Source organism: Taudactylus pleione, unplaced genomic scaffold (assembly GCF_031769625.1).
Source record: "Taudactylus pleione unplaced genomic scaffold, aTauple2 ptg000073l, whole genome shotgun sequence".
Lineage (NCBI taxonomy): Eukaryota > Metazoa > Chordata > Amphibia > Anura > Myobatrachidae > Taudactylus > Taudactylus pleione.
Window position 1 is genome coordinate 6,849,754 of NW_028284475.1, and position 284,412 is coordinate 7,134,165.

The following is a 284,412-nucleotide window of genomic DNA, read 5'->3' on the forward strand; positions in this document are numbered from 1 at the left end:
CACCACAGGGGCTTGTGCAACTGTTAGATAGGTCATGACCAGCAGACAACATGGATACTACTACAGTCCATGGTCTGGGTCCCTTTACAAATGTATATAGTAAATACTGATAGTACATGTAGTATAATGTTCCAGAATATACACTACAGTGACTACACTATAGGCCTGGGAATGCTGTATAATGTGAAATATGTACAATAATGAAGCACATGATGGTTATCCTGTCTGTATATATATATATATATATATATATATATCTCAATCACATTAAGGCACTTATGTTCTCTGTTTTTCGATTTGTATGACTGTAAATGCTGTTGGATTACAGGTCCCAATATCTTTGGTAAATCCAGAGCATTTCAGGAAGAAACAGTCAGGGATAAACTTTATTCATGATGTCACTCAGCCGTCTATGGCTGCACCTGTGTGTATAGGGGCCATATGCTGTAATTACAGTAGGAGGGATGTGGCCCAGTCAGTCTGATGACTGGTAATGTATCACCATGGGCAGATAAAGCATTAGTACCAGAACATTCTATACGTGGCTAATATTTCATGTTACCCAGTCCTCACCGTGGCTTCCAGGGTCATCAGTTTGGTTGTCTGCTCCCGGATTAAGGTCTTTTTTAAATCTACAACACTCTGGAGGCTTTCCAGCTCCCTCTGCCAGTACTCTCCAGGGCAGCCATGATCCTTTGAATAAATAATAGTAAAATGAAAGCAATAACATACAATAACATGAAATGCTCTATCACCATTATAAACAAAGCGGCTAAACAGAGGTTATAAAATATGGCTGCTTCATTTCATATCAACAAATCAGATCCAAGCTGTTATTTTCCAGAGACGTTTCGGGAATGAAAGCAGACATCTGATTGGTGGCTGTGGATTACAGCACATATTTGCACACTTGTATTTGTAACTAAACATCTGTGAGAGCAGTTTTTATATGTTCTTTTGGATAGACATGAGAGAATACATATAAGGACATATAAATCAGAGAACGAATAACAATATAAAAGAGCAACCAATGAAACATCGGATATGAGAAAATAAAAATAGCAATACTTATAGAACAAGCACATACAAAATATTCCACAACAAACATAGATGATCAAGTAACACCCAAAGGCGCCATTCGGGTGCGCACAGAGAAAAGTCAAAACGACGAGATCCGGACTATATATAGACAGTAAAAAGGTAGACAAATTCTAGATAGACAGCAGATGTTAGACAGTCAATAGATCGACAGGGACAAAAGGTCAACACACTAAAGGTTAACATGTACAAATGGTTGACACAAAAATGGTCAACATTTTTTTTTTCAAGGGTTTGAGTTAGGCACTAACCAGAGGGTTAAGGTTAGGCACTTAATCTGCCTGTTAGGTTTAGGCACCAGAAGGGAGGTTAGGTACTTACCAGAGGGATAGGGGTTAGGCACTTACCGGAGGGTTAGGGTTAGGCACTAGAAGGGACGGTTAGGGTCAGGCACCTACCCCAACAGTTAGGCAATAGGAGGGAGGGTTAGGGTTAGGCACCAAGGGGAGGGTTAGGGTGAAGATTAGGGTTATAATACCAAAAAAAGTGTTGACCATTTTTGTGTCGACCTTTTGACCCTAGCGACCATTTGTACCTGTCAACCTTTTTACATGTTGACCTTTACTGTGTAGACTTTTTGTCCCTGTTGACCTATTGACTGTCTAACATCTGGTGTCTATCTAGACACTGTTGATCTTTTTACTGTCTACCTTTTAATCCACACCCAAAACGACAATGGGAATTTAACAGTATACACTAAAAGAAAGTATGAAAAATACAAAAATTTTATTACCCACCATAAATATAGATCCAAAAAAAAATATTTCTTCCCATAGCCCCCCACCCCACATAGCCCATCCCTAACTTACAAACTAAACAAAACTAAAAATCAGTACACTCAACGCAATTCTCCCTATAACCCTCCACCCTGTATAACCTAACCCCAGCCTAGGTATACCTGGATCCCGCCTAAAATCCTAAAATACAATAACGCTAAATTATCCACCCAGTAACCACTTCTAACTAACCAACAAATCCCCTTCCCCCCCCCCCCCAACCCTAATGCCAAAGTGTTCTGGCTTCCCCATGTAACAAAGAATATGGAGTTCCACCCAGTCAGACATATAGGAATACATATAATAAAGAGAACAGGATATATAAAATCACATTAGCACAGAAAACAAATAGAATGGCTTACAAGGCAACAAAACAGTGTATATATATTGGCTCCAGAAGACTAATCAGGCCAGGCCGCAGCCTTCTGCAGGGAAAAACAAGAGAAAAAGATCTGCCAGATACTATCCAGGAGTTATACACAAACATATAGAAAACATTCGCAAAAGATATCCCGAATCTTCATGGGAAATACTGGGACTGGAAAAATTATTTATAAACTCGCTAGAGCAGAATCTCGGTGGTCGGAGACAAAATGGTAGTCAACCTCGAATTGAATTGGGATCACAGGAACGGGTAATTGGACTTGAACAAGAAAGGAGAGGACTTCGGAGTCAGGGATCAGAGGCTCATCCACATGACAGAGAAGAAAGAGATTCAACTGTAATTCTCCAATTCTGTCCACAAGTCTGTGGGTAGAGTCACCAATATGCTGCAGGATCTGTTGAAGAGGATTCATGATGGTAATGGACAGCCACAGGAATGAAAAGCTGTGCGTCTGATCAGGGTCCAGGATGAGTAGTAACTTGAGAGATACCAGACACACATCCACACCAGGTAACATCCAGGAGATCTACTTCAATGTCCAGAAACGGCCCCGAATGAAAGGACAATGCACACCGCAAGAGCTGGAGAGGTCAAGGAACCGGGATGCACCACACGTCACTCAGTCAAGGTAATAGCCAACACCAGGAGAAGGTACCGGTACTGAAAGGATCCAGCGGACCCATCAAAGGAGTAGAAACCCCACAAAAGAAATCAAGCCTGCTAAAGCTATCACAAGAAACCCAGCATAGCAGTGAGACTGAAGGAGCCCAGCGGCAAGATTATGTCGGCTACCACACCGCTCACCTCAACCACCGGAGCTCACCAGAAGGAGTTAAAGAGAAGATAGTCAACGGAGTTCACTCCCAGGGCACCGGAGAATTCAGCTGACAACCCGAAGAAGAACTGCTGGTAAGATCACTTAAGCATGTGAAAAGAAGAAAAATTATTCTGCACAGAACTATTAAGAGTTAATTAATAATGAACCAACCATTCAGCTATCACAGATAATTATCTGTCATCAATAGTTGTTGGTGGTGCTCCCAAAGCCAAAGATATGTATCAAACAACAAAAGAGAAAAAAGTGTGGCTATTGTCTGGGGCACTCTTTATAATTAATGATAATTGAATTAAGACATAACTTTTATTAGGAAATAAAAGTTATGTCTTAATTCAATTATCATTAATTATAAAGAGTGCCCCAGACAATAGCCACACTTTTTTCTCTTTTGTTGTTTGAAGATCACTTAAGCATTCAGAAGTGGTAGTCGGGGGAAGAGGTGGGGAAATCAGAGCTAAGAGGTGGAGGAACCAGCCACACAGTCGGGTGATGCCACAATGGAGGGAGAGTCCACTGACAGCCCAGCACTGGACTCCAGGGAAAGAATAGAAGAGGCCCCACCTAAACAGGCACACCAGTGGAGGAACTTCCAAAAGTACAGGATAGAATACAGGATTTTCCACGGAAGAGCTTGCAGAATTTCAGCGTTCCTAAAAACTCTCCATGCACCGATTCATCACCCTGCCGCAAAGATTATTAGAGCTACTTTATTTCGGGTGAGACGAAGAACATTGTCTCCGTCTCATCTGGCCACCTTCTGAGAGCCGAACGAGGCACAGGCACATGCATGGCCGCTCCTGGAGAAGCCACGGAGATAGCCCAGTCCAGTTCCTCCTAGGTTGCTCCCATGGGCCTTTAAGTGCCAATGACTCAGTCACTACACTCCGGTGTCCTCCTCTTCTACTCCAGACAGCAGTTAACAAAACGGCATGGTGGGAGGCCTGAATATGCATATACTGTGTATGGGTTGGGTATGGGATGGTGGCGGTCAGAATCCCGACAGGGTTAGGACACCACCAATTGCTGGTCAGTGTCCTATCTGTCCCTGTCTCCCTACCCCTAACCCTCCCTCCCGATGCCTAAACCTAACCTCCCACCTACTGCCTAAACTTAACTTCCCCCTCCCTGCACCCTAAATGTAACCCTCCCCTTTTAGTGCCTAACCCTCCCCCTAGTGCCTAACCCTGTGTGTGTGTATATATATATATATATATATATAATATATAATACGCACACACATGCTACATTGACATGCACACCAGGCTTAGTCAGAAAATATTTTCGTGACAGAGTGCGTACTATATTGTATTTATTTATATATATATATATATATATATATATATTTATATGTGTACATATATATATATATATATATATATATATATAAAATAGCAGTCCAATTACTCTGCACTAAAACCTAAGAAATCCAACAGGGGTTGGTGCCTTCCTCCAAATAAACAGCACAGAGTATCAGGGTTTAGGCGGCACTCAGACGGTTAATAAGAAATGAGGACACGGAAACTCCGCAAGTCACAGTCAATGTTTCTATTCTATTGACAGAATTTTCATGTCCTGAAGTAAATTCTGTCAATAGAATTGAAACGTTGACTGTGACTTGCGGAGTTTCCGTGTCTTCATTTCTTATTAACCGTCTGAGTGCCGCCTAAACCCTGATACTCTGTGCTATATATAATTATATATGTGTATATATATGTAAAATATGTTTCCCAAAACTGACGGCACTAAGTCACCTGGATATAACAAAATTGTATTCAGTGTAGTGAGCAGAGCTAATATGTGACATATTAAAGGGCAATATACACTTTTTGGCGAAAAACACAGAAAGTAGAAAGATAAAGACAAATATTTAAGAAAAAACATAGGAAGTTATGTGCGACCCAACAGATTTACGTCAGCCCTGTTCTTGCTCTTAGCTCCCATATGAGTTATTACCTTCATCTGAATGCTGTACCGGGTGACGAATTCTGCATTTGTTGTTTCCTACAAAGAGAAGCAGATTCTGTGTCACATCCTCTCATCTAGATCACGTCGCCTAGGGGAGCAGCATAACTGCTGCGGGTATTATATGTATAATCTGTGATAGGAGAACGTCCCATGACTATACAGAGTACACTAATATACTGTGACCTGTGCAGCCCCTAACCAGCCCTGGGTCTTCCATATGGTCACCGATGCCTCAGCCCGGATGTATATAGGTTACAGGGCGCCCGCTACCATATAATGACTACTCCCAGGCTGGTGCTGGTGATAGAATGGTCCCAGCCTCACTCACACAATGTACAGGAGAGCCATAGGAAAGGCTGTGACATTTACTAACTTATTACTATTAGCAGCAATCAGTATACTGTATATTACTGCAGCCTATATTTCACTATACATTATGTAGCTCTCCGGTGGGTTCACCAAACAAATTAAAGTTACCTGAAAGTGTAAGACCCCTTTCAATCATAAAAAATCCCACAGAGACCTGTTTTAATTAGCAATTGCCCCCGTTTGGTCCCCTAATATCATGCCTACATAATAAATGAGGCGGTATGAATCATAGGTTATGCAATAAAACCCCACCCCATGCAGCTGATAACCCATCCTGGCTATGTTACACGCGGTGTAAGGCAGAGGCTGACCTGCAGGGAGGAGGTGTCAGGGCCCGATGCTGGTTCTCTCAGCTCTGAGGGGAAACAAAGTTCTGTCAGATAGAACATCGGTCACAGGTCATATACATACACTCACACATACTTATACACTCACACATACTTATACACTCACACACTCATACATACTTATACACTCACACATACTTATACACTCACACACTCATACATACTTATACACTCACACATACTTATACACTCATACATACTTATACACTCACACACTCATACATACTTATACACTCACACATACTTATACACTCACACACTCATACATACTTATACACTCACATGCACTCACACATACTTATACACTCACACACTCATACATACTTATACACTCACATGGACGCACACATACTTATACACTCACATGGACTCACACATACTTATACACTCACATGGACGCACACACATACTTATACACTCACATGCACTCACACATACTTATACACTCACACACTCACACATACTTATACACACACATGCACTCACACATACTTATACACATACTTATACACTCACATGGACGCACACACATACTTATACACTCACATGGACGCACACACATACTTATACACTCACACATACTTATACACTCACACATACTTATACACTCACACATACTTATACACTCACACACTCATACATACTTACGCACTCACACATACTTATGCACTCACACATACTTATACACTCACACACTCATACATACTTATAGGCACACATAGATGCACACACATACATTCACATACGTACATGCATACACACACATGCGCACACACACACTGCATCCCTGTAATCATATATGTAGCTATAGAGCATTAGGTGTATACTCCTCTCACACAGCTCCCCCTGGTAACTGAGTGATGGGGGTGTACTTCGTGAGCGCTCCTAAAGCACTGTATTATATTGTGCATCACATCTTTATGGTGTGACTCACGTTACCCTGACTATACTGCGAGTTTGGCAGCTGTCAGGTCATATACTACAGATATCCTATTAGGGGTTTGCTGAGCTAAATTTCCCTATCACACGTTCCCTAATTCTGTCACTTCTCATCTACAACACAACAGGAATATTAAGGTCTCTTACCTGCAGAATGTTCCTCCACTTCTGAGGCTTTTTGTGCCTTAGCCGCTGCCTGCAATACACACAGTGAGGCAAATACTCACACGTTACATACAGTAAGATGATAGATATTAGTTATTGGCTTCCTAGTTACATAGATTCCCATCTCGGGGCTCATTCACACCCAATGTCAGAGCGGCATGGTGACTGCATTCATTCCCCATCATAAACTCTTTGTGGATCATTGATCCAGATGGGGGCAACCTGGGAAACTCTCAGATAAAGCGTCACTTCTCATGGACATCCCAGATTTCCCATTAAAGCCATTAGGAGCTCAATTATCTGTATAACATGTCCTATATCTGTCACCTGTTTATACCTGCCCCATGCAGCCCTGTGCTCAGGTTATCTGCATTATTCCCAGTACATTCCTCTATGTATATGCTGTATAATATGTCCTATATCTGTCACCTGTTTATACCTGCCCCATGCAGCCCTGTGCTCAGGTTATCTGCATTATTCCCAGTACATTCCTCTATGTATATGCTGTATAATATGTCCTATATCTGTCACCTGTTTATACCTGCCCCATGCAGCCCTGTGCTCAGGTTATCTGCATTATTCCCAATACATTCCTCTATGTATATGCTGTATAATATGTCCTATATCTGTCACCTGTTTATACCTGCCCCATGCAGCCCTTTGCTCAGGTTATCTGCATTATTCCCAGTACATTCCTCTATGTATATGCTGTATAATATGTCCTATATCTGTCACCTGTTTATACCTGCCCCATGCAGCCCTGTGCTCAGGTTATCTGCATTATTCCCAGTACATTCCTCTATGTATATGCTGTATAATATGTCCTATATCTGTCACCTGTTTATACCTGCCCCATGCAGCCCTGTGCTCAGGTTATCTGCATTATTCCCAGTACATTCCTCTATGTATATGCTGTATAATATGTCCTATATCTGTCACCTGTTTATACCTGCCCCATGCAGCCCTGTGCTCAGGTTATCTGCATTATTCCCAGTACATTCCTCTATGTATATGCTGTATAATATGTCCTATATCTGTCACCTGTTTATACCTGCCCCATGCAGCCCTGTGCTCAGGTTATCTGCATTATTCCCAATACATTCCTCTATGTATATGCTGTATAATATGTCCTATATCAGTCACCTGTTTATACCTGCCCCGTGCAGCCCTGTGCTCAGGTTATCTGCATTATTCCCAGTACATTCCTCTATCTACAGTATATGCTGTATAATATGTCCTATATCTGTCACCTGTTTATACCTGCCCCATGCAGCCCTTTGCTCAGGTTATCTGCATTATTCCCAGTACATTCCTCTATGTATATGCTGTATAATATGTCCTATATCTGTCACCTGTTTATACCTGCCCCATGCAGCCCTGTGCTCAGGTTATCTGCATTATTCCCAGTACATTCCTCTATGTATATGCTGTATAATATGTCCTATATCTGTCACCTGTGTATACCTGCCCCATGCAGCCCTGTGCTCAGGTTATCTGCATTATTCCCAGTACATTCCTCTATGTATATGCTGTATAATATGTCCTATATCTGTCACCTGTTTATACCTGCCCCATGCAGCCCTGTGCTCAGGTTATCTGCATTATTCCCAGTACATTCCTCTATGTATATGCTGTATAATATGTCCTATATCTGTCACCTGTATATACCTGCCCCATGCAGCCCTGTGCTCAGGTTATCTGCATTATTCCCAGTACATTCCTCTATGTATATGCTGTATAATATGTCCTATATCTGTCACCTGTTTATACCTGCCCCATGCAGCCCTGTGCTCCGGTTATCTGCATTATTCCCAGTACATTCCTCTATGTATATGCTGCCATCTGCTCAGCATAAGTGCCCTGTGCCCCACACATCTGCGGGTCACTACCAACTCCTCATGCCCACCGTATCGCCATGCCTCACATTCCAGCCCTGTGCCCACCTCTGCAGTGATTTCCAGCCTCATGTCGCTAGCCTAATATAGACAATGTACTCTATATCCTTAGTCCCAGCCTCCCAGAAATCACAGCCTTATGCCAGCCTCCCTTACCCCTCCCTCACACTGCCCTGACCCTTCATCCCAATGGAGAAGCAATAGAGAGGGAATACTGCAATGCCATCCCAGTGAATGGTGGTGCTTCTCTCCCCTGCAATCACAGGCAGTCAGTGGGCTGCTGTGGTGTCATACTGAGACATGCAGTTACTATTTACAGTGGTTCCGGGAATGATCCGGGTTGTTGTTGTGACGTGAGACTGAGGCCGGAGCCGTCAGTAAGACCACTTGGCATCAGAGTGGAGGTGGCACCAGTATTCCCCATCACACAAGGTCTCAGAGTTGGCATTGCCGACTGCATCTGGGCCACCATAGGGACAACCCTGACTTACAGGACACCCAGGTATAGCTCAGTGTCATTCAGTCCTGTCCAAGTTAGTAACGGGGTTAGGGAAATGCTGATAAATGACAAACTTCAGGGATTAATTGTATGAAAAGCTCTCAGGGAGCACAAAAGGCCGTAGGGCCAAAATTACTACAAACGTTCTCTCAGGGAAATCAGAAGACACTTGGGACAAATTTATTGCACCATCGTCTGTTCCAGCCCAGTTCTACCTAAAGGAGAAATATAATGTATAGATAAATCTGTATCTGACCTGTTCTTTGAGCAGGTTTATCTCCTGTCTCAGGTGCTCCATCTGCTGGTCATGACGGCTTGTCAGGGCGGCCATCTCCTCCTGGTGGTGTTGGAGGATGGATTTTATGTTCTTCTCCTGATCTTCGATCTTACCTGTGTATAAGGGCAAGAGGACATCAGACAGATCCATCACACGGCCCCATTACAGCTCTACACCAATGGCTTATACCATGGCACCTGCACAGCGCTACTAATACAGGATTAAATGGTTTTATACACAATATAAATACAAAACTGTCATTTCACTCATATTGTGGCCACGTCCTCCATAAGTGACCTCTCATCCCCACATAACACAGACCCTATACACCATCAGATAGGGATTGGTAGGGATCACTGCCAGGCACAGGTGGCGGCTGTCATTTACTTTCTCAATCTCATTATATTTAATGTGGCGGCTTTGTTTTTGTTTTTTTAGACTATCAAATTATTTATAAAATCTCTTTATATAATTACAGAGATAGAACATTGCTAGTACCATAGGCTACAGGCTGTGCAGTAACATGGGACAGACGGCCATCAGCTTAGAGCACAGGCACATGGGTAAGTCATGTGTATGTATGTTATCGCTGTAACACGTGTGATGACCACAATATTTGAGCGATATATTACAGCTGTGTTGCTGTATGTGTAATTGCTGTGCTGTGCATGTTACCATGTAGTAGGGATAGGATGATGGAGTACGTTATGTTGGGTGACTTGGTGAATAAGGGGGTGTTATGGGAGTAGGTGGAGGCGCAGCTTTGTTTTTTAATCTTCTATAATGCTGCTGAGTCTGCCTCCTCCTTGTATTACTATTTACCAGGAAAGGCCAATGGGAAAGGTAATCCGCAATCATAGCTGACCCATCGCTCACATCCCTGTCCTGTTACACCTGTGACATCCCCTGTACCCCGTACAATACAGAAGGGAGGATCATTTACTCACTGATCAGTGTGGTCACTTCCTGGGCAACTTTTAGTTGTTTCTCTGCCCTCTGCCGTTTCTGAGAGAGAGAGAATCATTTTATTTACACCATGAATTATTCAACAAAGTCATCACACCCTTGTCCTGTGTAAGTGTCAGCAGTGAGGTCAGTGCTCCATGTTACACCCATACAGGTACACGAGTCAGGGGTGCAGAGAGCTGGATGGGGCAGGTACAGATTACCCGGACCCGGCCTGTCTGAGCTCAGCCGGGGAGGAGGAGCAATGGTGATTAGATTCCATAATAAGCTGAATAAAAGGAAAGGTCTTGCTCAATGGCGACAATTTCTACCGTCAACTCTTTAAAGCCCAGGACGCCCCCTGGAGATTAGGGACAGTTGGTAACCGTGGAACAAATGTAAAACCTGTACTGCTTCCCACAGACCTCTATGTATGTATGTATATATATATATATATATATATATATATATATATATATGTGTGTGTGTGTATATATATGTACTGTACTAAACATATAATCACCTTATTTTCTAAGTGCCAAATGAAACAAAGATAAGCGATTTCTGTATCAGCAGAAATAAACAAATGACTGATTCACTTTTTTTTGGGGGGAAACTAAGTAATAAGCACCATATAGCTAATCACATAACATGTAAGTGCTAGCATTTGGTTACATACTAAGGTCACTGTTCAGCTTTTATAATCGCTATGTACAAATGACGGATAATACGATCCTGCCACATATACAGTTACCATATTAGCCCCTAGTTACCAGAATACACCTGATGCATGGCACTGGTCAGGAAGCCACATCACAGACTGTTACCTAAGGGTCACCGAATCTGACCCCTGTCACTGTCACCCACACAGCCAGCTCCTATGTAACCCCCTGCGGCCAATCAGAACAAAGTACAACAAACCCCAATAACAGTGCACTTACCTTCCGCCTGAGGCACGGGAAGATCAGGCTGAGGCAGCCCATGGCTGCCCCCCCACCAAAGCCCCTTCCCTAATCTACCAATATATACACTAAGTTATAAATAAAAAACTGACTTATATAATAACTTATACACTATAGTAACTGATAAACTGTCTTATAAACTAAAAACCTAATAAAAAGTATAAAAACACTAGTAGAAACCAGCAGCTGGGTAAAGTCCTGCACACTGCTCAGGGACCAGGTAACAGGATGAGTCCTAGTGCATTGTCCCTGCTCATCACTCATTGTGTCATAATGGCACCATTGTGATGTCATCGTATAAACTGTAGCAGCAGTCACACATGCCAACATGTGTGTGACAGAAAGAAACGGTGCTCCAGCCAATCAGCTCCCAACTGTCATTCTTCAAACAGATAACAGGAGCTGATTGGCTGGAGCACCGTTATCACACAGGAGTTTTATCACTTGTTGTGAATGATAGGGCCTCAGCCATCAACATGTTTTATCATTCACAACAAGTGATAAAACTCCTGTGTGATAACGGTGCTCCAGCCAATCAGCTCCTGTTATCTGTTTGAAGAATGACAGTTGGGAGCTGATTGGCTGGAGCACCGTTATCATACAGGAGTTTTATCACTTGTGGTGAATGATAAAATGTGTTGATGACTGAGGCCCTAAGTATGTTGCTATTACCTGTATAATAATGTCATATTTAGTGCCTGAGGCAAGTCATTGGCCCGCATTCAGTTTGAGCCGAGCCGCGTTAACTTAACGCGGCCCGGACTTAACTCTGGCTTCGCCTGTTTTCCAGGCCTTAAAGTATCGCACGCGTGCCCGCGTATCCCCGTATTCAATTTGAAAGTAGGCGAAAACGGGACCCGGCGATACTTGGATCGGCAAAAACAAATGGGAATTTTTGGGAAATAATTGTAGGACCCCCCCCTAAAGATGTGCAGACCTCGGGGATCACTATGGGTACCCCCGTTTTTGCCTGCAGAAGAAAATCAGGGTTTTTAAATCAATGCGGCTGGTGTTTTTTTTCCCGACATTGAAGAAGTGATGCAGAAGAGCATTTAGCTTTTTTTTTTCGTTTTTAAAAATGGTCCCATCAAATTTGGGGTACATGAAAATGGGTACTAGCATATTTTTAAGTTCCTAAAGGTAATTTTATAAATTCGGCAAAAATACACTTGCCGCAATTCTGCGCAATTAAAAAAAACACCTTCCACATACTTGGGGACCCCACCAGTATTAATTTAGTTAGTTTGGCTTTTAGTTTGATAATTTTTTTTTTTTTTGTCACCCCAAATATTTTATTTTTTTATTTTTTTTGGGGGTGTCCTGATTTTTTTTTTTTTACATTTTTTTGCAACATTTCGTTTTAAGTGGGCATTCCCAAAAGTACAGGCTAATTTTTATAAGTCTGCACCCCTAAACCCCAAATCTAAACTTTATTTCACTTGCTATAGTTAATTAAAAAATTATCCCTGTTTTTTAAAAATGACCCTTCACCCCATTTACGAAAAAAAACGGGAATTTTCGGGAAATGTGCCTGGAACCCCCCCTAAAGATGTCCAGACATGGGGGATCACTATGGGTACCCCTGTTTATGCCTGCAAAAGAAAGTGGTTTTTAAATAGCTTTTTCCCTGCCGCGGCTATTAGAAACCCCGACTTCCTTCAGGAGATAAAAATGGGGGTACCCATAGTGATCCCCCATGTCTACACATGTTTAGGGGGGTCCCTAGAATATTTCCAGAAAATTCCCATTTTTTTAACATGTAAAAAAAATTTGTAAAAATTTGCAAAAAAACTGACAAAGTCCCCCCCCAAAAGCCAAACCAGCCCCAGGCTTGCCAGCCAGTGGTGGTTTCTAAAAATACGGGGACCAAAATGTGTAGTGTTCCACCGTATTTTAGAAACCAACACCAGGCTGCAGGGACTAGTGCTGGTTTTAAATATAGGGGGCAAAAAAAGACGTGGGGTAAGTGTTACTATGTCACACAGTCTCTGATGCTGAATAACAGGGTGTAAGTGTTACTATGTCACACAGTCTCTGACGCTGGATAACGGGGGGGTAAGTGTTACTATGTCACACAGTCTTTGACGCTGGATAACGAGTGTAAGTGTTACTATGTCACACAGTCTCTGACGCTGGATAACGGGGGGGTAAGGGTTACTATGTCATACAGTCACTGATGCTGTATAACAGGGGGTAAGTGTTACTATGTCACAGTCTTTGACGCTGGATAACGGGTGTAAGTATTACTATGTCACACAGTCTCTGACGCTGAATAACAGAGACTGTGTGACATAGTAATACTTACATCTCTGACACTGGATAACAGGAGGTAAGTATTACTATGTCACACAGTTGCTGACACTGGATAATGGGTGTAAGTGTTACTATGTCACACAGTCTCTGACGCTGGATAACAGGGGGGTAAGTGTTACTATGTCACACAGTCACTGATGCTGTATAACAGGGGGTAAGTGTTACTATGTCACACAGTCTCTGACGCTGGATAACGGGGGGGTAAGTGTTACTATGTCATACAGTCACTGATGCTGTATAACAGGGGGTAAGTGTTACTATGTCACACAGTCACTAATGCTGGATAACAGGGGGTAAGTGTTACTATATCACACAGTCACTGATGCTGGATAACAGGGGGTAAGTGTTACTATGTCACACAGTCACTGATGCTGGATAACAGGGGGTAAGTGTTACTATGTCACACAGTCTCTGATTCTGGATAACGGGGGGTAAGTGTTACTATGTCACACAGTCTCTGATCCTGGAAAACGAGGGTAAGGGTTACTATATCACACAGTCTCTGATGCTGGATAACAGGGGGGTAAGTGTTACTATGTCACACAGTCTCTGACGCTGGATAACAGGGGTGCAAGTGTTACTATGTCACACAGTCTCTGACACTAGCTAACATATTAATATGTCACACAGTCTCTGATGCTAGATAATAGGGGGTTAGTGTTACTGTGTCACAGTTTCTGACACTGGACAACAGGGGGGTAAGTGTTACTATGTCACACAGTTGCTGACACTGGATAATGGGTGTAAGTGTTACTATGTGACACAGTCACTGATGCTGGATAACAGGGGGTACAGTAAGTGTTACTATGTCACACAGTCTCTGACGCTGGATAACAGGGGGGTAAGTGTTACTATGTCACAGTCTTTGACGCTGGATAACAGGGGTGTAAGTATTACTATGTCACACAGTCTCTGACGCTGGATAACAGGGGGGTAAGTGTTACTATGTCACACAGTCACTGATGCTGTATAACAAGGGGTAAGTGTTACTATGTCACACAGTCTCTGACGCTGGATAACAGGGGGGTAAGTGTTACTATGTCACACAGTCTCTGACGCTGGATAACGGGGGGGTAAGTGTTACTATGTCATACAGTCACTGATGCTGTATAACAGGGGGTAAGTGTTACTATGTCACACAGTCACTGATGCTGTATAACAGGGGGTAAGTGTTACTATGTCACACAGTCACTGATGCTGGATAACAGGGGGTAAGTGTTACTATGTCATACAGTCACTGATGCTGGATAACGGGGGGGTAAGTGTTACTATGTCATACAGTCACTGATGCTGGATAACAGGGGGTAAGTGTTACTATGTCACACAGTCACTGATGCTGGATAACAGGGGGTAAGTGTTACTATGTCATACAGTCACTGATGCTGGATAACGGGGGGGTAAGTGTTACTATGTCATACAGTCACTGATGCTGGATAACAGGGGGTAAGTGTTACTATGTCACACAGTCTCTGACGCTGGATAACGGGGGGGTAAGTGTTACTATGTCATACAGTCACTGATGCTGTATAACAGGGGGTAAGTGTTACTATGTCACACAGTTGCTGACACTGGATAATGGGGGTAAGTGTTACTATGTCACACAGTCTCTGATGCTGGATAACAGGAGATACAGTAAGTGTTACTATGTCACACAGTCTCTGATGCTGGATAACAGGAGATACAGTAAGTGTTACTATGTCACACAGTCTCTGATGCTGGATAACAGGAGATACAGTAAGTGTTACTATGTCACACAGTCTCTGATGCTGTATAACAGGGGGTACAGTAAGTGTTACTATGTCACACAGTCACTGATGCTGGATAACAGGAGATACAGTAAGTGTTACTATGTCACACAGTCTCTGATGCTGTATAACAGGAGATACAGTAAGTGTTACTATGTCACACAGTCTCTGATGCTGGATAACAGGGGGTAAGTGTTACTATGTCACACAGTCTCTGATGCTGGATAACAGGAGATACAGTAAGTGTTACTATGTCACACAGTCTCTGATGCTGGATAACAGGAGATACAGTAAGTGTTACTATGTCACACAGTCTCTGATGCTGGATAACAGGAGGTACAGTAAGTGTTACTATGTCACACAGTCACTGATGCTGGATAACAGGAGATACAGTAAGTGTTACTATGTCACACAGTCTCTGATGCTGGATAACAGGAGATACAGTAAGTGTTACTATGTCACACAGTCTCTGATGCTGGATAACAGGAGATACAGTAAGTGTTACTATGTCACACAGTCTCTGATGCTGGATAACAGGAAATACAGTAAGTGTTACTATGTCACACAGTCTCTGATGCTGGATAACAGGAGGTACAGTAAGTGTTACTATGTCACACAGTCTCTGATGCTGTATAACAGGGGGTAAGTGTTACTATGTCACACAGTCACTGATGCTGGATAACAGGGGGTACAGTAAGTGTTATTATGTCACACAGTCACTGATGCTGGATAACAGGAGGTACAGTAAGTGTTACTATGTCACACAGTCACTGATGCTGGATAACAGGGGGTACAGTAAGTGTTACTATGTCACACAGTCTCTGATGCTGGATAACAGGAGGTACAGTAAGTGTTACTATGTCACACAGTCTCTGATGCTGGATAACAGGAGGTACAGTAAGTGTTACTATGTCACACAGTCTCTGATGCTGGATAACAGGAGGTACAGTAAGTGTTACTATGTCACACAGTCTCTGATGCTGGATAACAGGAGATACAGTAAGTGTTACTATGTCACACAGTCTCTGATGCTGTATAACAGGAGGTACAGTAAGTGTTACTATGTCACACAGTCTCTGATGCTGGATAACAGGGGGTACAGTAAGTGTTACTATGTCACACAGTCTCTGATGCTGGATAACAGGGGGTACAGTAAGTGTTACTATTTCACACAGTCTCTGACACTAGCTAACATATTAATATGTCACACAGTCTCTGATGCTAGATAATAGGGGGTTAGTGTTACTGTGTCACAGTTTCTGACACTGGACAACAGGGGGGTAAGTGTTACTATGTCACACAGTCTCTGATGCTGTATAACAGGAGGTACAGTAAGTGTTACTATGTCACACAGTCTCTGATGCTGGATAACAGGGGGTACAGTAAGTGTTACTATGTCACACAGTCTCTGATGCTGGATAACAGGGGGTACAGTAAGTGTTACTATTTCACACAGTCTCTGACACTAGCTAACATATTAATATGTCACACAGTCTCTGATGCTAGATAATAGGGGGTTAGTGTTACTGTGTCACAGTTTCTGACACTGGACAACAGGGGGGTAAGTGTTACTATGTCACACAGTCTCTGATGCTGGATAACAAGGAGTAAGTGTTACTATGTCACACAGTCTCTGACGCTGGATAACGGGGGGGTAAGTATTACCATATAACTCAGCTTTTATCGGGACAATATTAAGGGCTTAACACAAGTTAAGTCAAATAAATGTTATTACATGACATACTTGTGACAGAGTATATATAAATACAAACACAAAATATCTAAACATAGATTAGGGATAGCTCCCAGCCTCCTACCCATATAGGTTATGCAATAGGTGATGATCTAGTATAGCTGGTAATTCCTGGGCACTTGGAACAGCTTGATGTCACCATTTTCATTTGCATCAGGGTCCAGGTATTGAGCATAAGTTCCCTTTAGGTCTGCAGCATGTATCTCATGGGATGAATGATTCCAATGAACTTCACAACGTTGGGAGCTGTGTCATGCTATTATGCAACATTGGCGGTTATGGTAACCAGGCCTCAGTCATTACTTACCAAGGGATGTATGTTGCTCCCTTTAAGCAACATTAGCGCTAGACTAACACTAAGGGGCAACTTAAGTCAATATAAAATCTGAAATAAGAAATCATGACAATTAAATACAGTAACGTCAGACCCAATAACTCATTACAGTTGTGAGTTATGTAAGAAGTGTCTTGTTTCAATCATAGATAATCTGGAAACATATTAAAATGTGACAAAAAATTCTGATGAAACTCAACCTATTATTATTATCTTTTATTTATATGGCACCACAATAGGTCCAGAGACCTCACAAAGTACAGAAACAATATGAACAAAAGATAAAGAAAAAAGTGACTTGCAGTACAGGACATTGCAGAACATGGACACTGGTTTTAGACATTGCTGCATCACTCGTCCTAATACCCAAATAAGCAGCGGGGCGGCCAATCTCATAGGTTTGGTTATGTTGTAGGCAGTGGGGAGGAGATTATCGTATAAGTGAGTCACGGACACGTACACGAGGGAAGCGGGCCCTGCTTGTGAGAGCTTACAGTCTAAAGGGAAGCATTGAGGACAGATTGGAGTGTAGAGAGGTGGGAGGCAGGGAGCCCAGATTGGAGGAGGTTGCACTAGTCCAGTCTAGAGATGACCTCTCAGTGGTTGAGGGTCTCCATTTCGAGGGTCTGATCCTGGATATATTTTTTAGATGGAAGCAGGACTATTAAAGGTACTGAATGTGTGGTTTGAAGCAGAGGAAGTAGTCATGGATTACTCCAAGATAGGTCACTTGTGAGCTAGAGGCGATAGCTGTGCTGCCAATAGATAATGACATTGTGAGAGTTGAGGTTATTCGGGAGGGTGGGAAGATGATCAGCTCAGTTTAGACATTGTTAGGAGCCGTGGTGGCCAGTGCGGTGTTTCACTAACTTATCAGGCCCCGCTGGATGGTAGGAGACTGAACACCAATATCAGTAACCACTTCGCATGCTGGTCCCAGTCATTGCTAGGAGACCGGGACGCCAGTGTGTGTTATCAGCAGCTGCGCAGGAATGTCTGCAGCTAGTGTTTAATTGCTGGGATACACACTCACAACTGTCATTTATTTCACTTGCAGGGTTTTTTTTTTTCCTAATTGATGTTTTGTTATTGGTCTGTGTATGTGTGTGTGTTAAAAGGCAGCCAGGCTTTCACCACCTTGTCAGTTATAGCTTCATGCCTTGGTGTTAGCCTGCTGATCCTGGTGCCTGGTGAATACTCTGTGCTGCTAGTATCCTGAATCGTTGTGTGCTTATTCATGGCCTAATTCAGACTCACTCGCAAGCGGGTCGATGTTGGCCAAGTGCACATGCGCGAGACCCGAATAACGACGGCCAATCCGTCGCTATGGGTCTTGCACCAAAGGGGGCGTGCTGTCGATGGTGAGTGACAGCACGCCCCCTTTGGTGGGCGTGCCGGGGGCGTTGCTGCCCAGACGGAGGCGTTCCCATGGGAACGTCTACCGTCTGGGGCCGGCCCCACTGACATCACAAGTGATGTCAGTGGGAGTGCATTTGGCTGTAATAGAGCCAAAAGCACTCCAGGGCTTGCGGCATTGAGACCCTACCGCAAGGGTCTCGTCGCAAGCCCGATGGTCGCGATGGTCTTGACCATCACGACCATCTTCCTTGACGCTCGCTATAGCTGTGGGTGGTCACCCACAGCTATGCAACCGGCCAGGAGGCCGCTCTAAAAATTCAGAGGGACGGCCCTGATTCAGAGCGAGCGCTCTGTCAGAGCGTCCAGCTCTGAATCAGGGCCTCAGTCTGATCCCCTTGTCTATGCATCACCTTTTGTTAAGTATCACTCTATTTAATATTGGAAAAGTGTCATTTGTTTGCATTTATCTGTAAACTACCTGTTGTTATACAATTCCTGCTGTTATTATCAAAACCACGAGTTAAACTATACAGACTCATTGTAACTATATATTGTATTCTACCACTCCAACCTTAACCCTGTGCTTTTAATTGTATAAACCTCTACTATCCTGAGTTTAACACCTGACAGCATCTCCGAACTGGGGAAAGTGTCTCTCTCTATGGGAAAAGGGGGTGTGTTATAGGCAGAAGACCTCAGTATTGTGGTTCTAAGCAATTATTCAGGTATAGACATGTTACATTTAAGAAAACACTGGGACATCCTTGAGGAAAGAGCAGATAGACAGCTAAAGATACAAGTGAAGAGAAAGGGGGAAATGTCTGGGGAGGAGAAGGTAGATCTGAGCGTTAGCAGCATAGAGATGATATTGGAGGTCAAAGAAGCTCATGAGCTAAAGAGTATGTATAAAGGGAGAATAGGAGAGGTCCAGGAACAAAACCTTGGTAAACACCTACTGGTAGTGGAAGTGGGAGAGAAGTAGAGTCACAAGAGCAGATAGAGAAAGATGGTCAGAGGTAGGAGGACAGCCAGGAGAGGGTAGTATCATGTAGACTGGGGGAGTGAAGGATTTGCAGGAGGAGGTCCATGGTGTCAAAAGCAGCAGAGAAGTTGAGAACAATGAGCAGAGAGTAGTGGCCCTTGAATTTGGCAGCAGCAAGGTAATTGCTGAATTGAGTGAGGGCAGTTTCTGCGGAGTAGAGAGGATGAAGCCAGACTGAAATGGATGAAATAGGGAGTGTGAAGAAAGAACGGTGGTTGTAGACAATCTGCTCAAGTAGTTTGGAAGCAAAGGGGAGGAGAGAGATTAGGCGGTGATTAGAGGAGTGTCAGGATTAAGGGTGGGTTTTTTAAGAATGGAGGAGCCCAGGGCATGCTTTAATGGACAGAGGACAGTGTCTGATGAGAGAGAAAGATTAAAGTGATGGGCAAGATGGGAACAGGCAACGGGAGAGAGGGACTTAAACAAGTCCCAGCAAGCCTGCACCAGCATGGTGGCACTTGTCGAACCACATGTGCCAGCATTCCCGGGAATTAAGGGCCAGCTGGCACCAGTAGTCAAATGTAAAAAGACAGTACACAGACACCATATGTTGTAGTCATGTATTAAATAAGCGCTCCCCCACACATCTTACAATTAAATCTCTTTTTACAATTAATTACTTACAAAATCTTGGGATCAGGTGCTCTTCTGTCCATGTACAATTCACGGTTTTGGCAAAACAATAAACTGATAACCTAGCCGTGGAGAGCCAACATTGGACTGGAGGCCAGACCTCCGCTGGGTTCTGCACTGGGTGAGATAAAACATTTGCTACTTGTTTGTATCTCCACAAGCTGCCATTTTGAGAGCGATATAGGGCTCTATTTACTACAATCCGCATTTGTAATGCAGATTGTAGTGTGATATTATCGACTGAATTCGCATTGCGAATTCAGGCAATATCACAGGGATTTACCACAAATCCCTTGCAGGGACAGAGCTTGCGATAAAGCTCTGTCCCTGCGAATCCCCTCCGCACACTAGTCACGGTATTTTCGCAAAAAATACTGTGACAAAGTGCCCACGCATGCGCCAACTGGCCGCCGCTGCTACCCCTCCCCGGCACTAAGCCCCGCCCCCATCGTTAAGCCCCCGCGATCGCGGACCCCCTCACCCGCGACCCCCCTTCCCTTAATAGCACTTACCTGCAGTCATCGGTGCTCAGGTGATGTCTTCCATGCCTCCGGTCAGCTGATATCCCATACTGCACTGGGACCTGATGACCGGGCCCCAGTGCACCATGGGAGACCAGCTGACCGGAGGGGAGTCATCACCGGAGCCCTGATCACCGGTCCATGGAGTCAGGTAAGTATTTTTTTATTTATTTTTTTTAGCAGAGATCAGCTTGCGGTCTGTTTAGACCACACAGCTGATCACTGGGACCGGCTCCGGGCTCTGCTCTTCCCGCTAGAGCAGAGTAGGAGCCCGGTAACCGGGGGAGACCCTGGATAACGCCACCTCCAGGTGGCGTTATTATCACAGGGCTTTCCCCGGTATTTTTTTTCAATTTATTTTTAGTAACTTTGGTCGGATCACATATCCCATTACAGTTATGGGAAATGCAATCTGATTACTAAAATTAAGTGATACTTAGGCGTTGGAGTAGAATTTTACGAATTCTACTCCAATTGCCCTGTAATAACTATAGGTGATACTAAAATAATGTGAAAAGGCTGTGAAAACACCCTTTTTCACTTTATTTTAGTAAAAATAATGTTAATAAATAGAGCCCATAGAGCAGTGTTGGCTAACCTTGACACTCCAGCTGTTATGGAACTACATAACCCAGCATGCACTGCTACAGTTTTGCTATTAGGGCATGCTAAAACTGTGGCAGGGCATGCTGGGATATATAGTTCCACAACAGCTGGAGTGTCAAGGTTAGCCAACACTGCCATAGAGAGACCTTGTTTCTCTATACTGAGCAGCACTACAACACATATTATAGGGGCCCCAACTTATGCACACAAAGACCAAAATGCAGCCCAGGTATGCCAACATTCAAGTCCTCTAGGAAAAATAGGAATATACTAGATTCGTAGTACATTGAACAGTAGTTATGGAATTCTATTTTGAGTAACCGTTATACAAATTAAATTCTATTACTGTATTTTATTTGTAATATATGCTGTGTTCTCAGCATTTGATCCTGAGTAGCCTTTTAAGCCATGTGCCCACACTAGCCTTGACGGTGGAGTCCCATAGTATAAACACTGATTTTTTTTTTTTGCCACAACCTCCGGTCTGATTACTGTCTTTGTCAGGGGGAGGAATCTTTGCCTCTCTGCTGTAGTGTGTAAGGAAGTGTTGCAGAAGCAGGGGCAGAACTATGGGAGACAATGGAGGCAACTGCCGCCGGGCTCCAGATCTGAAGGGGGCACCTCCTCCATTGTCCACAACATATTCACCCCACTTAGGGTTTTAACTATGTACCCAGAGTGTACCGTCACGGCTGCCCAATACATGGCACCCCTACCCGTCACCTGAGAAGCCACCATACACTAGTGGAGAGCTCCATGTCAGACCATCAGCTGCTGCCTTCGTCTATCTATAGCCTGACTGCATGCGAATTGCTACATTACAGTGTCAGCGGCTGTGACGGGGGGGGGCGCCAAATTATAACTTGCCTCCGGGCGTCTGGGATGAACTTTCGCCACTGTGCAGAAGAGCCACTCCTTCTAGACGTACCAACAGAAGGAAACATTAGGGTCTGTAATAATCCATTCACCATCAACATCGTAAAACTAACTAATATAAGATTTAGATTTATTTCAATTTCACAAACAAATCCATGTGCATCAGTGTAACGAATTCAAAAGCAATCTCATAATGTCACATATGGTTCTTGTTCAATTTTTTCACTGCATTGTGGAACATTCTGTAATAAGTCACGTTTATTTGCACCTACATATTAATTCATACACATTTATCATTGACCGTTATACAATCTGTTCTCATATGAACAATATACTATTTAGAAGATGGTTGTGAATCTCTATGGTATAGTGATAGTGAGGATGTGTATCCAGTGCCCTAACGTATCAAAAAAGGTCATTAACAAAGAACAAAACAGCAGAATGCTCAGTACAACATCAGCTACTGTCCCTCTGTGCAACGCGGCTTGTGTCAGTGCACCTACATTTCCATCATAGTGCAAATATATCCCAGGGGAGTTGGCAGCAATTACAGCCCTGATCGCAGTGGCCGGCTCGCGCACTGCGATGCATGCGCAGTAAACAACAATCGCCCAATTGCGTGCATATTAGCAACTGCGATCCTTGCTGAATAAGGCCCATAGTTTCAATGTTCATCTCCCCTAAAGGCTCAGAATCGGGGAACAATCTCTCGAGAGTCTTCAGATTCACCAATCTACTGTAGTAGTCTCCACTCCAGAACAGCGATCAAGGTGATGACTCCTATTGTAGGATATACCTCAGAAAATAGGAAAACAAGCAGGTACAACAAGAACAATAGTGCAATTGTTGGGGTGCTGACAAATTTGCACCATACACTTACATAAAAACAATACGCATGAAACAATCCACATCCATAAAAAATATCCGGTAACGGCTTTTGCCCTAAATCAGTTTCCCGAATAGGGCTGGATAAGGATCCAATAACAGTGCTTTTCCCACTCCCGGGAAGTAGAGAAAGACAAACTGGATACTCTGTACATTCAATCCAAGTGGTCCAGGTAGGTTATCAGCCACTACTGGTTTGTGAATCCGAAGACTCCAGAGAGAATGTTCCCCTATCCTGATCCTCTCGGGCAGTGGTCTCCAACGTTAATTAAGGTGTGAGCTACTTTAGAATAATGAAACCTCCTGAAGAGCTACTAAAATTGAAGAAAATAAAAAATCAGGCTAATAACGGAACAATTGAAGGTAATTTAATGGAAAACAAAATATAATGTTTCATAGAATATAGAAATGCATTTATTATTATTACAGTGATAATGTTGTAGTTTGTAAAGAAAATCTAAGCACAGGCACATTTCACTGCTAATTACCAGCTCCAAGGATGTGTGTGCAGTAGAGGAGCAAAAGATACAGGCAGGGCTGCTGTGTGATTTTTCGGCAGGGCCGGGCGGTAGTCACTCGCTCCGCCATAGCGTAGACCTCGTGGGTGGAATCACGGGGAAGCAATTCAGGTGATTGCTGTAGTGGCTGTGGCAATCACCTGACATGCTTCCCTGTGGCTCCAGCCATGGACCTCCTTTTCTGAGCTGGTGGAGATCGGTTGTCATCCTATACTTTTAATGAGACCCATGTTGCAGCTTCATGTTGCCCTGAAGTAGAAAAGAGCAATTTCATGGGCGCTCCAAGTGATATTTATTTTGATGAATGGGCTGGTTCTAAAGAGGTACGAGGTTAGCCTTTGATATGATGCTTTTCAGAGTGAGGTTCATGTCTATCCACCTCCCTTCACCTCAGAGCACTTCTGGAAAGCGGAGGCAGCTCCCAAGAGGGGAAAACCGTGCGTCTTGAAATGTGCTAGGTCATCCATGCGTACCAGCGCATTTTGTGGTGCTCAAAGAGAACTTTGTACACGAGTCCAGTATGTTCTTAGCCCACAGTAAGTGGAGATGTTGCCCATAGCAACCAGATTCTAGCTATTATCTTCTAGAAGGAGCTAGATAAATGTTAAGTAGAATCTGATTGGTTGCTATGGGCAACGTCTTCACTTCTATAAACCCGCACTTTAGTAAATATACCCCTAAGTGTCAAACTCTTCAGTGCTCTTTGGCAGTGAGGTTCTGGTAGATGTCGGTAGGGTCCGGAGGCTCCTGAGAGGGTCTTGTCTTCGATGACGTCCCAGAATGCTTAACCGCAGAATATGTAACAGAGTATTCATCCTGAGCAAAACAATACACAACAAACAAATGACACTTCACTTCCACTGGTTTCATTGTATTAGCACATGCTTTCAGGAGAGATAAATACATTGGGTTTCTTTTCTATTTTTGAGGTCTTCTTATAATTCAATGTTTTGGTTTTTTTTGCCTCATACACAGTTATGATTCTTATAACAGAATTACCTACTGGGAGAATCGGGTACATTTCTTTTTACTGGGAAATATTTACCCTATTTATCCATAGCTGTGGGATCCATTCTCTGTGCTGCATCGTATTATTATTAACATGTCGGCATTCCAGATTAGACCTAACAATGGGCCTGATTCAGAGGTGGACATAGCGTCAATGGCGCACACTGAGCGGTGTTGGTTTAAGTCTGCGCACAGAGACGCAGCACAGAATCGGACGCATGGTCTGAGAATGTTAGTGGGCGTTCCTGGGAGGTAACGGGGGTGGCAAAGCCGACACGGGCGTGTCGCTGAAAGAGGCGAGGTTCAACGCTGCACAGACACTCACACAGGAGGCCATACCCAGACGCAGGGGCTGCACCTGCCATAGGGCTGCGATGGTGCGACCAATGATGGAGTCTAAAGGTGATGCACATGGGTGTCCCAGTTCTTTACAAATCGGAGGCACCACATCTGCATCCATCTCTGGATCAGGACCGATGTCCCCGTTGTGATTGTTCACATTTTAATGGTTAAACTCTCTCACTCCCAACCCGGTTTTCATTATTATGATATTTTCCATCATTTGGCAATGACTCTTCCTGCCGACATCGCCGATCAGAGTGCTGCGTCTGAAGATGCAGCATCGGATCACCATTGCCGCCATCGGCCATCTGAGTAGGCCTAAGCTTACACGGAATGGCAGCCAACTGACCCCATGGCTGTCCCCTCCATGCCCCCAAATGGAGCTGCAGCTTAGGGAGCACTGCGTGCGATGGAGGGGCCGTGCGCAGTCCTGCCGCCATCAGAGTTATACACAAACCATCGGATTTGCGTACAAGTCTAAATCAGGCCCCATGCTCCTTTTTACCCTGGCTCATCCCATTGCTTAGCAGCGCTCCTCCCAGTGATGAGGGGAAAATATTTGATAATCATGCACCTGATTCAGAGTTAAAAGCAAATTAAAACATTGAGCAAACAAGGAGCAATTTGCACCTGGAACAAACCATGTTGCAAAACAAGGTTTCCCATAGCAACCAATCCGAGTCTAGCTATTATCTTCTAGAAGGTGCTAGATAAATGTTAAGTAGAATCTGATTGGTTGCTATGGGCAACATCTCCACTTCTAAAAACTCTCACTTTAGTAAATCTACCCCAAGGGGTGCAGATGCGTTTTATTTTATGTCTTGTGGATGCAGGGAAAACACTGGCTGCTTCTGCAGCTTTGATTTACACTGACATTTAGAAGTAAATTAGGACACGCTCCTAAATATCTGCCCCTGCCATGTAATATTGTTTTACCAAGGTGCAAATTGCTCTAGTTATTTTTTTTTGTTCCTAAATCTAAATCAGGCCCCATATCTGCACGTAACATGTTTTACATTAGAAGAGACGTATTGTGGCCAAATATATGTGGTCATCAGTCTCCTAAATACTCACGTTTCCTCTTGCAGGTGCTGAGGAAGCTGGAGGAGAGAAGCAGAAACGTGTTTCATGAACTGTCCTCATAAACAGGTACAGGAGTGACATCAGGTATATAATATTACTATAGTATGCTTAGTACAGATAGCTTCAATAGGCAATGATGGATTGGACTACTACTGGGCTCATTACTCCCATGAAAAGCAAAGTATATCAAGCTCTTTCATATTGTATACCATGCAATGTACCATTATATTATAGCATAATCTTCCTAATAATATACCATGTCATTATAGTACAACACAGTGACACTTCTTATCAAACATTATGGATGTCTAGCTAAGATTATTAGTCCTGTGAAAATGGTAATATAGAACCTGTATATATGGCATCTTGTGTAATATTTGAGCTCTGGTTACAGAGGAATCCATAGATTACAGTGTGTACATGATCTAGAAGACACAGAATAGAGCACTGACCTTCTTGTATCCGACTAATATCAATGTAGGCATAACACACGTCTCCTCCGCTGGCAGGTACTAAGGGAGAGGAAAAGATGTTTACCTTTTAAGATGTTGTTGTTTTTTTTTTTACATCCACATACTTGTAACATACATGTAGAATGTAGTGTATAATCAGTGTGTGCTTCTGTGTATCGAAACGTGGGCGATTATATGACAAAAGCACTGGGGAAGTTGTGTATGGGAGCTATGTATGTCCCAGGCTTCTAGCTTCTGTCTGGTGGTAATCAGGCTGGTGAGAAGCCCTGATTGACAGACCACCTGTGAGAGGCTAATAAAGGTGTGTCGGTTTTCCCATTCAGTCTCTCATTGTCTGGGGAGCAAACTGCTGGCTTGCTGAGAGACACCATTCCTACTTAAGCTGGGTACACACGGAACGATATGCTCCATGAGCGATATCGTTAAGTGTTGTCCCCCCACCTGCCGGGCTCAATGTCGTTCCAGACATTGAGCATACACACTGAATATCATCGTTAACGATATCGTTCATTGACGCCACCAGCTGCATCCCAGAACATGCAGGATCTCACGATATCGTCAGATTGGCATGCAAGTACAGCTGATGAAAGATATCGTCAATGATCCACGGGAGCACAAATTGTTAACGATGTCTTGCATACACACGGAACGATATTGAATGATATGAACGATACAGCAGTATTGCACAGCACTCACTTTTTTTGTCTGATATTTGGACAGATTTGTGGAAATAAGGTTTTCCTTTTGGTACACCACGGCAAGCCAGTGGAGAGTAGCGCTCTAGAGGTACATTGTGTGTTTTTTTTGTTTTTTTTATTGTATAATTAAAATTATTGTTTATTAAACCCACACCCACCCTCACCAGGGATGTGGGGAATAACCCCTGGAAGGAAGGGGGGTACAATTTTTGTTGGTACCTCACTTCCCTAGGGATTCCAGCCCTGGACTGGAAGCTCCTATAGCGGCATGTTTAAAGTTATAATGTCCGCACGGTTATAATGTTGTAAGCAGCATTGATCAAGTCAGAACCCCAGCACTGCCGACATTCTATACCGAACCCAAGCGTGACATTCTATACCAAAACCAAGCAGGACATCTAGGGACATACGTTTTATTCTATGCGGTGTGCTCCTGAATATTAAGATTCCAAATTACAGCATCATGGACAAGATCTAGAACACGACACTTCCCGAAGCTTGGTACATTTTGCAACTTAGCAGCCCCTATAGAAACCTGCGGGGGCAACTTCCGCTAACACAAATGAAGGGAACCCAACAGACATCTCCGCTATCTGCTGCCCTCCCCCCGTCATATACCCTGGAGATAATGAAATTTCTACTGTTTTCAGGGGATTTCATGCAAAATTCTTTTGATCAATAATCTGTCCCTCACACAGATAAAACATGGGGACAGCAGGTAATAACTTGTCCCCTTACTGTTGCTATATTCTTCTTCCAGATGGTTATTTGTAGTATCTGATCTGCGCGTAGCTTCACCTGTCGCCCTTTGTCCAACTCTGTTTAAGGTACAATCAAAAGTGTCAGATAAGTTGCTGATATTATACAATGTTAATATACTGCATTGTATAATTATTTATGTACTTATCGGCTTGCAGGGTAATGGGGGAGATGTATCCAGCCTTGGAGAGAGATAAAGTGGAGACGTCCAAAACAACCAATCACCTTCTGTCATTTATCTACCGTAGCACAGTCCATGAAATGACAGTTAGAAGCTGATTGGTTGCTGTGGGTAACCAGGGGCGCCGAGAGGGGGGGGGAGCAGGTACAAATTAGCAGCAGTCTCCTATGCCTGTGGGGGGGAGCGATCACACTGATCGCGCCCCCCCTGGCTTTGCACCGGGCTGAGGGGGCTCAGAGCGCCCCCTCGCCAGCGCGCTGCGAAGCGGCGCTGAAAATATTTTTTTTAAATTATTATTTCCCAAAGAGGGCCTGGCCACACCTCTCGCGATTAGGCCACGCTTCCTGTTACCCGGGCCCGCCGTGGCTCTTGGTGGGCCTGTGGGTAACTACCCTACTTTATCTCTCTCCAAGGCTTGATACATCTCCATTTGTGAACTTAGGTAACATACTGATTGGGGCCCATTCCTACCGCTCACCACAACATATAAATGGGCAGCATAACCCAGACTCCACAGAGCCCACAGGGTCTTCATCTGACCATAGACTAGACTGATAACATAACTTTGGTGTTCATTACACTGATGCAAACTAGATGCTAAACCTTCCAACTACAGTGAATGGCAGGTTCCCAGTATTATACCATTAGTCCAACAGGGATGCAGCCTACACTTACTGGTCACTAGCCAGCCAGACAAGCATTATGAAGCCGATTATCATTGTAATGAGCCCAGCCTACAGCGCAAATGTGAGGGATCCTGCAATTGCAGAGATTTCAGTGACTTTAAAGCGGCAATGCTCAATAAGGCAATACCAGGCTGGCTTTCTCCGAAATGTCAGCAGGTTTACAATCCTGCTCCCTATTGCATTCGGCCTTATACCTTTTAAAATACATTAGACACCACTAACTGTTTATGTACTACAATTAAACAACAACACTAAATAGGTAAGTGATGGAAGCAGATGAAGGTGGCCATTTCCTATAGATTGTAAGCTTGCAAGCAGGGCCCTCTTACCTCTATGTCTGTCTGTTATTACCCTGTTTTGTTCTATCAATGTTTCCAATTGTAAAGCGCAACGGAATATGCTGCGCTATATAAGAAACTGTTAATAAATAAATAATAAATGTGCCCCGATATGGTAGTGTGCATTTGCCCTAGAATCGATACAAATGCTTGAAATCAATGGGATCATTACAGGGCATGCTGGTAACTGTGGTTGGAGGACACTACTCCCTGCCTGTGTCTGTGCGGCCATTTATGCCCAAACACCAATTACCATGGAAGCGAACATGTGGGTCATAGTGGACATTGATCCGGTGGCTCGGCTGAGCCATTATTGGCAAACCGGACTTTACTACTCTTGCTGACCGCGGTGGTAATTACTGTCCAGTATAACCCCAATTATGTTATGGAATACATAAATTGCCCCTGTTACTCACCTGTCCCTGGATGTAACAAACGTCTTATCTAAAACAAAAGAAGGGAAACACATAAAATAAAAATTGGCTTGTAATGTACATTATAGATACTCTAACAGGAGATCGACTGTCATTTGCTCCCATACATTACCAGATTTTCATTCCAACCAGCCAGATTGGACAGATATCTGACAGAAAATTGTATAGTGGATGCCCAGCTTTAGGCAGCTAGCCACAGTTGGCGATCTGGTTACGTAAACAGCAATGTAAACTTAGGCAGCTGGCCACAGGTGGCGATCTGGTTATGTAAACAGCAATGTAAACTTAGGCAGCTGGCCACAGGTGAAGGTCTGGTTACGTAAACAGCAATGTAAACTTAGGCAGCTGGCCACAGGTGAAGGTCTGGTTACGTAAACAGCAAAGTTAACTTAGGCAGCTGGCCACAGGTGGGGGAGGTCTGCTTGTCCAGTTTGAAGACTTTATTAACCAAATTATCTTCCCAGGAAATATTTCTTTCTAGTATTGTATTAATGACCCATGGTATTATTCTAGGCAGTGGTTTAGGGCCTGATTCATTACGGAGCGCTATTGCGATCGCGGCTGCGACAATATGCTAATCCTTTGCGATCGCAATGCTGTCTCAGTACAACATAAGGACGCCCACTTCCCTTTACTCAAATCCATAATACTTAACAGAATAGCGAAACGATCCGACACTGTCGAGCGTCATCGGAGCCTCACGCACACTTGCACAAGGTCAGACCTTACTCAGAAATTGCTAACCTCATCGCACACTATGGGAGCTCAAGCTGTGTATGCCGTCACAGTGGGTAACTTATGCACGCCCCTGCAACGGCATTCAAACGCGCTGACACGCCTGTGTTTCACAGACCCCCCCCCCCCCCGTTCACCACCCACAAACGGTACTTCCTGTCAATAATACTGCGATGGGTCTGTGTAGTCACTGCAGTGGTCAGCTCGCGCTTACACATGTGCAGAACGCAACAATCGGCCGATTACGTGCGTATTAGCAACTGCGATCCAAGCTGAATCAGGCCTTTTAGTTTTTAGTATTTTATAGATGATGTGCTGGGAATATATATAATCACCAGCAAGAACCTAGGAAGCCATACAGCTCAATCTATGGTTGGACTTATGGGGTGGAAGGCCACAATACATGTATTAGGTCATAGATCCCGCTAAAATGACTATATCATCTTCCCCCTTCATTTTATTGTGGCTAAAACATTCAGGTGTCACAATTAACTTTTAAAGTTTCAGCAAAAGCAACACCTTTAAAAATGACGGATCTGCCTCGAACCAACATGATGTACACGGACTGTTATGCTGTGATTTCATTTAGTATCTAATACGGAGGGACCATGGATCATTTCTCCTGCTCTAAACAAAGATTGAAAGTACCTGCGTTTCCCTGATGTTGGACACATCTTGTGAACAAAGGAGCCACTTTGTGTCTATATATAAAGAGCAGGACAACGGTCAGGAGAAGCACCAGCAACATGGCCCCAAGTATCCGCCACACCAGACTCCCCTCTGTTAGAAGAAAGGTATGACATCAATTTATTCACATTTTTATTTACAAGGAAATGCGCCACGGATCAGAAAGATACTCACTAGTGCTGCTCTGATATATATTAATAAAATGGCAGAAATTCAGAGAAGAGCGATTGAAATGTATTCGTTTAGAGGAAAGAAAGGACAGAGTTAATATAATGGAAACATGTAAAATATCAAAGTTAATAATAGAATTAAGGATGACAATATTTTGAAGAAAAGGTTATTGTTAGTTGTCCTGTAACGACTCCCCAATTCTGTTTCTATGCATGCTAAATGGAGGTCTACTCCAAACTTCATGTTCATTAATAATTTAAGATTTGATAGCATGGATTATTTTGTATTCAAGTAATCCCCTAATGCAATGGAGGCTTTGACCCCAGTTGAGAAAGTCCGAGGCAAGAAAAACGCGTTGGTCCAACCCGAGACACCACAAAAGTGTCAGACTGAATTCTTCCTTATGCACTGTGGATGTAGTTTTGTGGCCAAAGGCAACATTTATACAGATAGGCCTATGTTTTTATGGATGGCCAATTTGTTAATTTTTTTTTCTAATTAAAACATGGTTTATAATGTTGCATTATTTTGATTATTTTTGCATTGAAGTACATTGGTTACTTTATTGAGGATCTCTAGAAGTGTGGGATTGAATGAAGGCATAGAAAGATTTTCTGATCAGAATATTTATGTGTTAAAGGCATGCATTCGAGGGAATGTGGTGATAGCATAAAACACTATATACTTCTCGTTTTTGAAGCTACATATGTCCCCTTGAAATTAGGTTTGCTGAGACGTCTAGGACATTCTTGTCACATGAGAAATGTTTCTGTATTCCTCTGGTTCCCCCTTTTCTTTCATGATTCATTTGATTACATTCCCATTGTCACTGAGCTTGTAGACCCCCAAGTCCTTCTCCACCTATTTCTTATTGTGTAATCATAGAGAAAAAGAGCAGGGTCACGTTGTACATAAATATCAGAGGTTCCCCCCAGATAAAATCCTCACCTTCTTTCATTAGGTTGGAATCTGCCTCAGAGTCTGTAAGAAATTTTACAAAAGTTTTAGCGGTACTGTAAATCCTTTAATAATTCTCATAATAAATACTGTAATAGCTAAACACTGTGTTCCCTAAAGGAAATTGAAATTGACCTCAATCAGTGACGGATGTTACCTAGGTACTACAGGGCAATAAAATCTGACACCCCAGTGACAGGCTGCCTGGCAGTGGCTGTGACTTCCCATTGGAAGAGCTCCCTGCTAATCACAGCCGGACAGGCAGTTCCTAGTGGAGGTGTTCTCTCCCCCCGGGGCTGCCAGCCTGGACTGCAATTAGCAGAGAGAGCACTTCCAATGGGACCCCCACTTACCCCCATCTACCCAGCTTCTAGGAGATGCAGATGGTGCAGTCCCTAGAAGTCTGGGCTGCTTGGTGATTTGTGTGTGCATGTGCGGATTTGCTATCCTGCGCATGCACTACAAGCCACACATGTCAGACTGGCAGAGCAGACCACCCCTGGAATGACGGGTAGTAGCCGCTGCTGAATTCTCAGTAAAGAAACAAACTAATAGGAGTCAGTCTTGAGGGATGGCGACGGGGAAGAGTTCCAAAAAACTGGGGCATGTCAGGCCTGTTTTCTGGGCGTGCCGAAACCAGTGGCTATACTGGCCCCGGCAGGGTGATAGCCTAACCCCTGCCCTCCGCTGCTGCAGCCTAATCCTAACCCTCCGGATCATGCAGAATGTCGCTATTACACATGTCAACATTGTTAACATGTCAGCATTCTGAAAATGTTGACATGTTCCATGTCGAATTCCAACTATGTCGATATAACTGCTGACATAGTGGTGTCGACATTAAGATTGTACCCCGTTATTATAGATCTCACTAGATGTCTGTATTTCCTACATTATGCAACATAAACTGGTAAATAAAATACTTACACAAAGTTAATAATAAAATGGCGCTAATAATAAATCTATACAATGTAGCCCCATTAGCACTCACTCTGTACCAGGATATGTAAGGCTGTGCTGTGTCTCTGGACGCTCCCATCCATGGACTGTACAGAACATGTATAGTCCCCAGTGTGCTCCTCTTCAGCTCGGGGGATGAGATAACGGCTGTCAGTAGTAGCTCCCTGTATAGGCTGTGAGTCTCTGTAGAAGGTGTATAAGAGAGGGGCTTCTGTGTTACTGGTGGTCACACACTGTAGTCTGATCTCTTCCCCTTCCGGGACAGTGGCTGCTGGGAGAGCTTCTATCTCTGGTGACTTGAATAACTCTACATCATGTTTAAGCAGAAAGAACATATTAGAATGTGTGCTGCTCTAAGTAATGAGATTTCTGGGAAATATATCAATTATTGCACTTTAATTCGAGAGAAGTGCTGAAATTGTTATTCCTGATAAATAGATGCTCCGTTGCCTGGAAGATGTCCTAAATGTTCGTCCCTTTTGACATCTTCTCTGGCAGTGTGCAGTAGTTCGGGTGTTCTCTACATGGGTGCCTCTGGCCACTCTCTGATCCTGGGGTATATTTATTAGGCATCCTCAATAAAGACCTATTGGACAAGCATAGCAGGCCATACAGTATGTATTTGATTGTTCGAATGTTGACTAAAGTATGTATTGCTTAAACATAGATGGACTCTGTTGGTCCATGTTCTGCTGATACCTATTGTTAATATGACTGCAAGCCAGGAAACATTGGCTTACTCTGCTAGAAATGCAATGTCTAAACTTGAGTCATCTTTTGTCAAATCTGGTATCTCTGGGACCTCGGACTCTGGAAATGATGCTCTTGTGCTGTGCCGCACATATTTATTTATTATTATTATTTATTAACAGTTATTTGTATATGGGCAGTAGCCAGAATATTCCGTTGCGCTTTACAATTGAGGCACTCATGTTTATATCTACTTGTTTTATGGTTATTACACTCCTATGTTTTGTTTATCTTTCCTTCTCTGAGGAGATGACAGCTATTTTTGAAATCTGTTTTTGTTTCGTATATGCAACATCTTAAACACATAATTTAAAGAAAAAAAAATCCATTAAGTTCAACTTATTATACATTCTAGGTGTCTTTATCTAGAATAATGATAATAAAAAAAAATCTGCATTTTTAATGGGTCATCTGCTAATGTGGGTATAAAAGACCATCCTGCTTCCACACATGGTCATCAGACTAATTTCCTGGGTCAGTCACAACAGCGGATAATTGTCCAATATATTTATACATCCAGCCAGTGATTCTGTCATTACCAGCTACCTCGCCCACTTGCGCACACAACGGGGGTTTCTGAGTGCCCAGAAACCCCCCTGCCTGCCGATCAGTGGTGTAGCGCAGTCGGTTTCAAGTGTAGTGCGGACCACAGTGTGTGCGGCTTGCACTACACACTAACAAACACACCGCCTGCGGTGTTTGTTTTAGCAGCCAATGAGAGTCAGACAGACTCTCATTAGCTGCTGCATCCACAGAGGGAGCCGGGCTGGAGCTCACTCATGAGCTCCGCCTTCCGGCTCCTGCAGTTGGTGATGGGAGAGACGTCATGACGTCTCTCCCATAGTGCCGAGCGGGAGGACAGAGGAGTGGACGGCGGTGGGGATTCAGGTAAGTATATTGTGTTATATTTGTAAGGGGCACTGCATAGGGTGGACCACTACTGGGGCGCTGCATAGGGGGACCACTACTGGGGCGCTGCATAGGAGTCCACTACTGGGGGCACTGCATAGGGGGACCACTACTGGGGGCACTGCATAGGGTGGACCACTACTGGGGCGCTGCATAGGGGGACCACTACTGGGGCGCTGCATAGGAGTCCACTACTGGGGGCACTGCATAGGGGGACCACTACTGGGGGCACTGCATAGGGGGACCACTACTGGGGGCACTGCATAGGGGGACCACTACTGGGGGCACTGCATAGGGAGGATCACTACTGGGGCACTGTATAAGGGACACTACTGAGGGCACTGCATAGGGGTACCACTACTGGGGACACTGTGTAAGGGGCACTACAGGTAGCACTGCATAGGGGTACCATTACTGGGGGCACTGCATAGGGGGGACCACTACTGGGGGCATTATATAAGGGGCACTGCATTGAGGGACCACTACTGGGGGTACTACATAGGGGGGCACTGTGTAAGAGGCACTACTGGAGGCACTGTATAAGGGGCACTGCATAGGGAGGCACTGTGTAAGAAGCACTACTGGGGGCTCTGTATAAGGGGCACTACATAGCGGGACCACTACTGGGGGCACTGCATAGGAGGGATCACTACTGGGGGCACTGCATAGGGAGGATCACTACTGGGGGCACTGCATAGGGAGGATCACTACTGGGGGCACTGCATAGGGAGGATCACTACTGGGGGCACTGCATAGGGAGGATCACTACTGGGGCACTGTATAAGGGACACTACTGAGGGCACTGCATAGGGGTACCACTACTGGGGACACTGTGTAAGGGGCACTACTGGTAGCACTGCATAGGGGTACCATTACTGGGGGCACTGCATAGGGGGGACCACTACTGGGGGCACTATATAAGGGGCACTGCATTGAGGGACCACTACTGGGGGCACTACATAGGGGGGCACTGTGTAAGAGGCACTACTGGAGGCACTGTATAAGGGGCACTACATAGGGGGGCACTGTATAAGAAGCACTACTGGCTGCACTGTATAAGGGGCACTGTATAGGGGGACCACTATTGGGGGCACTACTGGGGAGAGGCGGGGGGTTCTTTAATAAATAATTTTGGCTGAATTTATTTGTCTGCTGCACTCATGTTTTTTTATGATAGACGTGTGTGTGTGTCTGTGTCAGTCAGTGTGTGTGTACCTCGTCATAGGCTGAGTGGTATAATTTTACTATTTTACTGTAGTGGTCCTAAATCCTAAAGATATTTATTTGTGGCTAGATGTTTTTTTCATTGGTTCGGTAACCAAAGATTTGGAAACCCCCATTTCAAAATCCTGCACAGTCTGTCTATCCTCACAGTATATAATCTATGACTACAAGCTGGCTTTTTTGGGGTTCTGCACCCCAGATTCTGACTACCACCATGTAGTTTTTCAAATCTTATTGCTGATTTCATTCAGTGGCTGGGGGAATACTTTTTGTTGTTTCTTGTATAGTCTAACCCCTCCCTTACATGCACCTGAGTGATATTACTGAAGTGATTGAGCAGCTTCCAACTTGTATTTCTGTATTGAGAGGCATAGATGGGACCAGCGTTAGGAGGGCGTGCTGGTTCTTGTAGTGCCATTAGGAGGACTTGGGGGTGACTCCAAGGTAAGCTAGCTCTCAATTCAGGTATATTTGTATGTGCCATTATCATGTGGCCTTATATTGGGCAATTATTACCCAAATTGGATACAGTTATCAGTTTTGAGGATGAGTCTGGCGTGCGGTGCCCCTTGGGGTTGGTGTGGCTGGGCTGCTCTGGTGAGGCACACATTAACACTTTTATTTAGCACTTTTACACTTTCCAATATATTTTGTGTATATATATATATTTTTCTTAGCTTTTTAATTACACCTTCACTTATTAACACATAGTTTTTCCTTTAATCCTATACTAACACTTTAGTCTCTCACTGTTGTGCTTCGCTGGGGTGGCTGGCTATCGCCGGCTTTTTTGGGGTTCTGCACCCCAGATTCTGACCAAGTGATGGGGACCTCCGGTATCAGAGACGCCGTGACGCGGCCCGGAGGCTTAGCCATATCTTTGCAAATATATGCTACTGAGATCTCTGAATTATCTACCACCATGTAGTTTTTCAAATCTTATTGCTGATTTCTTTCTGAGTGCTGGGGGAATACTTTTTGTTGTTTCTTGTATAATCTATGACTATTGGGTTGTACAGAGAGATTTCTCTGAGCGTAGTTGATGCCATCTTGTTCCCTGTACAGTCAAAAAAAGCAAAAATAAATCTATACAAATTACTGTAACCTCATTAGCACTGACCTTGTACCAGGATATGTAAGGCTGTGCTGTGTCTCTGGACGCTCCCATCCATGGACTGTACAGAACATGTATAGCCCCCAGTGTGCTCCTCTCCAGCTCGGGGGATGAGATAACGGCTGTCATTAGTAGCTCCCTGTATAGGCTGTGAGTCTCTGTAGAAGGTGTATAAGAGAGGGGCTTCTGTGTTACTGGTGGTCACACACTGTAGTCTGACCTCTTCCCCTTCCAGGACAGTGGCTGCTGGGAGAGCTTCTATCTCTGGGGACTTGAATAACTCTACATCATGTTTAAGCAGAAAAAGTGTTAGAATTATGTGTTGCTGTAAGTAATAAGATTTTGATTTCCAGTATAAGTCCAACTAGTGATTCTGCCATTTCTATCTACATGGGCAGGGAAATACGGTCCAGTTACCCTGACAGTGAGAAATCTCTTTCTATGCTGTAATGAAAAAATTTTGGGTATAAAACAAACAATTGGCTGCGCACTCTAAAACACACAAATTCCCATAAAAATTTATATATGTATATTTTATTAGTACTACAAATATTTATAAAAAAATAAATAAATAAATATATATATATATATATATATATAACAAACACCTTATAAATATATAGTATCAGTATACCGAATACAAGCGAACATGACTCTGGCTTTGGAAACTGCTGGTACAGCGCTACATACAGCTTCCTTATCCCGCAGGACCTGATACCACATACCCCCGGGGGGCTCTCTAACCATAGAGAGAGAATATCTACAGCAGTGATGACCTTACTAGAAGTGATTCAATACCACATATATTTTATTGAGATTGTTACTGAAGCCTGACAAAGTACTGAGCTGTACAGAACTCGGAACCAATTGCAGAGAGACTGCCCATCAGCGAACCCAGTACAACAAGGGTTAAATCCCAATGTGGAGACATTGCTAACAGTGTTCTTTTGCTAGTAGCAAAATGATAATAAGTGGTTATCCTGTTATTTATACAGCAGGATCAGAGAAACACCTGTGAATACAGTTTTTATTTAAGAGAGATATTCAATATTCAGTAAAAGATACTCATTATTTAGAAGGTGATTGTTTTTACTTATAGCTATTTAATATAACATATTTATAGTACTAATAAAAAATATTTAGATTTTTTTTTATATATATACATTTCTGTGGGATTTTGTGTGTTTTTAGAGTGCACAGATAATTGTTTCTTTTGCACTATTTTGAAGGACTGGCATTTTCTTCTATTGGCAGCTGCACTCAAACACCGAGGTCTGCTACAAGTGGCGCTAATTATAGGCATAGATTTTCGTGACTTTTGGTATAAAAGCTGATCAGATAAATCTTTACATTATCATTTGAGTATATATGTAGAAAATTGGTAATCTCTAAGATAATAATTGTAATTATAATACAATTACTATTGTTATTAATAATAATCATTATTATTATATTACTATTATGCATATTATTATTATTAATAATATTAATAATAATTTATATGGTGCCCTTAAGGCTGGGTACACACCTGGGTGACTTGTACGCCAACCCAGGTATCTGCAGACCGAGCGGCCGATTGGTAAGCCAGTACACACTTACCAATCTGCCGCTCGATGTGTTTGCGCTGACATCACAACTGAGCGGGCATTTTGCCCGCACTGTTGAGATGTCAGTGTTGGCAGTCCCTTGCAGCCAGTGTACCTGCCGACCCGCCTGTACACACAGCCAGATGTGCCAGTATATCTGCATAATATATAGGCAACAGCTGTGCTGCAGGGCCAGCCTGATATGTATGTGAGCGACTATATTCACAGACTTATCAGGTGTATACAGCCACCGATGCACTCTCTATATATCGCTCATCGGCTGATTGAACGACATATCACATATTGTGGACCCAGCATAAGTGTCCAGAGCACGGTACAAGGAAATTAAGATGGTATAAACAATACAATATAAACAGTTAGAAACAGACTGTACAGGGGAGAAAATCAAACCGTGAGATAATTATACAACTAACTTTTTCCAAAGTAAACAAACCACACTTGTTACATGCATTATTATCATTTTTCAGTTTTGTTCCTTTGATTAGTTAACCTTTTTACATTTATTTCAAGTTCTCCTACTGTATGTCTTTCTTATAAACCTGTACCTCATAGCTAAGATGCAGTATATCTAGACGAGACATAAGTACATTTTCATTTAATTGAATGTTAATATTGTTACATTTTTACACCCACCATGAATATGACATTATTATACCCACCATGAATCTGTATAGATAACCGATCACTCCTCTTTCTCACACTGCCGCTGGGATCTCTCACATCGCAGGAATAATCCCCAGAATGCACCAGCTGCGCTGACTGAACGCTGTATGTAGCGGATACACTGAATTCCTGCACGTTCCGCCCATCACTGTAGAAAGCAAATAGCAGCTCTGTGTTCTGCCTGGGCGGAGCCAGCACTGTGTCACATGTCAGGGTCATGCGACCTCCTTCCATCACACGGGACTGGGCCATCTTTATTGCCGGAACTAAAAAAAGGTCTGGAAGGAATAATATGTAAACCATGGCAGATACAGTTCAACCTGGTCATTGGGGAAAGTGAACATTGCAGGAAATCCTAACCAACTAATCATTTATAAATCAGCATATGTTGTCTAAATTCTAGTTTTGGGTAATACAAGGTACGCTCACCCAGACATTTTTATATTGTAATATTATGTAATCCTCAATACATCCTGCCTCCCCCCCTCCTCTAGTGCATTATATACTTCTGTGACCAGCTGGGAGCATACAGGGAATGGTCTGAAAGCTCCGCTATGGTTAGTAATACCAGGAGAGGCCGACAGTATTGAGACCATACAGTTTTTTTATTATATGACTACTTTTATTGATTTTCTACTATTTTAATCCAAGACTAACACTGTGGCACCCATGTTCTGTATAGTGCATACTATATTACTATTTTTTGTGATTCAATTTCAATTAAAATAGCTGTGGATTGTTTTTGTGTCCTTTTAAAATGTCCCCCAGCAAAAAGCACCGTCACAGTCTGATGTCAAAGGATGCATGGTAACACTTTGTTACTTCTTAAGCTGCATACGCACACAACGCTTTTTTGAACGATTATCATTAAACGATATCGTTTAACGATAATCGTTTTAAAAAATCGTTCACTTTCAGAGTCAAATGATGAACGATTATCGTTCATGCGCGTTCACGTTTGTAGTTTGTAGTTCAGTCAGACTTGTCAACTGAACGATTTTCATTAAGGGAATATGCAAATATTGTTTGTAGTTCATAAAAATTGTTCATTACACTTTAAAAAATCTGACAGATAATCTGACAGAAAATCGTTCTTAAAAATCCTTCATAAAATCGTTGGTAACAAAATCGTTGTGTGTGTATGCAGCTTTACATTTCACACAATTGCCCCCTCCCCTTAGTGTTATGGCCCCCATACACCAGCGATGGATTGTCGCGATGCTGGGCTGGAGGATCGGTGAAATCCAACATGTTGGATTTCACTGATATGCCGATCACAGTCAACATATATTTGTGATTTGCAAATTGGTTAAATTTAACATGTATAATTTCACCAATCCTCAGACTGATCGCGGTAACATCGATGGTCGACGGTCTGCATTTACGAACGGCGGTTTGGCGTTTCCGATCGCAGGATCAGACAATCAGTCGGTAGGTGTATGGGGGTCTTAAGCCTAACCCCTATTACTTAATTTAATCAGAATTACCATGAACAGACTCAAATGTCTTAGCTGCCTCTGTCGTATAGTGAAAAATGTTCCATCTTTGTCTTGTACATCTGTAATTCCCAGACTCCGATATTTACGTTTACTAGTCGGAGAACGGAATCAGTCGATGGTTTTAAAATATCGTCCTTGTAAACTTATGAATCTTTTTTAAAGCTGTTATTCCAACCGTGACATCGCATAGTGTGTGCCCCCCTCATTTGTAGCCATTGTTTTTAGGCATCCCAAGATATTAACACTGTAACAAATTGATTTAATTTGAACAATTCCCTTCCCCTTAGAATAAGTCTATTCATTACTAATTAATTTAGACTGCGTTTTCTTACCATGAACAGATAGAGATGTCTCAGAAGCTTCTTTCGTGTATTTGATAACGTTCCACCTTTCTCTAGTACATTTATATCGTCCTGACGCTCCGCTATCTACGTTTACTCGTCGGAGAACGGAATCAGTGGATGATATTGGAGCATTGTCCTTATAAAATGATGAATCTTTTTTAAAGCTGCTATCCCAGCCGTGACATCGCATAGTCAGTGTGTCCCCCTCATACACATCAGCAGGTGCCTGGAGAATCAGCCAATCTGATAATAAAACACAGACAGGTGTAACAGCTCCCTGCTCATTATCTTCCCCAGAGACCCTGACCTCAGATAATCTCCTCTGCTTGTATAATACCCCTTTTCCACCTAAATTCCGGGTCTGACCCGGAGTTGGAACAAAGGTCCTATCCGGATCAGACCCGGAATTTTGCCGGCGCTGACTCGGGATATTCCCGAGTCAGCGCCGCTCACACCGCAGTCGGGTCTGCATAGACCCGGCTTTTGCGGAGTGAAAGTGGACGCTTGGAGATGACGTCATCTCCAAGCGCCACTGAAGCCGGACCAATCGGCCGGCTAGCAGCGCACTCCAGGTCTTCATGACCCGGAGTGCGCTGTTCCCATAGCAGGGTTTCACGGGCTATGCCCGTGTTAAACCCTGCTAGTTACCTGGGTTGGATTGCCGGGTCACTCGACCCGGTGATCCAACCCTCTGCCCTTTTACACCAGGGAGCTGCCCGGGTTAACCCTTCAAAAACCCGGGTTTTAGCTCCGGTGTAAAAGGGGTATAAATCAGACACAAAACTTTATTTCTGACATAGATTTTTTGTTTAGTAAATTTGTGGACATAAAGCTCAGTTTAAAGAAACTCACTTATGACTTTGTGTCTTTTCGAGGGGCTAAAATTTTACAACATCTATAGTTGCTTGCAGCATTTCATAGAGTATAGTGTTTCTTGCATTACCTAACTGTTAGTCCTGAGTCAGATTGGCCAAGTGGAAGACCAGAGATATACCTGGTGGGCCACATGGACTCATAACCCAGTCCTCTACCGAAAGAGAGTGGGGTCATGGCCGCCGTCTGTTGCCCTCCCATGATCTAATACTAACCTAATGCACTGGCAGCGGGTGGCTGGTGAACTGTAATGGCCTGCAGAGGCTAAACCAAAGGCCCTGCACTTGCGTCATCCATTGTGATAGGAGCAGCCGTGCTCCACCCACAGGAGGAACAAACTACAACAAGGAGGAACATAGACTCAACCCAAGCGCTGCATCCAGCAGATCAACAAGACCGGTAAAGGCAGGACCATCAGAACCGGACAGGTACAGATAGAACCTGACAGGTAAAGACAGAAACACATAGGTACAGACATAAACAAGCAGGTGCAGGCTAGTACAAACATGTACTGTACACACAGAAAGATACTGCAAAACACAGAAATAGACCAGCAAAGATATATACAGGTCCAGACAGAGGCAGAGCAGACAGGTCCAGACAGAGGCAGAGCAGACAGGTACAGACAGAGGCAGACAGAAATAGACAGGTATAGATAGAGACAGCAGGTAAAGAAACAGGAAGCAGACAGGTACAGTAGCAAACAAATACCTTAAGGTCAGTTCGTTTGGTGCTCAGTCATTATTAACAAAACTAAGGAAACCAGCTATGCATTTGCATCTCCTACTTCTAAAAAGCTGTTAATCTGTTAGATTGTTAAATATATATATATATATATATATATATATATATAAAACTGTGCTATTTAGGTTCTGGTAATAGCACTTGTCAGGTTGTCATCCTCTATGGACCAATATTGATATAATGAAGTTGAACAGGTGTTAAATCTTAGTCCTTGTTACGGTCCATAGCTTATATTCCTTAGTGTGCAAGTCTCGTACTGTAGTACAGGCACCAACATTATATTAACTATATGTGACCTATATATTACCTATAAACCGGTATTACCTATATTTCCTATGGGCCTAATTCAGATATGTACGCAACCCAATGGTTTGCGTATATCTCTCAGATGACTGTTAGTCTGCACTTGCCTAGGACCCGTACTGCTCATGTGCAGATCGGGTACTGTAGTGCGGCTGCAGAAATCGCGTGAGTGACAGTCTGCAGTCATTTGGGGGTGGGGAGGTCGTGGCAATGGTAAGCGTTTTACAAAACAGGGTCACGACTGCCGTGGTCAGGGTCTGCGTATTCCGGCGCAGCTTATCTGGCCCCGGCAGCATGTAAACGCCGGCGATCCTGAGTAACCGGAGGGTTACCCAGATGATGGATAGTCACACAGATGATCCGAGTACTGCACACTCCGCCTGCTGCTTTTACACATTTTCACACAGCGGTTGCAGCTGCATCTTTGTTGTGTAACCTGTGTCCACACAAACTAATCCTAGCCTCCATGGTGCCCACCAGGGCCGTAACTAGGGTGGTGCGACATGTGCCATGGCACAGGGCACTGCAGGGCAGGGGGCACTGCTCGTGTCTATCAATTTTCTGTTTATAATCATTCTCACTTATAGTTTCCTTTTCTATTATCCCCGTCATCTCCTCCCAGGCTGACTCCCTCTCATCTGGCCACCTCCCCAAGCACCTTCAGTCACTTCCTCCTTTATTGAACACACACATTTCAAATGTGGGACTCAAACCAGCCACCTCTTACATGGCAATAAGACACCTTACACATGGAGCTATCTGCCCCACAATGTCTGATTATAACCAAAAACTTCCAGTGAACTGCGCAAAAGCCATATATATCATATCTACGAATAATATGTTGGATTGACACAAGGCTTCCTTTATAAAAAAGATTTAATACATAGATCAATACATATAACACAATACAATAATGGCTAATATCAATAGATTGATCAATAGATTGCCTATTATTCTAAAATAGCTTGGCAGTCAGCCAGTGTCATCTAGAGAGTATAATTGGTTATATCCTAGATACAAGTAGATCCTATTCTGCTCACCAGCTGATTGTTGCAATTGATTAGAGCATGGATTTCCCAATAGCAACTTGGTTTATTGTCTACATTTAAAGAAATCAAGTTGCTATTGGGAAATCCGTGCTCTAATCATATTAAGCCAGTGCGCATAAGTTACTAACTCTGCCTATTGAAGGTTTACAAAGAGACATTGGGCCTCATTCAGACCCACTTGCAAGCGGCTGTCCGCTCGCAAGTGGGTCGATGGTGTGCATGCGCCAGACGCGACGAGCGAAGGACTTTCCTTCGCTCGTTGTGTATGATCAAAGGGGGCGTGCTGTCGATGTTGATTGACAGCACGCCCCCTTTGGTGGGCGTGCCTCCCAGACGGGGGGGTTCCCAAGGGAACGCCTACCGTCAGAAGCCGGCCCACTGACATCACTAGTGATGTCAGTGGGAGTGATTTTGGCTCTGATAGAGCCAAAATCACTCCGGGCCTTGCGGTTGAGAAACTCAACCGCAGGCTCCGGCTCGCAGTGGCGATGGTCAAGACCATCGCGGCCATCAACCTGCACGCTCGTATAGGCTGTGGGTGGAGGACGCTCCATAATTATGGAGGTGGGCCCTGATTCAGAGCGAGCGCTCTGGTCAGAGCGTCCGGCTCTGAATCAGGGCCATTGTTTCTAATTACAATTGCAACAATCAGCTGGTGAGCAGAATAGGATCTACTTTGTATCTAGGATATAACCAATTATACTCTCTAGATGACACTGGCTGACTGCCAAGCTATATTAGAATAATAGGCAATCTACTGGAATTAGCCATTATTGTATTGTGTTATATGTATTGATCTATGTATTAAATCTTTTTATAAAGGAAGCCTTGTGTCAATCCAACATATTATTCGTAGATATGATATATATGGTTTTTACGCAGTTCACTGGAAGTTTTTAGTTATAAGCAGCAATTTTGCCAGAAGAGTACTGGCTGTATGAACTTGCAGCAATATCATAATTATTAGTATATTTATTTTTGTACCCAATTAGCACCAGGATATCAGTTTCGAGCAATACTTTGAAACTGTTTTTTTCCTGTGTTGGTTCACCACAATGTCTGATGGCAGCACATGAGGCCACACCCTGTTTCGGGCACTTATGTCCCTATTTGAAAAATTATTCGGTGGGGGGGGGGGTTCCAATGCTCTTTCTTGCTTAGGATACCAAAAAGTCTAGTTACGGCTCTGGTGCCCATTATATGCCATCACTAAATGTTAGCCACTCTTTCTGAGTTCAGGCTGTTTGGGTAAAATGGTGAAATTGTCAGACACAGCCATCTCTATGTTATGTTACGATAACTTACATACAGTACAGCTGTAAACAAGAAGGAAGAGGAGGACGATGCAGTAAAGTAATAACTAGCTAATTAATCAATCTGATATTCTGTGTGACCCAAATTGGGGCTTAACATATTCATACATTTAAATGATATTTCCTCCCTCACTCTGTGATTGAATCATTTCTATCTTATCTGATTGGGTGAAGAGCCGGAGTAATTTATATTTTTACTGTATTACAATCCAAATGCATTTGACACTTTTGATTACATGTCAGTGATTACATTACCCAGTTAAAACCAATATACTCTTTAAAAAACAATCAAATGTAACATATATATGTAAAAGTATGAAAGTAGTGAATGAACAAATGTAATGACTTATCTCCCCTATAGCCCATATAAACACATGGATCTGTTTAGCTCACCGTTACTAACATCCAATCTGACAGGATGGCTTCTACCGTTATCTGTGGTCTCACACTGGTAATCGCCGCTATCTTTCTCCTGAGCGGAAGAAGTTGTCAGTGACTGCTCAGTTCTCTGCATTAATTGATTGTTTTTGTACCATTTATAACTCCATCCAGTGTATTTGCTGTTACATGTCAGAGTCACCGGTGATCCTCTGAATATCTTATTCCAGTTTGGATATAAAGTCACCCAAGGTTCCATTGCAGCCTCTTAAAACACAAAAATGTCATAAGTAAATGACTGTGTATGGAGATCTGAGCTAAAAGAGAAGCAGCGTTATTTATTTCAGATGTATCACAGAGAGTTCACCGGCATTACCCACCACTATAACTTTCCCTGATAGCGGAAATCCTGGCAGTTATGTTGTGGTCATTATGATGAGTGTGTGTGTGCTGGGTACACCCTTCATTGGAGCCTAGGAAATTTCAGGGTTTTTCAGGGGGAGAGTAGTAGTTTGGGGGAGGCACCAGTCATGCCATAGGGCGATGTGGCATGTCCAAACACGTGTGACCAAACACCCATTGTGGCATGACCACGTCTCCAATTTTACGTGCATTGGGACAGTGTTGGGCAGTAAGAAATAACTGTGTAATCTAAGGCCAGCTAAATACTTGTACGACCGGCAATCGTGGTGATGGAGGGGGCCATTTCCCTGCCCCCCCGCTCCAAATAAGATTGCCGGTGCACACTTATAAGATTTAACGAACGATCACTGTTCCGTCCTTCATTGATATATACAGCCTATCATCGTGTGATTGGCTGTGCAGCACGGCCAATCACCCGATATCGCATGCGACCCGACCCCGGGCATACACACTGCACGATATGACCGATTTGTTGTTCCGATTTGCCCAAATTGGCCAAATCGGGCTGATAACGTGCAAGTGTGTGCCCACCCTGAGGTACTGGGTTGAGACAACTGTGAATCAAGTTTAGATCTGACATAATGTTGGAAGTATGAAAGAATAAACATGAAGCTTAAGTTGTGGAATGGAAAAATAAATCTGATTTAGGGTCTAGGAAAGGAGGTATGAGGTGTAGGGATTACAAATGGATGAGGTGGATTAGGTTAAAACTAGGGGTGAGCGGGTTCGGTTTTACCCGGATCTTTTTATTGGCCATCGCCGAACATGTGTTTTGGATAGCGAATAAAATCGAGCCAAATTTGCGGTAAAGTGGCGATAAGAACCGAGTAAAATTGAACCCGCTCACCCCTAGTTAAAACAGATCATCGATGCGAAATATGGAAAAAAAACAGCTGAGGACTGAGGTGGTTACACACAGGGCTGAGGCGTGAGATTGTTAAATGAACACAGCTGAGATGAGATGCTTTGAAAACAGATGGCATAGGTCGGGTAGGTTACAAACTGGTATGATGGTTTAGGTGTACAAACAGCTGCCGTAGGAGTGGGGATGAAACACACTGGGACTTCTGTGTTTCGATCCCTCCCCCCCCTATCACCACCCACAAATGGCACTTCCTGTCAATCGCTCTGCGATGAGTCTGCGTAATCACTGCAATCGCAGTCCTGATCTCAGTGGCCGGTTCGCGCACACGCACAGGGCAATGCATACACAGGACGCAAAAATCGTCCAATTGCGTGCATATTAGCAACTGCGATCCTTGCTGAATCAGGCCCTGAGTTCTCATGGGGTTAAATATTGAGACATACAAAGTAATGGGGTTAAAAACAGAGGCATGAGGTGTAAGGGGGTTAAAAACAGATATTTCTATTTATTACTTTATATGTGCTGGCTTTATGAAATTAGGACTTTTGGAGCAAAACTTAGATAAATCAAAACTTTGGTCTGAAATTCAAAGAGCAAGTAGGAGGGACGATCGGTGCACTGTAGGTGTGTACTTGAAAAAAGTGTTCAAAAAGGAATTCATATAATAGGCACAGTATCAATTTGGGTATCACAGTATGTAATAGTCTAGTTCAGGGGTGTCAAGCTTGGGCCCTCAAGCTGCAGTGGAACTACACATCCCAGTATGCAGTGCCACAGTTTAGTTATTAAGGCATGCTAAAACTGTGGCAGGACATGCTGGGATATGTAGTCCCACAAAAGCTGAAGGGCACGAGTTTGACAACACTGGTCTAGTTCCTCTTACAGATGTCTACTCTATTTCATCTCTATAGACCAATTTATTCATTGTAATGTTCATGGCATTTTTCATAAATTCTTAAGTTGTCTTATACATTTTTCAGCCATTTTCTCTGGTTATGAATTCTTCCTAATCTAATATTCTGAGTAACCCAAATTGGGTCTTAGGGTGGGTACACACCTGAATGACCGACAGTCGTGCCGATGATTTGACTTCACCCTGGACATCGCATGATTGCCGGTACACACTTAAAAGATTTAATGAGCAACGGAATGATCACTGTTCCATCTTTCAATAATATGTACAGCCTCGCATGCGATATCGTGTGATTGGCTGTGCAGACGGACGATCACACGATATCGCGTGCAACCACGGGAGCGCGCAAAGCGGGCATACACACTGCACAATATGTCTGTTTTGGCCAAATCGGGCTGGTATCATGCAAGTGTCTAGCCGGCCCTAATATATTCATTATTTTTGGGCGGGGGGGGGTTTCGGGACCTGATGTGTCCCGAAAAATAATCCACGAAAAATGCATTTTTTTTCACCGCCGCAATGGTAAGAAAACCATAGGTCTGATCGGGAGAAACAGGGAATATCGGTGAAAAATCCCTGTTTTTTGTTCCCCAAAAAAATATTGGGGCTAACTGGACACCGCGGTATGTCTGGCTCTCTTATGATGAGATCAAAGATCCTAATAACTTTGGATTGTTAATGTTAGAAAGCACTAAAACATGATTCATCCAGGTCTCTAATACACAGCAATGTTTCACACTAATAAAATAATAAGCAGGATTCCGTTTTTCATTAAAACATTCATGTAAAAAAAAAAAAAAATTTAAACCAAATAAACGTTTTTTAGGTTTTTGTTTTTTTTTTAGAAAAAACAGTTTGGTTTTTTTCGAAACCTGTAATACAGAAATATAAGAATATAAGAAATGTATAGAACAATGTACTCACTGGAATGATCCGCAAACGATGCTGAAACACAAGACAAATATGGTCAGATATAAGCAACAAAGTGCTGGAAATATATATATACGTTCTTCCAGAAGTTGTGTAATGTTAGTGTGTAGGTGAAGCGCACAGAACTCTACATCGTCACGTAATGGTTATTTGGGCCAGTAAGTGAGTCTGACACATCAGTGCGGCAACTGCTCCGTCCGGCCGCAGCACCTTGCTTGCTATATTATGCTAATGCCAGTGTCCACCCGTCTATGCCGATTATCTGCCTGTCTTCAAGGCCGCACCGTCCACCTGTTTTTCCATCTGCAGCCGCAGTTGTCATCAATATTATTGGGACTTTCACTCACCAGTTTCAGTCTCCTCCTGTGTGCGTCTGCATGGTACCAACCAAATGACCATGACGACATTCAGATCCTGTCAACCTTCTGAATGTCGACCATTAATTAACTGCCAAAAAAGTGCATTAATAGAAGCTCTATGTGAATGAGCCCTTAATATTATCAGCTGTTTGCAGCACTAAGTATTTACTTTGTTGTGAAGTTCAGCAACTTTACATACTTACCTACTTTTGAAAAAGCATTTGAGGGAGATTGTAAAAGTAAGCTCAGCGTTAAAGTGGGCGTGTACTGCTACATCTGAGAGGCGTGTCATAAAATTGAATTACATTAAAATGTAAATGAGCAACAAAGCAGTTAGTAAGATCTACAGTACTTGGTGATGAAAACACTGGTACTTTTCAGGAAGCCGTAGGGATCATTGTGCCTTATACTCAATGCAGGGAAATTATACTAATTATCCCATTAGAATGTATATCTCTCTGTGGATATATGTATATATATAAAAGCATATATATATATATATATATATATATATATATATATATATACATATACAGTCAGGTCCATAAATATTGGGACATTGACAGAATTTTCAGATTTTGGCCTCTATTCACCACCACAAGATGTGCTTTAACTGCAGACTTTCAGATTTAATTTGAGGGTAATTACATCCAAATCAGGTGAACGGTGTAGGAACAGTTTCAATATGTGCCTCCCACTTTTTAAGGGGCCAAAAGTAATGGGACTATTAACTCAAAAGCTATTTCATGGACAGGTGTGGGCTATTCCCTCGTTATTTCATTATCAATTAAGCAGGTAAAAGGTCTGGAGTTGATTCTAGGTGTGACATTTGCATTTGGAATCAGTTGCTGTCGATTCTCAATATGAGATCCAAACAGCTGTCACTATCAGTGAAGCAAGCCATCATTAGGCTGAAAAATGAAAACAAACCCATCAGAGAGATTGCAAAAACATTAGGTGTGGCCAAATCAACTGTTTGGAACATTCTTAAAAAGAAAGAACGCACTGGAGAGCTCAGCAACACCAAAAGACCCGGAAGACCACAGAAAACAACTGTGGTGGATGACAAAAGAATTATTTCCCTGGTGAAGAAAAACCCTTTCACAACAGTTGGCCAAATCAAGAACACTCTCCAGGAGGTAGATGTATATGTGTCAAAGTCAACAATCAAGAGAAGACTTTACAAGAGTGAATATAGAGGGTTCACCACAAGATGCAAACCGTTGGTGAGCCACAAAAACAGGAAGACCAGATTAGAGTTTGCCAAACAACATCTAAAAAAGCCATTACAGTTCTGGAACAACATCCTATTGACAGATGAGACAAAGATCAACTTGTACCAGAGTGATGTGAAGAGAAGGAAAGGAACTGCTCATGATCCAAAACATACCACCTCATCAGTGAAGCATGGTGGTGGTAGTGTCATGGCGTGGGCATGTATGGCTGCCAATGGAACTGGTTCCCTTGTATTTATTGATGATGTGACTGCTGACAAAAGCAGCAGAATGAATTCTGAAGTGTTTCGGGCAATATTATATGCTCATATTCAGTCAAATGCATCAGAACTCATTGGACAGCGCTTCACAGTGCAGATGGACAATGACCCGAAGCATACTGCAAAAGCAACCAAAGAGTTTTTTAAGGCTAAAAAGTGGAATGTTTTGCAATGGCCAAGTCAGTCCCCTGACCTGAATCCGATTGAGCATGCATTTCACTTGATGAAGACAAAACTGAAGGGAAAATGCCCCAAGAACAAGCAGGAACTGAAGACATTTGCAGTAGAGGCCTGGCAGAGCATCACCAAAGATGAAACCCAGCGTCTGGTGATGTCTATGCGTTCCAGACTTCAGGCTGTAATTACCTGCAAAGGATTTGCAACAAAGTATTAAAAAGTGAAAGTTAGATTTAGGATTGTTTAGTTTGTCCCATTACTTTTGGCCCCTTAAAAAGTGGGAGGACAAATATACAAACCGTTGTAATTCCTACACCGTTCACCTGATTTGAATGTAATTACCCTCAAATTAAATCTGAAAGTCTGCAGTTAAATCACATCTTGTTTATTTAATTTCAAAGCCATTGTGGTGGTGAATAAAGGCCAAAATATGAAAATTCTATCAATGTCCCAATATTTATGGATCTGACTGTATATATATATAGAGAGAGAGAGAGATTGTATCCACCAATATCGTTGGATGAAGGCACTCACTTAAAACAAATCACTTTATTGAGTCATCTTAGACAAAAATTAATTATATCCGTTTATGTCAGACACCCCTTCATTTGTGTCGACGTTTCGGTCTAAAGACAGACCTTTTTCAAGACAAGTGTCTGTAGTGATATATCAAAAAAGTAAATATCATTAGACCTGTGAACTCAAACAATATGGTTCACCGTCAAAAGGATGTCGTTGGAAATCACTTTCTGTATCAACAACACTCCAAGTAGTTCAAAGGGCCCGCATATATAATGCTACTCAATAGTAATGCTCATCAGAACGACCATATAGTGCTTTATCAGCAACATCTCAGTCAAATAAGCAATCCGTGCGGGAAACGCTGCCCGGTCGTGATGGTCATCAGAATGCCGAACACACTTATATACCTTACCCCATTTGTACAGATGCTGCACTCCAGGGATCTCTACGGACGAGATCTCGCGGGACCTGATACTGTCCTTATCACGTCAACAGTTAACAACACAAAAGTGTATACAGCAGAGCGTCGCAACAATTCCCAATTTAATAAAACATACTAGAAGGCATAAACAGTGAAATATGTGTATATGTGGGATAAAACCATATGGGAGCAAAGCTAGAATGCTTATAAAAAAACATAATGAACCATACTGGAGCAACCACAAATAGTGATGTTATTTAAGAACATTACAAAACCTAAAGAGGAACATTACAAAACCTTACATAACTATACTATCTGATGAAGCACCAGAGCAAAAGGTCAAAGAACACTATCAATGGCGACCATATCACCGACATGTATGAACACCACACAACATAACATTATGTGAAGTAACACTAAATCGTTTATCACACACAGCACAAGTGTGTCAAAAATATTCATAAAGAGAAAATCTGACCCGATAGAAGAAGAACATACTGTAAGCATCTATGCCATACAATGAAGGGCAACCCGTCATTACTCACTTTACACCTGTATAAGAAGAGGCACAAAACAAAAGAACACTATAAAAAGCAGGAAATACCCAACAACTCATGGAGCCTTTTTTGTGATAAAGAATCCATCTGATGGGCCCATTTACATTCCAACTGGAGAAGCTGCTTAAACAGATCTCCTCTTGGGAGAGGGGGCACACTATCAATAATGCGGTATCGAAGAGTTGCCAATCCATGTTTGTATACCAGGAAGTGTCTGGCAACAGGTAAGTCACTATGTCCTTGAGCCAAAGCAGATCTTAGAACGATGTGCCACCATCCTTTCCTTAAAGGCACGGTCAGTCTTGCCAACATATACTTTCCCACAAGGGCATTGAATTAAGTACACAACAAACTTGGTGGAAAAAGTGACTCTGGGCCTTAATCAGCAAGGAATGCAACTGCTAATACGCATGCAATTGGCCAATTGTTGCGTACTGTGTGTACATCGCAGTGCGCGAACCGGCCACAGCGATCGGGAATGTGATCACAGTGACTACGCAGACCCATCGCAGAGTGACTGGCAGGAAGTGCCGTTTGCGGATGGTGATGGGGGAGTGGTCGGGGAAACGCAGGCGTGCCAGTGCGTTTGAACACTGTTGCATGAGCTTGCATATATTATCCACTGCGATGCCCTACACAGCCTCATAGCGTGCGCTGAAGTTTGCAATTTCTGAGTAAGTTCAGAGCTTGTGCAAGTGTGCGTGAGGCTGCGATGTACTCGATTGTACCAATGGTTTTTGCAGTCTTGCTAAGCATTACGGATGTGTGTAAGGTGAAGTGGGTGTAGTGCAGCAGCGGCATTGCGATCGCAATGGATTAGCATACTATCGCAGTTGAACTGCGCGCGTAATTGCTATTACATTCGCAGTTGCGATCCATAATGAATCAGGCCTTTGCCTGATGTCAAACTTCTTTACCAGACATTGGATGGTAACATTTGTCTCCTGCAATCATAGTACAATTAAGACACCTATTGCAACCCGAGCGGTTTGATGCCAAAAAATCTGTCTCACACCACTAGCTGTTTTCACAAGATGGTGTCTCAAGTTTCTTCCCCTTTAATAATAGTAGAAGACCCAATAAAGCGGGAATTTTGGGATCTGAGGCTACAATTGGCCATAGCTTCTTAGTAATAGTGATTTCAGATCATATTGGTTAATATATTGCCCCGTTCTTAAATATTGCTGGTAATTTTGTGGGCACTCAGCATTTGTGAATACGACAATCCTCACTTTAACGAAGGAGGATGGTGGCTATTTGCAATAAGAAGATTGATGTCAACGGTGGGTTTTGTGTATAATGACTAGAGATGAGCGGGTTCAGTTTTTTTCTTTTCACTGCAGGCAGTGCAACATTAACCCTTTATTGGTACACACTGGTACCCACCATTACAATAAGTGATGATTCACAGCAGTGTGTAAAAAAAAAAATATATATATATATATAAAAACTGTGTTTAAGAATACTAACAGTCAGTAGGTCAAAAGCCACCGCCTTAATATTATCTGTGCAGTGCGTCACACTTGGTTGGCTTGGTTGTCTGTTTTATTCCAAAAATAAAACTTTTGTGTTAAAAAAACTTTAGCCCATTTTACTGTGTTTAAGAACACTAGCGGTCAGTAGGTCAAGTGCCACTGTGTTAATATCAGCGCTGTGAGTCGATATGGATCATGATGATCAATCGATAGTACAGCAAGAGCAACAACCAAGTACTAGCACTGCAGCTGCTGCCACAAGTCATGTCGATACTATTCCTTCAACGTTATCAACTAAAGCCGGTGCTCAAGGGCATAAAGATTTTAAGTCAGGGCATTTAAAATCAAAACATTTTTTTACATTGCTGAAAAAAAACATCACCTTTAATAAAGGACAAGTTTCCTGCAGAAAAACATAAACTTACCAGCATACCATACACCACACTCAGTGGCAAAGAAAGGCTGTCAGTCAGGCATCTTCTTCTGGTTTGTTATGTACACAATGCATGAGATACCCTTTGTTGATTATTCATGCTATATGTCTTTGTCACATTATTCATATTATAATTTATAGGATACTGTTGCCAGCACTTCAGTATTTGTTGCGATGCCCTGCTGTATACACTTGATTTTTTGTAACTGTTGACGGGATACGGACAAGGCCTGGTCCCATGTGATCTTGTCCGTAGATTCTAGTCACAAGCCGCCGCACTGCTGGTTCGATGCGGAGTGAACGCCGAGCCAGCATTCGCTGAAGCTCCTCCTGTCTGTCATTCTGGAGTCAGCCCGCATTGGCTCCTGCGTCCATGACCTTCCCCTGGGAACGCTGCTCCGATACTGGTGACAGCGTTCCACGTGTTTCCGGTTCCAGTGTGGTCTCCTGTTTCCAGTTAAGTTGCCTGTTTCTAGTCAGCCTCATTGTTCCTGCCGTCTGTGTCATCTAGGCGGCACAGTCCGCATTTGTACTACCAGCCGCTTGTGTCATCTTGTCGGCACGGTCTGCATTCCTGTCTTCTGCCGTTTGTGCCATCCAGGTGGCGTAGGCTGCGCACAGCGTCCTGGGTAAGCAATCTTGTGTACAACCGCTGGTGTCATCTCGGCGGCACTAAGCGCACCTCCGCTTTCAGAGTACGCAATCTTGTGTACAACCGCTGGTGTCATCCCGGCGGCACTAAGCGCACTTCAGCGCCCAGTGTACGCAACCTTGTGTACAACCGCTGCTGTCATCCTGGCGGCACTAAGCGCACTTCAGCGCCCAGTGTACGCAACCTTGTGTACAACCGCTGCTGTCATCCCGGCGGCACTAGCGCACCCCAGCGTCTCCTTGCCAAGCACTTCAGCCCCCAAGGCTGCTACACTGCCTGGAGGCTGCTTCACAGCCCAAAGGCTACTACTCCATTCAGTGACTGATATTCCAGCCCCAAAGGCAGTATCAGGCCAAGGTTCCCCAGCCCTCAAGGCTGCTACTCAGCCCAGAGGATGCTTCCGGCCCAAAAGCCGTATTTCATCCTACTGTCCCTTAGGCCACAACTAGCCCGGGCTGTTACCGGCCCAAAGGCTGCACCTCATCCTACTGTCCCACAGGCCACAGTTACCAGTCACCTCCAGCCCGCAAGGCTACTTCTGGCCCAAATGCCGCATCTCATCCTACTGGCCCACAGGCCACAGCCGACCAGTCACCTCCAGTCCTCAAGGCTCCCATCTGCCCTAAGGCCACACCTCATCCTACTGGCCTACAGGCCACAGCCAACCAGTCATCTTCAGCCCTCAAGGCTGCTACATGGCCGCTTCAAGCCAAAGGATACTGGCCCTCAAGGCCGTAGAGGGACTAATACCCTGTTGTCTAACCTGAGCCTTAACAGTTTGACTGGAAAAGATCTCTGGAATGCGGTGTAATCAGTATCCACGCATCCCCCCCTCTTGGCACCCCTGAATGTGTATCTATAGAAGTACCTGCTCCCCCCCTCCCCCCTTCCCTCTTCTGTCAGCAGCAGCAGCGCCCAGCACACACTGCTATATGCTGGGCTGCACAGGGAGACTGCTGCTGTCGCTGAGAGAAGCAGCAGTCTCCTCTGCCTTAAGATGGGGGAGAGCGATCTGCCCCTGGCTGTGGGGAAATATGGCGCCCCCCCTGTGGAGCGACACTACAGATAATAGTTTTATTTATTTACATTTTTTTTGGCAGGGGGCATAGCCATGCCTCCTTACATTAGGTTATGCCTCCTTGCCATTACCCGGGCACAGGCAGGCTCTGTACAACCCACCCTGCACACATTTATGCCTAACAACACTTTGCCTAAAACTGTATTCTTCAAAATGCAGTGCCAGCATGAAGGTAAGTTTTTTCATAGGGGTGTGGGCGGGAAGGGAGAGCTAGTGCTGGGGGCACAACTACAGGGATATTGCAGGAGGGGCACAGCTAGAGGGGGCATTGCTTAATGGGCACAGCTACAAGGGACAATGCAGAAGGGGCACAACTGCTGGAGGCATTGCTTAATGGGCACAGCTACAGGGGCATTGCTTAAGGGCTACAACTACTGGGGCAATTGCTTACTGGGCACAGCTACAGGGGGCATTGCATAAGGGCCACAACTAATGGGGGCATTGCTTAATGGGCACAGCTACAGGGGCATTGCTTAATGGGCACAGCTACTGGGGGCATTCTTAATAGGTACAACTACAGGAGGGCACTGCATATGGGGCACAACTACAGGGGGCACAGCATAATGGGCACTGGCATTCTCAATGTATTTTATGTGATTCTGGATTTCAATATGTATTTTATGTGGATCTGGCTTGTGTCTGTGTATTATGTGAACGTGGCTATGTCAATGTTTTCTATGTTGCTCTGGCTTTTTCTTTCACTTCAACAGTGAAAAATGTATATTGGGAAGATTATGTAAAATGTGTGTTTTCAATGTCCTGGGCTCGCCCCCAGCGTGACTAAAAACGGGGGTGTGACACAAGGTCATGCTCCTGCAAATGTCATACCAAAGGCGTGCGCACAAAAATGGGGCATGGCCATGTGAGAGCTAGGCCACGCCCCATTCTTGCCGCGCACCGCAGGTGCGGGCATGCTATCAGCTCTTTTGCTTGACTACATATATTTTTTGACTGGTTGGTCACCTCTGATATAGAGTATTCTTCCTTCATTGTTGTCATTTCTTTCATTGGTGATTTTAATCAAAATCAAATTCCCCATTCATGTGTTAGGAATAAAGACAGTAGAATGTTTTTTTCTACTGCAGGGTCCATAGGGTATCCACAGGATACCTTGGGGTATAGGCGATGGCGGCAGACATCCAGGCACCACAGAGTTAAATTTTCAGCCTCCCAGGATGCACTTGGGTCCCTCTCCTATACCCCGCCCCTGAGCCTCAGGCCACTCAGTTTTCGTAGGTGCCTGGCCGGACCAGTCGCACCGTACAGAGGGGGTCTTTTCAAGGCCCCTGAAGATTTCTTCGCAGCTGTGGCTGCACAACTAGAGTGCTCCAGCATAGGACAGTCAGCATTGACGTCCATGCTGTCACTCCTACACCCCGCCTGTACCAGAACGCCGGTACCGATCCGGGGATGCTGGTTGGTAGCTGGGGTCACAGCTAGAGGTGACCCCGGCTACCAGGACTGTGGCCGGATGCACGGGGGAGAAGGTAAGCGGCGGGGTCCCGCGGTGGGCACCCGCCGGTAACACAGTCCTTTTTGGTCCCCAGGCAGGGGGCTCCCTGGGGACCGGCTGTGCATGGGGCCAGGTACTGATCCTGCGCCTTCCACTAGACCACCAGGGACAGCGGACCGCAGCATGTGCGGTACAGCGTGGCGTCCCAGGGGTTAATAGCAGGCCAGGGGAGAACGCCTTCCCTGTCTTACAGCCAGCGTCTCCCCCGCTGCACGGTGCCATTCCACAGCGGTCTGAGCGGGCTGTGTCAGCGCTCCTCCCCCGGGCCCGCCTCCTCTCTGCTCCTCGGTGGCCATTTTCTCACTACATGTGCTGGGAATGACAAGCGCTGCTGGAAGCTGTTACAGGTGCCATTGCGGTCCAGGTCCCCCGCATACCTCCCCTTCAATTAAGGTCAGTGTATGCAGCACTGTTTCCTACCAGGCTCTGGTCTGTGTAGTTGATCGCAGTGCTTGTAATGCAAAATATTATCTGTGCATTGTATGTGACTTAAATGCTAGTGCTGTTTGCGTGTACTTTCATTTCTGACTGTCAGCCTTTTTCCTATCCCTGTTCTTCTGCTACAGCCCTTGCGGTGCGGTGTTGCAGGATGTTTATTACCTCACAGTAAACGTGGTTTATCTGTGTGGGAGGTCACATACGCTCCGTTCACACTCCTCATGTCTGAAAGTGAACGAGGATATCCTCTTCCAGCTATAATGTACTAATATCATGTGCAGTTAGCGGAGGGATATGTAGACGCTGGGGGTTTATGGAGGGCATGTTGTATTATATATCACGCCCCATTTTTGTCACTGTGCCTGCACAAAAAGGGGACCGCCCTCGGCTGGCTAAGTTGCTTACAGCCCTTGTGGGCAACGCCCTCCTGCGTTTCCCCATAGGGGTTATCGCAGCGAGTGGTGGTCTCATCACATGCAGGGGTCCCTCCCAATGGGTCTTACCTGGACATCCTCAACCTCGAATCCTTCAACAAATTCTTAAGGGTTCCTCGGTTCAGGAGGGGGACCCTGCATTCCATCATTCAATGGAGCCTGGGAATTTTGTGGTGTCGTTGGATATATTCAGGGTGACTACCTGAATGTCCCTATTTTCTTAGAACACCAGTGTTTTTCCTCAGGTTTGCTGTGGTCGATAAGCATTTCCAGTTTTACCAGGGTCATGGCAGTTATGGCAGCCCACCTGCGGATGCAGGGGGTCCGCTTGTTACCCAATCCGGGCGACCTCCTGGTGTTACCAGAGTCTCCAGAGATACTTCAGTGCCATCTGCAACAGACAATATCTGTGTTGCTACGTTAGGGCTGACTGATACACTGGAAATGGTCCTCTCTGATTCTTCACAGAGGATGCTCCATATCCCAACATCTGAGGAGCTTTGTGATTGAGGAAAAGATCTCTGCTTTACAGGCAAAGGTACGCAGTTGCCTGCTGAGTCGCCGAGTGTCTATTCACTCTGCAATGTGGATCCTGGGTTCCAGGGTGTCGCTGTTCGACATTGTGGAGAGTACACAGTGTCACTCTGAACCTCTAGAAAACTTGATCCTCTCCGGATGGGATGGGTTACCCCATAGGATAAAGTCAATGGTGCTTTCCCCGGAGGTTTGTCTCTCTCTGGCCTGGTGGCTGCGGAAAGCTCACCTAAACAAGGGGCACCCCCTTTGGGATTGCGGACGGAGTCCTTCTGATGACGGACGCCAGTATCCGTGGCTGGGAAGCAGTGACGGGTTCACACTTGTTCCAGGGCAGGTGGACACCAGTAGTTTTTGCGCTTCCCATAAACATCTGAGAACTCTGAGCAGTATTCAAGGTTCTCCAGCATACAGGACAGGTCCTCCACGGAAATACCGTGCAAGTACAGTCTGACAACGCCATCATGATGGCTTATGTAAACCACCTAGGAGGTTCCCGAAGTCGGGCGACACTAACAGTGGTGTCTCGAATTCTGGCTTGGGTGGAAGGCTATATCCCTGCCGTCATTGGCAGTGTTCATTCAGGAATCCTCAGATGGAAAGCAGGCTTTCCCAGCCGTCAGGACTTGCATTCAGGGAAATGTCCTCTTCATCAGGAGGTGTTCAATCTTCTGGTGAACAAGTGGAGCTTTTCATAGATGAGACTCCTATGGTAGACGTATGTTGGTCCAGTGGACCTTCCAAATTGTGTACCTTGTCCCTCCGTTAACCCTTCTTCCTCCAGTAATAGCAAGAAGGAGGTGCGCTCCTGCTGATAGCTTGTGCGTGGGCCAGACGGCACTATTACTCAGATGTTTGGAGTGTTTCAGTTAACACTCCGAAGCTGTTATCTCTACGACCGGACCTGTTGTCTCAGGTTCCTGGCTGATAACCAGACCTGGGTTGTCTGTCCTTCACGATGTGGCGGTGGAGACTGCCCTCTTAAGGTCTAGGAGTTTTTTCCAGCTCTATAGTTCACAGGGCCTATGTCCATGCTAAGAGCTCGGAAGATTTTATCTGCAAGAATTTACCATCAGGTATGGCATACTTTCTTTCAGTTGTGTCGCCCTACAGGCTATGCTCCTCGAGTATTCCGGATATCCAGAGTGTTGGCTTTCCTACAGGTGGGCTGAGATAATGGTCTTCGCCTTACTTACCTGAAGGTGCAGGTTTCTGCCCTGTTGGTTTCATCGTAGGATTGCTACTCTTCCTGATGTCCGCACCTTTGTGCAGGGTGTACATTATATCCAGCATCCCTTTGTTCCACCTGTGGCTCCTTGGGATTTGGCTGTGGTCTTTCGGGCTCTCTGAGGACCGACATTTGATCCACTGGGCTCAGTGGATTTCAAATGGCTTACGGCTCGGAATGTATTCCTTCTGGCCATTGATTTGGCCGGTAGGATCTCAGAATGGGGGGCTAGGTCATGTAGACCTCCCTTTTTCTCATCTTTCCTAGGAACTGGGCAGTGCTTTGCACTTGCCCTGGTTTTTTACCTACGGGGGTGTATAGTTTCCACATCAATGAGGAAATTATAGTACCTGCCTTTACTTCCCCAGTCCTTTCTGCTGGTGAGGCCTCTTTGGATGTGGTACGGGCTCTAAGAATTTAAGTTGACCGTACCAGTCCGTTTAGGAAATCAGACTCTCGGTTTTGTCCTTTCTGGTTTCCATAAAAAGGGTTGGCCTGCCACTGCGCTAACTTTGGCAGGATGGCTTCACAGGTCTTCCTGTTCCATCCTCTATTAAAGCTCTTCCACTAGGTCTGTGGGTCCTTCGTGGGCAGCTCGACGTGGCGCTTCAGCGGTTCAGCAGTGATTGGCAGCCACGTGGTCATCTATTTTTGTAAGGTATTATGTTTTTGATACCTTTGCCTCTCAAGATGCTTCCTTTCGGCGGCGGATTCTCCTTACAGCACAGGAGCGTCCCCACCCTTAAAGGATACTGCTTTGGGACATCCCCAAGGTATCCTGTGGATACCCTATGGACCCTGCAGTAGAAAATATGAGATATGGTAAGAACTTACCCTTGTTATCTCTATTTCTACGAAGTCCATAGAGTTCCACAGGACTCCCGCCCTGTCGCACCTGTACTGCAGATGGGCTTTGATCTGGTCACCGGTTTCTCCGTCTCCTTCTGGTGAGAATGTGATTCTTGTATGTTCCAGACTGTCTTCTCTCTCTTTTTTTGCTCCTGCTCCGGCCTATGGCTTGTTACGAAACTGAGTGGCCTGAGGCTCGGGGGCGGGCTATAGGAGAGGGACCCCAGTGCATCCTGGGAGGCTGAAAATTTAACTCTGTGGTGCCTGGATGTCTGCCGCCATCGCCTATACCCCAAGGTATCCTGTGGAACCCTATGGACTTCGTAGAAATAGAGATAACAAGGGTAAGTTCTTACCATATCTCATTATATACAGGTATATAAACTAAAATTCTACTGCATCAAGACTTAAAATGTGATACTTGATTTGGAAAGTATTATTAGCAGCACCGTAACTATCTGGGCGGGCGCCCTGAGCACATGACATCACGCAGAGGGGGTGGGGCCGCAAGCAGCAGGAAGTGCAGCATTGCATGGATGCCCCGGTGGGGACTGCAGCAGCGGTACTGTCTTCAGGGCGTCATTCCAGGCCCCCTGCTAGCCAATAGCAAGGGCCATAGGGCAGTGACGGTGCCGCCCCCATGGCCCTCTGCTCTGTGGATCAGCACATGTTGCACACCCGTACTGACTGTGGTGTGCCCTGGTTATCAGCATGCTGCCTGGGGTCACCATCAATAATAGAATTTTGCAGAGTTTATCCATCACTACATAACTTTATTGCATCAGCTGGTGCCCAGCTCGCCTGCACCTGTCCTGCACTCAATGTCTCTGAGTTAATTCTGTTATTCTCAGCAAGGATTTTACATCATTCAAGCAGTTATTTATATTTATATAATTTATTACATCTTCACAGGTGTATCCAATTCATGGCAGAGCAGATCTGTGTCATATTCATGAGCATAAACAGAAGCAACATAAAAATTAAGCAAATAGTATCATAACATCCAGGAATTGATGGTGTTGAGTACATAGAAGTAAAGTAGTGCAGCACTTGCTATCATTCCTGTACCCACTAACCACAAGGTTCTCTGCAGCTGGGTGCAAGATGATATTCCGTACAGTTGTATGGGCATATTTCATTATTACATTTATTCTCCATGCTCCATTGCGATAATCAATTGCATAGGCCAGCATACATTCTTAAGTTCTGTGTATAGCATAATAATTCACATGTCCACAAGCCTGGACCTGACAATCATATAGGTTACAGATTAAACCTGGCTGAAGAAAAAGGGCTAAACATAAAATAGTAATAAATAAAATTCTCAATACTTACAGAATAAGACCAGGAGCAGCAGCCCTGGCATGGTGCCTGTATAAGATATGCTCTCTACAGAGTGTAAGCGTTAAACACGCGTTTCACTTCCTCATTTGTGTTCCGTCAGCTGATATTCTGCACAAAGACAATTTGTTTTAGCATTAAATAGACAACTAATAAAAATGATTTCCTAATGACTCTTTATTTTATCAGTAACATTTATGACACTTGAATTTAAATAATTAAATGTCACCTCCTCCTGAGTCCTCTTAGTGGGATAGACCATTATAACCCTGCACCACAAATAGCAGCTCATCTCATAGAGATTTGTTTTCTTATAGAAAGTAACATCACCAACACCTAGAGAAAAACAGAAGGATATAAAGTATGATAATATGCTGTACTAACATTGTAAAAAAAAAAAAACAGTTCACAACACCATATAAAAACTGCCCATAGCAACCAATCAGATTCTATGTAACATTTAACTAGTACTTTATAGAAGATAATAGCTAGAATCTGATTGGTTGCTATGGGCAACATCACTTCTAAAACTCACTTCTTAAAACTCTCACTTTAGTAAATTGACCCCTAGGTGTGAGATGACACACTGCACTAATAGACTGTCACAATGGATGAGTCTGTGGTTCAAATCCCCTGTGAGCTTGTTTTGCTGTATATTGGCCATTGCAGTGGGTTATTTAATAAAATTGAGAAAAATCTTTTAACCGCACTAAGCCACTTTTGTATGTATTTGTATTACCTAAAGCGTGTATAATTTAATAAAAAGGAAAGAGATTTGTCAAGGAAAATATATATTTTAAGCACCACCAAGCTGTTTATTAAGGTCCTGCAGCAGATAATTAGCACACATAATTCCCGGGTCTCCGACCTTGTATTTTTGCAGGGTCGGAGACGTGGGAGTTAAGTCCTGGGATGACCCTTTCACACAGGGTAAAATCCTGGGTTGTTTAGCAAATTACCGGGTAAAAGTGAATTACCCGTAATTTAATTTTCAGTGTGAAAGGACAGAAAATGGCAAAAAAACCTGGCACGCAAATGCCCGGTAAAAGCCGGGTTTTTTGCCATTTTCTGTCTGAAAGTGGTATAACTAGAAGAACTAGAAGAATTACAACGCCTCTCATTAATTACCAACATTCTCAGAACGTGTCTCGTTGAGATCCACTTGCTGGCTAATTTGCAACATGCAGTAATAGTGGAAATTCATTATTTATTAACCTTAAGCAATATATTGTTACTAAGATTATCAGATAAAGATAGGCTTACCATATTACCCCTTTAAACTGGGACACATGAATTACACGGGTTCTGGGGCAGATGAAAACCAGGTAACATGCAGGCTTGAAGTCATCCAGCCACAGAACCAAGGGACAGTATGGTAAGCCTAGATAAAGACCACGGGACCTATGTATCAAGCTGATTTTTACATAAAGTTATGCAGAAACTGAAGTTTCTGCATAATTTTATGTATCACTCCTATGTGCAAAGTGCAGTCCCGTTATTATCAATGGGGACTAAGATCTGACTCCTATCTATTTAACTCCAAAAAGCAAAGCTTTTCGGAGTTTAGCACAGGTAGTTTACACCCTCTCCAGATGGTGTAAACTACAGTTTGGCTATGGGGTCTCCAGGGGAAGGAGAGAGATCTTTCAATCTCTCCCCCACAGTCGCCGGCCAGCCCCGGAAGCTGACGCTGTGAAAGCCGTTGCTGCAACCGCTGTCCCTGCAAGTTCCCCGGTAGTATGTAGCCGAGGTATTTTTATTAAAAATTTAAATATCCCAGGTGAGTTGGACCGTTAATAATTGCGGCAGTTTTGCGATTATTTATACATAGACCAGCATGTCTGTAAAACTATTCAAGGACGCATCTGAAAACCCAACAAATCCTTGGTGGCTAATTAATAAATGCCCAAGTACTCACTATATAATATCAATGTGTGTGACATTGAATCAATAGAGATATATTTATTTTTCTTTGCTAATAAACACAATTGCAAAGAATCTAACAATTTAACTAAATACCCTTAAAGTCTACCCACAATTCAAGTGGGGTATTTGAAGTCCTTGGAATATGCAATAATATGTATATAATATAATGAATAATTCACACCAGTGAGATGTAAACCAGATCTATTGGTTACCCTGAGATTTAAAAACATTTATATACATACATACATCATAATATCTCTCTTCATAATAAGGAACAATCCACGGTGAATAAGTTTTATTACAAATACTAAATAAATATACATTTCCCTAAATAAGGGACGAAAAAATAAGGATGTATACAAAACTTATGGGCTTAATTATGGGCACCTCCTATTTCCTACACTGGGGAATCTCATTTAGTATTGTCGATTGTACACTAGGCTATTTGATGACACTGAGAAAAAGACTCCTGGCTTACAGTAACCCAAGTGGCTTAGTGGTCTAATAGGTGCTCTTACTAGCAATGATGGCGGAATCCCCGGTTCAAATCCCCTTTGGCCAACCTGTGACTCTCCAGCTGTTGTGTAACTATGAGTCCCATGGTGGGACTAGTGGTTTCACAACAGCTGGATGTTGTAACCTGCTGGATGATTGTCTACTGACGGGTAGCAGGCTCCCCCCTCTGATGTGTTTTCGAATCCATGTAGCTATGTGCCTCAGTGGGCACGTGGAGAATCCTCCACCAGGAGATCTGAGACAGGACACCCCCACCATTGCCAGTAGGGTAGGCAGCTAGAAGAGGCCCAGGGCTTGGTGTTAGTATTGTTTTTGAGTACCTTTAAAAGTAATAAAAGCAACACAAACTCATTCATGCATCATATTTTCTTAACCACAGAAGAGCACCATGGTATTAGAACCCCAGACCCCATCATCACAGAAGACCAGCCAACATACAGACTGAGCCATCTCAGATAGAAATGAGAAGACTTTTCTCGGTGTCATCAATTAACCAGGTACAAAGGCCAATATAAAGCAAAACAAAGCCATTGTTGGATTCAAACCCCAGACTCCATCACCACGGAGAACCTGCCAACATGCAGACTGAGACATCTCAGTACTTATAGCAACAAAGAGATTTTTCTCAATGTCATTAATTAACACAGTGCAATGGCCACTATAAAGCAAAACAAAGCCATTGTTGGATTTGAACCCCAGACTCCATCACCACGGGGAACCTGCCAACATGCAGACTGAGACATCTCAGGACTTATAGCAGCACTGAGATTTTTCTCAATGTCATTCATTAACCCAGTGCAATGGCCAATATACAGCAAAACCAGGTCATTGGATTAGAACCCCAAACTCCACCACCTTAGAGGACCTGCCAACATGCAGACTGAGCTATCTTAGGATTTATAGCAACAAATAGATTTTTCTCAATGTCATTAATTAACACAGTGCTATGGCCAATATACAGCAAAATAAGCTCATTGTGGGATTTGAACCCCAGACTCCATCACCAGAGCACCTGCCAACATGCAGACTGAGCCACCTCAGGTTTTTTGACAACAAGAAGATTCTTCTCAATGTCATTAATTAACCCATTGCAAAGCCAATATACAGCAAAACAAGCTCATAATGGTATTTGAATCATAGACTCCATCACCATATAGCAGTGGTTCTCAAACTCGGTCCTTAGGACCCCACACAGTTAACTTTTTGTAGGTCACCCAGCAGGTGCACAGGTGTATTCATTACTTACTGACACATTTTAAAAGATCCACAGGTGGAGCTAATATTTCACTTGTGATTCTGTGTGGAGACCTGGAAAACATGCACTGTTTGGGGTCCTGAGGATCGAGTTTGAGAACCTGTGCCATAGAATACCTATCAATGTGCAGACTGAGCCATCTCAGGTTAAGTAACATTAAGAAGATTTTTCTCAATGTCATTAATAAACCCAGTGCAAAGCCAATATATAGCAAATCAAGCTCACATGGGATTTGAACCCCAGACTCCATCATGATGGAACACCTGCCAACATGCAGACTGAGCTATCTCAGCATTAGAGCAATGAGAAGATTTTTCTCAAGGTCATTAATTAACCCAGTTCAAAACCAATATACAGCCAAATAAGATGACTGTAGAATTTGAAACCCAGACTCCATCACCATAGTGAACATGCCAACATGCAGACTGAGTTATCGCAGGGTTTATAGTGATGAGTCAAATATTCTTATTTAACCCAGTGCAAAGCCAGTATACAAAATAAGATGACAGCAGGATTTGAACCACAGACTCCATCACCATAGTGAACGTTGTAACATGCAGACTGAGCTATCGCAGGGTTTATAGTGATGAGTTGAATTTTCTCAATGTCATCAATTAACCCAGTGCAAAGCCAATATACAGCAAAACAAGTTTACTGTGGGTTTTGAGCCCCAGACTCTACCACCATAGAGCTCCTGCCAACATGCAGACTGAGATATTGCAGGGTTTACACTGAGCTACCTCAGAACTTAAAGCAACAAATAGATTTTTTCCAATGTCATTAATTAACACAGCGCAATGGCCAATATACAGCAAAATAAGCTCTTTGCAGGATTTGAACCTCAGACTCCATCACCAGAGAACCTTCCAACATGCTGACAGAGCCACCTCAGGTTTTCTAGCAACAGGATGATTTTTCTCAATGTCATTAATTAACCCAGTGCAAAGCCAATATACAGCAAAACAAGCTCATAATGGTATTTGAATCATAGACTCCATCACCATAGAGTACCTGTCAATGTGCAGACTGAGCCATCTCAGGTTAAGCAACATTAAGAAGATTTTTCTCAATGTCATTAATTAACCCAGTGCAAAGCCAATATACAGCAAAACAATCTCACATGGGATTTAAACCCCAGACTCCATTATGATGGAACACCTGCCAATGTGCAGACTGAGCTATCTCAGCATTAGAGCAATGAGAAGATTTTTCTCAATCTCATTAATTAAGCCAGTGAAAAGCCAATAAACAGCAAAATAAGATGTCTGCAAGATTTGAACCCCAGACTCCATCACCATAGTGAACATGCCAACATGCAGACTGAGCTATCGCAGTGTTTATAGTGATGAGTCAAATTTTCTCAATGTCATCAATTAACACAGTGCAGCCAATATACAGCCCCCAGACTCTACCACCATAGAGCACCTGCCAACATGCAGACTGAGATATTGCAGGGTTTATAGTGATTAGAACATTTTTCTCAATGCCATTAACACAGTGCAATGGCAAATATACAGCAAAACAATTCCCCTGTGGATTTGAACACCAACCTCCATCACTGTAGAGTACCTGGTACCATTCAAACTGATTATCTCAGATTAGTGGGTTAAGAGCAACTAGCTATTTTGGGGGTCATGGTTTGTTGGTTGGTTTACCTGGTTCAAATCTCCTGGTGGGCTTTATTTTAGCACCTTGGATGTTGCACCTTGCTGGATGATGAGTCTCCCTGCTTGCATGAACCAGTCAGGCTCCCACTGACAGAGTAAACCCATGTAGCCAGGTGCCTCATTGGGTTAATCATGGACAAAGTCCACAGCCTGGCTTCCTCTCAGTGCCTTGAATTGTGCACATGACTGATTAATGACATTAAAAAGTGCTGAGCTGTATGTAAGAGCATGATAGCTCAGTGTGCTAATACCTTGCTGCATTAATGGTGATATTAGTGGAGACACTGGTTCTAGTTTCCATTTAGTATTGTCTATTTTGCACTAGGCTAGTTGATACACAGAGAAAAAGCGTTCTGGTTCTAGTCCCCATGTAGATTTGCATTTAGTATTGTTGATTTCTACTCCAGGGTCATTAGGGATCCACAGGGATACCTTGGGGTATAAGCATGGGCTTGTCCATGGGCACCACACAGTTAAAGCTGTCATCCCAGGATGCACCAGGCCCCCTCCCATACTCCACCCCCAGGCCAAGGCACCTCAGTTTCAGTAGGTGCCCAGCCGGAGCTGGGTCACCGCACAGGGGGGCCTGTGTTTCACAGCCCCTGAAGAGCTTACAGTATTAGAGCGGCAGCACGGACAGTCCAGAGGAAGTCCGCGCTGCCGCTCCGACAACCCCGCCAGCGCCGAACCCGGGGAACTCGGCGGGCTCTTGGGGGTTCCAGCTAGCGGAACCCCTGGGGGTCTGGGACTGTGGCCGGATCTACAGGGGACAGCCAGGTAAGCAGCGGGCGTCTGCGGTAGGCGAGCGCTGTCACACAGTCCAGTGTCCCTTGGATGGGGTCTCCCTGGGGACAGCAGTGTAGTGGAGCCAGGCACTGAGCCTGCACTCACACTAGACCACCAGGGATACGGGGCTGGAGCATTATGGAAGTGCTCCAGCATCCCAGGGGCTAGTGGCCTGCCAGGGGAAGGTGCCTTCCCTGTTCAATACAGGAGGCCCCTCCCCCTGCTGCTCTCAGTGCCTTCCACAGAGACCTGGCGGGCTGAGGCAGCGATCCTCCCTCTGGCCCGCCTCCTTTGATTCCTCCGGCAGCCATCTTGTATGAGGTAGACGCTGGTGTCAGGGTGCGGAGCCTGGGTCCCCCTTACATACCTCTCCTCCATAATTTCAGGTCAGCATATGTAGCGCTATCACTACCGGGCTGCTGGTCTGTGTAGTTGTAATTAGTGCAGGCAATTTCTGCATTGTATGTGGCTATTATGCTAGCGCTGTGTGTCCGGTCAGCCATTTTAATTTCTCCTGCTCTAGGTGTAAGGCAGATGGGGAGGGGGCGGTCCTTCAGGATGGTATAAGTACTACATGTTTGACCCTTCCTGGTACCTCTGCTGTACCCAGCACCTCACAGGAACCCCCATGGACTTCCTTTGCACAAGCCTTGAATATCCTTGTGAATAGGTTTACAGCCCCCCCTGCGTTTCCCCAATTAGGGTTTGCACAGCAGGTGGTTGTCCTTCCCCCATATTAGGGGTTCCGAGACAGATGGTGGTGGTGCAGTGTCCCCCTCAGCAGGTTCTTCCTCCAGTGGAACCTATTTGGACGCATTCGTTGTCCACTACGGCGCAGAATATTATAGAGCAGGATCCAAGACCTGCTAAAAGACCGCTACTATCATTTCCATCTACACAGTTTGATGACGATGATGGGTCGTCTGATGATGGAGAGATTCTGGATTTGTTTGACACTCCTCAATTAGAGGCGGAGGTTAAGTCCAAAATATAAATTCCAGGTCTCATATGGGCAGTCCGTACGGCCATGGTGATTACTGACGACAACCTACCTGCAACACCTACAACTGCTTATTTTAAGGATGTTAGAGGTGCTGCAGCAGTTTTTCCCCTATCTGGTCAGCTAGTGGATCACTTGGAGGAGGCGTGGAAATCTCCATGTAAGAGGTTTCAGCCTCAAAAACGTCTGACACATGCGGAGGATTATTTCACTAAATGGGAATCTCCCCCTCAGGTGGATTCTCATGTGATGTGCTTAGTAAAGAGCGCGACTCTACCTATGCCGTCAATGTCTACTGTGATGGAGGCTACAGACCGTAAGGTGGAAGTGTGCCTTAAATCTATCTATTCCCTTGCTGGGGGAGCATCCAGGCCAGCTAATGCAGACTGTTGGGTGGCCCAGGCTATGGAAAGATGGGCAGACGCATTGGAAGCATCATTTGCTTCGAAGGTTACCAGTGAACAGGTTGTGTTAGTGGGTAAACTCCGGGACTCTGCTACGTACGTAACGAAGCAGCCTTGGACCTTAGTCTTATGACTTCTAGGATTTCCGCAGCGGCCGTGTCTGCTCGCCGCTCCTTGTGGTTACGTTCTTGGAGGGCGGATGCTGAATCCAAAAAGGGTTTTGAATGCTTACCTTATAATGGTCAGGTCCTGTTCGGGCCCGCTTTGGACAAAATTGTGGACACGCTGGCTGCAGCCAAATCTGCATGTCGGCCTTCGGCCCCAACTCCTTTCGACCCTATCGCCCACAGGGAAAATCTAAGGTGCAGTCCTTTCCGAGACCTTCAGGTCCCAAAAAGACCGCCAAGCCCAAGAAACAGGCTTGGAGTACAAGACGTCCGGCCGCCAAGCCGGACGACAAACCCTCAGCCTGACGGGCTGGGCCTTCCCTTGGGGGGACCCCAAGGTGGGAGGCCGACTTCTGCAATACGCCCAGTGTTGGTGTCCAGAGCAGTAACTAGACGTTTTGGTGCCCTGTGCCAGAAAGAGCATTGGCGCCCCCTCATTTTTCAAAAGGACATAATGCACCCAAAAAAGGGCCATGTCTTCATGTGGAAGGGCCATGGAAGAGATAGGAGAGGCCAGGAGATGCTGGGGTTGAAATAAGAGGAAGCTACAAGCAAGAATGATAATAAACAGAAATTTGACAGGTCCAAACAGCGCCCCCTGACCTGTGGTGCCCTGTGCGATAGCATCGGCCGCACTACCCTACTGTACCTTTTTTTCCATGCCAATGCTTTGCTGACCTGTTGGACTTACCTGTCATCAGTACATAACATTATTTGGTGTGAAGGATGTATTGATGCTGGGTCTGGGTTGCTGCAGCAATAACAGTCCCTCTTTGGTTGTACATTACACCCAGACTCCCTGCAAAATTTACTCTATCTTCTTTGTGAAGAACACTTACAGTAATTAGGTTAGTCCCTAGGTCAGGCATGAACAGTATGTTTTCCACGTCAGTGACAACTTCCTTGCCTCTCTTAAGCATAGTGTAATTGTCCCAACTTTTGTGGCTGTAAGGACTTTGTGTCCGATCCCTCTGACTTTCATAGGATCACAAGTGCTCAGCGATGTAAACCACTCTGGTTTGCAACTGAAATGCCTTGTGGCTCCCAAGTCCACGTACCAGCAATCCTGCCTGGGACTGTCTGTGACTTTTATAGCGGACTGGCTGCACATCACTTTCATCTCTCAGCCTGTATTAAGAGGCTTTATGTCTTACCTTGAGACATGCAAAACATTTGTGCTTAGACATTTTACACTTAAACTGTGTACACACTAGACGATTTTTGATTGATTTGCCCAATTATGACAAATAGGAATAGCAAATCCTCAATCGTCTCGTGTGCACCCACTGTGGTCAGGTCGGCCCTATATTAAGCTCAACCTGATTATGCAACAGACTACGCCATGCAGCAGGAGCCAACGTATCCGGCATTTGGGCACCGCATCATCTAATGTGTACCGACCGCCCAATAGGTTGGCCCATCAGCGGGAGGGAAAACGCCCATCAGATCGTTGGGTTCGCACGTTGTTTAGTTTGTACCCAGCTTTAGTGTCCCTTGTGAGTATTGCAAAACTCAACATTGGTCTTAACTGGTTTGTGTTCTTGGAATTGCAGCAGTTTAGCCCGCATGATGTTCGTTGATATCTTAGTCACACTGGATTCTAAAACCACCCCAAGTAGTTCAATTCAGGCGTTAGGCTCTGCAGCATTGCCATTGCAACCTCATTGTTGTCCACCTGGACTCCCAACAGCTGTCAGTTGCCGAGATATGGATAACATCTTGTCAATGTACAGTACTCATTCATGTTTCTGCATGTACTCAGATTGGAGCAACCAAAAAACCCAGGTTCATCAGACAATATTAATTTGTTTGTGTTAGATAAACGGGATGTTTCTGTGTGTAGAGCAAACAGAATGCCTTTGAAGTTTAAACAATAACTTCCCATGTAATTAATTTTCATATCTAGCATATTGAGAGATGTGCCAGTAGCAAATGCCAGACAAGCTAGTTATAGTAATAATATACGCATCATAGAGAACAAACATATAAGGTTACATAATGATCATGGATTGTGGTAGAGGAAATTTGTATCAGGTCAGGAGTATCAATAGGTATGCTTAAAGAGACTGTCTAATGAGAATGGGAGTCTCTCAGAAAGGGATGCAGCACAAGAGAAATCCTAGAGAATGTGAGCAGAGAGGAAATAAAAGCGTTCTATAACTGATGGGTGTGACTCTGTGTGCGTTCTATAACTGATGGGTGTGGTTCTGTATTCAAAGAATAACCTGAATTGAGGCAACAGATGCTGAGGGCTTTGTAGGTTAACAATGGAATTGAACTTTATAAACACACATAGGGGGACATATATCAAACCTTTGAGAGAAAATAAGAAAATTGAAAAGTTGCTCAACACAACCAATCAGCTTCTAACGGTCATTTATCTAGCACAGTATATGTAATGACTGTTAGAAGCGGATTGGTTACTAGGGGGAATATCTCCACTTTATCTCTCTCCAACGATTTATACATCTCCCCCATACACACTAAGGTGAGTTGTTTTGTCAGATACCAATTAACCAAGCAATATGCTTTTTTTTTGGAGTGTGAGAGGAAACCTGGGTGACCCCCCACACAAACACGGGAAGAACATAAAAACTCCACATTGAACAGGCAGGATCAGGAATTCAACTCATGACCTAAGTGCTGTAGGGCAGTAACGCCAACCACTATGCCAACTGTGCTGCCAACAGAGCGGAAGGAGAGGAAAGAGATGGACAACTCCAAATATATACAGCACAGAATGTTCACAAAACCAAATCCCCAAATATAGATGTTTCAGTAGTTCAGCTGGAAAAGGGGACGCGAGACTGACTATAGGCTGGAGAGGAACCTGGGGGCTGCAGGTTTTTGTTTGATGGTGTCTTGTGTAAGGGGAGATAGTGAAGTACCAGTGGAAAGATAAAGGACTAGAAGCCGCGTCTTTCTTAAGCTGTCGCTTCTCAGAGGGGTTGACCCTAAATTTTAAAACGACAAGAATATTAAATGCAAAACATGCCTAGTTTTCCTTTTATTATTATTTCCTTTTTATTAGATTCCCGAGTCGACCTCGTCTAGAATAGTCTGTTTGCAAAAGAAAATCTGGCGCATAAGTATGTGCAACAAGACTGCAGAGTTTTAACTGATGGGTGTGATTCTGTGTACGTTCTATAACTGATGGGTGTGATGCTGTGTACGTTCTATAACTGATGGGTGTGATTCTGTGTACGTTCTATAACTGATGGGTGTGATTCTGTGTACGTTCTATAACTGATGGCTGTGATTCTGTGTACGTTCTATAACTGATGGATGTGATTCTGTGTACGGTCTATAACTGATGGGTGTGATTCTGTGTACGTTCTATAACTGATGGGTGTGATGCTGTGTACGTTCTATAACTGATGGCTGTGATTCTGTGTACGTTCTATAACTGATGGATGTGATTCTGTGTACGGTCTATAACTGATGGATATGATTCTGTGTACGTTCTATAACTGATGGGTGTGATGCTGTGTACGTTCTATAACTGATGGGTGTGATTCTGTGTACGTTCTATAACTGATGGGTGTGATTCTGTGTACGTTCTATAACTGATGGCTGTGATTCTGTGTACGTTCTATAACTGATGGCTGTGATTCTGTGTACGGTCTATAACTGATGGGTGTGATTCTGTGTACGGTCTATAACTGATGGGTGTGATTCTGTGTACGTTCTATAACTGATGGGTGTGATTCTGTGTACGTTCTATAACTGATGGCTGTGATTCTGTGTACGTTCTATAACTGATGGCTGTGATTCTGTGTACGTTCTATAACTGATGGATGTGATTCTGTGTACGGTCTATAACGGATGGGTGTGATTCTGTGTACGGTCTATAACTGATGGGTGTGATTCTGTGTACGTTCTATAACTGATGGCTGTGATTCTGTGTGCGTTCTATAACTGATGGCTGTGATTCTGTGTACGTTCTATAACTGATGGGTGTGATTCTGTGTACGTTCTATAACTGATGGCTGTGATTCTGTGTACGTTCTATAACTGATGGATGTGTTTCTGTGTACGGTCTATAACTGATGGGTGTGATTCTGTGTGCGTTCTATAACTGATGGCTGTGATTCTGTGTGCGTTCTATAACTATTAGCAAGTGCAAAGATGCAGAAATAAAAATTGTGAGAGACACACGGCTTATATCCGTATTCTCTACAGAACATTTATTCATTTAAATAAAACCAAGAAGAGCTCTGGTTATTACTACAGCATGATTTTATACTTACAAAACAAGACTCTGAAATTACAGCTTTAAATAATATTTTCAATCATTATGCATATAAAAAGTATGTAGCAGGTAAACATTCACTACAGCAAGTGTTGGAAAGTATTGTCACCATATGGTACGGATTGCAGGTATTATTTATTCTTGTTATTTGGCGACCTCTTGTGGTTCTAGTGGAATATGACACCTTTATTCATTCCATCTCAGGCTCTCACTGTTTTCACGTGATGGAATACTATACAGAAAGTGATAACAAGAACACAGGCAGAGAGCGCCAGGCGGATTATGTTCTGAAGACTGTAACTTCTAGATACTTCTGAATATATCTCTGGAGAAACAATGAAAACATTTGAATTACTTTTGCTGAAACCATATAATAGAATATCTATGAATGCAGCAGAATAATTACCCACATTAAATGGTGAGAAAGAGAGACAGAGAAAGAGAGATGTACGGAAGTTTTATTCCAAACCTGAACAATATAATAGGACTATATGAATCCTAGTTGTTTTACATCATCTCTCAAACTCATTATCAATTCTATAGAAAAGGGGTATTCTATTTATTTGGCAGGGGAAAAAAACGCGCATTGGCTTATTAAAACCACAAAAGCCTAAATCAAACGGTGGAATTAAATTTCCCGAATGTGCAGTGGTACTCTCAGGCGGCTCTTATGCGTTACCTTAAAGACTGGCTGCACAACAAAGAAGTTTACACAAAATCTTCTTTGGAGAGGGAATTTCTAGAGGGCGGAGACTTGATATCATTTATGCACCTCTATGATCAGGAAGTCCCGGCCCATCTGAGAGAGAACCCATCGCTTTGGCCCCCCAGGAAGCTGTGGCAGAGTTTGCGACAAAAGCACAATTTAAATACACATAAATCAGTTTCTCTTACTTTTATGTATAATCCTGACTTTCAGGAGGGTATAGCGAGACATCCCTTTAATATATGGAGGGTGGGGAGGTGATTAATATTGGATGTTTGGTGGATGTTTCGGCAAAACGGCCCCTCACGTTTCGGGAGGCAACCGGGAAATTCGCTGTATTGGCTGCTTATCCTGTAGCCTTTCTCCTAGCCAACACTATGTTAGCTAAACCATTAGATATTTCTCCCACAGACTGATTGGTCAAATCCTTTGGATACTTTGTTACAAGCACCATTAAGAAAAAAGATTTCTATAGCTTACAGCCACTTTCAACATTATTCTACTTCTCAAGGAGGGCCCCAAACATGGATCTCGCAACTCCCAAATGTGCAAATGGTGGACTTATTAAAAGCTCGTCACAAGTCATGTTATATTTTATCTTCCACCATGTACACAGAGATGTTTTTGAATATACTGCACAGGTCCTATTTGTCCCCACATTTTTGATTGGTCTCTCAACCTCTCACTACGTGTTTTAAGTGTGGCCAGTCTCAGGCCGATTTGTTTCACTGTTTATGGTCATGCCTGCTAATTCGCAGATTCTGGTTACAAGTACTAAACTACTCTAAAGAACACTTGGTTAATCACATGCCTATGACCCCTGAATGGGCCTTGTTTGGCATTCTTCCAAGTGGATCTAGAGTTACGAGAGGTGGTAGGCGTCTATTATTAGCGGTCACGCTGCCGCTTATAAGTCTATTCTTCAGGTGTGGATACACCCAGAGCCTCCCACCTTATCCCTCTTCAAGGTTAAATTATTTTATTTGTTTCATATGACCTGGGTAGAGGCGGTGCAAGAAAAAGAGATTAAAATTGAAAAGTTTTTTGAGATGTGGGAAAGTCTTATTGCAACTCTATCCACGAATATTCAAATTCGAGACTCCATACGGTATACATCCTGGTATCTTTTGCGAGAGATCGAGGGTGTTCCGACGATTTCTAACCTGAGTTAGGAGTAGGGGGGGAGCGAGCAAGTCTTACTTTATTTTCTTAATTTATTTACATTTTTTGTTCAGTGTAGTTGTCTAATTTGTTCAGTTGAGAAATCGACAGTTCAATATGTATGAATTCTAGAATTTAAACAAATCTATTTCTTGTAAGAAGTATTTACAAAATGATGGCATATTGTTTAATTATCACCATCGCTGACTTTATTATTATGCCTGTTTCACTGGGTCCAACTGTTTTTGATCCCATACATGTCATTTTGCACTGTAAGATATGTTTTTGTTGTTTGTACATTACTTCAATACAAATATATTTAAAAAAGAAAAGGGGTATTCAAAATGCAGCCCTCCAGCTGACATGATACTACACATCCCAGCGTGCCCTGCCATAGTTTTAGCATGCCCTAATTTGCTAAACTTGGGCATTGCATGTTGAATACCCCCTGCAATACACCCTCGCCATCAGGATAGATAAAAAAAAAATGACAGTAGTTTCAGGTTGTGTTGTTATAGATTAGTGGTTGTTGTATTACACCCTTGTAACATAGTAAGCAGCGTGTCATGGCTCGCTCTCTTGCTAGAGATGTACAGTACAGTATATCAGGCCGATTTCAGACAATGGTCACGTTGGTCAGACAACTAGCATTATCACCATTAGTCTTGTGCATTATTTACGTAGCACCAAACTATTATTTGGCCTAAACTCTCTGCCACGCACACAGACACGTATACACACAAACACATAGTACATACATATACAGTCAGGTGCATAAATATTGGGACATTGACAGAATTTTCATATTTTGGCCTCTATTCACCACCACAATGGCTTTGAAATGAAACAAACAAGATGTGATTTAACTGCAGACTTTCAGATTTAATTTGAGGGTAATTACATCCAAACCAGGTGAACGGTGTAGGACAGTGTTGGCTAACCTTGACACTCCAGCTGTTGTGGAACTATATATCCCAGCATGCCCTGCCACAGTTTTAGCATGCCCTAATATCAAAACTGTAGCAGTGCATGCTGGGTTATGTAGTTCCATAACAGCTGGAGTGTCAAGGTTAGCCAACACTGGTGTAGGAATTACAACGGTTTCTATATGTGCCTCCCACTTTTTAAGGGGCTAAAAGTAATGGGACAAACTAAACAATCCTAAATCTAACTTTCACTTGTTAATACTTTGTTGCAAATCCTTTGCAGGCAATTACAGCCTGAAGTCTGGAACGCATAGACATCACCAGACGCTGGGTTTCATCCCTGGTGATGCTCTGCCAGGCCTCTACTGCAAATGTCTTCAGTTCCTGCTTGTTCTTGGGGCATTTTCCCTTCAGTTTTGTCTTCATCAAGTGAAATGCATGCTCAATCGGATTCAGGTCAGGGGATTGACTTTGCCATTGCATAACATTCCACTTTTTAGCCTTAAAAAACTCTTTGGTTGCTTTTGCAGTATGCTTCGGGTCATTGTCCATCTGCACTGTGAAGCGCCGTCCAATGAGTTCTGAAGCATTTGACTGAATATGAGCATATAATATTGCCCGAAACACTTCAGAATTCATTCTGCTGCTTTTGTCAGCAGTCACATCATCAATAAATACAAGGGAACCAGTTCCATTGGCAGCCATACATGCCCACGCCATGACACTACCACCACCATGCTTCACTGATGAGGTGGTATGTTTTGGATCATGAGCAGTTTCTTTCCTTCTCCATACTCTTCTCTTCCCATCACTCTGGTACAAGTTGATCTTTGTCTCATCTGTCCATAGGATGTTGTTCCAGAACTGTAATGGCTTTTTTAGATGTTGTTTGGCAAACTCTAATCTGATCTTCCTGTTTTTGTGTCTCACCAATGGTTTACATCTTGTACTGAACCCTCTATATTCACTCTTGTGAAGTTTTCTCTTGATTGTTGACTTTGACACATATACACCTACCTCCTGGAGAGTGTTCTTGATTTGGCCAACTGTTGTGAAGGGGTTTTTCTTCATAATAATTCTTCTGTCATCCACCACAGTTGTTTTCCGTGGTCTTCCGGGTCTTTTGGTGTTGCTGAGCTCTCCGATGCGTTCTTTCTTTTTAAGAATGTTCCAAACAGTTGATTTGGCCACACCTAATGTTTTTGCTATCTCTCTGATGGGTTTGTTTTGATTTTTCAGCCTAATGACGGCTTGCTTCACTGATAGTGACAGTTTTTTGGATCTCATATTGAGAGTCGACAGCAACCGATTCCAAATGCAAATGTCACACCTAGAATCAACTCCAGACCTTTTACCTCCTTAATTGATAATGAAATAATGAGGGAATAGCCCACACCTGTCCATGAAATAGCTTTTGAGTTGATAGTCCCATTACTTTTGGCCCCTTAAAAAGTGGGAGGCACATATAGAAACCGTTGTAATTCCTACACCGTTCACCTGATTTGGATGTAATTACCCTCAAATTAAATCTGAATGTCTGCAGTTAAATCACATCTTGTTTGTTTCATTTCAAAGCCATTGTGGTGGTGAATAGAGGCCGAAATATGAAAATTCTGTCACTGTCCCAATATTTATGCACCTGACTGTATGTAAATATAAATACATTAAAGCAGCATTTCAGGTATATATTTTACAAAAAAAAAAAAGCTGCTCCCCTGATTAATAAATATGTAATATGTTGCTACGGTTATTCCCACCCTCAGTATAGGGCACACTAGCGGTATCGTTCTGCATGATCTGGTCTCTAGGCAGCACTGAGGTGCACAGGGACCCAACTATGAGACCAAAGTATGCAGACAGGATGAGCAGCTGCTCCCGGGTCCACTAAGGGTGATCCCTTGGGAAACAGTCCTGTAGATTCAATCTGCGCCATGTTTGCAGATAACCCTGAAAATGTGTACGGTGGAAACAGAAGAGAGGCCTCAACCTACAAACTCTACTGTAAATATTCCCTTTCCATCTAATTAAATAAACCCGTCAGGTAAATCTACACACACTAATGGTCCAGTGCACCCTGAGCAGGGAATGCACAGACTCTCTCCAAACCCTCCCATTGGCCATTCCTCACTTTTGCACCCTTGCAGGTACCACCTTCCTACAAATCCACACACTTCTCCAGAAAACCAGGTTGAATTGCTCAAGAGCAGGTGCCTAACATTACTAATGGGCACTTATACTGCAGTTCCCACGTTTCCAGTCATACATCGCTCTCACTTATTGGAGACCTGCCTGGAATCAACATTTTCTTGATGCCGCTAATGTGCAAATGGGCCCCTGGTGCTGCTGAGAAGCAGGAAAGCTGCAGCCGTCCCTGGGACAGGATTGTTTTTTTTTTTTTAAATATACATTTATGAAATGATCATTCAACACTTTAATACATGTAATCCATGCATTGCAAGAACATGACGGAATCGGGGAAAAATCGGAGTTCTGGTATAACATACCTTAGGTAACGCTTTCTTCGAGGTCCATAGGGTCCACAGAATCTACCTTGGGGTATGTAGTGGAAACGATCCATTGCACCAAACAGCTTCTTGCTTTGCAGCTCCCAGCATGCATCGGCCCTCCTCCCTATATACCCCGCCACCAGCCACAGGCATTCAGTTTGTAAACGAGCCTAACAGCAAGAGACGGATAGTGGAGAAGGAAGTACATTGCACACAAGAAACACTCAACATACGAAGACTGAATCAGTGATACGAAAAGAAACAAAACAACAGATCCCAACTGAGGCCAGGTGCGTCAGGGAGGGTGCTCTGTGGACCCTATGGACCTCGAAGAAAAAGTTATCTAAGGTATTTAATACCATAACTCTGATTTTCTTCTTCAGGGTCCATAGGGTCCACAGAATCTACCTTGGGGACGCTCCTGCGCAGAGAGGAGAATCCACCGTCCAAAGAAAGCATCCTGGGAGGCAAGCGTATCAAATGCACAGAATTTGATAAACGTATTGACGGAAGACCAAGTGGCTGCCTTGCACAGCTGTTCAGCCGAGTCGCCATGTGTAACCACCCACGACGGTGCGATAGACCGAGTAGAAAGTGCTGTCACCTTGTTAGGAACAGGGAGATCAGCCTGTGTATAGACCTGAGAAATCATAAAAGAAAAAAGCCTGGGTCTGCCTAGGCAGTCCTGCTGTATAACAGGTGCATCCGGATACTTGCCACGAACCAAACAAAAAAACTGAATGCCTGTGGCTGTGGGCAGGATATATAGGGAGGAGGACCGATGCATGCTGGGAGCTGCAAAGCTAGAAGCTGTTTGGTGCAATGGATCGTTTCCACTACATACCCCAAGGTAGATCCTGTGGACCCTATGGACCTTGAAGAAGAAAGTACAGTAAGTATATCAGAGGACATTTATGGAAATAGAGTGAAGGAAAATTAGATAAAAAAAAAGTTATTTCAGAACTGTATGATCAAGGCCATAGGATTCCCAAACCACTCTACTTCTTACTCCACGTTTCCTATAGTACAACTGATACAGTAAATACCCTGTATAGATGGTCATGTATAGATGGTCAAAAAGTTTGTACTATACATTCTCTCTATATGGGACCCGTCTCAGATGAGTCTTTGCAAGACTACAGTATAATTCAGTTTTTCATACTTACGTCTCACTCTGAGGTCATAAAGCTGTGTACAGCGGTGAACCCAGTTTCCGACAAATAATTCTGCTCTGTAAATCTGCTGGTCATTGGCGGTTACATGTAACATATTCAAGGACCCGTCAGTCATCGCAGACAGTCTTCCAACATAAGTAGTATTCATCACTTCCACATTTTGTCTTGGTTTTGTAATTGCCATGTGATCTATATTATTTATATCCCAGGTAATGAAAGCAACACTAGACCGCTTAGGACGCTGCAGGGTAATGTCTCCTCCAAGTGCACCAATCAGCAGTGTCGTAGAGCCACAGGATTCTAAGGCAGCTAATGAAATATGAAGAGAGAGAAAGGGATCTGTTACTTCGTATTTAGTAATGTGTTGTGATAGGGTTGGGTACGGGATGCCCGGCAGTCGGTCCCAGCGGGCAGAATCTCTATGCCGGCACCCCGACAGGGTTAGCATACCGACACTTGTTGGTCGGTATGCTAACCCTCTGCCTACCCTAACCCTCCCCCTTAGTGCCTAACCCTAACCTCCCCCCCTAGTGCCTGAACCTAACCTCCCCTGCCAGCACCCTAACCTCCCCCCCTAGTGCCTGAACCTACCCTCCCCTCCCAACACCCTAACCTCCCCCCCCTAGTGCCTGAACCTAACCTCCCCTCACAGCACCCTAACCTCCCTCCCTAGTGCCTGAACCTAACCTCCCTCCCTAGTGCCTGAACCTAACCTCCCCTCCCAGCAACCTAACCCTAACCTCCCCCCCTAGTGCCTGAACCTACCCTCCCCTCCCAGCACCCTAACCTCCCCCCTAGTGCCTGAACCTAACCTCCCCTCCCAGCACCCTAACCTCCCCCCTAGTGCCTGAACCTAACCTCCCCTCCCAGCACTCTAACCTCCCCCCTAGTGCCTGAACCTAACCTCCCCCTAGTGCCTGAACCTAACCTCCCCTCCCAGCACCCTAACCTCCCCCCCTAGTGACTGAACCTAACCTCCCCTCCCAGCACCCTAACCTCCCCGCCTAGTGCCTGAACCTAACCTCCCCACCGCTCCCAGCAACCTAACCCTAACCTCCCCCCCTAGTGCCTGAACCTACCCTCCCCTCCCAGCACCCTAACCTCCCCCCCTAGTGCCTGAACCTAACCTCCCCTCCCAGCACCTTAACCTCCCCCCCAGTGCCTGAACCTTACCTCCCCCCCCCTAGTGCCTGAACCTTACCTCCCCTCCCAGCACCTTAACCTCCCCCCTAGTGCCTGAACCTAACCCTCCTCCTAGTGCCTGAACCTAACCTCCCCGCCTAGTGCCTGAACCTAACTTCCCTCCCTAGTGCCTGAACCTAACTTCCCTCCCTAGTGCCTGAAACTAACCTCCCCTCCCAGCAACCTAACCTTCCCCCCTAGTGCCTGAACCTAACCTCCCCTCCCAGCACCTTAACCTCCCCCCCAGTGCCTGAACCTAACCCTCCTCCTAGTGCCTGAACCTAACCTCCTCCCTAGTGCCTGAACCTAACATCCCCTCCGCTCCCAGCAACCTAACCTCCCTCCTAGTGCCTGAACCTAACCTCCCCCCAGTGCCTGAACCTAACCCTTCTCCTAGTGCCTGAACCTAACCTCCCCCCTAGTGCCTGAACCTAACATCCCCTCCGCTCCCAGCAACCTAACCTCCCCTCCTAGTGCCTGAACCTAACCTCCCCTCCCAGCACATTAATCTCCCCCCCTAGTGCCTGAACCTAACCCTCCTCCTTGTGCCTGAACCTAACCTCCCCGCCTAGTGCCTGAACCTAACCTCCCCCCCTAGTGCCTGAACCTAACCTCCCCCCCTAGTGACTGAACCTAACCTCCCCTCCCAGCACCCTAGCCCTCCTCCCCTAGTGCCTGAACCTAACATCCCCTCCGCTCCCAGCAACCTAACCCTCCCCCCCTAGTGCCTGAACCTACCCTCCCCTCCCAGCACCCTAACCTCCCCCCTAGTGCCTGAACCTAACCTCCCCTCCCAGCACCCTAACCTCCCCCCTAGTGCCTGAACCTAACCTCCCCTCCCAGCACCCTAACCTCCCCGCCTAGTGCCTGAACCTAACCTCCCCTCCCAGCACCCTAACCTCCCCCCTAGTGCCTGAACCTAACCTCCCCTCCCAGCACCCTAACCTCCCCCCCTAGTGCCTGAACCTAACCTCCCCTCCCAGCACCCTAACCTCCCCCCCTAGTGCCTGAACCTAACCTCCCCTCCCAGCACCCTAACCTCCCCGCCTAGTGCCTGAACCTAACCTCCCCACCGCTCCCAGCAACCTAACCCTAACCTCCCCCCTAGTGCCTGAACCTACCCTCCCCTCCCAGCACCCTAACCTCCCCCCCTAGTGCCTGAACCTAACCCTCCTCCTAGTGCCTGAACCTAACCTCCCCCCTAGTGCCTGAACCTAACCTCCCCCCTAGTGCCTGAACCTAACATCCCCTCCGCTCCCAGCAACCTAACCTCCCTCCTAGTGCCTGAACCTAACCTCCCCCCAGTGCCTGAAACTAACCCTCCTCATAGTGCCTGAACCTAACCTCCCCCCTAGTGCCTGAACCTAACATCCCCTCCGCTCCCAGCAACCTAACCTCCCCTCCTAGTGCCTGAACCTAACCTAGTGCCTGAACCTAACCTCCCCTCCCCTCCCAGCACCTTAACCTCCCCCCCTAGTGCCTGAACCTAACCCTCCTCCTAGTGCCTGAACCTAACCCTCCTCCTAGTGCCTGAACCTAACCCTCCTCCTAGTGCCTGAACCTAACCTCCCCGCCTAGTGCCTGAACCTAACCTCCCCCCCTAGTGCCTGAACCTAACCTCCCCTCCCAGCACCCTAACCCTCCTCCCCTAGTGCCTGAACCTAACATCCCCTCCGCTCCCAGCAACCTAACCCTCCCCCCCTAGTGCCTGAATCTGACCTCCCCCCTAGTGCCTGAACCTAACCTCCCCTCCCAGCACCCTAACCCTCCTCCTAGTGCCTGAACCTACCCTCCCCTCCCAGCACCCTAACCCTCCTCCTAGTGCCTGACCTAACCTCCCCCTCCCAGTATCCTAACCTCCCCCCCCTAGTGCCTGAACCTAACCTCCAGCACCCTAAACCTAACCCTCCTCCCCTTAGTGCCTAACCCTCCTCCTAGTGCCTAACATTAACCCCTAAACCTAACCCTCCCCTCAACCCCCGGCGCCGGTAATGTAAGCGTTGGCATCCTGACCGCCGGGATGCCGAACGTATCCTGTTTTGATATATTTTATTAATGATCGCTGTATATTTCCACATTTTTTTAATCTAAACATTTATAGCTCAGATTTAAGGTAAAGAAGATGGCAGAGTATACATCGTAATTGACTACTGTGACCTTATTTGGGAGATATAAATGCTAAGTGTACTTGGTTATATCTGTTTGTAATCGACTGCAAAAGGGAGTGGGACTAGAAGGAAATATGAGATAATAAATGCTTAAGCCTCAGGAGCTGTGAGGAATAAATCCGCATTAAGTGCACCCTCTGTGGCTTACCGTGCGGGTTAACTCCATAGCTCCAGGCATTTTACCCAGCATTTATACATTAACATGCGTTAGCTGTGGGCATTCCACACTGGGAATTAAACCTGGAGCTACAGCCTCGCGGCTAATTGAATCTGTCCCGTAATGGTAAAGCAGGCGCTACTGTATCTGCCAGTGATGACATTACAGCTATAACTCGCATTTGTGAACAAAATATACTAATTTAAAAAAAACAATCCCGATAGTAATAAATGACTTAGGTAAGACTGCGCGAATTTCCATTCTGTTTATACAGCAGCGATGTTGGACGTACCGGAGCGTCTCAGTCCTTGCACATTTGGGCGCACAGATGTACCCCAGGGAAGGGCTTTGTAGCTGCATTAGCACAAAGTTACAGGCGTCTCTGCAGCAAAAGAGGCGAGGATCAGGCCCCATGACTTATATAAGCAAACGTCAGCAATCAATTCACATTGTTATATCTAATGTATATGTAAGCCAAAGCTTAAAGTATTAATCTCACATATAAGGTTTTTATCTTTTATTAAAGAGCAAGAGAACTACAGCTTATAGATGCCTTTTTCCTATTATCCACCCACTGATTATTATCTCTTTTTCAAAACCCCTCTAGAGTGCAAACAAAGGTGGCTGCTACAGACTCATGGCGAGTTTTATTCTAATTTCAGTTAATCGCAAAAGTAAAATCCGTAATGGAAAAAAAAACAACAACGCATTTTGCTACCTATGCAGAATTATCTGCAAACACAAATAGAGCAGAGAGAGGGTCTCTAATGTGCATACACGGTCAGAGGTTTGCACCGACGCATGCTTAGGAAAGGCTGCCAATCAGCTCTAGTGTACATTATTGTTCTGCGATACAGCTTAGTGTTCAGACGTTTAAAGTCAGCTCTTCGTTTGGTGAAAAGTTTTTACTTGCGAATACAATAAATCAGTGCTTCTCAAACTCAGTCTTCAGGACCCCACACAGGTCACATTTCCCAGGTCGCCCAGCAGGTGCACAGGTGTAGTCATTACTCACTAACACATTTCCCAGGTCACCCAGCAGGTGCACAGGTGTATAAATTACTCACTGACACATTTCCCAGGTCACCCAGCAGGTGCACAGGTGTAATCATTACTCACTGACACATTTCCCAGGTCACCCAGCAGGTGCACAGGTGTAGTCATTACTCACTGACACATTTCCCAGGTCACCCAGCAGGTGCACAGGTGTAGTCATTACTCACTAACACATTTCCCAGGTCACCCAGCAGGTGCACAGGTGTATAAATTACTCACTGACACATTTCCCAGGTCACCCAGCAGGTGCACAGGTGTAGTCATTACTCACTGACACATTTCCCAGGTCACCCAGCAGGAGCACAGGTGTCGTCATTACTCACTGACACATTTCCCAGGTCACCCAGCAGGTGCACAGGTGTAGTCATTACTCACTGACACATTTCCCAGGTCACCCAGCAGGTGCACAGGTGTAGTCATTACTCACTGACATTTCCCAGGTCACCCAGCAGGTGCACAGGTGTAGTCATTACTCACTGACACATTTCCCAGGTCACCCAGCAGTTGCACAGGTGTATAAATTACTCACTGACACATTTCCCAGGTCCAGCAAGGGCAAAAGATCCCCAGTTGGAGCTAATTATATCACGTGATTATTTGAGGAGGCCTGGAAAACATGCACTGTTTGGGGTCCTGAGGGCCGAGTTTGAGAACCTATGCAATAAATAAATATCTTACCAATATTTGGAGGCATCTGACTGGGATCTGAAATGTAAAAATAAATCATAATCTGTGAATCAATAATATATAAAGTTACATATGTTATTAAAACATTAAAATGTACAATATAAGGATATTCCCTACTCCCCAACAATGTCATGGCTTGTTTACAGACTGAAATATGTTAAGACTACTATATTGGACCAAGGTCAGCTCGGTCTGCCCCCTCCCGCTGTGTCTGGCTTTTCCCCCGCAGTGCTGGAGCTGGCCGTCATTGTTAAAATCAAGTTAAAATCATTTTAAAGCCCAACTACATGACAGTTAAAATACTTCTGTGGAGTAATAGTACACTGCAATGATCATTTAGAAAGACCCTTCCTCAGGGCTGTATTAATGCCCGAGGAGGCCCGTGTGCAGCTGGCCCCTCCCCTCTGTGCAGCAGGCCTCCCCAGCCCGGCATATACTTACCTTGTGCCAGCAAGCGGATCCCTTCTCCACCACGCACTAGAGGGCACAGTGCCAGAGTCTTTGCTTCCACTGCATGGCGCCATCTTCCTGAAGATGTCACTGGGAAGATGGCGCCGCAGAGAAGGAGGGATCCGCTTGCCAACACATGAGTATGCTATGGGTGCAGAGTGTGAATTGTGGGGGACCCCTGGACCCACGGGCCTTTGCTCTGCCAGGAAAAACCTACTGTGTGATGCCGCGCAGGGACAGAACAACATTGGGACGGATGGAGCTACAGCCCCAGGGCTCCACATAAGAATAGACCCATCACCATGACGATGACAAGCTGTCTAGCTGGCCACACCGTAGCCATAAATCATTAAGTATTAAGAGTTTTTCTAGTTTCCCCATAAAATTATGCAATTTTTGTATTTTTATGTAGTTGGGGAAACATTAGGGCTGACCGTGCTGGGTGAAGACACCCACATGGCTCTAGCTACACCCACACATCACTGGCCACACCCACACAGCGCTGGTTACAGCAACATCCCTTCTCAGTATTGGCCCTTGAACATTTTCAGCCCCAGGCCTATGTGGCCCTTAACCCGGCCCTGACGCCGCAACAGATGTTTGGGAAGCTAAGTGCTAGGAAAGGTTACGTGTAATGAATGTTTTGCTGATCAGGGTCACGGTAAAATCAGATTGGTGAAACTAAATCTGTTGCTGATTAACTAAGGTGGAAACTCTGACCCTGATCTTCTAAACCACAAAGACCACGGCAGGTGGAGATGGGCACCCAGCTGTCCGCAGGAAATTCATAAAGATTCTACAAATATGGACAAAGTTTTATTTCTCTTAAAACCAGTCACTTTATTTTGCAGATGAATAAACACTTTTTTTCAGTTCATTGATGTTCCTCTCTAGACAGTGTAAGTTGCCCCAACACATTGCTTATTGACCAAAGAACATTTATCTGGTGAGGGGAACCCACACTAGAGATACGGGAGCTGATGGAGGTGGTCACAGATGGGTGGAGATAAAAAACCTACACAAAAAATGACATATTTCGGCCCTTATACAGAGAACAAGATGCAGTTCGGTCAGCAACAGTAGATGCCCATCTGGTTTACGCCCGGCACACGTCACAGACTCTGTGGCCACGTTGTAAAGTGATGTGCAAAAAAAACCCCACTATCATTAGGCATAAAGCTACAAACAGCTCTAATAAAGCAGAAACTCCTCCCAGTTTCACTTGTGCAAAAACAAACAAAAATATTTGCCTAAACACACTCACATAATAATAATCACTAATTAAAATAATGAGTATATTTACATAGTGATTTTCTCCAACAGGACTCAAGGCGCTTTACAATTGCAGATTAAATTTGCAGAAAATACAGGGAACATAAACTTAATACATAGGTGAGGCAGCCATTATGGGTTGTGAGTTTGAAGGATTGTGCATCTTACATTAAAAGGTACAAGGCGAGGCGGCCATCATGGGTTCCTTACATGGGTTACAATGCCCGTAACAGATGACAAGTAATGGGGGGAGCTAAGGTACGAGGTACTAGACCCTTGCAAAGGGATTCGAACCACGTGTAATATATTCCTAAACAATGAAGAATGTTCTAGTCAGTATCAGAGAACAAACAGCCAGCCACAGTCATCACCACCTTCATATGCTATTTGCACCTACCCGTGGCCGCCCGCAAGTGATACCGCTTTCCCAGGCGCCAATTTCAGGATGCTTGTGTTAGTAATTGTGCAAACATGCCCTTACTGTACTTGTAGTACACTGCGATGCTCATCCAGGTGCAGACAACATGAGAGGTAGAATCACATCTGCATTGGCGCATAAGTGCACCCAATATCCTGGGCATTGGCAGTGCAAATTCTCGCATGATGCTCTACGTCAACTGGCATATACACTCTGCATCCCCCCAATGTGATTTTGTACTGCCCCTCTAACATCTTTATACAGGGTACTTTCCAAATACATTTCATGCTAAAAAAGAAATCCTGTGAGTTTTGTAACAACTTACCATGAGCTCTGACATGATAAAGCTGGGCACATACGTAGGCTGACTTCTCATCAAATAAGACAGCTCGGTAAATCCGCATGTCTTTTGTGGTTAGGTTTATAATTCTTAAAGATCCATCAGGCAAGGTACTTAGTCTCCCGGCATAACTAGCGCTATATTTCTCCAGCACCAGAGGGCGGCCCGGTGTTGTGGTCGCTATAAGATGTTCTTCAAAGTCCCAAGTAACAGACGTGATTGGTGAACTGCCCAGTTGTAGGGTAATGTTTTCCCCTTCTTCAGCATTAAGAGTCGTCGTAGAGCCACAAGGCTTAGACCAAACATCTATAATGAAAAGAAGCAGTTTGGCAAAAGTAAGATTTGTACATCAGTCCTTATAATCAGGGCCGTAACTAGCAATGGGCAAGTGGTGCCGTCACACAGATCGTAGGGCTCTGAGGGCGGTCCCAACGCTGCCCGCGGCCTTGCTTCTGGTTAGCAGGGTGCCTGAAATGGCACCCTGTAGCCAGGATCGCTGCTGCAGTGTTACCTGGAGCATCCTCAGGATGCTCTGGACAGTACTGCACTTCCAGTGCCGGTGGCCCCGCCCCCTCTGTGCGACGTCATGAGGTCATGTGCTCTCTGGGCCGCCCTGTTGCGCCGCTGCTGGTAACAGGTTTCAAACAGACTGTTCTAAAGGTCGAAATAAACAATGTCAATTATGAGAAAGCGGAACCATTGTCTGGTGTGGTGCAGACTAGGGGGTATATTTACTAAAGTGAGAGTTTTTAGAAGTGGAAATGTGGCCTGTATCAGCCAATCAGATTATAGCTATTATCTTCTAGAAGGTGCTCGTTAAATGTTAAGTAAATTCTGATTGGTTGCTATGGGCAACATCTCCATTTCTAAAAGCCCTCACTTTAGTAAATATACCTCCAGCTCTCTCCAGTGCTCCAATGTCCAATAACTCCAGGAAATATCAGAGCTTGTGGTTGCTGGTGTGTTAGTTAGTGACATGCCTACTGTCCATATCACAAGGAATCTAGGTTATACCGTACTTATTCAGCCGAGAGCCTGCCGAAAATCGGGTGCAGCTCCCGGCCCCCCGGAAAGTCGAAAATCGATCGCCGACCCCTCTGTTACAATAGAAGCCCCGCAGTGGGGGTGGCCGATGACACGATTCACGCTGATCCACAACAGAGGCGAACAGAGGTGTAATCGGGTCACTAATCAGGTGAACACTCTCCTGGGAATGCATACTGGGAATGTTCAGGGATTTACAACACCTGAGCATGCCCAGTGGCTCATAGGTTTCCCTGCATAAAGGACACAACTGGGCATGCTCAAATATAAGGGGTGAAACGTACAGGATAAAGCTGCCCAAAATATCAGATAACATTTTCTGATGGAGTTGGGCAGAGTGGTATGCCTTCCTAAGTGTGCATTAGGAACAAAATACGCTTAGTTCTGGTCTGGAGTGTAGGGGAAAACATTTGTTCTGTAGCATGGGATCATATAAGTGAGCTGGTGGGGTTGGAGAGGACACTTGTAGAGGCGGGTTCCCTATTTTACAGACGGGCATTCTGCAGTTTCACATTACAAACGGTCCTCAGTTGTCTGCCTGCTCAACGGTGGTGCTAAGATGTCACCCTGCAAATGTAATGCCCTGCATTTCACACCTTTCTCCAATAGAAAAGCCCAGTGTCAGAAGCTTGTCACAAAATGTTTTAAATAGTCAGGTGCTGACTTTGCAGAATTTTGAAAGGAAAAAAAATGATGCTAGAACATTCTCTATAATAAGCTGTCGGGGGTTCTCAGATTACAGTTTGCTTTGTTGTTTGACCAAAATCTACCAAAGGGGAACTTGATTAACAGCAGTTTCCCTCATGTTTAGATGTGCAGACTGCAGTAACCCACATTGACTGGATCATCTACAAATCATGTGATATAAGAAGCCACAAACAGAAATGAGTGCAGGAAGGGGGATATTAATATATGGTAAATAAGTTTATCCAGACAATAAAAGTCTTAACCATATGGTCACCAAAATAGACAGAGAAACAATGGCCCTCATTCAGAGCCGTACGCTCTGAGCAGAGCTCACGCTCTGAATGAGGGCCGGCCTCCATGAAAATGGAGCGTCCTTCTGGACGCTCGTATAGCTGTGGGTCACCACCCACAGGCTATACGAGCGTGCATTTTGATGGCCGCGATGGTCGAGACCATCGCGACCATCGAAATTGCGAGCCGGAGCCTGCGGTTGAGGTTTTCAACCGCAAGATTCGGAGTGATTTTGGTTCTATCAGAGCCAAAATCACTCCCACTGATATCACTAGTGATGTCAGTGGGCCGGTTTTTGACGGGAGGCGTTCCCGTGGGAACGCCCCCGTCAGGGAGGCTCGCCCCCGGCACGCCTACCAAAGGGGGCGTGCTGTCAATCAACATTGACAGCACGCCCCCTTTGATCGGACACAACGAGCGAAGGACTTTCCTTCGCTCGTCGCGTCTGGCGCATGCGCACGACGGAGCTCCCTCCGTCGTGCGCATGCTCAGTCCAGAACATCGACCCACTTGCGAGCGGACAGCCGCTCGCGAGTGGGTCTGAATCAGGCCCAATGTATCTTGTGAGGTTTATTTGAGAGGTTTTCCTTTAACCTAAGTGAGAATCTAGAGATTATCAAACAAAAATATTTAATTTTTTTTTAAAAAGAGGAAAAAATAAATTGGACAAAATAAAAACATTAGCAAAATAACTTTGATATTGATCAATAATTTTTAATCATTCATGCTCCCAAAAATGTTATCTTGTGCTCCGTGATTGAGACACATTTGGATTTGTTTGTATATTTTTAAAGTCACAAAAACACTATCAGTTATTTAATGAAAAACAACAAATAATCCTGATACAATTGCTAAACTGAATTTGCTCAACACTTTATTTCACCTTAAATAGCTGACAATAATTAAATATAACCTGTCTGCTGACATTCTGCATGTACATGTAACAAAATAAATCATGGTGCTTGCAGTTAATATCTGCAAACCATTTGTAAATGCGTAGAGCTTAACGAGACACTGCACATGGGCAGACTAGATGGGCCAAGTGGTTCTTATCTGCCGTAAAATTCTATGTTTCTACGTTACATTTATAATATAACAAGACAAAGAAAAACAACTTACATTGCAGAGGATAAGGACACAGAAGGCACCAGCAGAAAAAAAATAAAATTTTTACTCTCTCTCGTAACATTTCTCTTCCAAGAATAGTTGAGGATTGCACACTTCCTCTAGTACACACCACATATAGATCAAAAGCTAACCACTTACATGCATCATCCTACATATTTACATGTCCTGTCTTTACACCGACTGTTAAAGAAAAATAAAAAATGTCCAATCTACATAGAGCCTAATTGGCTATTTTTTTTTTTTAGCTTCTAACAATTACACTAAAACAGGGAACTTCTCTTCCGAGTTTTTTTTTATTGAGTTTGCCATTTGCATTCAAAGCCTTTATGAATACCATACAAAGTATATTTTGGCTGAGAGTAGTAATGTCAGGGCCAGACGGCTGTGCACGCCCAAACGGAGCAACAATTTAATTGCTCCGTCGAGCATCATCTATACATAGATGATTCACAGTATTTATGTTCACATAGGATGCATATACATCACAATTTTATTATTTGTGCAATTTGAAGGGAACAGAACACAAATATTATTTAACTATTGTCATTCAATATGAAATACGCTATAAAGAAGCAGTATTCGTTATAATAATCTCATTATATTTTAAACTGTAGAGGGCAAATAATATTAAATACAGTTGCACAATATAAAAACCACTAATTATCAGCAAATATTTTATACTTACAGCATTTACCAGATTGCAGTAACGTGTACTTTACAAATAATTAGTGGGGTTTGCAACGTTCACAATTTAATAAATAAATAACCACAATGAACACAGTAATCTATTCAAGACAACAATGGTTCAAATATAATTAGCTAAGTTACCTGATGGTGGATTTGATGCGGTGGGGATTCTTCTCCCTAGTGAGAACAGAAATGGAAAAAAATAGATAAAAATAACAAATCAAGATTATATAACATAAAATATTTTTATTGATAATAAAAAAAATTGTAATATATAAATACAAAATAAAATAGAATAGAATGATTTGCAATATAAGTTTCATGATCAATTATTTACATGAAAAAAAGCATTGTAACTTACATGTTATAGTATTGCATTAAATAGGAATTTAACTAAGAACCATTATTGTCGACTTGAATTCATATTAATAAAATATAGCCAATAGGAATTACATATTGCATAAGGCTGCCTTTTACATCAGCAAAGACTTCCCACACATCTAATTAATTCTCAAGAGCTCTAAACATTATTTGTGGTTTATGGATATGTTCCCAGCCCATACAGACACCTCAGTTGATCTATCCATACATATTTTTTGATCACCCTATTCAACAATGAACACCCTGTTGTAGGGGGTATTTATATTGCAACACTTACATTTGTTCATAAAACATCTTACATGGCTTACACAAAATGCATAACATTTATCTTTATACTAAAGTTCTCATTTTCTTATCAAATATAAGATCCATTTTTGGAAGCTGCTGATATTTCACTAGGAGAGCCGTTATACTTTTACACAATTCAAGCAGAAATGCAACTGGAAGGTCTGATGTGCATCCTCATTTTAATTATTGGGGGTAAATCTTGAGGTCAAGCACCTCAAAGATAGTGGAAGAGACATTTTTCTTTTACTTAGGGAAGAAGGCTAGTGCCCCTTTTCAGATGCCCTTTCAACCCCTTGAACTCATTTAAATATCCCTTTTAATTAGAATACTCTATTTTTCCATACTTTTCACTCTGAGATCATAAAGCTGTGTACATAAGGGAGTCCAGCTTTTGATGAATAATTCTGCTCTGTAGACTCTCTGGTCTTTCTTGGTCAAATTCCAAATTTGTAAAGAACTATCAGACATGGCCGACAGTCTTCCACGATAATGGTGCTTCTTCACTTCCAAATGTTGGGCTGGTTTAGTAATTGCTATGTGATCCACATTACTAATATCCCAGGTAATGAAAGCAACACTATGAGAAGCAGGAAGTTGCAGAATAACTCTTCCTCCAAGTGTACCGAACAAGAGAACCGTAGAGTTGCAGGATTCTGAAGGTTCTAATATAATAATTAAACAGAGAACAGTTTAGTTATTTCATATTGTAATAACTGTTATATTTGCAGGTTTTATCAACTAAACATTTACGTATGTATTTTAAGACATAGCTTAGAAGATAGAAATATATACAGTATAATTTGTTGTGATACCCCCAATAAATTGATGTGGTATTGGAATTATCACAGGCCCTGGTGTTACCTTCTTGTAGTGTGTCAGCAGGGAAAATCTCTCTCTCCCTTCGTTCCCCCTCCATGTCTTTCCCTTTTCCCCCCTCATATTTCTCCCATTGTCCCTTCATGTCTCTCCCATTGCTCTACCAATGTCCCTCCCATGGTCCATGTCTCTCCCTTTACCTCATCTCTATTTGCTCCCCTCAATGTCTCTCCCATTGCCTCCTCGTCACTCCCTATGCCCTCCTCCTTGCCACTCCCTTTGCTCTCCTACTGGTCACTCCCTTTGCCCTCCTTGTCTCTCCTTTTGCTCCTGCATGTCTCTCTCTTTGCCCACCCTCCATGTCTCCCATTGCCCCTTCATATCTCTCCTTTTGCTCCCTCCATGCCTCTCCCTTTGCCCCTCAATGTCACTTCCTTTGCCTCGCCATGTAGCTCCCTTTGCCCTTCCAGCATCGCTCTCCTTCTGGTCACTCTTTTCCCCTCCATGCCTCTTTGCCCAACTCCGTATCTCTCCCTTTGCCTCCACCATATCTATAATTTTGCTCCCCTCAATGTCTCTCCCTTTGCCCCCCTTCTTTGCTCTCCTCGTCTCTCCCTTAGCCCCTCCATGTCTCCTTTTGCTCCCTCCATGTCTTGTTCTTTGCCCCATCCATGTCTCTCCCTTTGCTTCCCTTCATGCCTCTCCCATTACCTCCTCGTCACTCCCTTTGCCCTTCCATGTCTCCCCCTTTGCCCATGTCTCTCCCATTGCCCCTCCATGTCTCTCCCTTTGCCTCCATATCTCTCCCTTTACCCCTCAATGTCTCTCTCCCATTTCCCCACCATGTCACTCCCATTGCACCACCATGTCTCATTCTTTGCCCCCTCATTGTCTATCCCTTTGCCTCTCCTGCATGTCTCTCCCATTGCCCTCCTCGTCTCTTTTGCCCTCGTTTCTCTCCCTTAGCCCCTACATGTCTCTTTCTATGCCCACCCTCCATGTCTCTCCCATTGCCCCTTCATGTGTCTCCCTTTGCCTCCTCCATATCTCTCCTTTTGCTCCCTCCTTTCCCTTGGTTCATGTCTCTCCCATTGTCCCCCCAATGTCACCCCCGTTGCTCCCCCAATGTGGCTCCCATTGCCTCCCCTAGTGTCAATCCAGTTTCCCCTCCATATCGCTCCCATTGCCTCCTCAATGTCTCTCCCTTGGTCCATGTCTCTCCATTTGCTCCCCTCCATGTCTCTCTTTGCCCTCCCTCCATGTCTCTCCCTTTGCCCCTCCCTCCATGTCTCTACCTTGGTTCTTGTCTGTCCCATCATCCCCCCAATGTCGCTCCCATTGCTCCACCAGTGTGGCGCCCATTGCCTCCCCTAGTGTCGCTCCCATTTTCCCCTCAATGTCTCTCCCATTGCCCCCCATGTACTCTCCCTTGGTCCATGTCACTCCAATTGCTCCCCTCCATGTCTCTTTGCCCTAGTCTCCCTTTGCCCTCCCTCCATGTCTCTCCCTTTGTCCCTCCCTCCATGTCTCTCCCTTTGCCCCCCTTCTCGTATCTCCCTTTGACCCCCTCCTCGTCTCTATCTTTGACCCCCTTCCTAGTCTCTCCCTTTGACCCCCTTCCTAGTCTCTCTCTTTGTCCCCCTCATGTCTCTTTCTTTGCCCTCCCTGCATGTCTCTTTCTGTGCCCCTCCTCCATGTCTCTCACTGCGCCTTCATGTCTTTCCATTGCCCCTTCATGTCTCTCCCTTTGCCTCCTCCATATCTCTCCCTTTGCCTCCTCCATGTCTTCCCCCCCATGTCTCTCCCATTGCCCCTTACTGTCTTTTCCATTGCCTCCTCCATATCTGTCATTTTGCTCCCTCCATGTCTCTCCCTTGGTCCATGTCTCTCCCTTTGCCCCTTCAATGTCTCTCCCATTGCACCCCCCAAAGTCGCTCCCGTTGCCCCCTAGTGTCGCTCCCCTTTCCCCTCCATTTCTCTCCCTTTGCCCTCCCTCCATGTCTCTCCCATTGCCTCCTAGTCACTCCCTTTGCCCTCCTTCTTTGCTCTCTTCGTCTCTCCGTTTGCCCCCAGCATGTCTCTACCTTTGCCTCCATATCTCCTTTTGCTCCCTCCATGTCTCTCCCTTTGTCCTACCATATCACTCCCATTGCCCTACCCACATTGCCCCATGTCTCATTCTTTGCCACCTCAATGTTTCTCCCTTTGCCCTCCTTGTCAGTCCCTTTACCCTCTTCCTTGTCCCTTTGCCACCCTCCTTGTCAATCCCTTTACCCTCTTCCTTGTCTCTCCCTTTCCCTCCTCCACGTCGCTCCCGTTTCCCCTCCATGGCTCTCCCTTTGCCCTCTCCCTCCATGGCTCTCCCTTTGCCCCCTCCCTCCATGCAGGTCTCTCCCTTTGCCCCCCTCCCTCCATGCAGGTCTCACCCTTTGCCCCCTCCCTTCATGCAGGTCTCTCCCTTTTCCCCCTCCCTCCATGCAGGTCTCTCCCTTTGCCCCCTCCCTCCATGCAGGTCTCTCTTTGCCCCCTCCCTCCATGCAGGTCTCTCCCTTTGCCCCCTCCCTCCATGCAGGTATCTCCCTTTTTCCCCTCCCTCCATGCAGGTCTCTCCCTTTTTCCCTCCCTCCAAGCAGATCTCTCCCTTTGCTCCCTCCCTCAATGCAGGTCTCTCCCTTTGCCCCCTCCATCCATGCAGGTCTCTCCCTTTGCCCTCCCTCCAGGTCTCTCTCTTTGCCCCTCAAGATAGAGATGCAGTGTACAAATAGATAAATGAATGACCAGGAATGACCAGCTTACCTATCTGTATCAGCCTCTGACTCGTAGGCCCTGAAAATATGAAAAGAAAAAGGAAATGTGAATCCATAAAATGGGAATTTATACAAAAAATGCAATTTACAACATGATTCTTCTTTTATGCGCAGACCTTTTTTTGTGCATTTGTTAATTTTTAGGGGTCAACGCATAAACTAGCATGGGTAGATGGTGGGGAATGTGGTAGCAGCTAGGTACATTATCCATTGAATTGCTGAATGTTGGGTTGTGTGTGTAACTTGTGCCAAGTCTTCTTGGATCTAAAAGGACCAAAGACCTGCATCCTTGAGAAAGGGAACTGATCCACAGCCATGCCCAGGAAACAATCCCTAACCATATTGGTAATGTCCCTGAATCTGCACTTAGTTTTACAACAATCAATGGGACAAGATATCCTAATAAAAGCTAAGACATAGAGACTTCACGCTGCATTCCGGACATTGTACATTACGCTGCATTCCGGACATTGTACATTTCACTGCATTCCGGACATTGTACATTACGCTGCATTCCGGACATTGTACATTTCACTGCATTCCGGACATTGTACATTACGCTGCATTCCGGACATTGTACATTTCACTGCATTCCGGACATTGTACATTTCACTGCATTCCGGACATTGTACATTACGCTGCATTCCGGACATTGTACATTACGCTGCATTCCGGACATTGTGGATGTGATAAATTACTCCTGCACATCCTCAAAGGCTGACGTGATTGGATGCTGCAATCATTTTCATGTCACCTGTTTATATGTGCGCGCACAGGGGTCAAAGTAGGGATCCCCTGACCCCATAACAAAAGAAGAGTGGTGGCCACTTCCGTGCACATGTGCACGACCTAAGCTTGTCTGGAATAGGCCTCACAAGGTAGCAAGGCCTTGGAGGTTGTGAAACAATTTCCACAAAGTATTTGTGCACTAGTTATAATAAATGTAATTAAAACATTAAAAAGTACAAAAATAACACACGATATAGGGGCACACAGGGCCGGATACAGACTTGTATGTAAACCTGATGGTTTGGATACAAGTCCAATGGTGGGTGGACTGCGCATGTGCAGAAAGGGTCCAGCATCGTCGCACGCCGTGCTCACTAAGCCACAGCCGGTCCATAGTTTATGGGCAGCGTTCCCGAAAAAGTTCCAATCTGATGGTCACGATGCTACGTATTCGGACGCAGCACTTAGATCTTCGATGCCGGCAGGGGGCAGCTTTTGTCCTCAGACGTCGCCTGCAGCATTAGCATATTTGGACACAGCAGCTGCAGTGTGCATAGCCTACATCTCTGAACCAGGCCTACAATCCCTGTACTCTCTCGGCATATTATAGACCTAGAAAAGCTCCAAGAAGCAGCAATTTAGGTAAAGGAAGCAGAAGTCGCAATTACTTAGGTTTAGCGAGGAAAAAACCTTGTGCCCAATTTTGGAATACCGCGGGTATGCACGCTCCCGATACCCGCGGTACCCAATTTAAAAAATAATCAGAACTGATTTTTAAAAAAAAAAAAAACACCTGCCCTGTGGTTTCTGCGGTTCCCGGTGGCCTCCCCTCTATATTCTTACTGGAGAGGGGGCTGCTGGGCGTCCCAGGGGCTGCTGGGAGGCGCATGGGGTTGGTGGGAGGGGCAAAGGCTGCTGGGAGATGTAGTTCTCCCAGCGCCCATTCCAGGGGGCCACACTGTCACTTGGGGGGGGCACACATACATGGGGGTCACACACATACTGACATACTCACCCTGCTGCAGAAGAGCCGTCTCCCGACTCTGGATGCAGAAGACAGCGCTGAAGGTGGGTAATTAAAGACTAATTAAGATAATTGGAAAATTCCAATTGCTTAATTAGCCCTAAAAGGGTGTGCCACTGGCGTTCCAGAGCAAGTCCCACAGATTTTTCCTAAAATTAACGATTTTAGGATAAAAACATACTTGCTCTGGAAGTGCGTGTAAAAAACCTCCCGACACGGGGAAAATAAAAAACCCTGCACCTAACTGAATATCAAAAATCCCGCACCTACAGAAAAAACCTCATAGGTGCGGGATTTTTGATAGTCTCGCAACCAAATGAATATGCACCTTAATGAGAGGTTTTAATGTGACAACAGAACTTTGGTCAATACTAAAACCAAAAGAACGTCTTGAAGAAAAAGCCCAAGGCGTGTATTGTTGATTCCCAATGGCAGAATGGTCAGGCCCTATTGACTATGGTGGAACCTTTAACTTCAAGCCCCAAAAAGTTGACAGGTGGACATGAGCACCCATGTGGCCTTGAAAACGGAGTACTTAATGTAATATAAATTATGGGCTAAGGTTATTTTCCTCTAAGGACAACGTATTTATCTTGTTGATATGGCAGATCAAAATTTGATTGTTAAGTTAGGTGGCATAGAACCTTTGATCTTTCACCAACGCATTTGTTACTGATTGAACCACGTGTTGCCTTTGAGGGAGAAATCTACATTATTTACCACGTTTCTTTTTATATTATTCCTCTGCATATAAGGTACTATGATTTTTTTAAATAGTTTTAATAAAGAAAAAAAAATATTACATAATACTGTAAAATGTTTCAATTTTACAAATTTACCATCAATTCTGAGATCATAGAGCTGGGCACATATGTAGCCTCCATCCTTGTTAAATAGTTCAGCACGATATATCAGTCTGTCTTTTGAGGTCAGCTTTGTAATTCCTAAAGATCCATCAGACAAGGCACATAGTCTCCCAGCATACCTAGCATTATAATTCTCCAGCTCCAGACGTTGGCCTGGTGATGTGGTCGCTAGAAGACGTTTCTCAAAATTCCAAACAACAGAAGTGACTGGCGTCTGGAACAGTTGTAGGATAACGTTTTCCCCTTCTTTAGCAGTAAGAGTTGTTTTACATCCACATTTAGAAGACAAAACATCTAGGAAGAAATTAAGCAATTTGACAAAAACAACTTTCCACCTGTCCTTGTAACATTTGTTAAAAAGCATAATAAACAAACATTTATTTTAGGGATGTGCAGGCTCGGATAGGTTCGAGTTTGCACGTTGAGTTCGGATTTTTCCCTCCAAAAAAACGGAACTCAGAAAGAGGCAAAACGTCATCTTGCATGGACGAACATCATCATTCCTGGACAAAAGTCCAGGAATGATGATGTTCATCCATGCAAGATGACGTTTTGCCTCTTTCTGAGTTCCGTTTTTTTGGAGGGAAAAATCCGAACTCAACGTGCAAACTCGAACCTATCCGAGCCTGCACATCCCTAATTTATTTACATCACATTAAACACTAAATCTGCATAGTAATATAATAAAAACTTCTGTAGGCAACCACCGTAAGCCATATCAAAGGGAAAAAAAGGAGGGCAGCACAGGAGACATAAGGAATACAACACACTATGTATAAAATTATATATTAAGATAATGTAATGTAGAGGGAATAAATTCTTCCCATGTGTAAAGCTAAATTAATGATCTATGTCCCTTTCCTGGAAACAAATGGTGGTGCTCCCCAGTGTAAAGTGTATAGAATAATTAGCCAAAGAGGAAAAGAAACTCTATAATGGGTGCACACTCATTATAATGAAATGAAGTTAAAATATAACTTTTATTACAAAACAAGGTAAAATATAAAATGCTAGCACTGTATATGAATGGAACTTACGAGTGGGGAACCACTGTGATACAGTCAAATAATTAAATATAAAATAAAATGAGTAACTGTGGCAATAAGCTTTTGGAAAAATTCAGTGTATCATACCCCAATAGTTCCACTGCTATAAGGATGAAAGCAGTAAAACACGTTTTGTTTTTAATCAATGTAAATGATGTTAATCAGCTAGATAGTCTTCCATTAGGTGAAATAGGAGACAGAAATGCAGCTAATATAGTCGATGAGTAAAGGTCATAATCATTTCAGGGTCCAGGGTTGTGAGATGGAGTGTCTGCAAAAGGCACAGTACATTCTGCAGACTGTGCGTGCCCATCTTTAGATCAAGGCCACCAGAGCGGTAATACAGGAGTCAGAATATATCCAAGCTAGCTACTAGCAATAAAAACGGTGTTCACAAGAACCTTGACGCGTTTCTTGGTGTGGTTCTCAGCTTCATCAGAAGGAAGAATGTTGCTTATGTACTAATAACTGAAGTATTAACAAGTTTCCCCTTCTACCTTCCAATAAGAAAAACATCACCTTAGGGACGTGTTCATAGAGCTCAGCAAAAGTGGTTCAGGCATGTTCTAAAAAAAAATGTACGTTGGCAGTTCTAAATCTGTGGATAACTTTAATATTTGAACCAACGTGAAAGCAGCACACACTGTTCCAGTGGAATTCAGGAACAACTAATGGTGACATTGACATTTTCTAAATATTTTTTTTACAATATTTATTATTAGGGTTATCATTTGGAGGGACCAAATACAATTTATGAAATCGTTCTTGGTCCAGGGAAAAGTTTAAATAAATATTAATATGGGCCAAAAGGAATACAGGAAATACATGACCACATATTACCAAATATATTATGGAATAACAAAATCGCTTTTCTTTTTAAGTTCAGAAAGATGAGAACAAATGAGCCTTACAGGTAATTACTATCGTAAACCAAAAAATGTTTTAGCTTTGAGCAAGGTTAGAAGGAAAAAGACCTGGACAGGATAACAGAGACTGGAAGTGGACTCTGTCTGATTCATTACCAATTGCAACAGAGATTACGCACGCAGACGGCCGATTGTTGCGTTCTGTACATGCATCGCAGTGTGCGAAGGCACCACTGCGATCGAAGAGATCACGCAGACCGATTGACAGGAAGTGACTGTTTGGGGTGGTCGGCGGAAAGCAGGCTTGCCAGTGTGTTTGAATGCCATTACAGGGGTGTGCATAATTAGCCACTGAGATGGCATAAGCAGCCTGAGCTCTCACAACGTACAGGAAGTTTAGCCATTTCTGAGTAAGGTCTGACCTTGTGCAAGTGTGCGTGAGGCTCCGATGTTACCGATGGCTTCGCAGACTTGCAAAGTATTACGGAGGTGAGTAAGGGGAAGTGGGCATCCTTGTGTTGTGCTGCGACAGCATAGCGATCGCAGACAGCATATTTTCACTGCAAGACTGTAATCGCAGTTGCGATCTGTAATGAATCAGGCCCTCTGTCTTGTAGGAACCAGTGTCAGTTCTTGGGAACCTGCTCCTCCAGATAAAGTGCAGGTGGGGCTGATGCAACACGTGCAGAGAGAGTTAGATTTGGGAGTGGTGTGTCATTGTACCCTATAGTAATGGCATGTACAGAACAGTTTATTGCTATGCTGTGGGCATTTACTATGTGACAGGTGGGTGTACAAAATTGTGTCCACCATGGTAAGAACTTACCCTTATTATCTCTCTTTCTTCGAAGTCCATAGGGTCCACAGGGTTGACTTTGGGGTATAGATTGGGAACCAAATCCGGGCACCACGCAGTTAAAGCTTTCAGCTCCCATGATGCACTGGGTCCACTCTCCCTATATCCCCGCCCCCAAACCAGAGGCACCTCAGTTTGTAAGTAGCCAAATGCCGGAGGATGAAAGAAAGAGAGAAGACTGGAACACTCAAGAACCATACTCACAGAAAAGGAGACGGGAAACTGGTGACCAGTAACAGCCCATATGAAGCCAGGTGCGTCAGGGCGGGTTGCCCAGTGAACCCTATGGACTTCGAAGAAAGCGATAACAAGGGTAAGTTCTTACCATATCTCTCATTTTCTTCTTCAGGGTCCATAGGGGGTCCACAGGGTTGACCTTGGGGATGTCCCAAAGCAGTCCTTATAAGGGTGGGGGACACTCCTGTGATGAGGAGAACCCGTCGCCCAAAGGAAGCATCCCGAGAGGCAAAGGAATCCAATGCATAGAACCTTCAAAAAGGTCTGGACAGAAGACCACGTGGCCACCTTGCAAGGCAGAACAGCCGAGGTTCCACAGTGAGCCGGCCACGAGCCCACAGCCAGAGTAGAATAAGCATCAACAGAAACAGAAAAAAGCCTTCCTATGTGTAGGACCCTGAGATAGTCATACAAAGCCATCTAGCCAATGTCTGTTTATTGGCCGGCCATCCTTTCCTGTGAAATCCTTAGATCACAAATAAGGAGTCTGATTTCCTGAAGGAACTTGAAAGGACCACGTAAATCCTGAGAGGCCGGACCACAGTCAATGAGGCCAACCCAGCCGAAAGGAATGGAGACTGAAATGTCAGTACAAGAAGTTCCTGAATAATATGGAACTGAAAAACCACTTTAGGAAGAAACATAGGGCAAGTGCGACTCACAACCCTGTCTTTTGTGAAATATCCAGAAGAGGGAGCCACAGGAGAATGCTCCCAATTCCGACACTCTCCTGGCAGATGCAAACGCCGTAAAAAAGAGAGTCTAAGTAATAAACCACGTACGGGCTATCAAAACTAGTGGTTTAAATGGAGTCCCCGAAGAACCACTGCCAAATCCCAAGGAGACCCTAGGGGGGATAAAGGAAGGTAGAATCCAGAAAACACTCTGAAGGAGGGTCTGGAAAACAGAGTGGAGCAATTCCACATCCGAAACATACTGACAGTGCAGAGACCTGCACTTTCAGGGAGGCCAGGTGAAGGGCTAGACCCAAGCCAGCTGGAAGGAATGCCAGAACTTCTGGAAATCCTAAACATGAGAGTATCGTAGCTACAGGTACGATACCATAAGAGTTATGTATGCCACATTCTGTGGTAGATCCCAGCAAAAGCTGACCTACGTGCTCTAAACATCCGAATGATGACAGAGCCAGGGAAGCCTAAGGACAACAGTAGGGACACAGTCAAAGACAAATGGGTCCAGGGAGAGGCAAGGACCCTGAGACAACAGGTCTGAATATTGAGGCAGCAGGAACGGAGTGTCGATGGAGAGACTCTGAAAATCAAAGTACCAGTGACGTTTGGGTCAATATGGAGCCACCAGCAGGACAGTACCTCCGTCTCGATTGAACTTCTGAAGAACTCAAGGAAGAAAGGAGACCGGAGGAAACAGGGACACAAATTGGAAGGTCCACTTCACTGACAACGCGCCACCGAAGGTTGCTTCAACACCTCTAGTACTGGACTCCAACACCAGTAGTGTGTGATAGTCAGGAGGCCATGAGGACCACCTCTGGGAGGCCCCCTCTGCTCACTAGGAGTTGAAACCTCTCTTGGAGAAGAGACCAGTTCCCGGGATGCACGTCGTGACGGCTGAGGAAGTCCGCTTCCCAATGGAGAACTCTCCGAATGAACACTGCAGAGATGGCCGGGAGGAGACCCTTTGTCTATGTCAGAATGTGTGACATTCCTGTCATTGCTGCCCAACTACGAGTGTCTACTAGATGTAAGCCACTGTTGTGACATTGTCAGACTGAACCTTTACAGGTTTACCGTGAAGTATGTGTTAGGCCAGAGCGAGGGCCCAAGACAGCTTGATGTTCCAATAAGTTGATTGGCAGGGTGGAATCGACAGGCATCCAACTGCCCCAAAAGTGTCACGACCATGTCTAGTTTTCACCTTTTGCCTGTTGACTTACCACTGCCAGCTGTCTCCATGGATCTGTGTGTGTAATTTGCCTGGAGGACCTGTTCTGATCATGCTGCTGCAGCACTTCTATATGTATTCCTTCCACAGTGATAATTTCACCTGGGTCCTTTCCTGTCTGTGAACACTGCTAGCCCTGATTGGAATCACAGGTGTAGTTCTGACTCAGTGCTGCAGAGATGAATACTCCCTCCGCATGTTGTGCCTTCCACCACTCAGAATGCTACTGCCAGACCACCTGTCTGTATCCTCCAATTGCTGCCAGACCCAGGATATATATATATATCCTCCCTTGATAGCATTCTGGGCCTGAACATCTCGTTACTTCCATGGTGTATGATTCGTGCTGTTCTGTGTTCTAGTGTATCCCTGACTCCTGCTGACAGCAACACCTGGTGCAATCCAGAAAACCTAATACAGCAATACCTGGCAATCCAGAAAACTTGCTACAGCAATACCTGGCAATCCAGAAAACCTGCTACAGCAATACCTGGCAATCCAGAAAACCTGCTACAGCAATACCTGGCAATCCAGAAAACCTGCTACAGCAATACCTGGCAATCCAGAAAACCTGCTACAGCAATACCTGGCAATCCAGAAAACCTGCTACAGCAATACCTGGCATTCCAGAAAACCTGCTACAGCAATACCTGGCAATCCAGTAATCCTGCTAGTTCCCAGGCCAGTGCAACTCCTCTGTTTTCAGCTTCAGCTATAACTGAGTTCCTGTGCTTCTGACCTTAGTCCTGTGCTCTGCTGCTAGCCCTACTCCTGGTTGGTCCCTGGCACCCTGCAAACCTGCATCGTGTTACCTTGCATCGTGCTTCCTGCTGTGGATCAACTTCTGCTCCTTCTACCTACCCACTCCCTCCCTGAACCTAAAATCCCAAACCTACCCATTCCTTCCTGAACCTGTTATTCCCAATTACCCTATCCAGCCTGCTCCTGAGTTCCAGCCTTTGTCACACCATTTCCGGATTACCCTGTTTAGCCCTCGTCTCAGCAGTACCTGATTTCCCTTCAGCCATTGTCACGTTATTCCAGTCCAGAGTCAAGTTCCAAGTTCATCAGTTCAATCCACGTTATTCCAGTCCAGAGTCAAGTTCCAAGTTCACCAGTTCAACTCAACAAGTCTTCCTGCCGGTCCCAGTCCGGTTCCTCCAAGTTCCTGTCATTCATCATCAAAGGCAGTTCTCACTGCTACATAAATCTTGCAATAGAGCTATCTACGTCATCTGTGGTTCCAGTCATGTCGGTCTCCGTTGAATCCCACTCATCAGCTGAGACAGGTAACTCACAGACACCATTTGTGACAGAAAGGAGTGCGGACCGGTAACTGCACCCCAGAGACTGGCGTCCGTTGTAAGGATTACCGTAGACAAGATGGCCATCACCACCCAGATAGAGACAGACGCACCTCCGGAGAGAGCATCATCGTCTGAACAGTGATCCGATGGAGAAACCCGTTCCCTGGTGAGAGACTAAAGCACAAACAGTCAGCGCTAGTCACATACAATGCAGAAATATATATACATAAACATTACATATAATATACTGCAAATGGCACTACAATCAACTGCCCAGATTCAGTGTCTGGGGAGGCTATAGCGCCGTGTACACTCACCCAAATGGCAAGGTACGCAGGGGAACTGGGCCAACTGTCATCCAAGGAGATCTGCACTGCACCACAGTAGTAAAATGGCCGCCCGGAGACCTCAGAGGAAGCGTGGCCCACGGAGGAAGCAGCTCAGGGACGCCAGACTATAGGCTTGAAAGGCTCGCTGAGCTGAGGGGAGGAGCCACTGTAACAGGGAAGGCTGTCTCCCCTGGCCGGCTATTAACCCCCGGGATGCCGGCTGCCGATCGTTAAGTCCCTGGTGGTGGACCCAGTGCATCCAAGGAGCTGAAAGCTTTAACTGCGTGGTGCCCGGATTTGGTTCCCAACCTATACCCCAAGGTCAACCCTGTGGACCCTGAAGAAGAAAATAGCAATTACGGTAATGGGTTCTGGGCTCAAGTCAGCTCACACCGCAATGGGAGTGAGCGCAGCGAGAGACCCATGCCGCAAAGCCCATTCATGTAAGTGAGTCTGCATCATTGTGGGGGGAGATGTATCCAGCCTTGGAGAGAGATAAAGAGAAGTTGACCAAAGCAACCAATTGGCTTCTGTCATTTCATACACTGTGCTAGAAGCAGATTGGTTGCTATGGGCAACTTCTCTACTTGCTCTCTCTCCAAGGCTTGATACATCTCCCCCTATACACTTTTTAAAGGGACATATTTTGCACTTTCCAGTTGTATCAGTTGAATAGATCACCTGTAGGTGCACAATATGCAATTTAATGACATTCAAGTATACAAAGTATATATATATATTAAAAACAGTGTTGAAGTCCCCTCAGTCTCATGAGTTATTTAAGGCACACATGAATAAACAGAACAGTACTTTAACAGAATTAGTAGTTTAGGCGCTGACCTGCCTTTTACACTCTGTACAACCTGCAATTTGGCTTTGTTGGTCACCAAAATCTAAAACAATGGGGAAGTTGAATATCAGCAGTTTCCTCCAGACTGCAAACACTGACTTTGCTGGCACCGCCTTCTAATTATCTTAGTAAGTACGTCATAGGCAGTCAGAGTCATAAACTCATCCAGCCAATAAGATTGTGTATACCGGACAGACACCACATAGAGAGCCACGCCGTGTAGTTTTGCTCCACACGACCTCAGAAACGGTCATAGGAATTTCATGTAAGAAAAATCTTTAAATTTTATAGGAATTTTTGTTGAGAGAAAAAAAAAAAAAAAGAATTAGGCGATAAGTCAACACAAAGCCAAAGGCGATAAATTTGTTTGAAATCCACTAATTAGCTGACGTAACACTGTATTTTTTTTTTTTTGCACACTAATAGAAATGAGTCTGGACAATAAAAACATAAAATTTTGAATAAACTTCACTATAAACACCATAAATCGGTAATACAGAGCTCAACATAAAATAATAAATGTTTTTCTACCATCTAATATGGTCTATGAATATAGTACGCAGTATTTGAAATACATGAAAACATACATGTTTAAAGATCTATGTACATTTTGAAAAATAAATTTACACCCGTATCCATCTGCAAGTAATAGAAACCATTATTTTGATTTCACATTCCCCTGTCACTTATTACTTAGGTGTATTCATTTATAAAATTCTTGTTCCTGACTTATATGGGATCCCAGCTATATATATACTCCATCATATGATCCTCTGCATCTGGCAATTTATATATATATAGATATAGAGAGAGAGAGAGAGAGAGAGAGAATAGGATCATACTGATTTATTAGCCATTCATCTTGTCACATTATTCTCACCACTATGTTATAACCTTTATCTTATTGATACTTCAATTACCTATATCATAAATATTCATTAATCAGCTCAGAGGAGGAACTGACAGCCCTTTTACAACCAGAGTGTCACGGCTAGGGTATTTCAGCATGGCGCTAGGCGAGTGTTACCTGTGAGGTCATTGTGGCGCGGGCTGTCTGGTGGCTGAGCTGGTGTCTGGCGGGGGATTTGGCTGCGCGCGTTGTTGTGCGGGCCTGTTGTCACTCTGCGCTGGTAAGGCCTGGCGGCGTCTCCATTCCGTTTGGCATGGGCGCTGCCATCTTGCCTTCTGGCCATGTGATGCGGCTGGCCAATCCTGGTGAGTCACATGTTCCCTCCGGCCAGTAACAGCACGGCATGGGGTATTTAGGAAGGGTCAGTGCCTTCCTTCTTTGCCAGTGCAACGTGTATCTCAGCCTAGCTGAGAGGGAGTTCTCTGTGCTTTCCTGTTCCTGTGAATTCGCTGTCTGCCAGTCAGCTCCTAGCTCCCACTGGACTACCCCGCTTCATCCATCACCCTTGCCCATACCTGAGTGCGTGAGCCTGCTGACATCCTGTGCTTCAGTTCACTACCTGCAAACCTGGTTTGATTATTTTCAGTTTCACTACCTGCACACCTGGACAGCTCTAATTGTTTCTACTTGAACATTAACCCTTTTACTCCCACCACAGAACTCTTGTGCACATTTATATATTCCTGGACTTTTATTTACTGCCACATTTTATGTCTACTCAAGCACTTATTAAAAATCCTAGTTTTATTTTCAAATCTGCTTCTGTGATCGCTCCTGCTACCACCCCGGGTCCACAAACAACCCAGAACATAACACAGAGATTGACAGCTACGACAACCAATAATCTAATAAGTGGATATTCAATCACAAACAGAGGCGGGGATTCACCACCCCATTTAACATTGCTGAAATATTCATTACACATACTTATCTCCCAGAGGAAGACCCTAAGGGGTAGAAACGCGTTGGAGCATACACCCAGATGTACCAGATCACCTTGATCTATTTCCAAACCCAGACTTGCTGTTCCTACACAGAGTCCACACGCTGCAGCGACACCATTCACCTAGCCTGCACGAGACGGACCCAGTCACGTGACACAGCGCGCATCACCTGATGCGGAAGTAGCAGCACGACGCAGGCGGAGCAGGATCCAACAGCCACACAGCCCAGGAACGCCAAGCAAGAAGCGCAGACGAGAGGACAGGTTCAGGAGTGATCCAGCCACTACAGGCGGCGTGCGAGGTGAGGCATCTGTAGTGGAGGGGTTAGCCAGGTTGAGACCATCAGAGGTCGCAGACCGGCTCTCCCCTCCCTTTAGACAGCAGCGTCAAGCTATCGCTGAGACCCCGTGATCTCCCCTTTCACTAGAGGACACCTGGGTCCGGACACAGCTCAGACCTACTAGTCCAGACACCAAACCCCACAGCCCCAGTGGTCTACCTGTACTGAAGACCACCCGGGCACCAATAGGTCTAGCCCCACAGTGACTGAACCAGCTTAGACAACAGCGGGACGCCGCGTTGTCTACAATAGACAGCTACTTATTTTCCACCCATACCCCACACCCACCCTATGGACAGCAAGTAACTCCACAGGCTCCATTTATCCCACCCACCCCAGGAGGAGGATAACAGAGCTTCACATCATTTTTACGCACATGCATGTTTTTTTATTAGTGTCATCAACAATAAATCTCATTATTGACACTATTTCACGTCTGTCATACAGTCATTTTTCACAGGGATAGTGCGCTGAATATATTGTATTCTATTTTGAAAAATAGGACACATTCTTGAAAGTTAATGACCATTTAATACTATTTGTTTCATTGTAATTATTATCTAACAAACACAAGTGAAATGACACCTGTAGCTAAACAAATGATTTCTATACCTGTTAACTTTCAGGGAAACTAGGTGGGGAGAGACATACCCCAGCAAGATTTAAAAACTCCTTTAACTTTTTAAAAAATACTGTGTGCAAGTTGCCGTTTCATGTAGCTGCGATGTTGCCAGTTTAGTGCTGAGAGTATACCTGCGTAGAGTGCGTGTGGTCATCTCATACCCCAGCCTGGTTCAGCATCTGCCTTGATCTCGGCAATGTGATCTTGTTAAGCCTGAGTTGACACATTGTTTATTGTGGTTGAAAACTCAATTATTTTTGTGGAACAGCTGCGGAACCAGACAAAATACGCAAAGACTGATTGAATTCACATGTAGTTACCAGTCAGCGCCCAAAGGGGTTGATTGGTAACTACAGGGCGGATCGGTGTTTCCGATCCGATCGCTGGACCAGTCAGTAGGTGTATGGGGGGCCTTTAGTGGTCATTTTTTGGTTTGAAGAGTTGACTAAGTTTATTTTAATTATTTCTAATTGTTCATAAGTTTAATTTTTACGAACGATTGTGATTCAAACGTGTTCCAATTAACATTTTCAAAAAAGTTGTTACTAGAAGACGTGTAAAGTCCGCAAAAAATAGTTTTATTTTTGTTTACTAGTTTTAAAAGTTTAAAAGGAGTTTATTTTCTTTTTATACCTTAAATTACAAAATCGAGGTTAGTCGGAATTACTGTTATACTAAATTAATATACTTATTTTAAAGTATAGAATGGGGTATGAGATTCCCCACATGGTTCGCCATATTGATTTTTTCCACCTGGTTCACCAAAGGTTAATATCAGTGAGATAAAACAGTTGAACAATTTCCTTAGCCATGACAGGGCTGTTACTGACCAGTAAATTAATATCCCTTTTAAAAGACACAATGCCGATAACATAAAAAGGAAAATAAATGAAAACTTACATTTCTGAGAATAAAGAAACAGAAAGCACCAGAAGAACCAGGAGAAAATAGATTTACTTTCTTGGGACATTTCTCACTTCCAGGAGTACAGTAGCCAAAGGATCACACACTTACTCTAGTACACACAGTGCAAATAGTACAAACTACCAAACTCAGCAAGCCAAAAACTTACATACAACATCCTACGTATATAAATAGCCAGACTTTACACCCACAGTTAAAGGAAAAGTACAGAGGGGTGTGGATTGATAGACACTATCTAGATAGACAGTCAATAGATAGACACTAGAAGGTAAACCGTAAATAGGTGGACAGAGACAAAAAGGTTGATAGTTAAATTGCCGACATGGCCAAATGTCACCTTTTTTTAAATTATTATTTTAACCCTAATCCTAACCTTTACCCTGGTGCCTGATCATAACCCTTCCCCTGATGCCTAACCCTCCCCTCTCATAGCCTAATGCTAAGCCTCCCCTTTCGTAGCCTAACCCTCTACCTATTGCCTAAACCTCGGCTAGGGGCTAGTCCTAAAACCCAAGAAAAAAACATGTGTTGATTTGCATATTGACCTTTTGATCATGTCGACCTATGTCCGTGTTGACCATTTAACTGTCAACGCTTTGTCCCTGTCAACCATCTGGTGTCAACCTATTGACTGTCTATTTATGTACTGTCTATCTACCATCCGTAAACCATTTCAGAGGTTCTAAATTCCAATCATTAAGTTGTACTCTTATATCACCATTGCGCAGAATGCCATTCCATGCTGTATCTATAAATCTGCATTTGGTTAATGTTGTGAAATATAAATAGCGCAGACATGGCAGCAATCAGTTAATGTTGTTGTGTCGTGTGGGTGGGAATAGCAGCTATTAAGACAAAATTTCAGTGGAAAGAAGGATGAAAGGATGTCTCCGAATGTGGAAGATTTCAAAATAGCCGAGAAAATGTTGCTCAACTCTAGATTTTATGTAGATAAAACGAAATCAACACTGAACTGTACACAAATAATTTTAAAAAATAGGAGGTTATTAAGTTTGTGGACCATTAACATTGATACAAATCACATTTACCCCAAAATCCACTGTACTGGATCAGGGCCAGATTTAGATGTAGGCTGAATAGGCTGTAGACTAGTGGCCCCCACCACCAAGAAGCGAGCTGTACGCTATATTGCTATTGCATACTAATATTACATTACCGAGCATAAAAGCAAACAAAAAAAAAAAAAGAGGCTAATATAGGGCTTGATCCAGGGAAGGACGGTACTGTCACCGCCAAAGCTGCAAATTTGGACGCAAGGGCTGTGCCAAAATAGGCCAATATCGCAGCCACTGGGATTGGTATTGAGATGCCTACTGGTGGCTTCACAAATCCAAGCAACTGCGCACATCGGCCGCAGATCAGTCGATAATTGGCCTTCTGATTAAACCCATGGTCGTGCAGAATGGCAGAATGGCCGTGGTAAATGAGATGCCGCAACACATCTGCCTTTGTTTGATTTGCCAAGTCCCCCTCCCCTCTTTGCCTCCTACAAACAGTCCCTGCCTATCAGGTGTCAAATAAACACTCCCTGCGGGCAACCACTGTAATTAAACATGATACACACGCAGATCATTGATAATTGCTCAACTGCGTAATGAACGGCATTGCGTCTATCTCAGAATCAGACCCATAGTGTAGTAATTCACCTGAACGGGAAATGCACCTCCACACCACGTGATATCTACGTCACACAAATGGTGAGGGTCCCTTTGTCCTTAATTCATTTGAAGGGAGTAGAAATCCCCCTATAGATGCATACTTTCTGGAATTAAGACAGTACAAGTACATCAACCGATCCGCTCTCCACTCCAGACCTTTAATACTTCCTCAGTATGAACGCCACAATGATGGTGTCGTGGAATGCAGATAAGATAGAATGCGGAAAACTCTATATAGTGCAAATCACTCCTCTTTAAATAACATTTATTAATTAAAACAATTTCATATTTTTGACAATTCAATCTAAATGCCCCCTACCAGTTGGTCATGTCAAAGAGGATATCATAGTTATATCCTCCTCTATGATGGAAACCACCCGGGATATCAGGAAGGAAACTATGACACATTCTCATCCGGTCATAAAGGTGAAATGTCCAGCAGTTCCCCATGTCGACGCGTTTCGACTACGATAGGTCTTTTTCAAGGCATGTATCTCAAATATGGCTTGGCCCCTATATAATGCCATCTGGAGATGGCGTTAACCCCTATATTAGTCTACATTTTTTACAAATTAATCTGGAGAGGGATCCTCTGGAACCCTCTCCTTTGGCACCTAGGTGAATTGTGTGCCAGCCGATGGCTACGCATGCGCATTGGCTGCGGGAAACCAGAATCAGTGCGATAGCTTTATGGGCAGGCTCTTGCCCATCTCCTAGCCAAAGTAAAATGCTAAATGTGCGAAAATATTCATTTTCACGTTGTGAATTTACGCTAAAAATAATCACATCCGCATTAAAAATTAGGATTGTAATATACAGTGCATCCGGAAAGTATTCACAGCGCGTCACCTTTTCCACATTTTGATATGTTACAGCCTTATTCCAAAATGGAATAAATTAATTTCTCTCCTCAAAATTCTACACACAATACCCCATAATGACAACGTGTAAGAAGTTTTTTTTGCGATTTTTCTAAATTTAGTAAAAAAAAAAAACTGAAGAAATCACATGTACAGAAGTATTCACAGCCTTTGCCATGAAGCTCAAAATTGAGCTCAGGTGCATCCTGTTTCCACTGATCATCCTTGAGATATTCCTACAGCTTAATTGGAGTCCACCTGTGGTAAATTCAGTTGATTGGACATGATTTTGAAGGCATACACCTGCCTATATAAGGTCCCACACTTGACAGTGCATGTCAGAGCACAAACCAAGCATGAAGTCCAAGGAATTGTCTGTAGACCTCCGAGACAGGATTGTCTCGAGGCACAAAGCTGGGGAAGGGTACAGAAAAATGTCTGCTGCTTCGAAGGTCCCAATGAGCACAGTGGCCTTCTCATCCTTAAATGGAAGAAGTTCAGAACCACCAGGACTCTTCCTAGAGTTGGCCGGCGTCTAAACTGAGCGATCGGGGGAGAAGGGCCCTAGTCAGGGAGGTGACGAAGAACCCGATGGTCACTCTGTCAGTGCTACAGCATTCCTCTGTGGAGAGAGAAGAACCTTCCAGAAGGACAACCATCTCTGCAGCAATCCACCAATCAGGCCTGTACGGTAGAGTGGCCAGACAGAAGCCACTCCTTAGTAAAAAGCACATGGCAGCCCGTCTGGAGTTTGCCAAAATGCACCTGAAGGACCCTCAGACCATGAGAAACAAAATTCTCTGGTCTGATGAGACAAAGATTGAACTCTTTGGCGTGAATGCCAGGCGTTATGTTTGGAGGAAACCAGGCACTGCTCATCACCAGACCAATACCATCCCTACAGTGAAGCATGGTGGTGGCAGCATCATGCTGTGGAGATGTTTTTCAGCGGCAGGAACTGGGAGACTAGTCAGGATAGAGGAAAAGATGAATGCAGCAATCTACAGAGACATCCTGGATGAAAACCTACTCCAGAGCGCTCGATCTCAGACTGGGGCGATGGTTCATCTTTCAGCAGGACAACGACCCTAAGCACATAGCCAAGATATCAAAGGAGTGGCTTCAGGAGAACTCTGTGAATGTCCTTGAGTGGCCCAGCCAGAGCCCAGACTTGAATCCGATTAAACATCTCTGGAGAGATCTGATAATGGCTGTGCACCAACGCTTCCCATCCAACCTGATAGAGCTTGAGAGGTGCTGCAAAGAGGAATGGGCGAAACTGCCCAAAGATAGGTGTGCCAAGGTTGTGGCATCATATTCAGAGTGACTTGAGGCTGTACTTGCTGCCAAAGGGCATCAAAAAAGTATTGAGCAAAGGTTGTGAATACTTATGTACTTGTGATTTCTTAGGTTTTTTTTTATTAAATTTGCCGAAAAACTTTTTTTTACACGTTGTCATTATGGGGTGTAGTGTGTAGAATTTTGAGGAGAAAAATGAATTTATTCCAATTTGGAATAAGGATGTAACATAACAAAATGTGGAAAAAGTGTTGTGCTGTGAATACTTTCCGGATGCACTGTATATGCCACTTAGTCTTAATCATTGTGTGCGCATCCCCTAATGGAGCTGTCTTGTATTGTGGTAATTGGATTCTAACTGAAGATTGGAAACAAGAGCTCTATTTACTGATCTGTGGATTTCATAGTGTGTTCATTCAGATAAGCCTGTTATTGCTCCAGCCATGCTTCCCATTGACCAAACTTTATTTTTTTGTATACAGCCTGTTATTCAACTGACCTCAGATTGTTTTAGGCTACTCTCTCTGCTGTTTTCCTGACCATGATTGTTTATTGATCACTCTCTCTTGCTGCCAGCCCTGAACCTTTGCTAGTTTATTATGTTGCTCGTTAGTTGCCTGCCCTGACCATTTCCTCATTTCACTATGTTATTAAACCCCTGTCTCTGAACTCTGTCCCATTCGTGACTATCCATTGTGGGGGGTTTTCCTATGTGGATTTGGTGTACTCATAACTTTGTGTCTGAAACATGTACTGGGGGCTCGATCTATGTTTACCCCATATATACTGGGTGCACTCTTCACAGTCTCTACCACTAAAACCTCATTGTTAAAATTAACCTGTTCGGATAAGCTGGTTGGGCAAATACTGCCCTGACTGTCTTCAGGTAATATCACTCACCTTTTTCATAACGCTGAGCAGCTTGTTCATATACTAAACTGCAGGGGCCACTTAGTTTATTGGGGCTAGTGTTTATGGCTCAACTGCATACATATTGGAATAGCGTACATCTCTGAAACAGGCAGAAAGCTGTTTAATGAAGACTTGCAGATCCCTGTCAAGACCTCTCTGCTCCCAAATTAGTCTATTACATAAAAATACATGATTAAAACAGGTTTTAAATAATAATCCAGCAATAGATTAAAAAAAAAATGCAAATACTGCGGTCATTAATTATACAAATAGCCATAACGTTCCTACGCAACCAGTTTATTGCACATTTGAGATGTGGGCTCCTGTAGTATACTGCACCCCCTGTGATTCAGCTTTATAGCATCATGGACTACTGGCATATCCGCTTTATCAAAGCCGTAGGGATCCCTCCACTTAAAGGATTTTGTCTGTCCCACTAACAGCGTCTTTTTTTTTTTTACAAATTACTTTTTACTCACTGAGCTATATTTGCTTTTCAAAGTGTAAAAGCTATTTTGTGATAAAGGTCTGTATTTGCGGTGATCACATATTCATCATTTCCTGTTTTCCAGTGAGGGAGTCAGAAACATAATGCAGTGTGCAATATGGCAACTGGCACAGCTGTCTCCTAGATTCTGTGAAATGTGTCACTTCCCTTTTCTGTCTTTTTTTATTTCTAGAAAGATTTAGAGAGGATGGCAACAAGCTGGCTATAGGGAGCCTTTCAAGTGTATGTACAGTGTGACTGCATCTGAATAGAATATATATAATGGTGACCATAATTAAACTTGCTCTTCTCAGCACCGTCTGTAGAATGTCACCACATTTGGTAGGGAGACTAATCAGAACATGAGAATCAGGATTCCGCGGGAATTATTTTTAGTGCGAAAAGTCTCTGATAGGGGCAATATGCTGCTGTACAATGTGAAAACAAATGTCCAGAATTACTTAGGTGGGCTGCTGAGGCAGGAGGGGCCAGTAATAGCAACAGCAACCCAATGCCAGCAACTGCTCGTCTTAAACACAGAGGAGTGTTGTGTGATGTCGGCCTCTCAGTCACGCCAATAGGCAGCTAGGCCACCTGGGGTAGGATAAAGTCCAGAAACTCCTTGCTGGGATGGTGATGGGAATAACAGTGAGTGACACCGGGAGACTGGCATGTGAAAGTTGTATAATGAGTAAGCATGCCCGCTTTCCCTTCCTCAGATCAGCAACCAGAGCGGAGGCACCCTTAGTTGTGGTGCGTACAGACGTGAGTGGCCCGAAGGAAATGAAATCGATAAGTGGATACTGATATTTCTTAACATTCATTGATGACTTCACAAGAGTGACACACATTTACTTCATCAAAGCAAAGAGTCTTGTGATCTGACAGTGGTGGAGAATATGAAAATGGAGATGCTCAATACTTCTTTGGGAAGACTGCTACATCAACTAGCCATTGCATACACACTAGAGCAAAATGGTGTCCGTGAGCAAGCTGTGGAAAGAGCGTAGACTATGCTAAGTGATGTGGGCCTAGAAAAATGTTTGCGGGCAGAATTGTGCATCTCAGAATCGTTAGATGCAAAGCATATGCTCACATACCTAAAGAAAAAAAAACATGTAAGCTGAATCCCAAATCAGTGGAATATATCATGCTTGGAAACTGCCATGAAAGTAAAGGATACAGACCCTGGGATATTACAAATAAAAAGCATATAAAGTCAAGGGATGTTGTATTCCATGAAACAGCGCCACCTAAAATAAAGCTGGAACAAGAATTACCAAACACATTTGTTACATTGGATATGCCAGCAGCTGGAAGTGTGTCTGAGTTAGAGGCTGCCAGTATGGATACTCAATCACAGAGCAGGAGTTTTGGACAAACCATAAAAGGAAAACCCCTAAGAGATAGGAGTTTGCAAATATCACCTTCTGTGAACCCCAAAATATCCAAGAAGCAAAGTCAAGCAACTACAGGGAGAAATGGTAATCAGCAATAAAGAAATTAGATCATTGAATGACAACAATACATGAACTGCTGTTAACAGGCTTAGTCACCGCAAGACAGTTAAAAACAAGTGGGTCTTCTGTAAAAATATGAATGCAGATGGAACCATTGCCTATTATAAAGCCAGTCTTGTTGCATAAGGATATACACAGAAATCCAGGATTGACTACGGTGAAATCTTCTCGTTTGTAAAGGTACAGTATATTAGGTTTATTCGCTGCCATATCTGCCCTGCATAATTTCTTATTATAATAATTAGACTGACTCAGCAAGAGATTTACATGGAGTATTATAAGTTGATTGTTGTTGTTTATGTTGATGATCTATTACTAGCAGGCCAGGAAACTCAAACTTCATGCTGTAACGGTGTTTTACTTTGCATAACTCTTACATACTGTACAGTACAATTAAAGTTATAAAATAAGACATTCAGAGTAACATGTTAGTCATTGTACTATGAGTTCTAGCTGGTCGTAGCCCTGGTTGTAAGTCCGAGCAATTGTTAAACAGGTAGGTCGTTAAGCAAGGTGCATCTGTACTACCATTGACAAAGGCACTAAAGGAACTGAATCCATGTCACCAACAAGCGAAGAAAACATAAAAGAGGTTCATTAGCAGAGTGATATTGAAAGTTTAATGTTTGAAAGTGTAGGAACTTGCCCAGACATCACACATGCTGTGAGCTGGATGATCCAATTTGCCATTAACCCAGGGTAAAATTGAAACTCAGTAAAAAGAATATTAAATACCTGAAGGATTTAGCTTCCTTGAAATTAGAATTTTCAGAGTCTTGATGCCGGATCAGATGAGGATGACCATCGTTCATGCACATGATATCAGATTGTGCTAGCAGGATCAGCTGTCAGCTGGGGAAGTAGCAAGAAACCCACTGTAGACCTATCCACCACTGAGGCAGAATACATGGCATTTACAGAAACAGCCAAGGAAGCAGTATACTTAAATGAGACTTTGGGGCATATTCAATTGCGAGCAAAATATTCATTTTGCCACGGCGCAGGTTTTTTTTCTCCTGCAGCTGCAAAATTTTTCCTATTCAATTGGCTGCGAGAAATTGAGCTGTGCTAATTTCTATAGGAATTAACACTGCAATTTTCTCACAGCTTCAGAGCAGGTCCAAAGTCAGGTAAATTCCTTATTATAAAGTAAAAATGTTGGGACTTGTTTCAGAACCCCTATTGACTGATTAGGCCATTGGAAATATTTAATTAGCTTAATTGAGCCAATAATTACATGTCATTATAGGGGGTGAAAAAAAAGAGGACTCAAAATTAACCCAAAATCAGCTTTTAATTTTTAATTATTTTTTTTTTTAGGCACCACAAATGTAAGTATTTATTTTAAAAAGAATTACTCCAACACTTTTATAAATTTTTTGAATTTAATTTTATGATTTTAAACAAAATGTTTGTTATAATTTTGTTTAGTACTTTTTAAAAATATATATTTTTTTAAAGTAATCAGCCATTTGCAGCATTTTAAAAGTACACATCTGTACAATTTCCAAATGTGTTTTTACTTTTTTTTTGCAGTGTTGCACAAAATATATATATATTTTTTTAAATCCTGTTGGTTTTGTGGGAAAAATTACAGCAACTTTTTTTTTTTTTTTTTAATTGGACAGCGTGAGATTTAGGAGCTCACACACCTGCAAGTAATGAGAAATTTGTTTCCCTTAAAAATCTCACAACCAATTGAATGTGTTAATTTTGTCAGGATGAGACTATCAATATGTAGTGTTACAACAAAGTTGCAATTGACTTGTCCTATAGCACCAAGCACCACGGACAGTCCAAGCACATTACTTTTAGACACCACTTTATCCGAGAGTTAGTACCTTCCATTAGCGTAACCTTTGTAGCAAGTGTAATGATCCTGGGGATATGTTGACAAAGGGACTGACATCACAATTGCTAAACATATTCCTAAGTAAATGTGGACTGGAATATACTTGATGTGTTAAATTCATTGTATGTTTTATTTGATGCATAACCTTGTGTTTTGTTTTCAGTTACAGGAGACTGCCGAAGTTTATTTTTGAGTAAGGTAAATTGTGTTTTAGGTCACCAGACATAGTAGGGGGACATTAGGAAATAATGCAAGAGTGCACTCCTCTCTATCTCCTTGAAGTCGGCCAGGCGCCTTTACCAAGATGGCCACGGGTGTTACTGAGCATGCATAGCCAATGCCATCTTTACTGTATTGAGTATCACACGGACGTGCAGCTCATAGCTCCTTAAGGGTGTGAGTAAATATCACCACCGCTGCATAGTCACAACACTGCTATGTATGTTACCTGCAAGCCTAGTTAAGGATCAGTGTGTGACCTAAACGCTATTTCACAATTTTATACCAATAAGACATAAACAGGTACGGTTTTAAAATTACAAAGGGGAGTTGTTCTCAACCTCAGCCTTAGTTTCCCAACAGGTCATGTTTTGAGGATTTCTGTCTGTGGAAGCAGGCAGGGTAATTTCTGACCCAGCAAAATAGATTAGCTCAAGTGTGCATCATTAAAGAAATTCGCAAAATATGACCAGTTGGTGGTACTTGAGGACTGGATAGCAGAGTCTAACAACTTGAAGTTCTAACAGACTTCAGTGCTTGCAAATATGGATATAGTATGTATTTTAACCACAACAAGAAAACAGCGCTTATGGACACTATAGTATAGTTACGTATCATATACACATGGCTTGGTCAAAAAACAATTAAGAACATATAAAATCATGAACATAAATTGAAGAATTAAATATGCAATTGCAAATAATGGGATTGCCCCACAACACTAGTATGAGTCACTGAGTCCAGCAGCAAATATATACCCGGTGTTAATCCCAGTAGGGATGATGTCCGCCAACGCATTTCCGTGCGGAAGTTACCCGCACCTTCGCCAGGAGCTCCTGACGAAGGTGCGGGCAACTTCCGCACGGAAATGTGTTGAGCCTTGCCAATCGGACCCCCCACATACTAGAGCACATGGAGGACATCTAACTAAGCTTCCCGGAACTGGAATTTGGAGTCAAACATTTTTTCTTCAAAACACCAATCCAAGAACTTCTTGCTACAGTGGCCACTTGGTAACATACTCCTATCTACTGGGATTAACACCGGGTATATATTTGCTGCTGGACTCAGTGACTCATACTAGTGTTGTGGGGCAATCCCATTATTTGCAATTGCATATTTAATTCTTCAATTTATGTTCATGATTTTATATGTTCTTAATAAAATGTTTTTTGACCAAGCCATATGTATATGATACATAACTTTACTGTAGTCTCCACAAGCACTGTTTTCTTGTTGTGGTTATATATGTATTATTGAGGAGCACAACACTCTCCTCCTTCAGCTGCTGTTTGATAAGCGCCACTCCCCTATTTTTTCTATTTATAGCATGTATTTTACCCTAAAATGACTGACGACTTTTACAGAATGGGTGGGTCCCCGTGGACGTGCTGTGCTACAGCCAATCCTGTGGCTCCTGTGATGCCTTCTGGGTCCGTCGGCCAATCCCCTGGCTCCTGTGATGTCTCCCGGGCACTGCCATGAGGACTATAAGTACTTGAGGAGTAGCCAGCCCTGGGCACCTTTGCTTCTGGATGCTGTGTTCCCGGGCAGGATGGAGAGAACGGCTCCAGTAGCATGGAGAAGGCGGCCTATAAAATTCAGCGGCTCAAATTCTACCTACGAGGAGCTGAGCAATTTGTGTGGCTGAACCTCAAGCTGCGCCTGTCCTGGATTCACATAAGTGATGGCATTTGCTAACAGGGAAGAGGGTTTCTCGAGCTCTCCACTTGAGCTTTCCACTTTGCAGGTTTGGAGCAGGTGGGAAGTGGTCTCCATGGGACAGTTATACACTACTGGGATTCTCAAGTCATTTGGTCAACTCCAACAGGGGTTCTGTCTGTCCACCGTTCATTTGTTCAGGTATTTACAGCTCCGTCATGCCTTGTCCACCCAATTCCCACCTGGTTATTTTGGATTCTCTCATTAAAAAAAAAAAAAAAATCATGTCTATTGGCTCTTGTAGAACTGTCTAATTTATATTTGTTTTTATTGCAAGTCTATCACTTGGAGGAGTTGCCCAACCTTAGAGCTAATGGGAGGCTAACCTGGGTGCTGTAAGTAATGAGAGGTGGAGGTTGTGCCCTCAGGTTTCCACTGCCTCCATTTGCTTCCAGCAAATACAACTATTCCTGTTGCATAGGGTATGTCTTACCCTGGTTTGTCTATGTAGATTTGGAGGTTGGGAAACGCCTTAATGCCCTAAGTGCTGTACTGCAGATGGTACTTTTTGGCATTTAATATGGGAATGTCCCCTAATTTCCTCATTCTGGAATCGAGTGATTGGAGTGGTGGCCTCCACTGGTGTTCCCCATGCCACCTTCACTCCTGTAGTTTGTATACTGGGTATACTAGATGATGACATGTGGGACAAATTTACTAAACAATACGTGTTGAACATGTGCATTTTGGCTAAAGTCTGTAATGCGCATACCTGGTTGACCACTACTGGTCCAGTCTATAACCATTGGCTTTCCTTAGTTAACGCATCGGTGGCACATGAAATATACACCTACTGTACATAGCTAGAAATGTGGGAATGTAAGTTTAATAATATTTGGGTTAAACCGTTTAATTATGAATTCTCTAAGCTTCCTGCAGAGGCAGATCAGGCCTCGACCCCTGGATTGGAATATTATTGCCTATTGTGTTCACTCCTGCTAAACTCTCCTATGGTGTTGCGTATCCCCGTCCTCTTATCGTCTCAAATGTGGGTGATCAAGCAAGACTCATTGTCTACGTATTGTGACATTTATGTTAAAGAATGAATAATGTTTTGCTCTTTTTTTCTCTCAATGTTTTTTATTTTAGGTTTGCAAAAGCAACAAATCCTCAAGAATACTTCATTAAAAATAAAACTTCTCTTAATGATGGCATCTGATTAGAAGTGTACCTATGGCATGTAGGAGGTGGTGAGGGCGGCAATGTCATGGGCGGAACCTAATTCCAAAGGAACACAATCAGTAGGACAGCACCCGGCGTGACCATTCATTTTCACGAACTCACTGCTTAACACAGCCAGGAATTATTAAATTATTTTATTATTCGAACATGAACAAAATGAAAACCATATAACATGAAACTTTACAAATAAAGACTATAAAGTTCGACTATTCTCGGCCGCAATAAATGAGTTTAACGAGACTGTCGTAATGTGCTGACTAGAGGACGCAACGTTGGCGACACTGTTCTGAGGAGCGGTGGTATAACAGCCGGAACATTACCAGTTTCATGCTGGAACAATGGAGGAAGGAGAACATCCGCCAATGTCAGCACCAGGTCTGTGCATTAGGGAACTTACAGGAGGCGGCCCCTACACTCCGTGGAGCCACAACAGCACAAGAGCTTCTTGCCCTCAACGCTGCCCACTTCGTAGTTATAATCCCAGGTCAGCTCTGTCCCAGCCCTTATCCTCCTAAGAGACAATGATGCAAAAACAAAATCATGGATTTAGAGGGATATAACATACAATTCCAGCTGCCTGTTTGCGATTGGTCACTGGCGATAACATGCGCCACACAGTGATGTAGTCAACAGGTCGGCAATGATAATATTGACGACACAATGTTGATATTATTAAAATGTCTGAAAAATAGAATTATCCCTGGCGCTTCAAATGTGAGGGTTTGTTAAAGGAATCAATGAACATGAATTAAAAAATAAATGAAATTGATTTCAAGGTAAGGTAAAAAGGCACTCCAAAAATGATAAATAAGTATATAAAAATACAACTACTACTAGTAGACAACATATAAAAACAAACCACATAAAACATATTATGGTTTGCAGCCCTTTGGATGGGTCAACAATGAGGAGATACGCTTATGGCGTTTTACTCCTGACCTCTTAAATAAAAGGGCTGCAACCCATAATATAAGTTTTATGTGGTTTGTTTTTATTCATGTTCATTGATTCCTTTAACAAACCCTCACATTTGAAGCGCCAGGGATAACTCTATTTTTCAACCAATTTACCGGGAAGGTGACCCCCTGTCACTTCATTCCCAGGCAGCATCATAATATGAGATATGGTAAGAACTTACCCTTGTTATCTCTATTTCTACGAAGTCCATAGGGTTCCACAGGATACCTTGGGGTATAGGTGTGACGTCAGTCGCAGGGCACCAAAGAGTTAAGCTTTCAGCCTCCCAGGATGCACTAGGTCCCCCTCCTATACCCCGCCCCCGGGCCAAGGCACCTCAGTTAGTTACCAAGCCATAGGCCGGAGGAGGAGAAGGAAGAGAGAGAACAAAGATCTGGACACATACAAGAATCACATTCTCACCAGAGGGAGACGGAAAACCGGTGACCAGAGCAAAGCCCATCTGCAGCACAGGTGCGACAGGGCGGGAGTCCTGTGGAACCCTATGGACTTCGTAGAAATAGAGATAACAAGGGTAAGTTCTTACCATATCTCATATTTTCTACTTCAGGGTCCATAGGGTATCCACAGGATACCTTGGGGATGTCCCAAAGCAGTATCCTTTAAGGGTGGGGACGCTCCTGTGCAGAAAGGAGAATCCGCCGCCCGAAGGAAGCATCCTGAGAGGCGAAGGTGTCAAACCTGTAATACCTCACGAAGGTATGGACAGAAGACCACGTAGCAGCCTTGCAGATCTGAACTGCCGAGGCACCACGTCGAGCTGCCCACGAAGGACCCACAGACCTAGTGGAATGAGCCTTCAGAGAAGGAGGGACCGGTAGGCCTTCATGAAGATAAGCTTCAGAAATAGCCATACGGATCCAGGCTGCCAAAGTTTGCTTTGAAGCAGGCCAACCCTTTTTACGGAAGCCAAAGAGGACAAACAAAGCGTCCGACTTCCTAAACGAAGAAGTGCGGTCAACATAAGTCCTTAAGGCCCGCACAACATCCAAAGAGGCCTCACCCACGGAAAGACCCGGTGAGTTAAAGGCCGGAACAACTATTTCCTCGTTAATATGAAACTGGGAAACAACTTTGGGAAGAAACTCGGGCCGAGTGCGGAGCACTGCCCTGTTCCCATAAAAAACCAAGAAAGGGGGTCTACAAGAAAGAGCCCCTAACTCAGAAACACGTCTGGCCGAAGCAATGGCCAGAAGGAAAACAGTCTTAGCTGTTAGCCATTTAAGATCCACTGAGCCCAGTGGTTCAAACGGCGGTCCTTGGAGAGCCCTCAGGACCACAGCCAAATCCCAAGGCGCCACAGGTGGAACAAAGGGCGGCTGAATGCGGAGAACACCCTGCATAAAGGTGCGCACATCCGGGATTGTAGCAATCCTACGGTGAAACCAGACAGATAGGGCCGAAACCTGTACCTTCAAAGAAGCAAGGCGAAGCCCATGATCTAGTCCCGCTTGCAGGAAGGCGAGAATCCGAGACAGACGAAACTCCCGCGGTGCATAACCTCTCGGTCGACACCACTGGAAGAACGTATGCCACACGCGATGGTATATCCTCGCGGAAGACGGTTTCCGAGCTCGCAACATGGTACGCACCACAGAGCTGGAAAACCCCCGGGACCTCAGCATGGCCGTCTCAACAGCCACGCCGTCAAAGACAGCCGAGTCAGGTCCGGGTGAAGGCAAGGACCCTGAGACAGAAGGTCCGGTCGTAGCGGCAACCGCAGAGGAATGTCCACGGACAGACCCTGAAGGTCTGAGAACCAGTGCCGTCTGGGCCACGCGGGAGCTATCAACAGGAGCGTCCCTCCTTCCTGTTTGAATTTCCGGATTACCCGTGGAAGAAGGGAGACCGGAGGGAACAGGTATGCGAACCGGAACGTCCACCGGACGGACAGAGCATCCACCAGAGACGCCCCTTCGTCTCTTGTGCGAGACCCGTACACCGGCAACTTGTTGTTGTGCCGGGACGCCATGAGGTCGATTTCTGGAAGACCCCACCTGTCCACCAGTAGTTGAAAAACGTCCGGGTGCAGGGACCATTCCCCCGGATGAACGTCCTGGCGACTTAGAAAGTCCGCCTCCCAATTGAGCACTCCCGGGATGAAGACCGCTGATATGGCCGGAAGATTGCGCTCCGCCCAAACCAGGATCCGAGAGACCTCTACGAGAGCCGCCCGACTGCGAGTTCCTCCTTGCCTGTTTATGTAGGCCACGGTGGTAGCGTTGTCCGACTGGACCTGCACCGGGCGACCCTGGAGAAACCGCTGTGCCTGCTGGAGAGCATTGAAGACCGCACGGAGTTCCAAGATATTTATTGGAAGCTCCGCTTCTGTCGGCGTCCACCTGCCCTGGAACAAGTGTGGACCCGAAACTGCTCCCCAGCCCCGAAGACTGGCGTCCGTTGTCAACAGGACCCAATTTGGAACCCAGAACGGACGTCCCTTGTTGAGGTGGGTCGTCTGTAACCACCACGTAAGGGACAGGCGAACCTCCTGGGTGAGCACAATCGTCTGGGACTTCAGAGACTGAGTCAGCCCGTTCCACTTGGACAGGATCAGGTGCTGCAGAGGTCTGGAGTGAAACTGGGCGTATTCCACCATGTCGAACACCGACACCATGGAGCCCAGTAACCTCATCGCCGAGTGTAAGGACACCCGGCGGCTGTGCAGACAACTGCGCACCCTTGACTGTAAAGCAGAGATCTTGTCCTCCGTCACGAAGATCCTTTGCTGTCCCGAGTCCAATAAGGCTCCAAGATGCAGAATCCTCCGAGACGGGATTAGAGTGGACTTCTGCCAGTTGATTAGCCAGCCGTGCCGTTGCAGCAGTGCAATGGTCAGGTCCAAGTGGCGTAACAGGAGCTCTGGAGATCCTGCCACCAATAACAGGTCGTCCAAATACGGCAACATGCGGACTCCCTGCAGCCGCAGAGAAGCCGCCATGACCGCCATCACCTTGGTGAAAACACGTGGTGCTGTTGCCAGGCCAAAAGGTAACGCCCGAAACTGGAAGTGGTCGCTGCTGATTGCAAACCTGAGGAACTGTTGATGGCGCCAAAGAATAGGGACATGCAGGTAAGCGTCCTGTATGTCCAATGACACCAAGTAGTCCCCAGGTTCCAGCGCCAGAATGATGGACCGTAGGGTCTCCATCCGAAACTTCGGGACCCGCAAAGACTTGTTGAGTGCTTTGAGGTTGAGAATCGGACGATATGACCCATTGGGTTTCTGTACCAAAAATAGATTTGAATAGAAACCCTGGCCCCTCTGGGAGAATGGAACCGCCACTATAACTCCAGCCTGGAGCATAGTGTGCAATACCTTCCGCAGCTCCGTAGCCTTGTTCCGGTCTGATGGGAGACCCGTGGTGAAGAAGCGAGCCGGGGGTCTGTGCCGGAAGGAGAGGGCGTATCCGTGGGAAACCACCTCCAGAACCCAAGTGTCTGTCGTAGTGGTCGACCAACACTGGGCGAACTGTAGCAGGCGGCCTCCCACCCTGGGATCCCCCAAAGGGAGGCCCGGACCGTCAGGCCGCAGGCTTGTCATCTGGCTTGGGGGCCGGACGTCTGGTACTCCATGCCTGCTTCCGGGGCTTGACCGATTTCTTAGGGCCAGCCTGTCGAGGAAACGACGGTGGTTTGGGCCTGCCCTGGGCCCTAGATGACCGAAAGGACGATGGTCCCGAACCAGAAGGAGCAGCGGCCGACGGGAGACAGGCAGATTTGGCTGCCGCCAGCGTGGCCACAATCTTATCCAGATCCGGACCGAAGAGAACTTCTCCGGTAAACGGCAACGCTTCCAGACCTTTCTTGGAATCTGCGTCCGCCTTCCAGGATCGCAGCCACAAGGTGTGACGAGCAGCTACCGCTGCTGAAGAAATTCTAGACACCAGAGTACTAATGTCTAGAGCCGCCTCGTTGATGTAGGTGGCCGAATCACGGAGATTGCCAATCAACTCCGCCTGATCGGCCGGACAGTCGGATTCAAAAGAAGCCTCTAATGAATCCGCCCAGCGCTCCATCGCTCTGGCAACCCAGCAAATGGCCATAGCCGGCCGTGCTGCCCCCCCTGCAAGGGAATAAGCGGACTTCAGGCAGATTTCTACCTTGCGGTCCGTAGCATCCTTAAGGGAGGACATGGATGGCATCGGCAATGTGGCACTACGGACAAGACGGGTCACGTGAGAATCCACCTGTGGAGGGGATTCCCACTTCGCAAAATATCCGCGAACGGATAAGCCACCGCCAGGCGTCTCTGCGGCTGGTATCTTTTGCCAGGTTGTTTCCACGCCTCCTCTAAATGGTCCACCAACTGACCCGAAAGAGGAAAGACTGTGGCATCGCCCTTCACATCTTTGAAAAAGGCATACTTAGATTTAGCCGCTGGGGGAACTTCGTCCTCAATCACCAAGGCTGTGCGGACCGCCCGAATAAGTCCAGGAATATATACTTTGGACTTAGCATCAGCGTCCTTAGTATGGAGAGGTTCCTGATCGTAAGGATCTAGAATCTCCCCATCATCAGACGTCCCTTCGTCATCCTCATAAGGAGCGGACAGAGACGCCACCGGCCTTTTATGAGACCGCATCACAGACTCCCCTTGCAACACATCCGACAAGTGCTGTACAGAACTCGTCAGGGAGTTAACCCACGCTGGCTCCTGAGAACCCGGGAGCGGGGAAATAGGGAGACTGTGGGGTACCACCAATTGTCGTGGGAACCCCTGCATGGGTGACGACACCACAGACTGCTGGGACAAACCCATCGGAGTAAACGCGGGCTGCGGAGCTAACTGGCCCACTAAAGCTGTTAACGCCTGAGCGAAACAAGCCCAGGGCGGCTCCTGTACCGGTGCTGTAACCGTAATAGGCCGCGCCATGGACAAACACTGCCGGCAAAGGCCCTCCGCGCTACCCTCCCCCTCCGCTAACGGTACTTTGCACGTGGTACACTGTAGCCGGAGGGGAAAATCACTTTCAGACATGATGGCACCACGTATGTGACCTCTCTCACCAATTAAGTATTAAATAGGCGAGAGACCACCCTGCAGCACCGCACCGCAAGGGCTTTAGCAGAAAAAACAGGGACAGTAATAAAGCTGACAGTTTAGAGAAGAAAAGATTACAGGCAGCAGCGCTAGCACAGTCACATACAATGCAGAAAAATAACAATTCCTGCACTAACAGCGCTGATCACTCAACTACACAGACACAGGGCCTGGTAGGACACAGCGCTGCATACACAGACCTGACCACAGCGGAGGAGAGGTATGCGGGGGGACCCAGACCACGATGCTTCCGTCCAGCGCTTCCAGCAGCGTTCACCATGCGTTCTGGAGAAGATGGCCGCCGAGGAGCAGAGAGGAGGCTGGCCTGGGGGAGGAGCGCTGCCACAGGACCAGTCGGCAGCATGCAGAGAGGGCTGTGTGCAGCGGGGGAGGCGCCGGCTGTGAGACAGGGAAGGCGCGCTCCCCTGGCATGCATTTAACCCCTGGGACGCCGCAGCGCTACCGCTCTGCTGCGGTCCGCTGTCCCAGGGGGTAGTGGAAGCGCAGGTTGGTCGCCTGGCTCCACGCTGCAGCCAGTCCCCAGGGAGCCCCCTGCCTGGGGACTTAGGACCATGTGATCAGCGGGGACCCACCGCGGGACCCCGCTGCTTACCTCTGTCCCCCTTGAATCCGGCCATGGTCCGGAGCATCTGGGGTCACCGCTAGCTGTGACCCCAGACGCCCACCAGCATCCCCGGATCAGTACCGGCGTTCTGGTACCGGCGGGGTGTAGGGAAGACAGCATGGACGTCAGGACTGACTGTCCATGCTGTTCATCCAGTTGTGCAGCCACAGCTGCATGAAGAATAAGCTTCAGGGGCTCTTCTAGCCCCCACTCCAACAGGTGCACCCGACTCCGGCCGGGCACCAAACTAAACTGAGGTGCCTTGGCCCGGGGGCGGGGTATAGGAGGGGGACCTAGTGCATCCTGGGAGGCTGAAAGCTTAACTCTTTGGTGCCCTGCGACTGACGTCACACCTATACCCCAAGGTATCCTGTGGATACCCTATGGACCCTGAAGTAGAAAGAGGCTTACAGGAGTTATAGCGCAGCTATCTCCAACCCTCCTTGTTCTTACCACGATTATTAAAATGTCAACAGGTGAAATGTCGACATTAGGGTTAGGCTGCGGACGGGTGGGTTTTTAGGGTTAGGCTGTTGGGGGGATAGACTGTGGGGGGAGTTTAGGTTATGGGGGTGAAGGTTAAGTTTAGGCTGCGGGAGGGTTAGGGATAAGCTGCGCTTAAGTTACAGGGTGGAAGGTTAGGCACTGGAGCATGGGTCTTCAACCTTTGGCCCTCCAGCTGCTGTGTAACTACAGATCCCAGGATGCCCTGCCACAGTTTTAGCATGCTGTTATATCAAAACAGTGGCAGGGCATGCTGGTATGTGTAGTTCCACAGCAGCTGGACCCCTGCACTAGAGGAAGGGTAGTGATGGAGGTTAAATACTTACCCAAATGCCAGAGGATCGGTAGGCTGACCTAGGAATCACAATCATATGACCACCAGGACCCGGAATATGCTGCTGGAGCCGCCCAGAGCAGGTAATCAATGGTCCACAAGGGACGAATTGCCGCTATTCTAACATGTCCACATTTCCTCACTGTCTACATGATGAATGTCAACATGGTCAACGTTATTATGACCATAATGAATGTTGACATTTTGCCGACCAATCGTACCCAACCCGCTATACGCACACAGACCTACTAGCCACTCAGCCCCTTTGTTTTCCCATGACCCAGCCACAATTCCTCAACCACAAGTTTAATACGTGGTGGTGTCTATGCAGTACTGCTCAGACAATGGCAGCGTGTAGCTGTACCGGTAAGCACCAGCTGCCCATAGCCATATGCTGTATAATGTACACCTATTATTAAAGAGCCTCTTTAAGCATTATATATTAAAACACTTACTTGCTGGCGAAAAAAGCCACCCAGGGGAAGCGCAGGTCATGTGTATCCACAAACACGTTCTGCACAAACAGATTAGGGCTGCAGCTGTGCTATAATAGGGTATAGAGAGAGAGTGATAAGTCCTCAGAGGAGGGGGCTGCCTGTTCTACAGCCCATGTGCATGGCAAGGCAATACCAACACTTTATCGCCTGGCGGTCTGTTGTAGCTTAGTACCCAGACTTATTACAAGGTTTATGTAATGGGTCTAGTTTACTGGTAGACAATTCGGAAATTTTTTTTACAAAAACACACATATTGGCAGCATAATCAGACCAATATCTTGTTACGTCTCTGTAATAGCACACATTGCAGGATACAGATCCGCTATTATCAGTGCATAGTGTTCATTCTAGGTCTGGCATGGGGCAGGACGCCGGACATTATGAAGAGCACTCTCACGCACGCCAAAGGGGCGGGGTTACAAGGGGTGTGGTAAAAATAAAAGGGCGTGTCATTAAGACGTGCCCCCTTTTCGTCAATCTTGTGCCCAGCACTTACGGACATGCTGGGCTGCTCCCAAGCCTCACTGTGAATAGACGCCGTGCGTGCTGCACCGCAAATTTACCCACTCTGTGACCTGCGGGTGAGGACGGCACCCAGCAGGTTGTTTTAGCGGGGTGCAGACAGGGCACTGCCATAAAGGCAGGGTGCATTCTGCCCTTTTGAATTCGGGCAGGGCGCCCCGCTAATACAGCCTAGCCAGATCGCTACAGCAGGAGTTTGCTTGAACACAAAGGGGAAGATGTATCAAACTTAAGCTCCAGTGGGACAGGGAAAGCTGGGAATTATTACCTATGCTCTGTACAGCGCTGTGTAAAAGGATTTCAAACCAAATGGGAAAACAAAATTAAAATTAAATCTCTTGGGGAAGTCCCAAAGCTGTCCCTAGGGGGTATATTTACTAAAGTGCGGGTTTTTAAAAGTGGAGTTGTTGCCCATAGCAACCAGATTCTAGCTATCATCTTCTAGGAGGTGCTAGATAAATGCTAAATATACTCTGAATGGTTGCTATGGGCAACAACTCCACTTCTAAAAGCCCTCACTTTAGTAAATATACCACTAGGAGTGAGTACGCTTACAAGTTGCAGTGCACAAACACCTTGTGTATAGAAAACGTGTGGATGGATGACTAGGTGGCTGCCTAATGCAGTTTTTCCGTCGAGGCTCCATGCCACCCAGGAGGCACTTACTGATATGGAAGAAAGCGTTCTCACATTTTAGAGGGCTGATAATCTCACCCCCACGTAAGCTTATTGAATAACAAACAACTCATCTTGCAACATTCTGCTTAGACAATGGCTAGCCTCTCTTATGGGTACCACTAAGGACTAAAATGATCATCTGTTTTTGCAGTCCTATTACTAAACACAATTAACAAAAATAAAATTATATTTGAAAAAAAACAAACCACAGCCAAAGGCAGCCTACAGAACTATTAGTGGTCACTTAAGACAAATGAATTCCCGGGAGGCTGGGGGATATAGAGGATGAGGACATAACAATGTCTTGTTACACACACTTTAAAAGTAGTGAGGTCATCATCGAAAATGCTCCTATGTTTGGCGTACAGATTATCCCCTTCTTACATTTAAGTATCGGCCCAGGTTTCCTTCCAACTTGGCGTCAATTATGTAACAAGATTCCTCCCCATCATAAAACTGACGTGTCGTCCTCCGTCCAAGTCCTCCGTCACCTCTGTCAGCAGATGGCATATTTGGCTTCACCGTAATGCCGTAGGTGGACTTCAAGGCGAAACCACGGGTGGATTTTACAGCCACTTGTCTCTTTAGTGGTCCTGGACAAACAGGATGAAACTAGCAGCAAATTATTAACATAACACTTTTCTGAAACATAAACACCACGTATAGAAACAGTCTGATCAGTTACTGCCAGGGACTCCCAGAAGGCTCCCAAATGGCTTCTGGTGTAAAATGCTTCATAGCTCTAAAGAATCCGGTACCAGTGGACCAAGAAAGACTTTTCGCGTACGCGATAAGTCAATGCGATGTAATAGGCGAAAAAGATTTGCCTCTGAATAGGTGGTGAAAAGAAGTGAATTTTTTTATTTGGAGGTGCAAAGGTGGAAAATCCCCCCCGAACACTTAGGACAGGCCCCCAAAGGATAACTGCCAAAACTAATAATAAAAACTAATAAATAAAAGTGAACACCCCCAAAAAGTACTTTCATTTTGGGGGCGAAAAAGTACAAAGTGGGGGTACAAGCATAAAAACTAGCGAAACAGACTTTTGGGGGGTCTGCAAGGATGGCCCAGGTGTTTTTGGGATTGTAGGTTGCAACAGGGGTTTTTCAACATTTTTTTTACTTCACTTTAGAGACTTTAAACATGCTAGCACCCATTTCAAGTACCCCAAATTTCACAGGACTACTTATTTTCACCAGAAAATACAGCTTAATGCCATTCTTCACCACTTGCGCAAAGACGCTAATAAGAGGCTATTGAAACAACTTAAGAACCCCAAACAACTTTATTAGGGCTATTCGGGGACATCTACATTGATCCCCAATGCTAATGCACCTTTTTGGTTTGTTCAGACAGATTTCCCCATTTTTGAAAGCACTTTTTCCGCCTGTTCCGACATCGCGGCTTGCCGTTTTCGCGTGGTTTGGAATTGAATAGGGCGAATAGCGGCGGCGCACCCAATAAGTTTCCGTGGCCAAAACACGCGATATAGGCAGAAAGTCGGACAGGCGAAACCTTTCCGACTTTTCGTGGATTATTGAATACAACTCTTAGTCGGACATAAGCGGCCGCAGGTGCAGATGATGGGGGAAGCCAGATAATCTATCTTAAGAGCCGCTTTTCACAAGAACTGAACAGGCTGCTAAAGATGGTCATCAAGAACACGGGTAAATTTACTAAAGTGAGAGTTTTTAGAAGTGAGTTTTAAAAGTGATGTTGCCCATAGCAACCTATTAGATTCTAGCTATTATTACCTAAGGTGCTAGTTAAATGTTAAGTAGAATCTGATTGGTAGCTTTGGGCAACATCACTTCTAAAAGCTCTCACTTTAGTAAATTTACCCCATAGGCTTATTTTCTGTACTTTACATTGAGCGCTTTACATTTAATTACAAGGCTTGCCTTGTTGAGCGATACACATATAATGATTTGGTATTTATTTCAGCATCTATCGCGTCTAAATCCGCTACCTGTGCTGGAGAGGATGTTCTTCTTGTCGTCTTCCACATCAGACCCAGATGAGATGGTCTGGATGTCATCGCTATCATTAGTGTTATTTTGGGCAGCAGGTTTCTTGCTGTTGTCCCTTTTTTCCACCTCACTGTCTGAGCTACTGGATAATGTTAGAACATCCTGGAACGCACAAATGTTACAGTGACCACAGGACCAGTGATAGGTGCAAACATGAAGGAGGAACAGGCAGGATATGACAAGGCAGCTGCCTTTATAAGGGGTAATAAGGGGCTGGAACCTCAACACTGTTCTTTACACGGCTTTGAAGCAACATGTGCTCCTCCAGCTGTTGTGGAACTAAACATCCCAGCAGGCTTTGCTATTAGGGCATGCTGGGAAGTGTAGTTCAACAACAGCTGGAGGGCCGCATGTTGAATACCTGTTTTAAAGGTATCATGAACTGCCCCTACGATACCTCACATAACTTTATTCAGTCTTTATTCAGAAAAGAAAATGTAGTAGAACATAGGAACAGGTAAAGTACTATAACAATTATATTTCTATACAGTCAACCCTTAATATTTATATTAAATTCAAAGATAGAGGAACTGTAAAGAATGCCTTTAGAATTCATGGTCTTATCAGTGAATCAGACAAATGAGTAACACACACACACACACACACACACACACACACACACACACACAAATATTAATTCATTCTAAAACAAGCTATAAAATTAATTTATACCAATGCTAAATACTTTTCTCAGAGACCAATGGCTACAGGAGGTGGAATATAGGAGCTTAGGCACTCTTTATCTAGTAGGGTTCTCCAACACAACAAGGGCCTTAACAAGAAGTGCAATAAGGAACAAAGAGCATACATATAGGGTGGACCTCCAAAGTTCCCCATAGGAGAAATTTTAAGTTTCTCTTTCATCCATGGAGAATATTGGGGAAGCTATCTCCTTGTGAATACACACTCAGAAGCTGCACAGCAACTTACGCCCAAAACTGGCATCTTTGAACACTAAGATATGGGATCTGTAGAATTTAGTGACTCTGTGGACCAAAGACCATGTGAGGGCTGAGAGAGAATAAATAAATAAAAAAAAAAACAGAGAAGATGTTATCCACCTAAAACCATCAACATTAACAAAAAGGAAGAAACAAGAGTAAAATAATGTGGGCATCAAGTGTCCCTCAACAGATTTGTGGAAAAAGACCTAAAAAGGTCCATTATCCTTTTCAGGAACAGTGGAAAAATGGGAACATTCCAAATCTGCTCCTACAAGAGGGTAAGCTCTGAATTACTCTGCACATCACCTTGAATCCAAAACTAGCATCTACGGATGCAAAAACATTGAATCTCTAAAACTTTGTCAATGTATGGACAGAGAACAAGGTGGTTTACGGACACCGCTGCTCACCTGAGACCCTGCATTGCTCCGTCATAGAATGTGATCACCGATTTGGTAGAGTATGCCATCACATTTTGGGACACAGGCTGTCTGCCTGGGAAATTACCAAACCACCTAGCAATGATCTTATATGTTAGCCAATCCACAGGGTCTCTTACCATGCGCAGAAAGATCAGATATGTCTCAAAATGAGAAGGCCTATCACACAAGATGGGATCCCAAAGTCATGATTTAGATGAACTGTGAAGAACACAGTTGGCTTAGTCCAGAGGAAGAGCCTGGTCTTGTGAAAAAAGAGATAAGGACACTTACATGAGAGAAAGAGACCTCAGTTCTGAAACTCTTGGCTGTGGAAATAGCCAAGAAGAAGGTAAACTTCCAGATGACGAACATCAACACACCTGAATCCAAGGGTTCAAAAAAATGGTGCATCTACCATCAACCCCTATTGTTCCCTTGTTCAGAAGCAGTAGCATTCCACCATATAGTTTTACCAAGATACCTTCATGTCGAAAACTGGCTGGCTCCACCTGTTCTTCAGCTGCTGGAAACATCAAAGTGAAGGTATTATTTACCAGTTCTCTACCCCTGGAGATGAACACTGGCGCAATGGCTGAAACATTTAGTCCCACCCATCGCATAATCCTGCTGGTTTCTCTCATGGTCTGGGCACTCTTGGTGCTTCCGTGATGATTGAGGTGGCACCACTTTGCCTGTTTGGACCATTATAGAACTTACTCAGAAAACCAAGTGAACTCTTACCAGGGGGTTTAAAACACAATTACCGGCCCTCAGAAACAATACTGAAGTGTAACAACCGTGAAAGCTGACATTTGCAGTTAACAATGTCCTTACCAAATGGTGAAGGAGCACCCACTGATGAGATTGTCGTACCCCCATCATCAGAGGATAGATTGGCCAACCTCTGGAGACAGCCTGATGAACTGGCTGATCATACCATGGTGATTTATTCTCTCTCAAAATAATATCGACCTTGAACTTCCTTGAGTGGAAACTTGCATATTGAACAGCCGCGAAATAGGATACCATCCTGCCAAGCATTTTCTTGTTGGCGGTGTTGAACAGCAACCCATAGCAATTCAATCAGGTAGGTTTTCTTCTAGATGATGAGCCAACCATGAAATCTGGCCTGTCTCGTTCCTGAAGCAATTTCAGAGCATGCCTTGAAGTGCAGGGATTGTAAAGCAAATCTGAGACAACACTAGTATCCTTCCCAGATTACCATCAACTCTCACCACACAATGCTCTTGACAACAGACCTAATTGATTCCATCTTGAGCTCATCTAAAGCTTGACCTTCAGGGACTTAGGATTTACAATGGGTAAAAATGTCAAATCAAGTTTCAGAGCCTAGAACAAGTTTGAGAAAAACCCTTACTTTGTCTGCTCCTCCATTGGAACTACTCCTCCTGGGAAGAGCATGGAATCCCCTAAAACAAAAGGTTTTATTTTACTTCCAGAAGAACAGTGGTGAAAAACCATCAGGAGATTTATGACGCCTCCCCAAAATATGATTAGTCTCAATTAGGCATCAGTGGTGGGATCTAACCACAGGTCATGAAAAAGAAGATGACAAACTCCCACACGGCTGACTGTGTGTCCGAGGACCTGGAGAGAGTTTGAAACATGGTAAGTACATACACTGCATCTCTATACCCAGATCTTCCAATGTCCTCAGTGGATGAAATAAAAATATTTTTTGCTAATCTTCAAGGTATATTAGAAACCTCTTAGCAACTAAGGATATTACCACAAAACACAGGATGGGTATTTCACCCTCTTCCTTCTTATAACATAATTATAAAGACAGGTTTTATGGCTGACCCCACTAAGGCTTTCAGTAGGTTACATGACGTCTGTTTACTAAACTCAGATTAGATGCCATTGTGACATGCACTCTGCATTGTGCTGTAGGGATAAGCACACAGTATGCTTGTGCAATGGGGTATCACAGGCAGCAGTCTTTGGAGGGTAGGAAAAACAAAATGTGGAAAAAGGTTTTTTTTATATATATATATATATATATATATATATATATATATATATATATATATATATAAATAAGTGTCCAGGGTGTGCTGTCATGTAACAAGACAGACCACAGCGCGTCACTCCAGGATTTAGAAGATGAAACTGTTTAATCAACGTTTCAAGGCTCTACCGGCCTTATACCCTTCTTTGTGCGAGCACCCAGGTTACATATCTCTTTTTGAAGAATATTGAGTGCCGAACCATACCCCATATATATATTATATATATATACACACATATATATATATATATATACAAATATATATACATATATATATATATATATATAGATAGATATATATCTCTCTCTCTTATGGTAGAAATTATGTTTAAAGTGACAATGTTGGCCTTTACAGCTCACTGTACACCTATTCAATTTCTTACATCAGTTTACACTAGAAGGGCAGTAGAATCATTAGGTACATCCCTTCACATGATCCCTGCAATGTATAACAGAGTGAGAAAACAGTTGCCGTTACATGCTCTATAAATGAAGGCAATATCCTGCTTACATCATTGGTCTGTGTGATGGTCTGGCGCCTGATCTGGTGCATGGCGGTTTTGCTGATTGGCCTCTTCAGCCCCTGATGTTTGGCTGGGCTAGGGTTATAACCGTATACTCTGTTACTCTCACCATGCCTATGGACCAAAGCAATAGAGTAACCCAATTTTTGCTGGCAGACATAGAGAACCGATAGTCCAACAAATACAGTGTACAGAAATCATCACATACCTGGGGAGCTTGCCGGCATCCTCAGTCTCCTGCAAGGCAGCAGAATGTCAGGCAATCATTAACGTGTACAGTACAGAGAAGTGCAACACACCCTGACCAAAGATAAACGTGCCATAATAAAGTAGGGATTATTCTTAGTCATAGGGGATTTACAAGGAGTTTCTTCACCTTTTCTGTCATCTGCAGTAATTGTTTATCACAGCCACTATATACAGCATTCTCTGATTCAGCACCACGGTTCCTGTTCTTATAAAGCCCACACACTAGATATTTAGAAGTCAGTCAGGCCAGTCTACATCACAGCATGTATCGGTCTTATCCATTTATTCTTTCCAAGCACTGAATGCAGGGGATCTTAAAGACCTGGTTATACACATGTACGGTGACGTCCAAGAGAGATCCAGATGCTCAGGATGCGCAAGTGTGGGGGAGTCTACACCAGGAAAGGAGTAAATGGCAGGGCAATTTAAAGCGCTGGTTCTGGAATGGATGGACGGGTCTGGTGTACAGTGATTACAGAATGTATCGTTTAAGAGATTATTACCTACCTGACAATGAGATTTTCAATGATACAATTAGAGCAAAAATGGGAAAGCCACTTTACTCTACGTAGTGAAGGACCCACTTCAGCTACAGACACAGGTGGACTTGACACATTGTCCCAGGTTGTAATTTAATTCAGAGAGAGCAAAGTTTGTGCTGTGGCAAAAGCTGCAGCATGCTACCTTCAGTTCTTATAATGACAGTGCTCTTTCCGCCCCCCCCCCCAAAAAATCTATCCACCAATCAGAGCGCAGGAAGCCAAAGTACCCTCAGACGGCGAGGGACTGAAGGAAGTGTAAGCAATTGGGTCACCCACAGATCTGATTAACATTGAGCACCAAAAAGAAACGAAAGGTTATTGTAAGACGTATGGGGTTTTGATTTGATGGCATATTATAATCTATACACAGTATAAAATAAAGTCTCTGGTAGGCGTCTGTCTGTGTGTTCGGGATAATCTATAGAACCACTGGACGGATTTTGATGCAGTTGTCACTACTGTATAGAGCATGTGTGGAGGAAGGTTTAGGTGTATGTAACATTAATGTATGATAAAAGGATACTGAGCAGTGAGGATTTTAGTGAAACAAGTCAATGATGAAACAGACATCGGGGTGCTTTCTTGGCTGACGCTGCCTAAACCGCTATAGATATATCACAATGATGGACTTTATATTATACCATGTAGAGATTGTTTCGTATTATCCAGTTTCTCCTGAAAAATTGATGTAAGCCCTGTTTTCTGATACAGAAGCCTCAGAAGGAGCCTGGGCAGTGTAACCTCCGGAAACATAACTCCTCAGAGGCTATGTCCCCTGCCCCTAACACCGCTGTACATATTTTTACAGAGCAGTTTAATAGTGGTTATCACTCTCACAGCCAGACATAGTATAGAATATCACTTAACAGAGACTGAGTCTCAGCTGCAAATTGTGCCACACCCGCACCATACCCATGCTTATGGCCCAGAATAGCAGAATAAGTACAGGGATAGCAACAAAAGAATGATAGTTTTTAGCAAAGAAAACAGACAGAGCTAGCATACAGTCACAAACAAATGCAGAAAACAGTAATACCTGCACTTCATGGCACTTCCTTAAGTCACCTACAAAAACTTAGTGTCTAGTAGGAGAAAAGTGCTACATGCACTGACCACCAACCAGAGGAGAGGTCTGTAGGGGGACCCGTACTCCGCACTGCCTGTGCTGATCAGTGACACAGCCAGGAGAATGACCGAAGAACTCATGGGGAGGAGGAGCCGGAAACAGGAAGCTGTCACAGATCAAGCCAGACCACAGTGGAAAGGCGTGTTGAGCAGCGGGAAGGAGCCGGCTGTTAGACAGGGAAAGCTGCCTCCCCTGGCCAGCGTTTAACCCCTGGGACGCTGGAGTGTCCTGCAGAACTCCAGTTTGAAGTCCCTGGCGGTTTAGTGTGGACACAGTGCCTGGCCACACTTGCTGTCATCCCCAAGGTCACCCCCAACCCTGGGGGAAAACAAGACTGTCTCGGCTCCCCCCACTGCGGAGCGTGCCGCTTACCTGTGAGTAACAGCCCCACTGCAATACAGTGACCCGACTCCGGCCGGGCACCAAACGAAACTGAGGAGCCTCCGGCCCAGGGGTGGGGTATAGAGGGAGGAACCGTTGCATCCTGGGAGAAAAATTTAACTGCATGGTGCCCGGATGTCTAAGTCATCACCTGTGGACCTTCTATGGACCCTGAAGTAGAAAGACTGTGACCTGATCATGCCCTCCAAGACCTGGAACCCCAACGCTGTCAGCCCAAGACAAAAGCACACACTACAGGATAACCAAAATAGTCACCCTAGATTTTGCAGTAACCTAATATAGCCACAGAGTGTAGTGATATTTGCAACACAGTCCAGGTGATGCCCGCACAACCCAGAGTGGAATCCACGCAGGTGATTAGATGTGTGCCAACAGCAGATGGTACGCACCACAGGTACACTTGCAGAGCTGGAGTTGGACGCGGTCTGTGTGCGGCGTGGGAGCCGCGGAGCTGAGAGATAATACATAGCGGTAGATGGAATGCAGACAACAGCGGTCTGTGTGCAGCGTGGAAGGCGCGGCGCTAAGATGGCATACAGCGGAGATGGTAAACTGTCCCGGTGGTTATCTGTATGTGGCATGAAAGCCGCAGCGCCGAGAGGCAAACAGCGATGGTACAAGTGGGCAATGATTGCGTTTCAGCAAGGACAGGATTCACAGAAGAAAGCTCTGTAAGCACAGGAGACACCGAGCCTGGAACAATCCTCAGGAAGGAACACAGCTGTTCAGGCAATGAGTCTTTCCTAGGCCTGGAAATATATAGGGAGTTGTAACAGGTAATTGTCAGACTGACCAGGTGAGCGGTAATCACTGGGATAGTCTGTTGGAGGTTTTAGACACAGCAATGAATGAATATTTAACCCTGAATGGGCGGCTAAGACCACGATTTGTGACACTGCAAATGCACAACCCAGAAAGATTTGGAGCTGAACGAGACACAAGCCCAGAGAAAGAGCTGACAGAAAACATCCAGCACCTCAAATGCACCTCACCACTACTTCCATGCAGCTGAGAGCGCAGACAAGGGGGGGGGGGGGAATCTGCAGAGAGAATCACGTGGCCCGATCAGGTGCCTTGAGGCATGGGCGTCTGAGGCACAATCTGTAACTTGTCCTTCCGTTTATTATACTAGTAAAAGGACCCAGGATATCCTGCAAATGCTGGGCTAAGGTTCCTACCATCTTCCTAGCCATGGGAGCTGTTTACGGGTCCCGCTTCCCACTGCGCATGCATGTTGGAGACGGATCAGACCGCAGCAAATTATTACTCAGATATGCGCATATAGATTACAATGGAGCCTTTGTACTGTATAAAGAAGCCGCCATCAGTATAGTCAGAACCTTGGAGGAGACAACCTAACATATGACTTGTTGTAGGAATGTAGCTTGGCTGACATGTGGCAGGATTAGGCAACTCGGGAGTCCTGCAGCTGCTGTGGCAAATATAAAGGCTGAAATTACAAGAAGTAATAAATATGCCAACACTCAGGATACTGAGAAAATATACAATAGCACTATTACTACTATGTGCCCAAATGGCAGGAGATCCTCCTCACCTTCCTGTCTTCCTCTTTCTTTGGCCGTTTCTCTGCATCTGGTATATCTCCCATTTTAACGAATGACTTGCTGTCCGTGTCCATGAAGGTGTCAGCCATGGTGCTGGAGCTCAGCCAGGACGCCACCTTGTTTTTGGAGGTCTCCTCCGGCAGCTTGCAGTCTGCGTTCTCTTCTTGGCTGGTCTGTCTGGCTAAAGCAGGGTGGGCAGTTTCTGAGGTCCCGTTTTCTTTCTGACCCTTGGTTTGCCGGCGGGTGGCATAGCTCCGCCACACAGAGCTAGTCGCAAGGTCCTCGTTCTTCCCAAAGTTGTCATTGGAACTGTCTTTGGACCCTCCCTGTTCATCGCTGCCTGAGTTTTGTTGTCCTTCTTCCTTGAGGTCCACGCCGCTGCCGTCGGAGGAAGACTTGACATCGCTCTCGTAACCGTCTTTGTAATTCTCCACGCTTTCAATGTGGTCCAGATTTGCAAAGTACTCGTCGCCCATCTCCAGCCCTTCCTTGTCTGCGAAGTCATCGGTCAGGATCTTACCTGGGAGGAAGCAGAAACTGAGATCACCAATTGGCAAAGGTTGTAAATGGACAACACCTGGTAGAGTTAAATGTATACTAGAGGGTATAATAGCCCACAGTTGGGACAAGCCCCTGGTGTTTTAACAAAAAAAAAGTGATGTACACAGCAGTTCCTATGGCAATATAAGCAGCTGACAAAGCTTACTTCACCTGAAACTACAGGCTACTTTTTACCGGAAGCTATTGGCAATACAGAAAACGGCTCCAACTACTCGGTCATACAAAGCGATAACAACTCTCTTTCATTCCGTCATCTCCCATTTACCTACCCCCCAATTTACGGTTTGTCAGAAATGATAAAATTAGTTGTGAATCAACACAGAATCACAGAGATCCGTAGTAATATCTGCTAAGAGGAGCTGGTACCACAGTAGAAGAATGAGTATTACTTGTACGCATCTGACCTGGACAGGTATAAATCACCCTCCGGGCTTGGTGGCCAGAGGGAGCGCAATCTGCTCTTACTTCTGGTAATGCTTAATCCAAACACTAACTGGAAGGGGTGGATTGGAGATGGGGCACTACAAGGAAAGGCCTAAAAGTGGGAGACCCTCTAGTTTTATTACTTTTAAAATCATAAACCACCTATTTGTTTCTGAATATCTTTGCATGTGTATTTGTAGCAGATTCAGTCAGCGTACAGAACATACACTGCACATGCCACAGACCAATTATCGGAACTATCGGCATGTCCGACAGACACATAATTAGTTGTCGGTGGCACCAATACTCTGTACAATTATCTGGGCAATATCAGGCTGATGAGACAGAGATTTGTGTAGTTCATGCCCAGCACCAGTCTCTATTAATGGACACACTTACACAAAGGGTAAAGTACTGACTGCAAACATTTGAGGGACTGAGTCCTGAGAACCTCAAATAGTTTCCGATTATGATAAAGTGAAAATATACATGCTATTTAACATGCGTGTTTGGTTCTAACCCAAAGATATGATTTGGGTTTATGAGAATAAAAAAACATAATAAATAATTCAATATAATTGAACATACACAACTAAAGAGACACAATAGCTACAGATGATATTTGCAATTTTATTCCACAAATCTCCAATTCGCACAACTATAATTTTAATCTGCAGTATTTAAAATGACTCTTAAAAAGGAAAATAATAAAATCTAAAAATATCAATAAAAAACAAGAGATATGGTAAGAACTTACCTTTGTTATCTCTGTTTCTACGAAGTCCATAGGGTCCACAGGGTGACCTTGGGGTATAGCTGGATCCTGGATCCTCGGGCACCACGGAGTTAAAGCTTTTAGCTGCTCCCAGGATGCACTTGGGTCCAACCTCCCCTATACCCCGCCCCCGAGCCACAGGCACCTCAGTTGGTAAGCAGCCCAGGCCGGAGGAGGAGACGAAACAGAGAGAAGGAAGACTGGAACACACAAGAACCATACTCACAGAAATGGGAGACGGAAAACCGGTGACCAGTCACAGAGCCCATATGAAGCCAGGTGCGTCAGGGCGGGTGCCCTGTGGACCCTATGGACTTCGTAGAAACAGAGATAACAAAGGTAAGCTCTTACCATATCTCTTGTTTTCTACTTCAGGGTCCATAGGGGTCCACAGGGTGACCTTGGGGATGTCCCAAAGCAGTCCAACTAAGGGCGGGGACGCTCCTGTGCTGAAAGGAGAACCCGGCGCCCAAAGGATGCATCCTGAGAGGCAAAGGCGTCAAACGCATAGAACCTCAAAAAGGTCTGAATGGAAGACCAGGTGGCCGCCTTACAGAGCTGAACAGCAGAGGCGCCACGGCTAGCAGCCCAAGAAGGGCCCACGGACCGAGTGGAATGAGCCTTAACAGAGGCTGGAACAGGTAAACCCTCCTCCATATAAGCCTCAATAATAACAGAACGAAGCCAACGGGCTAGAGTCTGTTTGTTGGCAGGCCAGCCCCTCTTGTGAAAACCAAAGAGGATAAACAAAGAATCCGACTTCCTCACAGAACTAGTCCGGTCCACATAAACCTGGAGTGCCCTTACAACGTCTAAGGAAGTCTCCCCAGCCGAAAGATCAGGTGACTGAAAGGCTGGTACAACAATTTCCTGATTAATGTGGAACCTGGAAACCACCTTAGGCAGGAAATCAGGACGAGTGCGAAGCACCGCTCTGTCCTGATGAAAAATCAGAAAAGGGGGACGACAAGAAAGCGCCCCCAAATCTGAAACCCTCCTGGCAGAAGCAATTGCCAAGAGGAAAACAGTCTTAAAAGTTAGCCACTTGAGCTCCACTGACTCCAAGGGCTCAAAAGGAGGACCCTGTAAGGCCCTAAGAACCACCGCCAAATCCCACGGGGCCACAGGTGGCACAAAGGGAGGCTGGATTCTCAAAACACCCTGGAAAAAGGTGTGTACGTCCGGCATAGCAGCGATCCTGCGCTGGAACCACACCGACAGACCAGACACGTGTACCTTCAGTGAAGAAAGACGTAATCCTAAGTCCAAACCGGACTGAAGGAAAGCCAGAATACGCGAAACTCGGAACACCTGGGGATCATAGTTTCTGGCCTCGCACCACTGAAAGTAAGTGTGCCACACTCTGTGATAGATCCTCGCGGAAGCAGGCTTGCGCGCCCTCAGCATGGTGGTAATAACGGAGCTAGAAAAGCCCCGAGACCTCAGGACGGCTGTCTCAAGAGCCACGCCGTCAAAGATAGTCGACCCAGATCCGGGTGAAGACAGGGCCCCTGAGACAACAGGTCCCGCCGTTGAGGTAGGAGGTACGGAGCGTCGATGGACAGGCTCCGCAGATCGGAGTACCACGGCCTTCTGGGCCACCAGGATCAGTGTGCCTCCGTCCTGTTTGAACTTGCGCAGGACCCGAGGCAGCAGAGATATCGGAGGGAACAAGTAAGCCAGTTGAAACAGCCATTTCACCGACAGCGCGTCTATCAGACTTGCGCCTGCGTCCCTTGTCCTTGACCCGTACACAGGCAGCTTGTGATTGTAACGGGACGCCATCAGGTCCAGCTCTGGCAGCCCCCACTTGTCCACGAGTAGTTTGAATACCTCTGGATGAAGCGACCATTCCCCGGGATGCACATCGTAACGGCTGAGGAAGTCTGCCTCCCAATTGAGGACTCCTGGGATGAAAACTGCCGAGAGAGCTGGAAGATAGCGCTCCGCCCAAGCCAGGACGCGGGACACCTCCGACATCGCAGCTCGACTGCGAGTCCCTCCCTGGTGATTGATGTACGCCACCGTGGTGGCGTTGTCTGACTGCACCTGAACGGCCCTTCCGTGAAGAGCGGTGCCGGACGACTGCAGGGCTCTGTATACTACCCGCAGTTCCAGGATGTTGATGGGAAGAATCGCTTCCTCCGCCGACCAACGACCCTGAAGTGACAAGGAGCCTGTCACCGCCCCCCAACCCCGGAGACTGGCATCTGTCGTGAGCAGAACCCATTCCGGGATCCAAAAGGGGCGCCCCTCCAGGAGATGCGCTGTCTGCAGCCACCAGGCTAGGGACAGACGCACCTCCGAGGACAACACCAGCATCTGAGAGCGGATCCTGTGTGGCAATCCGTTCCATTCTGAAAGAATCAGCCCCTGCAGGGGCCTGGAATGGAACTGGGCAAACTCCACCATGTCGAATGCCGACACCATGGACCCCAAAACTCTCATCGCTGAGTGCACCGACACTCTGCCACTGCTCAGACAACTGTGAATCCGCAGCTGTAAGGAGGAGACCTTCTCTGGAGTCAGAAAAATCCGTTGCTGATGAGAGTCCAGCAGGGCCCCCAAATGAACCATCCGTTGTGATGGGATGAGGGAGGATTTCTTCCAGTTGATCAACCAGCCGTGCGCCTGTAGACAAGCGACCGTCAGGTGGAGATGCTGGATCAGTACCTCCGGGGAGCTTGCCAGCAAGAGGAGGTCGTCTAGATACGGTAGCAACCGTATCCCCTGGCTCCGAAGGTGAGCCGCCATGACCGCCATCACCTTGGTAAATACCCTTGGTGCCGTGGAGAGACCAAAGGGTAGAGCCCTGAATTGGTAGTGGTTGTGGAGAATAGCAAACCGCAGAAACCGTTGGTGCGATGTTGCTAAAGGCACATGGAGGTAGGCGTCCTGGATATCCAGGGAGACCATATAATCCCCCGGTTCCATCGCCAGTATGATGGAACGCAAAGTTTCCATCCTGAATTTGGGAACCCTGAGAAACCTGTTCAGGGACTTCAAATTGAGGATGGGGCGATGAGAGCCATTGGGTTTCTGCACCAGAAACAGCGTAGAGTAATACCCCATCCCACGTTGAGACTGTGGTACGGGTATAATGACCCCACGCCGTCAGCAAGGCCTCTATGGCTTCCTGAACCTGCAAGGCCTTGGTTTTGTCCTGAGAAGGACTTGTGCAAAAAAACTGGCAAGGCGGCCTGTGCCGAAAAGACAGGGCGTACCCCTGGGAGACCACTTCTCGCACCCAGGCATCCGTGGTGGTATTGTGCCAGCACTGGGCGAATTGAAGAAGTCGGCCTCCCACTCTGGGGTCCCCCAGAGGGAGGCCCGTCCCATCACGCAGAAGGCTTATCTTCTGGCTTGGAAGAAGGGCGCCTAGCACTCCAGGCCTGCTTCTTTGGCTTTGAGGCGGTCTTGGGTGCGGACTGCCTCGGGAAGGACTGACCCTTTGCCTTGCCCTGAACCCGAAAGGAACGAAACGCCGAGCTCCGGACCTTAGCAGGTGTAGTAGCTGAAGGGAGGAAGGCTGACTTGGATTTTGCCAGGGTATCTACTATTTTGTCCAGGTCCGGACCAAATAGTAATTCCCCATTAAAAGGTAAGGCCTCCAAACCTTTCTTTGAATCCGCGTCTGCTCTCCAAGACCGCAACCACAAGGATCTACGAGCAGACACTGCTGCCGCCGAAACCCTAGAGGTCAACAGGCTCGCATCCAAAGATGCTTCTCCAATGTAGGAGGCGGCATCTCTCATCTGTCCTAACAACGCCCTCTGGACGTCCGGAGATTCATCCGTAAACGTGTCCTCCAAGGCGTTGGCCCACCCCTCAATGGCCTTGGCCACCCAGAAGATGGCCATGGACGGCCGGGCTACAGCCCCTGAGAGAGAATAAATAGACTTTAGACAAGTCTCCACCTTCCTGTCCGTAGGATCCTTCAGCGAGGATATAGACGGCAATGGCAAAGTAGCACTCCTGATGAGGCGTGTTACATGGGAATCGACTGCAGGCGGAGTTTCCCATTTCTTACAATGCGCTTCCGGGAATGGATAATTGGACGCCAAGCGTTTCTGTGGCAGGAAACGCTTACTGGGCGTCTGCCAGGCCACCGCCATGTGATCAGTCAACTGATCAGACAAGGGGAACGCTGTAGAAGTAACCTTAGCTTTTTTAAAACTAGGATACCTTGACTTGGGAGCGGGTGCCTCATCCTCAATCAGAAGAATAGCCCGCACCGCCTTAACCAGAGCCCGCACATTGATGGAAGACTGAGGCTGAGTCATCCTGTACCTCACCATCGTCCGAGGACCCCTCAGAATCCGAAAGATGCGCAGCCTGTGCCATGACTGAGCGTTTAGACGCCCTGGAGGGCACGTCACTGCGCAACATCGACTGAAAAGCCGAAGATGCTGCCGCCAAATCTTGGACAGTGTGGGAAAGCGCATCCACCCAGGGTGGAGGAGCTGTCACAGGAGCCTGAAACGGCACCACAGCCGGCTGTGCCACAGGGGTGGACTGAATATACATTGGCAACCCCGCATAGGGACCAACAGGCTGAGACCCCGGGGGAGTCTGCAATAATTGTGGGACACCCGGGGAATGGGGGATGGCAGGCTGGGGCAACGCCCTAGTAGGGGCGGCAGTCGGGACCGACAGACGGTCCGCGATGGACACCAGCACCTGGGAAAACATCGCCCATGGTGGCTCCTGCGAAATGGGAGGTTTAGACGTACCAGGGACCGCCTGGCACCGTCCGCACAGGCCGTCCTGTGACAAATCCTCCCTATCCACTCCTGCAGAACAGCGCCTGCAGGAGAACAATGCTGGAGCCCCGGAGTGCTCAATCTCCTCCTCAGACATGACTTAGGAAGAAAACGTGCGCACTCACCAGTGTGCTGAACAACAGCCCACAATATGGCACCGTGTAGCACACAACTGTATGTGACGGACCTCACAAATACGTGATCTATATAGGTGAGGTCAGTAGAAACACCCTTCCCCCGCACACCTGTAGGGCTTGTAGGAGAAGGAAAGGGATAGGTACAGGCTGACAGTAAGTAGAAAAAAGACACAGACAGGCAGCACTAGCAAAAGTCACATACCATGCAGGAAGATATACTCACTGCACCTTTCCACTACAATCAACCTCCCAGATTCAGTATCTGGGAGGGCTATAGCGCTGTGTACACTGTCCTTGTCGGGGGAGAGGTACACAGGGGGACCGGTCCGCGTGCTCCCTGACAGTATCCACGCTGCCAGTAAGAAAATGGCCGCTGGAGACCTCAGAGGAGGAGTGGCCCGAGTAGCTGCAGCTCAGCGACGCCAGACTCCGAGCTGAAAGGCGCGCTGAGCTGAGGGGAGGAGCCGCTGACAGGGAAGGCTTCCTCCCCTGGCTAGCATATTAACCCCCGGGTTGCCGGCATCCCGCTTGCCGCTTAATTACCCTGGTGGTCTAGTGGTCTGGCGGGGTATGCCTCCGATGGAGGGGGGGCCCGCCGCCACCGCTAGCGCCCCCGGTCTGTCCCCTAGACCGGGGGCATGGGACTGCATATGAAAGGCATTACCCGCGCACCGCCGCTAATCAGCGGTGCGCGGCTTACCTGATCTCCCCGGCGTCTTCCGGCAGCAGTCCCGGGGGAAGCCAGAGTCCGGCTAGTACAGACTCTGGCTTCCCCCGCCGCGATCCCCAGTTCAGTGCTGGCGTCGCGGCGCCAGCAGGGAGAAGAGCGGCAGCGTGGGCGTCTGTACAGACAGCCCATCGCTGCTGCTCTGGAGAAAAAGAAAAAACTGTAGTCAAAAAATAAATAAATTTAACTAAGTTAAAAAAGCTTTAGGGGGCTGCTCCCGACTCCGGCCGGGCACCATCTTAAACTGAGGTGCCTGTGGCTCGGGGGCGGGGTATAGGGGAGGTTGGACCCAAGTGCATCCTGGGAGCAGCTAAAAGCTTTAACTCAGTGGTGCCCGAGGATCCAGGATCCAGCTATACCCCAAGGTCACCCTGTGGACCCCTATGGACCCTGAAGTAGAAATGAGCGATTTTACTATAACATAAAATGCACATGAGGGAAGAGATCTGACTCCCGTACATAATGTTACAGTAATACCCAGCAGGAAGCTGGAGGAGAACCATACACAGACGCACGGGCCTTCATTTCTGCCTTCACTGCAACCTTCCACATGTCTGATTACTACTGCCTGGCGCAGAGGAACCTACAGTATGTAAGACAAAGTTTAAGTTGTCCCTCTGTGTGTTCCTGATTTATCACAGTTTAGGTCCATTCTAGGACAATCCAGGACCTGAATAATGTAATAAAATATCACCCTTGTCCCTGGGCCATGCCCTAAAATACTGCATCATGACAGGGTAATCCCTCCGCAATACGACTGACAGTGGAGATAGGTCAGGTGATAAAGGCATAATGGGGCACAGAAGGCAAACAATTGCATCTACACTGCAAGTACCTTTATCAGTATCACCATAAAAAGCAGACAAAGTTCGTCAGCAAGAATATTCGTATACAATTAGCACTTACCATTTACACTGGACAACAACAAAACCAAAATACAGAGCAGAGATCCTTTAAATAAACAAAACAAAAAAAAAACGTACTAAAATAAAACCCTTAATAGTAAATATCACGAGCACATTAGCCGTACCTGCATATATACAGACGAAGGAGCCCTTTGCTATGTCGTCAAGGCAGCGAATCCCCCAGCCCTTGTTCTGGGTCTTGAACAGCTGGAGACGCACTTGGAGGCCGTGCTGTACCAGGCGATTATTACACATATTGATATTACACTTACACCTCTTATTGCATTCGTACACCCTGTGATAAAAGACAGGAACATTACATCCGGAATCAATCCTTTCATAACGTCGACAGACAAATATCAGGGCTTGTGTCGGTTTTCACCCAAACATATACACAGAAGGGAAACTGCGCCTGTACTGCACCAAGAGTAGTAGAACCACCGGCACCTACCTATAGTATCATTCATGCGGGTACTAAAGAAAAAGTGGAAGAGTGAAACGCTGGTATTGATAACTCCATCAGCCTCATCATAAGAGTTCGGTTCTCCTTTTGTTTAGTATTATGCAGCAATCAGTAATAAAACAAACTTAATACCAACGCGTTTCACAATTTCCACAAACTGCTGTGTTGATAACAGGGGTGGCCAATAAGCAGCCCTTCAGGTGTTAAACTACAAATCCCAGCATGCCTTGCAACAGTTTTAGCATGGCCAAATAGCAAAACTGTTGCAGGGCATGCTGGGATGTGTAGTTCTACAACAGCTGGGGGTGGGGGGGAGGGGCAACTTATTGCCCACCTCTAGTTTTTAACCACTACACAACTATTAAATAAAAGATAGCACCCCTCCCAATTGCGTGTCATGTTAATGTGAATGAGTAAATGCCACTACGAACCAGTACTCTTTCTGGAACCACATCCAGACAGTACTAGAGTAACAGTGTACCATTACCCAGTGGGAAGACATTCGTCCAGTCGCTTGTGTGTGTAACCTGCTGCTGCGTTCTCTTGGGCTCCAGGCGTGCATCGTGTGGCATCAATTGTTAATTGGTGACAAGCACATTTGGACCTGAAAAAAACAAAGAGGAATTATAGAAACATTAATTATAGGGACACATGTAAGAAAAAAGACAGGTAACAGGAAAGTACAACATGGATATATATACGCATAGGTTTCCATACCGCGGCTGACACGGATAGTAACCCTCTGAGAAAGAGTCTGTTCACAGATCCCCTCTAAAGGACTGTGATAGAAAGTATGCTGTGTATAGGAAATGATCTTCACATGATCACAAGGATCTCTCATATACTGCCTGCTATCATAAGGGATTAGCAGGGGACAAACATCGCTAATGCCGACACACACAACCTAGGATAGGAACGGCACCAATTCAAAGCTTTAGGCGGAAGCCTGACTGTGGTTTGAATGAACTGTCCCAACAGTTAAGAGTGGACTTGTCTGCCCCCCACACCCAGCATCCGGTCCTCCTCTCATAAGTCTGGCAGGTCTCTTGCAGTGGTAGCGCACAGCCAGGCAATTAGCTGCGTACACACTGAGGAGACGGGACAGACCTTACACAATTATTATGTAGATGCACTCTCTTACTGTATACCCTCAATGTAGCTGCTACCTGTGACAGACAACCCCCACTTACATCGCATCCCATACCACCACGACAGTTAAATGGTTAAAGCTGTTCGGCTTGCTTAATAATGAAGAGGTTAATAGCGATACAAATGGCCAGCAGATCGTCTTTAAGATCGGGGGGGGGGAGAGCAGACAGCCCCACTCATGTTATTAAGTCTCAAACAAAGATTCACAACTTATGCTACTCGACTTTGCCGAATTACATCACCCAGAACCCCTGCCAGCCAGAACGTTAATCTTCTTAAATGAATGTCCAGGGCATTCTGTATGTTGCATTGTGTACAGCAGCTGCAGAGCCCCATGTTACACAAGACATAAATTGATGAGTGTGCAATCACTGGCTCCTACCTGTCTCGGCATCCATCCGTACAGTCACATCCCACCAAGAAGTCCAAGCCGGTGTTGATGAACACCCCCCTTCCGGGAATCCTCTCCTTGCTGTACTCCACTTGTGGAGGAGGCGTCCTGTCCATCTCATTCACGCAGGACAGCTGCACGTCCTCCTTCCCGTAGGTGATATCTGGGATGTAGTAAAAAGGCTTCTGTGGCTGGAATTTCCGGTCGACGAGCACATAGGGGTCAACGCAGAACATCTCTAAAAAGAGCGCGTCACAGCTTGACTCGAAGAGGAAGCGTTCTATCTCCGGCATGGAGCGGAGGCTGAGCCCGCAAGGCGCTTTATAGAGGACGTGGAATCCCATCTTGCGGTTGACGCGCCGCCGTGCGGTCATACGCCTGAAGTCGTAAAGCAGTGGGACCAGTAGAGGGTTTTTGCCCCGGTGTGAAGTGACACGGATACGGGACAAACAGGCGCGTCTGCACATGTGAGGTAGGTAGAAAAGTTTCTCCATAGGGGCCTTGTAACTGTTCTCGATGGGCATCTCATTCGTAGGAATGGGATGCATCAGTTGGGCAGTGGTTACAAACCTGCATGGAAAGGGAAAATAAGGAGACATGTAACCGATCACTAATGTCGTCATGTGAACACCTCCCCCAAATAGAACTACATTAGACCCATGGAAAGTTCCAAAATAGATTTGGCCTTCTAGTAGTCCAAGGGTGGCCAATTGCGACCTGCCCGCCAGCCACAACCCGCCCCCCTGACTGGATTCCTCCAGAGCTCTGGACACCTCTGCCCGGAGGTTGTAAATACTTGGAGCGGCCTAGCGACATCAATGCCGGAACAGACCTCTTAATAGCTCCGTCTTCAGTCCCTGCTCTCCTCCTCCATAATCAGCGGTCCCTGTAGTCAGTAGCTCATGTTGGGTAGACCGAAGACGGACTACAGGAGACACTGGAGATCGAGAAAGTCATCTGGAGGACGTTCTCATTGAAGCGAGTAACATGAGGGGCTTTGGGCTGGCATATAACGATATAAGGGAGGGCTCTGGGCTAGCATATATATATATTGAGGGGGGGGGGGCACTAGGCTGGCATAGAAGGACACGGGGGAGCTGCACTCCATTTAAAGTAGTTTTTAATATGACACCCTCAGAAAAAGTGTTAAGGTACTCTTGGGCAAATGATAACTGCACCATGGGGTTGGTGGGCAAGAAATTACTTAACTCAAAGACCGAGCGGCATTCAGAGGAAGAAAAACTTATATATTACTTACTTTGGAAGTGGGCAGTATGTTGGGAGTAGTTAACGTTACTCGAGGACGGAAATCCATCAGCTTTATAAGAAACCCATCTGCCGTTAACATTTCTGTAACCAGTGTTCTGGGTCTGGGTAATGCCCATACCGGCCACTAGGGGCAGCAGAGACTCACCTGTTAGGCTGAGTTACTTGTATAGTTTGGATAGTATGAGTGGGCTGAATGCTGTGTATAGTCTGAATAGTCTGTATGGTCTGGATTCCTTGGATAGTCTGGAAAGTCTGGCTCGGCAGCATGGGGCGTAAACCAGGTGGCTGCTCATTGTGTACTGGCGACGACTGGCCAGAACCTGCGGATCCGGGCCGGAATGAGGTACTTTTCTTTGCCACTTGCTTCTTGGACTGTGCCTGCTGGCTGTCCGAGCTGAAACGAGGTACAGACAGGAGTCATATACTAAAGTCACCCCAATGCATACTCTTGGCTGCATGCTTGTGACCCTTAGCAATCTATATGATGCAATGCTAATAATCTAGGGCTGGGTACACACTAAACCAGTGGTTCTCAAACTCGGTCCTCAGGACCCTACACAGGTCACGTTTTGCAGGTCATCCAGCAGGTGCACAGGTGTATTCATTACTCACTGACATCTTAAAAGATCCACAGGTGGAGCAATTATATCACTCGTGATTCTGTGAAAAGACCTGGAAAACATGCACGGTTTGGGGTCCTGAGGACCGAGTTTGAGAACCTGTGTACCAGACGACCTGGCAATCTTACCGATGGTTGGGCCGATTTACCTTTGCTCCGGACCATGCAAGATTGCCAGTACACACTAGAAATGTTAAGGAACGACGGAACGATCCAACAAGTTTAATTGTGTGATTGGTTGTGTAGCACGGCCAATCACATGATATTGCATGCAACCCACTGGAGTGCGCGATCGGGCATACACACTGCACGATATAAAAGTTTGGAAGTTCCGATTTGCCTTAAAACAAATCAATCGCCCTATTTATTGTGTAGTGTGCACCCAGCCTTACTGATTAGAGACAGCAGAAAAACATCTTGCCCCGAGAATCCATGACACAGCAATATTGGGAATTCTAGCCTATCGTATTAATTTAGCACCACATGCTAATTATTGTATGGCTTGCTATGTAACTTACCACAGACGTGCAGCCTAACAGCTCATAACCACTGGGTTGTTTTTATTAAATGCATTTTACCATCATTTTAAAAGCTAGTAGAACGACTGACATTGCTAAACACAGGCATTTTGACTTACATCTAGTGGCCAGTAGGATTATTATTTTGAAAGACTAGGAGGTGACGATGTCATCCCAGAGGAAATGCAGGAGGACACTTAGTGACACGGCCAATGCGGATGGGGAGTCTGGAGGGGATAGGTAAATGGGGGTACCACCCACAAACAGATGATACTGAAATCCGAAAGAGCCGATTAGTTTTACAGGAGAGGTGATCTAGAGGACCTTGGACTGAGCCTTGTGGGTCTACAAGTGCCGGAGCAGATATGCACACACACACACTAGACAATCCGGACGATAGGTTTGCCCTATCCGGCATATCGTCAGAGAAATCGTCTAGTGTGTACCCAGCACAAGAGGGCTGTGCCCTGAAGACCTAGTGATTGCAGTGTCTGTATGAGGAGAGGGTGGTCACAGTGCCACATGCAGCAGACACATCCAGGACAATAAGAGCATTGGGAACGACAGCCGGACTGAAGTGGGTGCAATGAGCTGAGTGAGGCGGGTGTAGGAGAATGCCCCATGCAGCTTGGAGGGTACATGCACTGTAATTGGAGAGTTTGGGTAAAAGTTAGTGTTTTTTCCAGAATTAAAGGCAATCAAGTGACATTTGCCCGCAATGCATTCGCTGGTTGAATCTATTTCAATCTGTTAAACTGAACAAAGAATTAATATTGGGGAATAAAATGTGCAGAATTGTAAGCCTGTACCCTGCGGAGCTCCTGTCACCTTCTCTTCACTTAGTAATTCAAGGAAACGTGTGACACATCCATAACCTAGCGTACATACGTGGTGTTCAGATGTAGCGCATCATGGAGAGCGGACAGACTTACTCTGTGTCGATAAGTTGCGGTGACGGCACTGACAGAGGAGAGGGTGGCGCTGCTGGTTTATATGGAGCCTCGTTCCCTGTTAGGTCGTGTGTGTACTGTACTACTGGCCCTTTACTCCGAACTGCGCCTGGAAACAGAGAACAGTCCGTTGGCGCTACCTCCGGGTAGGGGCGACCTAAGGATTCCTGACCTTCTACAGACACCAGAGTGTGGGGGGGGGGATCGCTGGGGACACTCACCGACATTAGGGCGCGTTCGCTGCTGTCCTGCTTGCTTCTTCTCCTGAGTGGAAGCTGTAGACGTCTTCATGCTGAACATGGGCTCCAGACGAGTGGACCCTCGGTATATCCACTCGCAGCGCTTGTCATCCTGAAGTGTACAGAGAACACAGCCGTGTATACATCAGCTGGCACAAGCGGTCAGGACACCATGCTAGTAATACACTAATCCTCTTATACATGTAACAATTGGGCGCTCTATAAGGAAGAGAATAAGGATATTTCTCTTGGAAACAATGAGATATTTACACATGGGGGAAAGAATTCATTGTATTCACCAGGGGCCGGGGAGAGTGATGGGCGCCCAACGGGGCAAAAACATGCTGCGTTTGGGCATGAATGCTGCGGGCGCACAGATTTCTGCTGGCACCCTCCTGAGCTGGTGAGCAGAAATTGCAATGAAGTCCAGATTTTGGGCACCCAAACTGTTGTTTGCGCGCGCTAACCAGGACTTTACACAGAGGTACACAAACAAGGTCATAAAAAAACAATGATTTCCTTGCAACCTAACGTCCATGTCAACATACAGGATCTGTCGACATCCTGAATGTCGACTTTACATACCACGCCAATTTGTTTTCCCAAATAAGCTTTGCAGAAATGGATTCAACTAATTCTACAGACCCCATTTTCTCCTACAGCCATTAGGGTCACACAGCCTGGCGAGGTAGGAAATACATTTATTAAAGTTTAGTAAATTGCAGTAATGTTTTGCAAAACCTATAAATGAGACATAGAATGCTACTTACTTTAAACCCCTTTACCCCGATTCCACTGGAGAGAGAAAACAAAATAGAGAGGGGACGATACCTACAACCATAGGTACCAGTACCAAAGCATAAATGGGTGGGTGTCTTTATGGATTCAGAAAAATAGATGTAACGTAGGTAAATGCTGACATATACAAAAACACGGAACCCCCAAATCTTTATGAATTTATAGACGGATAACAAGGTGGCTGCTTAGATGAGGCCCCATACTGTGCCACACAAAAGGCAATAATTGGGGGAATGTGAAGGCTGTTTGATGCCATAAAATGGTAAAGTGGTCTGATGGCCATTGTAAGGAGCACGAGTGGAGGTCTGAGAAAACGTGAGGGGATCTGCTGGACATATAAAAGCTCATGTGTAAAGGTTTCCGTGGTGTTGAAGGATCATGTACAGAGATCTAGTGGCACATGGGTAGGTCTGAGGGGCATGTGTTAGGTTTCAGTGGCATTTAAGAGGCACATACGGGGGGGGGGGGTTGATGGCCATTTAAGGAAAATGATCTGAAATCAAAATGTAAATTTATGATAGATCCAGAAACAGTGAAGTAGGACCACAAATCTTTTAAATAATGGGTCCATGGGAGATTCCAAGTCCTCTGACTCAAAAGGTACAAAGGGATAATGTTACTTATAGGAGGAATTTTAGCCCAAATTGCCTTTCTAATTTTAGGCCTGGTCTCACGGCTCCCTGTCCGAGAAACCCTTTTCCTTCAAGATCCTTCAACAGCCACGGCCGACATAAAGCTAGATGATAAAACGGTCATTAACTTAACAGGCCCTGTCTTACAGGAAGATGCCACAATGGGCCTAATGCCATATGGAGAATAACCGTGTGTTACAACCTTCTTGGCCGGTCCAACACCAAAAAATCACGTGATCCCTATTTTCTACCCTCTTTAGAAGTATTGCTACCAAAGGGAACAGGTAAATTATTTGAAAACTCCATGTCACCAACATAGCTTCTACCAAATCCACCTCCTTGTTCTTAAGCAGTAATGCTCTAAAACGTATGGGTCAACCACGATGCCATTTGTTAAGCGCTGACTATTCAGTACCCACCACTAGTGGTAGGAGTAGTCCGAGTTGCCATGGGGACATTTATTTATTTTAGATACAGACTGTTTCTACACAGGACCATCTGAGACCTCTTCACGAGAAGCCAACGAAAGCCTGTTCTTACCAAGAATAAAATCTTCACCAGGCTCCCGTCTACTTCTTCCACCTTGGACTTCCACCAGGTGCCCTCCCACTCCGTTTTGATCAGCTGACCGCTTTTGAGCAGAACCATTGGCCGATTGGGGTAGGCTGTAACATAATCCTCAACGAAGTCTCGACACGAAACATCTTCGATGTCCCCCCAGGATTTGCTGACTGGGAGGGAGGTGAAGAGGGGAATACTGGTGACCATCACATGCAACCCGTAACAGTTACCCACCAATGAGCATTTCATGATCAGTCTAACTTATTGTGGACATTTAAAAAAATAATCATTCCTGCATAACTCAAGCCCACTTTATAGGGAGGTTCACAATGAACTAAATCAGAGGTTCACAAACTCGGTCCTCAGGACCCCACACAGGTCACGTTTTCCAGATCACCCAGCAGGTGCACAGGTGTATTCATTACTCACTGACATTCTAAAAGATCCACAGATGGAGCAAATTATTTCACTTGTGATTCTGTGAGGACACCTGCAAAACATACACTGTTTGGGGTCCTGAGGACAGAGTTTAAGAACCTGTGAACTAACTCATTAGAACTCATTGCCTTCTTAGACACTAAAAAATTAAAGTGCTAGAAAATTTTTTTAAAAAAAAATCGATATTGAATATGCTGTTGCTATTAACTTGCACAGTCCTCTAGTTGTCAGTCTGAGCTAGGTTGTCTGGCACCTCCCCTTGCAGTCACTACTTCTGTCTGCCCAGTCTTCACAGAAGCACTCACTGATCATCTACAGGGGTAGGCAACTGCTGCTGTACTACACATCCCAACATGCCCGGTTACAGTTCTAGCATGTCCTATCTGTGGCCCGGCCTGCTGAGATGTGTAGTTCTATAACAGATGGAGTTCCACACTTTGCCTATGCCTGATCTACTATAGGGCTGCTGGGAACGGACAATATCTCAGTAATCGAGGCAAGGAAATATATTGGGAAACAGATATATACCAAATAATCTTCAACATTAAGGATACTAAACAGTTAAGCTAAAACTTCCTCATTCAAAAATAAACATGAACATGATATCCTGAAAGTCCAATAGATGCCAGCACTAACACAGGAAGGGGGAAATTCAATCACAGGCAATGTGACCATACACAGTACCTGCGAGATGTTCTGCGCACCCCTGTGCGATGTACTATTCTGGACCAGCACATCGCATGTACATGAATCGCTCCCAAACGGTAGGTGACGGATATGTATAGTTCTATCTACCTTTCATAGATCAGCACACTCTGTGCTAGGCCTCCTAAACGCCTCTAAAAAACGAGTCTGGATACCAAATTCTATTCATCATTAACTACTGCCCCTAGCCAAGATGTGGCATGCCCAGTGCAAGGTGTTACCAAGATGTCATTCGCACTCACGTGGTCTGCAGACGGGGTACAGTTCTGACTGTGTGACATACGAAGCATAGCCGTCATCAAAGAATATCAGAAATCTAAGGAACAGTGGTAAACAGATTACACGTGTGCAGCTCCCAACAACCCCCCAGGGCCTAGCCAGGGAAGCAGAGCTGAGCAGGTAGGCTGACGCAGAGCTGAGCAGGTAGGCTGACCTCGCAATATGACTATGCGGATGTCTGAGAGCTAATGCAGTCATCACTATAAGAAATACAGCTGCAGGTAAAGCTCTGGGTTTAACGCCTGGAGCTACTTAATTATTAATTACCCCGCATGGTACACCCCGTGGTGCCGGAGTTTATAGGTTTCCGATTAGGCCCCAAAGGGTGCATTTAATGCAGATTTTTTTCTCGCAGCTCCTGAGGCTGTAAGGAGAAATCTGCGTTAAGTATCCCCCCTGGGACTTAATGCGCGGGAAGTGGCGCTTAAATAAATAGCACAGTGCTGACAATTGAATCTGACCCTTTGTAATTAGGTTAGTATACCTTCCTAGTGCCAGTATAAAAGGGAATGCAGGTTGGTGGGAACGAGCTAAGGATTTATAGAGAAGTCACCTCATTTTATTCTTGTTACTGGGAGGTTCCGCTACAGTCCCAGCGTACAGCCACACTTGGTTCCCATCTTTGTACTTGGCCACCACCCTGCTCCCTACAAACAGCTTTTCGGTTGCAGGGTGGTAGTCGTAGGCAATGTGGTTCCCGGACAGAAGGCTCTTCCCTTTGTGGTCAAACTTCACTTTGAACTTTTTACCTGTCCCTAGAGGAAGAGCAGACAGATTACAGCATGTTACCAAATAATATGATGAAACACAAAAAGGAAAAATTGAAATGAATTCCTTTAGATTAGAATACTGTAAAGTGAAGCGGGCAGCACTCGTGTACTGTAAAGTGAAGCGGGCAGCACTCGTGTACTGTAAAGTGAAGCGGGCAGAACTCTTCCATGTTAGTAATCATTTGTTCACACTGGTCTCCATGATTGCACATTCTGCAGAAAATGCTGGCACTATGAGAAGTATCATCATGACATGTGAGATACTGTAATAATGCATGCCTAATAGTACTGTAAATCATTAGATTATAAATTCCCTATGAACTCTGACTATATTTAAGCTTGTACAGCTGTGTTTGTGGCTTGGATGCTACTGTCGAGAGCTCTTGCAGTAAATCACAGTAATCCACCATCATCACTCACTATCTTGTGTTCCATTATAGTTTGGTACTTAGATCATCTTGTTCCTTATATTGCAGGCCGCCTGCTGAGCTGCTTAGTTAGGCTTTGAGACTACTACTCCTTCTCCAAAAATGGCGACCTGCTAATCAGAGACTAGTTGAGGCCTTTTCGGCACTGACTTTACTCTTGGCCGCTCTTGCTTCCTCCCGTTCAGCAGACACCACTCACATTCGGGAGCGCCCTTCTCACCAGCTTCAGGGCGCACAGCCGCCACTTACACCTTTCCGGCAGCCTGGAAGCTCCCTGGTCCGCTAGCTGATTAGTTTGAAAGGTTCAACTTCTCCCAGTGTGAGATGAAACCAACAAGCCTATCCATTGGCTAACAGATTCCTCCAATCAGCCTATACTACAAGCAGGAGAGATGCTCACCCAGCTACCAGACCTCCTCCGTGTCAGGATATTCTTTTCTCAACACATGCAAGAGGAGAGGGCATCTTGTGATCTCCACTACATCTGAAGCATTGCCACCGAGTCCCGGGATCAGGACCCCTTCCCCTCCCGACTGCTATTCTGCACTCCTCTGTCAGCAATCTACAAAGGCCCAGTCTTCATAACAGATTGGCCCAACTTCATAGTTGCTTTGAGTGAGTCAGCACTGGGAGAGCAGCACAATAGCTGCCTTCAGCAATCAGAGCTGCCATGCTAGTACTCCGCATCATATATAGCTGCTACCATGCTTATATCAGACCCTCTTTATTTCTACTTACCTTCATATGGCTGCCTCTATAGCTTACTTGTTATGCATCAGCTCTAAGAGCACACAGGGTGTCAGCCCATTCAACATGTCTAATGCACATTCAGGTACCTATTCTATTAGACTCAGAGCTTATAATGGTCCTAAAAGAGAGAATATTTCAGCATTCATTCATCTATCCAACAGACTAACTACTCTACTGAGCTTTCAATGAGAACTATATGCTGAACTCTACTCCACAGTATTTCCAGCTGTTATATCATAGTGCTTTAGCACCACCCAGTGGCCAGCTGTTGAATCACATTACAAAGATTCCTGCTCTGCGTCCCATAGACTGAAGGCCTAGCCGCGTTGCTGCTCAAGATTATGTTACAACATCTGCTTTAAGAAGCTCTATGGTAGGGGTGGGCAATAAGAGGCCCTCTAACTGCTGATGAACTACACATCCCAGCATGCACTGCAACAGTTTTAGCAATGGCAAAACAGCGCTATTTGAAGTTCTAAATGTGTTCTATTCGCCCTCAATAGAACCCAAAATCATACAAAAAGCATTCCTATTGGACAAAACATGTCACATGCACTGTATTACTGTGAAACGCCTTCATCCCAGTGCTAATTTGCATATCCACGATTTTTAAAGAGTCATTGCTATGCCTTTAAATGCCTGATTTATACAGCCAGAGTTCCGCACATGCTCCTCTCCCATGTTTTTCCATCATAGGGAGTTTTCAGGCAATTCTACAGGATTTAAAATCAAATAGAACAATTTTGGATGGTTCTATTGAAAATGGCGATTTCGGGTCAATTTTTCAAATGGACTGTTAGTAAATAAGCTTTTTCTACTAATGGCTAAGGGGGAAGTACAGATGGTCTATTTGAAGTTCTTTTTGTGCGTGAAGTCGTATTCCTGGGTATTGTGACTCGGTTATGCCTTTAGGTAACACAGACTGCCAGAAACCAGGGGCTAAGTTTACTAAGGGTCGATTTTTCAGTTCCATTCAATTTTGTGGTGATTTTGTGTTTCCATATATTATATAACGTTCTCCTGATTACTCTGCAGTACAGTCCTGTAAGCTGCACTGCTCGCATTGTGTTACACTGTGTACACCTGGTAATGGTTGCCTTTCCCTGTGCTCAGATACTCCTAATGGATTACAGCCTTTTCCTAATACGCTAGTACTGAGACACTACAATTTCATGGCATTTATAGCACATAAATCCTGTCTGCAAATCAATCTCCTCTTAAATAGACAGTACAGAATGCCAGCTAAACACTTCCACCGTGAGAGAGTCCCAGCGGTGCTTCTATGAGGAATCAGATAGACCTGACTGACAAATTGGGACAATAAAGAGAGCTTGTGGTCAGAATGGTCGGAGTCACGTCACAAATTGTCCCCAGAGACCAGTCTTTAAATGAAGATATTTAGCAGGAGGAAACCCAGCAAGCCATTCATTCGCTGCAAGCATCTTCTGCCCCTGACCCGGATGGCCTCTGCCTTTATTATAAGATGTTTTCTGATGTTCTTGCACCCAGACGTACCTTTGTTTATAGTAACATGAGGGTGCAGCTGTTGGACTCGTGACCGCCCGTGTCAACAAAGTGGTTATCCCCAAACCTGGGAGGGATGCTACTCTGAGCGACAATTATAGGGGTAAATTTACTCAAATTAGAGTTTTTAGAAGTGATGTTGCCCATAGCAACCAATCAGATTCTAGCTATTATCTTCTAGAAGGTGCAAGTTAAATGTTAAGTAGAATCGGATTGGTTGCTATGGGCAACATCTCCATTTCTAAAAACTCTCATCTTAGTAAATTTACCCCCTAGGTTTCTATTTTTATTGAAGGTGGATGTAAAAATATTTGCAAAAATTTGCGCCTATCGGTTAAACATCCTTCCCCGATCTGTAATCCACCCCGATCAGGACGGGTTTGTCCCAGGCCTCAGACAATTTCTGCGGGTTTTAGGAGGATTGGTTGATTTCAATGACATTGAGGTTGATGTAATGGAGGAGAGTGTGCAGGTGATAAGGTTGTGATCTGAGAGAGGGAAAGGAGCATTAGTGACATCAGAACCGGAGCACAGTCTGGTAAATACAAGATCAAGGCAGTGGCCCTCCTGATGAGTAGAGGAGTCAGTCCATTGGGAGAGGCCAAGAGAGGAGGTTAAAGAGAGTAGTTTGGAGGCATGAGGAGATTGTGGATTAGAGGTAAAGATATATGCTGACAGTTAGGAAGAAAGACACAGACAGGCAGCGCTAGCATAAGTCACATACAATGCAGAAAGTATACTGTAAAGTGGCACTACAATCAACTGCCCAGATTCAGTGTCTGGGAAGGCTATAGTGCTGCATACCTCAACCCAAGGGAGAGGTATGCAGGGGCACTGGACCACAAACTGGCCTGAGAGATCTGCGATTAACCACCAGAGAAAATGGCCACCGGAGACCGCAGAGGGGATGTGTCCACAGGAGGAAACAGCAAAGCCAGACCGTAGTGGAAAGGCACGCTGAGCTGAGGAGCCGCTACAACAAGGAAGGCTGACTATTAACCCCTGGGACACTGACTTCCCACGCCGATACTGTCCCTGGTGGTCTAGTGGAGGGGGCCTGTGCCCACCTCAGCTCCTCTGGTCTGTCCCCTGAGACCTGAGGCAATGACTGCTACGGTGACCCGCCTTATCTTGTCCCCGTAAGACCGGTCGCAGACTGGGAAGTCCGTGGGGCCCGGCTATCACGGACTCCGGGGTCCCGCCGAGATCCCCCGATCAGTACTGGCGGTGCAGCGCCGGCGGGGTAACAATCGTTAGTACATATGCGCCCAGAGTTTTTGGGCTAGCAATTAAAATCGATATATGGCATTAATATTCAAATAACAAATCGGTATTTTAGATGAGGATTACCAAATATTAATTTTATGCCCCATGTATCAGCTATGGGCTGGCGCAGATCATTTCTTACCCTTTTCTGTCTACAGCTATGTACTGTACAATCAAGAAACATTCTGATCGGTTAGTCCCTCAGTGGAGCTTACAGTCTAATTTCTGAACAGAACAGAACAATTTTAGTCAGAAGCTAAGGAAGAACCATGTAATCCCGTGCAGACAATAGATGCAAATCACATCTATGGTACAATGATCAGAATCCAATCCAACACTTTACTACTGAGCAGAGATATCACCCACTGAGCTGAGTACAAGGGAAAGGGATAATCTCACACACGGGATCCAAGTGTGGGCTCACTGGCGGGGTGACCGGACAATCTATCGTAATGTTACTACAGAGCGCAACACAGGGGGGCTTTCTGCGTAGACCCTAATGCAATGCATATTCTGCAAACTGACCACACATTTACCGTAAGTGAGTGTCTGCAATGTATTATTCATTTCTGCACATTTGTTTTCCTACAATAAACAAAGACTTCAACTAAATGAAAAAACCAGCACGGAAAAGTAGCGGCATAAAGGAGCGTACACACTAGACGATATGCTCCCTGAGCGATATCGTCTAGTGTGTCCCTGGCAGGCTGTGCTCAATGTCGTTCCATGACATTGAGCACACCCGCTGAACGATATCATTAACGATATCGTTCAGCGCCGGGCACTCTCCCCCATTCCCCAACATGCAGCAACCTGACGACATCATCAGGTTGGCCCGCATGTTTACTCGATGAACGATAATGACGAACGACCTGCGGGAACGCGCGTCGTCATTATCGTTCATCGTTTTGGTGTAAAAAATGGACGATAAAGTGGACGACTGAACGATAACGATATCGTTAAGCCGTCCGCTTTAATTGCCCAGTGTGTACGCACCATCAGACTGGCCCTTCATCACGGGAGGGCAGGCGCCTTCATTACTCGTTAGCACAGACCAGTCAGGAATATTTTAGCTGACGCTGATATCACCTCCCCCCACACCTCTACCAGTTCTCCCATGTCAGCTCCAGAACATTGCCTCCTGATCTCCAGAACTTACCAACCGGCTGGATGGCGATCAGTGCCCCTTTGTGCCATGTCTTGGTCCTCTTCTTCCCCAGGATACGCATGCCCACAACAAGGTCTCCATCTTTGTCGTTGGCCGTGCTGGTGGGCGATGATGGGTGAGAAGAAAATCGGGTCTGCATTCCACCTGGAAACCCAAAAAATGGAAAATATATATATAATATTTATTTTATTCCAGCCTGTCGTCTCCTTTACTGGACTACAACAGCCTATGGTCCCTACTCTACGTTGTACTATATCATCCCGTCTCTGCAATATTCACATTAATACAAACTGTAGAGTTTTAGGGCAAATGTAGATCACAGACCCAGCAGTAGGATACACTTATACTATATGACAGCTGATAGAGTCTTGCTCTCACATAGTGACAGCGGATATGGGACGTGTAAATAATGGAACCGAATACATCCCCCACCTCGTGGGAGTGTGTACCGATATGTCCTCAATCACCTAGCCACGAGTCGCCTGGTGTGAGCGAGCCGCCAGAGCCTGTACAACTCTGCTTGCGCCCAGCGTCTTTTTCGTATTTGCAAACAGATCTGACACACCGCGTCACGAGACTGCACCGATTCGTTTGATAAGTGACACTGGTATATCTTTGTGCGACTGAGTCTGTATATGAAGCACAATGGACATTTGCACCGTTGCATTTCATATATAGTCACATACACACGTACATCAAATGAATCAGTGCAGTCTCCTGAAGCGGTTTGTCACATTAGTTTGGTACTAAAGAACATTGTCGGGCGAAAAACTAAAAACAAAAAAAAACACTCGGAGCAAGCTGAATCAGGCGGAACCTGATGCTTGGAAAGGCTGTTTCTGGTGACTGCAGCAATAGTGTAAGAGGATACATCTGTATCCCAACCTCCGTGATTGTTTAAGGCTCCTGCAGCCGGCAAGTTGTGGGTGCAAGTGCCAAGCCTAAAGCTGCAGGCAAAAAACAGTGGGCGGTGCAACACCTAGGCATGAATCTGCACAGATACTCACATAGATGGATGGTTACTCCTATTACCGTAAGGTAATACATCCGGCTGCCACAGAACTATGGACTTGCCTCCACTTTGTATCAGAATCAGACGCAAAGTGTTGTCTCAACTAGCTGAAGGTAAGGTGGGAGGTGAAAGGGGGCTGGGGTTTATGACCGCACTGCTCCAGCTTTAATGTTATTGTTTTGTTTTTTACCTAAGATAACAAGGATTTGTCCAGCAGGGGAGCTCTGGTACTTACTTACTTAGGCTGGGCACAAACTAGGCGATCCACCAATGCAATGCCCAATGTTCCGATATATCGGGGCGGTCGGTACACACTGAACAATCTGGTGAACGACCGACCAATATATCGTTTACCTGGCGTCGGCAGCTGGGTTTGGTCCATCGACCGTGCATGCATGGGCAAAAGAACGCCCCCGATGTCGGCACACGGGAGTGTGCATAGCGCATACACAGGAGACGATCCGGATGATAAGTCGGTCCAATTCGGCATATCGTTGGAGAAATCATCTAGTGTGTCCCCAGTCTTTCATAACATAACATAACAGCCATAATGCAGTAAAAACAGCAAAACAAGCTACTGTACAACAACACTGTAATAAAGGAGTCAGCTTAGTGGACTGTAAAACATACAGCCTAAAAGCATAACAGGGAAAGCCTGGCCGTGCCTGCAGTGTATACCTGACTTCTTATTGATGGCATCTACAAAGCTCTGCACGTCCTGTTTGCACCTTTTCATGGCGGCCATTGCTTCTTGTAGCTAAACAACACAGAAACAAAACTCAGTAACACTTGGTAAAAGGGACACTGGCAGAACATTTAAAAATGACTAAATCCTTGGTTCAGTAAATAAAAGACACTCGATGACATAGAAGAGAGTCCCTCCGTCCGGAGTACTGTCCAGATCAGCCGCATCACTGTGTCCTGCTCACTGTCCCTGACTATAGGATTTATGTCGCTGTGACTCAGGGCTGCAGTGACCTCATTGCTAGATCATGATACTTCCCTGCTGCATACACTTGGACCATTTAAACGACATCTGATGGTAGGAGGTTTTTTAAAGTCAAACTAGTTGGGAAACCAAACCAGTTGGGCGACGACCGTTCTTATGGCGTTTACTGAAATATCACTTGTTATCATTAATTGGAGTCGATTCAATTAGACTCCCACCCAGCGAGCCCATGCGACTAAGTGCGGCTATTTGGCGCACTTACGGTAGCTCCAGACTCGCTATTTGTTCTCAGCGCCATAGAGCTGCATACAAAAATCTGCGAGTGTGCGGAAGGATCAGGCCAGGAGATAAGGTGTCATTGCCGGTGTTTTCAGGCCATATCAACTGCAACTCGCCCCCCTTGCTCTCTTGTGGTTATAGTGTGTAATCTTGTGTAACACACAAAGTACTTTTTTCTTTAGGCTCATAGCACAATCCGGTGACATGTAGTACATCACTGTGTCGTGCGATGAACAATCAGCAGATTAGGCCAATAACTACATAAAGTATGTCCGGCTTTAGCTTTTAGTACAAGTACGGTGGATAAAGTACCATTAATACGCACCAGATGTTTTTCTTTTGCAGTCTTGCTATCCTCGTCACCTGAAAATAATCATAAGGGCAAATTTACAGATGTCTATAGGGAAAAACAAAACATTTTAGACATTTTAAAGAGGAATGACTTGTTTTATGAATAACCTACAATGGTGAGATATTCAGGCAGATGGTGGCGAAGAACATCTGCCATCGTCAATAGTGAGATGTGTCAGCCAAAAGATCTGAATAATGGATTTAAAGGGCGTAATATCTCGTCATATTGTGCTGTCACCTGTGACTAGTGCGATGTGTGGACGACTTGTAGTCATTAGCTAAAGCTCAGCACCTTTTCTGTGTAAGTCTGCAGAACTAGTATCTCTATCAGGTAACTCTACCAATCAACCCTCTCTAGTTCTCCTGTGTCATTCGCGATCCCCAGCTGATCAGGTTAAATGCTCCCGAACAGCCTAGCAGTGTAAACCCAGATTGAGCCCCGTACACACGGTGCTAGAAATAGCTTAGTGTGTACGGGCTTCCATGGGATCAGGAAGTCGGACCAATAAATATTCAAAAGCACATAAGATGCGCCCTTACGATCCCGGACATTGCAGGGACGTTAGGAGCTGTTTATCAGCTAATGCTCCTGCATAAACACCTATACAATCGGCCACCTGATCAACCTATATTGGGTGATCGGGCCGAGGTTTGTATAGGTGTGTACCCAGCATTAGAGAGAAGTGCCCAATACTGTACCCCATGAGGTATAATAACTGACTTATGCAATGGCATCATTATTTCTCTTTTATCCATATGTATCCCACCCTTTATGCTTCTTAAACTGGGTACACACTTGTCTAACTTTCATCCAATACAACCTCAAACCAACGGGTTGTTCAGACATTGGTAGAGTGTGTGCGCTCACATGGCCTCTGGTGTTGTCCAATCCTGGTCTTCTGGTCTTGTCAGAAGATACCTGCTGATAAATCAGGAGACCAGATCTCCAATCACTGGACCAATTCAGAAGTGTGTACGCTCCTGTGACTGGTTTGTCCAATTAACCTGTTTAGGTTTTTACTGGAGCACATCTACACTTGTGAGCATTAACATGGCGTAAATAGGGGTCTTCCACACCATCTCCTTACCGGAACCTCTGATGGCCCTGTGGCAAATGGCTGACCCAGTGATGTTTCCGTGGTACCTTCTTGTTACATAGGATTTGCTGTGAAAACCAACAGATCTGCTCTCTGAGACCATTGTTATGGCTTAAATGGAAGAGGTCTCCTGGCCCGAACCACTGACTGCCCAATGACAAGTAATTTCCTTACTGGTGTTTTTGGTGGTAGTGCCTGGTTATACAGGCTTTGGTCTTCTAAACAGGGTGTGATATGAAAGGCATCCTACCTTCTAACGGTCATCTATGGCATGTCAGCAGCACTTACCTGATCTCACACTCACAACATCATCATCATCCGGTATCTCAATCACTTCCACTGGCTTAGAAGACTCATCGTCCTCTGAGCTGCTCTCCTTGTATGTGATGCCCATCTCCCTGTACAGTGTCTTCACCAGCATCTCACAGTTGTCAAGAGCCCTGGGACACAAATAGCAGTCTTTAAAACGCTGATACAATTATGGCCCGGTAACTAGCAGAACCAAGACGCTGGGCCCAAATGCACATAGGTGGAGTCATTTACTACGATACTGCCATATTGTCACTTGTGATAACTTAGGGCTCATACTCATAGGTAACTCGGACATGTAAAATGCCAGCTTCTAAGCACTTGTCAGCTGATGTTTCCCTTTACAGTCCACTGCTCCTAATCATACCGCATTAATGAAATACTGATAGTCGCCATCTCTGTTCCCTATGCACTTAGTGTAACTGTCCATGATGTACCATCATTATATAAACAGAAATGTACAATTAAACACTTTAGATTATTATTAGACCCTTCTAGCTCTAGTTATTTCCTTTCTGCCTACAATATGCTGCAAACTCACAGACTCCTTACCATCTCCTAGTATTAATGCGCCATATACCACCTCTCTTCTGAAGGCTGGAAGTGCCCTAATTATGTGTCCTCCTATTAGACCTATCACCCTACTGAACCTACATTTACAAATTTTGGCCAAAGCTATGGCGAGCGGCTTACAATCCAATCTTCCTTCCCTTATCTCCACATCAGCTGGGAGGCACACATGACCATCACTCTGTAAGAAGGGCTCGGATGGCAGGAGGTCTCCCAGGAGTTCTCCCATGTCATCCTTGTTGAAACAAATGTTTTGCAGCTTATAATATAATATAAAGCCCTTATAAAAACAGAATCATCTAATCTCACCCCACCACCTTCCCTTAATAGGCCAGAACACCTGTTTGTCCCAACCCTAGCACAGCCTGGAGAAGACCACCCACCTACCTTGTAGCGTTATCACACAGACTGTCCACGTGGGCCACCTCTTCCTCCTTCTGCTTCACCAGCTGCTCCAGCTCCAGTAACTGAGCTTTCCGCTGCTTGACCAACTCATTCTTCTCCACCTCCTTGTCTATAAAGTCCCGCAGCTCTTTCATGGAGATACCCAACTCCTCCATCACCATACTCTCCAGCTCCGTCATCTCCTGCTCTTCCATGGCTAGAGGGAAATAATGCAATGACGAGTAAGTTACACGGGCCATAACCGGAGTAATGCAGAGATTGCCACACAGTAACTAATATAAAAGCAGGTGAATGCGCGTGGTCTTCACGTGGCTAGGCTCATGAAATGGGCCACTGGATTGAAGATACAGATAGCAGGGTTGAGCACCCTTATCCATCCTTTTATTAGTCACTATGGGGCCTAACTGGTAGAATATCTAGATAAAAGGCTATCACCAGAGCACACAGAAACCATTAACTTGATATAAAAGAAAGTGCTGGTTTCGGAATAGACTACAAAGGGGTTTGCAAAACAAATTCCCGACAGAGAGGAGGAGAGGGAGGTCTAATGTCATGATTATTTCATTTGCAAAGTGCTACTATATTAGTGATAATATTTAATAACTGGCATCAGTCCCTGCCCCATTTGAGCTTATAGTATAAACTCCCTACTACATGTAAAACAACCGGACAATAGGGTCCATATCTGACAGCAGCCAATTTACCTACGAGTTATGTTTTTGTAGTGTTGGATGCAAGCGGATCACCTAGACCAGTGGTTCTCAAACTCGGTCCTCAGGACCCCATACTGGTCATGTTTTGCAGGTCACCCAGCAGGTGCACAGGTGTAGTCATTACTCACTAACACATTTTAAAAGATCCACAGATGGAGGTAATTATTTCACTTGTGATTCTATGAGGAGACCTGGAAAACATGCACTGTTTGGGGTCCTGAGGACAGAGTTTGAGAACCTGTGACCTAGAGGAAACCCACACAAACACGGGGAGAACACACGAACTCCCCATAGATTCAGTCCTGATTGCCATCGAACCCATGGGCCCGAAGCTGTGCAGCGATGCCAACCACTGAGCCACCAATCTGCTTGTTGCAACGCAAATTCCTAACAGACAGAAGGAGACCCCACTGAATGCAGAGTAATTCTTGGTTGTCTTCCTGATGCAAACCCCTCTATTGCTGCCCATACAGTACCCTTCAGTCAAGACTGCTAAACATCCAAAACTACCAACAAAAAAGGTCCTGGTCGCATAACAGACACCAGCAGTGAAGATATAAAACATACAATAAGCTGCCAATATCACACCACTACTGATGTGACTGATCTCAAGGCAGACGGCAGAATTTCAGGTATGTGTGTGACTGAAAAGATTATGGCAGCCTCTACTAGACAACTGGGATAATAGGTTAGGCTGTTAGTTAGTTCTTCATTTAAAATCTAAGCCACTGTTGGACATTAATGTATAGCAAAGGCTGTATATTATAGAGCTGAATATTAAACGTAAAATAATGAGAGTGTTTATATATAGACAGCTCCGCCATGCATTATGTTGCTGCCCTGGAGCTACGGCCAGTTTAGGAGAGGGGGACTTCAGACACTAAACAAGACGTCAGTGACTGACTGACGCACAGACTTGTATTTAGCAATCGGCGGAGGAACACGCCAAGGTTGTCCTAAGTATTGCTTATATGCAAACATCTACAGAGACCCTCCTCTATGTGAATCGCCACCGAAGGCTTTTTCCATCTACAACTCTGTACATCGGTAAGCCGTACACAGCCCTCGACACACTCCCGTCACATCAACACTCTTGTGTACGGCTGGCCCATTATAAACACTTAGGGCGGAATTCAATTGATTCCTGCCCCCATCGTGCCCGACGGAGCTATTCAATTCTTGCTCCTGTCGGGCGCGATCAGCTGCCAGCGCTACATTTCAGCTCGCAGCCCCTGGGGGATGAGAGCTGAAATGTGCGAAAAGTGACATGTTTGGGCGCCCAAACATCACTATTTGTGATCGCACCCAGCACTTTGGTCGAGTTTAGCTGCTTTACGCGGCTAAACCCGACCACTTTGGGCGCGATCAGCACGAAAATCTTGAACAATTGCATAGCGGCCCGCGATCTCCTGTCACTTTAGACAGGAGATGCGGGCCGCGAAGACAATTGAATTCCGCCCTTAGATTTAAGGAGCATATACACTACATGATGAAAGAACGATAACGACATCGTTATCGTTCATTATACCGTGCAGCGGATAATGTGCCCACACTGAACGATGTTTCTTTCAGGGCAGGCACCCTCCCTCATCCCCGAACATGCACAATCTGACGATATGGTCAGGTTGGGCAGTATGTTCAGGTGACGTCAGGAGCCCGCATCGCTGGTTGTTGCCGGCATAATCACTGCACGATTAATGAACGATAACTATGTTGGCAGCTTTTAATCGTCCATTTTTATAGTGCAGTGGATATGCGCCTTAATATCTATTTGCCATTATGTGAAGTGCAAGTGAACTAAATGTGAACACTTCTGAGCTGAAAATACTGAAGCAATATAAAGCACTGCTTCCATAAGGGACTTGATGTTATAGTCTGTTCAGTATAGTTGCTGAGAGACTCTGCTACATCAGAATATGAGCTGTATTCAATTTGAGCTCAGCCGCGATACTTTTTCGCCTCCCGGACTTTTCGCCTACATCGCGTGTTTTGTAGGCGGAAAAGTATCGCACGCGTGCACGCTTTACCCCGTATTCAATTTGAAAGTAGGCGAAAACGGGACCCGGCGAAACTTAAACAAGCGGAAAGTACTGTCAGATTTGGGGAAATCAGCCTGAGACCCCCCCAAAATGATGCTCTGACATGGGGGTTCCCTATGGTACCCCCCCATTTGGTTTGCTGAAGGTATTTTATGTTTTTAAACGGGCTCAATAGCTGCTAAATAGCGTTTTTCTATACGTCATGCAGAATAATATTTAGGAGGGTTTTTTTGCAGAAAATAACTTATCCCAGCAAATTTGGGGTACTTGAAAGTTAAGTTGAAAAAATCATGAAAAATCCACCTGCCGCAAGCCCCTGCAATGAAAAAAAAACACCTGGGGCATACTTGGGGACCCCCCCAGAGTCAAGTTCGATAGTTTTTAACTTTGTCCCCCAACATTTTTTTTTCGCCCCCAAATTCAAAGTGATATTTTTTGGGGTGTTCAGTGTTGTTTTTTTTGTTTTTTTTAAATTGACACAGTTTACCTTTGGGGGACTGTCTGAAGGCTGCACGGGGGTTCCCGCAACGTTGCACCCCAAAACCCCAATTCTGCACTTTTTTCCGCCTGCTATTCATAGGCGAAACTTTTCCGCCTATTACATTGCACTGACTTTCTGCCTAGGCGGAAAGTCTTTCAAATTGAATACGGAGGAAAGTCAAAACAGGCGAAAATGACGTCATCAGCGAAAAAGTATCGCGGATACGGACTTTTCGCCTCAAATTGAATACGGGCCTTAAGCTGGATTCAGAGCTGTACAGTATTGCACAGGTGCAGGGAGGTGCAGGGAGGCGGCTGTACTATACCATACAACTAATATGCAGATGCAGCAGGAGGTGTTTGGTGTAAATCGTTGGCTCCTGGCAGCATCGCAGATCCCAGTGCTGCAACAGATCTTCTGCGAGACCATCAGCAGGTTACTCAGATTGGCCCTTGCAGCTCCGTAGCCGGGGCCATGGAAGTCTGTGTCAGTAGACGCAGACCCTGGCTTCAGCACTCACAAGAAACAGGTTGACAGCTCCGCCCACTCATGGGCCGTTCTTCTAACATGGGAGAAGAATGTAAAGCATTGGGTTTGCGTACTACTCTGATCAGGCCCACTAGACAAAGTATCAAAGATATGTTGTACACCTCATATAGTGCTTGCGTTCACTCATAGCATTGCACAGCAGATGGGACGATGCAATCAACGACGCGCTGCTGCTGTTGCATGCAGGAGGTAAGGACACATTGCACCGTCGTACATCAGATCGTGCAGTGTGTAAGGTGCACAATGTAACATCATCGTTGCTGGGCCACGTATTGTATAGTGCGTAACTAGCTTTACAGATCTATGGATTGAGAAAGCAGATGTGAGTGCTCTCTAGGATGTGAATGCCCCCCCCACCCCACATCTGCTTTCTAATCTCTAATTCTAGCAGGAACAGGTACTCCCGCTATGAGTTGCTGCACTCCCAACCCCCCCCCCCCCTCCCTGCCACATTACTGTTAAACTGGGTACACACTGAACAGATATATCTGCAGAGTAATCTGCAGAGAATGGTCGTTCATACACACTGAACAACCATAAATCGGTCTCTGGCCGCGGGTCCTGTCCCCCCTCCCCGCGGCCTGTGCTGCAAGTGTACGGGCAGTCGACATATATATCTGCCATCAGCTGTGCAGCAGAGCCGACGCGATACGTCTGAACGACGTCCTTCACAGACATGTCGCTGGTATACATTGGCCGACGTGCACCTGAGATATTGGCCGGCCAATATATCTGTCACTGTGTACCCAGCATTACATTCCCCCACCACGTCTCAGAAGCGCGGCTCACTTTATCCCATTTCATCTAGAACGATGGATTTGTTTATTGTTTTAGGTTATATAACAAGAATTGTTCTGGCTGATACATTTTGAGATTAATATGACTGATACTGACACTTTGGGCGGAATTCAATTGATTCCTGCGATCATCGCGCCCGACGGAGCTATTCAGTTCTTGCTCCTGTCGGGCACGATCAGCTGAAAGCGCTACATTTCAGCTCGCAGCCCCAGGGGGGTGAGAGCTGAAATGTGCAAAAAGTGACATGTTTGGGCGCCCAAACAACACTTTTCGCGATCGCGCCCAGCACTTTGGTCGGGTTTAGCTGCTTTACGCGCTAAACCCGACCACTTTGGGCGTGATCAGCACGAAAATCTGGAACAATTGCATAGCGGTCCGCGAACTCCTGTCACTTTAGATGTGAGCCGCTAAAAAAAATTGAATTCCGCCCTTTATGTCTGAAGTGTTACAATATAAAGGATATGCACATCACATTTTTAATAAATATTGTAAATAGACGTCTGTGACCTGTTGATATTCAAATTATTTATACATTCATAAATGATTCTACTCTGAAATGTGTTTTTATTCTGTGGTCCATCCCTTCTTGTGTAAGGATTAGATGAACTGTGTACAGAAATCGGAGCATTAGATTATCACCAGCCAGGTCTCCCTGAGCCACAACATTAGTCACCAATCACACAATAAATGGCCCAGCTGCAGGACAATGACGTAAATGTGTGAAACGCGTCGCTATAGGAAATAACATTCAGAAATAGAATTTATTATTATTACCTCAGCTGGAATCATTTGTGGTATTACAGGAAAGCCTTTTCTCTCACTATGTACAATATATTATTTTTAACCTTCAGATAATGGTACCTGGTCACATGGTCGACAGACTCCATATCGGCATTCATAATGTCAATGCCAACATGTCAGCACTAGAATGTCGACATCCAGGAGAGGCAGCCATTAAAGATGCACTACTGGGATCATACTGGGAAGAATAGGCAATGCCCAAAACGGATGACACATTATGGGAGAAGAACACTAGGCGAGATTCTTGAACGTTCCCCTGTACCATGCAGTTTTCATACTACACAGAGCACCATGTTGGGGCGCACTACGTAGGTTGTAATGTGCGAATCAGCAAGACATGGAGATAAGACAAACCAAGATAAACTGTAGTGAGCTAACAGCATTCCCACCGCATTCATAATTCAATGGGTTTCTCATCCTGTCTTTAAATATACCAGGCGAGGCAGCCACCCACAATGCACTACACAGGTTACGGTGGGCTGGATGAGCCATTCATAGAAGTGTAACATGCAGTGGGGAAATACATTGAAAAGTACAGAAACTATTGAAATGATGTGGAAAATATCAAGGTGACATCAGAAAAAAAAAAAAAAAAATGTTAAACACACATAATAAAGATATGCAAACAGCTGAGACACAACAGGTAACATGTCCCGATTTGCAGAGAGATGGATTGAAGTGTAGTATAGAGTAACGGGTCCAGAGATTTGGGGAGCAAGCATAGCAGCATCAGCCTTGTGTGGCAGCAAATGTGGAGGGCCAGGGATCAAATATCACACACAACGGGCATTACACTATTAGTACAGTGTGAGTGTAACAGTATGTGATTTATTTACAGTTTATAGACATAAATCTCATCTTCTCATCACACTACAGCTCTGATAGTCTACTTCCTATTGGTCAGCCGACATGTTGGAAATTAATGTAACCTGACAAAGAAAGAAAGTGCTTTGTGTCTTCAACAATACTCACCTTAATAAAGCAACTTCTGCAGGCAGAGATACAGGGCATCCGGAAAGTATTCACAACGCTTCTCTTTTTCCGCATTTTATGTTACAGCCTTGTTCCAAAATGGAATCAATTATTATCGTTCATTCTTGTCCTCAAAATTTTACACACTATACCCCATAATGACAACGTGTAAAAAGTATTTTTCAGATTTTTGCAAATTTAATTAAATTAAAAAAAAATAAACACTGAAGGGACCTATCCATTAGCAGATTTTTCTGAAAGACAAAAGACAAAGAGATTTATCTTTTGAAAATTCCTGGGGGTGCTGTGACAGATATCTGTCATGCAAGACAGATTTTTACGAACGACGAACGATATTGCATGACATCATTCTGGGAGTGGATTTTTTTTTTTTTTATGTTTCTATTCATTTTCATTAACAAAAAAAAAATATCGAAAGTCGTTTACCGCGACAGATATTTCTAATATCGGTCAGCGATAACGATAATTGAACGACATGTTGGAGAACAAAAGACCAAATTTGTCGTCCGCGGGAGTTCGCATTTTTATCGTTCAGAGCCTATCCATTAGCAGATAAATTGAACGACTGAACGATAAATCGTTCATCGTTCAAATTTATCTGCTAATGGATAGGCACCTTAAGACATCACATGTACATAAGTATTCACAGCCTTCGCAATGAAGCTCAAAATTGAGCTCAGGTGCATCCTGTTTCCACTGATCATCCTTGAGATGTTCCGACAGCTTAATTGGAGTCCACCTCTGGTAAATTCAGTTGACTGGACATGATTTTGAAAGGCATACACCTGTCTATATAAGGTCCCACACTTGACAGTGCATGTCAGAGCACAAACAAAGCATGAAGTCCAAGGAATTGTCTGTAGACCTCCGAGACAGGATTGTCTTGAGGCACAAATCTGGGGAAGGGTACAGAAAAATATCTGCTGCTTTTGAAGGTCCCGATGAGCACAGTGGCATCCATCATACGTAAATGGAAGAAGTTTGGAACCACCAGGACTCTTCCTAGAGTTGGCCGGACGTCTAAACTGAGCGATCGGGGGAGAAGGGCCCTAGTCTGGGAGGTGACCAAGAACCCGATGGTCACTCTCTCCACAGAGGAATGCTGTATCTCTGACAGAGGAGAACCTTTCAGAAGGACAACCAGCTCTGCAACAACCCACCAATCAGGCCTGTATGGTAGAGGGGCCAGATGGAAGCCACTCCTTAGTAAAAAGCACATGGCAGCCCACCTGGAGCTTGCCAAATTGCACATGAAGGACTCTCAGACCATGAGAGACAAAGATTGAACTCTTTGGCATGAATGCCAGGCGTTATGTTTGGAGGAAACCAGGCACCGCTCATCACCAGGCCAATACCATCCCTACAGTGAAGCATGGTGGTGGCAGCATCACGCTGTGGGGATGTTTTTCAGCGGCAGGAACTGGAAGACTAGTCAGGATAGAGGGAAAGATGAATGCAGCAATGTACAGAGACATCCTGGATGAAAACCTCCTCCACAGCGCTCTTCACCTCAGACTGGGGCGACGGTTCATCTTTCAGCAGGACAACGACCCTAAGCACACAGCCAAGATATCAAAGGAGTGGCTTCAGGACAACTCTGTGAATGTCCTTAAGTGGCCCAGCCAGAGCCCAGACTTGAATCTGATTGAATATCTCTGGAGAGATCTGAAAATGACTCAGGGTTTTACGCGCTATAGGGTTGCGGACCAGATTTTAAAAGTACTCAGCGGGTCCTGAGAACGCGCTGTGTGGAGCTATGCTGGGTGCAGCAGCCTACCACCGCCGGCGCCATCTTTTTAACCAATAGCCACCAGCGTCTCAGTCGCCGCCGTGTGGCGTCCCCTCTCCCAATCTGACCAGTCAGTCAGACAGCAGCCAGCCCACCACGCTCCGATCTCGAACTGTCTGGCCACGCCCACTGCCCGGGAGCAGCAGCAGCATCTCCTTCCCGCATTCCCCGTTCCTGGGTCAGACTCGCAGTGACGTCTGCATGTGGTCGGCAGAGTGGCTGCACAAAAGTGCAATAGCGGGCGCAACGGCCGCCAGGAGACGCACCCAGGACCGCCAGGTGTGTTTGGGGGGCCTGCACCTGGGGAGGGGGAGTTGCCGGGAGGTTGTCCATACAGGCCGGCCCGGCAGCATGGAGTGTCTTCTGTGACAGGCAGCCTAACAGACCATCAGATTGGCTGCCTGTCAGTACAGTGCGCCGGCCGTGCGGAGCTCAGTGTGGTGAGCAGGGAATGTCCAGAGACTGCCCACCACACCGATGTACAAAGTGCTCCAGAGCCAACTGAAAGCTCCCCGCAGTCAGTGCACTGTAATGACAGGCAACCGATCCGATGTCACAGCTGCCAGGCCCTGGGGAGTAGGGAGAGCTGCCCCAAACACACTGTGTAAATTAATTTTATAATATATATATATATATATATATATATATATTACACACACTTCTCTCAAATCCAGCCCCCTTGTGAGCCTCTGCTCCAGTGCCCCAGCCCCCAAAGTATGCCTCAGCCCAGTGCCCCCAGTCCCCATGTATGCCTCTGCCCCAGTCCCCATGTGTGCCTCTGCCCACCCAGCCTTTGTGAGCATCTGCCCACTTCCCCCTATCTGTGTGCCTCCGATTGGGGAGCCCTACTGGTTTAATTTATACTGGTCCCACATATTCTAATGTAAGCCTGCCTGCAGCCACAGTGCTGCATCCTTTGTAGTTTGGTAGCTCTGGATTCAGATGCAGCCCAATCTTGGCATGACCCAGAGACGGCGATGCGGTGACATGACGTCACGTACCCGCCTCCAGCTACAGTGATGCAGTGACAGCACTGCAGGCGGCAGCGCAATGAAGTTGAATCAGTGTGTTTATATTTTTATTACTGTGGGGGACAATGTGTTTGTGTTCTTTTTTATCCCATCAGGGCCAATGTGTGTGTTTTTCTTCATGTGGTGCAGATGTGTTGTTTTTTTCCTACTGAGGCCAATTTGGTGTTTATTTTCCTACTGTAGCCAATGTGTGTGTTTTTTTCCTACCGGGGCCAATGTCATCTGCCAAATGGGATTTAGATGGGACCCAGAAAATGTCAGGTAGGACACCGATTTTTTAAAGTGAGGGGTCCCTGGGACCCACACTTTTTTGGGCTCACCGCGATCACTGTGGCTGTGCACCGACGCTTCCCATCCAACCTGATGGAGCTTGAGAGGTTCTGCAAAGAGGAATGGGCGAAACTGCCCAAAGATAGTTGTGGCAAGCTTGTGGCATCATATACAAAAAGACTTGAGGCTGTAATTGCTGCCAAAGGTGCATCAACAAAGTATTGAGCAAAGGCTGTGATTACTTACAGTATGTACATGTGATTTCTTATGGGGTTTTTTTTTATTCAATTTGCAAATCTAAAAAAAATGTTTTTACATTTCATTATGGGGTACTGGGGTAGATGTATGAAAGCGGCACGTTAAATGCCGCTATAACGCTTCCTGCTTCGCCTCTTTACCGAGTCGCAGCAGGAAGCACTACCGATGAGATGTATAAACATTTCATCGGCCGGAGAGGGGGAGCGTTAACGCACCCCTCCGGTGATACCCGTTAGAGACCACAGCGCATCAGCCTAGTGCTGATGCGCTGTCTCTGTCCCGGCCGGCTCCACTGAGCATGCACGGGATCTCGCAAGTATCACGAGATCCCCGCGTGCAGCCTGGAGCCGGCAGCAGTCCCAGCAGGGACAGCGCTGTCCCTGCTGTGGGGATAGGCTAGCGCCAGGTTAGCTACCATGGCGAAGGCTGTGAATACTTATTTACATGTGATGTCTTAAGGTGCCTATCCATTAGCAGATAAATTTGAACGATGAACGATTTATCGTTCAATTTATCTGTTAATGGATAGGCTCTGAACGATAAAAATGCGCACTCCAGCTGCCGACAAATTTGGTCTTTCGTCTCTCCAACATGTTGGTCAATTATCGTTATGGCTGACCGATATTAGAAATATCTGTCGATAACGACAGCTACAGCCGGCCGAACGGTCATGCGTTATGACCGTTCATACATGGCCCTGCCGCTCGGCCGATAATGACATACCGCCCAGACCCCCGATCATACATCGGGGAGAAGCGGTATCAGCGCACATAACGTGTGCTGATACCGTTTCTGGGCTTCGTACATCTCCCCCATTGTGTGTAGAATTTTGAGGACAAAAATTAATTTATTCTGTTTTGGAATAAGGCTGTAACATAAAATGTGGAAATAGTGAAGCACTGTGAATACTTTCCGGAGGCCCTGTACCTTCTCATATTCCTCTGGCTGACCCCAGCGACCACAATCCCTGTGCTTAAGTAGCTGCATCGTAAACATTAGTGCAGACTGGTGAGCAAACTGCTCCCTTCTTCCTTCTATTTATGTGGAATTCTCTAGCTCAGCATTTCCCAAACTCATTCCTCAGGAAGCACTAACAGTGCATGATTTCCATTTTTCCTGCAGAGTGCACATGTGTAGTCATTACTCACTGATCCATTTTAAAAGAGCCACAGGTGGAGCAAATTATTTACCTTGTTATTCTGTGGGGAGACCTGGAAACCATGCACTGTTACGCTGGTTACACAATACATGATGTGTACCCAACGATGGCACAATTCAATGGGACGATACAGTGCGCCATCCATACACACTACACGAAGCAGTGGACGACGGCGCGATGTGTAGTTCCGTGCTGCATTTAGCAGCATGGCGTCATTCATCTCATCATCCTATCTGCTGTGATGCGCAGCAGATAGGATGATACGATGAAAGACCCACGACCGATCCGCACTCACTATGCAATCCGCACAATATATCGTTCTAATCTGTGTTGGAATGATCTATCGTGCAATGGATCGCCTAGTGTGTGACCAGCTTTAGTGCTCCCTGAGGTATGAGTTTGGGAAACACTGCTCTAGCTCATAGGTGGCCAACACTCAGACAAAAAAGACATATTGGTTGCAAAGGAATCGGTATGAAATACCGTCAGCCGCATGGCCGGCGGTTCGATTCCCGGCAGCCCGACACTGGAACAGATCCCGGCAGCGGCAGCCTGACAGCGCTGGAAATCCTGATCGTCCCTTCGATCGGAATGCCGGGCGCCGGTCTCCCGACGTCGGTGAAATGAGCGGCGTCTACATCTAGACGCCGGGCATTTCACCCTCACCGGGATATGACAGTCGGGAAGCCGGCTGTCGGTATAATGTCAGCCGGCTTCCCGATTGCATCCCGTTGCAAATACATATAAAAATCACATACATTATAAACCTATTTAACAAAAGTGCTTATTATCATGCTTTATATATATGGCTCCACAAAGATTCCCAACTAAGGCCTGTATTCAAATAGAGGCGAAGAGCCAGAAAAGTTTCGCCTGTCCAACTTTCCGCCATCCTTTACCTGTTTCAGAAGCAAAAACTGTGCTTTTCACCCTATTCAATTCCAAAACAGGCGAAAACGGAAAGCGGAACAGCCGGAGAGTACTGTCAGAAGTGGGGAAATCAGTCTGTACCCCAAAAAAAGATGCAGTAATAGGGAATGAATGTAGATGTGTACTAATAGCCCTAATAAAAGTGTTTGGGGTACTTAAGTAGTTAATAGTTTCTTATTAGCGTCTTTGCACAAGTGGTGAAGAATGGCATAAAGCAGAATTTTTGGGTGAAAATAAGTATTCCTCTCAAATTTGAGGTACTTAAAAATGGGTGCTAGCATGTTTTTGTGTCTCTAAAGTGAAGTTTTAAAACCAGTGAAAAGCGCACCTGCGCCATGCACCTGCAATCCTAAAACACCTGACCCATCCTTGCAGACCCCCAAGAAGCTTATTTCGGCAGTTTCTATGCTTGTCCCCCCACTTTTACTTTTGCACCCACATAAAAAAAAAAAAAGTACTTTTTTGGGATGTTCTGAGGTAATTTTTTTTGTTGATTTAGCCTTTGGGGGGCTGTGCCGAGGGCTCTGGGGGTGGTTTCCCCACGTTTGCACCCCAAAATAACGATTTTTCACTTTTTTTTCTCCTGCTATTCATAGGAGATACTTTTCCGCCTGTTACACTGCATTGACTTTCCGCTTAGGCGAAATCGTCCTGGAATTGAATATGGCGTTACTTTGAAAACAGGCGGAAAGTCCGAATCTGCGGAAACTTTTCCCCAAACGGCATTTTTTTTGCCTAATGGAATACGGCCCAAAGTACATAAAATAAGCAAAAGCAAGAAAGTCACTTGCAGTAAAGACAATGTATGACAGGTACACGGCTCATACACATGGCTGCATCAGCGGGCACAGGCACTGGGGAGATGGTAGGTTTCGGGTGGGGGGGGGGGGGGATGAGGGATAGAGATAGGATACCTACCGACAGGTGTCAGTTTCCTAACCCTGTCGGGATGCCAGCGTCGGTATTCTGACCACCAGGACCCCGAGCGTCGGCATCCCATACCCAACATGGACAGGGTTATCCCTGGGCTCCAGCAACAACTTTATACGTATAATACATTGCCATGCAGGATACCTAATGTACCCCACCTAAGGTAGGTGCCTCAATGTTTCCATACACACACACAGTATCACTTAGCAGCAGTACCGTGGGGGCTTCTGTGCTCCCCGCCATTCATACGTGTGTAGGTGCACTATATACTACTACTAAGTGATACAGTAACACAGAGGGGACACCCGGCCGGAAGGGAGCACGGGGTGAGCGCACACACGGGTCTGTCTCTGTGTGAAGGGACCGTACCTCGTTCTCCTCCCGCCGGTACCTCCTCTCCCCCCTTTCCTCCGGTTGCCGGGGTGACGGGCCGGAAGTCTCCCTGCTTGCCGACGGAAATGAAGCAGTACGGACAGGTCAGCGTGAGTGGGAGGAGCCTGGCGGAGAGGGAGGGGCCGGTGGGAGAGTCAGCGCTTGAGAGGGTGGGCGGGAGGAAACGGTGTGGGTGTGGCCAGTGACAGACACGCCACTATCAGAGGGGAGGCGGGTGTAAAGGTAAGAATGGGGCGGGGCTAGCGTGTAAAGTGAGGCGGGGCTAGAGGAGAAGTGACAGCTCTGGTCCTGTGGCTGTGTGTATGTATGGACACTGGGCCTGATTCAGCAAGGATCGCAACTGCTAATACGCACACAACTGGCGCATGCGTATGCATTGCCCGTGCACGAAACAGCCACTGCGATCGCAGTGACTGCGTAGACCCATCTCAGAGTGATTGACAGGAAGTACCGTTTGGAGGTGGTGATGGGGGGGTGGTTGGCGAAACGCAGGCGTGCCAGTGCGTTTGAATGCCGTTGCATGGGCGTGCATAAATTATCTACTGTGATGCACTACACAGCCCGAGTACTCGTAGCGTGCGACGAGGTTAGCGATTCCCGAGTAAGGTCAGAGCTTATGCAAGTGCCTAGTGTGCGTGAGGCTGCGATGGTGCATGATGTTACCGATGGTTTCGCAGTCTTGCTAAGGACTACGGGTGTAAGGCGTCCTTATGTTGTGTTGCAAAGGCATAGCGTTGGCAGTGGATTAGCATACTATCACAGTGAGACTGTGTGCATAATCGCTATTGCAATCGCAGTTGTGATCCGCAATGAATCAGGCGCACTGTGTGAGGCTGACAGCTGGGTGCCAGCATGGGTGTATCTATAATAGGTGCAGGGTGTGCTTTGCACACAAGTTAGAGGCGCCGGCCATGCTGCCCCCATACATTATACTTACCACTCTGGCATTTTTCAGAGGAATACACCATGAAAAATTGCGCGGCTGCCATGTTCCCGAAGATCTGCACCGGTGACCAGGAACATGGCCCTCCTCTCAGATAAGTCAATGTTCAGCACTGTGCATGCGTTGGAGACAAGCGTACCCTTGTATGGGTGACATAAAGACGTACGCAGCTCAATAGCATCTCCACGTGTGGCTGAAAGAACGTAACTGCGTGGTAATGGGGCACTCGCAAGTAGGCTGAGTGCATTGAGGGAGTGTAGACCGTATTGCAGCAATACACGGCGCTGATTTGAATATAATAAGTTGAATGGTAACAGTTACAGTGGTACAATTCCAAAAGAGAAAAAAATAAAAAATATACCAATGAATGCAGCTCCGATAATACGCCATACGACTAATGCGAGTGTCTATATCCTGTCGCACAGATCTCAGTGACTGCCCCACTCCCTATCCCCTATCCACAAGTGCAGCTGGCATCAGTGTTCTCGGCACTTACACCTACCCCAAATAAGAGAAAGGACTGACGTCCCCTTGGCAAGAGCACAGATCACAGTATGGTGTAACTCTGGCTACGCGTTCACTACATACCCACAAGGCAGTTCTCACTAATGTCCTTTCATTTACACAGAGAAAATCCAACTCAGAATCACTCAGATATACAAAGAGGGTCCCATCGCTGTTCCTGGCTCGATGGAAATGGTTTGTCCATTCAGTGCCAAGATTGCAATGGTTGCCACCCATTGCATGACCCGTTCCGATACATCTCGTGTACCGTATAGCTTCACCCAAGATATAGACATACTGTAGATATAGTACAGGAAAACACGCCAGAATCACGCCCCACCCGTCCTCGCCATGACTCACACTCCAGATGTGTCTAATGTTAAGCATACCACTTACCAGATGTGATAATCAGGGAGTTGTAAACTCGCTGGAAAAGCCCCAGAATAACTCGCCAAACAATTGACGGGCCAGAGGGCAGCGAGATAGCGATCAGTGCTGTGCTCCATCTGATTAATTGTAGTTTAAAAATAATTAAATGCTTCTGCCTAGTCTGGTATTTGAAATATTGGGGTGACCAAGAGCGTGGGCTCCCCAAAATATTTCCATTACCAGCGTTAAGCTTGAACAGTCAGGGTTAGTGGAAATGCGGTGGTAACAACCGCAGTGTGGGGATCTCATGACCATGATTCCACCAGCCCTAGGCCAGCTGGTACCAGAGCTGGTTTCACCAGGGGAGTTTGTGGTCATAGTTGTAGAAGTCATATGTGATGATGGGTTGGGTGCGGGTTTCCAGCACTCAGGATCCTGGTGGTCAGAATCCCAACGCCGGCAAACCTCCCTCCCTGTAGCCTAAACCTAACCCTCCTTCCTGCAGCCTATCCCTAACCCCCCCCCTGCAGTCTAACCCTCCCCACCCCACAGCCTAACCCTTACCATCCCCCTTGCTTAACCCTCTCCAGAGACAAACGCAGGATTTTTATGAGGGGGTTTTCATATATATATATATATAATATATATATACATATATAGATATACATATATACATACACAAACACACACATAGATGTCACACATACCTTACACGCACACACATATATACACACACATATGTCACATATACAGTACATTACAAACAAACTTACCTTGCAGAAAGATCTGATTGGTACAGGACATAGCAGGCTGGCACCATGTAATTAGGCCCCTCCCCTTCATGGCAAAATGCCGCGATTCACAGGTGTATCGGGAGGGGGGCAGGGCCAAATGACTTGATTCAAATTAAATCACATCCTATTGGCTCCGCCTCCTCCATATTGACCCACGAATCGCAGCAATATCCTGCGAGCAGGCGGGGCTTGAGAACATGGTGCCTCTACTCTAGTCTGTCAGGGGAGGTTTCTGGGTACTCGGAACCCCCCCCCTGCATGTGCTACTGCTCTCCCTGACCCTAATACTTACCATCAGGATTCCAGTGGTCAGGATGCTGGCGCCGGGATTCTAAAGGTCTTGGGATTCTGGTGCTGCCATTTTGAGTACCTGACAGCCGGGATAGTGACTACATCCCCTGATGACATGTCACTGCAGTACTACCAAAGGAATGCGGAGGAGCTCAAAATTATATTTATAGGCATACAGTCATTTTTGGGTTGAGGAGTCTACTCACTGCACACGCCAAGTGTCAACATCTGTTTTTTCCTTTATTGCTCCTCTCCTTGATGTCAGATTGAGAATATTATTATTATTACCAGTTATTTGTATAGCGCACACATAGTCTGCAGCACTTTACATAGAATATTTGGCCATTCACATCAGTCCCTGCCCCAGTGGAGCTCTATAATCCCTATCACACACACACACATACACATTAGGGTTAATTTGTGTTGGGAGCCAATTAACCTACAAATATATTTTTGGAGTGTGGGAGGAAACCGGAGCACCCGGAGATAACCCACGCAAGCACAGGGAGAATATACAAACTCCACACAGAGCCGTGGTGGGAATCGAACCCATCTGTGATCAGTTTCTTTCTAGGTCACTAAGCTATACAATATTGAAAACACAATCCAAATTTATCCCGTAGGTTTTGCTGGTATGAACAGACAGCCAAACAAAAATTCTGATTTTGTTTTTGTGTCTCCATAGTTCTTACACAGACCCGAGTACATTTCTCTTACACAGGGTCTCATTAAGACCCGCTCGCAAGTGGGTCGATGTTGGGCTCTGAGCACGCGCAGCGGCCGCACTGCACGTGCGCAAGGCCCAGAGCGAGAAATTCTCTCGCTCCGTGGCTCACTACAAAAGGGGCGGCTGTCGATGGTGATCGACAGCTCGCACCGTTTTATAGGCATGGCGGGGGGGTGGCTTCACAAATGGAGGCGTTCCCAAACAAACGCCTGACGTTTGTGGGCGGCCCCACTGACATCACCAGAGCCGGAAGCTCTCTGGGGCTTGTGGTAGACGAGACCCTACCACAAGGGTCTCGTCGCAAGCCCCGATGGTCTTGACCATCACGACCATCAACCTGGCCGCTCGCTAAAGCTGTGGGTGGTCATACATATATTGCACACACCGAATTTAAAGTGTATGCATAGATAAATACATATATATTATACAGTATAAAGATCTATTTTGCCAGAATATCCAACTATATATTAAACTCTAATCAGGCAGTTTATCTTGACTCATGAAGTTGCAGTATACATGTCAATCCAGTAGATGGCGCACCAAGACAAATACTAGATATCATAGAGTCGCTGCTCATGCTACTTGCAACCTTTCAGTGTTACTGTAGGTTTAGTAGCCCCAAGCATCTTTTTGTGTTAATCCCTTAAGGAAAAACTGCAAATATTGTTTACAAAGATATTTTGTGGTCAACATATACATTATAAAATATGCATCAAAATATTAGATGCTACTACTGTCAGTGCCGCTGAGCCATAAGACATCCACGCGAGCGAAACTGCGGGCAAATGCTATCTATACTAATATTATTAGAACATTGTGACTGTTTAATCCAAGTTGGCGCAAAAAGTACTGAACCGGATTTCATAAAAACGGCCTCATTGTGTTTTGGAGATCCGTCAAGTTAAAGCTGAGCAATAACAAAAACACAATTTACTGATATAATCAATTGAGAGATAGGTGTGGAACCATGTACGCGGCCGGTAAGGAGTGGGGGAAGAAGTACTTTGTGCATCGCAGTCACATGAATAGGAGAGGCTACATAGCAGTCTGTGCACAGGGCACACAGTGACATTGGTGTGAGTGGTGGGTGAATAGGAGAGGTTACATAGCAGTCTGTGCACAGGGCACACAGTGACATTGGTGTGAGAGGTGGGTGAATAGGAGAGGTTACATAGCAGTCTGTGCACAGGGCACACAGTGACATTGGTGTGAGTGGTGGGTGAATAGGAGAGGTTACATAGCAGTCTGTGCACAGGGCACACAGTGACATTGGTGTGAGTGGTGGGTGAATAGGAGAGGTTACATAGCAGTCTGTGCACAGGGCACACAGTGACATTGGTGTGAGAGGTGGGTGAATAGGAGAGGTTACATAGCAGTCTGTGCACAGGGCACACAGTGACATTGGTGTGAGTGGTGGGTGAATAGGAGAGGTTACATAGCAGTCTGTGCACAGGGCACACAGTGACATTGGTGTGAGTGGTGGGTGAATAGGAGAGGTTACATAGCAGTCTGTGCACAGGGCACACAGTGACATTGGTGTGAGTGGTGGGTGAATAGGAGAGGTTACATAGCAGTCTGCACAGGGCACACAGTGACATTGGTGTGAGTGGTGGGTGAATAGGAGAGGTTACATAGCAGTCTGTGCACAGGGCACACAGTGACATTGGTGTGAGTGGTGGGTGAATAGAAGAGGTTACATAGCAGTCTGTGCACAGGGCACACAGTGACATTGGTGTGAGTGGTGGGTGAATAGGAGAGGTTACATAGCAGTCTGCACAGGGCACACAGTGACATTGGTGTGAGTGGTGGGTGAATAGGAAGCACAGGGCACACAGTGACATTGGTGTGAGAGGTGGGGGAATAGGATAGGCTACATAGCAGTCTGTGCACAGGGCACACAGTGACATTGGTGTGAGTGGTGGGTGAATAGGAGAGGTTACATAGCAGTCTGTGCACAGGGCACACAGTGACATTGGTGTGAGAGGTGGGTGAATAGGATAGGTTACATAGCAGTCTGTGCACAGGGCACACGGTGACATAGGTGTGAGTGGTGGGTGAATAGGAGAGGTTACATAGCAGTCTGTGCACAGGGCACACAGTGACATTGGTGTGAGTGGTGGGTGAATAGAAGAGGTTACATAGCAGTCTGTGCACAGGGCACACAGTGACATTGGTGTGAGAGGTGGGTGAATAGGAGAGGTTACATAGCAGTCTGTGCACAGGGCACACAGTGACATTGGTGTGAGTGGTGGGTGAATAGGAGAGGTTACATAGCAGTCTGCACAGGGCACACAGTGACATTGGTGTGAGTGGTGGGTGAATAGGAGAGGTTACATAGCAGTCTGTGCACAGGGCACACAGTGACATTGGTGTGAGTGGTGGGTGAATAGAAGAGGTTACATAGCAGTCTGTGCACAGGGCACACAGTGACATTGGTGTGAGTGGTGGGTGAATAGGAGAGGTTACATAGCAGTCTGTGCACAGGGCACACAGTGACATTGGTGTGAGTGGTGGGTGAATAGGAGAGGTTACATAGCAGTCTGTGCACAGGGCACACAGTGACATTGGTGTGAGTGGTGGGTGAATAGGAGAGGTTACATAGCAGTCTGTGCACAGGGCACACAGTGACATTGGTGTGAGTGGTGGGTGAATAGAAGAGGTTACATAGCAGTCTGTGCACAGGGCACACAGTGACATTGGTGTGAGTGGTGGGTGAATAGGAGAGGTTACATAGCAGTCTGCACAGGGCACACAGTGACATTGGTGTGAGTGGTGGGTGAATAGGAAGCACAGGGCACACAGTGACATTGGTGTGAGAGGTGGGGGAATAGGATAGGCTACATAGCAGTCTGTGCACAGGGCACACAGTGACATTGGTGTGAGTGGTGGGTGAATAGGAGAGGTTACATAGCAGTCTGTGCACAGGGCACACAGTGACATTGGTGTGAGAGGTGGGTGAATAGGATAGGTTACATAGCAGTCTGTGCACAGGGCACACGGTGACATAGGTGTGAGTGGTGGGTGAATAGGAGAGGTTACATAGCAGTCTGTGCACAGGGCACACAGTGACATTGGTGTGAGTGGTGGGTGAATAGGAGAGGTTACATAGCAGTCTGTGCACAGGGCACACAGTGACATTGGTGTGAGTGGTGGGTGAATAGGAGAGGTTACATAGCAGTCTGTGCACAGGGCACACAGTGACATTGGTGTGAGTGGTGGGTGAATAGGAGAGGTTACATAGCAGTCTGTGCACAGGGCACACAGTGACATTGGTGTGAGTGGTGGGTGAATAGGAGAGGTTACATAGCAGTCTGTGCACAGGGCACACAGTGACATTGGTGTGAGTGGTGGGTGAATAGGAGAGGTTACATAGCAGTCTGCACAGGGCACACAGTGACATTGGTGTGAGTGGTGGGTGAATAGGAGAGGTTACATAGCAGTCTGTGCACAGGGCACACAGTGACATTGGTGTGAGTGGTGGGTGAATAGAAGAGGTTACATAGCAGTCTGTGCACAGGGCACACAGTGACATTGGTGTGAGAGGTGGGTGAAGAGGAGAGATTACATAGCAGTCTGTGCACAGGGCACACAGTGACATAGGTGTGAGTGGTGGGTGAATAGGAAGCACAGGGCACACAGTGACATTGGTGTGAGAGGTGGGGGAATAGGATAGGCTACATAGCAGTCTGTGCACAGGGCACACAGTGACATTGGTGTGAGTGGTGGGTGAATAGGAGAGGTTACATAGCAGTCTGTGCACAGGGCACACAGTGACATTGGTGTGAGAGGTGGGTGAATAGGATAGGTTACATAGCAGTCTGTGCACAGGGCACACAGTGACATTGGTGTGAGTGTTGGGTGAATAGGAGAGGTTACATAGCAGTCTGTGCACAGGGCACACAGTGACATTGGTGTGAGTGGTGGGTGAATAGGAGAGGTTACATAGCAGTCTGTGCACAGGGCACACAGTGACATTGGTGTGAGTGGTGGGTGAATAGAAGAGGTTACATAGCAGTCTGTGCACAGGGCACACAGTGACATTGGTGTGAGAGGTGGGTGAATAGGAGAGGTTACATAGCAGTCTGTGTACAGGGCACACAGTGACATTGGTGTGAGTGGTGGGTGAATAGGAGAGGTTACATAGCAGTCTGTGCACAGGGCACACAGTGACATTGGTGTGAGTGGTGGGTGAATAGGAGAGGTTACATAGCAGTCTGTGCACAGGGCACACAGTGACATTGGTGTGAGTGGTGGGTGAATAGGAGAGGTTACATAGCAGTCTGTGCACAGGGCACACAGTGACATTGGTGTGAGTGGTGGGTGAATAGGAGGTTACATAGCAGTCTGTGCACAGGGCACACAGTGACATTGGTGTGAGTGGTGGGTGAATAGGAGAGGTTACATAGCAGTCTGTGCACAGGGCACACAGTGACATTGGTGTGAGTGGTGGGTGAATAGGAGGTTACATAGCAGTCTGTGCACAGGGCACACGGTGACATAGGTGTGAGTGGTGGGTGAATAGGAGAGGTTACATAGCAGTCTGTGTACAGGGCACACAGTGACATTGGTGTGAGTGGTGGGTGAATAGGAGAGGTTACATAGCAGTCTGTGCACAGGGCACACAGTGACATTGGTGTGAGTGGTGGGTGAATAGGAGAGGTTACATAGCAGTCTGTGCACAGGGCACAAAGTGACATTGGTGTGAGTGGTGGTTGAATAGGAGAGGTTACATAGCAGTCTGTGCACAGGGCACACAGTGACATTGGTGTGAGTGGTGGGTGAATAGGAGAGGTTACATAGCAGTCTGTGCACAGGGCACACAGTGACATTGGTGTGAGTGGTGGGTGAATAGGAGAGGTTACATAGCAGTCTGCACAGGGCACACAGTGACATTGGTGTGAGTGGTGGGTGAATAGGAGAGGTTACATAGCAGTCTGTGCACAGGGCACACAGTGACATTGGTGTGAGTGGTGGGTGAATAGAAGAGGTTACATAGCAGTCTGTGCACAGGGCACACAGTGACATTGGTGTGAGTGGTGGGTGAATAGGAGAGGTTACATAGCAGTCTGCACAGGGCACACAGTGACATTGGTGTGAGTGGTGGGTGAATAGGAAGCACAGGGCACACAGTGACATTGGTGTGAGAGGTGGGGGAATAGGATAGGCTACATAGCAGTCTGTGCACAGGGCACACAGTGACATTGGTGTGAGTGGTGGGTGAATAGGAGAGGTTACATAGCAGTCTGTGCACAGGGCACACAGTGACATTGGTGTGAGAGGTGGGTGAATAGGATAGGTTACATAGCAGTCTGTGCACAGGGCACACGGTGACATAGGTGTGAGTGGTGGGTGAATAGGAGAGGTTACATAGCAGTCTGTGCACAGGGCACACAGTGACATTGGTGTGAGTGGTGGGTGAATAGGAGAGGTTACATAGCAGTCTGTGCACAGGGCACACAGTGACATTGGTGTGAGTGGTGGGTGAATAGGAGAGGTTACATAGCAGTCTGTGCACAGGGCACACAGTGACATTGGTGTGAGTGGTGGGTGAATAGGAGAGGTTACATAGCAGTCTGTGCACAGGGCACACAGTGACATTGGTGTGAGTGGTGGGTGAATAGGAGAGGTTACATAGCAGTCTGTGCACAGGGCACACAGTGACATTGGTGTGAGTGGTGGGTGAATAGAAGAGGTTACATAGCAGTCTGTGCACAGGGCACACAGTGACATTGGTGTGAGAGGTGGGTGAATAGGAGAGGTTACATAGCAGTCTGTGCACAGGGCACACAGTGACATAGGTGTGAGTGGTGGGTGAATAGGAAGCACAGGGCACACAGTGACATTGGTGTGAGTGGTGGGTGAATAGGAGAGGTTACATAGCAGTCTGTGCACAGGGCACACAGTGACATTGGTGTGAGAGGTGGGTGAATAGGAGAGGTTACATAGCAGTCTGTGCACAGGGCACACAGTGACATTGGTGTGAGTGGTGGGTGAATAGAAGAGGTTACATAGCAGTCTGTGCACAGGGCACACAGTGACATTGGTGTGAGAGGTGGGTGAATAGGAGAGGTTACATAGCAGTCTGTGTACAGGGCACACAGTGACATTGGTGTGAGTGGTGGGTGAATAGGAGAGGTTACATAGCAGTCTGTGCACAGGGCACACAGTGACATTGGTGTGAGTGGTGGGTGAATAGGAGAGGTTACATAGCAGTCTGTGCACAGGGCACACAGTGACATTGGTGTGAGTGGTGGGTGAATAGGAGAGGTTACATAGCAGTCTGTGCACAGGGCACACAGTGACATTGGTGTGAGTGGTGGGTGAATAGGAGAGGTTACATAGCAGTCTGTGCACAGGGCACACAGTGACATTGGTGTGAGTGGTGGGTGAATAGGAGAGGTTACATAGCAGTCTGCACAGGGCACACAGTGACATTGGTGTGAGTGGTGGGTGAATAGGAGAGGTTACATAGCAGTCTGTGCACAGGGCACACAGTGACATTGGTGTGAGTGGTGGGTGAATAGAAGAGGTTACATAGCAGTCTGTGCACAGGGCACACAGTGACATTGGTGTGAGTGGTGGGTGAATAGGAGAGGTTACATAGCAGTCTGCACAGGGCACACAGTGACATTGGTGTGAGTGGTGGGTGAATAGGAAGCACAGGGCACACAGTGACATTGGTGTGAGAGGTGGGGGAATAGGATAGGCTACATAGCAGTCTGTGCACAGGGCACACAGTGACATTGGTGTGAGTGGTGGGTGAATAGGAGAGGTTACATAGCAGTCTGTGCACAGGGCACACAGTGACATTGGTGTGAGAGGTGGGTGAATAGGATAGGTTACATAGCAGTCTGTGCACAGGGCACACGGTGACATAGGTGTGAGTGGTGGGTGAATAGGAGAGGTTACATAGCAGTCTGTGCACAGGGCACACAGTGACATTGGTGTGAGTGGTGGGTGAATAGGAGAGGTTACATAGCAGTCTGTGCACAGGGCACACAGTGACATTGGTGTGAGTGGTGGGTGAATAGGAGAGGTTACATAGCAGTCTGTGCACAGGGCACACAGTGACATTGGTGTGAGTGGTGGGTGAATAGGAGGTTACATAGCAGTCTGTGCACAGGGCACACAGTGACATTGGTGTGAGTGGTGGGTGAATAGGAGAGGTTACATAGCAGTCTGTGCACAGGGCACACAGTGACATTGGTGTGAGTGGTGGGTGAATAGGAGAGGTTACATAGCAGTCTGCACAGGGCACACAGTGACATTGGTGTGAGTGGTGGGTGAATAGGAGACGTTACATAGCAGTCTGTGCACAGGGCACACAGTGACATTGGTGTGAGTGGTGGGTGAATAGAAGAGGTTACATAGCAGTCTGTGCACAGGGCACAAAGTGACATTGGTGTGAGAGGTGGGTGAATAGGAGAGGTTACATAGCAGTCTGTGCACAGGGCACACAGTGACATAGGTGTGAGTGGTGGGTGAATAGGAAGCACAGGGCACACAGTGACATTGGTGTGAGAGGTGGGGGAATAGGATAGGCTACATAGCAGTCTGTGCACAGGGCACACAGTGACATTGGTGTGAGTGGTGGGTGAATAGGAGAGGTTACATAGCAGTCTGTGCACAGGGCACACAGTGACATTGGTGTGAGAGGTGGGTGAATAGGATAGGTTACATAGCAGTCTGTGCACAGGGCACACAGTGACATTGGTGTGAGTGGTGGGTGAATAGGAGAGGTTACATAGCAGTCTGTGCACAGGGCACACAGTGACATTGGTGTGAGTGGTGGGTGAATAGGAGAGGTTACATAGCAGTCTGTGCACAGGGCACACAGTGACATTGGTGTGAGTGGTGGGTGAATAGAAGAGGTTACATAGCAGTCTGTGCACAGGGCACACAGTGACATTGGTGTGAGAGGTGGGTGAATAGGAGAGGTTACATAGCAGTCTGTGCACAGGGCACACAGTGACATAGGTGTGAGTGGTGGGTGAATAGGAAGCACAGGGCACACAGTGACATTGGTGTGAGAGGTGGGGGAATAGGATAGGCTACATAGCAGTCTGTGCACAGGGCACACAGTGACATTGGTGTGAGTGGTGGGTGAATAGGAGAGGTTACATAGCAGTCTGTGCACAGGGCACACAGTGACATTGGTGTGAGAGGTGGGTGAATAGGATAGGTTACATAGCAGTCTGTGCACAGGGCACACAGTGACATTGGTGTGAGTGGTGGGTGAATAGGAGAGGTTACATAGCAGTCTGTGCACAGGGCACACAGTGACATAGGTGTGAGAGGTGGGTGAATAGGATAGGCTACATAGCAGTCTGTGCACAGGGCACACAGTGACATTGGTGTGAGAGGTGGGGGAATAGGAGAGGTTACATAGCAGTCTGTGCACAGGGCACACAGTGACATTGGTGTGAGAGGTGGGGGATAGGATAGGCTACATAGCAGTCTGTGCACAGGGCACACAGTGACATTGGTGTGAGTGGTGGGTGAATAGGAGAGGTTACATAGCAGTCTGTGCACAGGGCACACAGTGACATTGGTGTGAGAGGTGGGTGAATAGGAGAGGTTACATAGCAGTCTGTGCACAGGGCACACAGTGACATAGGTGTGAGTGGTGGGTGAATAGGAAGCACAGGGCACACAGTGACATTGGTGTGAGAGGTGGGGGAATAGGATAGGCTACATAGCAGTCTGTGCACAGGGCACACAGTGACATTGGTGTGAGTGGTGGGTGAATAGGAGAGGTTACATAGCAGTCTGTGCACAGGGCACACAGTGACATTGGTGTGAGAGGTGGGTGAATAGGATAGGTTACATAGCAGTCTGTGCACAGGGCACACAGTGACATTGGTGTGAGTGGTGGGTGAATAGGAGAGGTTACATAGCAGTCTGTGCACAGGGCACACAGTGACATAGGTGTGAGAGGTGGGTGAATAGGATAGGCTACATAGCAGTCTGTGCACAGGGCACACAGTGACATTGGTGTGAGAGGTGGGGGAATAGGAGAGGTTACATAGCAGTCTGTGCACAGGGCACACAGTGACATTGGTGTGAGAGGTGGGGGAATAGGATAGGCTACATAGCAGTCTGTGCACAGGGCACACAGTGACATTGGTGTGAGTGGTGGGTGAATAGGAGAGGTTACATAGCAGTCTGTGCACAGGGCACACAGTGACATTGGTGTGAGAGGTGGGTGAATAGGAGAGGTTACATAGCAGTCTGTGCACAGGGCACACAGTGACATAGGTGTGAGTGGTGGGTGAATAGGAAGCACAGGGCACACAGTGACATTGGTGTGAGAGGTGGGGGAATAGGATAGGCTACATAGCAGTCTGTGCACAGGGCACACAGTGACATTGGTGTGAGTGGTGGGTGAATAGGAGAGGTTACATAGCAGTCTGTGCACAGGGCACACAGTGACATTGGTGTGAGAGGTGGGTGAATAGGAGAGGCTACATAGCAGTCTGTGCACAGGGCACACAGTGACATTGGTGTGAGTGGTGGGTGAATAGGAGAGGTTACATAGCAGTCTGTGCACAGGGCACACAGTGACATTGGTGTGAGAGGTGGGTGAATAGGAGAGGTTACATAGCAGTCTGTGCACAGGGCACACAGTGACATAGGTGTGAGTGGTGGGTGAATAGGAAGCACAGGGCACACAGTGACATTGGTGTGAGAGGTGGGTGAATAGGAGAGGTTACATAGCAGTCTGTGCACAGGGCACACAGTGACATTGGTGTGAGAGGTGGGTGAATAGGAGAGGTTACATAGCAGTCTGGACACAGGGCACACAGTGAAATTGGTATGAGTGATGGGTGAATAGGAGAGGCTACATAGCAGTAAGTGCACAGGGCACACAGTGACATTGGTGTGAGAGGTGGGTGAATAGGAGAGGTTACATAGCAGTCTGTGCACAGGGCATACAGTGACATTGGTGTGAGAGGTGGGTGAATAGGTGAGGCTACATAGCAGTCTGTGCACAGGGCACACAGTGACATTGGTGTGAGAGGTGGGGGAATAGGATAGGCTACATAGCAGTCTGTGCACAGGGCACACAGTGACATTGGTGTGAGTGGTGGGTGAATAGGAGAGGTTACATAGCAGTCTGTGCACAGGGCACACAGTGACATTGGTGTGAGAGGTGGGTGAATAGGAGAGGTTACATAGCAGTCTGTGCACAGGGCACACAGTGACATAGGTGTGAGTGGTGGGTGAATAGGAAGCACAGGGCACACAGTGACATTGGTGTGAGAGGTGGGTGAATAGGAGAGGTTACATAGCAGTCTGTGCACAGGGCACACAGTGACATTGGTGTGAGAGGTGGGTGAATAGGAGAGGTTACATAGCAGTCTGGACACAGGGCACACAGTGACATTGGTATGAGTGATGGGTGAATAGGAGAGGCTACATAGCAGTAAGTGCACAGGGCACACAGTGACATAGGTGTGAGTATTGGGTGAATAGGAGAGGCTACATAGCAGTCTGTGCACAGGACACACAGTGACGTTGGTGTGAGTGGTGGGTGAATAGGAGAGGTTACATAGCAGTCTGTGCACAGGGCACACAGTGACATAGGTGTGAGAGGTGGGTGAATAGGATAGGTTACATAGCAGTCTGTGCACAGGGCACACAGTGACATTGGTGTGAGTGGTGGGTGAATAGGAGAGGCTACATAGCAGTCTGTGCACAGGGCACACAGTGACATTGGTGTGAGTGGTGGGTGAATAGGAGAGGTTACATAGCAGTCTGTGCACAGGGCACACAGTGACATTGGTGTGAGTGGTGGGTGAATAGGAGAGGTTACATAGCAGTCTGTGCACAGGGCACACAGTGACATTGGTGTGAGAGGTGGGTGAATAGGATAGGTTACATAGCAGTCTGTGCACAGGGCACACAGTGACATTGGTGTGAGAGGTGGGTGAATAGGATAGGTTACATAGCAGTCTGTGCACAGGGCACACAGTGACATTGGTGTGAGTGGTAGGTGAAAAGGATAGGGTACATAGCAGTCTGTGCACAGGGCACACAGTGACTTAGGTGTGAGTGGTGGGTGAATAGGAGAGGTTACATAGCAGTCTTTGCACAGGGCACACAGTGACATTGGTGTGAGTGGTGGGTGAATAGGATAGGCTACATAGCAGTCTGTGCACAGGGCACACAGTGACTTAGGTGTGAGAGGTGGGTGAATAGGAGAGGTTACATAGCAGTCTGTGCACAGGGCACACGGTGACATTGGTGTGAGTGGTGGGTGAATAGGATAGGCTACATAGTAGTCTGTGCACAGGGCACATGGTGACATAGGTGTGAGAGGTGGGTGAATAGGATAGGCTACATAGCAGTCTGTGCACAGGGCACACGGTGACATTGGTGTGAGTGGTGGGTGAATAGGAGAGGTTACATAGCAGTCTGTGCACAGGGCACACAGTGACATAGGTGTGAGAGGTGGGTGAATAGGAGAGGCTACATAGCAGTCTGTGCACAGGGCACACAGTGACATTGGTGTGAGAGGTGGGGGAATAGGAGAGGTTACATAGCAGTCTGTGCACAGGGCACACAGTGACATTGGTGTGAGAGGTGGGGGAATAGGAGAGGTTACATAGCAGTCTGTGCACAGGGCACACAGTGACATTGAAGTGAGTGGTGGGTGAATAGGAGAGGTTACATAGCAGTCTGTGCACAGGGCACACAGTGACATTGGTGTGAGAGGTGGGTGAATAGGAGAGGTTACATAGCAGTCTGTGCACAGGGCACACAGTGACATTGGTGTGAGTGGTGGGTGAATAGGAGGTTACATAGCAGTCTGTGCACAGGGCACACAGTGACATAGGTGTGAGAGGTGGGTGAATAGGATAGGCTACATAGCAGTCTGTGCACAGGGCACACAGTGACATTGGTGTGAGAGGTGGGGGAATAGGAGAGGTTACATAGCAGTCTGTGCACAGGGCACACAGTGACATTGGTGTGAGAGGTGGGGGAATAGGATAGGCTACATAGCAGTCTGTGCACAGGGCACACAGTGACATTGGTGTGAGTGGTGGGTGAATAGGAGAGGTTACATAGCAGTCTGTGCACAGGGCACACAGTGACATTGGTGTGAGAGGTGGGTGAATAGGAGAGGTTACATAGCAGTCTGTGCACAGGGCACACAGTGACATAGGTGTGAGTGGTGGGTGAATAGGAAGCACAGGGCACACAGTGACATTGGTGTGAGAGGTGGGGGAATAGGATAGGCTACATAGCAGTCTGTGCACAGGGCACACAGTGACATTGGTGTGAGTGGTGGGTGAATAGGAGAGGTTACATAGCAGTCTGTGCACAGGGCACACAGTGACATTGGTGTGAGAGGTGGGTGAATAGGATAGGTTACATAGCAGTCTGTGCACAGGGCACACAGTGACATTGGTGTGAGTGGTGGGTGAATAGGAGAGGTTACATAGCAGTCTGTGCACAGGGCACACAGTGACATAGGTGTGAGAGGTGGGTGAATAGGATAGGCTACATAGCAGTCTGTGCACAGGGCACACAGTGACATTGGTGTGAGAGGTGGGGGAATAGGAGAGGTTACATAGCAGTCTGTGCACAGGGCACACAGTGACATTGGTGTGAGAGGTGGGGGAATAGGATAGGCTACATAGCAGTCTGTGCACAGGGCACACAGTGACATTGGTGTGAGTGGTGGGTGAATAAGAGAGGTTACATAGCAGTCTGTGCACAGGGCACACAGTGACATTGGTGTGAGAGGTGGGTGAATAGGAGAGGTTACATAGCAGTCTGTGCACAGGGCACACAGTGACATAGGTGTGAGTGGTGGGTGAATAGGAAGCACAGGGCACACAGTGACATTGGTGTGAGAGGTGGGGGAATAGGATAGGCTACATAGCAGTCTGTGCACAGGGCACACAGTGACATTGGTGTGAGTGGTGGGTGAATAGGAGAGGTTACATAGCAGTCTGTGCACAGGGCACACAGTGACATTGGTGTGAGAGGTGGGTGAATAGGATAGGTTACATAGCAGTCTGTGCACAGGGCACACAGTGACATTGGTGTGAGTGGTGGGTGAATAGGAGAGGTTACATAGCAGTCTGTGCACAGGGCACACAGTGACATAGGTGTGAGAGGTGGGTGAATAGGATAGGCTACATAGCAGTCTGTGCACAGGGCACACAGTGACATTGGTGTGAGAGGTGGGGGAATAGGAGAGGTTACATAGCAGTCTGTGCACAGGGCACACAGTGACATTGGTGTGAGAGGTGGGGGAATAGGATAGGCTACATAGCAGTCTGTGCACAGGGCACACAGTGACATTGGTGTGAGTGGTGGGTGAATAGGAGAGGTTACATAGCAGTCTGTGCACAGGGCACACAGTGACATTGGTGTGAGAGGTGGGTGAATAGGAGAGGTTACATAGCAGTCTGTGCACAGGGCACACAGTGACATAGGTGTGAGTGGTGGGTGAATAGGAAGCACAGGGCACACAGTGACATTGGTGTGAGAGGTGGGGGTATAGGATAGGCTACATAGCAGTCTGTGCACAGGGCACACAGTGACATTGGTGTGAGTGGTGGGTGAATAGGAGAGGTTACATAGCAGTCTGTGCACAGGGCACACAGTGACATTGGTGTGAGAGGTGGGTGAATAGGAGAGGCTACATAGCAGTCTGTGCACAGGGCACACAGTGACATTGGTGTGAGTGGTGGGTGAATAGGAGAGGTTACATAGCAGTCTGTGCACAGGGCACACAGTGACATTGGTGTGAGAGGTGGGTGAATAGGAGAGGTTACATAGCAGTCTGTGCACAGGGCACACAGTGACATAGGTGTGAGTGGTGGGTGAATAGGAAGCACAGGGCACACAGTGACATTGGTGTGAGAGGTGGGTGAATAGGAGAGGTTACATAGCAGTCTGTGCACAGGGCACACAGTGACATTGGTGTGAGAGGTGGGTGAATATGAGAGGTTACATAGCAGTCTGGACACAGGGCACACAGTGAAATTGGTATGAGTGATGGGTGAATAGGAGAGGCTACATAGCAGTAAGTGCACAGGGCACACAGTGACATTGGTGTGAGAGGTGGGTGAATAGGAGAGGTTACATAGCAGTCTGTGCACAGGGCATACAGTGACATTGGTGTGAGAGGTGGGTGAATAGGTGAGGCTACATAGCAGTCTGTGCACAGGGCACACAGTGACATTGGTGTGAGAGGTGGGGGAATAGGATAGGCTACATAGCAGTCTGTGCACAGGGCACACAGTGACATTGGTGTGAGTGGTGGGTGAATAGGAGAGGTTACATAGCAGTCTGTGCACAGGGCACACAGTGACATTGGTGTGAGAGGTGGGTGAATAGGAGAGGTTACATAGCAGTCTGTGCACAGGGCACACAGTGACATAGGTGTGAGTGGTGGGTGAATAGGAAGCACAGGGCACACAGTGACATTGGTGTGAGAGGTGGGTGAATAGGAGAGGTTACATAGCAGTCTGTGCACAGGGCACACAGTGACATTGGTGTGAGAGGTGGGTGAATAGGAGAGGTTACATAGCAGTCTGGACACAGGGCACACAGTGACATTGATATGAGTGATGGGTGAATAGGAGAGGCTACATAGCAGTAAGTGCACAGGGCACACAGTGACATAGGTGTGAGTATTGGGTGAATAGGAGAGGCTACATAGCAGTCTGTGCACAGGACACACAGTGACGTTGGTGTGAGTGGTGGGTGAATAGGAGAGGTTACATAGCAGTCTGTGCACAGGGCACACAGTGACATAGGTGTGAGAGGTGGGTGAATAGGATAGGTTACATAGCAGTCTGTGCACAGGGCACACAGTGACATTGGTGTGAGTGGTGGGTGAATAGGAGAGGCTACATAGCAGTCTGTGCACAGGGCACACAGTGACATTGGTGTGAGTGGTGGGTGAATAGGAGAGGTTACATAGCAGTCTGTGCACAGGGCACACAGTGACATTGGTGTGAGTGGTGGGTGAATAGGAGAGGTTACATAGCAGTCTGTGCACAGGGCACACAGTGACATTGGTGTGAGAGGTGGGTGAATAGGATAGGTTACATAGCAGTCTGTGCACAGGGCACACAGTGACATTGGTGTGAGAGGTGGGTGAATAGGATAGGTTACATAGCAGTCTGTGCACAGGGCACACAGTGACATTGGTGTGAGTGGTAGGTGAAAAGGATAGGGTACATAGCAGTCTGTGCACAGGGCACACAGTGACTTAGGTGTGAGTGGTGGGTGAATAGGAGAGGTTACATAGCAGTCTTTGCACAGGGCACACAGTGACATTGGTGTGAGTGGTGGGTGAATAGGATAGGCTACATAGCAGTCTGTGCACAGGGCACACAGTGACTTAGGTGTGAGAGGTGGGTGAATAGGAGAGGTTACATAGCAGTCTGTGCACAGGGCACACGGTGACATTGGTGTGAGTGGTGGGTGAATAGGATAGGCTACATAGTAGTCTGTGCACAGGGCACATGGTGACATAGGTGTGAGAGGTGGGTGAATAGGATAGGCTACATAGCAGTCTGTGCACAGGGCACACGGTGACATTGGTGTGAGTGGTGGGTGAATAGGAGAGGTTACATAGCAATCTGTGCACAGAGCACACGGTGACATTGGTGTGAGTGTTGGGTTAATAGGAGAGGTTACATAGTCTGTGCACAGGGCACACAGTGACATTGGTGTGAGTGGCGGGTGAATAGGAGAGGTTACATAGCAGTCTGTGCACAGGGCACACAGTGACATTGGTGTGAGAGGTGGGTGACTAGGAGAGGCTACATAGCAGTCTGTGCACAGGGCACACAGTGACATTGGTGTGAGTGGTGGGTGAATAGGAGAGGTTACATAGTGCACAGGGCACACAGTGACATTGGTGTGAGAGGTGGGTGAATAGAAGAGGTTACATAGCAGGCTGTGCACAGGGCACACAGTGACATTGGTGTGAGAGGTGGGTGAATAGGAGAGGTTACATAGCAGTCTGTGCACAGGGCACACAGTGACATTGGTGTGAGAGGTGGGTGAATAGGAGAGGTTACATAGCAGTCAGTGCACAGGGCACACAGTGACATTGGTGTGAGAGGTGTGTGAATAGGAGAGGTTACATAGCAGGCTGTGCACAGGGCACACAGTGACATTGGTGTGAGAGGTGGGTGAATAGGAGAGGTTACATAGCAGTCTGTGCACAGGGCACACAGTGACATTGGTGTGAGAGGTGGGTGAATAGAAGAGGTTACATAGCAGTCTGTGCACAGGGCACACAGTGACATAGGTGTGAGTGGTGGGTGAATAGGAGAGGTTACATAGCAGTCTGTGCACAGGGCACACAGTGACATTGGTGTGAGCAGGGCCGGATTAAAGGCAGGGCGACAGGGGCGGTCGTCCAGGGGCCCCCACACATAGGGGGCCCCCACACCCTGTCCCCTGCCACTACTGCCCTTCCAATCCTAAAACCGGTGGAGTACAGCATTTAGCTGTCTCCGCCCAGGTCCTCCTCGGCAGTCACCGGTGACTGCAAGCGGGCAGCGATCACTGACCACTTTGGATCAGAGCGCAGCGCTGCTTCGGAAAGCGGGCAGGCTGCGCGGTGAGGCTGTGCGGCACTGCAGGCATGACGTCAAAGGTCGCGCTGCGCAGCCCCACGCCAGCTGCATTTGAAGACCGCGGATGTGAAAATACAGGACCTGCAGCTGCTGCCCTGGGTCTGCTGCTGTGTGATTGCCCTGGCGTGGAGCCTGGAAGGTGAGTCAAATAATGTTTTTTTTATATGTGTGGCGGTGCTACTGGTTGAGGGGTTGGGCAGGCACAATATTAAATGAAATATATATATATATTATACACCCACTGTGTATGTGTTGTGTGTGTGTATATATATATATATATAGTGTGTATGTGTTGTGTGTGTGTGTGTATGTATGTATATATAGTGTATGTATATCTGTATATATGTATGTATATGTGTGTATAATGTGTGTGTGTATATATATATATATATATATATATAAATAATTTGGATCACTGATAGGGCCCCCGGTCAAGTTTGTTGCCCAGGGGCCCCCACAGACCTTAATCCGGCCCTGGGTGTGAGTGGTGGGTGAATAGGAGAGGTTACATAGTCTGTGCACAGGGCACACAGTAACATTGGTGTGAGTGGTGAGTGAATAGGAGAGGTTACATAGCAATCTGTGCACAGAGCACACGGTGACATTGGTGTGAGTGGTGGGTTAATAGGAGAGGTTACATAGCAGCCTGTGCACAGGGCACACAGTGACATTGGTGTGAGTAGTGGGTGAATAGGAGAGGTTACATAGCAGTATGTGCACAGGGCACACAGTGACATAGGTGTGAGAGGTGGGTGAATAGGAGAGGTTATATAGCAGTCTGTGCACAGGGCACACAGTAACATTGGTGTGAGTGGTGGGTGAATAGAAGAGGTTACATAGCAGTCTGTGCACAGGGCACACGGTGACATTGGTGTGAGTGGTGGGTGAATAGAAGAGGTTACATAGCAGTCTGTGCACAGGGCACACGGTGACATTGGTGTGAGTGGTGGGTGAATAGGAGAGGTTACATAGCAGTCTGTGCACAGGGCACACAGTGACATAGGTGTGAGTGGTGGGTGAATAGGAGAGGTTACATAGCAGTCTGTGCACAGGGCACACAGTGACATTGGTGTGAGTGGTGGGTGAATAGGAGAGGTTACATAGCAGTCTGTGCACAGGGCACACAGTGACTTTGGTGTGAGTGGTGGGTGAATAGGAGAGGTTACATGGCAGTCTGTGCACAGGGCACACAGTGACATAGGTGTGAGTGGTGGGTGAATAGTAGAGGTTACATGGCAGTCTGTGCACAGGGCACACAGTGACATTGGTGTGAGAGGTGGGTGAATAGGAGAGGTTACATAGCAGTCTGTGCACAGGGCTCACGGTGACATAGGTGTGAGTGGTGGGTGAATAGAAGAGGTTATATAGCAGTTTGTGCACAGGGCACACGGTGACATTGGTGTGAGTGGTGGGTGAATAGGAGAGGTTACATAGCAGTCTGTGCACAGGGCACACAGTGACATAGGTGTGAGAGGTGGGTGAATAGGAGAGGTTACATAGCAGTCTGTGCACAGGGCACACGGTGACATTGGTGTGAGTGGTGGGTGAATAGGAGAGGCTACATAGCAGTCTGTGCACAGGGCACACGGTGACATTGGTGTGAGTGGTGGGTGAATAGGAGAGGTTACATAGCAGTCTGTGCACAGGGCACACAGTGACATTGGTTTGAGTGGTGGGTGAATAGGAGAGGTTACATAGCAGTCTGTGCACAGGGCACACAGTGACATAGGTGTGAGAGGTGGGTGAATAGGAGAGGTTACATAGCAGTCTGTGCACAGGGCACACAGTGACATTGGTGTGAGTGGTGGGTGAATAGGAGAGATAGCATAGCAGTCAGGGCACAGGGCACACAGTCACATTGGTGTGAGTGGTGGGTGAAGGCGCTGCTGCCAACAGTCTGTATAGCGCTGCTGGTCACCTGGGCCACTCCCGCCACAGGGCCCCTATGCAAAGCAATACAACTACAACACCTTAAATAAAATAAATGTTCGCAGTAGCAATTTTATCGTGGGCGAAGCCGCTGTCAACTGATAGTACCCAAATTGATGCTGAAAGGTGTGGGAGATTAACAAATTTTCATATAATCCCCCTGCCTATCCATAAAGCCCGGGTAATTTCATCTGAAGAAGCCAGGCAACTTTTATATACCAGTGGGTATGACCGTCAAATCCTCACATGAAAGATAGGGCCTTGGGTCCAACCACAAAATGTCAGCTCCTAGGGGCATAACCAGACATTCGTAGGCATTTTGTAAAAGATCCGATGTAATTCCCCAGGCTGCAAAAAAAAAACCTTTGTGTATCTAGTAAAATAGTTGAATTGACTTTGACAATGGACAAATATTTCAGAATGCATTTATTTTTAAATATTCAGTATAAATAGTTGTATACATGTTTCAGGTACTGTTCAGCCTGTTCACAGTAAAATGAATACAGAAACAAAAGAATTCCATAGAAATCTGTTTGTGCTTCTCCCTTTCCTGTTATTTATACATAATTACCAACATTTTAATGCATAGTTATGTAAATTCTCAAGTTACACCATTTAACATTTGTGCCTTAAAAAAAAAAATTGGAGTCATCTAATGTAGTTATCGAACTATTGAGTTTTCCCTGGTAATAAATTGCAGTTAGATGATACACTGAATTTTTGCTGCATATTATTCTTGTCTCGTGTTTTGGAAAGTTGGGAAGTATCTGACACTGATGCATACAGCAATTTAGGAGTGCTTGGGGGTAATGGGCGGCCTAGCATTTAAAAATGTTAGCCATACCCCTGAGAATGTGGCCTGCCTCCACTGAGACCTGACCAACCCACCACCGTTTCCACTATCTGTCCCTATTCAAGGACCAGGGGAAGTTAGGAGGTATGAATTTACTACAAACTTTGTTGTGCCTCAGTGATATATCAGGTTCCTAGGCAACTACTAGACTGCAGTCAAACGACTGGCTACCTCCTTTAGGAGGAAGGTAACACCTGGAGCAATGTGCCCCCCAAGCGGCTGCTATAGGCAGTTATTCCTCCCCGGGGGTCTGTGTTGAGTCTCAAAGGCAACTTCTGAAAACCGGGACTGTGTGACTCTTTTTTAGGGGATGACCTGCAGACGAACCAATGAGACGCTGCAGTCACGGACAGCGCACTTCTCATTGGTCGTCCCGGTCATTGTCCATTCTAAAATGGTGAAAGAGGAAACAAAACAATGTTGCTTACAGCACACTTAAGTCTTTTAACAGTCAGCTCACCATGATGTATTAAACATACAGCACCTGTTGTAAAAAGGCAATGCAGTCTGACAAAGACATATCGTCAATATGCATGAAACTTCTTTTTAGACCGATTGAACGGTTCAACTTCCTGAAAGAGATATCAGTTCCAGAAGCAATTTCAAATTAAAATTTTACTCCTTGATTTATAGCACTGTTATATAATGGGGGGCTTCCTCCAAATGTCACCACGGAAAAGCATCTAATCCCTCGATGACCTCCGGTAGATGCTGCGTTGTCTCTTGTGCTCTTCAGTCAGATATTGGAGGCTTTACATGGTTGTTGATGTTGACAGTTGCAGCAAATTCTTGAGAGTAAAGTCCATGAGGAAGTGATGTCAATGCCGACCAGCTATCTGCGTGCATTCATTTGCTGGTACTATGTGGATCAAAGCTCATTTCTTACTGGTTGCTATCAGTTATTACAACCTTGTGCTCTATTTGTCTTGTGCTGAGAACAAGCTGCTGGTTAGCGGGTTAAGGGCTTCCAGTTATGGATCCTGATTAGCCCATAACATTTTTTTTGCTGACCGACCCATGGTCATATCTATCTTGGTATCTTTGTAATGGTTGAGTGCTCCCAGGGTGCAGAGTACAGTGGAGGACATTGGGGAACTTGTGGGGAAGTTAAGATGTTACAACCAATAGGCAGCTTTTTCTTACGCTGTTAAATGGGCTGGGAACAACTGCTTACTGAGTGTAAGGTACATCCTCATTCATTTAGTATTCATTTGCACAATTCATGGGGGGTCTCCATTGTTGCTATAGAATACAGCTCAGAATACAGCTCAGCTCAGAATAAGTTCAGGAACATTGGATACAGCAAATCCCGGCAGTCCTCATCCCGACAGGGTTAGGATACCGACTGCTGTTGGTCAGTATCCTCATCCTTCCCCTCTCCCTACCCCTAACCGTCTGACTCACTATCTGGTTTTGTCCCTGATCTTACTTCCCTTTTTGCTTCCATCAGGCGCTGACTGCTAACACTGAAGGCTCTGCAGGTCTCCTGGTTCCAGGGAATTAGGTGTTTTGCTGTTATCACTGGATGGAGTTCTCCAAGTCTCCTGTGACCTGTTACTGAATAATGTGTTATACTGCAGTTGTGTAATGCTGTATAACACATGCTGTAATGTTTTATCACGCTATAGCACATTATAAGCATCCATGTAGGACAGGGGAGTGTAGAGGAGCCAGGACTGTAAGTATAACGTCATCCAGGCTGGATCCGGAAGCAGTGCGGAGAAAGCAGAGTTAGCAGTCAGTGCTGGGTAAAGGGTACAGGTGCAGTACAGGGGGATGGAATGGGTACAGAATGGCCTAAGGTGGAACATTTTGGTTTAGTATTAGGATATATTTCATCTGTGCTTCTCCTGTCTACCCAAGTGTAGGTCTGAGAAACAAAATAAATTTTTTATAAGAGGTGTGAAACACCCAAAATAATTTCCTGGGACCATTTTGAAAAGGATCAAAAGGATCTAAAAAGCATTTTATCATTGTTCAATTGTACACATCAGCCAGGTCTCATCAGTTTATCATTTGTAATGGAAAACTGCATCCTAGGAAAAGTAATAACCTCCTTATTCCGGGAATAGCGGCCTCCGTAGTCTAGGCACAGTGACCTCCTTATTCCAGGAATAGTGGCTTCCATAGTCTAGGCACAGTGACCTCCTTATTCCAGGAATAGCGGCCTCTAGTCTAGACACAGTGACCTCCTTATTCCAGGAATAGCGGTCTCCATAGTCTAGGTACAGTGACCTCCTTATTCTAGGAATAGCGGCCTCCGTAGTCTATGCACAGTGACCTCCTTATTCCAGGAAGAGCGGCCTCCATAGTCTAGGCACAGTGACCTCCTTATTCCAGGAATAGCAGCCTACATAGTCTAGGTACAGTGACCTCTTTACTCCAGGAATAGCGGCCTCCATAGTTTAGGCACAGTGACCTCCTTATTCCAGGAATAGCGGCCTCCATAGTCTAGGCACAGTGATCTCCTTATTCCAGGAAGAGTGGCCTCCATAGTCTAAGCACAGTGACCTCCTTATTCCAGGAATAGCGGCCTCCATAGTCTAGGCACAGTGACCTCCTTATTCCAGGAATAGCAGCCTACATAGTCTAGGTACAGTGACCTCCTTACTCCAGGAATAGCGGCCTCCATACTCTAGGCACAGTGACCTCCTTATTCCAGGAATAGCGGCCTCCATAGTCTAGGCACAGTGATCTCCTTATTCCAGGAATAGTGTCCTCCATAGTCTAGGCACAGTGACCTCCTTATTCCAGGAATAGTGGCTTCCATAGTCTAGGCACAGTGACCTCCTTATTCCAGGAATAGCGGCCTCCATATTCTAGGCACAGTGACCTCCTTATTCCAGGAATAGAGTCCTCCATAGTCTAGGCACAGTGACCATCTTATTCCAGGAATAGCGGCCTCCGTAGTCTAGGCACAGTGTCCTCCTTATTCCAGGAATAGTGGCCTCCATAGTCTAGGCACAGTGTCCTCCTTATTCCTGGAATAGCGGCCTCCGTAGTCTAGGCACAGTGTCCTCCTTATTCCAGGAATAGCAGCCTCCGTAGTCTAGGCACAGTGACCTCCTTATTCCAGGAATAGCAGCCTCAGTAGTCTGGGCACAGTGACCTCCTTATTCCAGGAATAGCAGCCTCCATAGTCTAGGTAAAGTGACCTCCTTATTTCAGGAATAGAGGCCTCCATAGTCTAGGTACAGTGACCTCCTTATTCCAGGAATAGCGGCCCCCATAGTCTAGGCATAGTGACCTCCTTATTCCAGGAATACTATCTTCCATAGTCTAGGCACAGTGACCTCCTTATTCCAGGAATAGTGGCTTCCATAGTCTAGTGACCTCCTTATTCCAGGAATAGCGGCCTCCATATTCTAGGCACAGTGACCTCCTTATTCCAGGAATAGCGGCCTCCATATTCTAGGCACAGTGACCTCCTTATTCCAGGAATTGAGGCCTACATAGTCTAGGTACAGTGACCTACTTATTCCAGGAATAGCGGCCTACATAGTCTAGGCACAGTGACCTCCTTATTCCAGGAATAGCGGCCTCCATATTCTAGGCACAGTGACCTCCTTATTCCAGGAATTGAGGCCTACATAGTCTAGGTACAGTGACCTACTTATTCCAGGAATAGCGGCCTACATAGTCTATGCACAGTGACCTCCTTATTCCAGGAATAGTGGCCTACATAGTCTAGGCACAGTGACCTCCTTATTCCAGGAATAGTGGCCTCCATAGTCTAGGCACAGTGACCTCCTTATTCCAGGAATACTATCTTCCATAGTCTAGGCACAGTGACCTCCTTATTCCAGGAATAGTGGCTTCCATAGTCTAGTGACCTCCTTATTCCAGGAATAGCGGCCTCCATATTCTAGGCACAGTGACCTCCTTATTCCAGGAATAGCGGCCTCCATATTCTAGGCACAGTGACCTCCTTATTCCAGGAATTGAGGCCTACATAGTCTAGGTACAGTGACCTACTTATTCCAGGAATAGCGGCCTACATAGTCTAGGCACAGTGACCTCCTTATTCCAGGAATAGTGGCCTCCATAGTCTAGGCACAGTGACCTCCTTATTCCAGGAATAGCGGCCTCCATATTCTAGGCACAGTGACCTCCTTATTCCAGGAATTGAGGCCTACATAGTCTAGGTACAGTGACCTACTTATTCCAGGAATAGCGGCCTACATAGTCTAGGCACAGTGACCTCCTTATTCCAGGAATAGTGGCCTCCATAGTCTAGGCACAGTGACCTCTTTATTCCAGGAATAGTGGCTTCCATAGTCCAGGCACAGTGAACTCCTAATTCCTGGAATTTTGTCCTCCATAGTCTAGGCACAGTGACCTTCTCATTGTAGGCATAGAGGCCTCCTTATTCTAGGTATAGTGGCCTCCTTAGTCTAGGCACAGTGTGTTCTTTATTCTAAGAACAGTGACCTCCTTATTCTAGGCACATGGATCTCCTTATTCTAGGCACAGGGACCCCTTTAGTCTAGGAATATTGACCCCTTTGTCTAGGCACAGTGACCTCCTCATTGTAGACACAGTGACCTCCTTATTTCAGGAATAGAGGCCTCCATAGTCTAGGCACAGTGACCTCCTTATTCCAGGAATAGCGGCCCCCATAGTCTAGGCATAGTGACCTCCTTATTCCAGGAATACTGTCTTCCATAGTCTAGGCACAGTGACCTCCTTATTCCAGGAATAGTGGCTTCCATAGTCTAGTGACCTCCTTATTCCAGGAATAGCGGCCTCCATATTCTAGGCACAGTGACCTCCTTATTCCAGGAATTGAGGCCTACATAGTCTAGGTACAGTGACCTACTTATTCCAGGAATAGCGGCCTACATAGTCTAGGCACAGTGACCTCCTTATTCCAGGAATAGTGGCCTCCATAGTCTAGGCACAGTGACCTCCTTATTCCAGGAATAGCGGCCTCCATATTCTAGGCACAGTGACCTCCTTATTCCAGGAATTGAGGCCTACATAGTCTAGGTACAGTGACCTACTTATTCCAGGAATAGCGGCCTACATAGTCTAGGCACAGTGACCTCCTTATTCCAGGAATAGTGGCCTCCATAGTCTAGGCACAGTGACCTCTTTATTCCAGGAATAGTGGCTTCCATAGTCCAGGCACAGTGAACTCCTAATTCCTGGAATTTTGTCCTCCATAGTCTAGGCACAGTGACCTTCTCATTGTAGGCATAGAGGCCTCCTTATTCTAGGTATAGTGGCCTCCTTAGTCTAGGCACAGTGTGTTCTTTATTCTAAGAACAGTGACCTCCTTATTCTAGGCACATGGATCTCCTTATTCTAGGCACAGGGACCCCTTTAGTCTAGGAATATTGACCCCTTTGTCTAGGCACAGTGACCTCCTCATTGTAGACATAGTGGCCTCCATGTTCTAGGCATAGTGGCCTTCTTAGTCTAGACACAGTGACCCCATTAGTCTGGGCACAGTGACCCCCTTAGTCAAGGAATAGTAACCCACTTAGTTTAGGTAAAGTGACCTCCTCATTGCAGGCACAGTGGCCTCCATATTATAAGCATAGTGGCCTCCTTAGTCTAGGTACATTGAGCTCTTTATTCTAAACACAGTGACCTATTTATTCTAGGCACAGTGGCATCTAATATCTAAGCACAGTGACCTCCTTATTCTAGGCACAGAGACTTCCTTATTCTAGGCACAGAGACTTCCTTATTCTAGGAATAGTGGCCTCCTTATTCTAGGTACAGTGACCCCCTTAGTTTAGGAACAGTGACCCCCTTGGTCTAGGCACAGTGACCCTCCTTAGTCTAGGAATAGTGGCCTCCTTATTCTTTCCTATGCTAGAAGTAATGACCACCTTATTATAGGAGTAACCTCCTTAATATGGGAGTAATGACCTCCTTATTCTAGAAGTTGTTAACTCTATGCTAGGATTAATTACCTTGAAGGTGCCTACACACTTGGCGATATTTTACCCGATCTGGCCGATTCCGACGCATCAGAACGACAGATTGTGTAAAATATGCCCGAACCGTGAGTCCCCACTCACGATCATGATGCGATGCGCGTCCCCGCTGGTCGCATCTTCAGATCCACCGTGCTGTAGGGCAGGTCTGCCAATCTGGGACACAATGCACTGAAAAAAGGCTGGATGCAGGAGAGATCATTTGTAAATTGGACACTATCGTGTGCAGAGCTGCCGAGGAGGAGTTTCAAGGGAAATCGTACACATCGTGGGATCGTGTGCAGATCGCCAAGTGTGTAGGCACCTTGAGTCTTTTACCCACAGGCCTTTCACTAAATGCACTGAATAGAACATTACTTTGCCGGAATGCTAGTAAACCATACATGTTTGGTGTCATTTGTAACAGTGGATTCTATTGTCAGCCATGTTTAAATGTTTACAAGAGTTAAAAGGGCTAGTAACACACTATGGGTGGGCGGCCTTAGGATTCCTCAGCAGATTAAACCAAGTAGATGTTTCCCTTCGGACATCTAACCACAAAGCATAACTGGTGCATTGCTGGCCAGCGATTTCTGAGATAACTATGTGTTGACACCGTATTAGTTGGACAATCCTACTTTAACAGACCGAATACTGGGCAAGACTCTGTGACGGACACAGGCTTGTCCGCATCTTTTTATGGCGCCTGTCTGCAGATTTATGCAAGTGCCGCTACATAGCCCTTCCCTGGCGTACAAATGTTCCTACGAATGGGCAAGGACTGAGATGCCCACTATGGGCGTCTGTAGACGCTGTTATATCAACTAGTGTGTCTGTAGACGCCACCATCAAAACGCCACCATCAAAACTTGCAACCACTTCAGCGACTCTCCCATAATGACTCAACTCCGTGAACAGTTCATGCGACTCAGCAGGGCCGTAACTAGGCATATCAGCATCCTGTGCCAGCCCCACCCACTGAGCGCGCTACGTCATGATGTCATGCAAAGGGAGTGTTACCGGTAGCTTCGATAAGAGTAATGTTGACTGGGCGTCCTCAGGAATGCCTGATGGGCTGCATACAGTGTGCAGGGTTCCTGTCTGGAATGTCCACAGGACTCTCCATGGGTGCAGCAGCAGCAATCCTGGCTGCAGGGTGCCATTCTGAGCGACAGCCACTGGGCGGCGATGGTGCCGACCACAGAGCCTCTGCGCTTTGCGTGACGACACCGGTCGTCCACAGCTAGTTAACGCCCTGCGACTTAGTATCAGGCCTATTGACTGATAAGCACTGTTAATAAATAGAAATACTGAAATAATATGTAAAACGTCATTTAAAAATATATAGGATGGCAGGAAAATGCACTACGACCTACTGTGAATTATAAGTATATTATAATAAGACACTGAGCGGTTTCGTAATAATAATTTAAAGCTTTGCTATACAGGAAGTCATGGAATACTGAAGTAATGCAGGAAATAACCTACAGTAGGGCATAAATTATTCCTGATCATATAAAAGATTTCCTAATGAGCACTGAAGTGATGGCATTAGAGCTTGTAATGGAATCAGAACCATTTATACAGATACTATTTACAGGTGCCTATACACACACACACACACATATATATATATATATATTTATTTATATATATATCATGTGTATTATATTGGTGCAATAAGGCTAATGCATAGAGATATCTGCAACTTGGCATCTAACGGAATACAAATGTGCTTAGTTGTCCTGTATGGTAAATAACCCTGATTGTATGGCGGATTCCGTTTAGCTGTAAAATAGACGACCTCCTCGGCCATTTCTTTTTTTTTCCCCAGAAGGGGGTTAAACAATTTGCACACGGAAGAATTGCATCAGCTGCCTATATTGAGTGCAGTGGGCTGTGGGGGGCACTAAATTAACTGATGGACAGCACCTGGGATTCTCTTGCAGATGACTGATGAGAAACGTGCATGGAAGACCAGCACATTTAGCTAATGAAATGAAAGGAAGTCATGGCGTCTCACGTTCGATCTGATGCAGAAGTTCCTTCCTCGCCCCCAGCAATCCTTCACAGCCTCTCCCAAGTAAGGGCAGTGATTTGGGAGATATTTCCTAATGTGTTTGTCTGCCTGACGTAAGCCGTTGTAGAGGAGGGGCTCGTTGGCGTGGTAGCCCACGTTTTCCTGCGCCTTACGACCAGAGGGCTGTCACCAGCATTAATATCCTAAGAATTCTCCTTTGCCTGGCAAGAACATCCTACTGGTCCTCCCACATGGAATTGGGGATGTCCTTGTAGGGGTCCATGATGAGTCTGGCACAGCGCACGATCATCATGGCCAGGAAAATACACAGGAGCAGGAACAAGGCGATGGCAAATCCTTTATCCACATCCACAAGGGGTAATAAGGTGGGATCATCCATCGTGGGGTCCCCGCTCTTCTTCTCTCCTGCTTCAAGGGGCAAATACCTTAAAGAGACAGGAAACCGTGACAATGTACTTCAAGGTTAAACCCATTCAATAATAATGTTCCATAATTAGCAACATTATGCTGAGTACTGTGGGATTCTGAGATAACCCTTGATATTTCAAATAGGATGTCTGCCTGAAAATGCCTAATAAAAGCTCAGAAACACACTGTTTCTGTAATTTGATGGTATGAGAAAAACACCATATACTCTTGATAAACATTTAGAACCAGAACCCAGATAATCACCACCTCTAATAGCTATCTTTCCTTTAAAGCTAAATAAGGTTAGGTATGGGATCCCGGTGGTTGGAATGCCAGGAGTCAGAGTACCAACACAACCATGTAAGTATACTAACACTAACCCCTGCCTCCCCCTTCCGCAGCCTAACCCTCCCCTCCAGCATCCTAACTCTTCCCCCAACAGCCTAACCCTAAACCTCCCACAGCCTGAACCGACCCCCCATCAACTTAACCCTCCCGCCCGCAGCCTAACCCTAATCCTCCCCTTCCCGCAGCCTAATCCTAACCCTCCCCTCCCACAGCCCAACCTTCCCCTCCAGCAGCCTAAGCCATAACCTCTCCCCCCACCCAGCATAACCCTAGTACCATACCCTAAACTTAACCCTCCCCCTAACCCTAATACTTACAGTCGGGATACCGGCAGTTGAGATCCTGGAGCCAGGATTCCGCCTGCTGTTGGGATTCCAGCACCCGTATTCTCACCACCAGCATCGTGACCCCTGGGATGCCAACTACATCCCTGCCTACCAGTACTTGGATGCCGCCAGGACTTAAGTTTGGGCAGTAAAGGATTATATTACAATAAGAGATAAACAGCTAATCAGGTCTAATACTCCAATGTACTAGGCAGTGGGACACAAAACACAGGCTAAATATACAAAATATAGGTGATAGCAATTTATATAACAATGGATGGAATAAAATCAAAACAAAGAGTTGGAGATTCTGCAGCCGCGAAAACTGAGGCCAACAGTCTATAGGATTACAGGGACCTATATTAATGCTCTTATGCTATAAGTACAGCTAGCAAAATGTTCCGCAGCAGAATATACAATATAGAGAAAACATAGGCAGAGAGTATAATGCATATACTGTAATACACTACCATATAATGAGATTAAAAACCCAAAACTTCTGACAAGAGGATCAGCATAAGCAGAATAACTGCTAATCAATGTCCCTGTACAATCACAGTAATTAGTTCCAACAGAAACCAAGGTAATAATCAGGGTCAAACAATAAAAAGTCAAGGGTTATAGACATAAACCTTCCAAGACTCGGATGAGGCAGCTCTTATTCATTGTCAAAGTGTAAAAACCAAGCTCATAACCGATTCCAGGAACACAGTCAGTCACCGCTGTATCAGAAACCGACAAGGAGGCTAAAGGCCCCCACACACCAGGCGACGTATTGTCCCATCAGAAACGCCGATCTGCCAGTCAGAAATGCTGACCGGCGGCCATCGCTGTTCCGTGATCCGTCAGACTATCTGTGAAATTCTCCATGCTAAATTTGAATGATTTGCAAATCATGATCATATTTTGATCGTGATCGGCATATCACATGTTGGATTTCACCAATCCTGCAATCTGGCATCACCGGATCGCAGGGACGCGACAATCTGTCGCTAGTGTATGGGGGCCTTTACCCCTCCATGCCTTTTAAACTCAATAGAAACAATCCTACATAAGTCTCCAGCCAAACAATTCGACATTACGGTCATGATATCGTTGCAGTGAACAGTATAACCCAGCATCCCAATCACTATGCAGCAAGTGGCCAAAATGCAGAAGTATATGGCGGCAGGTCACTGCTCATAAGCCATGTCCTAAAAAACCATAGCAACAATCAGTGCAGTCCACAGTGATACACCCAATTTACATCCATCTCTGTTTCCATATATTATTAAGGATGTCAAGTTACACACAACCTACATGTCAAGAGTTTTCAAGAGGAGATTTCAGGCAGAAGTCCTGTTTTAAGTCTCAGGACATATTTTAGTAAGTTGTAGTGCTTAGAAAAACTATATTAATTAGCAAAATTATATTTAGTTAACACTTTATTATTCTACAACTCTTTTGTCCTGATAGCATTCTGACTGGTCATGCAATTTGCTTAGCCATAGCAGAAATCAAGGATTTTCTGTAGACAACAATGGAAAAAATGACCTATAGCGGCTAAATTCCTTATGCAGGTTTGGAGCAATCGCCAATATCTTATGCTTAGCTGCCCCCTGTCCAGGTACACGGCCGTGAGATGTATGCAGGTCACGGTGATTAAAGTCAGGGGGGGGTAGGTTTTGGGCAGCCAAAAATACCTAGGGCAGTGGTTCCCAAACTTTTTTGAATCACGGCACCCTAGTGCACCAGCATTGTTTTCACGGCACCCCTAAGCTAAAAGTTTTTGTTATTGAGAAATTCAGAATAAAATGATCTGTCCTCCTTAGGTTTGGTTATATAGTGGTGGACAGGTTAGTGCTTCTTTTTGTGCACATATTTAAATTACATTGACCATAAAGAATTTGATTTGGTGCTGAGGCACCCCTGCAAGTGTCCCGAGGCACCCCAGGGTGCCGCAGCGCACAGTTTGGGAACCACTAACCTAGGGCATATAATGGCTTTGGTGAAAAAGTGTCCCGGCCCTTTCATATCAGAAAATAATTCCCCCCGGCCTAAACATGGCACTGAGCAGCAGCTGCCCCGGAATGATGACTGAGTGTCCCACACACAAATGGAAAGTGCATCTATTCTGGATGGGACAATATTTAGAATGTAAACAGTGGACACACATTTGATTGATGCCCAGCCATGCCACATTGCTCGGGCTGCCCGTGTGCGATGTGTACTATTCATGGGTATCAGGCACTGTGTCATTGTGTTGGAGGTATTAAGTAATGCAGTGTCTGACTTCTGTCCATCTGTCATTGTTCTGCCACATTCTCAGCACAGTCCCTGCAGACTGCATCGGACAGCCTATCCTCCAACATCCCACACGCTGAGAGCAGCAGACTCCAGTCTGTCATTGTTCTGCCACATTCTCAGCACAGTCCCTGCAGACTGCACCGGACAGCCTATCCTCCAACATCCCACACGCTGAGAGCAGCAGACTCCAGTCTGTCATTGTTCTGCCACATTCTCAGCACAGTCCCTGCAGACTGCACCGGGCAGCCTATCCTCCAACATTCCACACGCTGAGAGCAGCAGACTCCAGTCTGTCATTGTTCTGCCACATTCTCAGCACAGTCCCTGCAGACTGCACCGGACAGCCTATCCTCCAACATCCCACAAGCTGAGAGCAGCAGACTCCAGTCTGTCATTGTTCTGCCACATTCTCAGCACAGTCCCTGCAGACTGCACCGGACAGCCTATCCTCCAACATCCCACACGCTGAGAGCAGCAAACTCCAGTCTGTCATTGTTCTGCCACATTCTCAGCACAGTCCCTGCAGACTGCACCGGACAGCCTATCCTCCAACATTCCACACACTGAGAGCAGCAGATGTGCGGCAGACTCCAGTCTGTCATTGTTCTGCCACATTCTCAGCACAGTCTCTGGAGACTGCACCGGGCAGCCTATCCTCCAACATCCCACACGCTGAGAGCAGCAGATGTGCAGCAGACTCCAGTCTGTCATTGTTCTGCCACATTCTCAGCACAGTCTCTGGAGACTGCACCGGGCAGCCTATCCTCCAACATCCCACACGCTGAGAGCAGCAGATGTGCGGCAGACTCCTGTCTGCCATGCCCTCAAATTAGGTTCGGTATATGTCAACAGTGGCCTCCAGGGGCGTATCTATAATGGGCGCAGGGGGTGCGGTGCACACGGGCCCCTGGGTCCCGGGGGGGGGGACACACCGCACACCCTGCACCCGTACAGTCTTTATACTTACCTGTCCGTTGTCTCCAGAGTGCTGTCCTCCATCACTGGGAAAATGGCGGTGACAATTTTCCCGGTGACTCGTGCATGCGCAGTAGATCCTGGCACTAAGCCAGAATCTACTGCTGCACCACCCGCCGCGGCACCGCTAGAGGGAGGAGGGGGCCCGCACTGAGTCTCCCCACGGGCCGCCTCCTATCTTAAAACACCCCTGGTGACCATACTGATATTCATAATGCTGACATGAGAATGTTATTTGTATAAGATGCCTCTCACAGTATATAGAAGGAACTACTCCGTCCCAATGAGAACTGTAGCCAGTAGTGGAGGCCACGTAACACAGCGCTGCTCCGTGGATGTAAAAGCCGCTATGATCGCAGTGTGTATATGCAAGGTGCTCCTACACCAACAATAAGCCCCAACCAGGGCCGTAACTAGGAGTGTGCGAGCTGTGCCGCAGCACAGAGCGGAGGGACCTGTGGGTGGCAATGGTCCCTGCAACTGGCTAGCAGGATGCCTAGAATGCCACCCTGCAGCCAGAATCGCTGATGCGGTGCCACCCATGGAGACTGTAGCCTGTACAGCCCGAGGAGGGATTGGTATGAAACAACGCCGGACACATGTCCAGTTCAAATCCCGACGCCGGAAGACCGGCAACAGAAGATCCCGACAGGTAAGTTTTTTCACTATTACTTACCCCCTCTAACCCTCCCTTAGGGGTGCCTGACCCCAACCTCCCCCCCAAGTGCCTAACCCTAACCCCCCTCCCCCTAGCCTAACCCTAACCCTCCCGGGGGGGGGGTGCCTAACCCTAGGTCCCCCCGGGAGCCCTGAAACCTAACCCCCCTAGCGGCTGTCCACGCCCGCCGCCCGACATACCTTCGTTCGGTATACCGGGCTCCCGGCGTAGGGATGATAGGCGTCGGGATATCAACGCCCATCATTAGTCCCCTGTCGAGATTGCAGTGGGGAAGCCGGCGGTTGGCATTTCGACTGTCGGCTTCCTGACTGCATCCCCCCCGAAGATGCTCCAGGCCCTGTTGTTCTTCTGGGCGCTGGCGGCCCCGCCCTCCTTGTCATGACATGCGCTCGGGGTGTGTGGCTGGCACAGGGCTCCACAGCACATCAGTTAACACTGGCCTAAACCTCCATTTCGGTATCATTCAGAATAATGCCAATATAGCCCATTGATTATACCAGTACACCATAAAAGTGGTGCAACCAAGTAGTTTTAATTTTTACCTGTATGTCTCTGTGGAACCTGTGCACAAGCCCACAAGAAAAATGGGAATGGCCTTGAGTCACTGGGGCATGGCCATGCATCATGGGGGCGTGTTTTTGCACAACACCTCCCCTTTTCTCGTCACTTTGGGGGCATGCCCAGAGGTCTGGGAGCAGCATGGCTGCCTCCAGTCACTCACGGCCCAGATGCCTCCGAGCACTGTGACTCGCTCGGCGGCACAGCTAGTGGCACCGGCGGTAATTTGGTAGGTGGTACAGCGTACCGGCTACTAATTTCTTAATGTTACATTGTACCATCTTACTAGCACCACTGGTGCTCTCACAGATACATAAATTCTTCAATTTCCCCTGTTATATCACCACGGCTAAGACAGGGATTTTATAATCATTGTGGCCAATCAAAACTGCTGTTTTCTGGCCTATTTAGGAAGGGGCTCAGAAATCTGCTGCGGTTCCCACTTAATGGTCTGTAGGTGGCTATAGCCTTTGTAGTCTATTTCCTACACTAACACATAAGTGCCTGCCCCTTCATAAATACCCCCAATAAAATCATTTTAAATCACAGAAATATGCAGCAGTAAGGCAAGATAATTTTGGGGGGATTTAGTACAGTTCTTGTTAAATAGTCAAAATATTTATTTAGTTTATCTGTAAATGGTTTTTATGCCTATTGTAAACTCTCTTCTTGCAACCACAGGTCCACGTAACTTTACATATTTCTTCAAATACTATGTCATGTCTCCTATTGCAAAGTATGACATGCCCAGCTCATTTACGAGGTTCCCAGCCGTGGTGTTAAGGCTGCATGTTGTACGGGATCTGTCCCTGTGTATAAACATCACTAGACGACTCTCACTAAGATAAAGGAGGCAGCAGTCAGACTAACGACCTTCACTGGCACAGAGTCTGAGGACTGATCTTCTAATGACCTTCACGGTTCAAGTCTGCAGAATCCTATTATACGGTGCCCTTGCTGCAAATCTTGTAGACAGGCACAAGATCCTACAGGACTTGGCAGGAAATATGCAGTGTTAATTAATGTGACTAAAATGATAGGTTATTGAGAATGCATATCTCCTATGCCCAGTGGCATAGCAGGGAGCACGTTGTCCTAAATTAAAATCTGAAGCAGGGCCCCCTAACCCAAATGGAGGCATTACACAGACAACTGAGTATCACCACTACACAGGGGCCACACACAGAGACCCTATTCTTGCACAGATCTCTCCATTGCACAGAATCCCCTCATAGCCCCAAGCTCTCCCCATAGTGCAGAGATAACATTGACAGCAAAAAGATTCTCTTCTTGCAACACAGATCCCGCACTGTGCAACAAGTATCCTACAATTTTGAAGCACAGAGACTCCCCACCAGTATTCCCATCTTACATTGCCCATAGTGCTATTAGAGTGTCTATGATCAGAGATGCACCTTATCCCATATTGGGATTTGCAGCAACTGCCTGCTCCCTAAGAACAACGAAGACACATGAGAGGTTCTCGGTAGTGCTGGGAGTTAAATCGGCGGTACCAGCAGAGGGCAGTATAGAGTGCAGGTGAGGTCTTAGTGGGTGCACAACAGGTGTATCCATTACTGGCTGGCCCCTATTTACTACAATATGTTTGTAGTGTGATATTTTCAACTGAATTCGCATTGAGAAGTTAGGAAATATCACAGGAATGTATAAGAAATCACTTGCAGGGACAGAGCTTACGATAGAGCCCTGTCCCTGCGAATCCACTCCGCACACTTCTCACTGTATTGTTCACAAAAATACACAGTGAGAAAGCGTCTATGTATGTGCCGCCAGCTCACCAACCCTCCTCCACCACCACAGCACCCCGCCTTTCCCCGCAACTCCCACCCCCTGTTCAGTTTACACTTACTTGCCCGGTGATACGGTGAGGTCTTCTGGGGCTCCGGTCAGCTGGTCTCCGGGTTCCTGCACTGTGACCCCAGTCATTTGCTCTATGCTGTAAACCGAGATGCCGGCATAGAGCAGCTGACCGGAGTCACAGTTCAGGAGCCCGGAGACCAGCTGACTGGAGCCCCAGAGGACCTCACCGGAGCACCGATCACCGATCCCTGGATGCAGGTAAGTGTCGGGAATGACGGATCAGGCGTACACACTGCGTGATCCCGTACGATATATCGTTCCGATCTGCAATGGAACGATATATCGTATAACGGATCGCATCGCGTGTACCCAGCTTAAGGGGGTAATTCTCAGTTGGAAGCAAAGCAAATATTAAAAGTAAGTTTGCACCTAGCAAAACGATGTGGCGCTGCAGATGGGACAGAACTAACATGCGCAGAGAGATATAGATTTGGTAAGGCCCTGTCCAATCTCTAAAGTGTAAAAATACATTTGTGGGCTACATGCAAAGCGGATGGAATGGCAGACATAACATGTGCACCCCTCGCACTGCAGAGTGGTTTGTTCCAGATGCTCAGTAACTTCCTTTCCTTTCCTTTTCTTTGTTTTGCTCCCAACTGTACATATCTACTTTTATTTGTCATATTGAAGTGAAACAGCTGCAAGAACAATTGTCAGTAATATAGCAAAAACCCCTAAAGAACAGGCTGCAACATAAAAGGGACAGAACATAATGGAAACTGACACAGTAAAAGAATTTGTAATGTGAACAGATGACTGTAACCCTTACATGCCTGTCTCCTAGGGCTTTAAGCACTAACCTGAATTTAGTGCTGCATAATACATAGTAGACAACACCTGAATATAATTTGCAGAGATGCTTTGCTATAGGGCAGATGTACTGTATGGACTGTAAGCATACCACATATGGAGCTGTGGGTGTAGGATATAGACCTAGGGGTACATTTACTAAACTGAGAGTTTTTAGAAGTGGAGATGTTGCCCATAGCAACCAATCATATTCTAGCTATTATCTTCTAGAAGGTACTAGATAAATAAGTAGAATCTGATTGGTTGCTACAACATCTCCACTTCTAAAAACTCTCACTTTAGTAAATATACCCCCTAGGGTGAAATGTAGGAGGCGTAGCCCCGTGAATTGCATCATCACAGCTTCTCCCAGCCAGAAGGGGTTTAATACGTTAGTATCCCCCGCATGTATGAGAGGGACCGCGGCAGAAATCCCCAATATCTGCTGTGATCCCTCAATTCCTGACGGCAGCTGCAACCCCCGTAGGTTTCTATGGGGGGGGGATGCGATGCTGCCATTTTTACCAACTCCCGCAGCCACCGCCATCTAAAGATGGCGTAAGCTGCTGTAGCCTATGGGCCACACATCGCACAGTTAGCCGGTAGAGTGCCATAATGGCCGCCGTGCATGTGTAGTCAGTACACCGCGCATGCGCTGGACTCCCGACACAGGTGTGCAGAGACTGCGGACGCGGTCTCATCACTCCCAGCACATGGCAGGGACTGGCTTCTTTTCGGAATCCCTGTCCCTGCGGGTGCTTTTTATTACATTCGGGCGATATGATGGCATCCTGCAATGCCCAGATGGCATTTCATTGTGATCATTAATAAACGGGCCCCTAAGAGAGGAAGGGGCCCATGTGCAGCCTCTGGGCCTGATTCAAAGATGTACGCTAATGCATTCACAATTGTGATGTCTTACGGATCGCTATTGCTAAAATATGCTAATGCCATCCAAAGCTTAGCCGCGCATAGAGACACCCACTGCTGCCTTCTCATATCTGTCCGATGACGTACATCAGCATAAACATCGGTAACATCGATGGTCATCGGACAGCCACGCAGATTGTAAGTCATATCTGACCAGCCGCAAACACTGCAGCTCTCCTGACACGCAGAGAGCTCTCATGCTGCACCGGAGATCGCCATGGATAATTAATGCACGCTTATGAAACGGCGTTTATACGGTCCAGACACGCCGGCATTTTTCTAACCACCTCCCCATTACCACCCCCAAACGCTGACTACCTGTCACTCACTTTGCAAGTGGTTGCTATGTGCCAGAGTAATCGCAATGCAATCGCTGCGCATGCGCCAAACAATTGCTCAGTCTGCGAAAATATTGGCTTTGGGTAAATCTCTGAATCATGCCACTGTTCGCCGCCATTCCCCCTTTCCCACCGGTGCATGCACTCACTAGACTCTGGTGCCAGTGCTGTTTTACCAGTCACTGCTCTACTGCTCTATAATTACTAAAGTGAAAGTATTTAGAAGTGGAGATTTTGCCCAGTGCAACCAATCAGATTCTAATTAACATTTAACTAGTACCTTCTAGAAGAGAATAGATAGAATCTGATTGGTTGCTCTGGGCAACATCTCCACTTCTAAAAACTCACTTTAGTAAATATACCCCCAGGGGTGTACAGTAGATATGTATGATGTAGGAGAGTTACTATCCTCGGTATAACATCAGCACCAGACATTGTATTATAAACGCTACCGTGAAATAAATATATACCTTTAAAGCAGGACACTGAGAACTGCATCAAATATACAGAAAGGATGGTACTGTTTTCTTGGCCAGTACAGAATAATAGGGACATTTCTAGGAAAGAACCTTTAAAACCCTGGGCTGTCCATAGAAGTTATGGACAGAAGACAACTATACTAAAGTTGTCACTCTATATATAATGCCGTATATCCCATTACATGTATTTGGCAGGCCGTTGTAGGGACTTGCCAGACATTTTCTCAGTGACATGTTTCCTTTTTTATTGTACAATATAAAGATTATTAACTTTAAATCACTTATCAAGTATAAAATGGACTAATGACACCATACTTCCCTAATACCTCTTTCCTTACAAAGGTATAAAATGAAGATGTGAATGGGGCTTATGCATCAGCAAGAGGGCGAGGCAAGGCGTATCATGCTGAGAATTGGGTCATCTTCCGCCCGCTCACTCCCGCTTACTGCCTACTGATTAGTTCTTCTCTCCGGGAGAGGCCTGGAGAGAAGATGCAAATGACCACTTTAGGGCTGAGGCCGGGCTCTTTACATCATTAGGCCCTGCCCACATCACAGCAAAATGGAGCTAACGGCAGCTCGAGGGAAAGGGGCTAAAATGTCACATTTGCATCATTTTAGCCCAGCCCCCCTCTCTATGGTGCCTCGATTTTCATGTATTATCTCCCCATCCTGCCCTATTCACTAGGAAGTGTTATCTCCCCATAGTGCCCTATTCACTGGGAAGTGTTATCTCCCCATCCAGCCCTATTCACTAGGAAGTGTTATCTCCCCATCCTGCCCTATTCACTAGGAAGTGTTATCTCCCCATCCTGCCCTATTCACTAGGAAGTGTTATCTCCCCATCCAGCCCTATTCACTAGGAAGTGTTATCTCCCCATCCTGCCCTATTCACTAGGAAGTGTTATCTCCCCATCCAGCCCTATTCACTGGGAAGTGTTATCTCCCCATAGTGCCCTATTCACTAGGAAGTGTTATCTCCCCATCCTGCCCTATTCACTAGGAAGTGTTATCTCCCCATCCCTGCCCTATTCACTAGGAAGTGTTATCTCCCCATTCTGCCCTGTTCACTAGGAAGTGTTATCTCCCCATAATGCCCTATTCACTAGGAAGTGTTATCTCCCCATCCTGCCCTATTCACTAGGAAGTGTTATCTCCCCATCCTGCCCTATTCATTAGGAAGTGTTATCTCCCCATCCTGCCCTATTCACTAGGAAGTGTTATCTCCCCATCCTGCCCTATTCATTAGGAAGTGTTATCTCCCCATCCTGCCCTATTCACTGGGAAGTGTTATCTCCCCATAGTGCCCTATTCACTGGGAAGTGTTATCTCCCCATCCTGCCCTATTCACTGGGAAGTGTTATCTCCCCATTCTGCCCTGTTCACTAGGAAGTGTTATCTCCCCATAATGCCCTATTCACTAGGAAGTGTTATCTCCCCATCCTGCCCTATTCACTAGGAAGTGTTATCTCCCCATCCTGCCCTATTCATTAGGAAGTGTTATCTCCCCATCCTGCCCTATTCACTAGGAAGTGTTATCTCCCCATCCTGCCCTATTCATTAGGAAGTGTTATCTCCCCATCCTGCCCTATTCACTAGGAAGTGTTATCTCCCCATCCAGCCCTATTCACTGGGAAGTGTTATCTCCCCATAGTGCCCTATTCACTGGGAAGTGTTATCTCCCCATCCTGCCCTATTCACTGGGAAGTGTTATCTCCCCATCCTGCCCTATTCATTAGGAAGTGTTATCTCCCCATCCTGCCCTATTCACTAGGAAGTGTTATCTCCCCATCCTGCCCTATTCACTGGGAAGTGTTATCTCCCCATCCAGCCCTATTCACTAGGAAGTGTTATCTCCCCATCCTGCCTTATACACTAGGAAGTGTTATCTCCCCATCCTGCCCTATTCACTAGGAAGTGTTATCTCCCCATCCTGCCTTATACACTAGGAAGTGTTATCTCCCCATCCTGCCCTATTCACTAGGAAGTGTTATCTCCCCATCCTGCCCTATTCACTGGGAAGTGTTATCTCCCCATCCTGCCCTATTCACTAGGAAGTGTTATCTCCCCATCCTGCCCTATTCACTAGGAAGTGTTATCTCCCCATCCTGCCGTATTCACTAGGAAGTGTTATCTCCCCATCCTGCCCTATTCACTGGGAAGTGTTATCTCCCCATCCTGCCGTATTCACTAGGAAGTGTTATCTCCCCATCCTGCCCTATTCACTGGGAAGTGTTATCTCCCCATCCTGCCCTATTCACTGGGAAGTGTTATCTCCCCATCCTGCCCTATTCACTGGGAAGTGTTATCTCCCCATCCTGCCCTATTCACTGGGAAGTGTTATCTCCCCATCCTGCCCTATTCACTAGGAAGTGTTATCTCCCCATCCTGCCCTATTCACTAGGAAGTGTTATCTCCCCATCCTGCCCTGTTCACTAGGAAGTGTTATGTCCCCATCCTGCCCTGTTCACTAGGAAGTGTTATGTCCCCATCCTGCCCTGTTCACTAGGAAGTGTTATCTCCCCATCCTGCCCTGTTCACTAGGAAGTGTTATCTCCCCATCCTGCCCTGTTCACTAGGAAGTGTTATCTCCCCATCCTGCCCTATTCACTAGGAAGTGTTATCTCCCCATCCTGCCCTATTCACTAGGAAGTGTTATCTCCCCATCCTGCCCTATTCACTAGGAAGTGTTATCTCCCCATCCTGCCCTATTCACGAGGAAGTGTTATCTCCCCATCCTGCCCTATTCACGAGCAAGTGTTATCTCCCAATCCTGCCCTATTCACTAGGAAGTGTTATCTCCCCATCCTGCCCTATTCACTGGGAAGTGTTATCTCCCCATCCAGCCCTATTCACTAGGAAGTGTTATCTCCCCATCCTGCCCTATTCACTAGGAAGTGTTATCTCCCCATCCTGCCCTATTCACTAGGAAGTGTTATCTCCCCATCCTGCCCTATTCACTAGGAAGTGTTATCTCCCCATCCTGCCCTATTCACTAGGAAGTGTTATCTCCCCATCCTGCCCTATTCACTAGGAAGTGTTATCTCCCCATCCTGCCCTATTCACGAGGAAGTGTTATCTCCCCATCCTGCCCTATTCACTAGGAAGTGAGCGAGATGCAGGAGATCTGCACTCTCTTCTGGGGTACTACCTGAAAAATCAGGAGTCGTAGGTAAGTATGACTCAGGACCTCATGTAGAGTTAAACGCGCCTAAAACGAACATGTAAAATGGTGCATTTGCCTGGTTATGCCGAGTTGCAGGTATCTAACAGTGGCAAACGCAGGATTTTGAAAGGGGGGTTTACAAATCCTTGGTTACCAAACCAATGAAAAAACATCTAGCCATAAATAAATATATCATTATAGAAACAGCTTACACAGGATTTAGGACCACTACAGTAAAATATACCACTTAGCCTATGACAGGGTACATACACACTGACTGACACACACACACTGACTGACACACATACACACTGACTGACACACATACACACTGACACACACATACACACTGACTGACACACACACTGACACACACACACTGACTGACACACACACACACTCTGACTGACACACACACTGACTGACACACACACACACACACTGACACACACACACTGACTGACACACACACTGACTGACACGCATACACACTGACTGACACACACTCTGACTGACACACATACACACTGACTGACACACACACTGACTGACACACATACACACTGACTGACACACAAACACACATACACACTGACACACACACACTGACTGACACACATACACACTGACTGACACACACACACACACACACACACTGACTTACACACACACTGACTGACACACATACACACTGACTGACACACACACTGACACACACACACTGACTGACACACACACTGACTGACACACATACACACTGACTGACACACACTCTGACTGACACACATACACACACACACACACACACTGACACACACTGACTGACACACACACACTGACTGACACACATACTGACTGACACACACACACATACACACTGACTGACACACATACTGACTGACACACACACACATACACACTGACTGACACACACACACTGACTGACACACATACACACTGACTGACACACACACTGACTGACACACACACACACACACACACTGACTGACACACACCTCTATCACAAAAAAATATGAATGCTGCAGGCAAATAAATACAGCCAGCATGATTTATTAAAGACCCCTTACACTGTGCTCCCAGTAGTGGTCCACCTATGCAGTGCCCCCAGTAGTGCCCCTTATACAGTGCCCCCAGTAGTGCCCCTTATACAGTGCCCCGATTAATTAGTCCCCCTTATACAGTGCCCCCAGTAGTAGTCCCACTTATGCAGTGCCCCCAGTAGTAGTCCCACTTATGCAGTGCCCCCAGTAGTGGTCTCCCTATGCAGTGCCCCAAGTAGTGCCCCTTATACAGTGCCCCCAGTAGTAGTCCACCTATGCAGTGCCTTCAGTAGTGCCCCCCCTATTTAGTGCAGCCAGTTGTGCCCCTTATTACAGTGGCCCCAGTAGTGGTCTGCCCTATGCAGTGCCCCTTACATATATAACAGAAGACACCCACAATATACTTACCTGAATCCCTGCCACCTTCTGCTCCTCTGTCTGCCCACTCTGCACTATGGGAGAGACGTCAAGACATCACCCACTGCGGGAGCCGAAAGGCGGAGCTCATGACTGAGCTCCAGCCCAGATCCCTCCTTGGATGCAGCAGCCAATGAGAGTCTGTCTGACTCTCATTGGCTGTTAAAACAAACAGCGCTGCCGGGTAGTATGAATCTACTACCTGGCCCGGCAGCGGTGTGTTTGTTACTTTGTAGTGCGGACCGCACTCATGGCCTGATTCAGAGCCGGACGCTATTTGCGCTCACTCGTTCAGAAAAAGGGGCCGGATATTTAAATAGAGCGCTCGCTCTTTGCGGTCTGTTGATGCCTCTATGTCTGAACGAGCGAATGATACATGCGCTCTCTATTTTGTAAAAAACACCCCCTGGCCGCTCGCATCCTACGTCATCTCCGCTATTTATTAGATTAATCGAGTACATCGAAAGGCGTATGAACTGCTCGCAGTGCTTGTGGTTGGATTTTCCTACCGCAATCATGCGAGCAGTTCAGGATAAAAGAGAACCAAGTGACGTGGTCGATGATGCTGCTTTGTTAATTATGCACACCCTTAAAACGCCCGTTTTGACCTTTTGGCACGCCTGCGTTCGGATCACCACTCCCTGTTTTCAAGCACCTTCCCCTGTTACCACCCACAAACGCCTCATTCTGTCACTCAAATTAGCAGGCATTCGCTATTTTGCGAGCACACAATTTCCGACCGCAATGACTGGTTCGCGCATGCGTATTACAACCCATGCGCATGCGCAGTTGTGCGAACATCGCTCGGAGCGAACGAGCGGCCGCTTACGAGCGGCTCTGAATCAGGCCCTCACTACGGTCTGCACCATTAGGGGTATATTTACTAAAGTGCAGGTTTTTACAAGTGGGGATGTTGTCCATAGCAACCGATCGGATTCTAGCTATTATCTTCTAGAATGTGTTAGGTGAATGTAAAGTAGAATCTGATTGGTTGCTACGGGCAACATCCCCACTTCTAAAAACCCTCACTTTAGTAACTATACCTGTAAATTTGGCAATTGGATATTTTGCACCAAGTATAGACTGTCGACACCATTGACACTTGCAGCAGTCCTATGGCAGGTGCGGTTTCTGTGTCCCAGTACGGCCTTCTATGTGAGTGCTTCAGCGTCTTTGTTCGCAACCTCTAGGCCCTTTACATGTCTCCAACACTCCCATAAGACGCAACAATTCCGTCCGCCGTTTGAGCCACCACCCCTGCTACCTACCGTGCGTCCAAATCTGTACTGCGACTCTGTACGTGCAAAATCGGGATGCATGCGTGGAGCGGCAGAGATATATGCGCCGTCATGGCTCCACTGTGTCTAACTCAGAATCAGATAGGGACCATGTGTCCTGCAAACCGCGCCCAATTGTACATACAGGCGTAGAGTACGTAAGCATTTAGGGCCTGATTCAGACCCGGACGCTTAGAAGCGTTCGCTCGTAGCTGCCGATGGTTCGCATTGTGCGCACGCGTATGCATCGCAATGCGCGTGCCAGTCACTGCGATCTGGAATCGTGCGCTCGTAGCACAAAGACTGAGCGCTACCTTGAGTGACAGATAGCGCCATTTGTGGGTGGTAACAGGGGAAGGTGCTTGTGAACGGGGGAGTGGTGGTGCGAACGCAGACGTATCTGGGCGTCAAAACGCTGTTTAAAGGGCGTGCATAATTAGCATGGAGGCATCATTGTACACGTCACTTGGTTGTATTTCAACCTGCAGTGATCGCAGTGCTTGTGGCGGGGTAGGGTCTACCTCAAGCGCTGCGTGCAGCTCCGATGGCTCTCGATGTTACCGATTAATCATACACTTCCTGGAGATGACGTGTGTTAAGAAAGGAAAGTGGGCGTCTTTATACACCTGCGTTCGCTCACTGCCGTCCCTCTATAAGACATAGAGCGCGTCCTTACACCACACAGTGCGGAATTTGCATACCCGGCCCCGTTTGGCAGCGAGCGATCGCGGCTTAGCGTCCAGGTCTGAATCAGGCCATTAGCTCAGTGCTCGCGATTGCGGTAACAATTACAGCCAAATTGCTTTCAATTTTGCATCAGGCCCTGTAATTCCATCTCTTTTAATCACCATTACTCAGCTAATAAAAGTGTCACATTATAAGTTGCTATACAGTACAGACAATAGCTTTGCCTCCCTGAAAAGGAAAAGAAAAAACACCTTTTAAAAACATAAAGCAACAAAGCAAAAGAAAAAACGCAATCATAATCAAATCTTTCATTTGTTCTGGAAATTGCATTCTATTCCAAAACTGGTTGTCTTATGTACACCCCTGCCTGCATAGAAAAGAACAGCACATCTTCCTCAAAAAAAGAAAAAGACAAACCTCTGGGCAAGGACATGACTGAATTCTAGCACCCACATAACAAACACAATTAGATTGCGCAATTATAGATATTGTTTTGCAGCACTCAGAATCCCGCATCGTTATACGTTCACACAATATAATTGCACACGTCAACTACAGTACTAATTAGGCAGGCGGTAATTTACATACGTGAGGCGATACGGTTTGAGCGAAGTGAAAAATGTAACCTACATCTATTTAGGTAGATCTACCCCTACAGAAAAACGAGACAATTTCTTCTAAAGCCCATTTACAAACATATAATACAGCCTTTTTTTTATGTTAGCATTACAAGCATTATAAGAAAGTTTATCTTGCTTTCAGTAGCTCTTGGTGTGGTTTATGATGTCTATCCTGCCTGTGACTCTTTGGCGTTAATGATGTGCTGAGTTTGTACATGCAGATGAGGGTAACCGGGCAGATGTGACAGCCTGTGTGACCGTGCCACGCTACACAATTGGATTAAGTCCCAACGATTGACTAAAGATGTGATTTATTTACCTGCTAATCCTGTCATTTGTGCCTGAAGCCTGGGTGACTAATTTCCATGAACAGAGGGGAAATCCTGGCTGTGCTTATTCTGCAGTGCTCGCCGGAGCTGCTTGTGATGCAGACTGCCTTAGCCGGACCGTTTCATTAATCTTTTAGGTGGGAATGCACCAGCGTAGGGTTACAGGATAATAGATCTCCTATACTGCAAGGCTGCATAGGACAAGGAGGGAGACACTATATGTACCCTGGTAAAAAAAAAAACTGCCCCACATCCTGCCTCCTAAACGGCATTGAGATGACACTGGGTCGTGCTTCATGACATAAGCAGCAATTAACCTAATTGGATGGGTTTAAGCTCATGGGGGCTATTTACATGGCTTTGTCTGGATAATAAATAAGCGTGTAATGAAGCGTGTGTGTGTGTGTGGTGGATATTAGAAGTCACTGAGGGGATCCCGGACCATACAAAATCACCAGGCTCTAGGCCGAGTTCTTCTGTACAGATTAGACAAATCCAAGGTGACTTCTAATATCAGTAATACAGTAATATACAGCAGGAGGTACATTAAGATGCCACCAGAAATCACCTTTTGTACAAATAATATCTACAGGGGTATTACTGTATATGGGATCTCTTATGTAGAACGATCTAAAAACCAGAAAGGAGAATAATGAATGGCGGCTGCTCTGTAAGGTAATAAACACAGACGTGGTCACCGAGCGTCCTTCCTGCAGTCACCGGGCGGATGCAGAGATGAGCACAAGTCGGACGCCATTGCTCCCGCATTGCGCGAGTGGAGTTAAATGTGTATTCGCCTATATGCAGGGTCCTACGCATCTTTGCCCCCTAGCTGTATACTCGGTTTGAGATGTGTCATCGCCATCAGTGCGCCATTCACTGTCCCCTCCTAGGTGGGAGGTGTGGGGGGGGGGAAGGGAGGGCATGGCACAGCCAGGAGGGAAGTGTAGGGGCAACGTTTTGCTGTGACTGCGACATCATGGACCTGCCCCCATTAAAGCGGGGGACGGGGGCCACAATGGCGCAATTTGGCAGGAATCGCGTCACCAAGCCACTCAGACCCTACCACGTCACTCTGGAAATGGGCGGCTGAGAGGGGCATGTGGGGGATTTGCTTACTATTCCGGGCGTCCTGGAGTCTCCTGGACATTGCGTGAGAGGTAGTAAGATGTAGTGTGCACTTGCACCAGCCCTAAACTAGGTGCAAAAGATAGGTCTGAAAACAAGCGCAATTACTCAGCTCTGGATAGTAGGCGATTCCAATGATAGGCCCGCACTGAGCACTGCCTACGTGGGAACTCCCCACCCAGTTATACCTCCTCAGTTACAATGTAAATGTGACTGATATGTACAGCTCGGCAGCACCTGTACTTGCGTATTCTCGGGTCCAGAATGTGCGCAGTGCAAAACAACAAAGGATTCGAACTGCAAACAAGTGTACGTTAAACTCTCTATCAGCCCCGCTGTGCGGCACAGCGCTAAACAATGTAGTAAGGAACAGGGGGCCATGGGAAATGGGGATAAACAGGCAATGTAAGGTTTGGTGCTACAAACTAGGGAAGGGTCTTTTATCTGCAGTCCCAAGCATCCCAGGTAATATAAAGTTTAAACCATGCTAATAAGGACCCATGGCATGGTTGTAAGTAATACATTTTGCGTAGCATGTAAACTGTATACTATGAATGCATAATAATATAGTATATGGCTGTATTAGGTAACTAGCTGCTGCCCGCGGCTTCCTCCACGATGAAATTGCTTCTGCCAACATTTTGTTTGTTTGAGGTGTCCTAGTTGCATTGCTCTGTATAGGAGCCCTGTGGCGGAAGTGGCCCATGTGACCAGCAGCGCCACCTTCACCCACCACTCACACCAACCAGGATGTAACCTCTCCTATTCATGTGACCTCTCCCCCCACTCCTTACCGGCCATGTATTGTGCCACACCTATCTCTTACATTGCTGATGTCAATACATTTGGTTTTCTTGTCTTTCCCCAGCTTTACCTTGATGGATGGAGATGATACAAAGTGCAGGTTATTTCTAGGAGTTTCCATTACACAATGAGGCCGTTTCCATAAAAATCGGTTTAGTCGTTTTTGCACCAACTTGGAACAAACAGACAGATACAACGTTCTCATTGTGTCAGTATAGAGGATTCTATGGCATCAGAGAGTAATACTATCAGTTTATCATGGTCTCCTGTCCTGTATACATGTAGACAGATATGAGGTGAACGCAGTGGCGTATCTTTAATGGGCGCAGGGTGTGCGGTGCACATGGGCCCCTGGGTAAAGGACAGCCCCTCACGGCACACACAGAAACCCACTGGTGCCATGCAGCAGTTCCCCCTTCCCCTCTGTAATATGTGGACAGCGACATCTTTTAGGTGACATCGATGGCGTTAGCGTAGATGATAACAAAGACTTTGGGCCTCATTCAGACCCACTCGCAAGCGGCTGTCCGCTCGCAAGTGGGTCGATGGTGTGCACTGCGCATGCGCACGACGGAGGGAGCTCCGTCGTGCGCATGCGCCAGACGCGACGAGCGAAGGGCTTTCCTTCGCTCATTGTGTCTGCTCAAAGGGGGCATGCTGTCGATGTTGATTGACAGCACGCCCCCTTTGGTGGGCGTGCCGGGGGCGTGCCTCCTTGACGGGGGCGTTCCCAAGGGAACGCCTACCGTCAGAAGCCGGCCCCACTGACATCACTAGTGATGTCAGTGGGAGTGATTTTGGCTCTGATAGAGCCAAAATCACTCCAGGGCTTGTGGTCGAAAACCCCGACCACAGGCTTCTGGTCGCACTGGCGATGGTCCGACCATCATCCTGCACGCTCGTATGTGCTGTGGGTGGTGACCCACTGCTATACGAGCGTCCAGGAGGACGCTCCATTTTTATGGAGGACGGCCCTCATTCAGAGCGTGCGCTCTGCTCAGAGCGTCCGGCTCTGAATGAGGGCCTTTGTCACTGTGCTAAAATATCGTTGGTAATTTGGCGCTGCCGGCAGAGGTTGAGGTGGTCCTGCTGCACAGAGAAGGGGGCCATGCCTCTGTGTGTGTGGATAGGTATGAGATGGGCAGGCAAATATAATACACTAGACGCCCTGACTCTGGAAAAGGACATTTACCTCTCTTAGTAGCGTTTGCCTATAGACTGGAAACAGTCACACAAAGAAGGCTTCACCCCAAACTTGAAATCTAGGTGGAATTCAGTATGTGATTGTCATGGATGGATGTATAAGTAGGTACACCAGGGCCGGCTCTTGGGATGTACGACCAGTGCGGTCCAACAGGGGCTCCACCCCATAGAGGGCGCACCCCTCCCCAACATCCCGATTTTAGCGGGACAGCACAGCCCCGCTGTTCCACCCGTGGGCTGAAGTGGCCCGCGGGTGGTCTGGTCGGGAGGTTGGGTACCCCCACCGCCACAGCTGCGCGGTGGTGCCGGACCCTGGAGGCTGAATGGATGCTGCGCGCGTGGCATCCATTCAGTGCCGGGAGAGAGCTTGGGGAAGCTTCCCCCAACCTGACATTACACGGGAGGCGTGCCATGCGGGCACGCCCCCAAATAAAAGCGCTTAAGGGGCGTGTCCTATGGTAATTAGGACACGCCTTAATTTTTGCCCACGCACAGGGGAGCGCGGTACACCTGGCTGGCTCAGGGCGCGACTAACCCTGGAGCTGGCCCTGAGGTACACTATTTAGGGAGTAATAATAATTATTTTATTTATATAGCGCTTTTCTCCTAAAGGACTCAAAGTGCTTTACATTTGCCTTTACTGTACAAAATACAAAATAAGCTTAAACAAGGGACATTAGTGAAATGCTTGGATGAATAGGTGAGTTTTGAGTCTATTTTTGAAGGATTCTAGAGTGGAGGCCTCTCGAACTGTGCGGGGAAGTGAGTTCCATAAGGTTGGAGCCACAAAACTGAAAGCTCAACGCCCAGACGAATTCCGGGAGATTCAAGGTACTGTTAATAGTCCTTCGTGAACGGATCGCAGTTCTCGTGTGGGACTATAAGGAATCAGAAGCTGCTTTAGGTACCCTGGGCCATGGTCATGTAGGGCTTTGCAAGTTAGTAATCCAATCTTGAAAGCAATTCGCCATCTGACAGGCAGCCAGTGAAGGGAGTAGAGAATAGGTGTTATGTGGCTGGAACGGGCTGGTTGGTTAATAGCCTGGCAGCTGCGTTTTGTACCATCTGCAAGCGGTGCAATTATTTTACTGGGCGTTGCAGTAGTCTAGGCGTGATGATATAAATGCATGTATGACTTTAGGCAGATCTTCTGAGGGAGCTGTGCTTGATTCTGGCTATGTTCCTCAGATGAAAGAATGAGGATTTGATTGTGGCTGATACCTGATGTTTAAGTGTCAGATGCCACTATCCAGGACAACACCAAGATTCCGCACATGTTCAGTGTTTTGTAGTTCTGATCCCCCAAGCGTAAGTCCTGTTGGTTGGCTATGCTGTAGCCCTGTCCTGTGACCTATCATAAGGACCTCTGTTTTATCAGGGTTCAGTGGCACTCAACTGGCACTCATCCACTCCTGAAGCTCAGATAGGCAGCCATTTAGAGTTGTTATGGGGTCCTTTGTACCTGGAGCAAAGGACAGGTACAGTTGGGTATCATCTGCATAGCAGTGGTAGATCAGGCCATGACGTCTGATTATTTCACCCAATGGTAGCATGTGTACTGCAAAAAGCATGGGAGATAGTATAGAACCCTGTGGGACACCGCATGGAAGTGGCACTGGTGATGAAGAGTTTACTCCAGAAGAAACTCTGTGACCTGCCGGTCAGAAATGATTTGAACCAGCTAAGGACTGTGCCAACCAGTCCACAGAAATTTTTCAGGTGCTCAATTAGAATCCCGTGGTCCACAGTATCAAATGCTGCCGAGAGGTCCAGAAGGATTAAGATTGAACAATCACCTCTGTCTCTTGCCATCAGAAGATCATTAAGCACACATACCAGAGCTGTGTCAGTACTATGTCTTCTCCTGAATCCTGACTGGAATGGATCATAAATATGGGTAGACAGACAGTTTTCCAGTTGCATTGCAACTACTTTCTCAATGACCTTTCCTAGAAAAGGAAGGTTTTATACTGGTCTGTAGTTGGTTATGCAGTCGGGGTCTAAATTAGGTATTTTAAGAAGTGGTCTAACAATTGCTTCCTTTAGTGATTCTGGAAAAATGCCTGTTTGCAAAGAGCATTGAACTATTTTGCAATTACAGGGCCAATCATGTCCATACACCCTATGAGAAACTTGGTTGAGGCAGGGTCCAGATCACAGGTGGTGGGTCGCAACATTCTGATAATTTTGGCAATGTCTTTCATATACATTATGTCAAAGCTGTTCCAGGGAGACAGGTGGCTTACCTTTGCAGGCTTGGTAGTTTGGCACTCATTTGATGGCACTGTGGGGATTGCAGCCCGGATGCAGGATACTTTATCTGCAAAGAATTTTGCAAACTTATTGCATCTGGACTGGGAGAGGGTTTCATCAAGCTGCAGGCATGCTGGATTGCAAAACATCTCCACTGTACGGAAAAGCTGAGCTGGCCTATTGCTTGCTGCCTTAATCTCATTTGAAAGGAACTCTGTTTTCTTACAGGTGATTGTTGATATTCTCTAATATGTTTGATTAGTGTTAACTTATCCTTTACCAGGTTAGTCTTCCTCCATCGTCTTTCAAGTCTACACCCTCTTTTCTTGAGTTCACTAACACTATTGTCAAACCAAGGGGCTTGACGGTGTGGTATGCGGGGTCGTATACGCACAGGGGCGCTAATATCCATTGCAGCTGTCACATTCCTGTTATAGTAATGGACTAGAGAACAAGGATCTTCACAGGCCCCCATCACCACAGAAAGATCCAGGTTTGCTGCAAGAGCCTGGGGGGTCATGCCCCTCCTTGGACGATACCTTGTCAACTCCATGGGTAAAGTTCTATTTTGAGGGGTTGCAACTGAGAAGCAAATTGAGTGGTGGTCTGACCACGTGACTGGGTTTATATTTAGGTCAGAGACTTCTAATCCAATCTGGAAGACAAGATCAAGAGTGTGACCACTTATATGAGTAGCTGAAGGAATGACTTGTGTGAGGCCTAGAGCATTAATTGTGCACAGAAGATCTTGGCCAAGGTGAGAGAGCTCATCATCAACCCATGCATTGAAATCCCCAAGGATCAGCCATCTTTGATGCTCCAGAACTAGTCCAGCAACAATATCTACAAATTCTTGTAGAAATATCTTTCCATCTCCAGGGGGGCGGTAAATGAGAAGTACTCTGAATCCTAAGTCTGTAGAACTCCGAGCAGCGATGCACTCAAATGAGTGAGTCATTTCCATTGGGTGGACCCTGAGTTTAAGGGTTTTTTTTAAAGCAGATTGCCACTCTCCCTCCCCGGGGGTTAAGTCTTGGGTTGTGAATGACATAGTAATTTGTTGGAACTGCAGCTTCCAAAATAGGAGTACATTAAGCTAAATAGGTTTTAAAACACTTACATGGAAGAACACTAAGGGGTAAATTTCAGCTAATATGGGTAAGTGCAATGTGCTTTTACACATACATGTATGTAGACTAATTTTAGGGGTATAAAATATTGTAACTGTGTTTTTTTAAGTCAGAAATATTTTTAAAAATTTGTATTTATTGTAAATGTGCTTTAAATGTCTATTTGTACTTGTTTTCCCAAATTGACACATACAACTCGCCTATTAAACCACATCCATTTTTTGAGAGTTTTGGGTTATTTTATTATTATTACCAGTTATTATGTTTTAGGTGTGAGCCTCACCCTATTACATTTGGCCCCAAGAGTTTTCCTAGTAGAAAAAAAATGTGTTTTCCAATGTAATCGCTCATTTGTGAAAACATCGGCAAAGCGCGCAACTCTGAATCAGGACCAATAAGTGACTTTGGGTCTGACTCAGTTATAGACCCTAATCCATTCGCAACTGTGATCTCAAACGGAGCACAGTTGCTAAAATATGCTAATGCCATCCGAAACACAGCCCAGCATAGGGACGGACGCCCACTGCTGCCTTCTCATATCTGTCCGATGACGTACAGCAGCACAAACATCGGTAACATCGATAGATATCGGGCAGTCAGGCAGCATGTGAGGCTAGCCTAAACAGCTGCAAACACTGCAGCCCTCCTGACACGCTGAGAGCTCTCATACTGCAAAGGAGAACGCAAGGGCTAATTTATGCACATCCATGAAACGGAAATCAAACGGTCAGACAGGACTGCGTTTTTCTAACCCCCCCGTTACCTTCTCCAAATGCTGTCTACCTGTCACTCACTGTGGTCCCTATGTACGAGAGTAATCTAAGTATGGTAAAGTAAGTAAAGTATGGCGCAAAGGGTTTGGAGCACGTCCAAAAGCCACTATCATCATAGCAAGCGAATAACAATGATATGGCGAACAACACTAAGCATATACAGTATACACAAATAAATTTCAATTTCGTAGCTCCATCTGCTGGTGATGGGAGGTACTGTAGTATAGTGTGACTATAATGCTGTAATGAATATAAATAATCAGTTATTATTATTATTATTACCAGTTATTTATATAGCGCACACATATTCCGCAGCGCTTTACAGAGAATATTCGGCCATTCACATCAGTCCCTGCCCCAGTGGAGCTTACAATCTATATTCCCTATCACAGGCACACACATACGCACCTGGGGGTAATTTTTGTTAGGAGACAATTTACCTACCAGTATATTTTTGGAGTGTGGGAGGAAACCGGAGCACCCGGAGGAAATCCAGGCAAGCACAGGGAGAATATACAAACTCTACACAGTTAGGGCCGTAGTGGGTATCGAACCAACGACCTCAGTGCTGTGAGGCAGTAACGCTAACCATTACACCATCTGTGCTGCCCATTAGCAGCATGATTTAACTGTAGTCGTGCGTGGGAAACCCAGATACTTCTTTTGTGGCTTCAGATTGATAAAATCAGAACATAGCATCGTTCCTGGGTGATTCTGAGATGTGGACTGCAGCAACCTCTTACTGCATATGGGCCTGATTCCGAGTCTTTGAACGCAGCAGCAATGCTAAAATCAGCCAATGCCGCGGGATGTGTCTTCTGTAAACAGACTGCCGGGTTCCATGATCCGCTGCTGCGACCTTTAGGTTACTCACGGTGGCCGGTGTTATCACTCAGCTGAAGCCAGTGAAGTTTCATGCAGGGACGCAGCCCCTGGCTTCAGCTCACCCACAATACGAGGCCTACACTCTCGCTGTAAGTGCTCGCTCCTATTTATCCAGACTATACTCACATTTTTATTTAATGTTTTCGGATGGATTTCTTGCACCAGGCATAGTGCTGGTGCAAGTGCGCACTGAAAATAGGGAATATGAAACCAAGCGTATGAACAGGTTCTGTGCAGCCACAGAGTGCAATTGCAGACGACTCCCAATGCATTGTCATTCATAATGGGTCTAAGATCAAGGGGCATTACACTGTACACACAATGTTGTGAACACAGCTGGAAGGTGCTGCAAACATAAGGAGATTCATAGAAACAACTGTACTGCCACAAACCTTGAGAGCATGGGCTGGTTACACAGGTAACCAGGCTGAGCAGATGGGAGGACTGGATCCACAGATTACAGGACAGGTTTGTTACACATACAGAAGATATCGCTGATGCAGGTAACAGAACTGAAGCCTCAGGATATGGAGGTGATGCTGGTACTGAGAATGCACTGGTAACCGCACCGGCAACTTGAGGCTATACAGGTTCAGGACTATATAATCCATCTTATTCGCTGATAATAGATCCACACCTACATGTTTGGTGTCCCTGGTAAAATCAAGTCTCCCTTAAGGAGGATAAGAAAGCTGTGTTGGTCCCCATTATTGCTCCATCGCTAAGCTTTTGGGCACTGTCTCACCGGCCCATTCACCAGCTGCAGGGGGTAAAATTTGGGGAGGAACTATCACCAAAACAATTAGGAGAGGCTAGGGGCAGCCCATCAGCTCAGGGAGCCTTCGGCACGACTCGAGGCCTTCGACATTAGCACAAAGTCTGATCACCCACTCCCAAATTTTGGGAGGTATGTGTAATCACGTAAAGACCTATGATAGCTAATGGCACTGAAACTATAAACAACTCTATAAAACGGCCAATTGTGAAGTCTGGATTTCAAATCACACAACCTTCCGGATTGGAAAATCTATACAAAATGGGCCACACCCCAATGAAGCTCAAGTCCTTCCTGACCACCCATTACAAACCACACCCCTTTAAGAGCAAACCACACCACCTTTATTAGCCAACCACACCCCTTTTCACCACAGAAAATCACAAATATCCCACAAAAATTCCAGCTGTTGGGAAGTACAGAAGTTTATTAGAGAACCTCTGGGGAAGGACGCCAATTAATTATTCAGGGGGAGATGTATCGAATCTTCTAAAGGAGTCAACTGGAGAAGCTTCCCAAAGCAACCAATCGGCTTCTAGCTATAATTTATCACGTACATTCTATAAAATGATAGCTAGTAGCTAACTTCAGCCCCAGGCCTCCATATGCAAATAGGCCCTTCGCTGACTGGCAGGTCACGCGACTGGCCGCCTGCTGCCGCATCTTGCCGGCAAGAAGCATGGCTGATTTCACGTCAGCATCGTCCACGGTAGGTCCAGAGTGTGTGTTGTGTGCGCATCCCGCTGTCCAGAGGAACAACATGGAACCTCAGAGAGAAAGCTGGGCCCTGAAACAGACCCACACCCTGTATCCACTCTACAGTCTGCCCTCTGTAGGGTTTCCACCCAACCAGGATTCCTCCAACAGTCCGGGTATCAGCAGTTATCCGGAGTCTGCCATATCTTGGATGGGTGGGGTCCGGGAAACTAACGACGGGTCGCGGAAGTAGTGACATCACTGGAAGTGCGTTGACGTGATGGACACAAAGATGTCACTGAATATCCATCAGGGATTCCCTTGGGCGTGAGAGAGCTGCAGATAGCCGTGTGGGTGATAAGGATACATGTTCTGAAAGCACAGACTGACAGAGTGTTTTTTTGTGTTTTGGCACAAACTCGTACGTACCGTTTTGTTTGTTCTTTACTTTGTGGAACCTTGGCTGACGTTATGCATTTGTATACTTTATTTTCCCCGTGGTCACACACTAGTACAGTATTTTCTAATGTGGTCACTGTGTAAGGCATGTTTTTGAGAGGAGACAGACCTGACTGTACAGCTCTGCAATTCAGGTCCTCCTATGCAGAGGACCAGTTTACTCAGGGGTCCCAGGGAAATGTCTAACACATTGCTGCTGAGGGTGTGTGAACTTTTTAAGAGGACATATTAAAAACTTTACATTATTTCTGAGATATTTTTTGTAAGGACGGATCAGCTGGAGGCCTCAAACCTGTACCGTGCCTTAAACTGTATACATATATTGTAGTGAGCATTTGATCATTACTGGAAAGTATTGGTATTGAAAGAAACAAATTTGAAAAACAAGAGACTAGGGATTCCAATACCATGATCCCCGACGCTGGGATTCCTGGATCCAGTTCAAGTTTTGACAAGAAATTAAATTTTTGTAATTATAAACATTAAGGGCCTGATTCAGAGCCGGACGCAAGTGGCTGCTCGTTCGCTCTGAGCGATGTTTGCCCAACTGCGCATGCGTACGGATCATAATACGCGTGCGCGAACCAGTCAGTGCGGCCGAAAATCGTTTGGTCGCAAAATAGCGAATGCCTGCTAATTTGAGTGACAGAATGAGGCGTTTGTGGGTGGTAACAGGGGAAGGTGCTTGAAAACGGGGAGTGGAGATCCGAACGCAGGCGTGCTTAAAGGTCAAAACGGGCGTTTTATGGGTGTGCATAATTAATACAGCAGCATCATCGGCCACGTCACTGGGTTATTTTATAGTCAGAACTGCTCGCAAGATTGTGGTAGGAAAAACCAACCACAAGAATAGCGAGCAGTTCATACCCTGGTCGATGTACTCGATTAATCTAATAAATAGCGGACATGACGTAGGATGCGAGCGGCCAGGGGGCGTAGTTATCCAAAAAACGATCGCAAGTTTTGTTCGCTCGTTCAGACATAGAGGCGTGAACAGTCCGCAAAGAGCGAACGGTTCATTTGAATAGCCACCCCCTTTTTCTGAACGAGCGAGCGCTAATTGCGTCCGGCTCTGAATCAGGCCCTAAATGCGGGCATTACAGGACTCTGTATTAGGTATGTCTGAGTCAGTCACTCAGTAATGAGTGACTGTCTCTCTCTCTCTCTGACCCAAATCCGGTGCACAGGCCCACAGAGCATCACTCACTGGTGAGGAGTCCATCAGACAAATACTGCAGTCTGCAGTTGGATGACTATCAGTAGGTGGAGGCACAGGACGGCCAGCGGTAGGGGGAGGCTGGATGGTACATGCAGGGAAGAGGATATTTACCCTTCAGTTTTTGTACCGACGTCATCAGTTACAGTCCAACGTCATTCCCTACGTGGGCGTACAGGGGGAATATAATCTTGTGGCGAGCGCAGTAAGCCACCGCCCCCGAAGCGTGGTGAGAGAAGCTAGCCCACGAGGGAACACCTTTCTTTTTTTGGTGGACTGTACGGACATGGAACCGCACTTCCACCCTCACTGCAGTCACTTTCAGGTACAGAAACGGAAGGGGAAATATACCTTTCTGTGTATGCTTGCCATCTCTCTCCCAACAGCTGGTCACTGGTCAGAGGCTCATTCTTAAAAAGTTTAAAGGCAGGGCTAGGGGTGGACATCGGAAGCCGGTGATTCGCCGGCATCTATGTTCCAGGGCTTGGTGCAATATTTTTTACAGTCTAACCCAGGTTTGCTGTGGTTGCTAACCGTGGCACTGCGTCTTCCGCTGGCCATTCAATGTCAACTATCAGAGGCAGACGCCTGCAGCGTGGTAGCATTGCGCAGAAAGAAAAATCTGCCACAACTGTGCACTGACCATTGATGGTTACCTTGCAATGTGCATCCCTAGGCACAGGATACACCTGGTCACTGACCAGCTATGGAATGACGCGCTCTCTACGGGTGTGTGGGGAAAAGCTGGAGCTTCTCCCCACCTCGAGCAGCCTCATGGACTGTGAGTGAGTGACAAGCAGGGAGTGCGTACTGCAGCAGGCTAGATGCTAATACTTTACCCCAGTGGTTCTCAAACTCGGTCCTCATGATCCCACACAGGTCACGTTTTCCAGGTCACCCAGCAGGTGCACAGGACTAGTCATTACTCACTGACACATTTCCCAGGTCACCCAGCAGGTGCACAGGTGTAGTCATTACTCACCGACACATATCCCAGGTCACCCAGCAGGTGCACAGGTGTAGTCATTACTCACCGACACATATCCCAGGTCACCCAGCAGGTGCACAGGTGTAGTCATTACTCACCGACACATTTCCCAGGTCACCCAGCAGGTGCACAGGTGTAGTCATTACTCACCGACACATTTCCCAGGTCACCCAACAGATGCACAGGTGTAGTCATTACTCACCGACACATATCCCAGGTCACCCAACAGGTGCACAGGACTAGTCATTACTCACTGACACATTTCCCAGGTCACCCAGCAGGTGCACAGGTGTAGTCATTACTCACCGACACATATCCCAGGTCACCCAGCAGGTGCACAGGACTAGTCATTACTCACTGACACATTTCCCAGGTCACCCAGCAGGTGCACAGGTGTAGTCATTACTCACCGACACATATCCCAGGTCACTCACCAGCAGGTGCACAGGTGTAGTCATTACTCACCGACACATATCCCAGGTCACTCACCAGCAGGTGCACAGGTGTAGTCATTACTCACCGACACATTTCCCAGGTCACCCAGGAGGTGCACAGGTGTAGTCATTACTCACCAACACATATCCCAGGTCACTCACCAGCAGGTGCACAGGTGTAGTCATTACTCACCGACACATATCCCAGGTCACCCAGCAGGTGCACAGGTGTAGTCATTACTCACCGACACATATCCCAGGTCACCCAGCAGGTGCACAGGTGTAGTCATTACTCACCGACACATTTCCCAGGTCACCCAGCAGGTGCACAGGTGTAGTCATTACTCACCGACACATTGCCCAGGTCACCCAACAGATGCACAGGTCTAGTCATTACTCACCGACACATTGCCCAGGTCACCCAGCAGGTGCACAGGACTAGTCATTACTCACCGACACATTTCCCAGGTCACCCAGCAGGTGCACAGGTGTAGTCATTACTCACTGACACATTTTAAAAGATCCACAGGTGGAGCTAATTATTTCACTTGTGATTCTGTGAAGAGACCTGGAAAACATGCACTGTTTGGAGTCCTGAGGACCGAGTTTGAGAATCTGTGCTTTACCCTATAACATATTATCTTACACTATGTACAGTACAGTTCATTTTAGTAAAATAATTGATGGTAGACGGAAGTGTCCTTGACAACCAGATTTCAGCTAACACAAAAAAACTACTCTAATATCTAGAATATCATATTTAAAAATGTATTGTCTCTTGTTACCACTTGTCCCTTTAATCACAATCTCTGGATTAAAATCCTGGTAACCCTGAAAATGATCCAGACCTTGGAATCGCTAATTGGGACTGTCCGTGAGAATTAGGGACCCATGGCAAGTAGACTCCAGTTGGGCAACTCAGCCCTATGCCAGCTACTTCCTGCTATGGAATTCCACAGCTGAGCTGAGACAGCGCCGAGCTAACAGCTGACTCTGCGCAGACTCAGTGAGACTGGCACTCTGACAACTCCCCAATTACACAACTCAGACGGAACCCCCACCCCCTTCTGACCGACCGTCCAATCAGGACGTGTGACCGCGCAAGCTACCAATCACTGCACTTTATATTTCCGTCCGCCAATCCCAGCGAACCTTACGCAATATTCTACTTCTTTAGGCAACCTAACCTGTTAGGCGCGTCCCTATGGGCGTGGCCTTTGCCCGGCACCTGGAGCATGACGCCCATTGGATGGGCGGCGTTGTCTATCACGCCGGGAGGCCCTGCCCAGACAGATGCAAGATAGTGTGAGCTGCGCGATATGTTACCCTGTAGTTAGGAGGGCAAGAAATAGTAAAAAAAAAAAAAAAAACTAAAGTAGTTTGGTGGCGGCGGCCATCTTGTTACCGGGCACCGGGAGGAGCCGCGGCGGCCATCTTGTTAACGGGCACAGGTCTCCGCGAAATCGAGTAATACAGGACCGCTCTGGATATGGCAGCGGCGGCTCATCCAGGTAAGCGGAGCAGCCGGTGGTGGTGTTGGGGGGGTGAGGCCGGAGCTCAGTACCCGGAATAGTGTCCTGTCCTGCTGTATACAGCCTATAGCTACAAGCAGTCCCTACTTTCCGGGGACTTCTCACTGCCAGGGGACAGATTCTCTCCTGTGATTGATCAAATGCACAATAACTTTCTCATTTCTTTCATATTACATTTATTCTCTATCACTGAGCCTTCTATGTATGTATGTATGTATGTATGTGTGTGTGTATATATATATATACATATATATATATATATATATATATAATCCCCCTGATGAAGTGGCTCCATGGATGAACTGAACTAGTTGTCAGTTTGCTATTTATTAATAAGACCTTTAACTTATTAAGCTATGGTTTGTTTTTTCTATTACACACTTGCACTTTTCTAAATTGATTAAGTATTATTAGGCGTTGATATTGTCCACTTTTTTTTTAATTTAATATATATCACGTGATTTATTGCGCAATTTATTTTCTCAAGTAGAAATGTAAATAGTAATATATATATGTGTGTAAAGAATGATAATAAAAAGCAATCCCTGAGTATGGGGTTAGAAGGCTCCCCAGTGATACAGATGTGCCCTTATTGCCGCCCATGACGCTGCCGGTAGTTACTTTCCTACTACTTCCTGAATTTAGCTTCTTATCCGCATCATAGTCACATACAAAGTCGCACAGTGTGTGCCAGGGACGCTGGATTAGTACGTTTGTGGCAAAGGATTGGTATAAAGTTGCAGAGTGAGAGTAATGATAATGGCGTGGGACGTTTGTATCGGGACTCTGTTTTTTTGCCTTTTTACCCAGCTTTGCAAATGGAGAGGCCAGAAGTACATGAAATGCCGGCGTCCGTAATCAGGTTACCCTCTCATTAGTGATGCAAAGACATCACTCCGGGGGTATGTTTGGCGCAGCTTAGTGGCACGATTTGGGGATAGGCTTTACAGTATAATGTAAACCAAAATGTTAAAGACACAAATTTCAGGCTAAATTAAAATAAATGTGAGCTCAGCAAGTACGGATACCGCCATTATATTTGGTAACAATACTGTCATATTCCTGAGAAGGCAACGTTGTAATCCTAATATTCTGAAATATGACTTTATGTTTATTTAGCCACAATATAACAAACATTGGAATTGTTTTTCAGGGACAGCAGAGACGTGTGTACAGTATATTTATACCTACACTCTAGCCTTATTTTTCAGTTGTCTAAAAACATTGGTGATATAAGCTGTAAATAGCATATTAAATCGCCTAGAGCAAGACAATACAGAGATTGGAGCAGATTTAGTTATTGTATACAACAATGTTAATACATGTTAACCATATACAAAAATGTAAATATGTTAACAGAGGACCTGATACAGCAAGGAACGTGGTTGTTAGTACGCACGCAATCGGCCGATTGTTGCGTTCTGCATATACATTGCCGCGCATATGTGCGAACTAGCCATTGCTATCAGGACTGCGATCGCAGAGGCTACGCAGACCCCTCACAGAGTGATTGACAGGAAGTGCCGGGGAAACGCAGGCGTGCTGGTGCCTTCGTACGCCACTGCGATGCCATACGCACCCTGAGGCCTCATAGCGTGCGTGGATGTTAGCAATTTCTGAGTAAGGTCAGGGCTTATGCAAGTGTGCGTGAGGCTGCGATGGTACTCACTGTTACCGATGGTTTGGCTAAACATTACAGGTGTGTGTAAGGTAAAGTGGGTGTCCTTCTGTTGTGCTGAGTTTGCATTGTGAACGCAATGGATTAGCTTGCTATCGCAGTTGGACTGCGTGCGAACGCAATATTGCGTTCCGTAGTGAATGAGGCCCAGAGAAAGATAGGTACGGCTTAAGGTGCCTACACACTAGACGGCCTGCAAACCATGCAATGTCGTCAGTGATTTCCCTTGAACTGTCCCCGGCACTCCAGGACACGATAAGGTGCATAAACTGTACAATCTGACCAACGATATATCGTCCACGATCTAACAATTTGCAAATATTTAGATCTTGCGCGATATATGGGCTGAACTATGACACAGATGAAAAAAAAACTGATTTAAAAAAAAATGTAAAGAAAAAACTACGTAGCCCTTCCACAACCAGCCCCAGGCTTTTCAGAGCCAGCCCTGGTTGTGAAAATACATGGGACAAAAGACGTAGGGGTCCCCTGTATTTAGCACAACCAGCAGTGGGCTAAGCGAGCCGGTCCTGGTTTTGGAAATACAGGGGACAAAAAGAGTAGGGATCCCCTGTATTTTCCATAACCAGCACCGGACTTTCTTACGGGGAGGGGGGAGAGAGGGTGCTTAATGCCACAGCCAGGAGAGCCCTTTCACCGGGTCCTCTGGCCAAAGCATTACCCCTGACCGCTGGTCAGCCCAGGCCGGGGATCCCTGTGGAGGTGGTGACCTCCCCCCAATGTAGGGCTACCCCCTCTACATGGTGCCCAAGGCCTGGGCTGATAGCCCGGGGCTATCCCAGACACCCGTGGCTGGTGGGTGCCGGGTTGATTTGTGTAAAAATGTGGTGTAAAAGATAGATAGATTTAAGAATATTGTCTTTTGCAGGTGAACTACAGGTTCCAGAAAGCCTCCCCCGCATGCTGGTACTTGGAGAACCAGAAGTACCAGCATGCGGGACATTACGGGCCCACTGGTACCTGTTCACCTGCAAAATAAATATTAAAATAAAGACAGTACACACACACACCGTGACAGTAGAAGTTTATTAAAACATACATGCACACTGACACATACTCACCTAGCAACCCTGTAGCCATTCATGTCCACTTGTTCATGTAGAAATACAGTTACCTGTATAAAACAATATTCCATGCTCACCTATTCCTTGCGTGGATCATGGGCCTGATTCAGACTTGGGAATAGAGTGAGATATCTCTCTCAACTGATCATCTTGGTGACACCATGCTGCACTGCAGGGGGGGCAGATGTAACATGTGCAGAGAGATTTAGATTTGGGAGGGAGGTGTCCCAACTGACATTAAATTGTAGAGTAATAATAAAGCTGTGCAGTATTTGTGGGCTACATGTAAAAGCAGCCAGTATTTACCCTACATGCAAAAAAAATTATGTATTTACACCCCTTGCATTGTAACATGGTTTGTTCAGGTTCAGTTAAGTGCTATTTCTCTCTCTATTCCCAACTCTGAATCCGTCCCCATGTCCTATTCATTTCAAGTAGGCATCCACGGTCTTAAAAAAAAAAAAAAAAAAAATTTGCCCAGAACACTGTACTGTCCTCTAAGGACAGTACTACGCGAATGACTGCTCAGCTGCGGGATTTCTCCATAGAAATCCCGGTGCTGAGCTTTCATTGGCTGAGAAAAGGCATGTGTAATAGAATTATATTATGATCCTATAAAAAGGTCAGGTCATGTTGGGGGTGTAGTGTCCTATGTCTGTATACAGTGTAATAGATGTGTATTATGATCATGTACAGTGGTCAGGTCATGTTGGGGGAGTAGTGTCCTATGTCTGTATACAGTGTAATAGATGTGTATTATGGTCATGTACAGTGGTCAGGTCATGTTGGGGGTGTAGTGTCCTATGTCTGTATACAGTGTAATAGATGTGTATTATGGTCATGTACAGTGGTCAGGACATGTTGGGGGTGTAGTGTCCTATGTCTGTATACAGTGTAATAGATGTGTATTATGATCATGTACAGTGGTCAGGACATGTTGGGGGTGTAGTGTCCTATGTCTGTATACAGTGTAATATGTGTATTATGATCATATACAGTGGTCAGTTCATGTTGGGGGTGTAGTGTCCTATGTCTGTATACAGTGTAATAGAATTATATTATGATCCTATAAAAAGGTCAGGTCATGTTGGGGGTGTAGTGTCCTATGTCTGTATACAGTGTAATAGATGTGTATTATGATCATGTACAGTGGTCAGGTCATGTTGGGGGAGTAGTGTCCTATGTCTGTATACAGTGTAATAGATGTGTATTATGGTCATGTACAGTGGTCAGGTCATGTTGGGGGTGTAGTGTCCTATGTCTGTATACAGTGTAATAGATGTGTATTATGGTCATGTACAGTGGTTAGGACATGTTGGGGGTGTAGTGTCCTATGTCTGTATACAGTGTAATAGATGTGTATTATGATCATGTACAGTGGTCAGGACATGTTGGGGGTGTAGTGTCCTATGTCTGTATACAGTATAATATGTGTATTATGATCATATACAGTGGTCAGTTCATGTTGGGGGTGTAGTGTCCTATGTCTGTATACAGTGTAATAGATGTGTATTATGATCATGTACAGTGGTCAGGACATGTTGGGGGTGTAGTGTCCTATGTCTGTATACAGTGTAATAGATGTGTATTATGGTCATGTACAGCGGTCAGGTCATGTTTGGGGTGTAGTGTCCTATGTCTGTATACAGTGTAATAGATGTGTATTATGATCATGTACAGTGGTCAGGACATGTTGGGGGTGTAGTGTCCTATGTCTGTATACAGTGTAATAGATGTGTATTATGGTCATGTACAGCGGTCAGGTCATGTTGGGGGTGTAGTGTCCTATGTCTGTATACAGTGTAATAGATGTGTATTATGGTCATGTACAGCGGTCAGGACATGTTGGGGGTGTAGTGTCCTATGTCTGTATACAGTGTAATAGATGTGTATTATGGTCATGTTGGGGGAGTAGTGTCCTATGTCTGTATACAGTGTAATAGATGTGTATTATGATCATGTACAGTGGTCAGGACATGTTGGGGGTGTAGTGTCCTATGTCTGTATACAGTGTAATAGATGTGTATTATGGTCATGTACAGTAGTCAGGACATGTTGGGGGTGTAGTGTCCTATGTCTGTATATAGTGTAATAGATGTGTATTATGATGATCATGGGCAGTGAGTATAATAGATTTGTATTATGCAGTTTTAGTGTTCCCGCCAGGATTTGTGGGTATGGTGCAGACGCGCACCCGGCCGGTGAAGGGGGCGAGGCCCAGCCGACGTCAATATTGGGGGAGTGCATATCCGGCAGCATCACTAATGGGGGAGCTGGGCTTCCCCCAAGCTCTCCCTTAATGTGAATAGATGCCGTGCGCATGTATACGGCATGTATTTACCGGACGGCGACTGTTTGACCATAACGTTTCCCACCCGTGGGACACTGGCCCATGGTCGGGGACTGCAGCCGGCCAGCTGTTTCAGGGGGACACCACCATAAGGGCAGTGAGCATTTTAGCGTTTCAAAATTAGTCTAGGTGCAGTGCCCCACTAAAACAGCCTAACAAGAACACCGTAATGATTATATATGGTGGACCGGCCATGTTGGGGGTATAATGTCCTATGTCTGACTCTGTGTAGGGTATAATAAATTTATATTATGATTATATCCGGTGTCAGGCTGTGGTCCTGTCCTATCTACATAGTGTGGTCTACGCACACCAAACACTCTGAATTATACATGCTTGGAAAATGCACAGGAGCTGAAATAGAAGTTCTAAGTGACGTGTTCAGTGGATATGTCTACAGGCTCTCTCCCACATAATCCTATAACTGGTAACCTTAAGTACACACTATGCAATTTTTCTTTATATTGAACCGGCAATCGGGACGATTTTTTTTCCACAATCACGGATCCAAGACCTGCGCTACTTACTTACTACGATACAATTTAAATGCAATACCTGGGGAATTGCACAGTGAATTTGCACTTGTACGCCCACAAGGATGATGAAGTATTCAGGATAAATCAAAGGAGATATGGTCAAATTATCGAGAATGCATGCATCACACTGTGCAATATCGGAACCTTTTGACAATATCTTCTGCCAAGGCTAATTGATCGGATAATCGAAGGAATGCGTTTGTTGGACGTTTGTAACCATTTTATCTAGCTCATTCCTACGCACTATACAATAAATCAGGCCGAAGACCCGATTACTGGCAAATCGGCCCAATAATTGCCTAGTGTGTACCTAGCTTAACACATTAAAAAGTCCACACGGAGCTACATGTTTACTGCTAACACGCACAGACATGTGGAGACGAGGAAACCTTGAACTTTGCCAACAAGAAATCTTGTAACTCCTTTACTAGGTCATGGTCTTTCCTGTAAACACAACTGTCCGAAATTCCTTTGATGTCCCAGCGCAGAACTCTGAGTCAGGGTGTTAGACGTTTCTTACATAAAGAAGAGCGATTTGGAAAACATACTCCCTGGTGCAGGAAGCAATGGGAAAATAAGAGCAGGTCCGCATTGCGTGAGCCGTACAACACTGTCTGGGATCGTTAAATGGCTTTTACTACAGCAATGCATGTTCTCATAGGCAGACAAGGAAATCGGGAAATGAAAGCAAGATGTCCCCTCTCTTGTAAGGAAGTGCTTTGTTGTGGAGTCTATTCTGTTGGCGTCCTCACACTACCTCAGCTTTCAGTGCTAAGCCTGTGTATGTTACACGTATTGCTCATACGTCAGCTGTCATTGATTCAAGTTAGCACCTGAGACGGAATCTCAGCGTTTTCTGTAGCCGCAGATAGCGAGGGAGGCGGGACGCCTGTCTGTGGTGGATCTTTTGTACCCAGCGTGGGGTAGGTGTAAGTGCCGATGCTAATGATGATGGTTGCGGACAGAAAAACAGTGGGTGACGTGGCCTTCCACATGAAGACAGATGGATAATTAGCCTAGACCGGCAGATCACCCACCCTTACGGGGATCAGGCTACCCAGACAATATACAGTATAATCTCTGTGTGAAATGTAGTCAGTAGGAGCAGTCGTACTAGACGGCAGGTGATTTTCTTTTTATAGAATTTCCTGTATATTTGAGGAAGTCATGGTAATTATATTACTGTGTAACCCACATGGATAATGTGATTCTGTGAACACAATTAATTAACACATTCCTGTCGACTCGACTTAATTTTGGGATACCGTTTCCTGATGTGTGGACCAACCGATTTGGTACGTATGCATCTGTGCATACTTTCTTGCCAATCAGCTGGACGTTATGGCTTGCGCCAAGGAACAAGCTGTGACGACGTTGTGGTAAGCCTATGGGTCGGTCGGTCGCCCGTACACACAGGCAGATGTGCTGCGTGGCCTACCTGATATATCTGTGAAGTACGTGGTTTACAGATGTATCGTGTGTACCAGCTGGGGTTTGGGGCAATGTATTGGTCGTCGGTTGTACAAGCAATATGTCGTCCAGTGTGTACACAGCATTAGAGTTGTATGGTGGAGTGGCACCCTGCTGTATTGTGTCCTCTTGCTATATATTGATCTGATGTGGCTCATTAAGATGTATAGCGTCTGACCACCTCCAGAGAACTGCACTTCTGTCTGCTCTTGTGTGCTGCGGAATAGCTGTCTTTGTAACGACATATCCGTTGAGCAGCAAAGTTTCTGCTTGTATCCTGCGACCACCAGAATTGCACAAAACACTAGTCCGTTCTCCATCTGCTCTGGGTTGAGCCCAGTGTCTCGAAGCTCGAGCTCTATGCCAGCTACCCAGTGCAAACTGGTCCATAGTCAGGAGCCAAAGGGAATTAGCCAGCACCGACCAGGATGTGTTGCAGCAACGTGACCACAAATGCCCAGAAGTAAGCTGGTCCAGGTGCCAGGGAACCACTGTACTAAATCATAAAATATCCCGTGAGATAAATAGTGACAGAGTAAAAAAGCATTGCAGACCTCTTCTCATTAGAAGTCAGAGCTATGGGCAAATTATAGGAAGGTGAAATGTGTACCCTGAAGGCCCCCATACATCAGAGATTGATTGCAGCAATCGTACAATTTGCAATCGATTGTGTATAAAAATCTTTTCCTTTTTCAATCGATTGTGGCAATTCTGCAATCTATTGAAAAAGGGAAAGATTTTTAAACACAATCGATTGCAAATTGCACGATTGCTGCAATCAATCTCTGATGTATGGGGGCCTTGACACAGAAACGTAAAATTCCACACTGACTGCACCTAACATTTTTCATTGCAGCACCTGGGCCCTATCCTTGCAAGGTGTCCAGTTAGTCTCTACCATGTTGGCATGAGTTTCTTATACAGTCCCAAATACGTTAGTTGACTGTGGACACAATTGTGGTTAGTGTGTGTTCATGTGGTAGACTGTAAGCGCCCCAGGCACCAAGGCAGTCACCAATGTCAATAATGACAAATATTCCCTATAAAGATTTTTTGAAAGACTTTATTTATAAAGAGGATGGAATACTTAGCATGTGTGGAGACTGGCTGGCAAATTTTTTTTTTTTTTTTTTAATTTGTTATTATGTGCAGTATTTGTTTTAGCTTCCATAGCAGAAAGTTTCATTTGGAGTTGTGCAGTTTGTTGGTTTAATGCTGCTATTTCCTTATCTTTGCACTTTAGACAGGAGAGTGAATTATTAAATGGCTTCTGGAATTTATTTTGCCTATTGATAGTTGCTCTAGCACCGCTCAGTTTCTTTTCCAGATTCCCTGGATCTTTTGGTCTCTTATTGCTGTAGCGCCTCCAGCCGCTGATTCTATGATCTTTGTTTTCTACGTCCATTCATAAATCTCCCGCTTCCATTCTCCATTTATGTTATACAATGTAAGATCCGTTTGGCAGTCAGTAGTTAAACCATCCTGCTGTCAATTGATATGTAGTTAGATGGATTTGTTAAAGGAAATTAAAATTGGTAAAAGTGTCTCTGTAGCTTTGGAGAAGTTGGCGTGTTGTTGAAATAAATAAGGAACTTCTGTAATTTAAAAAATTTTTTTTTACCTACTGTCTGTTGCAGAGATGGCATCTGATGTCCCAACTCTAGGAATCGCCGCGTCCTCAGGAAATCCGGGTTCAAGCTCACAGGCTGGAGGGTCCATAGTGCAAAGAGCCAATAAGCGACGTGCAGGGTAAGCTGTTAGTAGCTGCAGAGAGTAGATTGGGGATCACTGTACTACGTAATTAATATGAAAACCCTTATTTTGAAACCCCTACAAGGTTTTATAGGAACAGATGTGACAAATGTGTGTTTTAGTCTGATTTAAAAACGTTCAGTAGCCTCCAATTTGTTTGACTGGTAGCTGCCAGCTTGTTTTGAACATTCAATGATACTGTACTGTTTATAAAAAAAATAAAAATAAATCCACTGTATTGTACATCGCTGCTAATGTGAGTCATGGATTATCACAGATATATGGCAGTGTGCCGTGATCAAATTTGGTTTTCCAAATAACTCTTCTGAATTTGAAGTGGAAAAAAAAAACCGATTTGGAGCAGCATGCCTGCAGCCACACCCCCAAGATGGCATGACCACACCCCCTTTAGCGAGGGATACGGGTTTGGTTTGCACAGAAGGTTGTTGCCAGACACATATAGCTCTCCCAGCGGCCCTGAGGATAATGGACACATGTTAATTGTCACAATGTGTTCTAGATGGTAGCATCGTCTAGCGTCCTGCTGGATTGTTTGACTACAAGCAGTCCTATTATTACTGTACCTTTTGAACCGTCTTCCATTTTATTTATACAAATACAATGTCGTTTGTTTGATTTGTAGGTTGGATTTTGATGACGATGACGATTCCGGCAATAAATTTCTCAGGTGAGGTTTCACATTTCTATCTTATTAACAATGGTAACTTCCGCTCCCCCATTCAGAAATATGTTCAGTCACCGTAGACCAAGTGCTGTACATTTTGGTGACGTTGGTCTAGCTGCAAAATTCCCAGGCTTATAGCTACATTACCTCCCCTTCCCAGCCTTAGCCCAGGGAGACATGGCTGTGTATAGTGTAAAACAGAGCCAGGAGGACCAATCACAAGCCACAATCTTTTGTCCCCATAGTTTTGCTTGTTTTCCCAGAATTAATTTGCCAGAATTATTCATGCCCGCTCGTCCTCTCCCAGGATAGGAGCTTGGCGAGTGAGGGTGGATCTGATGTAATTGGGTGCTTGATGACACCCTTAAATGTCCGAAGGTCCAAATAGAACCGCAATAGTATTTCCAAATGAACAGAGAGCTGCGTTATTTGTTTAAAATGACTAATAATACAGTGTTTCACCAAACCTCTATAGCGGACCCTTGTCACCCCTTTATTGTGAAGGTTTAGACTAGGAATTTGGCAATGGTTGAGCCATAATCTGTGATTTTGTCCCGAGCTGGCTGATTGAACATCATTTTTGATAACTTATAAAAGTCTGTTTCCAATAATGAGATAATTTTCCTTGTGAAATACAGGTGTGACGATGACCAGCTGCCTAATGACAAGGAGAGGTTTGCAAGGTATGTGCACTGCTTTCTGTACCTGTAACCACTGAGCCAGGGAGGTCAGACCATCTCTCCGCTGTCTATTCAGCAGCTGCATGTTGGACTAGATAGGTCTGTATAGGCTGTGGGTGTGAGAGATTTTATTGAATATGTATTACAAGACACAAATTATACCAATGTATGTAAATAAGTCAGTAAATAATAACTTTATAATAGTTGAGTTATGATGTCGTCATTTCAGTGTTTATAATACACATTTCCCTAATAATGAATAATGTACTGTAAGTGATTGTGGATGCTGGACGTCATGTCTGATTTCCCAGTGCACGTATCATTTCACTTCATGTTATTTATGTAGCTTTCAGCTGTACACAAGGGAATTTTTAAAAACATTGAATATGCGTTCGCTTTTTATCAGTTTATTCTTCTTAGGGGGCACTTTGAAAGAAAGCACACAAGCTAGTGGGCACTTAAGTATCCAAAAATCTCAGTGTTTGGGTTATTGGGGAAACATTTACCACCACACTGGGGTGTGGGGTGGGGGAAATGTTAAAATAAAAAAAAAAAAAGAAGAAAATTGACCACACTTGGGCGTGATTCAGTGCCAGACGCAATGCCGGCGTTCCCGTAGTTGAACTATTATTTGTAACTGTGCATGTGTAAAAATGTCAGAAAACCCCCCCACGGCGCCTGCGTCACACAGAGCGTGAGCACAATGGGACTGTTGTGATCGGGTAAGATGGTATCAGAGATGTTGGGTAAAGTGGGTGAGTGTCAGTGCAAGCAGCTGCGTTCCCAGCCGCGCACACATAGGAGGCCGTGGTCAGACGGAGACACTATACCTGCCATAGAACTACTGCAGGTTTCCATGGTGGAGTATAAGGACTTACCAATCTGTATTACAGCAGACGCTAAATATGGGCGTCTCAGTCCTTAGACATTTCGGCCGCACCGATGCACACAAGGGAAGGCGTTTGTAGCGGCATTTGCATAAGTCGCAGACGTACGACAGCCAGTAGACGCTGGTGCGTGCGCTTTTGTTTGCAACTCCAAATCCGGCCCAATCCGGGCAATGGAGGAGTTTCAGGCCTGTGTATTATATAACGGATGAATGGTGTTCTCTCGCTATTTCTTGTTTATAAGGCAGCTTTGTTTAATGAAGCAGTAACAATTGCTACATGTATGTGCCACAATAGATACTATGTTAAATATAGACATGGTTACATAAGTTACCAAGGCAGGAATAAAAGGTGTCTAATGTGAGCTATTCCTTATTTCATTCATATTATTGCATCTGTGCGGAGACGTCCCATCTGCCAGGGACATACCACTGATTGATGCTTCAGATAACAGACCCGGCGTTGCTGTTACAGTCATGTTGACTTGGATCTCCTAGTAATTGCTATTGATGTCACTAATAAGCACATCAATACGTGCATTGGATTTGTTAGTTGTTATAATAGGGGAGTCATATTGGAGCCAGTTGATGACTCTTTAAAGGTCAATCCTGGTAAAATAAAATAAATAAGAAGTCTCCGTAGGACCTGTCGACCCAGTGTGTACCCAGCTTTCGGGACTGGAATGAATGGTTGTCATAAGTTTAATAAAGTATAATAAGATTTGTCCGTGGTCATGTAATGTCGAAGCAATCAGCATGCCTTTGTTACGTTCATGCTTACCTCCTCCCCTAGTGTGTCTAAGTGTAAAGTCTGGCTTCACTGTTCAAACAGATTAGTTCATGTAAATGACCTCTGACTGTGCATTGTATTGTGCAGCCAGCAAAGGGTGTGTGACCCTAAGGATGAAGCTTTGGTAAGAGGCAGCCAGGATATTCTCACCCGGACGTATTCCCAGGAAGTTTCTCCAGTCAGTAGTGACAAGGATCTTTGTTGTGCGGAATGGGTCATCTGCCGTAAAATACGCTAGAAGTGACTGTCCCCGAGGTTTACACAACAGAAACACAGATGCGCTTACAGTTAGTGTAATCCCTCTCTCACGGTGGACACTGCTTGTGGTTGGAGAGATAGGTGGCTGTTCTGTTTCCGTCAGCACTGATGTGTATAGCTGGAAAGTTCTTGAGGGTAATGTTTTGCACATGTAAACTCGTACAAGTCGTCCACATACCTATTCTGTAATGATGTTGTGCAACATCTGGAAGCCTGCATTAGGGGTCACAGAAATGCCACTGACCGCACTGTTTTGTAAAGTGGCTTAATAATTTGTTTCTCTGACATCAAGACCGTAAAGACTGAGAAGCCCTCTTGCCTCTGCTGCTGTGCCAACATGACTGTATTAACCCTCTGATAAGCGTAGAAACTACTGTCACTGTGCTATTGCTGTTATCTAGGCCCCACTCTACAAATGGACAGTTTAAGCACTTAAGAATCAATGCTGCATATTAACACAGCATAGGGGTCCTTGTGTGACAAAGGCTCGGCACCTACACCGCCTGTGATGTGCAGGCACATTGTGAATAAGCCTGGAGTTCTTACATGTCATAATGAACAGAGGATTAAAGTTTCTGTGTGACATTAGCCTCAGGCATTTGGATGCATATTACAGTGGGCCTATTATCCAAATCAAGCCACTGTATATAAGGATTTATCCGGCTGTGTTGAGAACATGGGGGTGAGTTAGTTTCCGTCACACAGCAGTGTGAGGACACTGCAGACAGCGTCTAGTAGCAACTTTTGGGGACAAAAAATAAGGCTGATAGCAAAGAGCAGTAGATGCACATAGCATATAAAAAAGTTGAGGGTGGTATATTTGCTAACAAACGCTTTGTCAAAGCTGCCTTTCACCGCTGATAGTATTAAGACGACTAAATAAAAATCAATGGTAAACAAGGCTTGCTTAGCATTAATCTATATTAACATTTTAAATGTCAAAGCCGCCAATGATGATTGGCTATGACAAGCCGCTCGATTTGTAAATATACCGCCACGTCAGTGAAATCTTACATAACAAACATGGAATAATGGGGGGTTAGGTTATCTTTATCTGACCCTGTTCCTGTGTAGTGTCACCAGGTCAGACCTGAATGCTATCCTAGGCCGTTGCACAGACTCCGTACAGAGCTTGTACCCCCAGCGATTACGCACCATTAAAGAGAACACATTCATTTGGTCAACAGCCACAACTTGTCTTTAATTTATTTTTATTTAAAACTTGGAACAGCCAAAAACATCTTGATAGTATCCTGCAGATTACTGCAAGGTAAAGGGGCTTCTGGGCGCCTGGTCCTAGTTGTCCTCTCACCTGAGCTGGTTGGTTGGTTGTTTTTTGTTTCCAGGTCAGACGATGAGCAGAGTTCAGCGGATAAGGAAAGACTTGCACGGTAGGAGCAGGAGCATGGCAAGCAGTGCTGGTTAATGCTTCCGGTTACCTCCGCTTCCAACTTTCTTCCTGTCCCGCAGGGTCATTGTGTCTGTACACCTCCTCTCTGCTATGATAGAGCAGCGTAAGGCAATGCACACAATACGTTAGCGCTCATAGTGTGAATCATTCCAGCTATTTCAGTCCTATTAAACATACTGTATATTTCTTTGTAATACTAGATTGCCATTGACACAGCAGTGGTCAGACGAGGATTCCTTTCCTGTCCCGTCGCCATTATACTGTATAGTCATCTGCTTCCTGCTAAAAGCCAGTGACGACATCGTAGCTGTTCGTGCTGCAGTGAGGTCATTGGTTTACTGCTTTGGTTTGGGTCATTTGTAGTTTCATTCAAGGGCTAATTTAATGGTGTTTTTGGATCATAACTTGGTGGTCCAAATTCAGACGTGCTGTATATCTCTGCAAGATTTCAGCATTGCTAATGTTCAGTGTGACTCTAAAGGTATAGCCACATAGACAGGTGCCGGCCAGCAATAATTGGCTGTACATTTACCCATCAGTTGAATACTAAAGCCAAACTATTGTCTGGGGGCCTGATTCATCATGGATTGCTATTACGATCGCAGCTCTGTAATCGCACGCAGGTCTGCTGCGAATATGCTAATGAATGCAAACACAATGCCGTGGCACTGCCAGCGTAGAGAGGCCCACTGCCTTCCACTACCGCTATCTCACATCCGTAATACCCTGCACACCTCCATAAACATTGGTAACATAGAGTACCATCGGTTCCTCACGCAGAATTACAGAAGCCTTGACCTTGCTTAGAAATTGCTAACCTCGTTGCACGCAGTAGGTACTCAAGCTACATATACAATCGCTAAATTTATGCACACCCACGCAACGGCGTTCAAACGGACAGGCGCACCTGCATCTTTCCGACCACCACCCAAACGCTCACTGCCTGTCAATCACTCTGCGATGGCTCTGCGTGGTCTCCGTGATGCCTTTGCACCCTGCGATACATGCGCAGTGTGCAACAATCACCCGTCTGCGTGTGCGCTTTAGCAATAGAGAGCCATGATGATTTAGGCCCTGTATACGCCACTTGGATATGCTTCCCATATTATAAAATAAAATGTCACAGTGCTTCATGTGGGTAACCTGGAAGATTTACGGTACTACGGCAAGACTTATAAGAATACAGCTACATATATGTGTAATGTCTAGACGATGAGATGAGGAAAGCCACAGTGAGCTGGGTTGGATGTCAGCCACAAACTTCGCCAGATAATTGTAATGGTGCAGCTGTCCTGGTCACCTTGTGAATGATCCCGTTCAGATGATAACTGGCCAACCAAATTGCATCGTGTCTGGATGTCCTTTTCTATCCACATGTGCTGCGTCCCAAAGCAACAACAGCAAATAATGATCTGATGATAAAATCACATGGCTGAATTTCTCTCTCTCTCTCTCTCTCTCTATATATATTTGTGCAGAGTTGTTTGTGAAAAAACACGTTGAGTTTCTACTGTATACCTCTCTGCAGTTGCCATTTATGGGTTGATCGGTGTGTGTCCATCGAGTGTCATGTGTTTTTCAGCCAGTTTCTGGTACGCCGCTAATCGCCGAAATTGTTGCAGAGGTTGTTTGCATTTAAATAGCGTCATATTATAATTTGTATCTTGTTTTAGTTGGCTAGTTAGGATTATGCCATCCGTAACTCATGTCCCTGTAGCAATTTGACACATTCAGGAATCTTCTACAGATGAGCACAATATGTGTAATTGTGACCACCATAATTGCTCATTGTGTCGCACATAAGCAAGAAAATCACAGGTGCTGCCCAAACAGACATATATGACAAGGTCACTTATACACGTAAAATATAGTTACCGTGTAGTGATAATGTTGGAGAAATGTTTTGGCCATTGCTGTATTGAAGTGCCATAATCACTAGAAGAACAGGGGACAGATCCTGGGTAGATTGAGGTCACCATGGCAGCGAGCCCATCCTGTATTGATCCCTGGCGATACACTAAACCTGTCATCATCTACCACTTGACAGCACAATTTAATCCTGCCTCATAGATGTGTACACAGTGCATGCCTTCCCTTGACATGTGTTCAATACCGCCTCACTGCAAGCTGCTGACGATGTAACACACATGATGTGTCTGGGACCAGGGCCGTAGCTAGGGTAGTGCGGGCGGTGCCATCGCACAGGGCACCACAGGTCTGGGGGCGCTGTTTGGGCCTGTCAAATTTCTGTTTATTATCATTCTTGCTTGTAGCTTCCTCTAATTTCATCCCCAGCATCTCCTGGCCTCTCCTATCTCTTCCCTGGCCCTTCCCCAGGAGGCCACGGCCCTTTTTTGGGTGCATTATGTCCCTTTGAAAAATGAGGGGGGTGCCAATGCTCTTTCTGGCACAGGGCACCAAAAAGTCTAGTTACGTCTCTGTCTGGGACTCTGGGCCTGATTCAGACCCGCTCGCGAGCGGGTCGATGTTGGGCAAGTGCGCATGCGCACGACGGAGGCTGCTCCGTCGCGCGCATGCGCGAGACCCGGATAGCGACGGGCAAGCCGTCGCTCCGGGTCTCGCACCAAAGGGGGCATGCTGTCGATGGTGAGTGACAGCACGCCCCCTTTGGTGGGCGTGCCAGGGGCGTGGCACCCCAGACGGAGGCGTTCCCATGGGAACGCCTACCGTCTGGGTCCGGCCCCACTGACATCACTAGTGATGTCAGTGAGAGTGCTTTTGGCTCTGATAGAGCCAAAAGCACTCCAGGGCTTGCGGCCAACGAGACCCTACCGCAAGGGTCTCGTCGCAAGCCCGATGGTCTTGACCAACGCGACTATCATCATGGACGCTCACATAAGCTGTGGGTGGTAACCCACAGCTATGCGAGCGGCCAAAAGGCCGCACAATTAAATAAAACAAAAAACGCCCTGATTCAGAGCGTCCGGCTCTGAATCAGGCCCTCTATTCCATCCTTTCCTGCACTGCTGCTTGCAGAGCAGAAAGGATGCTATACAGAAGACTTTGCAGCCTGGTACTCTCTTTTATTATTTACTATTATTAATTTTCATTTTGCATTATTGTTTTGTATTAGGGGGGGTACAGACATTGTGGCAGCATAGTACATTTATTCCCAGCCTGTAGGGAAGTAGCCTCACATTATGTATGGATCCTACTGTTTGAGTCATAATGAGGGTTATGAAAAGTTATGAAACATCTGTGGGTATAGTGTCTTGAAATAACAAGTCTCATATCTTGAAACTTAATTTATAGGCTGACTGTTCAATATTGCAAGGACTGTTCACGTTCTATCAAGGGAATAGGGAAACGTCTATACAACTGTCATAGCAACAGCTACGTCACCGATAACCTAACTGTAGTATAGACTAAAGAAAATTTCTTACACCGTCTTCAGGTTTAGTGAGAATAGTGGAGTGTAAATATCATGCTGGTCCCCGTGATTAGGAGGTTTAGTCAGACATCTGGTTTCCCACTCCTGTGCATGCAGCTATCCATCAGACGCTGCACCCTGTCTTCTGTCATTAGATGAGATGTGCCAGGAACGGATCTCTTCTCGTTACAGCCACACCACGGCTCTGGTACTAGTCTGCTGCTGCAGATCTGAACTGAGGATTTTTTTTTTCCCTCAGAGGTTTGTATTCAGTAGTTTATTGCCCTATGATGTGTAAAAAAACAACAAAACCAACACCTATTTTTGGCGTTAGAAAAATTGCGCGCCACTATATAATAATGATCAACCTCCTGAACAGGTGGCCTGAAATTAAGGGGTCATTTCGGTTGGTGGCTATGTGTCCCTAATTGCATTGACCCTTTTAATGAAAGGCACAGGGCCTATTGCGATACCACCTATATCGCTGCATATGAAGTGACAGACAGATGCGTTGTGCCATTTTGGGATGGCGCATTGCCCTAATTGAATAAACCCTTTTAAAAAAAATGTATTTATTTTTTTAATGTTTTTCCTGTTGTGTGTGGCCATATACTGAAAATAGAGGGATAGAGAAGAAAAGTAGGTTCTGTCAACGAGTTATGTTCTTTTCTGATACAAGGGAAAACAAAGTTCTTAGTGTCTTGTTTTACCTGTTAGATTTTCTATTGCATCATTATAAAAATTGCCGGAAAAGGGTTCAGCTGGCTACTCGCGAGTATAATGGAGGCATTTGGTTCAAGGCGATTGGTCGGATATCGAAGTGTGCGGCGCCAAGGCTACTGACTTGCACAAGAATGGTGCAGTCATATAATTTTCTGGCCAAGATTCCTTTGGCCGGTGACCTCTGGCAGGCTATGTACCCCGTCATCTGCTGGCACCTTGTTACCCACCTGTGAGGCCAGATTATCAATAGATCCTCTGCTTTGCCATGTTTGTTCTGCATAAATCACTAATTGAGTAGAACTGCCCAGTTACCAGCTTCACTAACTGCCACAATTATTTTTATTGCCATCATCATGGAATTATATAGATATGTTGGTATAAATTGCAGTTTTATATGTATGAGCCCTTTACACACTGAAGGAACAAGTCGCACACTGGAAAATGTTTGTCTGGCCAGCTGTTTCATAGTGTGTGAGGCGTTAAACCCTTGTTCTATTTTCCACCTTACTGTGATGCATGGCTGGCATGTTGGCACAGTGTCCTCATATAACAACGAAGCAGATTACTTAATTTTTTTTGCCTGCCTGCTGTATGTTTCCTGCATTCACTGGGGCACCTGTTTTTTGTTGCATTCTGCCACAGGGAGAATCACAGCGAGATTGAACGGAGGAGGAGGAATAAGATGACCGCTTACATCACAGAGCTGTCCGATATGGTGCCCACCTGCAGTGCCCTGGCTCGCAAGCCCGACAAGCTCACCATTCTGCGCATGGCTGTCTCTCATATGAAGTCCTTGCGGGGCACCGGGAACACGTCCACGGATGGCACCTACAAGCCGTCCTTCTTGACCGACCAGGTATGTATAAGTGTTATAGGCACTGTAAATAAACCGCTTAAAACACTAAATCTGTTTTAAATAAAATGAAACCTAAACATAAGTAAGTTTAGGCATGACCGCTCTGTAATAATTTACATGTAGTCCGGCACAGGAGTGAAGAGACTGCTGACGCAGTCCCTTCACTCCCAGCACATCAAAGGGACGGGCTCCTTTCGAAGCCTATGTCCCTGCGGGTGCTCTGTAATACATTTGGCTAATACGATTGCATCCTGCAGTCCAATCATGGGCGCTAATATCATGGTCAGATCTCATTGTGTACATGATCACTGATAAAATTTTACATTTTTAGTTATATTTATCTAATATATAAAAACGTATAGCTCTATAAGATGTGTGTGTGTGTGTGTGTGTGTGTGTATGTGTGTGTGTTTGTTTAGTCCTCTAGCACTTGGTGGAATTTTTGCCGTAGACCATAAATAGATATTGGTTCTATATTGTTTTATCCCTAAGTAGGTATTGAGTATTAATGATGGCTTGCATAATATCCTGCAATCTAGCTTTCAGTGGACTATGGTCAATTTTGTTATTGGTTGTTCAATGGTGAATCCAGCTAAAAATATATTTTTATCTCACCCACCAGTGTTTACGAGACCAAAGTTTATTGAAGTCAAACCCCTTTCCTATTACCTGTACCCACTGTTAATACATGACAACTGCGGATGCTAAATCAGTCCCAGCTGTTGTTTTACAGCTTCAGGGATATGTCTTTAGTATGCTGCATGTCTGTCACTTAATAATACATAGTAATACATACAGTACTTGTTCTACTAGATGTTGTGTGACGGTGCTTTGATATAGGTTGCACAGCCCACAGAGGACTCTCAGGAACAGCGCTCATTGGGAGTTTTTTCTTTTGTACAGGAGTTGAAGCACCTCATTTTGGAGGCAGCTGATGGTTTCCTCTTTGTGGTGTCCTGCGAGACGGGAAGGATTGTGTACGTGTCTGACTCTGTGACTCCTGTCCTCAACCAGCCACAGTCGGAATGGTTTGGCAGCACATTGTACGACCAAGTCCACCCAGACGACGTGGACAAGCTTCGGGAGCAGCTTTCTACGGCGGAGAACGCCATGACCGGTGGGTTGTAGATCTCTTCTAGTCGTGTGGTCCACCATATGCTGCTTCCTAGACTTTTGTGTAATATGGTTTCCTCCTGACCTGCAGGGCGTATCCTAGATTTGAAAACTGGAACAGTGAAGAAAGAGGGTCAGCAGTCGTCTATGAGAATGTGCATGGGGTCCCGGAGGTCGTTCATCTGTAGAATGCGGTACAGTTGGTTTTTGTTTTTTTTTCACCATACATTGGCATCTGCAGAAAGTCTAAAGGAAGTAGGCACAAACAGTGGTAAAAATCCCGAACTCTTAACCTAAGCATCATAGGATATAATATACCCTACAGGAGGCCACAGAGTGTCCTTTTTTTTTTTTTTTTTTTTTCTCTGTGGTCTCTATAATTGTGAGTTTTTACATGAGTGGTTATATTGAAAATTAGGCTATTGTCAAATTGTGTTCCTTTCGTAGGTGTGGGAACACGGCAGTGGATCCGTCTTCCATGAACAGACTCAGCTATATGAGGAACAGATGCAGGTAACGCAATACTTGGCGCGCCTCTCTCCCTTTCATGACTCCACCTGCAGCTGCCTTTTAGGGCACTAAACCCTGGCCACAGGTGATATTTAAAGCTTGTTGTGCCTTATTTTTCTGTTAATGTTCTTATAGGAATGGCCTGGCTCACCCCAAAGATGGAGAGCCGCAGTTCGTGGTGGTGCACTGCACAGGGTACATCAAAGCATGGCCACCTGCTGGTAAGTCTTACAGCACCATCAAAACCAACCGTCTGTTTATTACCAGCTGAAGCATAGGGGCAAAGGTGTACAATGTTTTCCTGTTATCTCACGTGGCAGCATCAACAATCCACAGTTTACATCAAGTGATTAAAAGGTTACAAAGCAAAACACAGCCTGTCCTTATCTAGTTAGATTTCCAACAACTAGTCATACACATCTGCAACGCTGCTGAGAACCGCCTGACCTCCCTCCATCTTGTGTGCTCCGTTGGAAAAAGCTCCACCTCCAGCTTCCTTTATTAATTGCGAAAGCTTTCATCAAAGGGATTAGACAGATTCAGTACTTTTAGGTTATTTATATGAGCAATACACAGACTTTTATAGAGATAACAAACCAAATGGGGATTTATTTTCTTGTTCATCTACAAATACATACTGCACAGGAGTGAGCTTTCAATGCTCCCCCCACTCCAAGGATTGTACAGATATGTTAATTATAGAGTAAAACACACAACTTTTAGTTTTTAGTGTACCCGTCTCCTGCACGCAGTGGTGGCAACCATTTTGCTGGTCATACTGCTTTGTCTTTGGAGGGCAACCCATCAATATACCAGGAAGCGGTGACCTCCCTGCGACACGGAATCACTATTCTATATTGGACACTATAGATAATGTTACACAGCCCAGGATCAGATTATTGTGGTGTTGCTCAGTCACACCTTGATGAGAGAAGTGATTCTCTTTCAGGTGTCACGTTGCCAGAAGATGACCAGGACGCAGGACAAAGCAGCAAGTTCTGTCTGGTGGCCATTGGCAGATTACAGGTATGTTGAGGGTGAATATTTTCGTAGCACTTTTTAAAAGCCTACTGCCAGTGTTGACTTGGGACATGACAAAGGGGGAGGGGTGTAGGCAGTTGTTTCGACTGATATGTGTTTGGAGTAAATTTGCAGACTGCATGGAGATATGCGCGGCACATTCGATGTTGCTTAAAGATATATAGGTATAAATATAGATTCTCACATATGACATTTATTGCTCTTCTCCAAGGTGACCAGCTCCCCTAACTGCACCGATCTGAACAGTGTCTGCCAGCCAATAGAATTCATCTCTCGGCACAATGTGAGTGGCATGTACACCTTTGTGGACCACCGGTGCGCGGCCACTGTTGGCTACCAGCCGCAGGTGAGTCGGGAGCGGACGGGTGGCTGCGGTCGAGCTCTCTGTGATGCGACTGTTCATCAATGAAGTGCTCTGTGATGCATTGCTGCTACAGCTGAATTGTTCTGCTTATTTTAGGATCTCTTAGGTAAGGACATTGTGGAGTTTGCCCACCCAGAAGACCAGCAGCTTCTAAGAGACAGTTTTCAGCAGGTAACCTGAACAAAGTAAAACTATAAAGGTGTACAGGTTGTGTCTGACATATGGTAGTGTATGCGCTCTGCAGAGAGACAGCTTCTCCTGGGCACTGCTGCAAGAGACTAAGCCCCATTGAGGCATGCTGACCACAGACAGTGTAATTACAATGACAGTTATTCGTTATCAGGTCTGCAAGGTGTGAGATCTATGTAGCATGTGAATACTTTTCTCTAAGGTGCAGCTTGTACACACAGTGCTTGGGAAAATATTGCTCATCCCCCTCTGTCTGGTAAGTCCAGCCACTTTACCAAATGCATCATGCAAATTAGCTCTTGATTCATAGAGGGACGCAGATCACACAGCTGCTGCATCTTTGTACATAGCGGTTATGCGATATTATGAAAATGCTGTAGGAGGCGTTTTGTGTACATAGACACCTTTTACCAGCTCTCTGATCCGGACGCAGCACCGGATCATTGCTGCCCCCAAATGCCAACAGTGGGTCAATTATGCGCAGTGTGGAGTCTTTCAGCCTATGCGCAGGCACGGGGGTGGGGATTCATGCAGTCTTTGGCTCCACCTGTGCGCAATTTGGTGGAGTACTTCATGGCGAAGGGACCATTTCCAGAAGTAAAAGGTCTGTCTGCTGAGGAAACGTACTTCCCTGTGTTCAGATTTCTCCACTATCCTTGGTGTCTGCTGGACGGCTCAAGCAAAATCATCTATACCATCTTCCTGTTGGATTCCTTGTCAGTGCATGTCACCTCACCTTCATCCTGAGAGAGAAAAATAAGGGGGGGGTGGCGGGTTCCAGCAATCCTCTCTTAAGAAAAGGGCACCTAAATCAGAACTTGCACTGACCTTGCCAGGTACTGAAACTAACCCGGTTGCAGTAAGGGTGGGGCCTGAATAGCCCTGATCGCAGACCCAGGGAAGGAAGGTAGTTTCTGTAGAATGGTCAGGGGAATGAAATTCCCTCCCTGGTGACAGGGGCAGTGACATGATGTGAGGAGGGGAATGGAGGCAGCAGGAAGTCACAGACTGAGAGTTATATAGTGGGAGGAGCAGGGTCCCCAGCAGCACAGAGTATATCAGGAGATGAGTGATGGGTCAGTGAGGACAGGGCTGCATGTGACAGGGGCAGTGACATGATGTGAGGAGGGGAATGGGGGCAGCAGGAAGCCACAGCCTGAGAGATATCAGAAGGAGCATAGTTCCTGTCAGTGCAGAGCAGCGATGTGAGACTCGTGTCATAATTCGTGGTCTCGCCTCTATATGAAATAAAGTAACTCACGTCTGTCTTGTTGCCTGAAAGGCTTATAACTGATTTTAAAAATGGCATCTCCATAGCTATAGTACAACTACTACTATCTGTGTGTTTGTACTCCCATGTGTTTAGCTGAGTTTTCTCCAGGTGTTTTAGTTTCCTCCTACAAATCAAAAACAAACTGGCTAAAAATAAATAAAATGGAATATACTGTAAGTCGCACTGTGGCAAGGAGTAGTGTCAATGATTCCGTACCCTCTGCGCAATATAATGAAGTGTAGGACATAAATGTTGAGCTCTTTGGTAACTATTCCGCTATGAAAGGCTACTTGTTTGTTGTTCACGCTGCACTAGAATAGCAGAGAAGAGGAAACGGCATGATCACGTATCGTCTTCCCTCCAGGTGGTGAAATTAAAAGGCCAGGTGTTGTCTGTCATGTTCCGCTTCCGATCCAAAAGCCGCGAGTGGCTGCTGATGAGAACCAGCTCCTTCACCTTCCAGAACCCGTACTCTGACGAGATAGAGTATATCATCTGCACTAACACCAATGTAAAGTACGTAGCGCGACGCTGACTGTTCCACGCTCCTCTCTCCGATTATTCTCTTTAGTAACATGATTAGTGTTACATGTCTCATAAATTGGAGGAAACTCCTACATGAGAATTCTACACGGGAACTTTGTGCACTGTAACTATTAGGTGCTGGGGCTTTGAAATGTAATTACATCGCCAGATACAGACAGGCCCCGATATTGCACTGCTCTGCTCTTCCCTTGTGGAAGCACAATTTCATCGGGGGCTTCTCTCTCTATTCAACACAGAATAACCAGGTCCACATGGAGAGACTTGCAGTAAACAATGTTTCAAAATATTTTTTTAGCTCCGCATATGCCTTCAACCTTATTCCGTGGAGGCTGCAAATTACTCATGTAAGATCTGTGTCAATTTCAGATACTCTAATTTATATCTTGTCTCTGTTATAGGAACTCAAACCAGGAATCGCGGCCGGCCCTGACCAGCTCTATGCAGAGGCCGCCGCTTGGGCAGAGTATCGCTCACCCTCTGGAAATGGGTCCCAGCCAAATGGCTGCCAGGTGAGTCTGTAGCTCCTAATAAAATGGTGCAGTGGAGCTTTATGTCTATATTAATAGAGTACGATAGGCTGGAATGTCAGCCAAATGCTACATAGCCTGGAAACCACCGAGCCAGACGGAACTTGGGTCCAATTAGCTAAAAAAAAAGAAAATAAGGCGTTTTAACATCAGATGGAAGAGGAAAATTTTGATAAGAGTCCTTTACTCAAAACCTGTAACAAGTGACACCTGGCCACTATCCCCATGACGTTCTCATCGCTCTTTCCCACAAGGCAAAGTAACTATATTTTATTGAACAAAATAGCACCCAATCCTTTAAAGTGCACATTTGGTGTTAGAAGTTACAAAGCAAGGAGTGGGTGTTTATTGCTTGAATTAATTTTCATTTTGTGAATGTAGCGGAAAGGAGAATAAAAAGAAAAATCTACTTTTATTTTTTTATCCTTCAATGTACATAAATTAAAGTGATAAACCGTGGGAAAAGGTGCAGCATTCTGAGGTGCAAATTTGGCACACGCTCCTGGCAACGAAAGGGTTAAACTGCCATCTGCTGCCACCTTGTGTTAAAGTGTGAGAGTGTCAGAAAAATGTCCCATCGCTACAACACGGCTATAGTTTCCATTCCGCTCCCATTTCTGGCTCTCCGTGCACTTAGCTGATCTCTGCTCTGCACTAATGTTGTTATTCTCGTTGCACCGCTTTGAAATCCGCTTGATTCTAAGATAATCCCATCTCCCATGTTCTTGCTGTGCAATCACAATGCTGTATCCTCCACGCAGGCAGCAGGCCCCTCCACAAGCGGAACTAGACGTCATATCCAGCAGAGACAATCTAGGCACCTACAGCCATACACAGGTGAGTTGCCCTCCATATGAATAGCCAGCTTATAACATCTGGTCTAGGTCAGATCATATTATCTATATAGTGTGCGTTTACCATCTATAAAGACATTGGGGACATTAAAGGCTCTGATCTGTTCCCTCTGATGTGGAGATAAGAGGTCAACAAAATTTCTAATGTGAGCTTATTAACCAATCATATGTGATCAGATGTGCATGACAATCCTATCATTGTCATGTACATCTGCACAGTCTTTCTGTAGGTGAGTGGCAGTCGCCTGCCCGCTCATGCCATTATGTTGCTGGTGGCTGGGCTGAATGTGGTAGGGGCAATGTCATAATGTGAAGACAGGAATAGGGACTAGCAGAAAGTTCTATGCCAAGAGTTTGATACTGGAAAGTGCAGAATCCCCAATGCACCTTTTTATAGTAAACCAGGTTCATTTATGCAGCCAGTTTCTCTATTCAGTTGCTTTCAGCAGCGGGAGACCCTCTCTTTTCAAATTTTTCAGTATGCATGTAAATGTCAGGATTGGCGCAAAGTACAGTAAAGGTTTACTGGACGTTCACATACTTCCTGTACAGTGACATTTTGACAATACACATTAGTCCAGTCCCCATGAAACAAGCAATATCTGTTTTGTTTTGTGTTTACCATGGACAGGTTCCAGTACAGCCGGTGGCTGCCGCTGTTCCTGACCACAGCAAATCCCGGGAGAAATCGGACACCCTCTATGGACAGGAGAGAGACCCCAGGTTTGCAGAAATCTATAGCAGCATTAATTCAGGTGGGTCAGCGTTAAAGAACAACGTCCTGTGTCAAAAATAACTTTGAGGCATTATTTCAGTAGCAAGAAGACCAAGCTAGGCTGCATTCCTGATTGTCTTCTAGGACCATGTCGAGAGGAAAAACAATTATCCATTTTTAATCAAAATGGATAAAACTTTATCTCCCATACCTAGTGCTCTGCAATAAATCCCCTATTGTTATGTGGGAGGTATAGCTTACACTCGGTAATAGACCCATGGCTGGATGGATCTGTAAATATAATGAACATCGTACCCCGACTTTGAGAGTGAGTTTGGACATCTGACCTGAAAGTGAAGCATTTGTAAAAAAAAATTGGCGCAATTGTAAAAGCTGCTGTTGCCGGTAGTGACCAGTCAGATGCTGTAATTGTTCCAGTGTAGTTTACAAAGTTACAATAAATCTCTGTGCTTACGCTGGACAGCACCACATTTTTCTTCTCTAATTTTCAGAGCTTCCCCCCACTTGTAGATTGTGGGTCTCTTAATACGTTATGAACCGTGAGAACTATTTTGCACAATAGATGTAATGCAGAACACCCTTGTTGCTCTTTGTGACCCCTGACAGGGTCACTGCAGCTACTGTATATTTATTTAGAAGATACAAGAGGAAATTGTGCAAGTGTCTGTGCAGCCTCATATACAGTCAGGTGCATAAATATTGGGACATTGACAGAATTTTCATATTTTGGCCTCTTTTCACCACCACAATGGCTTTGAAATGAAACAAACAAGATGTGCTTTACCTGCAGACTTTCAGATTTAATTTGAGGGTAATTACATCCAAATCAGGTGAGCGGTGTAGGAATTACAACGGTTTCTATATGTGCCTCCCACTTTTTAAGGGGCCAAAAGTAATGGGACTATCAACTCAAAAGCTATTTCATGGACAGGTGTGGGCTATTCCCTCATTATTTCATTATCAATTAACCAGGTAAAAGGTCTGGAGTTGATTCTAGGTGTGATATTTGCATTTGGAATCAGTTGCTGTCGACTCTCAATATGAGATCCAAAGAGCTGTCACTATCAGTGAAGCAAGCCATCATTAGGCTGAAAAATCAAAACAAACCCATCAGAGAGATTGCAAAAACATTAGGTGTGGCCAAATCAACTGTTTGGAACATTCTTAAAAAGAAAGAATGCACCAGAGAGCTCAGCAACACCAAAAGACCCGGAAGACCACGGAAAACAACTGTGTTGGATGACAGAAGAATTATTTCCCTGGTGAAGAAAAACCCCTTCACAACAGTTGGCCAAATCAAGAACACTCTCCAGGAGGTAGGTGTATATGTGTCAACAGTCAAGAGAAGACTTGACAAGAGTGACTATAGAGGGTTCACCACAAGATGTAAAACATTGGTGAGCTTCAAAAACAGGAAGACCAGATTAGAGTTTGCCAAACATCTAAAATAGCCATTACAGTTCTGGAACAACATCCTATGGACAGATGAGACAAAGATCAACTTGTACCAGAGTGATGGGAAGAGTATGGAGAAGGAAAGGAACTGCTCATGATCCAAAACATACCACCTCATCAGTGAAGCATGGTGGTGGTAGTGTCATGGTGTGGGCATGTATGGCTGCCAATGGAACTGGTTCCCTTGTATTTATTGATGATGTGACTGCTGACAAAAGCAGCAGAATGAATTCTGAAGTGTTTTGGGCAATATTATATATTATATGCTCATATTCAGTCAAATGCTTCAGAACTCATTGGACGGCGCTTCACAGTGCAGATGGACAATGACCCGAAGCATACAGCAAAAGCAACCAAAGAGTTTTTTAAGGCTAAAAAGTGGAATGTTATGCAATGGCCAAGTCAATCCCCTGACCTGAATCCGATTGAGCATGCATTTCACTTGATGAAGACAAAACTGAAGGGAAAATGCCCCAAGAACAAGCAGGAACTGAAGACATTTGTAGTAGAGGCCTGGCAGAGCATCACCAGGGATGAAACCCAGCATCTGGTGATGTCTATGCGTTCCAGACTTCAGGCTGTAATTGCCTGCAAAGGATTTGCAACAAAGTATTAAAAAGTGAAAGTTAGATTTAGGATTGTTTAGTCTGTCCAATTACTTTTGGCCCCTTAAAAAGTGGGAGGCACATATAGAAACCGTTGTAATTCCTACACCGTTCACCTGATTTGGATGTAATTACCCTCAAATTAAATCTGGAAGTCTGCAGTTAAAGCACATCTTGTTTGAAATGAAACAAAGCCATTGTGGTGGTGAATAGAGGCCAAAATATAAAAATTCTGTCAATGTCCCAATATTTATGCATCCGACTGTATAGTGCTTTTATTGGATGAGTATCATATCTGTGGTAAAGCATATAATGTTGAAGTCTCATTATGTTGATGTCTCAACTTATGTGTAGTTTGAATGGCACAGACCTGGTTTCCCTGAACTCAGACATGTTTATCCCTTTCCTATCAGACCAGAACAAAGCACTTAATCCTAGCGGAGTCCCTGGTAACCAGCAACTCTTCCCACAAGCCAGCACTTTCACACCCGCCCCTCGTCCTGTGGACGGTTTCAGGTAAGAAATTATATCCATCACCTGGTCATGCCATTTTGCAGTATATACATAATAGACATGGTATGCAGAAAGTATAAATCATGTGACTGTACAGAAATATTGGGGTCTTAACCATACTTGCCAACTCTCCCTCATTGTCAGGGAGACTCCCTGAAATAGTAGCAATCTCCCTGAAGAGTCCAGGAATCTCTCTGATTGCACCTTGCCCCCATTATGAAGTGGTTATATAAAGAAAATAACGGATGTATACATTCAAATGGGATCATTAGTATCATTTCCCTGTATTGGTTATAAGGCACAATGATCCCTATGGCTATATGCATTTTTGAAGAGTATCAGTGTGTTTGCATAAACAAGTAGATCGTAACTGCTTTGGGGCTTGTTTAAATCTTGATGTAAAACAAGTTTGACACGCCTCTCAGATGTAGCAGTACACGCCCACTTTACCGCCACGCTCATAGGTGCTGCTTTCACAATCTCCCTAAAATGCTTTTTCAAAAGTAGTAAAGTATGCTCTTAACATGTGTCGGCATCATGCTTATGAGACTGTCTTACAGCATGGATGCAAACGTCTACATTAGGGACAATTTGGAGATGCAAAGTTTTCTGACTTGTCCTGTGTGAAGTTTTTTGGCGCAGCTGATGCTTAGTCTTCTGATGTAAAACTAGTCCTTCTATGTGCACCAGGGGGCAGTGTGTAAAAGTGTTGCTCGTCTTGTCCTTGTTCCAGGACTGGCGGGATGGTGTCTCCAGCCAACATTATCCAGCAACCTGTGTCAGCAGGGCAGATCCTGGCCCAGATATCTCGGCATACCAGCCCCACACAGGTCACCGGCACCAACTGGAGCTCTGGCACACGGCCATCTTTCACAGCTCAGGTATGTAAAGCTGTTTTGTTTGTGTGTGTTTGTGTTTGTGTGTGTGTAGAGCAGATTTATTGTCTCTTCTATTTTGTCTCTTCTATTTGATTATTCTTAGAGGTTATTTTAGTTACAGCAGTAAATGTGTAGTATTTGTTTTTTTCTATTTGCAATTAAACCTGACGTTCTAGTCCTGTCTGATTGTAGGGGGATGTATTCCTCACCTCCTCACGTACTGATCTGTTTTTGCAGGCAGCAAAGACCCAGTCTCCTCCATTTGGAATGGGCAACTTCCAGACAACGCCCGCCAACTTCAGCCCACTGTCCTCCCAAAGTTCAACTTCTTCTCCAGCTGGAGCCACTTACCCCAACCTGGCCAGCCGGACCAACAGCTTCGGTGATGAATGGCTTCCGATTCTCTGTTCCCCCTCTTAGTCCACCAGATTTTGCAGTGAGGTCTAACAACGGCGGCATACTTGCTTCAGTCCGTTTTGATTGTTTGCCGCATGAGTTTAGGTTAAGTTACAATAATCCCGAAGAGGGAGGTAGAATTTAAACTGCAAGGTTAGAAATCGTTACACTGTGATGTAAAGGCATTACATGCCCCCTCATTCTAGAGTGTGTACTTATACTGTCCGGACCCTTCTGTCATATACTCTCTACCTACAGAGACCTAAAGTAGGTAGGCCTGGGGCAGCATTTCACTGTATTGATATTCCCTGGCATGTCTTTGCAGCCACTGATGTAGGACAGCAGCGTGTACCCTTCCAGACGCGGGCAGCGGAGGCAGTTTGGCCACAGTGGCAGAGTCAGCATCACAGCCAGAGCACTGCAGACTCTCACGTCCAGCCGCAAGCCAGCCAGTCAGAGGTGTTCCCTGTAAGTCTGATACTGCTCGATAGTAAAGCAATGTAAATACCGCTATTCACTACGATTCTGTCCGATCATATCAGTAATGCAATGTGAGAAGTCCTGTGAAGCAGCATAGAGTGTGTAGGGTTGGGAGGATAAGGCGCAGACATCGCCTGATCAGATTTATCCACGGACTTGGTCAACATCAGAAATTATTTGGGCCACTACATGCTGCAATTTGTATCCACATAGTTGGGAAGATGACGGTCCTTCCCTCTGAATTTGGGATCGAAGTGTTTCTAAAATAACACCCGTGATCTTTACAAAGTGTTCTAGAAAGTAGACTAAATCAAATTCCGTATTACAGAATCTTCTAAACTCCTAGAAAATTCCAAATTGTCATATACTGGTCCAGTGACGCTTTCTTAATCCTTTTGCCGAAGTGGATGAGTGGGGCTCATCCTCTGCAAATACTTGCCGACTGTAGAGGACAAAACCCACTTGGGTGTGGATTTTATGCCCTTTTATTTCCCTCATTGTAGGTCAATTAAAAATATTTGCTTTTAGTTTACTTTATTGAAATTTTCAATTTTTTTATTTTTTTTTTAAATGTTTTTGTTTTTCTCCTTCTGATTTAATTTCACAATTTTGGATTAGTAGCATATTGTATACGTGCAGCAAAATCACGCTACCTTAAAAGCTTATTTGTGTTCATAAATGTTATTGTCTCCATTTAGGACATGCTGTCTATGCTGGGAGATCAGACCTCAAGTTACAACAATGAAGAGTTTTCCGAGCTCAATATGTTCCAATCTTTTGCGGAGTAAAAATGGGGCGAGCGCAAAATGGAACTTAGAAGTCTACAAACGAGCATTAGTTCGGCTCCCTCCACCTCACTTGCTCATTTCTCTTAATGTACCCTAAGGAGAGGAGATGTACCAATCGTGGTATGGGCAGTGGAAACCATGAGAAGGACATTGACTTCAGGAAATGGACGGAATCCATACAGGGACACCACAGAACTGCCTTCTTTGAGAACCAAGGAGAGACGTAACCGCGTAGCTCTCTGCACCTCACCAGCTTTAAACCACACATTGTGCCACCGATTTTGATTTCATTTTGTTTTCTACTCTAGAGAATTATGACTCAGAAGACAAAGAAAAGCACACGTGAATTATGTAGTCACCCAAAAAAAAAAAACATTTCAAGTTTTTTATATGGACTATAAAATGACCCTAAAAGGTATATTTTTAGGCTCTATCAGGGACAACTTGTGCGTAGGATAATCACAAATATAGTTGGTGCCTTTTATAATGTTAGGGCAGGAATTTGTCGCCTGAGGGAAGAAGTTTGCGCTCTCTCTAGCGAAGACTTGGCGATGTGTGTACAGCCGTCAGGGGCAGACTATCTAATCATGCTTGGGTTATTACTATACACAGGCGGGACACTTAAGATGTCCAACATATTCTGCTTATTATTTCAATAATTTAATACTTTGCTTAAAACAAGTACATATTTCATTGTTTTGGGATTTTTTTGTACCTAATTATTTATCTAGCAAAGAAAATATTTATACCAAACATTTCTTGACAATCCATATGATTCCCGAGACCTATAGGGAACACACAAGGGGGGGAGATTCAATTCAGCGCGATGCTTTATAGGTCCAGGAGCTCGATTCACCGCGCTGTCTGCCTGGTCGGTAATTGGATAAGTCGGAAAATGCCTGTTCTAAAGCGCGAAAACCGGCATTCTCTGACTGAAGTGCCGGCCGCACTAAGCCGTAAATCAGCCGCGCGGCCGCCACTTTAGTTGGATTTCTCCTCGCACCTTCAGAGGGGTGCGAGAAGAAATCCTGTTAGTCGCCATAACAGCGCAGTGAATTAAATAGCTACGGGAGCTCCCTCCCGGGGCTATTCAGCATTGCACTGAATTGAATTGCCCCCATTGATAAGAGAAGAAAGTAGTCCCACCAATTTACATTAAATTCTATAGGCTATATAAACACTGCTCTAATACAGATAGAAGGGGCCTTGCTATAATTGTCAGTGTTATTTTTTTGATGTAGGTATTTTCCCTGAGATAGCTTTCACTCCATGTTTAGTAACCGCAAGATGGCTGACTTGTTTATACAGATTTCAAAATGGCCTCCTTGTAAGCACTTCTTAGGCATGATCACCTCAGGATGTTAATCCCAGACAGTTTTTTTCCGTTTATTAAATGGATATAATGTGCTATACATTAGTGACGTTATCATGATATAAACAAGCATTGTCCGTTTAATCAGAGATAGAATGCTGTTTAATATTGGAAGAACATAGTTGGATTGCAGGTGTAGTTATTCGGCTGCAGCTGTGTTGTGCTTTGATCACACGTCTGTGGCTATGTGTCACTTGTATACCGAATAATGAGACATCTTGCATCTGGCCAGTGTAAATGAAATGCTTTATTATTGGTGCTGTTGGCAGGATTATCGCAGATTTTATATCTTTGTTTGTATTCTGTTACACACGTTTCTTCTTCAGGACAAACCTTTTATTCCTGTCTCTCCCTTTCCGTTTACTTCAAAACATTTTTATTGTGCAAAGTGTTCTATGTGTATACTATATGAAATAATATAATTTTATGAGAATTTTTACTTGCTCCTGGAAAATGTCCATTTATTTCTGTTTAGTATATTTATCTCTACAGCTGTAATAATCAAACAGATTTAAAGAAATCAACATATCGATATACTGTGTATATCGTTTTATAAGAAAATGATCTAGAATCTTTTTAAAGGGGTTTTGTATACTTTTCAATCCCCCACCTTTTTTGTGTTATCCCGTAGTGTAATGTAGGGGGGGTCCTGTTTTTGGATCCCTGACAGGTGCACCAAGTATGAGAAAGCAGCCCCTGCAGTGTAGGGGGGTTCTCTGTGCTGATCCCGGGACTTCTATAAAAAAAAAAAAGTGAAAGTGAATCCGCCTGAACAAATGGGGCTTTCTGCTCTGTAACCTGCAGCGGTGGCTCTCTCACAGGCAGGATAGTCTTGGTTGCTATGTGAGGGTGGGCACAAGGGGTTTAATAATTCCTATTAAAGGTGAGGTCAATGAAAGGTGGCACTTTGCATCAAGCAGGTACATTTACTAAGTGGCAGACTTTGGAAACTGCCTTCTCATGGCGTGATTAAGTCCAAATTAGGGCCATATTCAATTTGATGGCGAAAAGTCAGAGGTCGGACTTTTCGCCATCATCACAGGTTTTTCAGGGATAAAGTATCGGGCGCGTGCCCGCTTTATCCCCGTATTCAATTAGGATCCGGCGAAAATGGGACCAGGCGGAAAGGTAAGTATGGAAAAATCCAGGGAATGTTCCTGGCACACCCCCTAAAGATGTCCAGACATGGGGGATCACTATGGGTACCCCCGTTTTTGCTTGCTGAAGGTAATCTGGGTTTTTAAATAGCCGCGGCAGGTGCATAAATGCGCCGGTGAAGAATAGCACTTTGTTTTTTTTTGTTTTGCAAAAAATAACTACTTCCATCAAATTTAGGGTACATGAAAATGGGTGCAAGCATATTTTTAAGTCCCTAAAGTTATTTTTAAAAAATTCTTCAAAAATGCACCTGCCGCTACTACCCGCAATGAAGAAAACACCTGCCGCACTTGGGAACACCCCCTGAATCAATTTCGCTAGTTTAGAAGTTTGTTCCCCAGTATTTTGTTATTTTTTACCCCAAAATTAAACTACATTTTTTGGGGTGTCCTTAGAAACTTAAAAAATTTTTTTTTGACACAGATTAGTTTTAGGGGACAGGCTATTTTCTTTTTAAGCCTGCACCCCTAAACCCCAATTCTGCACTTTTTTTAAACCATGTATTCATGGTGAAAACTGATCCCCGTTTTTTAACAAAGACTTTTCGCACCTGTGAAAAATCTTTGAAATTGAATACGGGGATAATTGAAACAGGCGAAAATTACATCACAGCCTAATTGAATACCCCCATAGTTGCAGTTTTACATTTTGGGCTTAAACACGGCAAGAAGCGGTGGCTTGCAAAAGCCGCAAACCACTGCATGAGAAATTTACCCCTATAAAATTAAATTATCTGTAGCATTTTGGACTGGTGGAGCATTACTACCAGCAAAAGATCTTTTCCTGCAGCCTAAGGATAGCAGTCAGCCAGAGTAAGAGGTATTCCTATGGATGCCTGAACCGTGCATCAGAAGTAAACTAGCAAAACCAGTCGCTGCAGTTGCAGGTTCTGCTCATTTTATGTTACGTCACCTGGGAAGTCCTATTCTGTACAGCCATAGGGCCTGATTGCTGTAAGTGCCACAGGGTGACGTCTGGTGTAAATAGAAGCCTGCTGCCGGCTTCTGTGATACGCTACTGCTTACAAGAGCGCAGCCGTCGGCCCATTTGCCTGAACATCAGCCATCTAAGTAACCATCAGGTTGAAGACATGTCTGCTCTGGAGACTTCAGACATTCTGGTAGTAATGGGAGGAAAGGAATAAAAAAAAAAAATCAGGCGATGCTGGGCATAATTGTTAGTACTGACTAAGAGCCGGGCTGAGGATGAAGTATCGGAGGTGAGGAATATGGGGCATATAGTATAAAGAGAAGGACTGATGGGGGATAAAGCTGGAAGAACCTGGAGCCTCAGGTGAGCAGACCACACGCCTGTTGCCCACTACTGGTACAGTGTGTAATAGAATTGTATTATATAACCAGTGATAAGCTTATGTGTTCTAATACTTAAGTAGACTGAGTGAAAGCAGACAGGAACACTCTGGTGACTTCCTAAGCTTTATTCCACTAGAAGATGTCTCTCTTCTGGCTACTCCAAGATATCTCAGTAGAGTGTGACATTTCTGAAATTCTTTATACAAGTGCCTCTTAATAACAAAATAAAATATTTCTTTTTGGCATGGTATTGGCAGCCTTTCACCTACCTACATTGATGACCTGGCCTCATGTGACCTGATGTCAGCTTAAAAACTGAAAATAGATGTATGACAGAAAAAATCTAATATGAAAAGTTATCAACCTGTCCCATTAGAGTGCCTGCTTCATTATCTCCCTCTCTATCACACCAATAAGTGCAAAAAGATAAATCTGAGCTCCCAGCATATACAATATAACTGTGTTTTAAAATACGATCATGCAGGTTTTGCTATCGGATCTTCTAATATGGCAGCTGTTTCAGGCCTGACTATGCGCTAAACAGAAGTTTAAGCTAAGCCCATCTTACCAGCTCTGCATAATGAATCGTAATGCCCCTTACACTTCACTAAGCAAGTTTTTAATTCACTATCAAGGTGTTAAATTACAAAACACAAGAGCGTGTGCTGCTCCAGGGTGGACATTTAAAGACCGCGCTCAGTCAGGTGTCGGCTCAGCCGCATCACGGCCAGAACTGAAAGGACTGGTGACGGTAGGTTGACACTTGTTACTGAGCAGTGAGAAGGAAATGAATACACAAAGTTTTCCACCAGCAACACCTAGAGTATGCGCCATTGTGTGCCATATAATCACAGGAACAGGCCTAGTTCTTGAATATTTGCTCTAGTAAACAAAGTTTTTTTTTTACATTATATTAGCAACCACCACAAGCTCCTCACTCCAAGTATGAAGCAACTCTTATGCTGCAAGTAATTTGCAATAAACAAACAGCAAATCTCCAAGTTAAATAGACTATACAACAATCCTTGAGTCACAATGTGTTTCATTTATGGTGGACCCCTGGTTACCGCCCACATGCCTCCACCGCAATCAGCCAGTGTGTGGGGCCACTGATTCTTGCCATTCACTGCCATGTGCATTCAAAGGATTCAATATGATTAACCGGTTCAAATCGCAACAACGGCATCCCGGCAGCAGTGAAAATCCTGATCATCGAGAGGTAAGTATTCACTAACCTATTCTACCCCCTAACCCTCCCTTAGGGGTGCCTAACCCTGACCACCCCCCAAGTGCCTAAACCTAACCCCCCCCTTCCCCGCCGCCTAAACCTAAGTCCCCAGGGGGGTGCCTAACCCCCCCTTCCTCTAGCCTTAACCCTAAGTCACCCCCCCACCATATCCTTCCTGCACCCTCTTACCACAGCCTTCCTACATTCTCACCACATCCTTCCTCACCACACCCTCACCATATCCTTCCTGTACCCTCTTGTCACACCCCTCCTACACCCTCACCACATCCTTCCTACAGTCTCACCTCTCACCACATCCTTCAACACCCTCTCACCACACCCTGCACCCTCTCACCACACCCTTCCTGCACCCTTCCTCTCCACATACTTCCTACGTTTTCACCACATCCTTCCTACACCCTGTCACCACATCCTTAGTACACTCTCTCTAAACACAACTACTTGCAAATGTTCCCATGGCAGTACTTGTTTATATAGATGAGGGTGTTTACTAAGAAAATAAGAGATACGGTAAGAACTTACCTTTGTTATCTCTATTTCTACGAAGTCCATAGGGTTCCACAGGGATACCTTGGGGTATAGGTGATGGCTCTGCCGTCGGGCACCACATAGTTAAACTTTCGGTCCCAGGATGCAGCGGGGCCTCCTCTCCTATACCCCGCCCCCAGGCCAAGGCATCCTCAGTTTCGTACAAAGCCATAGGCCGGAGGAGGAAAGAACAGAGAGAAGAAAGTCTGGAACACACAAGAACCAAACTCTCACATAGAAGGAGACGGGAAACTGTTGACCAGAACAAAACCCATCTGAAGCACAGGGCGACAGGGTGGGCGCCCTGTGGAACCCTATGGACTTCGTCGAAATAGAGATAACAAAGGTAAGTTCTTACCATATCTCTTATTTTCTACTGCAGGGTCCATAGGGTATCCAAAGGGATACCTTGGGGATGTCCCAAAGCAGTACCTTCAAGGGTGGGGACGCTCCTGTGCAGAAAGGAGAATCTGCCGCCCGAAGGAAGCATCCTGAGAGGCAAAGGTATCAAATGCATAATACCTTACAAAGGTATGGACAGAAGACCACGTGGCCGCCTTACAAAGTTGAACAACCGAGGCGCCACGGCAAGTTGCCCAAGAGGGATCCACAGACCGAGTAGAATGAGCAGAAACAGAGGGCGGCACTGAAGGCCCTCATGAGTGCAAGCCTCGGAGATCACCAAGCGAATCCACCTGGCCAATGACTGTTTATTGGCCAGTCAACCCTTCTTATGGAAACATGGGGGACGAACAAAGAGTCAGACTTCCGAAGGGAACTAGTACGGTCCATGTAGATACTAAGGGCACGTACCACATCCAATGAGGCCTCACCTGCTGAAAGGTCTGGTGGGCTAAAGGCAGATACTATAATTTCCCTGTTAATGTGGAAACTAGAGAGCACCTTAGGAAGGAAACCAGGGCGGGTCCTAAGTACCGCCCTGTTCCTGCGAAAAATCAGAAAAGGAGGGCAACATGACAGAGCCCCCAAATCCAACACCCTTCTAGCAGAAGCCACTGCTAGAAGAATTAATCTTCACTGTAAGCCATTTGAAGGCCACTGAGCCCAGGGGTTCAAATGGAGGTTCTTGGAGAGCCCAAAGGACCACAACCAAATCCCAAGGAGCCACTGTAGGGACAAAGGGAAGCCGAGTGCGAAGAGCACCTTGCATAAAGGTGCGGATATCAGGAAGCGTAGCAATCCTACGCTGTAACCACACGGACAGTGCGGACACATTTACCTTCAAAAAGGCGAGGCGGAAACCCCTGTCCAGGCCCGCCTGTAGGAAAGCCATAGATATCCGAAATACCTGGGGATCGTACCCCCTGGGGCGACACCAGTCTAAGTATGCCACACCCTGTGGTAAATCCTGGCAGAAACAGACTTCCAAGCATGGTATGCACCACATAGCAGGAGAACCCCTTTGTCTTTGGCGGCGTGGCTCTTGAGACATCCCTCCTAAAGGCAAACGACCCAGAACCGGGTAAAGGCAAGGACCCTGAGACAACCGGTCCGGAAGTTGAGGCAACAGCAGCGGAGTGTCAATGGAGAGACTCTAAAGATCTGAGTACCAGTGACGTCTGGGCCAAGCTGGAGCCACCACAGGATCTTGCCCCCTTCTTGCTTGAACTTGCGAAGTACTCGAGGAAGAAGGGAGAATGGAGGAAACAGATACGCAGACTGGAAGGTCCACCGAACTGCCAGAGCGTCTACCAGGGGAACCCTGTGTTTTTGCTCTGGAACCATACACCCGCAGCTTGCGGTAGTGTCTGGAGGCCATCAGGTCTATTTTGGGAAGACCCCACTTGTGCACTAGAAGCTGAAACACGTCCTGGTGAAGAGACCATTCCCCTGGATGCTCGTCGAAACGGCTGAGGAAGTCCGCTTCCCAGTTGAGTACTCCTGGAATGAACACCTCCGATATGGCTGGGAGATTGCCTGCCTCCCAACCTAGAGTTCCTCCTTGACGATTTATGTAAGCCACCGTGGTGGCGTTGTCTAACTAAACGTGCACGGGATTCCCGTGAAGAGTCTGACG

At 45.8% G+C, this 284,412-nt stretch overlaps 6 protein-coding genes across 9 annotated transcripts; 1 reads left to right on the forward strand and 5 right to left on the reverse strand.

Moving 5' to 3' along the window:
- Positions 1 to 23,934: 23,934 nt before the first annotated feature.
- LOC148532596 (Fc receptor-like protein 3) lies at positions 23,935 to 64,168 on the reverse strand. The gene is made up of 15 exons (XM_088467522.1): positions 64,093 to 64,168; positions 63,194 to 63,300; positions 49,453 to 49,473; positions 46,343 to 46,592; positions 41,656 to 41,910; positions 39,821 to 40,102; positions 37,561 to 37,836; positions 33,589 to 33,864; positions 32,589 to 32,621; positions 31,431 to 31,562; positions 30,030 to 30,057; positions 28,388 to 28,467; positions 26,931 to 26,990; positions 26,470 to 26,495; positions 23,935 to 24,861 (listed from the first exon to the last, which is right to left on the reverse strand). The coding sequence occupies exons 1-15, from the start codon at positions 64,166 to 64,168 to the stop codon at positions 24,739 to 24,741; spliced, it is 2,025 nt and encodes a 674-aa protein (XP_088323648.1). The 3' UTR covers positions 23,935 to 24,738.
- Positions 64,169 to 74,909: 10,741 nt separating this feature from the next.
- On the reverse strand, positions 74,910 to 92,359 carry LOC148532597 (uncharacterized). The gene is made up of 5 exons (XM_088467652.1): positions 92,284 to 92,359; positions 89,128 to 89,448; positions 86,654 to 86,680; positions 81,404 to 81,721; positions 74,910 to 75,262 (listed from the first exon to the last, which is right to left on the reverse strand). The coding sequence occupies exons 1-5, from the start codon at positions 92,351 to 92,353 to the stop codon at positions 75,138 to 75,140; spliced, it is 861 nt and encodes a 286-aa protein (XP_088323778.1). The 5' UTR covers positions 92,354 to 92,359; the 3' UTR covers positions 74,910 to 75,137.
- A 536-nt stretch (positions 92,360 to 92,895) lies between these two features.
- LOC148532598 (uncharacterized) lies at positions 92,896 to 115,812 on the reverse strand. Its single transcript, XM_088467523.1, has 7 exons — positions 115,783 to 115,812; positions 111,021 to 111,024; positions 99,864 to 100,184; positions 98,844 to 98,873; positions 93,993 to 94,301; positions 93,121 to 93,156; positions 92,896 to 92,900 (listed from the first exon to the last, which is right to left on the reverse strand). Exons 1-7 carry the CDS (start codon positions 115,810 to 115,812, stop codon positions 92,896 to 92,898), a joined length of 735 nt encoding a protein of 244 aa, XP_088323649.1.
- Positions 115,813 to 122,893: 7,081 nt separating this feature from the next.
- Positions 122,894 to 183,219, reverse strand: SETDB1 (SET domain bifurcated histone lysine methyltransferase 1). 4 transcript variants are annotated; one of them, XM_088467647.1, is made up of 22 exons: positions 183,085 to 183,217; positions 169,957 to 170,170; positions 168,979 to 169,130; positions 167,568 to 167,605; positions 166,693 to 166,771; positions 164,994 to 165,146; positions 159,650 to 159,851; positions 159,060 to 159,133; positions 157,654 to 157,844; positions 155,666 to 155,795; positions 155,427 to 155,553; positions 153,503 to 153,751; positions 152,080 to 152,658; positions 151,036 to 151,152; positions 150,211 to 150,380; positions 141,785 to 142,314; positions 138,119 to 138,147; positions 137,898 to 138,024; positions 133,928 to 134,090; positions 132,343 to 132,551; positions 130,717 to 130,805; positions 122,894 to 123,287 (listed from the first exon to the last, which is right to left on the reverse strand). In XM_088467647.1, exons 2-22 carry the CDS (start codon positions 170,166 to 170,168, stop codon positions 123,170 to 123,172), a joined length of 3,738 nt encoding a protein of 1,245 aa, XP_088323773.1. In that variant the 5' UTR covers positions 170,169 to 170,170; positions 183,085 to 183,217; the 3' UTR covers positions 122,894 to 123,169. The 4 variants fall into 4 exon arrangements, with proteins under 4 accessions (XP_088323773.1, XP_088323774.1, XP_088323775.1 ...); XM_088467648.1 differs by lacking the exons at positions 137,898 to 138,024; positions 138,119 to 138,147 and having other exon boundaries at positions 183,085 to 183,218; XM_088467649.1 differs by lacking the exons at positions 122,894 to 123,287; positions 130,717 to 130,805 and having other exon boundaries at positions 132,367 to 132,570; positions 183,085 to 183,218.
- Positions 183,220 to 214,002: 30,783 nt separating this feature from the next.
- Positions 214,003 to 214,491, reverse strand: LOC148532600 (cortexin domain-containing 1 protein-like). Its single transcript, XM_088467730.1, has one exon. The coding sequence runs from the start codon at positions 214,482 to 214,484 to the stop codon at positions 214,320 to 214,322; it is 165 nt and encodes a 54-aa protein (XP_088323856.1). The 5' UTR covers positions 214,485 to 214,491; the 3' UTR covers positions 214,003 to 214,319.
- Positions 214,492 to 245,622: 31,131 nt separating this feature from the next.
- Positions 245,623 to 278,570, forward strand: ARNT (aryl hydrocarbon receptor nuclear translocator). The gene is made up of 21 exons (XM_088467653.1): positions 245,623 to 245,914; positions 254,692 to 254,803; positions 255,450 to 255,494; positions 256,130 to 256,174; positions 264,273 to 264,486; positions 265,390 to 265,603; positions 265,691 to 265,793; positions 266,047 to 266,112; positions 266,245 to 266,330; positions 267,059 to 267,135; positions 267,362 to 267,496; positions 267,611 to 267,685; positions 269,341 to 269,492; positions 269,921 to 270,031; positions 270,811 to 270,886; positions 271,535 to 271,658; positions 274,113 to 274,215; positions 274,946 to 275,093; positions 275,328 to 275,472; positions 275,812 to 275,954; positions 276,665 to 278,570. Exons 1-21 carry the CDS (start codon positions 245,893 to 245,895, stop codon positions 276,752 to 276,754), a joined length of 2,286 nt encoding a protein of 761 aa, XP_088323779.1. The 5' UTR covers positions 245,623 to 245,892; the 3' UTR covers positions 276,755 to 278,570.
- The last annotated feature ends 5,842 nt before the right edge of the window (positions 278,571 to 284,412 follow it).

Coding starts and splice junctions, on each gene's coding strand:
- LOC148532596 (XM_088467522.1), bottom strand. CDS start 64,168: ATGAATTTCCACTATTACTGCATGTTGCAAATTAGCCAGCAAGTGGAT. Junction 46,593..49,452: donor ATCGTTTGCGGATCATTCCA/GTGAGTACATTG, acceptor GTGTTTTAAGAG/GCTGCAATGGAACCTTGGGT. Junction 32,622..33,588: donor CTTACATATCCTGGTACAGA/GTGAGTGCTAAT, acceptor AATTTCTTACAG/ACTCTGAGGCAGATTCCAAC.
- LOC148532597 (XM_088467652.1), bottom strand. CDS start 92,353: ATGTTACGAGAGAGAGTAAAAATTTTATTTTTTTTCTGCTGGTGCCTT. Junction 89,449..92,283: donor GTGTCCTTATCCTCTGCAAT/GTAAGTTGTTTT, acceptor TTTTCATTATAG/ATGTTTGGTCTAAGCCTTGT. Junction 81,722..86,653: donor TCAGATGCCTCCAAATATTG/GTAAGATATTTA, acceptor ATATTTCATTAG/CTGCCTTAGAATCCTGTGGC.
- LOC148532598 (XM_088467523.1), bottom strand. CDS start 115,812: ATGAACAAGCTGCTCAGCGTTATGAAAAAG. Junction 94,302..98,843: donor GCCCAGCAGCCCCCTCTCCA/GTAAGAATATAG, acceptor TAGAACCTTCAG/AATCCTGCAACTCTACGGTT. Junction 93,157..93,992: donor TTATGATCTCAGAGTGAAAA/GTATGGAAAAAT, acceptor TGTTCTCACTAG/GGAGAAGAATCCCCACCGCA.
- SETDB1 (XM_088467647.1), bottom strand. CDS start 170,168: ATGGAAGAGCAGGAGATGACGGAGCTGGAGAGTATGGTGATGGAGGAG. Junction 169,131..169,956: donor CTGTGTGATAACGCTACAAG/GTAGGTGGGTGG, acceptor TTTGTGTCCCAG/GGCTCTTGACAACTGTGAGA. Junction 159,852..164,993: donor GATCGCCATCCAGCCGGTTG/GTAAGTTCTGGA, acceptor CTCTTCCTCTAG/GGACAGGTAAAAAGTTCAAA.
- LOC148532600 (XM_088467730.1), bottom strand. CDS start 214,484: ATGGATGATCCCACCTTATTACCCCTTGTGGATGTGGATAAAGGATTT.
- ARNT (XM_088467653.1), top strand. CDS start 245,893: ATGGCAGCGGCGGCTCATCCAG. Junction 267,686..269,340: donor TAAGAGACAGTTTTCAGCAG/GTAACCTGAACA, acceptor TCTTCCCTCCAG/GTGGTGAAATTAAAAGGCCA. Junction 270,887..271,534: donor GCACCTACAGCCATACACAG/GTGAGTTGCCCT, acceptor TACCATGGACAG/GTTCCAGTACAGCCGGTGGC.